The sequence below is a fragment of the Hetaerina americana genome, unplaced genomic scaffold (genome assembly GCF_022747635.1).
Source record: "Hetaerina americana unplaced genomic scaffold, ioHetAmer1.1.p SCAF_3, whole genome shotgun sequence".
NCBI classification, from domain to species: domain Eukaryota; kingdom Metazoa; phylum Arthropoda; class Insecta; order Odonata; family Calopterygidae; genus Hetaerina; species Hetaerina americana.
In genome coordinates, this window is record NW_027286874.1 from 29,412,246 (window position 1) to 29,637,605 (window position 225,360).

Here is a 225,360-nt window from a genome sequence, read left to right on the forward strand (position 1 = left end):
ACGGCCAAGATTAGAAAATTGAAATTTTTCGTTAGTCTTTTAACTACCCACGAGGTATCATCTCGGGCACTTCCTTTCCAGTGACAAATATTTCCAATTAGGCCATGGCAAGTTTCAAGCTTATATTAAGAACTCCCCGGGGCTACACCATGGCGTTTTAGGGCCGCTAGTCAAAAGGGCGGTCACGAACATGCCAGCATGGCAAAAGGGAGAGGTGAACTACCGGCGCTGGTGCCTCGGGTGGGCAAATTGCAACAAAACCACAATCATCAAGCCGAGGGAAAGAAAGTGGGGCTTGAACCGGAACACGAAATCACGCACTGAATTTATTTGACTTAAAACCGCCAAAGTTGAATATCGCACACAGAAAAATCGCACGGGGCGTTCTGAGAAGTTCGTACCCTCCGCCTAGTGCGATGGCATATCACATGAGCTCTGCTTTGTGCAAGTTGAGTAACCATCCCATTGCTAATTTTTTTGACTCAGTTCATTTCTGCGGGCTCCTGTGTAATGTTCCTTTCACAAGGGGATGTGCATGTTACCGTAAATGTAATTAAAATGCCGATTTACTTCGTCTCCTTTTGGTGTGTCCAAGGCACCGTTATAAGTATTTGACATATGAAAAGAATCACGAATTATGATAATCGTAACGAAGAACGCCCTATGCCCTTCGTTTTCCGTTGCTAGTAGTATCAAATTATCGAGTTATATGAATTTTTGTCACAAGACTGCTGAGAAAACGGTGAACTCTTTGTGGTCTCCATTTCTGCATTTTTTTCGTGAAATTGAAGCTGAAGACATTAATTTATTCTGGCAATTGTATAGGTAGCCGAAACACAGGAAAAAAATTAGACATAGTAAGCACTGAGTTCATCCCATAATTACTACAATCATCATTAGGTGTGATTACTTCACGGAAATGAGACGTAAAATTGAATGTTACCGTTTGTTCACCGCATATTTTTCGCAACCTTTTGTTTCCACTGTTTCACAGGGCTATTTTCACGTTAGGAACGTGAATAACAATGCCCCTTCCGGAGACCACGGGAATACTCAGCTGCAATCTGGGTTTACTGGACGGCGACACTTGTACTACACAATATGATGAGACAAAATTGAAAAATCGCTTTAACATCTGTCGCCAGCACTACCACAGATACTCAGTGGACTCTTTGAATCTCCATTTGTTGCAGTTGCGTACACGATGGGCACTAGAGTAGGAAACATGAGTCTAGCATTAATTTTTTTGCCTGTTTTCTTTTTTTTGTCATTTTGTCAATTTGTCAGCATGATGCACTTATGAGTTGCTTTCCTTTCGGGAGGTACTTGTTTAAGTATCGATTCATTGATAGAATAGAATCTTTCCTATTAGTAGAATCTTCAAATAATAAAAGAGTACTTCCGAAAAGTTCACTGACGCTCTGAATTACTGCCAACCCTTCGGGAACTAATTTACCGCAAATTGTTTGCGGATCAATCAGGTATTTTTGGTTTCTTTTTTTCTACAAATAACTTTTCAAAGATTAACCTATACAGTCATACCTTCAGCTACCAGTATGATGAAATATAAAAAGAGACCAAAAACAACAAGTTCACCTTTTGTCTGCGGAAGAACTTGGAACTTGACGCTAGTTCTCACCATACGTAATTGATACGGCAGAACGCAGAGAATGGCTCCCACAGCTACAATCTTCCTTACGCCTTGGTTTTATGCTTTGCAATCTTGTGCCATGGTCTGGTGGAAGAAAGCGAAGCGTACATCTCGATATAAAAAATTCGTATAGGATTGCTGGCGTATCTTGCGCGAAGGAGTACTAAGGTTCTTGAATGGCATTCTCCCTCTCATATAATTTGATATTAGTTCATTCGTTCATGTTTATGACATATCCAGTTGATATTATTGAGATTTTGATTTTGAAAATATTGTCCTAGCTCGTGTTTTGACTGTTACGATGGCGGTATAGGAAAACTTGAGATTCATTTTCAGTTTTATTTTTGTGCGTGCGTCGTTAAAAACATAAAGTAGTGCGATTTGAAGGTTGAGAAAAATGAGTATTTATGTTCTTATTATAAATTGTCGATGGAATTCGTATTTTAGCGTATATATCTGTGGATATTATGTAGTATTAATGGTAAGCATATATTTTTATACTGGTCAGAACATATGCTCATTCATCACGATCGAATTTCCGTGAAGTTTACAATTTTTGGCAATTATTGGTCATTTAAGGGAGGGTTATTTTTGGGGCTCGATATGCTTTCGATGTCGGTAATTCTTCGCTATCTTTGACTGGATGAAGTTACTTTAATAACATGAACATACGACCTATAACTTGTGACACGCAGTCCTTATACAATGGCGGATTTTTCCAGATTTTTGGGATTACTCGTATCATTGAATTTTTTCCAATTTTGGACAATTTGTCTCAGCCAGTGCTCGAATCAACTATGACCTGAGCACTTCGAGGTCGTTACTCCACAATAAACATGCATAATGGCAAGCACAGCTATTTTACATCCAGTAACAACGTTTTTAACTAAAAATAGAGAACTCTGTTGACGTTTTGGAACACTCAGCACCTTCTCGTACCAATCTGCTCCTTCCTCTCCGCGTCACTGAATGTGAAATTGTAACGATATCATCGCGGTTTCCCTACGCGCAGTGAATTTCTACATTTTTCACTTTCACCAGTGGAGAAAATTCAATTACAGTTGCAAGGAAATATGAGAATAGGTATGAATAATCAATATGGCGAAGTGGGGAGCTTAACCTAAACAATCCTCGAGTGCATTTATCGCATTAAACTTCTAATTGCATGAAATATATATGAAAAACCATAAACAGAGTAATCAACCCGAAGGTCGGTTTAGTAGGTGATGGTAGAGATCACCCAGTACTAAGCCCTATACGGCGTGTGAAAATTCACACACAGGGTAGGGGGGCCAGCTCCTTTCCCTGTGCCGGTTATGATTTCCCAGGAAGACCTGGTGCCCGAAAAATCACATAGCTTGGGTGGAGCCGCAGGTGCCCAGAGTGCCAGAGTGCCTTGCCCGGGAATCGAACTCGGTACCCTCCGGTCAGCAGTCCAACGCTCTACCCACTGGACTACCGCGACCCACACACACACACACACACACACACACACACACACACACACACACATATATATATATATATATATATATATATATATATATATATATATATATATATATATATATATATATATATATATATATATAGTACAGTGGGTAGAGCGTTGGACCGCTGACCGGAGGGTCCCTATATATATAATGGGCTGACACAATATAACACAAATAGAATAGAATAGCAACATTTAAAAGTACACTCACACGGTAAATTGTTCGAGCTTTCGGCCCTCTCAGAGGCCTTCTTCAAGAGTCTCTCTTGAAGAAGGCCTCTGAGAGGGCCGAAAGCTCGAACAATTTACCGTGTGAGTGTACTTTTAAATGTTGCTATTCTATTCTATTTGTGTTATATTGTGTCAGCCCATTATTGTGCCGCTCGTGTGAGTTTTTCCGTACAATCGTTATATATACTATATATATATATATATATATATATATATATATATATATATATATATATATATATATATATATATATATATATATATATACATACATACATATAATGGGACGGCACAATAGAACACAAATAGAATAGCAACATTTAAAAGGACACTCACACGGTAAATACGAGTTCGAGCTTTCGGCCCTCTCAGAGGCCTTCTTCAGGTGAGACCAGTCGCGCAGTTAAAGTTGTTCTAAGGATCATTTGTTTTAGTATTGTCCTTCGTACACATAAAATGTTCAAGGTGCGGCCGTATGAATGCTATGAGGTCAAATCCAAGATTCACTGAGTTGTTTAAATTTCTTTAACTTTAAGTTTTAATCTTCACCGGAGATAGTAGCTTCATGCTGAAATTGCAACACATACATATCACCCGTGGCAGCCAGGGTTCCGCAAGAGTTAGCCACCGGCTAAAGAAGGGCATCCAATAATTTTGATTTTAACCAATGCGAACTAAGACGCATAACGTTGCTTGGCACGGAGTTCACGCTTGATTAGAGAGGGATGGTTAGTGGTTACACCCGTGCGGATTGAATTACGAATGTGAGGATATCTAGGTGAGGAATCGACTTCTGGAATAAACGTACTCATTAGCTTATACTACCTTGATCAAAAAGTTCCCGGAATAACCACCGTGTGGCGCTCCCATCGTTCCGATTTGAGTTCTGTTTTTTTTGTTAAATTGGTACATCTGTTGTTGATATTCCCTTTAAATCTTAGTGTCATAACTTGACATTTGCAAAAGTTACAGTCGGTTTTCGGTATGTCCATCAGTGCTTCCTGCGATTTTTCCATTACTTCCTCTCGGCTGCTAAAACTCGTTCCCCGTAATGGTTTTTTAACTCGATTGAACAGAAAGAAGTCACAGGGAGCCAAATCAGGTGAATTCGGTGGCTGTTGGATGGTATTTGTTGCATTTTTCGTCAAAAAATTACGAATAATGATAGCACTGTGCGACGGTGCGTTATCATGGTGCAAAATCCACGAGTTTTCTGCCCACATTTCTGGTCTCTTTCGGCGAATTGCTTCACGCAAACGTCTCATAACGCCCAAATAATACTCTTTGTTTACTGTCTGGCCTTCTGGCAAAAATTCATGATGCACTACACCGTTGTAATCCATGAAAACTGTCAGCATTGCCTTCTTTTTTGACTGAAAACGACGTGGTTTTTTTGGTCTCGGCTCATTTGGTGAACGCCATTCACTTGCCTGATGTCTGGATTGCGTGTCGTACTCATAAACCCACGTCTCGTCTCCAGTAATGATCCTTTTGATGAATGTGGGATCGGATTCAGCCTCGCAAATCATGTCTTTTGCGACGTCAACACGGTCTCTTTTTTGCATGAAATTGAGGTCTTTTGGCACCAACTTTGCTGCTACACGACGGAAACCCAAATCATTAACCACAATGTCTTGGGCGGATCCATAGGCAATGTTCAAGTCCTCCGCTATTTCTCTGATGGTTAATTTGCGGTTATTGACCAACATTTCTTTTACTTTATCAATTTTTTCACCGACTTTCGATGTCGATGGTCTGCCACTGCGTTCATCATCTTCGATTGACTCACGACCACTTCTGAACCGCTCGTGCCACTGGTAAACGACCGTTTTTTTTAGAGAATCGTTGCCGAAACACTTTTCCAACATTTCCAACGTCCGTGCGCCACTAAATCCGTTTTTTACGCAAAATTTAATACAAGTTCGTTGTTGCAAATTTAAATCTATTTCTGAAATTGTAAAAAATCGCCAACACACACAGAGATAGATGTACTCTTGGCTACGTAACTTTTGCAAATGTCAAGTTATGACACTAAGATTTAAAGGGAATATCAACAACAGATGTACCAATTTAACAAAAAAAAACAGAACTCAAATCGGAACGATGGGAGCGCCACACGGTGGTTATTCCGGGAACTTTTTGATCAAGGTAGTATTTGTTGTTGCTTATTAAGGTACATTATTCAATTAGCTGCTATAAAGTGACAATGGAAGAATTAGACGCCCTAAACTGTTGGTTCCTGGCTTCATGATATACCCAAATTTAGTTCACTTTCAGATGCTTTCAAAAAAAATTCCCCACTATTTCAAACAGTCGACCATTGTCAACTGCTAAGAACGTGCTGCTGTCCGGCAATTGATGGCGGCCATCACCAAAAATGAGAACCGACGTCGTAATTGTGAGAATCCGAAAGCCTGTCTGTATGAAACATGCACAGAACGCTTTGAGTTTCGATGCCAAAAAAGTGGAACTGCACGCTATAGGTACGGGTGGAGCGGCCATGTGAAGTGGAATGGTCTCGCTCTCCGCTCCTTTCGGCACGACGCTCACTCGTGGTCGACGTGCCTCGGAACGATTCCGCCGACCACTTTCAAGACGGCAAATTGGATCGAATGGATTCGTGCCTTCCTAATCTAGCCGCAGGTTTGAAGATTGGGTTGGCACCATTGCTCAACTGCCAAAGCTCTAAATTTATGATACGACACGGCGGAGGTTTTCCTGAATTCGGATGGTGACGGAAGAGCTGCACTGGTTAGCCTAGGTATTGAAGACCTGCTACAGCGGCGATATCACTTACTCAAAGAAGGAAAATCGAAGTGACAAATTTTTTGATACCTTTGGAATATTTTGGCAACGCACGTTAGTTTGCATGATTATTTTAAATAAATTTTATCTATTTATTTATGTTATCGTTCCTTTATGCATCATAAATTCGGGAGAATGACAAAAAATATATCCATCGTAGGCAATTTTTTGACGCAAGTATGAAACCCGCCTCTGGTATGGAAATATCGTTAAGTAACACATGCGAACGGATGACTTTACGCGGCCGTATGTCCTCAGCCGCTGGAGCAAAAACTGTATTTAAACCGCCATACGTGTTCTTAGGGCGCAGAATTCACCTCAATGAATGCGTTCAATACTCAATTTCCTGGAAACAATAAATCAGGTATAGAAAAATTAATGATGGTATTTTGAATCCATTGTAATTTTTAGCTAAGATATATTTCCCGACATTTTAATACCACTAACTGCACTTGCGTCAAATCCTGAAAGCCACTACTTTGGCTAAAGGGTACTAGAATACCAGCCTTTAATTATGGAAACGAGAAAAATAATAAAATATTAGTGAGAAAACATGCATGAAGAACAAGACCTTTCCATCAAAATAGCCAAAAGTGTTTTAGTCTTGTCTTCATGTGATCGCGAATTCGATCATTCAGGGCGGGAGCCTTAGGCTATTCTAATTCCCCTATTTCGCCTAGGTAGCCTAATCTGCAGATATTGTTCGTGGTCTTAATAATTAATCAATGTGTGTAAGGTAAATTCGAGTCCATCGAGCCTTCGTTTGCTGGTGGCACTGTATGGCGGTTGGTCGACCATTCGGAAGGAGGAGTTCCGTGGCATATATTTCGGTGTAAATCCCTCTCCGTATTTGCTCGAATGGCCTTGGCACCACCCACATGCACGCTAACCAGTTTGGTTTGCTCTCCTGGTGACTGGAGGGGGTATATCTATTCTAGTAACACAAACAGTCATATACAAAGTAAATGTAAATATTAATTTCTTCATGAACGAGTAATCAATCTCAGGACTGGTTTAGTAGGAGAGTGCAGAGTCCACCTTGAACTATAATTCGTGTGATGTTCACGTACGGAGCCAAAACCCTATCCACATGCGGTTTTCCAGGAAGATCTGTTACCCGTAAAATTACTCTGTTTGATTGTATCCCAGAGGCGTCACCAGGAATCGAACCCTGAACATACTGGCCCCTACGCTCTGGGCTATGGAGCCTATGCACCCCTTTCCTCATTTAGCATTAAAACATTTGGCGAATCTTCTTCTAACTTTTAGCAGTGCTATTAACTGCTTGTTAGTAATACGTACGTGGAAACACGCATAGTGGAACAGGGAAAGAAGCCGCCAACCCGACACCTTGTAGCGTAATTCGGGGTGAATAATATCCTCACTCTTCAATGCCGACCTACGGGTTTTTTTATATTTCCTAAACTTCCATCTTCTTTGAAGGCCCCCAAAACTTTCTGCGAGTCCTGAATTTGGCTTACCAAAATGCGTATATTCCACCGGTTAAGGTAAGTTTTGGATGAACATAGACTTCACAACGGTACAGTGATTCCCTTGCCTCTACTTTGAAAACACAACCTTACATCCAAAGCTACAATAAATGCTTCTTTAATTCTGCATACTTTCTTCCTCCCTTCATTCCATCCAACATGTCGATCTTATTTCCACCCCTTCTTCGCTAACGTCCTACCCTCTTGCATAGTGTTCAATATCACATGGCCAATCAAAATTCTCTGCATCCATCTCTTCTGCCCCCTTTGTATTTCTCCCAACAATCCCCTCTCCTCCCCCACCATGTCTAGTATATCCTTGTTTGTTTTCCTTTCTGTTCATTTCAGCTTTTCCATCCTTCTCCACACCCAAATTTGAAAAACCCCCAATCTTCGCTAATCACCTTGTTTCAATGACCATGTTTCCGCGCCGCAAAAAAACCTCGCTTAGTATAAATGTTTTGACGGATCTTTTCTTTACATCCTTACTCAGCGTCCCTGTCATCAATTCCCTCCTGATGAAAGCTTCTTTTGCTAACAAAAATCTTCTTCTTTTGGCACTCATAACTTTTAAACCTTTTATTATAAGCTTCCAATACGCGCTCTGAGTACAGATTGAATAGTTTAATAAAGAATGGCAGACGTCTCATGACAAAGAAAAATGCCCTTTGCTGACTAGTACTAACGTAATATGATAATATTGGCTGAAGAAGTAACTAATATCACTTCTCAAAAACCTAGTGAGTGAAAACGATTGAATTTGTATTTCGATGGTCGGTTTGCTAGGAACTTATTTTAAATGCTCCATTCCCTGTATTTTTGAGAAATACTTAGATATTTCATTTTAAATTATATTTAGTAGCAGTCTACCGAGTTAACAGTAGATTTTTGATTAACTGCGGCACCCACACAACTGTTTTATAAGCTATGATTATCATGACAAAAAACATTCTCAAATCCTTTGCTGCATATTACAACTCATATAGCTCTGCATTCTATTTACCTCCCTTAATACCATCCAAAATGGCTATTGTTTTCCTACCTCTACATCTCTCTGCCATTCTTATCCCCTCTATATCCATCCTCAGCCTACCATTTACTCTCAGAATCCGCAATTTGTAGTAGGCCTTCTTCAAGTAAGACTGAGTCTTACTTGAAGAAGGCCTCGGAGAAGGCCGAAAGCTCTAACAATCTACAGTGTGTGTCCTCTATGTGTTATGTGTCAAGGCGCGAGATGGCGTTGGCCAACGAAAATATAGAAAAACACATAATAAAGGACATTCACACGTATTCCGAAATTTTGGGTAGCCAGATCATCTTCCTCTGCGGACAGAAGGAACTCGTGGGTGTCCTTTATATGTTTTTTCTATATTTTTGCTGGCCAAGGCCATCTCGTTCCTTCGTTTACACACACACAGACACACACATATATATATACATATTCACACATACATATATGTAAGAAGTAATCGATTTTATCAACGTTGATTATACCTTCGATTTTATGAGCACAGTATCTTAAAGAAATGGAAGCTGAAAAAGTTGAATATCGGAAACATCCTTGTCGACCTTCCATTTGTAATCAAGAGAAAACTCTTTAAATTGTTTCACCGAATTTATTAACGTCGTATATCGCATTGAAATCAAGTAATTAACGATTGTTTTTATTTGCTTTTAATCCGATTGGCAACGAGGGTTTGGTAAATTAAAACCTAAACCTTTTTCCTACCTTGAATACGGCGGTAGCACGAGTGTTGGACTACCAGACCTGTGACATAAAATGAAAAAAGTCTTCAAACCTAGAATTGTGAGTAATTGCCATAAATGAACATACCCAGATTTACCAAGTGTCGTAGTAACCCAAGAGAGCCGAAAAATAGAAAAGATAGAAAGAAAAATGTAGAGGAGAGCGCAGGAGACGTGTGGATCGGCGGGATGAAGCCGCCCATCGAGCTCAAACCATCGACGATAAAGCACACGAGAATGCTTTCACGCGCGTAGGCACATATTAGGCTCGGATATTACTGACGGTGGGTTTTGAAGGAGGAGACCGTGGGAATATGTTCGAAAGTAGCCTTTTGGCGAAGGAAGGTGGGACTGTGAGGGAGAGAAAGTGGCTGCAGTAAAAAACCCCTAATTAGATGGGACCTGAGTATGCAAAGAACGTTTGTTATTCATGTGAATTGGGACAAGTGACGAGGAGGTTCGAGAGAAAGGGCGCAAAACGTTCCCTGGTGGGACCGAAAATGTGAACGACACTCAAAAGGTAGAAAGATTGGTGGGGAATGGTTTGAGGTCTTGTTTTTTGTTGGTGTTTGTGTACGTCAAATGTGATTCATTATTCTTCTGGGCATGAGAGAACTCAAGGAGGTGGTAATGATACAAAGAGTGAAAAAAAACGCGAGAGGAAAATCCGCTCGCGAGAACAGAAACAATTTTCATAAATTAATCATTTATTACCCTCTTATGGGATGCACTGAATGAAAACTCTTGAGGCATGTTAAACTCCCAACCTAAAAATTCGTGACTCCGTGACCGATTAGCTACTCATGAAGAACTTTGAAATCGACCGAGAGAACCGGTTCACCAAGAGGATGAATTACTCTCGTGGTCCGATGGAGTTTTCACGAAGACCTGAGACTAAGAGTTTGTGAGGGATAATTTACTTTGAAGCAAGTCTGATGATGGGAGTAATTATCAATGAGTTTCAGTGTCAACATGAGTTGTTTGCTTAGTTATTGTATAACTTGAGTTGAGTCTACGACCGTATTTATTTTTATCTGCTTAAAGCAAACATATTTGTAAAACAATACCAACTCTCTGCGGCTATATCTCTGCTAACAGTCTTTGTATTTCACTCCGCCTCACAAAATATGGTCTAAAAGAACACTACCTTTCTGCTCTATATAATTCTTGTACTATGCAAAACCTTCTGATTATGCTCGCGTTAAAATTGGAATAGGCCATCTTAATTCAAGCCGCACAGTTACAGGTTACCTGTATGTTGATTAGAGGAAAGCAACGGACACTTAGGCACAGCGCTTCTGCTAATCTGAGGTTCTTTGTTGGAATCCGCCTAGCTTCATCAAAACAAAGGATTTATTGAGCTTTATAAATGATATTTTCGGGAGACCAAAGGTGGGACAAGCAAAAGAACCAGATCCTACATGTATATTTAGAATACATCTCAAATGTGTTCAAGATGACGACACGAGAGCCAAGATTAAAGGTCCAGCCAATTCAAACGGTAATATTGTCTATACGTAGATACTGTAGATAATGATAACACTGTGCAGTGCGCATAAAATTACTTTCCATGAAAAATCCATTTTATTTGAACCGAAGTAATCAGACTTCGGTTTTAAATTTAATTTGACGAAAATGCACTTTGCACTTCCACCTTCCTTAGTTTTATGTGTAATTCCAACCACAATACGTTAGAAACATAGACTTTTAACATCATACCTATTATGCTTTCCTCTTTAGCTATACACTTAAGAAAATATGTACAGATTACATTTATGAGCGATATCATGAAGTTGCTGAATTTCCATATTTACATCAATTTCGTTTTTCTTGCATGCTTACATACATCTCTTTAATATCTACTTTAGAGATTAAATCAACGAAGAAAGAAAGGAATCGAAGAGCGTACAAGAAAAAAGACACAACTGTATCCTCGGAGACCTCGTGCACGCATTAAGCCCTCTGTTCTGCATTTTGTCGTGAACGAGCTGCTTCGGAAATATTTATTTCGCAAGCATTGCTGAAAAAATGTATACATTATCATTTTTCCGGGCAATCATGATTAACACAAATGTTCTAATGAAAGTTAAATTTACCAGCTTAGCCGTCATTCTTATGACCGCTGTAAGGCGTGAGGGTTCCATGGAAGCATTCTCCGAAACGTCTTAACGTGAGATGTATTCAATTACACGGAGGCATTTCCAATATCTACGCCGCTATAGATAATTTCTCAGCTTTCGAGTTTTCCTCAGCCTTGTTTTCTCTGGTTGACGATAGTTTTTTTTCAGCCATCCCGCTGGTGTCATTAGGAATGTAAGTCGATAATAGCTACGCTCGAAATTGCCTCGTACTCTCGGGCCTTAAATTTTTTCATGCATATTTCGTCGTCCTCATAATGCTTCGCAAGACTTTTTGCGAGTGTGCCAATGGATAAGTACCAACATGAGTACACAATTCTCATCATTCTGTCAGTCGATACGGATAATAACAGAAGGAATCAGGTCATTTTTGACCCGGAATATTTATTATTTGGTTAAAAACCTTGAGATACCAACATAGGTACGCTATTTCAACCAGTTTGATGCATAAAAAATTTCTGCAACGAATTATTCACACGTCCGCCGCGATAGCATTAGTGTAAATACTTTCGGTGGTCCTTCAAAATGATAACCGTTTGCGAACATGAGCACTTGCCGTCATCACATGGGAACCCATTTGAACACCTAGGACAAACCCTTCGCCTCCCACTCCCTTGTAAATTAATTAATTCACTTGTACCAACTCATGGATGTGAGAGAATCCCTAACAAGAAATTAGCCAATTGTTTTTGCTCTCCAGGGCCTGGTCGACGGTATTGCAAAATCCTGGCGTCCGTTGAAAATCAAGATCTCGAGTCCGCCTAGCATCACGTGGAAAGAAACAATTTAGGTTTCCCCAGCCAATGAACTGCCCGAAAAGAATCGGGCCGGTCGAGAATAACGGGGCAGTCCCCCAGCAGTTGTTCCAGCACCGGGGTTGAGGTTGAGTTATTGCCCGTTTTCTCGCCAAGCCCCGAGGCGTTTATAATCCACTTATCTCTCTACCGATGCCGAAAACCCTGCTTTTGCGGTATACAATGATGTTCAACCGACCGGGCCGAGTTCTTTCTCGGATCAACCCTCAAGTTGCATTCCGCCCGCGACTCCGTATCGGCCCGTCCTCCCGCGCCACCCACCACCTCCCACCCTTTCTCTTCGCCTCCTTCTTCCACGCCACATGAGACGACGAAATTCTTCCTCCTAAGTGGTTAAATTTCTATTCCCTATACGGCCATTCCCGAGCTGCAGTGAGTGCACTTTTTTCGGCGTTCGGCAGAGAAATAATTAGCGCCTCAAATCCGCTCGGCGAACCAATTACCCTCTCTCACGAGGCGTAGCAAATATTTGTGACAGAGCACTTTGGAAGATGCTACGAAGGGAACTGAGCGAGACTGGGAGGAGTCATAAGATAGCAACGGCCGCAGTTTGCGCATTCGGTACTTGAGCGATATTGTTTTTTTGCACAAAAAAAAACAATCTTATTCTCTGTGTAATTGCCTTACCCAGCCACTGAGGGAGGAGGGGCACGGGGGGTGTCGCTAATTATTGTATTATTAACTTTGAAGAAAATCTTGTCCCTCAAATTCCGCTGTGAGAGGCCTTATGACTTCTCTGTAAGATGAGTTGCGAGTAAATAATCCAAGTTTTGAACCAATCGGTAAGTTTCAGTGCAAGAATGCGTGTAATTCGATGTAAACCACCTGAAAACTCCGCGAAGGCTATATTGTAGTATGATCTGAGGATCGAATGGCTATACCACGGTAATTTCAAAAAGGCACTATCGAACGCTAACATAAAAAATAAAATTATTTTCGTTTATTCAAGATTGTGAACGGACGAAGCATATATTGTGTGTGTGTGTGTTGCGATCATTTTTTGGAATAATTAATATTTTCCAAGTACATATCGTCATTTGGTCTATTGAGTGGGTCTTGATAGGCGTATAATTAAGGAATGAAGAGTCGGTAATGCAAAAAAGTTACTATTCCGAAACAGAAAGAAGGTTTTTAGGGTCTTCGGCGCAATATACTCTCTTGGCGTCTCTCTCTTGGAAGTGGTAAGGCGTCTCAACCTCCCTTCCGACGGACGACATAATCGCATGTCCTCCTCACGATTCGCAAGTAGGGAACGGGGTAATCCCAGAAAAAAAACCTGCTCCTGCCAGGAAAGGAACTTGGTATCGGAGTAAAGAAAGCCAGCGCGCAAATCCCATCGAAGCACGTTTGTCAGACCAGTGTCTCCGAGCCTACTTCTCCTTGCCGTCTGATCGATTTCGGAGAAATATCGCTTAAGCATAGAAATTCGGCTATTTTGCGATTCCATAATTTTTATTAGATGATGTGTGGTTGAATATTTAACTCTTTGATCAGAGCTGGGATGGGTTTCAATGTTTTCTCAAGTGCTACCAAATTTAACCCTTCAAAATAGTGTGCTAGACAAAATCCCATTTGGCTCTTGACCGCTAGCCCCTCCTCTCATCTATTTAGTGGTAAACTGGTGGAAAGAATAAGCAAAAAAGTAAAGGAGAGTTGTTTTCTCTGATAAGCTAGCTCTCATTTAGAACACGCGACTAGTATCTTGTATCAAAAGGAGACGTGTTCATTAAGTAATCATATTAAATTCCACGAAGACCCACCTGATTTAAAAAAATATCCGATGGGAAAATCACTTCTGGGCTATCAAGAAAACTAGGGGCGTCTCAGGGAACTACCAATCACGCAGGCTCCTTCTTTTCCTTTACTAAATAAATGTAACTGGATTAAATTCTTTCTGTCGCGTGAAGGAGTGGGTTCTTCATTTTGGAGAACGAAGGGCGCCTAGTTCCCCTAATACTTTAATGGCTCTGACTTTCAAATCTCGGTGCTTCGTGCTGGGCCCTGAACCATTTGAACAGTCTCGTAGGAGGTCCTGAAATCAACCTTTCCCGTTCTTGACGAGCTTAGGGAAACGATTTTGGTCTTGGTGAAGGAGAATGCACGACTCATTACACCTCTGGCGGGGCATGCATTCACACATGGAAGGTAAAGGTCAAGGCAGGGACAGGTCCTGTGCCACCCCGAGCCGGATAAATGACATCCAGAAGTGAAAATAAGGGTTGAACTTGGTGACCCATGAATTGCCATTCTAGCGTTCCAAATACAAAACCAGCACCTTAACCACTCGTAATGTGTAATCTCCAAAAAGGAAAGTTTCGAGAGTTGGCACTGAATATGTATGCATCACTCGTTCAAGCGATGTCATACGAGAGTCAATTCTTCCCTCTATTGTAGACCTGGGCTCTTTCTTTTTCCAAGCCTCTCTTTTTTTTCTTCCCTGTGGGCGCTAACGACTTGGAGAGCCGTTTTCTAAACAATGCAGCGCCAGCCTCGGAGCGCTCTCCCTTCCCCTCCTCCCTCCCCCCACTCCCACCCACACCTCGCCTCACCAAAATCCCACCCTCCATGTACACTCTCTTGAAACTCTCCTCATCCTCCCTCCCTCTCTCCCTCCATGACGAGCGTTCTTTCTACCATCTCCCCCACTCTAATAAGCGTCCTTTGACCTCCCCCGCACCTTCGTCTTCGACTTTTCCCCCTTCGCGTTCCTTTCACCTTCTGCTCCATTTTGCGCTGTATGTCCCTCCGATCATTCAACATTCTCATTCAAACTAGCCTCGCCTCTCATTTCTCTCCTCGTCGTCTTTCTTCCTGTATCTCCCTCTCTCCCTTTCTCTTCTCCCTCTCTCCTTCTTCATTATCTCTCTATTTCTGTTCCTCCACCCACGTCCTTTTGATCCTCCCGAGTTCGGGGCTAAGAATGAACAGAAGGTTCTTCCATTGGTGATGGAGGAAATCGTGTGAGAATGACATGCCGTTCTCTGATAATAATTGTAGGTTACAGTAAACCAAAGTTAAGCCTTCCTGAGTTCTACGACAGCTCCAACGAATTACGTGACCTGGTTGTGGACCTTAACCGATCCAAGCCAATCCATGAAACTTTATTGATGGATAATTTGGATTAAAGATTTTTGAACTTAAAAATAATTTTTTTGGTAGCCCTGAGAAATATTTTTATAATCTTTTAAAATGCACATAAAAGTCGGCAACCATTATAAGGCAAATTCCACCCCGAGATTGGCTGGGCGTGTGAAGGTACGTACCTCACTTAGGGCATGCGATATCCTTTGTCCAGGGGCGTCAAGTATTCATTTGAGAAAGGCAAGTTCCTCTACTAAATCCGCTTCAATTTTCCAGCACAGAAATACTTTGAGACCTAAATGTCATAATACGAGATCTAGAAAAATTACACAGCTCGGAGGTAAATAAGTCTGGCCAAACCCATCGCTCGGACTTGACATCCGGTCGATACCCGTGTGCTCGGCCCATGCCACAATATTCCTCACTACCAATGTGGATTCTGATTTCATGGAAGTGCTCAGCGTTAGTGATATAGGTGAGAGAGGGCCTATAACTTATTTTGCAAGATGCTGAATGATGGGATATCATTATCTTCGACAGTCCATCCTGTTCGCCGTGTCTCTATAGACGGACTTATGATTAAAAATCCATGAAATAAAGTGAACTTCCTGAAAAATCGGAATGGTTACGGAAATAAATCCTCGGCTCCTTTTTTACCACTGATTTCGTTAAAAATTAAGGCCTTCGACAGTATTTCATTAACCTCAGTAATCAAACGGAAGGTTGCTTTGTTAGGTAAAGGCTCTTTCGGCCCTTACCTTGCAAAGGCCCCACGACTTGTTCAGTCCACATATTGGAGCACGGGAACCCTTTATTATTTCCCAACTATACCTTTCCCTATGCCTCCTGTAGTTTCCCAGGAAGATCTGACACCCGAAAAAAGCAGCTTGAGTGAAGCTGAGGGCGCCCAGAGATATAACCTGGGCCGTTCGGCCAATTGTCCAGCTACTAGTATCTACCCACTGGACTGACACACCCCTCTCTATCGGTTACATGCTGGTTTGATGTTTCGCGGCAAAGCTCGCACACTTTTGGGGATAAATTTGCTTTTCTATACCCACATCAGTAACTACTAAATACTGGATTAAGTCCTCCTAGGTCAAGGGTTGACTGACGCGACAGTTCAGTAAAAGCTGACGTTTCCTCCCCTTTGGTGAAATATACTTTTTTCTAGAATGTTAAACAGAATCAACCTTTGGCAATAGACCCCCGTGATGCTCATGTGATTATTTTAATTGAGGTATAATGAAACGTATTGTTGCTTTCTTTAATATTGCAATTCAGAGATTTAATCTAGTGAGCTCCGTCATTTTAAAGGGAACAAAGTTGAAAGACTGCTGGCCTGATTGCTGGCTAAATATTAATGTGGGAGTGGTCACTAAAAAGCGCTGCTGCCGATTTCGTAACTGGTGAACGTAAGGTTCGTGTGCGTACACTCTTGCACCACGGGCGAGCACCTCTCACTCCCTTGGAAAGGAAAACATGAATGGCGGCGTTAGCAACATAATGGAACAAAACGAAGACGAGGAATAGAGCGATGCACTCACTCGCTCAGAAAAAAGTGCGCGAGGACGTAGGCAAGGAAGAAATGTCGCGGCCGCGAAGTTGGTCAGGTGAGACCAAACAGCGTGACGAAACAAGGGGACCTTGGACAGCCCACCTTGAGTGAGATCGCACACACACCATCTCGTGTGCCGTACACGCCGGATATTACGATCCGTGTCAGACGTACTTTTTCGCACTCACCGCCAATCACTGCGACTGACAGGATCAGTTGGGGACACAAGGGAGGGGCACATGAATTTACGACGATGCAACATCTCTAAACTCGCACCCACGCCCCCGCAGTCGTAACTCCGTGGTCCGCACCCCCGCAAAACTTCGACTCCCTCTCTCTTTCTTAGCGATCACTCTCTTCCCACGTCCGGCCCTCTCCCCGTACGTCCCTCCCTTTCTTTCATCATTCCCCATTTCACCTTCCCGAGTTCTCCTTTGCCCTCCATTCGGAATAACGGCACGTTTAACTCCGAGAGAGAGAGAGAGATAGAGGGAGAGGAGGCCAGCGCCCTCGCAGCACACTCTCTCACGCCGATATCCGAGGCGGCGGGCGCTGTTGCCCCCTCGACAATGACGATACCCCTTCTTCCCCCTGTGAAAGAGACGGGACACGACGACGAGCGGGTGCGGGACGACCTCCGCGTCCAAGGGTGGCGATGCAGGCGGACGCCATACCGGATGGGGGCACTCTTTCCGGAGATTCGAAGCGGGTGGGAGATCTGAGAATCTTTCTTCCTCGGGAATTTTAGCGCACGGGTTCAACTCACCGCCAGTGTGGACACGAAGAGTATTCGGAGGCACCCCGCCGCTTCCCTCCCGTAGTTCCTCATCTTCCCTCTTGTAGTCCCTCGGCTTTCCCACTCCATCCGCACTCGTCTCCCCTCCGCACTCCACTGATCGTGAAGCAGTGGAAGGTGGCGGCGGCGGTGCTCTTCGCCGGACGCCGGAGAGATACCGCCCTCCCTTCTCTCCCTCGACCGCCCCCCCCTCCCCAACCCCACCTTACCACTCTCCATCCACGAGCTCCGCATTCCCACTCCTCATCCCTCGCCTTCCCCTCCCGCGGTCTTTCCTCACCCTCCCACTTTCGACTCCACGACCGGTCTCCCCGTGGTTCGTTCTTCCGATGCCGGACTTTCTTTACGTATGTACGTTTACGGGGGCCTGCAGATGTGGTCGGGGGAGGCTTCTCGAGCGACCGTCGTGGCGGCGATGGCGTTGCCCCACTTGCCACCCTCCCCCTTCCTCCCCCCGCCCCCACCATCACCGCCCCCGCGTCATGTAATGCTTCCTCACCCCACTCCGCGAACCCTTGTGCGGCACGCGTCCATTCAGGGAGTTAGCCAGGATTTAGTTTTGGGAAATGTCGGTCCATTCTCCCGAGACGCTGACCTAGCATAACCGAGAATAGTCCATGACCTCGCGTAGCCGAATGTTTTACTACAGTCGATGTTTTTTACATGGAAAACATGCAGTTCACGTGAAAAATTTGTCATCATAGGGTATCCAAGAGAAGAAAGCGGGACCCTCACCCCACAGCATTATCTCGGGTACGAATCTAAATTCCGTACCTAGGGCAAGAATCACATGGATTTCCGAGTGGCAGGTGCTGACATGAAAACCCACCATGACGCGGAGACAGTCATGCAGTCACTCATTCATTCTGACTTTTTGTTTATTTACTTATTTATCAATCAGGAGCTGATAAGCTTGGAGACTATCGATGATTTTTAGAAGTCCATACCTCGTCTATTGGTGCAAGAATCTAGGGAAATACGAGGCCATGGTATCTTAGTTGTCTGTATTGACGTAAAGAATCATATTGTCCAATACAATAGAATAATTGGTCGTATCTTGTATCGATATTCAGATAACAGTAAATACCTATGGTCCCGATACAACCCCTTGTCATTTGGGCCAACTTAAAAATATTTATGACCCAAAAGCAGCTTCTCACATAATTTATTTCAGAGGGGTCTGGACCTCCCCGGTTCCTGGTCCTATTGCCGGGGGCGTACCCAGGGCGTCATACGGGCGTATATACGGCGCTCTCCCCATCCCTCTCTCTGATCTTTTCCACGGTGCCGTTTCCTCAAGAGCAGTCAGACCATTAGACCATTAACGGCCCGAGAGCACCGGTGCAGCGGCCCCACCCCCAACCCTCCACCCTTTCCCCATCACATAATCTTCCCCTCCAGATGAAATCCGAGAATTCCGTCCCCGCGCCTCACTGCTCTCGCGACCCCCTCCGCGCCCGTGGTGGTTCGGCGATTCTCGACCGCACCGTTCGGTCCGCGCGCCGTCCCCACCCGGGACAGGTTTGTCTGTCAACATATATGAACATACACACACGCACGCGCGCACACACACACATCTGTGTATGTATATATATATTATATATATATATATTTATATATGTATATATTTCTATATATAGTATATATATTATGTGTATATATACATGTGCATATATATATATATTTATTTATATGTATATATATGTGTGTGTGTATGTATGTATACATATATACATGATTTCGTCGAAGTAACACGGAAGTGTTGAATAACAAACTTTGACAGCAACAAACAATATAAGAACATATAAAAAGATCACTCACACGTTATTTCTTGATCATGTCGACGGAATTCAGCTCCGTCTTCCGATCAAGAAATAACGTGTGAGTGATCTTTTTAGGGGTTCTTATATTGTTTGCATACATATTGGGACGGATCAATAGAAAGCAAACAAAATAGTAGCATTTAAAAGGACACTCACACGGTAAATTGTTTGAGCTTTCTGCCTTCTCCGAGGCCTTCTTCAAGTAAGACTTCAAGTAAGGACTTACTTGAAGAAGGCCTCGGAGAAGGCCGAAAGCTCAAACAATTTACCGTGTGAGTGTCCTTTTAAATGTTACTATTTTGTTTTTGCTCTATTGTGCCGTCCCAATATTATACTGCTCGTGTGAGTGTTTCCGTATAATCGATATATATATATATATAAACACACACACATGAATCTTCGAAATGGAACGCTCTTCGGCGACGCGCAAATATATAAAAATACAGAGGTAGATTTTTAAAACATCGAAACACAAAGAAAGGACACTCGCATATGTAGTTTTGACGTTACGACGGCAGGACCGTCGTCATCAGAATCAGGAATCTGATAACGACGGTCGTGCCGTCGGAACGTCAACACTACATATGTGAGTGTCCGTTCTTTGTGTATATATGTCGTAAAACTCTGCATCTGTATACATACATATATGATGTACATCAAGATAGCCCAAGCGAACAAAAACACAAAAAAGAAAAGAAACACACGTTTCCGGATTTTCGGTGGTCATACCACCTTTCTCAAGAGAGAAGGAGGGGACTGAATTCTACTCAGTTCCTTCCTTCTCTTTTTTGAGTTCCTTCCATCTCCTCCTTGAGAAAGTTGGCTAGTACTACCGAAAATTCAAAAACGTGTGAGTTTCTTTTCTTTTTTGTGCGTTTCTGTCTCTTTGTCTTTGGTCGCCAGTGCTAACATTATATTCATCATTATTGACATCCGTGAGACTTTCACACAAGTTATATATGTATATATATATATATATATATATATATATATATATATATATATATATATATATATATATATATACACATACATACATATACACACACACTGGTATATTCCGTTTCCTTCCTTTCTCTCTCTCGCGGCGAGACGACTGCGGTCCAAAGCTGTGCCGTATCGGGAGAATGCGGAATCACAATTGCTCGACTCCCTGGTTAAGGACGTTAACCCTGCGACGTGAAATACATCAGCGTCCGGCGAAAAGACGCGGCGTTGTGCGACAGCATCCCGCCCCGCCCCCGTATCCTCACTCCACTCCCCGCTGCCCAACCCTCTAAATGACGAGCGCAGTTATCTTGCGGCATTTTTCGCGATCTAATTAAGTAATGCCCAACCCGACACACGTGCAAGCGCGTTACACGGCTGGATCGAAGTGAGAGACAGCCGCTTTTTTTACGGTTACAATCACCAGGTGCTCCGATTGGATGCCTTAACGTTGCATCCAGCAAGCTGTTAACACATTGTCCTCCAGCCCCTCCCTGCTACAGTAAATCGATTGGAAGATCTCTCTCCAATATTGTGACTAAGAGCATTCGCTGCTATTAGAATATTATATTTGGCACGTAGATCTTTGAACACCGAAAATTTTCAATGGCACACGCATACGGGCCTCAAGAATCGTGTTCTACCCTCACGTAGGAGATCCATCGTAATGAGGATTATATCAAGTATTTGAAAAAATCAGTATCTTTAATCACATTTCTAAATAGATTGAGAAATAATCACACCAGTAAAGTATGTATCTAATATATACTAAGAGCGCTCGTTCTTACACTTGGAATCCTATAACGGCCATCCTGGCGTATGAAATTCTTTGAGAAAATGTAGGAAACACAAAAACTTCTTCGCCACCAGTGAAAACATCTTGAACAATCTCAAATAAAAGGAAAAGGAAACTCCGACCGATGTTTTGAGATCCGGGTTACAGTCCCGTTCAAGCCTTTTTTCATGAAATTATCCGTGTATTATAAGTCCATTAGATCGATACTGACAACTTTCAAGTATAATTGAATCCGTAGAGAGTTCGTTCCGTTTCGAAGAAGAGAATAAAACCACACCCGTGATAATTTCAGCAAGGAAAAATTGCAGTGAAAGACAATAAACATCCTACTGTCCAAAGCCTCCCTATTTGACAAAAACAGTGAGTGCGGGAAGGCTGACTCTTCCGTTCATCTACGCATAAGATGGGAACTTAAAGACGTTGTTTCTGTTAGCATAATTTGCAAGAATTTAAATATACACTGAGACTAATTAAACCTATTGATTCGCTAATATAGCTTTTATCAGCTGATGATGGTCTTAATGACCTAAACTTTTATTTTTCCATTGAGACCAAGCCGGGTAAAACCTCAGTTCAATTATATGATCTACGTACTATCTATCCCCCTCTGCTCTGAGTGTCATTCGAACAATGTCTCTCACCTAACTCATATCGGAAGTTTTAATAATATTTTGTTGAGCGCCTCACGAGCCATAATTTGGATCGTACTTCGCGGCGAAACATTCCACTCATAAATTGAAATATTATGAAAGAGAGGAGTTCCTGTGAAGTGATCGATATATGGTCACTATGATAAATGCCATTTATAAATTTTCTACTTATGTTTAAAATTATTCATGAACAAAAGTACCCTTCTCATTTTATATCTACCCGGGTTTATTTGATATATGTATTATATACACTGAAGGTTCAAGGGTGAAATATTAAACTCGTAGAGTGAGACTGCTCCACCTCAGGTTGTGAGAACCTTCAAGTCCATATTCTATTTCTCACTCCTCGAAGTCTCTTACTCCCTTTGATACCAATCCATTTCAAGTTCATTAAGTATGGCATAAAGATGATTCCATTTATATCTAAGATTCATAGTACATGAATTCATGATGAAAAATGAAGAATACTCTAAGTAAGCGTCCAGGAGAATGTCGCCAAATAATTATTCTCAGAATTAAAAGTCACATTGGGTCAAATCGTTTCTTAGCGCCGTAGCAGTATCGTCGAGTGCCGCTAAAATCTTAAGTACTCCTAATTACATCAGGATCTGATGCGCAATGATGCATACCTTTTTAGCTATCAATAATTTGGTATTAATTTGAAGTTGTTTCTCCCTGATTTCCGCCACTTTCCAAAGAAGCAGGAAGTGTGATAAACTTTGAAAATCTACGGAGAGGTGCTTACATGCTGAGAGAGATGTGTGATGGAACGAGATTCCACCTCAAAAGGAAAATTTTAGTTTTGGCTTTCGAAAATTTTTCCGAATGCCGCTCGGAAAAAAAGAGGGAAAAAATGAGATATTCATGATTAAAGTTTTTTTTCTGGGAATACAATTCGGTGAACTTGACGTTTACATTTTCCCGGGAATGCTATTTTGGTAATATCTCTGAGAAATAAGCATCCTGGAATACAAAATTTTGCACATGCTCCGAAGACTCTTGAGCTTTTAGTTTTCCTGGATCCTTCACTCTCACTGTGTGTCCGCGCTAGTCCGTAGTAGCACTTCCTCGTGACTAGCAGATTACTTTCCCGACGGGCAGCCGAATTTGGAGACTTGAGCTCCAGGAATGTTAACGGCCGACCTGCGGCAACGCGCGTAACGGTGTATCTGCTAAAATTAAAGGGAAGCTGGGGGGAAGTCTTTTATTGACTATATCCTCAAAAGGTGGATGGAGATCCTTTCTTGAAAGGTTTGCATAAAATGTGCCGCGCTAGCGATGGGATTTTTTTGCCGTCGCTTCCTCACCTGTTGGAAGTAGGAATACCAGTCTAAACATAACGTTTTAGCACAAGTTTACAGCATAAAGTTCCTAGTAACGAGCGTGTTCGTTTTCAATATCACTGCACTAAAGAAATTGCAGGTGGAAAGTCACAAAAAAATTATGATGAAGGTCAAACAAACGGTGTAATCTTTTTCGGTGACGTATAAGATGATATTGTAGTCTCTTTACGGATTTCAGAGGATTTCAACGAGTTGGGCATCGTTAATACTCGCCAAAAAACTCTATAGTTAATGCTGTCCGTGGGTACGGAATTTGCGGAAATGAATATTAGAACGAAAAAGATATTTCCGCTAACAGTGGACCCTTGGAATAGAATGACTGTTGATGCGCGCCCATTAGATTTGATAGGTCCCATGGATTCTACGTAAAACGCATTTCCAAAGGTCTTCCTCCCATAGTATGATTTAAAAATGTTTTCCCATTTCCTCTAGGCAAAGCAACTCGTGGTTTAAACTCTCTACTTTACCAACTCTGCCGACGACAAGATAAGACGACATCATCTTCAGGGAAGAAACACCGTTACAACCCTCTAGGTAAGTGTGAGAAGTGTGCTTGCGGTAATATTGTTACGAGAGTCTTATTGCCGAGTATGAAGCTGATAAGATTTTAGATCGAAGGGTGTAATGCGCTACCGCCGGTTATTAATAGTTTAAATGAGGAGATAAATCATAGTCGTTTAAGAGACAATAATAACCATGGAGAAATAGTGGAACTTCATTCTAATCGAAATATTCGCAATATAAACTTAAGTTAAGGTTTCTGGTGGCCATCTGACAACCAATATTTGTGAATTTTCATCAGTTATTACATTTTACAAACTTTCTGGATTTAGCATTACTTAGTACTGATTTGCTTGTATTATCATTTGGCTTTTGGCCGACAAACTACAATTATTCTTGATAAAAGATATAATAAACACACAAATAAATGCTCAGGGAAATACGTCAATAGTGGCCTTCAAAGCAACTGTAAACTGCTGAAGCCTTGATGGTCAATATCTACGAGAACAATTTTTTTGGGATATTTCTACTTCACTAATATCTTCACTTGTTGGTATGTTCTCGAGCTCAGCGAGAAAAGGAGAAAGGGAATGCATTTACCTAAAAACCTTTTTTTTACGCCGCTCATAATTTTCACTAAGCCATCGTATTATTTTGATATCAGATGTACTTAAAATGTAATCTTTCATTTTTTAAGCTTTGATATTTAACAGTCAAAAAGTTAACATTGAATCGCAATGCATTTTTTAAATTTCATGCTGGGACACCAATCACATCTAGTTAATTCCTTTGATTAATTAAATCCACTTGGATCACCTCTTTAAAATGATTGAAGGCGTGCAGATAAACAAGCTGCACGTCTAGCAAACATTTAATAAAACAATATTGAAGTGTATCTACCGTGTTTAGAAAGTAATAAATTAGATTGACCGCTTTATCTTACATAAAGCCGGTGAAAGGGAACGAGATTGATCATTGGCTGAAATATTAAAACACTTTCACATATAATGATGAGTTTACTGATAGTTACTCTAGAGGCTTTTTATTCTTTTTCTCCGTCTCTTTTCTTTCCTTGCTCTAGCTCACCAACCACATCCCAGCGTGCAGTTAATTTCATTTGTTGAACGGCTTCCAAAAACACGCAGTAAAGATCGGTTGATAGGAGGGGTTTTCTATGGCACGCGGGATACACCCAACGATACGCAACAGTTACGGATCTTCCGTTTCCCGATTCTGAAGGAATTCATGCAAGCAACATAAATATTCCAATAGCTTTCCCTCTAGAATTCTCTTCTCGAAAGGCCGGTATTCGCCGATTATTATATTATCGAGGTCATTATTAAGCAGATGAACAAAAGGAGGTAGGCCAACGCCAGACAATGACCTTTTCGCTGTATGAATTTTCGGATACGTTTCTAAGCCCCAACTGACAGATCGAATTTTTATTATTGGTTCTTGTGGGAAGTGCATGATTGCTAAGGTCATCGGAGCCTTTTTTTAGCTGAGAAGTGTGGAGGGACTCCGCGGGACGAATTTGCCAACGTTAACGAAAGGTGAACGACGTCTTCCACTTTCAATTCCCATCCTAACCAAAGCACATGGACTTTTCGTGGACCATCACATGAATGGTACTTCGCGCGAATTAAAAAGGAGTCTTGCAAAACGCGCCTGAAAATCTGCTACCTATTGCGGCGACGCCATGAGCCGATTCGATCCATAGTGAAAACATATTTTCGGGTCATCCCAACAAGCAGCCGATAAAATACTAGCATGAAATAGCATAAGAAGGAGAAGAAGTAGCAGGAGCAGCTCACTAAGTTGTGTTAAGGTCGTCTCTCCGCCAGTTAAGGGGTGGTTTGGTCAGTTGAGTTTTGGCTTGAAGGACTAAAGGATTGCTTTGGAAATATAAACTACGGTAAGAGTGAGGAAGAAGAACGAAAGGAAGAAAGGAGAGGGGATAGGAAGTTAGCGGAGATTTGAGCCCCAAGGGTGCGGAAGGATTTCAACATCCATTGAGGTGCGGATCCTCCCTGAAGATACTTGACCCCGTTAGTTTAGAGTGGGAAATGGGATTTCAAGTAAAGGAAAAGAGTTACTTCCTTTTGGCTAGGCCATATTTGAAATATACAGCTAATAGTTGGACTCTATTTGAGGTGTTAATTAAGGAATTTGATAACTTTCAACGAAGATACAATAAACTTGCGAAATGTTGTCACTAAAATTAGATTAATGCAACGGGATCGACGTCCCTTCAAGCAAGAACTTTTTAAATGCTGCTGAGTATTTCGATTATACTTGTGACCCTGGAATATTCAGGATACCGAGATAAGGACACCCCACTTCATCTGCATTTCGAGGCTCCCGAATAAAATAAGAGAAATAGGTTTTTGCAAAGGGATTTTTATATGCCCTTGCTTCCCTCGCACAATTCGTGATGCCAGAGAAAAACCAAGGTTGAGTACCCACATTGGGAACAGATCACATTTTATCGCCAATACTAAATGAAGAAAACCTAGAGATAGTCCTTGACAACTTAGGTCAGGTAGCAGAGAGAACGAAATGGTGATACTTGTAGCATGTTTGTGGTAAAAATAGGAGAAATATGTCATAATAGTGGGTCATGGAAGAATGTGGATTCACCGAAAAAAGTACAAGTATTGAAGATGTATGCAGCGCTACTTTAGTCTAGTTCAGAGAAGGGATGGTACTTTAACCTCCAAGCATGAGGACGCATGGCGCATGTGAGAAACAATGGTAGCTGTTAGGTTATGGAAACAACCATATTCTAAATCAGTAATAAGTTACAATCATTAGTTGTATTTTTAAAGTGAATCGTTGCGGTTGTAAGTAGATTGAATATACTTTTGACAAAAATTTAAAGTTGGTATAGCTGGTGCGTTGGATGTGGGAAAAATTTTGCTCCACTATTTTCACAGATAAAGATAAAATATATAATTTATAATGATACTGACATAAGTAAACAGAGATTGATATATTCTGATGAGGATTAGTGGAAAATTCGCTAAATGAAAAATTAAACTACAAGTACATATTTAATGACAAAGGTATTATTTGACAGAATTAAACAGGTTATAGTACTTGAAGACATAGGAAAAACCGGTTTTGAAACTTTCTGCTTCCAAATCCATAGCGTTCGACCTGTAAACGAACGAAATAATTGTGCTAAAACGTATTTAGAATATAAAGCGCAATACTGAAATAAACAATAGCCTTTACCTAAAAGTCGCGAAAGCTTTATGGAAACTATATATTACAGGTACATAATAGGTACATTTTTCGACATGAGAATTTCAATAGCCGAAATCTATCCGAGCCTATATCGAGCCTAGACTATCGAATACCGAAAGAAAATCGTTACCGGTAACTCAAGTCAATCGCATGCAATGCTATTCTCCTAACCCCCCCCCCCTCTTATTGTGGCTCGCTGGATACAACAAAAATATAAAGGTTAGTAAGCTATCAATTCCGCAAACCCATAATAAGTGTGCATGGAGGAGTGTGCGAATGATTTGGATTGTTAAGTCAGATGTGAAGGTCTCATGAAGATGAGCATGATCGGAGAGCGATGACTGCAATTTTTTTGATGCACTGCTTCGAAGATTACTGCCAGTAGGTTAAATTCCTCACTGGTGAGATTACGATACGGATTAGGTGTATGACATGCCTCGAGGAGCATTGGACCCAAATGTGTTTTATGGATGAAATATTTGTGCGTAGATGCGTGTGTGGTGAATACGGAGGAAGGTTTGGGGAAAGGAGTATTTGAGACACTGTGGGTTGTTGCAGAGCTAATCAGTAAGCGGTTTACAGAAATCCCCTCAGAGTTCGCAGAATTTCGCCTGCGTATTAGGCATTAATGAGATTCCGTGTGTAAGATAATGGAAACATCGTTACTCTCTTGAGGAGTGATGAAAAAGAGAGCTCTAAATGTCTAAGCACACTATAGAAACCTGGGGAAAACGTGCGCGAATGAACGCACAAATGTTTACACACGCAAATACTCTTGGGAGAAACACCGAGCAGCTCGCTGAATAGGTAAACTTGAAAAACATTGGTAAGCATAGAAATAAATGCAGAAGGACACCTGCGAAGATGGTTTTCATAACGTTTCGATGCTAAGGTCACTTTTGTCAGATGAATAAGTGTGATTTTCTCGGTATAAAAGGGATACGAAAATCAGTGGAAAGTGGAGGTGGTTTAGGAAGGAAAGGGTTGAAAGCATTGAGAGGTATCTAGATGGTAGTGGGTAGGAAATGGAGGATTAGTTGATAGGAAATGGTAGTTTTTTGTGAGCCTGGTTTCGACCTGGCTGTTAAAAGCCTCCTTTACCCTAATATTCTCCCTCCGTTTCCCAGTAACGTTCTCTGCTACTAGCTGATTCGAGGAGGATTTCTGTTACTAATACGGTGAAGCAGTTAACGATGGGTTTACTGGTGAAAGTGGTGTGTTTTGTAATGGGTGATCAAGTAATACGGGACAAAGGGCAGAATAACAGTGATTATTGATGCGAATAGAAAGGGTGGTAATACATTTACCACTGTAAAAATAGGGTTAGAAATTACAGAAGAGGTGCTATATGCTATATACAGATGTCAACATTAACACCCAGAGAGTTTGCAGGGTGAGGAAAGGGGAAGGAGGGAAGCGGGCGAACCGAGGGTCTTGGAGATTATAGTATGTCGCGCAAGTTTGCGGGACGTTTGAAAGAAAAGTAGGGGTGTGTTGTTAACAGAAAGGTTGTGGCTTCATTATTTTTATTATATTATTGAATTTATTATTGTTATTATATCGTTTAAGGTAGGTATTAGATGGACAAAGACTGAATAACGAAACAATGTATACAGGCTTGCAGTGTAAAATACAGGGTTCGTCCGGAAAATAAGTGTACTGACTCCTGGGCTGGGCGCGCCGCTCCAGGCGCGCCCAGCACCGCTCTGACGGGCTGCAATTGGAGGGGGGTATGTTGGCAAGCGACGCTGAAAAAGGCAGTCGGCTCTGAGCTGTGGTGTAGTGAGGAGCTATGTTAACGCGAACCTCTACGCTCGACCCACGTCACGGAACGCGATGCCGAAGTTTTTGGAGTAGCGTTATTCCATCAAATTTGCGGTAAAGCTTGGGAAATCGTCTACCGAAACTGTCGGTATGATTAACCAGGCTTACGGGGAGTCAGCCATGTCCAGAAACATGATCTTTCGGTGGCACAAGATGTTCGTGGAGGGCAGAGAAGAGGTCGACGACGAGTCTTCGAGAGGTTCCCGATGATGCCTTCGCGGGAGCGTTCCAGGAATGGGAACGCCGCTGGAACAAGTGTATCGACTCACAAGAGTCCTATTTTGAGGTATATTAGCTTAAGATATGTAAAAGTGTAATACATTTTTTTTCCTGAGCTCAGTACACTTATTTTCCGGACGAACCCTGTACATATTTGTATGTTCCTTTGGCTCTCCTGACAAAACAACCCGCTATCTGAATGTACGATAAACCATTCCTTTCTCCATCAATTTCTTCCAAAATGCCTGCCCTTTTCCTATCCCTTCCCCACTTGCCTAATGTTTTACCCCCTATCACAGTGTTCGACATCCTATCTCCAATCAAAATGCTCCGCATTTCAATGCAACAATTTCAGAATGTAAAAATCATTCGCCGTGACTGGGATTCGAACCCAGATCCCTCAATATCCGGTCGAGGGCTTTAGCCACTTAAGCTACCGAGGCGTCCTCTTAAACTCAGAAATTTTGGGGCTTTTAAAGGAACTAGATGTTGTGACGAAATGCCGTACATACAATGTCACAGGCATTCGTATTCGTGCGCGACGCGCCACAGTCCACGAAGTTAAAGCCAACTTTAAACACTTATGGTGTTTATACTTTGACAAATTCCAAAGAAACTGCGGGAGATGCCGCAACAGTAACTTTTAACGGAGTCATCCGCTAATGTGCATTTCAATGCAACAATTTCAGAATGTAAACCGCATCTACCTTTCCTGCCTCAGTGGCAACTATTTTTCCTTTCCATCCTAATCATGCCTAGAACTTCCACATTTGTTTTCCTTTCTGCTCATTTAATTTTTTCAGCCGTCTACATACCCACCAATCAAAATCCTCCAATCTGCCCCTATTCTCTTTCTTCAACGATCATATTTCCGCGCCGGAAAATACCAAGCTCCATATTAATGTTGCCACTCGTCTTTTCTTAACCTTCTCCCTCCACGTCCCTGTTATCAATTTTCTCCTTCTTGAGAAATCTTCTTTTCCTAAAGCAATTCTTCTCATATCCTTACTACAGTGACTATCTTGATACAAAACACTTCTAAGATAGGTAAAACCCAAAACATTTGCTCTGGTTCTTGCACTCATATTTTTAAGTTTATCTTATCTTTCCTTTTTCTTGAAAACATTATAACTTTTGTTTTGTTTAAATTGATAAACTATTTTTAGAATCCGTCGGTTTTTGTTTCGGAGAAATAGATGGTGATAATGTTAAAGCTATCTGGACCGCGTAATTTCGTCCGAAGAATGCATTTGTATGTATCTGGCAGTAGAGAGTGTAGGCTTTCGCAATTGAGTAAGTTTGTCGGGGTAGCCGGGTTTACTAAGACGGTGGTGGAGGTGATCTGTTTTATTGCTATAGGGATGGAGAGTTATTACAAATGCAGTGACCGCGAACGGAGAGGGAAAATTCTGTGGATCGTTGGGTGTGGAATGATTGATCACTGCGGAAATGAGAATATCGTTTTTGGTACGTTGGTTTTTTGTGAACGGAAGAGATAAATGAATTGTTTGGGAGGGAATTACAATGTGTACAAATGCTACGTTGGAGTTAAAGATGGAAGAAATGAACGGAACAAAAAAGAAGAATTGAGAGTTGAAATGAAAAAGGAGTATCTTGATCAATGAAGAAAAATATTATCCTTCTTCCATGACTTTTTCCTCCTATTCTATGGTTGCCTCCTTTTGTGGTTTCATGGGGCCAATGAAGGTCATCTATTGCTATTGTACGTAGCTGGCTGGGTAGAGGTTTGAGGTATATTTTGGAGGGAAGTGGTTTCGGTATAGCCCAGAAAAATGTTGGCATAAATATGTGTCTTACGGATACTTATGACGGTGCCTTTGAGCTGAGGAAAAAAGTTGTCATTGAAGGCGGATGGGGTTTTTGTTGGCACCGTTAGTATTAATTCTACCAGGCAGACGGTGTGGTGTTTTGAGCTAGTTGAGGGCAATAGATTTTAAGCCATCTTCGCCGGGCATAAAGGGAAGAACATCAATGGTGTCTATGAGTAGTTTCACACGCAGTACGGCCAAATTCACCGTGAACTTCAACGAATTTCCTAAGCTCACAACCATTTGTGAGTCCAAAAATTCATAAAATTCGGGTTCTAAATTCATTTTTTATATATTTCAAAAATATGCGGTAAAATGTTGACGAAAGGAGAATCTTCAAACATTTCAGTGCATTACAGTTCAAGTTTGTGGGTCATGCATATCGGTTGGTTCTTTTACCCTATAATGGCTCTTTAACGCACAGAAAACTATTTTGCATGGTTATAAAGTGGAAGATTTTTAGGAAGTTGTTTCGTCTAACCCGCTCCTCTGACGTATAATGCTTTCGCTTAATAAAGCGAAAACATGAACGTGTATGATCCCTGAAAGTTCCATTTCGTTATGTTGGTTTATTTGTTTACGAAAGTTTGTGAAATGGTCTTCAATTTTAATTAAATGGTTAAAATTTTATTTTTGGGAATATTTTGCATCAAATCTGAGGCACTTAGGAATGAGGTAACGTTTCTTTCTGGGAATCCTTTACTGGATTCTTGGAGCTTTGAAACTTTTACCCAGTTCGACCCGGTAGTTTTGGCTGGGAATGTCGTCCTCAAATGATAATCATCGTAATATTCGCTTGCTTAATATCTGAGATAGCTTTATATTTAGAGCTAAAATACCGATAACCATTTTATGTATACATTTGATATGGAATAAGTCCACGACGGTCAATTTTCAGCTTTTGAATATAGGAATTTAATTCAACGAATTATTATTGGACGAATATAAGCCACGTGGTCATAGTATGCCCAATAATAACCGGATGTGATCTGCCAGCTCGTAAACAGGGTGGGTTATTCTAATGGTTATTCAAGCAAAAATTGTTTTCCATTGAAGCTGAAATTATTATTTAATGCATTAAAATTCAATTTTTGAATAGCAGCAAAAAAAATATCAGTAATATCTAACCAAATGTCGAATGGCAATCTTCGAGAGATATCGTTCGTAAGTCATACTATCGAACGGTCGCACAACTCCGTCGCTGCAGGCGTAAACATAACACACGTGCCGGTGATGTATAACTTTTGGTCAAACAAGAAGGCATTATATTGACAATAAATTTACATGAATATAGTTATCTGGTGAATAAATTGTATAGTGAATTACCTGTTCCGGAGGAATATGGACGGGAGTGAGGAATCAAGCGACAAGAAAATGACCTTCAAAGATTTGGTATGCATACTTGTATTAATCGGTGCACAGAAATTGTCAGGATGTAATTTTTTTCTAATTTGATGTTACGTTATCATTACAGGGGGTTGTCGACGTATTGTGCAATGCTTGCAGTCAATTACAATGGAAAGATCCTACGAAAATACAGGTGGAGGCTATACCTGTTGCCTTAAAAGGTTGTTCCCTTTGTTTTATTGTGATGAATTGGATTATATGTTTAAAACTTGACTCAATAGTAACAAAATAAAATTTCTTGCAGGATGTGACATCATTGGATTGGCCGAAACTGGCTCTGGAAAGACGGGAGCATTTGCTATTCCTATACTGCAAGCTCTTCTTGAGACACCTCAAAGATTTTTCGCCCTGGTGCTGACCCCCACTCGTGAATTAGCCTTCCAAATTTCTGAGCAATTCGAAGCGTTAGGTATGGGCGTCAGTGTTATGATTAGCTTGTGACTTTCACTCTATATTTCACCATGAGTCTTTGGAATTACCCACCCTCAGCATCTTGAAATATTAAATTTTGCATTTAAATTTGAAGTATTTTCGATATAATTAAGTTACTAATACAATTGTTAACCTGCCCTTTCCATATTCGTTAGTGTATATATTATTAGTTGAACATGTATACCTTTTTTATAAGTGGGCTTGTACGGCATGATGGTTTTCCACCCTTAAATTTAAGATTTGAAGAATAAAACGCTGACGTAATAGCCATGCTACGTCCAGATCTAGATTGACCACAAATTTTGTGCTACATTTAGCAATATGAGGGATGGTTTAACAATAAACCATGTATAGGTAATTTAAGTGAACTGTATTTGTAATTACATTTTTAATTATGTAATATTTCAGGATCAAGCATTGGGGTGAAGTGCGTTGTACTTGTTGGGGGTGTTGATATGGTTACGCAGGCTCTGACTCTCGCTCGTAAACCTCACATCATAATTGCCACCCCTGGACGCCTTGTTGATCATCTTGAGAACACTAAAGGATTCAACCTGAGGGCTCTCAAGTTTCTGGTAATTAATGCTGCCATAATTTACAAGAATAAAAACTTTTAATGGGAAATATTTAGTTGTTTTCCTCTCTTTTCTAAATCCATAATACTAATACAACATGCAATTTGTATAATGAACTACGCATTGCAATGCTATATAATATTATGTTCAGCATAGTCTGACAATATGTGAAAATAAATTTTTTTGCTGTGATTTCCAAGGGGCTGAAGATTGGAAATCCTGCCAACATCATTCTGCAATGTATATATATCTGCAGTTGAATTGAGTGATTTATTCTTTTATTTTATCTCCATCATTATTTTTTTATTGTTTTGAATATTTTAATGCCTACTCGGTAAACTATTCTATTATGAAATTTTATTTGCTTATTTTCTCTTTCTTCATTTTGAGGCGCAAGCATTTTGTCTAATGCACATTCGTTGCCTGTAGTTATATCAGCCCTCTGCATTTACTCCTCTGAGTGTACAATAAACTGTGCTAATACCAGATCTGGTGTTTTCCCGGCAAATGGTATGGATGAAGTTCTCTCATTTTTACGGCTGGGTGAGGTAATCGGCGGCCAATGTTTTGATGGCAGAGTTAACTGTTGAAGCGTTGGCCACAGGTTACCTTATCCGGTTTTAAACCCAAGAGAACTTCATCTTTGTCCTAATACCAATTGGATTGTGTATTTCGATCTGCCAATGTCATGTTACTTTATTTTTCCTTTGACTTCGCAGGTTATGGATGAAGCAGATCGTATCCTAAACATGGATTTTGAGCAAGAAGTGGATAAAATTCTCAAAGTAAGCTTTAATTTAATTCATCTTCCCCTTTTTAATACTAGAAGAAATTCTGTGAAAATTGAATGGGGGATATCATGGAGACAGTTAATAGTTAATGTTAGAAATAATTAATGTTTATAAAACTGCAATGTTCTCTTTGAAAACAGATTAGTCAATTTTATGATATTAGGCTCAACCTTGTGAAATTGTATCTCAAGGAATTAGAAAAAACTTCGTAGATCTCACTGAACTTTATAGCGGTATGACCACTTTCATCAGCGTACCTTAAGATGTTACATTAGTGGCTAAATCAGTCATACTGCAAACTTGTGTGAAATCATGTTTCTTTCTTAATTCCTCATGGTTAGTGAACAACCGTAAACACAGTTATCAACTCAAAGGTCAGTTTGATAGATGATGGTAGAGAACACCCAAAACTAAGCTCAAAGGCATGTGAAATTCACACATTAGTGTACGGGGTTCAGGTCCTTTCCCTGTGCTGCCTATGGTTTCCCAGGAAGTTCTGGTACTCCAAAAAATCATGCAGCTTGGGTGAAGCTGAGGGTATCCAGAGAGGTGTGTCTGGAAATTGAACTTGGGGCCCTCCAATCAGTAGTCCAATGGACAGGTGACCCCTGGACTACCACATCCCTGTACAGATCTTACTATTAAATTTTTATAATCAAATGTTCAATAAAATAGATTTGATTTAGTCCTATTTATGCATTTCTCTTTAACCACAATATCAATTGACCAAAAAGTTCATGACCAGACCTATGACTTAATTCTCTAATAATCCTCAACCCTCCTCGCTAATTCTTTTACTTCTTTTAAATGTCTCTTCAACTTATGGATGCAGCTTCTTTTGATATGCTCATCTTCCATATCCAGCTTTTTTGGTCAATAATTTCATTTTGTTAGTTGACATCCAGTTTTGTCAATTTCAACATTCCCTTCCTACCATACTCCTCACGCTAATGTCTTCCTTCACATGCCATGCTGTTCAAATCTCACACCGAATAAGTGTTATCAATCTAGTTACCAAAGTAAAAAAATTTAAAATAGCATACATGTGCATAGCCTATCTTAATAGTGAACCTATTCATTTATCCTGTTGTCCCTTTGGTGGAGAAAAACATTTAATTTCTGAAAACTTCTAGATATTTCATTGTTATAATTTGCTTAATGTATGTCAAACAGTACCTTAGAAGACTGATGTCTTCTCTCTTGGACCAAAGATAAAGTTCTTCTTGGCTGCTAGTTATAATCAACCTTGATGGTTATTTATTATTAATTTAGGTATAGCAATGCTTTTTTTATGCTAATCAAGGCATGGAGTTAATTTGATATAACCAATCAATATTTCATACCAATAAAAAATGTATGTTAAATATGGGTTTCCTGTGTACAAAATTGTGGGTAATTGGGGGGTGGCTGGTAATCATGGACCCCCCACCCAATTTTTTACTAGGATTTTGAAGGGTATTAATGCCGAATTTGATGTATAGCCATTAAAATTTATCGTATATCTGAAAATGGGCAGATTTTGACTATTTCTGTTAGTGATGGTATCCAAGCCAAAATGGACTATATGTTGAGATAAAGAAAAATATTAACTACTGTGAGTAGAAATTAGGGGAAACTAATCCCTGACAATAAATAGAAAGTGATATATTCAATTGTACCAATACTTTCAACCACCATATACTTACTTCCATTTGCATGCCAGAGCTCACATTTTGTGTGCCCTGAGTTAAGTTTTTGATTGGCATTTTCGAACTTGGACCATTACCCCTGATCAAAAATAGATGACCCCTGAAATACTAAATGACTGCCACATCAGGGAAAAAACAACATGGTGACAATGCAAAACAACATGCATGACACTAACTTTAAAAAATCATTTAATCAAAATCTTTTTGAAAATGCTAAAGCTCTAGCCATTTTAGTTTCTGTTGAAATTGGTGCCCTGGACCTCTAAGGGGTGCATTTTTTTAGTCCAAACTTGGCCAATTGGGTGGACTGATGATTGCTACAATTCCCAACTATACCCAAAAAAACAACCTGACAGCCCACACTACATGAAACTGTTCCTCAGTATCTGAATACTAATGTTGATATTACTCAGTGAAATTTCTTCCATGTATAGATAACAGAAACTCAACAATTCTACAATTAATATTTATTGAAGACTATGGTTTTGCTACTATGACATCATCGGTGTAACACCTGATGATGCCGCCACCACAATGTGGTGAAACCATGGTCATCAATAAATATTAATTGTGGAAAATTCCAAAGAAACTACGGGAGATGCCGCAATAGTAACTTTAAATGGAGTCATCCTCTAATGTGCATATCAATGCAACAATTTCAGAGTGTAAAAATCATTCGCCTTGACTAGGATTCGAACCCAGATCCCTCAATATCTGTTCGAGTGCTTTAGCCAGTTAAGCTATTGAGGCGTCCACTTAAACATCATATCTATTGAGGGATTTGGGTTCGAATCCCAGTCAAGGTGAATGATTTTTACACCCTGAAATTGTTGCATTAATTGTGGAATTGCTGAGTTTCTGCAACTTTCTATCTCCTTTAATTCTGTCCAACATGCCTATCCTTTTCCTTCCCCCTATCTCAGTCTTCAACATCCCATTGCCGACCAAAATTCTCTGCCTCCTTAGACCTCTCCCAACAACCCTATCTCCTTCCCCACTATGCTTGGTACTTCATTTGTTTTCCTTTCTGATCGTCTTACATTTTTCATGCTTCTCCGTGTACACATTTTAAAAACAACTAATCTTAGTCTATTATCTTGCTTCTAAGACTAAATTTTGAAACTATAAATTAGCACTCCACGTAAAAGTTCTCATTAGTCTTTCCTTAACCTTCTTCCTCAACATTCGTGTAATCAATTAAATTGTTGAGAAAGCTTTTTTGCCTGAAGCGATTCTGCTTCTCATCAAATCCATGCAATCACTGAAAGAGAAATGAATCTTTCAAATGGTTGAATTTATGCCCCTCCTTCCTAATAAAATCCATACACTTTTTGTTATTCATTGTATCACGTGTGTACTAACCTATCGTGGCATATAATTGCCTCAAATGCTAATCCTGGTGGTTTTGGACGTGCCTGTGTCATTTTATGCTCTTTTTTTTGGTCAGTTGTGTGGGAATATTGATTATGTCCACTCTGGGGTAATGCATGTTGTGCATAGTGGTTTCTCAGTACTGAGCTTACTGAATCAATAGCAGGGGAATTAATAGGAAAAGGAGGAGAATGCCCTAGAGACATTGACCTGATAACTATGTGATAAATGATGGAATTGGTTGTTGGCCCTGGAATTAATATAATAACTATGCTGGGCTATGGCAAATTGTTGTTCAAACTGTTGCTGTTTATTAGCATTTTTAAACACCTCTCCATGTACAGCTCCTCTCTTCATGTCCACATTTATATCTGAAAACCTCAATAATATTCTTAGTGTTGTCAGATACTTTATATTCCATTTAAGGCTTTAGTATGCCATTTCCTTGGCTTCCTTTCCTTTTTTAGCCTCTTGAATTGTACTGTAAAGGTTATTAAGTAAAGAAATTTATTTCAGTGCATTCCAAAAGAGGGTCGTCGAACACTACTTTTTTCTGCAACAATGACTCAGAAAGTCCGGAAGTTAGAACGCGCATCCCTGAAAGACCCAGTCCGAGTGGAGGTTTCATCACGATTTCAGACTGTAGAAAAACTTCTTCAGTACTACATTTTCATCCCTGTGAAATTCAAGGCTGGTATTATAAATGCAATTAATGAAATTCTTATCCTGTAATTGCATTATATTTTCTATGAATGTCATCTTTTGGTATGATGATAATTTACTTTGCTTAATCAATTGTCTGTTGTTTAAACATTCTTACATTCTCATTGTATTTAATTCTCAATAAAAATAAAGTAACATTTTTTTCTTTTCTATTTTAGGATGTTTACTTGGTGCACTTGATCAATGAAATGGAAGGAAATTCTGTTATGATTTTCTGTGCCACTTGTCAACAAACTCTACGTGTTTCCTTATTGCTTCGCTCTCTTGGGATACTTGCCCTACCTTTGCATGGGCAAATGCAGCAGAACAAGCGTCTTGCTGCATTAGCAAAATTTAGGGCCAAGAGTAGATCTATTCTTGTATCAACTGATGTAGCCAGTCGGTAAGTTTTATTTTTACTCCTTTTTGTGCAGTCTTATATTTAGAGTAGTAGCCAGTGCAGTTATTTTACTGCTCATTAGTATCATGCCTTCGTACATAAACATTTGTATTAGTGCAGAATTGTTAAAAATAGAACTGTCAATATTCTTTTAGAATCTTGTAATTAAAACCACTTGTACAATATTCTGAAAAATAGTAACTCGGCGGCTAAATTTTTAGGATAAGCATGAGACTTTGATGAGTTTCAGCATGTATGTATTAGTATCAAAAGATGTTTAACTTTTCAGAATGTACTTGTTTTTTGTAAAGAGAAATGAAATCTGATGAAGAAACTTTACTGTTTTATGAGTCTCATCCAATTCCATACAAATTCTAAATCAATGGCAATTCCATTGCGAAACAAATGGACTTATCTCCGGATTCTCTAAAGGTGTTAATCCACTATTGTTGTAAAAAGCCACTTCTAGGCCTCAAAAGTATTTATGATGTTATTTTCATCAGATCTGATGTTATCACATCCTCTATTTAATGCACGAGAGCCCTTAATAGGAAAGGACACCCTACCTTACTAGGATATATGTGTTATCACTTATTTTGTTACAATATTCTCTTTTTTAAATACAGTAAAACCCCTTGTTTTCATTTTTCTAGGGACCCCAGAAAAATTTGTAAAATGCAGGAAAAGGAGAATTTTTGCTGTTGAAAATGTTCTTTTTTCGCCTCGTCTTTCCATTTTCAAGCAGGAAAATATTGAAGTTCCCGAGTAATTGAGGAAAACTTTACGCATGAGAATTTGAATACCTTGCCATTCGATTAGTGCAAGCAGAGACCGAACTTCAAAATCTTTTGAAGGAAATAACATCATTTTTGATTCAATGTAGTTTTGATGTGATAAAGCATGTTTCAATACTTTTTATTATTCAGGAGCCCTTCACTGTTATATCTGTGAGGCGGTGTGCATGATCCCAGTTGTCAGTCACCAGTTCTTGCATTTTTTGTGCTTCAAAATATTTGGGTCAAAATCAATTTCATTCCTCATAATTTCATCTTTTTTGAGATATAAATAGTCTCCCTCAGGTGTTCTTCCAATGTATAAATTATGCTAATAATTCCTAGATGTACTATGTATTCATTTCACTGCACGTCTTTTCCTGGCATACTGGGATTAAGTAGTTCAAATCTTAATCTGTTGTAAATATGAAGTTCCACATACTTTGGAAAATTGTATTGGACATGATGAAAATGTTGTGAAATGCAGGAAAATGCGAATACCATCAATGCAAATATGGGGTTTGACTGTATTTACAATAGCATTGCCTTTCTTTTAAATAAAGTACAATGCATGCATTTCTCTGGGTCTAAATGTAGATTTTAAGCCTTGAACAACAACATATCTACAGCTTGTTTGCCACTGTTCTCTGTCAACTTCATTGAAGCTGCATTTACATTTCATTTGTCAAAAAGGATCAAATATGAAGTTTGAAAGCAATTTTATGTAGGATTTTCATCTCATCGAAAGCTCCAGAAACCTGACACTTAGTCTAAATTCAGGCACATGTGGAAAACAGGAAATGGACAAATAAATTTAATTATGAATCCATGTAATCATGGCTGGGTGAATTGTTTTTTTCTCATGTGGTAGAATTAAAGAGATATCATTTCCATCCACAGTAAATTTTGTAACTATGGATTTCATAACTATATTTAGAATCTGTTGTTTTATTGATTATGGTATTATGAGTCTCATTGGTCTTTGTTAGTAAATTGTAATGTGCTGCAATTAAACATTTCGAATAACCTCTTGTTGATGTCTAAATAAATGGTCATGGCTAAATATTAATTTAAAAAAATTTCAGTCAGTATATCTTCTTTTCAGGGGCTTGGATATTCCTCATGTGGATGTTGTTCTGAATTTTGATGTTCCAACTCACAGCAAGGACTATGTTCACAGAGTAGGAAGGACAGCTCGTGCAGGCAGATCAGGAAAAGCTATTACATTTGTTACCCAGGTATGCATATTGGTATTGGAATTAAAATCTCACGAGCCCAAGTTAAATGTGTTATCAGACTTTGACATTTCCTGGCAGGTTTTTGGTTTAAACAAACTACTGATAACATGTACTTCCATTGGTTATAATGGTACCATAATTGAAATGGCTTTGTGTCATTTGCTTTATATTTTGTGTTTTTGGTATAGATGCAAGAATTTTATAGTGCCTGCAAACAATTAAGGAAATTAGCTGTTGAAGTTTAGTAAGAATTGCTTCTAAACACACACACTTACTTCATTCTAAACCATAGCAGCAAATATTCTCTTTTGATAATTAAATATTGTGTGTTGGGTTTCTTTATCATGTAGTTATTTAATATACTTATATAAATCCCACCCCCACATACTGGATTCCATGGCCTAAATCTGTATTGATTATTTTTCTTATTTTTAAGGTATATTGTTATAAGTTTACCATGCACTATTTGTTAAACTTTCAGTGTGATCACTTTACTTATTTTTAAAATGTTTCTGTTATTTTTATATTTCAGTATGATGTTGAAGTATATCAAAGGATAGAACAACTTCTTGGAAAGCAATTGCCTTTGTATCCTACCCAAGAAACGGAGGTTATGGTTTTGCAAGAAAGGGTGGCAGAAGCGCAGAGAGTGGCAAAAATGGTTAGTAAATTGCATATGTTTGCAGTTTTTATGGGCAATCCAAAACTTACCCCTATTAGGTAGAATACCTTGAATGAATGAATTAAAATGTAAATAAAGCAGTGCATAAAGTAATGATCTTCCTAACTGCCCCATTAACATGATGACATTCCTTATTTTCATTTTTGATGTTTGCTCGTATTTCACCCTCAGTTTTGTTTGAAATGCTGCTTATATAAACCATAAAAATAGAAATCAATCTGAAGGTCGGTTTGGTAGGTGATCGTAGAGTTCACTCAGTAGTAAGCCCAACGGCATGTGAAATTCACACATCAGGATAGGGGTGCCAGTTCCTCTCCCTGTACTGGTTATGGTTTCCTGGTACCCAAATAATCACGTAGGTTGGGTGGAGCTGCAGGTGCCCAGAGAGGCTTACCTCGGAATCAAACCCAGGCCCCCTCTGGTCAGTAGTCCAATTCTCTAACCCCGGACAACCGTTACAACTGTGTGTGTAACTAGTGTTTCATCATCTGTTGACAGACCTAGAGTAGTGAAGTCATCAACCTTTGAATAACTGCGGGAGTCATCTACCCCTCTTCCCTGTGCAGTCATGAGAGAAAGCAAGGAGAAAACCCTGATGACATGTTTGCTGTGACTACTTGCCTTGGAATACCCTTGGATTAATTTGATTGTAGTCAGAAAGAGTTTGTGATGAGGGGCGTGCCATTGTAAACAGTTTTAATTTTTTTCTCATGTTGTGTTGATGATTATAACCTCTAGCATAAAGTCAATGAATTCTATAAAAGTTGAGCCTCAGTATTTTCTTTATTATGGGAGAGTTATCAGGAATACATATTTTTTCTTTGCAACTCATGTTTTTCAACATTCTAACTGGTATTATCCTTGGAAGTTTTCTGCCTTCAATTATATCTTTACATTGTTACTGTCAAGTTCAATATAATAGATCCTTGGGTTTTGAAGGCAAGATATCTTAGTGGTAATGTTGAGAGGGATCTCTTTAAGACTGATGGAAATTATATTTTTTCCTTATTAGGGGTATACTAATTTTTTCATAAGACTTCATGTATCAAAAGTGGCAATTTTATCGCCTGAGAAAAGTGTGATAGCCAAATTGCAGTGGGATAATTTAATATTTCCCTCCTCCATCCAGTGATAGACCCCTTCTAGTTTTGTGCTTTTAAAATATATATGGTGAGAAAAATATCATTTTTACACTCTGAACCTATTAGGAATGTAAAGTAATTATTACTGCGTTCCTTGAAAACTGTTGAAATGGAATATTATTGAAAGTGGTAAAGAAGTAACGCCAGTATAACATGTTCATCTTGATTGTTTTAACCATCAATGTGAAGTAGTTATTGGTAAATATGTTAATTTGTCAGTGATATCATGTTTTATTTTGAATGTTAGGAAATGAAAGATGAAGAAGAAAGGAGGAGATCTAGAGGCAAGCGGAAAAAAGGTGCTGGCGGCGGTGGTGGTGGTGATGAAGATGATTTGGATAATGCAATTGGAGGAAAATTGATTAATACCAAAAGACTTAAAGGAATGAAGGGAAAGAAATTTGGCGGTAAAAGAAGAAAATGATTAGTATCAATTATATGTAAAAAATTTTAATAAATCTTTGCCATGCATTTGTGAAGTTTTTTTTTTCATTGTTCATACCCAAAAGAAGAAAATGTGTTTTGTATTACTTTATTTAAATTAATACTGCACAATAGGACCTCTGCTGATCGTCCATATGTATATTTTTTCAACTCATTAATTGATATGTATTTTTGTTCACATCTTATCCTGTCCCAAATTTTTAGCATGAGTGATTAGATTCCTTTGTCACATTTTTATCTTCTAGCATTGACCTTTCCTTCATTTTTAGGTACAGTAATCAAAATCCAAACTATTTCCTCTATAAATATTTGTGGTCGTTAATTTTTGGAGAAGTTAATTTAAATATGTATGGATGTTTCATAATAACTCAATTTCTGTTCTATTTGTGCAATCCCTTGTATAAAGATATCATTGATGAGATGCCAGCTCTTTATGTTGAAATTTGTACCAATTTTTGAAAAGTTACAATGTTTTTGCTGTAAAATATGTCATAAAACCTTTGCATAAAAATATATGGTGGATACATTGGTCAAGATATTGTATAAAGTCCATGTTATGTGTCAAGCATTTCTTGTAATTTATTCTTGAAATTACATCTGATAATTTTGATTTTATGGAATGACAGCAGTTTTTTCATTCCAGAAACAAATTAGTTATATGTCATCTTACGGACAGCTAATGGGCATTGAGAATTCATAGTTGTCCTGCTTTATTTTTGTTTAATAAGTACATACGAGGGCAATCCCAAAAGTACCCGACCCTACAAAGAAAATAAAAAATTTTTGGAAAATTGTAATATATTTCAACATAATCTTCTTTCAGCTCTATATACTTTTCCCACAGGTGTTCAATAAGTTTGATAACCTTTTTTTATAATACGAACTGTCTTCCTCCACAACATAGCCATTAACTGCCGACATCACTTCTTCACGGTTGGAAAATCTTTAACCACCAAGCAATTTTTCAAGTATGCAGACAGAAAATAATCTGAGCGGACTATATCTGGCAAATAGGGTGCATGAGGTAGTCATCCAAACTTAAATTTATGAATTTTGGTCATTGCAATAACAGATTTGTGAGCTGGTTCACTGTCTTGATGAAACAACACTTTCTTCTTAGGCAAATGCCGCCGCTTTTGCTTGATTTATTCGCTCAAACATTGCAATAAGTTTGCATAGTACTCGTCGTTTTTCCTTTTTCAAGATAGTCAATGAAAATTATCCTAGGTGCTTCCCAAAAACTGACGCCATGACCTTGCCTGCAGATGAAACGGTCTTTGCCTTCTTTCGAGCTGGTTCTTCCTTTTCAAGCCATTGTTTTGATAGTTGTTTTGTCGCGGGTGTGAAGCAATGGACCCATGTTAAGGAAATTGCATGGAAAATCTGCTTTTTTTGTGTGAAACTTAGCTAAACACTCAAATGAAACATCTTCACGACACTGGTTTTGCTCGAGTGTGAGCAAATGGAGTACCCATCTTGCACACAGCTTTCTCATGTCCAAATTTTCAGTTAATATGCAGTATACCACACTTTTTAAAATGTATACTATGCCTGCTAGCTTACGCACTTTCACTCGAAGGTCATCCGGTATAACTTCGAGGATTTTCTTTACCATTTCTTGAGTCGTCACCTCATTGGGTGGCCAATGCGATGCTTGTCTTGACAGCTTTTACGACCTCATTTAAACTCTGCCACCCAATGTGTTACTGCTGTAAAGGAAGGAGCAGACTCACCAAGACTTGAATCCAGTTTAGCTTTTATATGTGTTGGGCTGAGGCCTTTCAAATAAAAGTATTGTATCACATTAGGATGACCAATTCACTCCATTTTCACGAAATCACTGAAAAGGTTCACTATTGACTGCTGCCAAACAAACACTAAACAGCATGGTGTCTTAAAACTTGAAACATATGCTTTATAGATTGCATACTTTTTAATACAGAAATATTTTCTAACTCTCGCCATCTCTATGTCTGGCCGGGTACTTCTGGGCCTTCCCATTTTCATACATAAAAGTATATTTTTTTGGGTTACTGAGGTTAGCAATGATTCCAAAGTTAGAATAATAGTTACAGAGTAGTGTCTCTTCTCATACCTAAGAACAGGGTAAGTGTAGGTCCTAAAGAATATTGATGAAATAAGGATCAATTACTATTGTTAGTTGTAGTGAAGTATAAATGCATAATGTCTGTCAGCAGGAAGATAAGCCAAAATAAGCAAAAGAGCTGAGCAAGAATTTAATGTGTCACCAGCGGTATTCAATGTATTTGTATATCTATAGAAGCATTTAGCATCAAAGGAATCATAAAAAAATTAACTTGCTCTGGTTATCAGATGACATTGCAGTAGTTGCAGAAATTCTGAAAGACTGGCCAACCAGCTACAGTCTGAATGCTATGGACCATGCACTGCAGGAATATAATATAAACATCAACTAGAAGAAAACTAAAATCCTAGTGTATTGAATGGAGAAGTTGAAGGCAGATATTGCCATGCGAGGAGTGAAACTAGAGTAGGTGGAATCCTTCATCTACCCGGGCAGCAGTATAACTTGGGATGGAAGAAATTCAAGCAAAGTATAGGTCGAGGTAAGAAGGCATTCATGAAGTAGGGGCAACTACTATGTTCAATGAACTTAAGTTTGCAAACAAGGAAGCTTTTTATTTCAATGTTCTAATGGAGGATGGCACTCTTCAGATCAGAGATGAAAAAGTGGACCAGTAAAGCATAGAAGCTTTTGAAATATAGTGCTGGAGAACTATGATGAAGATTGAATGGCCACTCAAAGTGAGGAATGAGGAAGTACATACTGTATAGAGGAACAGCAAAGGAAAAGGATATAGAGAACTCAATAGCAAAGAAGAAATAATAGATTGGACATCCCTTAAAGCGGAATGGAGTATTTAGAAACTAATAGAAGGGAAGATACTGCAAAGACGAACAAAAGGCAAGTACAAAGGGTAAATATGAAATCAAATATGACACAAAAGTACCTGTTTTCAAGAAAAAGCTGTTTAACCTTTTAAAAAATAATATGTTCTATTCTGTAAATGAATACCTTGAATTGTCGCTATGCGTCAATTCCGGCTTAAACCATTTATATGTAATTATACTAGTGTATTGGTATGCATAAATATATATATATATTGTATCTCTTCTAAAATTGTGAAATTTATATTTGATGTGTCCTATATTTGTGTATGTATGAATATGCAACAAATCTCCGGACAAATAAATGTATTATTATTAAGAAGGACACAAAACAAAAATCTGGGGATGGGCAAATTAACACAATATAGAAGAATGGAAAGCTGCTGTTACTCTATCTTAGGATATAAATACTGATGGTACAAGTAACCATACCTATTTATTAGATGTTATGGTGTTGAGCATGAAGTACCAAAGAGTATATTCTTATATCTAATATAAGTATGTCTTGGGCTCTCCAATAATGGTATTATGGTCAAGCAGTTGAGCATCATCAGGGGAAGAAATATTTGAATGATAAGGGAAGAGTTTGGTATAATCACTGACCATAGTTAAGCAAGTTTGCTCTTATCTCATTATGGACAATGGTTTCTGTGCTATTCGCCAACAAAATTAATATCTCGGTGTATTTTTCTGTCTTAAGCTAATTAAGGTGTCCAGTGTAACAAAATAAATGGTATGGAATCACTAGGAAGTGTTAATGGACCAGTTAATAGGATGGATTTGGCAGGCAAGGAAAAGTGTCTGCCAGAGGTAAATACAAATTAGGTGGGTCCTAAGTATTTTGATGATCATTTGGAGAATTATTTCTAGAATTGGCGGTTCTCATTCCTTCTATTTTCTTTCAATAAATTCTTCTAGCCCCAAAGAGGACGGTCATACTTTCAAGTCTAATACTGAGGATCCCATTTATAGGAAAATTCCTCAATTTTAAGACATTGAGCCATGTTTTAATATTATTTTCACCTAGCGGAAAGGTCAGAACATCCTGAATTTCTGATTTGAACTTTTGTCTTTAAATTGTGAGTAGTTTTCATGTCTGCTCTCACAAAATGGAATTTTTCCATTCAAAGTACCGAAATCTGCTAAATAAAATAGTTATTTTAGCAATCTGCAAAATAATTTGAAATTTAATTATTAGACTAATCAAGAGAAAAAAATAAATTTTTTCAACGTATTCAATTAAAATTATGGTACCGGAGAAATTTCAATCCTTACAAAGATATTTGGCACTGTTTATTTAAATTTGAAATAGGAAATCTGCAATAAAGATGGCTGTAATTTGGATGTACAGTGATCTTATAAGGTGTAACTTTATTTAAATACGCGCCATTAACTTTCTTCGAGAACATCCTCGAGGTAATCGTACGATTTCGATTAATGACTATCCCATCGACTTCTACCAAATATGTGAAAAGGTGCCAAGCGGATGAGAAGAAGATTTTTAGTTTTAGGAATTAGATTGAGTTAGTTGTTTTGTTATTGTACGTTTGCCAAAATAATCGGTAAGTATTAAATATGTATCGGTTGGCATACCGGGGTACATGTTTCTTACGTCATGCGTTCGGCTGAGTTCATTGATTGGAAAATCAATGAAAGCCGAAGTGACAACTAGTACGTTCTTTTGCTATGGGAGATAGAGCGTCATTTCAAAAGAATAATTCCAGGCTATGAAGCTTCTGACTGTGTATATTTAGATGTCACAAATTTAAATCTTTGGAGTGATGAAGTAATGACACTTATATGGAATTATGGGGAATCATCTGATAAATACTTAGTAGTCCACGCGAGTATGTGAACTCATTTTTGTAATCCTTCAATAATCCATTCTTTTATTTTTAGAGCCACAATGTCTGATCGAAAGGCCGAATTAGAAAGGAAGAAGGCAAAACTACAAGCTATACGAGAGGAAAAAGAACGGAGAAGAAGGGAAAAAGAACAGAAAGATGTGAGTACTTATGCGTCCGTGTAATATTTTTGGATTATGTAAATATAAGTATGTTGTTTTTTAATTACAGAGTCTTAATAAGCGATATAAGTACATTGTAATTCACGAACACAAATAATCAATACGGTCGTTAGATTTGTGATTGACCTGTATAAACCAAATGTCAGCGCAAATTCATGATTTAATGATTTATTTGTGTCGTCATAGTAAGGGTTAACATCTCCCGTGTTAGGCAGAATGCACATTCATCGAAATGTACTTTATAGTTCTATACATGATAAGTTAAAAATAATTAGGAGAGTATATATATTTATGCAACGGTTTTATCCAAAAGTAATGCTAAAAAGTTATTTCTGATAACCGATTATAGGCGGAAGAAGCAGCTGTGCGAGCAGCGAATCCCGAAAGGGATCAGCGGAAAGAACTTGATGAGATGCTGTCTTCTCTGGGAGTCGCACCTGTGTCAGGTATTCCAACTTTTTTGGACTTTAGTCATTGCAGCTACCATAAAAAAACCATAAATACAGTATATACCATAAACCAACCCGAAGGTCGGTTTGGTAGGTGATCGTAGAGTTCACTCAGTAGTAAGCCCAACGGCATGTGAAATTCACACATCAGGATAGGGGTGCCAGTTCCTCTCCCTGTACTGGTTATGGTTTCCTGGTACCCAAATAATCACGTAGGTTGGGTGGAGCTGCAGGTGCCCAGAGAGGCTTACCTCGGAATCAAACCCAGGCCCCCTCCGGTCAGTAGTCCAATTCTCTAACCCCGGACAACCGTTACAACTGTGTGTGTAACTAGTGTTTCATCATCTGTTGACAGACCTAGAGTAGTGAAGTCATCAACCTTTGAATAACTGCGGGAGTCATCTACCCCTCTTCCCTGTGCAGTCATGAGAGAAAGCAAGGAGAAAACCCTGATGACATGTTTGCTGTGACTACTTGCCTTGGAATACCCTTGGATTAATTTGATTGTAGTCAGAAAGAGTTTGTGATGAGGGGCGTGCCATTGTAAACAGTTTTAATTTTTTTCTCATGTTGTGTTGATGATTATAACCTCTAGCATAAAGTCAATGAATTCTATAAAAGTTGAGCCTCAGTATTTTCTTTATTATGGGAGAGTTATCAGGAATACATATTTTTTCTTTGCAACTCATGTTTTTCAACATTCTAACTGGTAGAGTTCACTCAGTAGTACGTCTGATGGCGTGTGAAATTCACACATCAGGTTAGAACGGCCAGTTCCTTTCCCTGTGCCGCTTATGGTTTCCCTGGAAGATCTGGTACCTGAAAATTCACATAGCTTGGGGGGAGCTGCAGGTGCCCAGAGAGGCTTGTGTGGGAATTGAACCTAGGCCCTATGGTCAGTAGTCCAACACTCTACTGCTGGACTATTGTGGAAGGTACCTTACACATTTGTAAATTAAATTCATTCACATCACTTTTTAATGTTAAAATTTATTTTACTTGCTTTTTGGCAATAGAATAATTTATTGCATCAATTTCATTATTGTGCATTCAGCTTATCAAATGCTTCCCTCGAGTAGCCTCTGTATCTATGTAGTTCTTTTTTCATTGCATTGAAATGATAGTCACAAATTAAGCGATTGTGAATACGCATAGGCGGACTAAAAATGCAAAATGAAAGTGATGCACCATTATAATTGTTAAGTCAAGGTGGTATTGCCCATTTGTTTAATTAAATTGATTTCACTTCAAAACCATTGTATGTGTAGGTGTACATAGTTTCTCTACCTCTCTTCCAAACATGTTGTTGTTTTATTGTCGCTAAAGCAAAGTTTCATAAGGAATGGTAGCATCGTATGCGCTTAAGTGTTGCAAATCTATGCCACCTTGACCATCCTGAGCAGAATATTTGTTGCCTACCATGCGAAAATAGTGGGTCAGACCATGCTTTGGGACTCGGTACTTCAAGGCAGATGCTCTGTGGATGTGGAATGCAGGTAGAGAAGGGGGTTAAAATTTCACCTACCTAAAATGTGGGACACTTGTAGGTGTATGACTTGTATTCAAATTTGTGGAACTTCAAGATGAAAGTCGAAAAATAAAAAAATTGCAAGTTAATTTACAACCAAGGTTTGAGGAGAGGCGATTCCAGCAGAACTAGGAAAAGGTAATTTTGTCACCTAATGCATTCCTGGGAATAAGATTGTGCAGAGGTTCAGCAGTATATTCGTGGTTAACTTGGGGCATGATTTGCATGAGGAATAGATAGGGATTCTGAATAGGAAGGTGGCAGCTCTTGAAATGGAGATACTATCGGTTATTGGTGGGCTTTATATGGAGTGAGATAAGGAGCTTGTTGTTGGAAAGGGAGATTTTGGTGTCTAAAAACTTGATATTGGAGCTGGAGGTAAAAGAGGCAAATGAGACTGAGGAGGTGAATTGCTTTGAGATGTGAATTTTGACCGGGAAATTTGGTGGATGAGGGAGGAGATTGGTGGAAGCGTGTGGGTTTTCGGGGGTTTTGAGAAAGGAAGTGCTGTAGTGTAGCAAGACTTCACTTTTGAGAATGGGAGTATTGGGAGGCTGCATCTAATGTTATCATTGTGAAGTGGCTTTGGAGAAGGATTCAGAGACTGAGAATTCTTCTTTCATGTGCCCCAGTTGGAGGAGGGAAGTGAGGGGAGACAGGGTTTGAGATAAAATTTAACATAAACAGATATATTTAGTTGTGAATAAATATTTGATTTAATTGATTGGGTTGGGTTGTCTGGCTTCTGTATTTTGGGAATTAATTATAATTGGAAAGTACATATGTGATACTTTTTGTGAATAAACTACTTTCAGAGACCTGGTAGCGGCTTGAATTAATTTATTTAAAGAGGCATATTGACACTATTTCCATTATTATGCATTATTTATGCATTTCTATAGATTGTTATAATTGTAAGGGAAACAGTTAATTATTATTTTTTTTCATTATATGGTAAATGATTTTTGGGTCTTTAATGACAATAGTCGGATACATTTCATGTAGCTGTCATAAATTAAAATAGAATGGGCCCGCAGGTGTCATTCATGTAGGATGCTTTCACCTTTGTCATAATATATTTCCTCGTCAGAATGTATAATTTTCTAAATGCCAATGAATTAATTGGATGAAGGGTTCTCCAGTTTTGTGCTGGTTATTTGTGTTGGTAAGCACCATGCTCCAATGTATAAGTTGGCTATTCTCTTCAGGATAATGTCAATAGCAGATGGAGAACTTGTTTGCCGTTGGAACATCAGTGCTTACCAACGCTACTAACTGTTGGAAATCCCAACAACTCATCCTCCTGTTCATTTCTCCTTAGTGAGAAAACCTTAGCTCCTCTAAATTTTCTGCCCACATTTTCTTAAATTATTTCTTCAATGTGCATTAGAACAGTTAGTGATCGTGTGCTTCTCATATAATTTATGTGTGTCATTGGTGATGACAAATGATGTAATTCCTTTATTTCATCCCATTACTTGTCTTTAGATGTTCTCTCCAGTCTTTCTACAATATCCTCCCTGACACCTGAGCAAAGTGCCACGCCCACTCCTGAGCCTAGTCTACAAGTTAATGCTAGTGCCTCCTCCCTCACCAGTGCAAGGTAAGCTACGTGCTCTGCGTGTTAGCTCAGACATGAACATAGTTTATGCATATTTAAGAAGAAATTGGAATAAATGTAATTTACTTCATTACAGTTCTCGGAGAGCAGCTCATTTCAGCTTTACTAATGTCCAGATCACAGACATTCCCCCAGTTGAAAAGGTCACCTATGGCAAGCAAACACAAACTGTTCATACAGGTCCTGAAAGGGACAGTAAGTTTCTTATTTTTTTATCATTTCAAATAATTAGGATAAAAATCATGTTTTTCACGCTAATGTACATAATATGCACAACTAACACATTCTACATCATCTTAATATCCTTTAATAACTCATCATACTGTGCTTATTTTGAAATTGCTTATCCACGTGCTCTAACTACTGCTTAACTAAAATTTTCACAATTAGTTTCATAAAGGTTGGAACAGTTTCTGAAATTGCATTGCGCCACTTTAAGGGAGGAATCAAAGTAATAAAATAAGATAGTGTGGGTGAACATGAACATTTAAATTACTACAACATTTTTCAGGATTGTTTGATATTGTGTGAGTGCACTCTATTGATCAATTACTTGAAACCAGTAAATAATCTCATAGTTTTATTTTTTATTTTGTCACAAGATAATTTACTGGTTTGTTATGAAAAGCTAGTGGTTAATTTTGAAAAATAAATAGGTATGAAAAGGAAGGTCTTTTAAAGAATGTCAAATTTTTGAAGAATGATGTGAACTCTATTAATCTCAGGAATGGGTTTTTGAAAGCATAAATGGGGTTATGAAATAGTTATAATTACGTTGTAGAGTTGTAATTATTGTTAGTTGTAAATGTTGTAAGTTTTAATGTCCTCAAATGCAAGACATCCTGTTATCCCTGTATTTTCTTTGATTTTTCTGTTAATGGCCCCCGGATGAATTAGGTTTTTGCTCTTAGATTGAACTAAAGTGAGAAAGAGATATATGGGATGAAAACTATTTCCTGTGGAGGAATCTATCCTTGGTATCTATACTGGAAATTATTAATAAGTTGCATCAGTTTTTTTATCAGTAGAGTCCTTATAATGTTTGTTGTATTCCTCTGAACTCATGGACTTATTGGGAAATTTATAAACTGCATTGATAAACATTAAAAATGAATATAAAATTTATCGATGAACATGCCAGAAAAAAGTTTTGTAGTTCTATACTTATTTTGGATCATATAATGTAAATAGGTCATGTGCAATAATGTACCATGTTTGCAAGGAGCACATTCCTTATTATCTCTAATAAAATATTGCCTAGGTGAAAGTGTTAAAATCACTTCTGTGCTAGTAGCAGAATATTTTAATTTAATTCTCTCTAAAGAGAGCTTCTGGGTCTCTGGTTAACAAAATTCCAGCTTTCTAGAAGTCAGCTAATGGTTTTTATTAGGGTGAGTTAATAACCATTGGATGGTGGATATTATGATGGCAATTGGAGATTTACTACATACTATGTAGTTTATTAGTGAATCTTTCCTGTTTAAAAATGCAGTAAATAGTCTTCATTCTTTCCATTAATATTAAATACATGTAATTATTCTGTAGCAGCAGGATTTAATCTTCTGCGTATATAAATCATTTGTTTGATTTATTTCTTGATTTTTCATTTGCAGAAAAATCTATTTGTGTGTAACTATGGGTTGCAAAGCTTGGGAGCATTGTAAAGATAAAAGAAAAGCAACTCTTAGAAGAGGTTTTGGGCATGTGCTTAACTAAATGTGGGAAAATGTATCTTTTAGTGTGATGCTTAAAATCATACTATTTTCAGACTAGTCAATAAAATACTTGTGGCATTGTGTGAATCATTATATGGGTAATTTTGTGTCTATGAAATTAGTAATCGGGCTTGTCTTATCATCAAATCTGTGTTTGAAAAATTGTCAAAATACTATTTGGCCAACTCTGCATAATTAGTTTGCTTTTTTCTGTAAACTGTGATACATGGGAAGAGGGTATTAGAATGTGAACATGACTCTGAAATGTTTAGTTATTAAACCCTCATTCTGGTGAAACGTTTCTATTGATTCAATATATGGGCCATCAAAAGTATCTAGTTTTAAAAATGAAATTGAGAGAATTGCTGGTCAGAATAAATGAAAGATGTGAATGTATAACGCTTTAATTTCATTTGGGTATATCATGTTGAGATCAAGTAAATTTTGGTTCATTGCATATGATGAGGCACATAGTTGACTATTAAATAGTTACATTTCAACATTTAAGGTAGAATGGCAGAATTTTTATCTTCAAGGGGACAGCTTTTCATTAGGGACTGGAATGTAGCATCAGGTTTCTCACACATTGTTATTAATAATAATAATAAAATGATGTGTTCTATTTGCAATCTTTTTATAAGCTATTAATAGGTTTAAACATTCTTTTGTTGAAGGAAAATCATTTCATTGTTGGAGTATAAAGGTTTGAGTTAATGTGAAATCATTCTCAAAAGTCTTTACTGAAAGTGAGCTGCACTAATTACACATTTTTTATGGACTCAATTTCAATATTTTCATTGGCTATGAATTCAACCTTTCATCTGACTATTCTAATTGCAGTTGAGACTTGTTGACATGCTTAAATGAAAAGAAATAAACCTTGAAAGGTGAAACCGTGAATGTAACTTCAATTGACTTTACCCTAATTGGCTTACATAAGAATAAATTCAACAGTTTTAAGTGTATTGCTGAATAATTCATGATGACATACATGATGACATTCAAAGAACATTGAAAGTTTTGGTGGTAAATATGTAATTGTGAATATATTCTCACTCAACATAAGGTCATTAAAAACCTTTATTGTTCAAATTTAATGCAAGTTTTCATAAAAAAATCATCAGTCATGTTATGCTAGGAAAATACATAAAGCAAGAATTGTGGAAAATACGTAAACCAAGAATTCTGTAATCTTTTAATTCTATGGTGGGCATGCCCATAATAAGTTAGTGCAATATTGTTCTAGATGATTGTATTACAATTGGTTATAGCTGAGTATCCAGATTAAATTGAGACCATCATACAATTCAAAATAGCATGCATTCTCAGATTTTTTACTGCCTACTTGGAATGTAAGATGCACCCTAGTAAATATAACTAAATATCCTTCAAAAGTGCAACTGAATGTCAAAACCTTAGTATTTAAATGCCTGATAAAACTACTTTACCTTTTCATATGCATCCAATTTTTTTCATCTAATGATATTTAATATATTTCACAAAGCAGTTGACATGCTGGAAGCTTTTTCTCTCTTTTGGGAAAACATGGCTATTATTCTTCTACCGAGATGTTGGTTGTTATATTGCATTTTATGGTTTATTTATATATTGTATAAAAATTATTTATTTAAGAATTATATCATGCTGTTATGCATGTTTACTTGCATATAATACATGCTATTTATTTGCAAAATTAATATTGCCGCGATGCATATAACTTTTGTGCTAAAAGACTTATAAAAATTATAAAAAAGTTCAATTTCCATGTGGAAAGTAATGGAGGGATATGAAAATATTCTTTTGGTACATGTGCCATTGATGCACATGGGAAGATACCTTGGGTCTTAAGTTTTGATATGGTTTTAAAAGTCTTTATTTGGGTGGCTCTGGCCTATCTGAATTTGCCAACTATTTTTGTTTACCTCATAAATATTAAAAATGAAATGCTGTGTTAGTTATATTTTGCATCTTAGGATATTGAAATAGTATTTCAGTACTGATATGGTTGATATTGATGGATATTCTTCTATGATTGTCATGATATGATAAATAATGTAACTCTCTCCATTCTTGGAATGTCACCACGTAGGTTGTTTTTCTGACAACAGTTTTGCCCGTGCTTCAACGAGCATCTTCTGGTCAAAGTTACTTTGACCTGAAGACGCTCGTTGAAACACGGGCGAAACTGTTGTCAGAAAAACAACCTACTCGGTGACATCCCGAGAATGGAGAGTCTTTCATCTGAACGCCGCGAAAACCTATGATCCCATGATAAATAATGTTAGAATGTAACTTGACTTGTGCTCCAACTGTATATTTCATTTCTTTGAAAGGAATCAGGATCTAAACTATTGTAAATATCAATTGTGACAATATATTTTATTCCCAAATTATCAAATATCTTATGATTACAAGTACTTTTTATGATATTTTATTTTAAATGGTTCATTCCCTGTTCACTGTGAAAACTTGCTTGTTAAATATGGTGACAAAATATTTCAATGTTTAAATTCCTCTAAATGCATTACCTGCAAGAACTCCAGTTGATATATTATTGCATTAATGTTATCAGTCAAGATCAATTATTTTAATCATTAGTTTTTCTTAAAATCTGGAATATAGTCTTACTCGGATGAATGTTATTTTGGTGGCAAAGCGAAAGGCCAGTTAAAGAAAATGTTAAAAGCTCTAACTTCAATGAAGAATTGTACAATAAGTAGCTTAGCAAGCAAATTTTCTAAACATTACAGTTGAAACAGTGTGCTCATGGGATGGTATATTGAAATTTTCAGAATTTCTGTAATAGGTAACCCGAAGGCCAGAGCCACTGTAATGCATTTAAAATTGAGGTGTGATTCCAAGGTCATGTACAGCTGTACCCTTAGTACAGCCATAAATTATCATTTATTTGCATATAATTTCATGCATGAGAGGTTAATGCCAAGTAAGTTGAAATACTTTCTGGTTGAATTTAACCTTTTTTTTTAGCCCTTTTGCTGTGAAACTCTTGGTTATTTATGAAAAATGTTTATTTTTTCTGTTCCTAATTTCCTTCATATTATTCTTCATCGGACGTAGGATGCATTGCATATGCTATAGACCTACGAGCACTTCAGCAAAAGACTGATTTAGTTTTATGTTCGATTGTTTTCATGTAATGGGAATAGTTCAGGTACTTAAAGGTTTTTAAAATCTATATGATATTTCATCATTATGAACATTTGCTAAGTATTGACTGAAGCGTTAAAATGGTTTTGGTGTCAGACTAAGTGAATTTTCCTAATAATAAAAATATTTTGTGAAAGTTAATTTTATATCTTCATTTATTTTTTGAAGGATGACTTAGGAGTGAAAATGTCAGCTTTGGTTTTCGATTATAATTTAATGAATATATCTCTATATGAGGTATGTCTGGAAAGGATCGGCAATGCAATATTTTGAGGAAAATAGCATATCTTGAGCAATGAAGCCTTAGTCCCCTTCAGTTTACTCCCCTTGGGACCTCACACACCTATCCCAGCAACTCTTCCACTTTTCAAAACAATCAGCAGCAGGTCTTTTTTCAGGATGTTCATCAGCTGCCTTGTTGCATTCTCTTGTATGTCATCAACATCAAGAATCTTGTGCTGCAGTTGCAGGAGACTTTCGCCGAAACGATGACCCAGGTTTCCTAAAAAAAGGTCATAACTGGAGATGATTCATGGGTCTACAGCTATGACCCTGAAATCTAGCCAAATCTTCTCAACATTTGGTTGATGGACAAAGGAAAATGTAACTGGGCAGCTGATGACCATTCCAAAAAGGGTCTTGCCGAATGTTTGAAAAGTAAAAGAGACGCTGAGATAAGTGTGTGAGGCCCCAAGGGGAGTACTTTGAAGGAGTCTTAAGGCCTTGTTGTTCTAGGTAGGCTGTTTTTCTCAAAATATTGCATGGCTGAATCCTTTCTGGACAAGGCTCTTATAATTTATCTGGAAGTAAATAATCGGTAGTTGTGAAAATCAATGGTTTAAATAAAATATGCAAACTTGTTGGGTATTTAATTAGTTCTTTTGTTATATCAGCAATTGGGTAAATTCTTAAAGTGTAATTTTTTAAGGCCAGTTACTTTTAAAAAATGCCTCCTTTACTTACAAGCTTACTTTGAGGATTGGTGGAGGCCACGTAAAGGTTTGTATTTTTTTAATGTATTGATGTCAAATTGTATGGCTGAGTAAAGTAATTTATCAAATGTTATAGTACCTCATAAAATTATTGGCCTTCAATTTCTATTACTGTTCTGATAAAATATATTAATGTGAAAAAGAGATTCCTTCTGATAAAATCGTAGGTAGGGATATACTTGTCTTTTGTTATATGTGTGATATTTGAGAACATTTAGTTTCATACTGTTTGAAGATTATGTTTTTGTTGTTGAGCTATTTGAATCAGTGGATCAAGAGTTTTTTAATTTGTCCTCTGTTAGTTTTTTATGATATGGTTTGCCTAGTGTATTTGCTTACATCTCAGTGGATGGTTGTAATTATTTATATTTGTGGGCATTTTTGTTTGTTTTGTGTTCACTATGTTTTGTGCTTCTATGTACTTTTGTTTACACCTCACATGCTTTTTCCCCCACTTTTGGTTTTACTTTTTATTGTAATTATTTTAATTGATGCTCTGGCTACAGCTGCATGTGACTTAGTAGGAATCTTGTGATGTAGTTAATGATTGAATCATTTATTATAGTTCGGGTAAATGGCACAAACTTCATGTGTTGCTATTTATTAAAAGAATGGCATGAATTCACTTCATTGTAAAGTAATAGTTTCAATTCAAGTAATCTAGTTTGTAGTCTGTTTTTGTCTTTGCTGTCTGGAGGGATAAGAAGAATCTTGCGATAAAACATGACCTAGTAATGTTTTATTCTTTTATTATGAACAGTATTAGAGAATGATTAGCACAAGATAGATTTATTTTTCATTAGATCTCATGTTCTACCTTGCAAGCTTTATAAATCAATTGAGAAGAATTAGGGTATAATTTAGAACCTGGACAATGTGCAAATTTATAATTGTTGCTATCAGCTTTACAGGAATGCCTGTTTTTTATCATGCTGTGAGTCAGTCTATGCGTGAATAATGGCCTGGATAAATTGAAAGCATTAGAAAAGTCAGTTCTTATTGAGAAAAATTCTGATCTAAGAGAGCAAATTGATGGGTCAATATGAAGAGAATATATATGAGAGCCAGCTCTCATTAAGGGTCCAATTGATGAAAATAATTGATGAATGAAATTAATGTGAATAATGTTTTCAGTTTATCCCTTCCCTTCAACTTTGACTGTTCCATCATTATTTGGACAAGGAGGAATCAAATAACTTCACGATTTCACAGAGAATTTTTGCTGTCAACTAGTTTTGCGACACCTAGTATCTGGACTGGCCAATTGAATGCAAAGTTAGTTGATTTTTCCTTGTGAATTACAATCGAATTCCCCCGAGTATCGGCCTCAACAATCTCTCAAACCTTCCTTTTTTTACAATTTCAATTATTTTGCATATCAAGTGTTCAGTAATTTACTGATGCTGTGATGATATAATGCATAGATATGGATACTGAATACATTTAAGATGAGAGCTCCCCATGGCACTAAAAATCAATTTTTGAATCAGATGCTGTTGTTGATAGTATTTAGGCCAGTTAACTTATCTTCATCTACAAATTACTGTTCAGTAAATCCAAAGGTTGTAAATAATTGTGCAATTTGAGTTTTGAGCATACGTTTACTTGCCATAGTATGGCAAGGGAAATAATTTCTGTAATATAGCCATGAAAACAAAACTGCAAGAATCTCATTTTTCTGGAGGTTGTGGACATTGTTACCTCATTGTTCTAGTGAAACAGTTCTATTACTTGAACTATTACTGTAGCATACAAATGCATTATAATGAGCATAGAGTATGGTAAAAATATTATCAAAATGCGTGATTTTTTCCTTATCATCAGTTTAATGACAATCCTTAGTCTTGAGAATTAATTTAAAAGAGTTATTTATCTTTTGTCAATGAGACAAGGATTTTCCATGTTTGTTGTCAGCATTGCATAATCTTCACTTGATCATTTGGTATTGTATGCAGTTAGAGGTAAAGTTGGGCATTGAAACATTAATATGTGACAATTTAATACACCAATGAAAGAAAAAAAATTGAAGGTGTGCATTTTAGCTCAAAATTAGTGTCACCTTATGTGTGGTATTTTCCATTGTTTTTCTTCACATTCCTTCACATTGCATTTTAGCAATGAGCATTAATGGAATAACTGACTTTCTTGATTCCTATCTCTTTTCCATGATGCACATCCTATCCTCATCTCCACTACTTCCTTCGTCATATTTCTATTTGTGGATCCCCCTCTCTCCTCCTCGGGGTAAAATTGAGGTGGCATTTATCCTTGAGTTGTGATTGATTGAAAATATGGCACTGAATTCTCTTGTCTACTGCGGCTTTTAAAGATAGCAAAAATAGGCAGCTATGACTTATTTCGACAACAGCTCATGATAGTGCCTGCCTATCTATAGAATTTGGTATGTACATACCTGCCACTGCCATTAAAAAAAGCTCTCACTAAAGCAATTTGAGAGATCTTAGGATTAGCTTTTTGATATTATTTGTTTCTCATCCATGTCATCCTGTATCATCCCTATTTGATATCTTCAATGTGCACTTATCGTTAGCATGCTACCAGTTGCTTCATCCAGTGGAGGTGACAATTGACTTCAACAAGACAAATCTAATGATATTAATAATTTCGTTGTTGACTGTTAGTAGCTACGTACTTAAAAGGTATCCCAGTCATCAGATCACATTATTATTAAAAATGAGAGCTAAGAATGACACGAGATTTTGATTATTAGGACTTAAGCACTCTAACTATGGATGGCTTGAATGTTTCAAGGCATAAAACTACACTTTCTAGGAGGATGAGTATTTACTTCTTTAATGAATCATTTTATATTCCCTTCCCCTCCCTTCAACTTATACTCTGCATTAAAAAATCAGTGTGTGAAATGTTATTTGAAAGATTATGGGAAAAGCTTAAGTTGTCTCTTCTCTCTGGATATTCAAGCTTCTTATCTTGTCATCATATCTGTTATTTCTTGAGAGGAGTTCATTTGAACAGAATTTGGGTGATTTTTAATTTATGCTGGGTGAATGGGTTTTCATACGCACAGTATGCAAGTTATCAAGTGGGATTATCCTGCTGAAGCATATTTTACGTTTCCTAATGTGCTCTTTGTCTTCCCTCACTTTTCTGTGTAAAAAATCAGGTTTTTCACATATTCATGACCTGCATCCAATGGTTGATTTCCAACATGTATCACAAATTGAATTTAGACAACATGGGTCCCTCATAATGGGCATTTGACTTCCATTCAGTGTAACTTGATATTTTTTGTGGGTTGATGTAGTAGAATGTAGTGCGGCATCTCCTAAAATATGTATGAAAATTTCATGACTGTAATGCTAGGAAGAGGATTGATCTATCTAGGGAATAAATAAGGGACTGTCAGGTTCACCTTAACTTCTGAAATACCTCACTTGCGGTGTATTTAATCTATTAAGTTAGAGGAAACATTGTTAAATATTACCAAAATCTTGCAGTTGATTTTTATTAAATCTAGTCAGTATTGCCTGTTCGGTGAATTGTTGATTGGCAATTACAATTATCTAATTAGTCATGCTGAGAAGTTCCTAATATCCATAACATCCAATAATATCAATGCTATGTACTGAATGGCACCCCTATGGGCTTCACTATTTTGCATGCAACCAATCTTTTTTAATCAACCATTACCATTGGGATCATCTGATAAAAAAATCGATTTTTTTTCAGATCTGAATTTTGTCCTGTACCCAAAAATTGCCAATTGACGTCAATAGCACCCACGTGAAATAAGTTGCTAATTGACCATATTACCTTACTTTGAGATTGAAAGTTTTTTAATATTCAGGGTAAATTCACCTTGAATACTGGATGCTACACCACAGAAACAGATAGCTTGAGTCTATTTCTTATTACATCTATTTCCAATACAATTTTATTTGCCATTTTTGTCATCAGAGATTGTAACAAAAATTGAGAATGGGTCATCCGTACAGCATCCCCATTGCATGGCAATCACTAAGCATGAAATTTTAGGTTATTAAGTTGCAAAAGAAATTGTTGTCATTTTTTGCAACTTAAATATCCTTGTAAAGATTTCATTTATCCTTCTACTCCACAGCATTGTGATCTATCTCATCTTGCAAGCAGTGGCATCTTAGGCACTCTTAATGTAACATTTAGGTAATGGCAGCTGTTATCCAGTTGACCCAATAAATTCACTGGAATTCTTTACATGGAAATGGTTTTTAAATTCTAATTGTTCCCCATCCCAAGACCCCACTTTTAGGGTTTCCATTGACCCTGTGATCCTCGAGAAATTCTCATTCTAATAGTGGTGCTTCAGATGACTCATTAGAAATGCATTTAGTTTTAGATGCTTTTTTGAAAATCTAACTGAATTTTTTTTGCTGATTCAAAGTGTTAAGTTACTGCCCTTAGGTCTTTATGATATCTTTCATTAAACCAGGGTATAGTATAAAACACTTAGTTTGCTTCTGTGTTTGTCTCTCAACTCTCTTCCAAATACTCTGCATAGAATAGGGCCTGGTTCAGTGTTATTCCCTTCAGTGATACTGTATTTACTGGTACTTTTTGCCAAAATATATGTAAATAGTAATAATAATACATATGCATACATTTTTGACCTCTTCGTTGGCAGGCTAAACAGTGCCTATGAATTCTTTTAGTATACGAAATATGTATTGGGCCCTCCACTCCTATAATCAAAGCCTTTTTCTTTTGAGTTGGTGCTCAAGCATTTCTAACATTCAAGTCGAATTTAAGGAATAACTCAATTAATAAATATTATAATTGAAACCCTAGTCAAAGCTCTTGCGAAAAGTTTTGAGTGAGACTATTGTTATGAAGAATTTACAAGGAAAATATGTGGGGAAATGATACGCAGTGGCTGGGCTCCATTTTCAGTTTCTAGCTACAATGTTGTAGTAAAAATGGGACATTTTTGAGCTCATTTTGACTTTTGGAATTTTAATGCACTGAAATCCCTCGGTTAAAAATACATTTCCACGAGTGACATTTAAGAGTAAGCGAGAGCTGAAAGAGGAAATTAAGGGGTAAATTTTTGTTTCAGGAGTAAATTATTGGATGATCAAGAACTAACTCCTGAGAACAGTAAATGATGTATTACATATCGGGCATAACTTGTGAAAGAATTATTGTGATTAACTCAAGATTATGCACTCATTTCTCTCTAATGGTATCTTGACTTAACACTTTTTACTTAATGACTAATGAGAAAAGAGCCATAAAAATTCTTTGAAAATGTATTCTTAATTTCTGTAATCAGGCATTAATGTGAAATGGATCATGGTGCTTTGGCATGGAATGAATTTCCATGAATTTTTTTCCCACTTAGTGATTCAAAATTTTACTCATTTTTTGTAATGTTATATATATATATTAGTATTTGAGGGAGGTATTTCATGGGTGACGCATCCGCAAATTTGTTACAATATCTGATGACCGAATGGAATGAAAAATTAAAGTATTGTCAATATTTTATGTTGTGATTTAGTAAAGTCTCTAGCTAAACTTTTATGTTGTGAATATCACTCCAGGCTTCCAGTGTTTAGGGCACTCCTAGGTCTCCAATGTTTGAATTATCCCATCCCATTATAGGTAAATGAAAAACTGAGATCCAAAAATTTCTAACTTACTGATTTGAAATAATGTTAAATGTTAACCAATTTTGAAAATGTTTTACAGGGATAATGTTGACATCAATTGACAACTTATGTATGTGCATAGGGTTAAATCTGATCGGGAAGGAATTGATTTTTTTGGGCCATTGTAAAAGTATCATTGATCAAAAATTGACAAAATAACTAAGAGAAAGTACATCGTTAGTTAGTGGATTTAACAGATTTGAGAAATTGCCAGTTCATGGAAGAATTACATGTATATATGAAAGCATGTTTTAGGTTTTAAAGGGATTTTAAAATACCTCGTTTGCACCACAATTGCTTGTCTTCCATTGTGATGCTTAATTTAAATTTCTAAGTCAACCTCAGGTTTTGACAAATGTGAACATTAAGCATTTCTGCTTTTGGAGAGTGATTTATATATATTTATACAAAATTTGATATTTATGGGGATGTTGATGATTGTTGAATATCTAAGATGATCTTGTTTGAAAGGTATAAAAATGGTGTGACATTAATTGTATAAATGGTCAATAAATGCTGGAAACTGTTTAAACTAATGAAGAATATTCTCAGTTTTTTAAATGTACTTGTAAAAGGACATGATTAGTCCTTGTGATGTTTTTACTGCTAGCATATGTTTCTATTACAAATCATTTGGTGGATGGAATTAAAAACATCTGCTGCACAATTTTGTGCTAGATATGTAGCCATAATTTTCAATTTGAAATGCTACCCTAGTGCCTTGAATTACTAAATGCATCTTATACATCATACTAGACTTACTTAGGGTCTGAGATGATTTTGATTAACAACTCCTGCATATAAGGACTACAAATTAGTGTATTACTTGATAGCAAGTACTACATGTTGATAATGTAGAATTCTCTTGATTAGTGAAAGTAGCTCTCATGGAAGATGGGAAAATTGATAAATACATATAATACTTTATAAGAACTGTGGTAATTTTCCCTCATAAAATATACCTTTGCATTATTAGCCTGCAAACCAGTCATTGCAAAGATTCAGTTGTTGAACACTGAATTCTTTTCATTAGCAATAATGGTAATAAATCTCCTCCAGACTCCAATCATGAAAATGCATACATTAATGAATTTGAAATTGTTTCTCAATGATGAATTTGAATTTTCCCACCGTATAAGAATTTAACCGTAGTTGTTTAGACATAGGTTCGGGGTTTAAAGATGTCTGTATCCTTGATTTTATAAGCTGTTCTGGCATAATAACGTTTATTACCATTTTTGTGTATATTGGTAGTTGATAGTTTATCAGATTTAAAATTCATTTAGTGACAATCATGGACCCTATGACCAAATGAGCATGCCAACTCCAGGTAACGGTAAAAAAATGATTGCTAACTAATATTAAGTTTGAATGGAACATGAATAGCTGACAAATAACAAGTGGGTGTAACTGAGTTGGGAAATTGATTGACTCTGTAATAGTGGAAAAAAACATTGTCCAGTTACTGCATAAATAATTTGAAATCAAGGCTGTCTTATGAAGATGATAATGTTTAATGACTTAATATTTATGTGATGTAATGTCCTAGTACCTAACCGGGAGATTATATATTTAATGAGAAATTAATGCATGGGTTGTGTTGTTTTGTTTTGGCAAAATTAAGATCTGTAGTTTTATGCCACATAACATTAAGCTAAATGTTAGCTTAATAGAGTAAATGTGTAAAAATCATAATTGACTGATAATGTATGTAAAATCTTTCATATATGCATGCAAGGTGTCTTATTTTATTAACCTTATTAACATCTAGTTCTTGTTCAAAGGATTTAATTTTATTTCAAGTTATGTGAAGAATATACTATTAAATGATAAAGAAGTACATCTATACATGTACTATGAAAGTAATCATTTCAAAATAATTTTGTTTGTGTTCTTGTTGCCTGTACTTGTCATTGCAGTTTTATTTTACAGCATTGATATTGAATGAGCTTTTGTTTGATGACCATAGAGTAATCTTACGTAAATGTTGATATAATCACAGTAAATGAATTAATGCTTCTAATATTTTAATTGTTAAATTACTAAGAACTTACTTGAATTCAAAATGTAATTTAAGCTTTTGCTGAAATTTCATTTTTTATTTCACTTATTTCTTCAGCACATGCCCTCGGTTATTACGGTAAGTTATGATTTTTATTTTTCTCCTAATGTATAAACATAGTTCACTTTGTGCTGGCCAAAATTTGTGAATAGTAACAAATAGCACCATCAAGTAATTTGATTAATTGGCTATAGAGATTGTTGCTAACACTAGTGCCATACCCATTGGATATTTTCTCTTATGTGTGTGTCATCCCTTTCCAGCTATGAAGATAATTTTGTAACATATAATTAGAATTTTATAGGGGTGTAAGTGAATTTCATTTATTGAAATAACTTAATTACCTCTAACGTTGTAAAATAGTAACGCACCTTCCGGGAGTTTCTCCTTTGCAATATTGGGTGTATCTTAATTATTATTTATGAAGTTCAAATCAGTTTTGAACATAGTGTGAAATATAAGTATTGTAAAATCCTGACAGTAGTCTATTCAAAAGTGTAATATTTCTTATATATAATAAATGAATTCCCTGAAGACAATACGGATGTCTTTGGAAATCTACAGCTCCAAAGGAATAAGTTCATAGTATTGTATCTTATGTGAAAATTTCAAAAGTATGTGTTGCTGAGAGGTGATATTCAAAACAGCATGTTCATATCAACAAATGCTTGCACTATTATGATGGAAAAACTTACAAAACTTTTTGAATCAAGCACATACATATTTATGAATTAACAGAGAGGTAAATATTAGTATTTCTGGTTTCGGGTGCCTGTTCAGTTCCTCCTTCTGAAGTATGCCATATTGTGCTTTTTAAAAATATGCTTGGAAATCACTTTAATATATTTGAACCTATGCCAATAATCTATTTTGGTTGAATGTACCTGAAGTAATTCACATCAGTCACATTTCCTAAGTATCTGTGAGTTAATTTGCCTTGGTATCATTGGTAAGGGTTTTAAGCTAATGCTGAGCTATAATTAATATAGTTGAAGCAGTTGTGAATAATTATTTTAAAGAGAGTCACATAATGCAGGTTTTATTGACAAAATTAGCATGGGACATCGTATATATTTTCTGATTGCTTTAATTTAATTAATTCATTAATACATGGAGATATCCAATTTGCTAAGTTAATTTTATAAGGCATCAAATACAGAAAAAGTCTAGAATATGCAAGAATAAAAAAAGTAGATAATAGCCTTATGAAATACCACATTTGTGTCAAACTATTAATTAGACTGCTATGTTTTTTGCAATAAGAAGTACCCTTAATGGATGAATAGAGTTGGATTTCATACAAATACTTATACTAGTGTCATCATCTTTTCAATATTTTCGGAATTTTGAATTATTCTGGGTTGTCATGTCTGGAAAAGTCAGTGAATTTTATTTGGGTATGTGGAATACTGAGGCAGATGGGGATTCAACATAATCATTAATAAAATTGTTAAGGGTGATAATTTATGTATAATCAGGAATTGACAAATGAAGCTGCCTGATTATTGTTTCATATTATGATGATAGAACATATTTTTAGCTCATAATTTGGAATAGTTAATAATTGCCTTTGAATTTATCATTTTCATTTTATCTCCTTAGTTAAAAGTATTGCTGAGACAATTAAATGCTGTATCATGTATTGAGTGAACTCATTTCCTGTATTTTAAAGACATTAAATATAGGCAGAGTTTATTAAAATAGGAGATGTGCTGCTTGCTGCAAGTTGAAGGTCCAGTGCCCACGTATAGCATAGGTGCAGTCCTTAAGAAAAGAAATGACTTATGGCCTGGAAACTCAGGAAAATCCGGGAGTACTGCAGTCAGAAAAAGGGACGACCCTTGTTGGCAAATTTGCTCAATTTCTATAATCTCAAGTTTTCATTTTGGTATTCTATTTTGTGTGTTTATACATGAAAGATAGGAAAACTTTTTATTTTCAGACATCAATAAAAATGTAAAGAAATTTGTGTGATTTGATGCATTTTGCATAGAGCTAGTTATATTATGTATTTATATACTCATGTTACCTTATAGAGATCATAGCCATTGTGATCAGCATGACTTATAGAAGGTAGGGATTATATTAGCATTTTTTTCATGAAATTGCCATTGAAAATTTTCAAAGCATTCCCTAAAATACAAATTTAAAATGTCTAATCAATTATTAGACAGAGTTTATGTTGGGCTTATAGGATAGGAAATTTAGTTTTGGGATGAAATGGAAAATATTGTGGAATAAATTTTTATAAGAGAATTAAGGAAATGTTTAAATGTGTGCATTCTGCCTGTACAACACTTTTTGTGAGGGAAGATCTCTGATGCCTTAAAAATTCATTTTTAAATTCCTGGCAGCATGTGACTCCAGCTGAAATGCCAACTGCTCTTACTGATATCATTATCAGTTTCTAAATTTAGTTTATTTATGCTGTTTTCTATATCTGACATTGTGAATTACTTTCTAAATTCTCCTAGTGATAGGAGAAGTACTAAGTGCACATCATAGTTTGGGATTGTAGCTTTGTTTAAGATGGGAGAGCAAGGGCAGTGATTGTAATTTGGTATCTTCAGGTATGGCAAACTTAGTCTTTTTTATTTAATATTTTAATGGTTAAGATAGCTTAGAAAGTAGGCTGAACTTCTTCATTTTGCTTGATATTTGACTTGCATGCTTTGGTCATACATAAGAATAATTAAAAATATTTATTACAAATAATTAATGGATTTAGTTTGTATAACCTAATTTCTATTGCATGCAGTGTAATTCAAATATTTGCTGTTTTTTTCTTTCTGATCCTGTATGTTTTATAGAGATGGCATATTTGCTCATTACTGTTACCAACTTTGGATTAATAGGAAAATATATGTTCAGATGCTCCTAAACTATCTTGAATTTCTATGAATATCAGTGAAAGTATTTGCCATTTTTTGTATTTTGTTGAGAAAACATAACTATGGGCAATCTCTAAAATTTTACTCTGAGAAACGTTCTTTCACTTTTTATGTCTCCATTAAAATAATTGAACTTAAATAATTTGAATCAACTATGAGAGAGAGAGAGAGAGAGACTTAGTAATCCTCAATTATTTCCATTTAGTCCACAAAAGTGTATCTGATTTCATTTTTCTCTTCCATTCATTCCAATCAAGCCGAGTACAATCTAAACCCTGCTTTAGAATGGGATGACGAGTTCACAGGTAGGTCGGCAGTGCTGCAATCTCCCTTTGAGAAATGTGTGCACATGTATAATTTAAATGTATTGCCTGCCATTTCCCATTTCGTTATACTCTTTGCTCCCCCCTCCTCTGCCTCATTTGTTCCTCCTCTTTTCCCAATTGCCAGTAATATCAACCAGTAAGTTGTCCGATGGTTGTGGTTTGGATGGAGCTTGTCTTTCATAGAAAACACTCTATTAAATATACATTTGGTCAATAATGTGCATGCTGCCATTTTTCATGAATTACCAGATAGTGATCATTTATTGATTTCCCTAAATTTAAGCTTACAATATGACTTCCTTTGATAATACATACATATTATTGTTAAGTATAGTGTTTTAGATAATACATTCATCATGTGTGTGGAACTTAGATGCTGAAGGTGGCATCATTTTTCAAGTTATTGATGCCAAAGTTTATAAAAATGCTCACTTATTTGTTTAAAGATAACAGCTTTTAAGTTTTTATCTGTTGTAATAGGTAATGTTGTGATTAAGCTTACATGTCATCAAGGAAAGTAACAGGAATTTAAATCAATATTGGATTAACTTGAGTAAAATTGTGGCTGAAAAAATAAAATTACTTTTTTTTGAGACATTGCATGTTTATCCATTCTGCAAGTTCTCACGAAAATATTTGAAATGTTTGAATAGTAAAAGTATTGATGAGGAAAGCAATGTATTCCAAAAGAAACTATTGTAGAACAATTTTTCCATCCGGTGTGTTTCTTTCTTGCTGCAATGAACTTGAGAACCGGATTTCCAAGACCTATTTCTATGTAAGTCATATAATTACAGCCCATTTTCAATTCTATGTGGATTATTCCGGTATTATTTTTTTAAAGAACTTTGTTATGTTTTACTCTGAGGTTGTCGGAACAAGTATTCCATCTGACATTTTGGAGAAAAGATATCTTTGTTTAAAGAAGAGTGCAAGTTCTCTTGCCTGGTAAATAGGTCTGGGCAGCCCAGAGCCACTATTCATTTTCTTATTTTTAAGTGTTATTAGTGGTGATGAACTTTTCATTTCATTAATAAAGCTTGCGGCCACACTTGCATTTTTAAAATTGAATTATTATGTAATTATGGGATTTCCATGTCTTGGAATATCCATTTATTAATTTATTTAGCAAGAAAGTGATCATTCCATAAGGTGATAACTGATTATTAGGACTCATTAATATTTTTATCTAAATAATCATTTTAGTAGTTACTAATTTTTTTGTTTCATTTTTGTCTGAAAACATTTGATTGTATGTTTTTCAGTGTTTGTTATTATCATTAGTCTTGAGTGTATTGTGTACACTGAATATTTTCTTATTCCGTAAAATTCATTGCAAAAATGGTCTTGTTTATTTAATTGGAGATAAATGATTCTTTGATGCAGACTAGTGGTTGTTGTGTATGTGCCACAAAAATGCATGTGTGACCAAAGGCTTAGGCAATATAATGAATTACATTTTGATAGTGTCACATGTTTTTTCATAAAATGTAGTTATGAAACTCCTTTTACTGGAAAGAAGATAGTTTTGAAGTGGCTCGCATGCTCCTAGGCCTATGTTAAGGACATGCTTTTATTTAACAGTCATTCTCTCCACCAACCTGAGGGTGATGCATAAAGCATTTGTTTTTATTTTATGCCCCAAATCTGCTTGAAAACATTAACAATGCAGTTAAGTGGGTTGTAAGATCTGCTTCTGGGTTTTTCTTGGCTAAGTTTATTTAAGGTCTTGCATGATATGCCATAGAAGAAAGGGTAAATGCTCTCGGAATGCATTTGTACATTATTATCTTATGGGCTCTACAATCACAGAATATCTGTGGTTAAACTTTAGGGTGTAAATGTTTATGGAGGTTTATTTCTGCATGGGACTTGAATTATGTTGGTGCTTGCCCTCTTAAATGCCTCATGGGAGAGATGGTATTTATTAAAAGCACACTGAAAGATCCACATTTTTTTAATCATGCCATTAGTAAAAACTTTTCTTTATAAACTCCTCTTTAAGTTATAGATAATGTAGCAGTGTTGTAATGATATCCAATTTGTTGAAGTTTATTTTCTTAGAACCTTTATGATTGCTATGTTATTTTCTTGGTTATTTAAGAAACGAAAGAGAAACTCATGGAAGCTGCGTTAGCATGGTTTTCAATAAGTCGTTTGCTCATTGAACCCTGTAAGACAACTAGTAAAACTGTAATGCTTTTTTTCATTTTCCCATTTTACCTTTACATTTTTGATTTGTTGATTGAAATCTAGTAAATTTTATTGCTAATACCCAAACCGTGTTTGTGTGTAATGCTTAAATGCCATAATAATTTTAGGTCATGGTTGTTATACATGATATTATAGCTGGGAAGGAGGAGTTAGTGCATGGAGTTGTTGATGTTGCATGCTAAGTGATATGCATTAATCGTAATAGTATTCATTTGAAATTAGGAAAACCTCTTGTTTTAGACGATCATTCACACTTAGCTGCATCCTGGCTTGTGATATTATTTAAATGGCACTTTTTTTAATATTAGCAGCAATTGATATAATTTTGTTTTTGGTTATTGTTTCATTAAATTTTTTATGTAAATTACCTGTTATTGTTTATTAATTTATTTGGTTAATTATGTAATTTTAAATTATGTATTATCAATTATCTTTATTTGTGAGTTTGACTAGAAGTTCCTTTTGTAACAAATTGTCCTAATCTTCTTTGGGTGTTCATAACATGGAGTTCAACAACTCTTCTCCCTAATCCACATGAATTAATGTCATACGTTTTACGTCATTAGCTTCCTTAAAAAATTTTTAGTTAATATTAATTAGTTGTAATGTTATATTCTGGTTAAGCTATTTTTATGTATCAGCATCATATATTACATAAACTGTTAGTAGTGTTATTATGTAAGCTGAAAGTTTTAACACCTTATTCTACATCAGAGTTAGCTTTGACATTGTGTTTATGGTTTGCAGAATACAATTGATGCTTTTGTCGATGTCATTCTAATAATTTATGCAAAATTTAAATCTTCTTACAAGCCAAGATATTTTGAAAATATGTACATACTCTGCAAACTTGCTGCTTTTTCAGCTTGATATAACATGTCTAAATCATAGCCATATTAAATAGAAGCAGCTTGTTTCTCTGAGCTAATAATTTTAAGTTATTTGGATTGTAAATGGTGGTTATTTTAAGTAAATATGTAGGTGATTTTATATGATAATGGCACTGTGCATTTGTGAATTCACTGTCATTTTTACGTAAATCAAATGTTGCTTGCCTGAGTGTATACCGTTCATATTCCTTGGTTTTGAAGTTCAATTTTTCTAAGATTCATTAATTTCATAATTTTTTAGAACTACCTCTTTTTAAGTTTTTATGAACTTATACCTTACTAAGGGATTATACTGGTTGTCAGCTCATTCCATCAGGCATATTCATTTGGAACAATTACTCTGTACCTTTCATCCATGTAATAATATCCATTTGTAAACATATTTACATGTCAATATGGAACCCATTTAAACTTTAGTAGCGCTTGCATGTAAGTAATTATGAAGCCAAAAGTTTAAAATATTTAATGAGGTGGGTTATTTAGTTAATGTGGGGAGCTTTTTTTGATGATTGAAACATTTATTGTACTATCATTATTGTTTGTTGATATAGATTAAATATATAGGCTTTGTTACATTAGTTTAAAAGGTTATTCAATCAAATAAACATTTGTTCATGTTAAACCCCAATTTAAAACAATTCCAGTTTTTATTACTCATCATAATTTTTCAGATGAAATATATCATTGAATCAAAGTCGTTGCAATCAAGTAGGCCTTTTGTATATAACTCTCCTTTCTTATTTTCATTTGTGCACATTTTTTGCTTTCACTCATGCTTAACGCATATGATCTTGTTTTCTTTGGCCATTGGTGACCTCAAATTGTACGATTGCATTGTAAAATTTAAGTGAAATACCTCATTATTTCTCAAAATTTCAATTAAATTATTGTTTTGTTTGGTAGAACAACAAATACATGCAGTCCTATGAAAGTTTTGATGAAAATGTAAACAATCATAAGACAATCTTGCTTTAGTGAGATGTTTTGTGATCTGAGTACAGGCAGACCATCTAGATATTGACCAAGTAAATGGTAAATTTGCTCTGCTTTAATGAAGTGAATACTTGCAATTGTATTGAAAAGTGAAACTTATTCATTAAAAAAAATTAATGAAATATAATTCTCAAGATTGACCCTATTCGATGTAAACTCCTTTGTTGATCATACTCTATTTTTAGTTAATGCATACTGTCTTTTTTGGGTATGGATAGCTTTTAATGTCCCAAATTGAAATTGCTATTCACTTCATAGTTGAATTTTATTCTGATTGTAATATTTTAAATGTGATTTGAAGTTCTATTAGATTTTAAATGACATAGCTAGTCTCAATGTAGAAGATATACAATGCACTTCTGTGATTAAGTAGCATAATCTTGGAAAATTTATTGAGGCTAAAAGTTTTAAGTACACAAATTTCATTTAAAATTTATTCTGGTAAATTCAATCTTTTCGTGTAAATATCTATTCTCTAATTACTGAATGCTCGATTAAAGACTCAAAGTTTTAGCACAAATTTGTGGTCTGTGGTTTGAGGTAAAATTTTACTTGAGATAGGTGTGACCATATTTTCTTAGTTACTACTAACATATTGGTTTAGTGTGTCAAAATCAAGGCCAATTCACAGGCAATTTTGTAGGTACTTCCTTCAAGCTTCTATAAGCACTCCTACATATTGTGTGGATGTTAGTATATAAATTCGTAGAAATAGTATCACATTAGAGAGGGTTAGGTTTGGCATAGGCTCTCTTGTGCCCCCAAGAGAGGCTTTGTCTTCCTTCCCCTGGGAGTGGGGCCAGCAGCGTTATTCACCACAGTTATCACTTTTGACGACGTGCCTGGTGGATCGCAAGCGGAGGACGAGGAGGGTGGCTCTCTCGGTGCACACATGGATGGCAGTAGTCGTGGCATGTACCAGAGCAAGCTGCCTCCTGGCATTCTGCCCCATGGCCTACCCCAAGTCAAGGAAGTACAACCGGCCCTCACTTCTGTTGAAGAGGAGGCTGCAGCTGCCAAGCAAGCTCCAAAATCTGGTTTGTTTCACCTCTTTGTATCTTTATATTCCTCTTTTTTTTTAAGAATTATAATTCCTCATTGCAGTTATAGTGCAATGCAATTACTCTTTCTCTTGGACATCTTAGTGACCAGTTTGGTTTGCATAAGATATGACGTTCACAGGTTGAAACATTGTTGATTTTCATATTAAAATATTATTATTAGGAAGTAATAATTTATTAGTAAATAATAATTAATCCTAAGGCTTCCGCGACGTCTATTCGATGAATTCCTGGAAGTAGCATGAATTCAGTAAATAATAATGTATTAGTAAATAATTTTTGCTGCATCAATAGTTCATTCCTCAATTGAGGTTAATGCATAATTTTTTTGTTTATATTTGGAGTTTTTCAATGAAAATATTACCTATACTCCTGCGAAATTTCCATAATTTATTTACTTTATTTCCATTATTTATTTTCTTTGAAGTCCTTTGATTTAGAGCAATATAGAGTCTTTAGAGGAATATGGAAGAGATAGTGGTACTTAACCTTTTAGATCATTAATGAGTTGGTAGGGTAGCTTAAGTTTAAAGCTGGTGTAACTTAGGAGATTTTGTATCACTTGTACAAAAAGGCCTTGACTTTCTATAATAAGCTTCCACCAGGAAATTAATCTTTTTAAAGATGTGTTTTAGCAAGTGTTAAAAGCAGTTGCTTAGTGTTTAAGACTACACTTCTCTTAGATTATTGTATTAAAATGGTGGTACATTATATTTAAGAAATGCAGATTTATTGATACATTCAAACGTATTATGAACAACTGAACATTTTTGGGAGAACTCATTCTGTGCCTTGTCATTGTAAATATTAAAAAATCAGAAAATTCTCTATAGAATAAAGCCAGGAAAAGTCTAGTGTGGTCGGATTTCAGAGTTATATTTTGATAGCTGTGAATCTCAGGGCATATATTTTCAGTATGAACTACATATTGGCTTCAGTAGTTGTATGTAATTAGACTTATCAAAACTCAATCTACACACAAGTAGTTTAAGTGTAAATTAAATAATTAAAAGTAATCAATGAAAGTTTTTTTACTTCTTGTTCTGCTATGGCTATTTCAAATGCTAAATTTTTGTGCATTTCTCAGCAGCAATCATGTTTTTAAATGTCATTGGACAGTTCATAAATCAGTATTTCACATATATTCAGTAAATAGAAAGGGGATTGGGATTGTGCAGTGGCTGATGTACAGGCTTTCCACTGAGAGGGCCCAGGTTCAAATCCTGGAGGCAACAAATATTTTTCAGCGGTATCCCAATCTCTACCTGAGGTGCTTTGTGAAGAGCACTTTGAGTGATTACGATGTCCGTCAGATGGGACAGTTAAATTGCAGACCCCTTGGCACCTTTTGACAAGAGTAGGCTAATACCAACGGCGGGTTTCTCTCCACCGTTCATCCTTTCCTGGCCATCCCTGTTGATCACCTCCAATAAAATTTACTACTACTTCATACTTCTAGTATTTATTCTCCCTCCTGTGGTTGAATATGAATGCTGCTCATCTATTTCAGTTATGCCATCGCCATTCCATGCCATTTTCCTTTATTTCTCGAATTCTTTGTAGTAGCCCCATCTCTTTACTCAGTAAAGTTGGTGCATTGTTTGAAGAAATGCTCTTGTAAGGTTGAATCTCCAATTCCTGATGCATTTTTTTAATGATATTTTGTCATTATATCAAGACATCAATCAAAAATGAAATCAATTTTAAATTTTTTATAAACTGGCCATTTCTCAATCTAAAAATATTCATTGATGACTTAATTGACCAATGTCTCAGATGTCATGTGTTGTTCTCTTGAGCTTTCCATTTTGTGAATTTAGTCTTACTATGCCACAATAGGTTAATAATTTATTATTATTTCATGGCTGTCAGTAGTGCATTGCTTCAATTGTAGTATATTTTTTTATCGGAGTCTAATCTCCTTTGCCATATCCATATTCTTTCCCTAGTTCGAGAGCTGAGTGAGGAAGAGAAACAAACCATTATCCTCTCAGAAGATTTTCAACGCTTCCTGGATCGGACAGGGCGCTTAATGGAGCGAGCGTTGGCGGAGCAAGTTGATATCTACACAGATTACACAGGAGCATCTAATGGAGAAGATGGCGGGTAAGTCCATTGCCTAAAAAATCCATGTTAGTCAGAAAATGAAAAAAATTTTCTTTATATGGATGGGTGAAAATTTCCATGGTGAATCACTGACATGGATTCAAACCCATCTATTAAAAATATTTGGAATTTTAAAGAAGGGAAAGTTATAAATGCAATAAGTATAGAACTGCCCGTCCTAAATTGGAACTCATGTGTGACATTATATTGAACCTTTTTGCACATTTCCTCCTGGTTATGTTGTAGTAGAATTTAATCAAATGTCATGTTCCATCCCAAGTCTTAGTGCATTTTCTTGATTGAAAAATGTGAGAACTGGTGCCTGATAGTGGGGATCATTCTACCGTGTTGACTCAACACATAGCAGTGATGGGCTTATGATAAATAAGAAGTATTGAAACTTGCTTTATTGCATTAAAACTACATTGAATCAAAAAATATTTTATTTTGTTCAAAAAAGTTAGGCAACTTTTTGCACTAGTTGAATGGCGAAGTAGCTAACATTTTTTTATGATAAGTTTTCCTTGATTACTTGGGAAGGTAAATATTATCTTGCTTGAAAATTGAAAATTTGCATTTGCCCACATTTTACACTTTTCCTAGAAAAGTGCAAAGAAAGGGTTTCACTGTAGAACATGAGAAATTCCAGGAAAATATATAGTTGCTGCACAACGAACATAAACAAAATTGAAATTTTTGTGTAGTTAAACCTTCATAGCTAAGCAACCTCTCTGTATAAGGGTTTACAATTATCAGCATTTATTTAGATTATTTGACTATTTTACTATAAATTGAGTGCTATTATATATTATTGTGATACCCAATTAATATGCTTTTGTCACCTTAAAGGGATGAGAAGTCTGGTTTGCGTCTATCATTAAGTCGATGGTTCCATGATGAGAGATGGTCTCGCAACAGATGTGTAACCTCTATGGATTGGTCTCCTCAATTTCCTGAACTTTTGGTGGCCAGCTATCACAACAATGAGGACTCACCCCATGATCCTGATGGTGTCTGCCTTATCTGGAATACTAAGTTTAAAAAGACTACTCCAGAGTATATATTCCACTGTCAAAGTCCTGTTCTTTCTGCCACTTTTGCTAGGTATGTTCCCTGCTGAATATTGTTATCAAGACTCTTTGGTTTTAACAAAAAACAGTCCATTAATTGAATAATTCGCTAGTCAATAGTATGTGTGCTGTTTGAGTTCATTTTTCTAAACGGTGCTTACTAGTAGCAGTGTACAGGGCTTTGTTGTTATTAATCAAAGTGAATCAGTCCAAATTGTAATCAGTCTAATCTCACTTATATAGATTTGTTACCTCAAATTTCTAAAATGATTGCATGCATGTACATTTTCTCAAGTCTCAAATCTATGCCAGAAAAAATAGTAGATTGCCGGCAGAGATAGATCTTACTAAAATTTGGATTGCAGATGCTGATAAAATGGCTACTTTTTCTCATTGTATGTGTATGGTCCTGAGGGAAAAAAATTTCCTCCCACCAAAATTGAACTATGCGATAATGTGCGCAGACATGTTTGAGTAATGGTTGATAAGGTATTCTAGTAACCTCATAGCATGCTTTTGCATTGAAATCTTGGAGCAGAGGTTTTCTGTGAAAGTATTATCATCCTCTTTATTAAGAATCGAGAAAGTTAAAAGTACCCTTAGATACTGTTGCATTAAATTAAAACTTTGGCATTATTATTTGTGATAGAATTTGATCCTCTCCTCTAATCAGTTAAATATATTGCTATCTCTCACTAGGTTTCATCCCAATCTTATACTTGGAGGTACATACTCTGGCCAGATAGTATTATGGGATAACAGGGTGCAGAAAAGAACACCAGTGCAGAGGACACCCCTTTCAACTGCAGCACACACTGTAAGTGGATATTGATGAAAAAAATGTGTTTTTATGCAATTCTTCAGATATTATGTATTATATTCCGAATCACAAAAATCCTAAAAACCGGACAATACCCTGCACACATGCACATCTGCTTATATATGCGGCCAACCAATATGGCCGGCATGCACATTAATGTATTTAGAGCGCGGCCCATGAGGGCACATTGGCCGGGTTGGTGGTGGGTTGTGTCCAGACCCAGGTCACGGTATGTGCCTGTACGTTCCCTTATTATTGTTGCTTGTACATTTCAACAAGACAGTGATTTAAATGAAACGCATCACTTAGCCTATTCTGCAAGCTATAAATGGCGACCTGTGAGTCAACATACATATTTATGCAAATATTCATATAGTGAAACTGGAAAAGTAAGTTCTTAGCTTTGTCCAGGCTTGTAAGGGTAAGTATATGCTGCATAAATTGAAGAAAGTAGAGGGGTGGGATGTTATAATATTTCACCTCTTTATTTAATCATTTCTCTAGGATAGTAACCTTTCAAGCCACACATTTTTAATTCATTGTCTGATTTAAGTGTCTAATTTGGCAAAATTTGATCAATATTGTTATTTATTGCTTCAAAGAAAGCAGTATAAGTAATTAAAATATAATTTTATACCAGAAGTTAGTAGCCCTGGCACCTTTTTCAAAATAATTAGGAATACTCGTATTTGGCTCATGATGTTTGAGGTGAAAATTGGGGAACAGAAAGGGAGGTGAAGTAGGGCTAATATACCAGTGCTGCATATCACCTCCTGTTAAGTACTCATTGATCTTCCCCTAATTCATTATTTGGGGATCGAGATGGTGCGGTGGCTAACGTACTGGCTTCCCACCCAGAGGGCCTGGGTTCAAATCCTGGTGATGTTGAATATTTTTCAGTAGTATCTCGATCCCCACTTGAGGTGCTTTGTGGAGGGCACTTTGAGTGAGTAATGCCGTCTGTCGAATAGATCGCTAAGCTGCAGACCCCTTGGCGCCTTTCGTAAAGAGTAGGCTAATGCTGACACCAGGTTTCTCTCCACCATTCATCCTTTCCTGTCCATTCCTAACGGCGCAAATGACGTCAGCTGTCGGTCGCCTCCCCAAAATACTACTTTTAATTCATTCTTTTATTTGCAAAATTATGAAGGAAATAAGTCTCCTTTCTGTATTTGCCTTTTTTAATAATATTATTTGTGAATTTTCTATGGCAGAACCACCTGAGAACAAAAGCATAATGTACAACATATTTTGTTGTACTGAAACATGTGTTGCAGGATATGCATAGTACATGATTTCCTCATTTTTCGGGCTGCGTCCGCGTATGTTGTTTAAATGCACAACAGTTTCGCCAGCTATCCTGCTGGCGTCCTCAGGTCAAGGATGAAAAGAAGCTTGTTGTCCCGCCTTATATAGGGAAAATCCGGCGCCAATACCGGGAAATTTCTTGGCCAATCAGGGAACGTCCTCATATTTGCGCGGAATAATTCTTTTCCACGCACTGTGGAGTGGATATCCATCCTCTCTGTTAAAATTTTCTGGCCTTTTAACGATTTCAATGGCCTCTCTGATTATTCTCTGGAAGTATTTTTCTTCTTTCGCTATTATTTTAGCGTCGTCGAACAGAATAGAGTGTCTGGGTTCACTCCAGGCATGTAGAATGTTTGATGGTGTGAAGCTTAATAACTTTCAGGGAACTGTGTCTACTCTACCAAAAGAAGTGTACACCTTGTATGAATTGTATAATATCCAATTTTTAAATTGAAAAGGAGTGAAAGGGAAATTAACTTTTTGTTTTTTTCTTTAAGCTTTCATTTTTAAAGATCATCACTAGTGGTGTTAAAACATGTTTGGCATTGGGGTTCTTTTCCAGCTCTTTCAGAGGGGAATAAAACAGTTCAGTCATAAAATTTCATGCCATCTATATCAGCTTGTTTAAGAAACAGTATAATTAATCAATTGTATTTTGGATCTCCTCAGCATCCAGTATATTGCCTCAGTGTGGTTGGCACACAAAATGCACATAATCTCATCAGTGTATCAACTGATGGCAGGCTCTGTTCTTGGAGTTTGGACATGCTCTCGCAGCCTCAGGAGACTTTGGAACTTTATCATCGGCAAAACAAATCTGTTGCTGCCACATGTATTGCATTCCCTCATGGAGATGTGAATAACTTCATCTTGGGTAGTGAAGAAGGAGCAGTATATTCTGGTATGTGTTGTGGTATAGTTATTATTTTATTTTTGTTTGTTTTTACAAAAGCATCATTGTACTAGAACAATTGAATGCTTGTTAGTGAATATTGGGGATAGTTATAACTTGGTTCCATTAAAATATATTAGGGTTTTGTGAACCAAAATCCATTTTCTTGAAAAAATTGTGACATTTCTGAAAAATTTCCGGGTTAATACAGCACAGTTAATATGGATATGATTTAAATGGAATCCATGTTATAGAGCAAGAACTTCATTGGAAGGACTCCTGAATATATTTAATTTTTTACCACAAATACTCTGAAAAAACTGTTAATTGCCTGCAATCTTAAGGGCACACCCCCATGTAAACCCAAGCTTAGTGATTTTCTGGGTACCAGATCTCTCTAGGAAGCAGCAGACACAACAAGGGAAGAAACAGACCCCATATGCTGATTGTGTCGATTTTATCTGTTTGAGGTTTTTTGCCATGAAAGAGCTACACTCTCAATTATTAAATTGAACCATCGCATAGAAATTGTTTGATTATATGCTTTCATCATCTTATTAAAAGGAATGTGCGGTACATCAAAAGCACATAAACCTCCGTGGTCCATGTTGCTCAAGGTTACAAAAGAATAAATGACCTGGAATATGGAAATCGTACTATCAATATATGTTTAGTTTTGCATTTTCAATATTGAATTGTATTATCCTGAAATCAAGTTATCATGAACCAATGTTATCATGCAGTATCTTTAGGGTGTCTGACATTGGATGTACAAGATATCCAAACATGCTGGTCATGCTTGTCAGTGACTGCAGGGACACCTTTCTTAGTGATGCCTATAAGCTTCATCCTATATATAAGTAATTTCTCCAGGAATGAGCATTATTATAGCGCATCGATAAATTTATTTTATGATATTGTGTGCAAATAGAAAAAGTAAGATATTTTAAACTTTCTATAATGAGTGTCATCAACATAAGTTGCATAAATCTGGATATAACTGCATGCTTAAGGTATTGTGATGCAAATGGTGATAAATGGATTTTATGTGTAATACGTTCATTTGTACCTTTAACCTTAAATATATATAAAACTGCATGTATTCAGTTATATTGCATAACATTGAAAATTTTTGCTGACTCAAATGTTATTTTTGAGTCATTTACCTGAAGTTAATTGAGGGTACTATTTTATACAAAATGTAATATCAATCCAATATTTACTGAATATAAAACTGGAAATTTATTATTTTGCATTCATTATTTTATATAACCAGGTAAATTATAGTCACTTATAATGTATTCCCTCCTTTTAGAAGTAAGTATTAATGAAAAAGTTTGTTATGTAAATTATAGAATGTATATAAATGACCCGTGAAAACTGAATGGGTGGGGTTCTTTGTGAGGGACCATAATATTCTTTTATGCCTAACTCTAGCAATTATATAGGTATTAATTTTATGTTTAATTCGTCTAGCATGTCGGCATGGCAGCAGAGCTGGGATTACAGAACTATATGAAGGTCACCAAGGTCCTGTGACTGGAGTTGATACACAATGCGCTCAAGGGCAGGTTGATTTTTCACATCTCTTCCTGACATCGTCTTCTGACTGGACCATCAAGCTCTGGAGTCTTAAGGTTAGTGATTCAATTTATGATTTATTGTCCCTCTTTTTATTGCATTCAATAAGTAATAACTATGATCAGTCATTATGTAAGTAAATTCTTCTTAAATGATTCTCAAGGAACCAAGAGAGGAGTTAATGTTAAAAAAGTTTTTGTTAATGAACTTTCTACAATGATTATTAGGATCTACTAAGCTTGCTGTTTTTTTTAAAATGTATTTTCATCATTCAAATGTATGTAAAATACAGTGATTTTGTGGTATTTGCTTTAGCCTTGCCATATAATTTGAACTGTTGCTAAATACATTAATATATACCTTTGCAATGCATTATAACTATCTGCGTAAATCTTTATTTTCTAATTGACAAAGCAATGAAGTCTGCACATAATGAGAAATTTTAATTGGAATTGAGCTTCATAGAATTGCTAATATTCTTTTTTTTTTAATACTTGGAACACAAACTGTTAACACATTAAAGAGAAATTTGATCTAACTTGTCTGAAAATTTATTAAAAATGTGATCTAATTAATGGTCCAGCCTGCAAAGTGCAATCAGACTTTCACATGAAATGGAGGAGACGGAGGTGATTTCTCCTCCTTGATTTCCCATGAAGAAGATTCTCCTCTTTGCTCTCTATGTACTTTCTCATGGCTACAGAAGCATCAGTTTCTGTCTTAATATATTATTGAAAATTTATCCTTTCCTGGAAAATTTTATTTCTAAGACTATTGAGGGCAATATAAGTTCAAAAGACATACTGCTCCTCCTTTAACCCCATTGTTGCAAAAGTTTGCAAAAGCTCTCATGTGTTGCAAACCTCCTTTTTGCCAGAATCTAGAATTGTAATGTATCTAGTCCAGGCCCTCCCTAAGCAATTTTTAATGTCTCCCTTGAATGGGCTCATATGCCTTTCCAATGGCTATTGTGACATTTAATACACTCCAACATGGAGCATCATAGCATCCTACCATTCAAATTTAAGATCACGCCAGATAAATTCAATAAGCTCTCTTGGGATGTGTTGATTTCACGGTCTAATGGCTATAAACAGCTGCATATGCAATGCATGGCAGAGAGCACCCAGCTGTAATGTTGGTCAGCCCCAATGGAATTAAGTTTTGAGCCACACAGTTGTCTATCGTTAGGAACCTGTGAAAATTTTGATTTGATCTTGCGTTTTCCCATTTTTAAGCGGTATTTAATTTTATTTCACAGGAAAACAAGCCCCTTTATTCCTTTGAGGACAATGGTGATTATGTTTATGATGTTGCTTGGTCACCAATACATCCCGCTTTGTTTGCTGCTGTGGATGGTATGGGAAGGTTAGATCTATGGAGTCTCAACCAGGACACAGAAGTACCAACTGCCAGTGCTACAGTTGAAGGAGGGCCAGCATTGAATCGAATCTCATGGACACCTCTTGGAGATCATGTTACCGTTGGAGATGACTTCGGAAAAATATGGGTATATGAGGTTGGAGAGGTAAGGAAAGATTTAATCATTGACTGTATCATTAATCAGAAATTAATAGGCATATTATGTAAATTGGTTGCCTGCACATACACATTCTCAGTTGTGTTTTTATTATGATGCTAGGAGTTGTTTTCCATCTTCTGTAGTGAGTGCATTGACAACAGAGCCCATGAGTCTCTTGGGTTTACTAGTCCCAGGCCCTTTTTGTGGTATTCTCAGACAGCGAGATATTGTATTCATTGAGTTATCTTGAGACTCAGTGAGAAGTTAATATTTTTTTCTTAAAGGTTACAGCACCCACTGATTTGTAATTTTGTAGCTGGCCATTTTGTGTTACTTATTTCCAGAATGATCAAAAATTATTTAAACCAAAACATGAATGGAGTACCACTTAAGTTGGTAAAATTCTAGATGAATTAATATTGAAAAATTGTCAACACTAGGTTGAAGATAAGTTGACAGTTAAAGATGACAGCTTTGGAATATGAACAATTGGTGAGAAGTGATGTTAGAGAAGATAGAAATATTTGTTGATAACTGGAAAATATATCAAAAGATCATACAATAAGTCCTCAAATTATATCAGAGATGCCTTATAGGTGACTCTCAGTTTCAGAAAGATCTTGCTCAGGTCGTCAAGAGAAATATTTCTAACTTTTTAGAGAATGATGGCCTTTTTAGTTTGCTTTTTGAGACTATCAAAACAATTCTAGTTTTGTGCATCGATTTTTCTGATCGATGATCGATTTTTAGGTCATAATAAAAGGGAAACTATAGGGCGATAACCTCTGGCTCTGGGCCCTCCATCCATCCCTATACAATACAGTTCACTGCAGCAGAGTCATAGTCCGAAAATACTAATTGCTTAATCAAGTGATGCTCTGCAATGCAAACTTAAATAATAATAAGGTAAAAGGCCATTATTTTCAGGCACAACATTTACTGAAATGCCCAATGCATGTTGGAGTGAATTATTATTAAGTTAAAAAGCATTTTCCATGAGAATATTGTAGTTTGATGAGTGTAATTCCTCTAGATGATAGGTTTTCAAATTAAAATCAGCCATGTGGAATTTATTCATCACATGTTGATGTGTCCTTTAGAATATCCACATGTAGAGTTTTGGATGTACGATACTATTATCTAAATATTAACTTAAATTTTTCTTAAGGTAAAGCATTTAATTTTCTCATTCCTGATCCTGGTAATGATTGATTATGTGTACATATGTATTTTATAAAATTATGAAAAAAATGTTTCTTTCTGTTTTTGACTTGAAAGTCTGTTTGCTTCCAAGGCAGTGGAAAACAATTTTATTATTACAAAATGATTATTATATAGGTAATACTACCTTGATCAAAAAGTTCCCGGAATAACCACCGTGTGGCGCTCCCATCGTTCCGATTTGAGTTCTGTTTTTTTTGTTAAATTGGTACATCTGTTGTTGATATTCCCTTTAAATCTTAGTGTCATAACTTGACATTTGCAAAAGTTACGTAGCCAAGAGTACATCTATCTCTGTGTGTGTTGGCGATTTTTTACAATTTCAGAAATGGATTTAAATTTGCAACAACGAACTTGTATTAAATTTTGCGTAAAAAACGGATTTAGTGGCGCACGGACGTTGGAAATGTTGGAAAAGTGTTTCGGCAACGATTCTCTAAAAAAAACGGTCGTTTACCAGTGGCACGAGCGGTTCAGAAGTGGTCGTGAGTCAATCGAAGATGATGAACGCAGTGGCAGACCATCGACATCGAAAGTCGGTGAAAAAATTGATAAAGTAAAAGAAATGTTGGTCAATAACCGCAAATTAACCATCAGAGAAATAGCGGAGGACTTGAACATTGCCTATGGATCCGCCCAAGACATTGTGGTTAATGATTTGGGTTTCCGTCGTGTAGCAGCAAAGTTGGTTCCAAAAGACCTCAATTTCATGCAAAAAAGAGACCGTGTTGACGTCGCAAAAGACATGATTTGCGAGGCTGAATCCGATCCCACATTCATCAAAAGGATCATTACTGGAGACGAGACGTGGGTTTATGAGTACGACACGCAATCCAGACATCAGGCAAGTGAATGGCGTTCACCAAATGAGCCGAGGCCAAAAAAACCACGTCGTTTTCAGTCAAAAAAGAAGGCAATGCTGACGGTTTTCATGGATTACAACGGTGTAGTGCATCATGAATTTTTGCCAGAAGGCCAGACAGTAAACAAAGAGTATTATTTGGGCGTTATGAGACGTTTGCGTGAAGCAATTCGCCGAAAGAGACCAGAAATGTGGGCAGAAAACTCGTGGATTTTGCACCATGATAACGCACCGTCGCACAGTGCTATCATTATTCGTAATTTTTTGACGAAAAATGCAACAAATACCATCCAACAGCCACCGAATTCACCTGATTTGGCTCCCTGTGACTTCTTTCTGTTCAATCGAGTTAAAAAACCATTACGGGGAACGCGTTTTAGCAGCCGAGAGGAAGTAATGGAAAAATCGCAGGAAGCACTGATGGACATACCGAAAACCGACCGTAACTTTTGCAAATGTCAAGTTATGACACTAAGATTTAAAGGGAATATCAACAACAGATGTACCAATTTAACAAAATAAACAGAACTCAAATCGGAACGATGGGAGCGCCACACGGTGGTTATTCCGGGAACTTTTTGATCAAGGTAGTATGTCATTTAAGTTAGGTTTTGTATGACACAGACTGAACACCACTACATTTCTAACCTCACCTATTTTGATGCTACCTGATACCCCACACCACAATAAACTGTTCTCCAATTCTATATACTCAGTACAATCCTTCATTCCATCCAGCATACCTGTCCTTTTCCTCCCCGAACCTTGCTTGCTGAACACCCTTCCCTATATAAAAATTCTCAACATTCCATCGTCAGTCAAAGTGCTCCGCATCCACTATGCCTGCCTCCTTTAAATTTCTCCCAGCAAGCATCTCCTCTCCCACCATGCCCAGCTGTTCTTTGTTTTCCTTTCTGCCCATTTTATCTTTTCCATACCCCTCCACATACCCTTATTATCTCAAAAGCCACCAATCTATTTGTATCTTCTTGCTTCAGTGGCCCAGTTTTCTTGCCCCATAAAATACGCTTCATATCATGTTACTCAACGTTCCATGTAAAGCTGATCATAAAAGATGTTAACCAATTTAACATGACAATTAATAGTAACTAGATGAAAATTCATAATCGTAAGACATAATGTGGAAAATGATAGAATGTATTAAGTATTGATCTTTATATGAGTTTCAAACTTTTAAATGATTATTTGATTTTCTTTCCAGCAATTGGCTCAACCAAGGCATGATGAGTGGACAAAACTTGTTTACACCCTTCAGGAATTAAAGAACAACCAAGCAGATGAAGAGATTGATAAATTAAGTCTTAGCTCGGGAGCTAGCAGTGGATTTAGCAGCCTCTCTGCATTTGATAAACTGAGCCTCAACTCAGGAGCTAGCAGTAGCTTCAGTAGCTTATCTGCCTTGCGCTAGATCCAAATGTATATATTGAAAGAATAATTTGTAATTAATTTCATTGTGATGATGAGAAAATGACTTTCTGCTGCACTAGGTTGTCCAATTGTGGGAGCTTAACAATGGCTTGTTTTTTTATTGATTTTTGTATAAATGACCAAATTTTCTAATTGTTAACCAAAGTGATGCTAATTTGTTGATTCTTGAATTGAAATATTCTGTCCTTTATTTATATTATTAAATATTAACATTTCAATTCTGAATACTGAAGGTATTTATTTATGTGGATTGGATTTTTAAAAAGGTTTACTGCCATAAGTGTTATGTAGCAGGTGTAATATTTGTGAAACAGTTGGGTTTATAATGCATCGTATTTATAGATTTTATGATGCGATATTCAGAATCATTGAACCCTGATGACAATGCAATTTATTGCATCGTAGAGTTTTTGGTAATCTTTGAAATTGTCCGTTGAGGAATGCTTATGTTAGGAAAACCACAAATCAGCATTTTGAAATTTATTCAGACTTTTTAATTTTCCAAATTGGAAAAAATGTCCAACTCTCAAAAAAAGGAAATTGCTGAGTAAGATACCTTTATTATTGTTTTTAATTTTTCTGGCTTTACTTGGAAATGTAGATAACAATCATTTGGTTGGATATGTGATTATTCTCCTTATCATTTCTGGTGAATTAGGTCATGTGTCATTGTACTTACTGACTACCATAACCCTTAGTTATTGAAAATAGCATATTTACAAATATCATTGAAGGCATTGAGTGCTCTGGGTTTTGAAGAATTCTGAAGAAATGAATGGCAGCAAAAATCATGAGGATAATGGAAATTAAATCTTATGAATCATGTGATAAAATATCATTTTTATGGGCCATGACGAGTGAGTGCTTGATAAGAGTTTAGTTAATTTTTTTCTAGTTCATATTACAGATTATTCAGATATTTCAAGTCATTTTTAGAAGTAGCTTAATCCTGAAATTAATGGGGATATATTTTTTGGTGATTCTAAATGTTAAAGAGGGATTCAGGTGCGCAAGGACTTGCTTTTTCCTTGCCTCTACTTGTCCCACTCATTTTCTGCCATTTTTAGTTAGTCCGCTGACTTATCCTTCAAAAAATGAAACTGAAAACCTTTCTACAATTGGTCTTAAGTCTCGAAACTCAAGTCTTGGAGATAAAGTTTTGCAAATAGTGCAAATCCAGAAAACTTTTGATGGTTTATACCGGAACAGCTGGTCTTTAGTCTTGAAAGATATATATAATCATCCTCTGCTGAGAGTTAGAATTAAGACTTATGACCCATTATGGAACAACCTATATACTTGATCCATCTTGATATTCTTACTTCAGAAGTGTGGGAGGCAAATTAGTGAGTGAGATGAAGTTCAGTGTTCTGTTGATCAAACGTCAGTCTGCTCAGCTAATCCTTGTGTTATTGGCTCCTGGGAAATTTGAATTTTAATGCATACCACAGTGTTTTTTGCTAGGTCTGTTGATGTGCTTTAATGCATGACCCATGACAGTAGGACGCCATTTTTGAGAAACATGTTGAGTGTCCTGGAATTTTGAGTCTGATAGAGATTGATTGGTAAAATGCACCTACACCTTAAACCACCGAGTTTCATGTTATTCAATTTAATTGGCCAAAATGGTTCGTTACATTCCCTTTTCACAAATTTTGGTATTTTTCTATTATCCTAGCATTGTTTAAAATTTACGTATAATATCAACATTTAACTCCACAAATGCTACAAGAGAACATTAATAAGTCCCCTTAAAATAATGTAATCATGAGAAATACCATATTTATAATGCTATATGCCTGATGTGAGAAAATATTCTTAATTGTAAGTATTTTTCTGGTGAACCGGCTCGCATAGTGTAGGTCCAAGTTGTTCAAGCTGGCTGATTTTAGAATATATATTGGAGCCAAAAAAGTGCATCTTATGTGTTACAGAATATAGTTATTATGTAATCGGAATTGTGATGCCTATGGTTGAATGGAAAAATGCCCTTTGATTTCTTTTTTCAGTTAACCCAAAATAAAATGATGGGCATATTTATGGTTCTATGTGGTTTTCAAATTTAAAGTCCGTCAGGTGGAAAACCATCACACAATGGTGTGACCTCGGAAAACAACATGTCAAATGCATCATCTCACAGAAAAACTTGGTGTAATACTATTTCATTCTTAGGTACCCCATACTTTCTCTCTCCATTCATGTTATTTAATTACCTGTTCTTTCCACCATTTGGTGTGCTTAGTTATCATGACTAGTATCACATTTCTATTTACTGCATTCAATGAAATCTGTTGCAGCAAATGAAGGGATCTTTAAGCACATGATTGAACAAACACTAATTGCCATCACTTAAAGAGATTTTGTACCATTGCTGTTGTGAAACATGGAGAAGGGGCACACCAACAAGGCAGTAAAATCTCCCATTAGTAGACATAAGGCAGCCAAGGCCAAAGGTTTGAAATATCAAGTGTTTGTCTTCAGTAAACAGCATGTTTGGATCTGCATATTTTTGAAGTTTTTCTGGTAGGAGAAGTAAATTATCCTTAAGATAGGAAGGAATGAGTGCGAAATGGTGTCTGTGGCTGCTATTTGTTGTTTGCTACTGTAGAGGTCTTTGGATCAAGCATGTCTAAATTATGCTGCTGTTTAATGATGGACTTTCCTTAATTGGTCTTGTTTGAGGTGGCTGTTAAGAGAGACTTCACTATGTCAATAATTATGCCTAAGTACTCATAGGATAATTAATATTCTACCAATAGATCACGAAGGAAGCTAAACTGTCGAAATGATCACTAGGTCTATCCTCGATGATGGTTGTTAACTTTAATTCACATTTATGGAAGAGACTCCTGAAATCTTGATAGGAAAAATGCCGTTACGTCTCGTTAAATTTCAAATTGCCTCTTTTGTATTGGATAGGTCAATTTAATGGTCAATGGTAATTAACAATGACCAGCTTGCAGGATGAATGGCGAGATTGCCGCTTAAAGTTAATTAAGCAAAACACATTTTGTTTATTTCATAAATTTTAATTATATAATCAGCAATCACACATCATTGGGCTGGGAGTGAATCGATTTAAGCGGCTAATTCCAAAAGATTCTCCCGGAACCAGAAGTTGAACCCGCGTTTCCGTCGGACTTCTCGAGGAAAGCGGATGCATAGTTTCCAAAGGATCCTCTTCAGACACTTGCTGTGTTTGCACATTGATTAAAGACATGCGAAGATAATCTCACCGTAGTTCTCCCAAATAATCCCGTGTCCGCATCATTTTTGGACGTCCGTGTCCACATCAAGGTACATCCCTACCGGACCGGGACGTCTATTTCTTACTGGTATTGTTCCTTGGGTATTTTTTGTTATGCTTATGGAGGGAATGTCAAATCTTAAAGAGGAAAATGAGGTTACAATCGGGTGATAATTGCGTCATAAAATGGTCTTAATTCTCATCTGCCACCAATTATCTGTTACGTAATCAGAATGAAATGGGCAAATATTCTTAAGGCCTACCCATTTGGAACTCTCTAGACTTTGACCGCTTCAAAAAAACCAATGGATGGGGAACTGATTTTTTTTAAACTCCTGGAGATCAAATTCCAAGAATGAGCTATACTGGAAATCAAAAATATGTCATTTGCAATATTTTCCGAGATGTACGTTCATTTATTAATGGAATGGGAAACTACATGAATTTCGAAAAATTACAAATGAACCGATCGTGTATTACTCTTAGTTCAGCAGACTAATTTATTTCCTTGTGGTTGAAAATATACCAAAAGAAATTCCTATTTGTCCGGGAATACGTTCAAACGTAGCTCGCCAAGTGGTGTGAGGTAGAGAAATGAAACGGGAACTTCAGCAGTATACCTGTATGAGCAACAGATAAAAGTAACCAAGCGGACTGAATGTACAGGTATAATTGGAAAGTATTAATTTTCTAAGAGATCACTGAATAAGTAATCTTCGTAATTTTGCACTCTAAAAAATAGTGTGAAAAATTACAGTTTACGCATTCAGTGATATTAAATTTTCACAAAGTACAGCCTGAAACTATTGGATTCAACTGAAGAGGTCCCGAATTTTCGAGTACAGGGTAATCGCGGTAGTCGAGTTAGTTTGAAAACCCTCATAACAATGGTAGACTCTTTATTATTTCATTATGTTTCATTGTTTGGCGGATACAAATGTTATCTCTGAATAGGCGAGGATCAGTGCTAAAGGAGCTTTTACCCTTCATTCATTTGATACGTACCTGTGATTCGTCACAGTATTTTAAAACTGAGTGACATTTGACGTCATGCACCGATAAAATTGAGCATACGGGAGTACGTTCCAGCTTTGGCGATTGATTTTCTGAGATATTTTTCTGCCGATTATTTTTACGTAACGTTTCCCCGCCGATTAAAGTATAAGGGTCGGTAATTAAACATTGTAATTGAACAGGCCCAAATAAATTTCCGAGAGTCGGGTTTGGGGGCCATCGATCTGCAGGGCCAAGTTAAAATGAAATGTAGTGACATAGCCTAACTTGAAATGGGTGAGGTTTTGAGGAATCATACACATTAATAAACCCATCTATAATTTCACCGGTAGTCTAATTGCTTTTCTGCCTTGATTATCGTGTATGTATCATCGTAGTGATTATCGTATGTATTTCAGTTTATCTAAACGATGCCGGTCTTGTACTATAATTTGATCTCATGCAATATGAAAATCGAGGATTTTTTTTTAATCATGAGCCAATCTTGCACCTCTAATAATTTTTCCTTGCTGCTCTTCAGAATTGTAACGTTGAAGTAAAAAATAAAGTAATTTTTTTTGAAAAAGTTTTTAAGGACCGAGGGAAATTATTTTAAAAGCGAAACCGGTTAATTCCGTTTGTGCTACACGCCCCGGTGAATCTTAAGTTTCTTGACTCGGATTGCATCTTTGGGATTGTCATTCGTGGCTTCAACTCAATGAATTATTCCTAGTTGAGTTCGATTCTAAATGAATAGAAGGGGAGGGTATGAGGAAAACTACTGGGATAGAAAGTTAACCAATATAAAGGTAAGATTGGATGGGATACAGTCAATCAATCTTTGAATTAAAGATTGGATTGATGATAATGAGCATCTCGAAAACCTAACATTTCCAACACGAATTTTAAAATCATTTTCCTGAGAAAAAGGTGATCGCATTGCCTAGTTGATCGCTTTGGCTTCTGTAAATACAAGAAATTGCGTTATGCATACGGTAGCTAATTGTTTGCCAATAGACAACAAAAAAATCATTTGCCAATAGACAACAAAAAATCATGTGCCAATAGACAGCAAAAACTTAGCAAGTGCGTGAAAAAAACCTCCGCGGCTTGTTAAGAGCTTGACAGAAAAAATTAAACCTCAATGCCAAACACGGGAATAATTCACGTGTTGACTCAACCTTGAAGATAAAGTTTAGCGTCTGGTAAGTTTTCAAGAGGGTCTCCTCTTTGAAGGAACGTTAATCAGTAAGAGTGGATTTTTTTTATTTGCTTGGCACGACTTGATCATTACGAAATACAGGTATCATATATCATGTATAGACACCTCGCGCTGTTAATTTTAACGTACACTAGCGGCGGCTAAAATGTGATAGCTTACGATTGTCTTGTATAAGGATCCTTACTGACTTTCCATTGCACTCGAATGACAGAGAAGATTTAATTGGTGGTTTTGAGGCTGTGAAGGGGTCTAGACACTTACGTGGCATATTCTGCATGACATTCTCGACAACCTCCACGAATTGTCACGTATGTCTCATTTCGGCGGGGACTATGTTTTTATCATTTACATATTAATATTAAAAGAGTTTTCCACAGACTTTATTTCACAGTACAACGTGTTTCACCGGCATCATCAGGTGATATCTGATGATGCCGCAAGTCGATGAAATGATGGAAGAGTTCACCGAGGCCTAAAATCACACGCCCGACTATGGTATCCCAGGAAGACCTTGACACGAAAAATCACACAACTCGGGTAAAGTTGAAGGTGCCTAGAGAGGCATGCCTGGGTATCGGATCCGGGCCCTCCGGTCAGTAGTCCAACGCTCTACCCCTGGACCACCCTAGGCTAATATATACATAGATATTTTAAAGATAGTACCTTTATGGGATTCACTAATTCTTTATGCATGCACATTTAATTATAGTAAAAAAATAAAAGGATTAACCAAAATAAAAATCATTACTTCAATATTTCGGTGCTCCCAGCCACCTTCATCGGGCTACGAGGAGTCCCTATGACTTTTTGTTTTTCTACAATAATGAAATACACGCATATGTATGTATACATATATATAAATATAAATATATATATATATATATATATATATATATATATATATATATATATAAAAATTAAACAAAGGTTATATTTTCAGTATTTATACCGCTTTCGAAGTGATGTCTCGAATTTAAAATGCCAATACAAAAAAGTTGAATTAGTTTCGGACCAAAACCATTATATTTTACCTGTGCTTAGGGCTCCCTCCGTTTCTTAAAGTCGCCTGGTTCTGATGTGCTTTTATATCGCGCGGGGCCCTGTCGGGTGCATCGACTGCAAGCGCGCGCCGGCTCCTCATGCTTTGGGGTTAATGATCCTCTCTCTCCGTTAGTGGCGAGTGTGCCGTGGCACATACAGAAGTGGCCCGTCGTTAAAATCAATATACAAGCAAATCGTTACTTCAGTGCGCAAAGCTTGGCGGATTTCCCTCACTCATAACCGCCCGTAGTGAGACTGATGCTTAAGAAAAGTTTGCTAGCGTTATCAACCGCGGACAGATTTTATTTCCCATAATGATGTGTTTCTCCACGTTTTAACGAAGTTAAGTTTCTTGTGGAAGGTATCTTCTTCATATGCCAATTCTGAATGCATCTGTATCGAACCAGACTTTCAGCACCATCCACATCTTCTATGCATCTGATTATTTCCATGAACCCCATAAAATACTATTTCTTATACCCATACGTAAAGTCCCAGACTAGTTTGACCAGTCTATATTGTTTTCAAATTTGATTTATAGTTAACTAGCACTTTGTTATTTTACATTAAATTTTTTAATATGAATGAACACAAATCCCTTCGGTGGATAAAAATCAAAGGATTATTATAATTCTGGTCATGGTTATTTCTGATGGGATAAATACCCAATTAAAAACATATTTATAGAACTAGTTTGTCGCAGCCAACATCCTCAATAATATTCATCTCTATGTTTGATTCGTATTTTTTTTTTATTTTGGCACTTGAACTAAAGTCCGAGGAAATCTGAATACACTGCGGGAATAAAATAAATGCAACTTCCCCAGCCATCAGAGAATGGGAGAGGTCGTCCAAATGAACGGATTCCATCTAAATCTTCCAATCTAAACGATTGTATGAGGGAGAATCCGTTGAGCTTCACCCTATGCTACCAGTTAGCGCTAGGTGTCGCAAGGGATCCACTCAGGACTCAGAACACTTCAAAACAACACCGCTATCTCATCGGACGCGGTGCCCGTCTATGCAGGGCCATGCGCCGCTGGAAAAAGCGAGAGGGCGGGGGTTCCCGGGAGGTCGGTCGATTTTATCTGACGTGCCGTGATGAGCATTTGATCGGAACGAGTTCAATACGCGATGTTTCTCCACCCACCCTCGGCTAAAGAAATATACTAAATGCTTCCACAAACGAGAAATCTCTCATTCAAATCATCTCATTCCGGTTGAAGAAGTCATCACGAAGTGACTCGGGTAATTGCGAGCATGCAAGAAATGTTCCTCAAGTGATATCTCAATCAGGAGCTAAGTGCTCTCGTAATTGCAAAATTTTCGCCTAACGGTGGCTTTTGAACTTCTCTTTGGTTTTCATAAGTTATTCTGAATCGTGAATATTAAGGCCGACCTCGTTCACTGAAAGTCACACTTTTTCACGGACATTTACAGATAAATTAAGTTTATTTTTTAAAAGGCTACTGGTAGGATAGTAGAATCTTGAAGCTGGAGGCATCAGGTGGGCAGTGGTGCATTGATAGTTTGATTAACCTAATTATCATGTATAGGTCAATGCGTTCGAATTTAGGGCTCCTTAGAACACGGAACGAGCAGTTTAATTAGGGTAATCAGATGGCAGCTATCACAAAAAGAAATTAATTGAATCAATCCGTTAATGCCCAACACACTTTCCTTCCTCCTTCGGAAGCGACTACCCCATCATTGACACGTGGATCATTCATGACTCATAAATCTCCATCAACTTTTCTCTCAATTTCGGCTGTAACCTTTTATTCACGTTCGCCCCAAATCAATCACATTTCAATATTCACCTGCATTTTCATTCATGAGCTTCGTCCGCTGTGTTTTCCGCGGATTAAGGTGAATGATATGAAAAATTATGGCTCATCGCGATAATACATGATCATCTTTCAGGTGTTTTCAAATACAGTCCTCAATGCTAATTTTGTCGCGCATGTCTACGAAAGGCTCCGTCTTCGGACCCGACTCCGGTGGCGGCGGGGTAACGTCCTCGTTTGCCATTCCAAGGGGCGCGGGTTCGATTCCCGCCTGGGTGAATTTCCTTCTATCTAGGGCTTGGGTGTTTGAAAATGTGACCATTGTTATCGTTGTTAATGGTTCGATGTAAAGGCCAAAATGTGCTGTTTTCGGACAAATACTGAATAAATAAATAAAAATTAAAAAAACTGTATTTATATATATTTTGTCCCTGTATAGTTTATTGCTCCGTTTATACCTCCTCTTTGAATTATTAATCAGTAACATAACCAATTGCCCAAGAAAATGATTCCTCGAAGAGCTGCTATACACATAGTTGAATGGAGACAATTTGAAGGCGAAGATGTCTTCTGAAGAATGGAGATATGAGATGGGTTAGGCAGCCTGGCTTCGAGTGCCTGGGACAGAACGAGGTTCTCAGTTCATTTAGCCGTGCCCCATTTCTCATATAAATCTTTTAGGGTAGGACGATTATCCCACACCGATCGTTCAGCGCTAGGTACGTGATGAAACAGTGGACTCTTGTCGCCCCCCCCCCCCCCAAATTTAGAAGACTGTTACCTTGTGGGTGAGAAGATTTTTCCAAGGATTATTCTATCACTCAGAAACATGGTCAATTAGCCGCCAGTCTCAAGGGATCGACTGGTCTTAAATCTTGTGATGTTTTTTTGTCAACTACTTCACAGGTGTTGACAAATGTGAGGTGCGACTATCCCTTTCATGATACAGCCCTGGACCTTCGATCCTGTCATGGGTTTAGGGGAACTGGAATATCAGTATTTTAACCGCCCTGTGGACAATATAGATACCTGTCTTTGAAATCCGAGTAAAATCGACGTTATGATATCCTCCAAACATTAATTAGGTTAACGTGTACCATGCCAAAATTCATTAAACTGGAAGAGAAGTTTAAGAACGGGCCGTGAGCTCTCGCGTTGTTTTGGTTTGGAAGTGGAGAATCAAAATTTCTTCTCCTTTTTGAGAGTCCGTGGACTTGTAATTGATATTTTTGCTATATAACTTAATTTTTCTGCATAGATCTTGCTGGGGTGATTGTTTGATGCCTTTCTTACCTCCTTTCGGATACTTTTGATGTTAGACCTCGCATTAAGGTTTTTGCTTTTCTCAGGATAAATATCTTTTGGATTTAGGAATCAGTAACTTTAATATGGATTACTTGTAGATATATTTTCTGGAACTTATTATTGGAGGAAACTGTCCGAAAACAAGTATCAGCTGGACGCTTTCTAGCACTCATCTCTGTCCTGTGTCTCTTTCTTCATTTGGTAATGTCTTATAATTCTCACCACGACATTTCAAAATTCCGTACTTTTTCTCTCTTTTCCTTAATGCCCTTCAATTTTCCCATAATTAATTGAGTTCATCGGACCTCCATCTCGATTAACACGCGCGGTTATTTTAACTAGTAATCAGGTAAATAAGTTTGATAGGCACCCTATGTTGATCGCAATAGGATTTTTTTTCGCGACACAACATATTATTAAGGAACACAAATTTTCCAATGCAAATTGCCTTAGATTACCGCAAAAGATATTTGTTTTTAACAAAATAAAAATCTTTTCTCAACCATGTACATCAGCGTGAAAGCTTTAATAGGAGTGGGGATCGGAATGGTATGGTGACTAACGTACAGGCTTCCCACCGAGAGGGCTCAAATCCTGGCAAATATTTTTCAGTGGTATCCCGAAATCTGTGGAGAGCAATTTGAGTGAGTACGACTTCCTTCGGATGGGACATTAAACTGCGGACCACTTGGCGCCTTTCGACAAGGGTAGGCTAATGCCGACGCCGGGTTTCTCTCTACCTTTCCTTTCCCATCCATCTCTATTGGTGCAAATGACCTTAGCTGTCGGTCGCCTCCCATAAAAAACTACCACTTTAATGGGAGTTTAGAGAAAAGTGTACCAGACAGAACGTTATGCCAGTCTAGTAACTAGCAGCCGGTGGGTATACGATGACGAACCGAGGGTCCGAAAAGTTCAAAGCCTTGCACGTTAATTTCAATGCATTATTATTTGAAAATCATTTCATGCGATTTAGTAGGTAATTGAAGTTGCTTATTCGTCAAAACTGTCGAACATTACTGTGTGCCAATTATAAGAAATCGGTTGGAGTCAAGTTCAATAGTCAATACATCCTTCGGTCCTATTTCGACGCAGCAGTGAGGTAGGAATCTTATTCATGCACGACTTCATGCTCTGCTATCGGCTAGACACTGATAGGCCAACATTCACCCCCTCCACCTGACTTGTTTTGCATTCAAAATTTTCTTTGTATTTTGAAGTCCTTAGCTTAGAAGTAGAAGGCTTGGGAGACTTGACCCGAGGGAGTTTCTCTGGCGAAAGCATCGAGAAAAAATAGATTCATGTATTTTTTTTCTTACCTAACTTTACTGAAAATCCAAAGTTTCATGACAACCAGCGATACCAAACGGAAACGTGCGGGACCTATGAGCGATTCCATTGATCCATTATAAGTTAAAGGGAAGTTAGCAACATTTCCTTTAATGAGAAATTTTGAAATATATTTTCAATAGCATATACTTAATTTAGGAATTTATAGTTCCTCTAGGCCCAGGAAATTAAAATCTAGCTTCCGGGAATTTTCAAAATCAATGAATGACTGTAACTTAGCATTGCAAAAGCATATCCGTAATCTGAGGATGTTGTCCACAAGGAAAAAAACAATAAAAGTCGTAGCATTATTACTGACCGTGGTGAGATGAAGAAGACGACCATTTCCCTTTTTTCTTCGTTCTTCACGCGTTTTATTCACTTATGTGACTGTAGTAGCCAGCATCACTTTTTAAAACTTTCCAAATGATGTACTCATACGAAAATAAAAAAAACTGATAAATATACATATAGCATGATATCTCTGTGAAACTCCTGTGTCATTTTACGTAAAAACCTAAACGTCAGCGCTCGACGTTTTTTTTGCGCTGTTGGCAGTGTTTAATTTCTTCTCTTCAGATTTTTTACTACTCGGAACTTTCCTGACTTCATTCCTTTGTTTTCTTATACTGCGTCAACCCAGCCACCCACCGCACGTCCAGAACCCAAGCCCTTATTTCTGAATCAAAGAAATGATCCCCAGTGCACTCGACAATTTTTTCTTGATCGCACGTGGAATATTGACGCATGACTACGCGTAAGTCGAAACTGAACTGAATGAGCCATGGCTATTGAAGGTCTGCGGTGTTTATTCCCTTCTGGGTCCCTTCCGAGCCTCTTAGTTCCCAGACACCGTAGTGCGCATGTGCGTATGCCCCGACGTTTTGTAGCGACGTTTAGCAACAAACCATTCATTTACCCAAGACTTCCAAAAAATCTGAAGTCTTGGGGGCAAGAAGTTCGTTATAGCTTCACGTGCACTTCGTTAGCTCTCCGAGCCGCGAACACGTGTGGATATTTTCTCACACCCCTTGATGAAAATCGGACATTTTCCCGAGCACGGAAAGTGTCGCAGCTTTTCCATTTGCTGTAGAAGGTACACTTCTCTTAACTTCATTCCAATGACTCAAATACATTGCTCAATTTATTAGAACGCGTTCGCGCACTTAGACGCATGATCTCATAAGTTTTATCCCTCTACCTAGGCTGGCAACTCAGTTTAAATTATGAACAGTGGAACCTCGCTTAACGAGCACGCAGCACAGCAAGTAATTCGCATAACGATAAAAAATATTGGTCCCGAAAAAGACTCGCTTAACGAGCGACTTTCGCATAACGAGTGACGAAAAAAGGGGCATTCCCTGATTCATTGCGCGCCTGCTACTTCAGTTTACCTCTAGCAATCGCTCCGCTAGCAGCTTAGCGTCGCTAGTATTCACACATTTTTCCAAACTTATGTCCAGGCATTTTATCAGTGATTTTTTTGGGCAAAGATTAATGATATTTTGTTCATAGTTTTAAAATTGAAAATAACAGTAGAAATGAAAAGTAAAATCATTGCATATTGGGAACAAGGTGTGAGCGTGGCTGATCTAGTACGCGCATCAACAGTCGGTCGAAATCAACAATTGACCTTTTCCTCAAGAACACGGACAAGATTAAGGAGGTAGATGCTTAGAATAGAGTGACAAGAGTATCTATGCAACGGTTACGTATTCTCAACGATGTTCAACGGTTATTCCTCATGTGCATAAACGAAAAGCAATTGCACTGCGACACTATTAACGAGAATATCTTTTGTGAGAAGGGGAAAGTGATTTTCGTCGACCTCGCTGATAATGCATCAGGATCACCAACGGCCTGACAAGTATTTAAGGGGAGCCGTGCGTGGTTCGAGAAGTTTACGAGAACCACAATCCACGGCGTTGTGAGGCGCAATGAAACAGCAAGGTCGGAGACAAAGGCAGCTGAGAATTTCATCGGTGACTTCAAAAACCTCTTAAACCCGATTCTCAGGGTTACCTGCCGCGGTATATTTTTAATTGTCACGAGTCGGTTCTCTCCTTGAAGAAGCGAACCTATATTTGTGTACATACGAGTAATAGTAGAAGAGAATGTGTTGCCCAACCACAAGGCAATGAAAGGCCGTCTTACGCTGCTATTTTGCACAGATGCGAGCGGTGATTTGAAAATCAAACCCCTGCTTTTACTGCTTTACCATCCAGAAACTCAACGAGCCATCAAAAAGTGTTTAGTCCAAAACAGCAGGCTAAATGAGATGTGGAGGTCATGGGAAACTTTTGCATCGTACCATGAGTACGAGGCATCGCTTCAATCCACAGTGGCGACACGCGCCATAAATTTATTTAACGATCATTCTGAGTCCCATTTTTACCAAACTTTTCCCATTTTTGCCGTCGGCATAAACAAATGCCTCTAGACAGTTTTCTAGTTAAAAGGAATTAGGTACATATCATAAAGAATTAACAATTTATTTCTATTCCTTTTTACTTTTCCAAATCGAGTTCGCATTCCTGGTTGCTTCATTCCGTGAAAGGAGAAAATGTGGACGTGATCCACGATGATAAATAATGTATCCATAATTATACTTGAATATATTGTACATAATTTATTGTTTTCGGCATGGAACTCATAATCGCATTTTAAATTAATTTGCGTGCAGCAAGGTGTTTCACTAAAAGAGTGTTTCGTTTTACGAGAAATATCGCGGAACGACTAATGCTCGAGTTATGAGGTTCCACTGTATATGAAAAAAACATTTATCAATTTAGCACAACATTATTACAGCAGGGTAGAGCTCACCTAATACTAAACCTAATTGCGTGTGAAATTCACATATCGGGAAAGGGGAACCAGTTCCTTTCCCATAATGTAAATCACATATATATGGTCCATTATGAAAGTAATTTGAATGATTTTCTTGTGATGCGACTATCCATGGGGATCGAGATGGTGAGGGGGCTAACGTACTGGCATCCCACCCCGAGGACGCGGGTTCAAATCCCGGCGGTGTTGAATATTTTTCAGAGGTATCTCCATCCCTACTTGAGGTGCTTTGTGGAGGGCACTTTGAGTGAGTACGCCGTCCGTCGGATGGGACGTTAAACTGCGGACCCCTTGGCGCCTTTCGTAAAGAGTAGGCTAATGCCGACGCCGGGTTTCTCTCCACCCTTCATCCTTTCCTGTCCATCTCCTATGGCGCAAAGGACCTTGGCGGTCGGTCGCCTCCCCTCAAAACTACTACGACTATCCATGGCTGCGCGGTAAAATCGGTCGGATTTGATTCAAAATTAGACTTTCTTAACTCTGTCGTAACCGGAGACAAATCCTGAAAGTTCGAGTACGACCCAGAATCGAAAAGGCAGAGCAGCGAGTGGAGCACAAAAAATCCCCTCGCCCCAAGAAAGCGCGAATGACCAAGTCTCGCATCAAACGATGCTCATTGCCTTCTTTGGCGTCCGAGGAATCGTCCATTTTGAGTTTTTACCGCAGGAAAAAACTGTCAACTCAGCCTTTCACCTGGATGTGCTCAAGAGATTGAAACGCCGGGTCGAGCGCGTGAGGGCTGACATCAAAGACGCGGTCAAACTCCACCATGACAATGCCCCCCACAAGTCCTTCATCGTTACCAACTTCCTGGCCCGGAGCACCAACCGGTCGGTGGTCCCCCAGCCTCCTTATAGTCCCGACTTGGTACCGTGCGACTTTTTTTGTTTCCCCGACTGAAACGAGAGTTGAAAAGAAAGCATTGGGAGACCGTGGAAAACATCCAAAAGCATATTACAACGTTCCTGAGAGACATTCCCATCGAGGAGTTTCAGGGTGCCTTCCAGGCATGGCAGGTGCGTCTCCACAAGTGTATTGATGCAGGGGGAGAGTATTTTGAAGAATATTGAGTATTTGTTCCAGTGCGACCAATGAATCTACTTTTCTCATTGGGTGCGCATTACTTTTATAGTGGACCCTGTACAATTTCTGAAATAAGCCCTTCGCGTAAGCTGGTTTACGTTGACCAAGGCAAACTTCATATTACGCTGTTGCCAACTCTCGCCTCAAGAGTGGCGGTATATCCGTTTCCAAATTTCCTTTCAGCATTTTAAATTGGGCCATTGAGCCCAATTTTGTACAGCTTCTGTCTTCCACGACGAAAATTTATCATTATTTCATTAACCAATACTCTTTGTATCATTTACCCACAGATAATGTCAATATATTATTAACTTGAAACCTACTATAATCCGTGCACTCTACGTTGAAATTGCGAGGCTTTAATCAATACGTGCTCGTAAATATGTACCCGAAAATACTCTCATGCGCTCTCAATAATACTAGGCTTCCAAAGAAACTGCGGGAGATGCCGCAACAGTAACTTTTAACGGAGTCATCCACTAATGTGAATTTCAATGCAACAATTTCAGAGTGTAAAAATCATTCGCCTTGACTGGGATCCCAGTCAAGGCGAATGATTTTTACACTCTGAAATTGTTGCATTGAAATACTAGGCCTCTTTTTCTCGTAGAAAAAATGAGCCAGGAGCAACAAAACCGTCGTAAAGCTATGAAAAGCATGTGGCCAACTTTAGTAAAATCGAATTAAAGGGTAAATATCTATAACAAGTGTGCTTTCATTAAGTTTACAAGGTTTGTATAAAAAGTATCGGTAACAATTTCCTGATGTGTGCGTGAAGTGCTGAATTCAGACCGTCGGTGAAGGGTGGGAATTATCGTAAATCATATTGGTATTGGTAATATGACAGAGAATACCATTATCACTGAAAATTTGGTAATGCGAAAGATCTGCGCAAAACTCGTTCCGAAGGTCTTGACGGACGACCATGAGCAGAGCCGAGTGTCTGCTCGCGAAGACCTTCTGCAACGACATCGCGACGATTCCCCCACCCCCTACACTCCCGATTTGGTACCAGAAGAGCATTTGCTATTCCCAAAAGTGAAATACTCCCTCAAAGTACACCACCATGGTACCCTAAGTGCCGTCAAAGAAGCTTGCACGCGTACCCTTAAGGACCTTACGGAATCCGCCTATCAGGGAACCTTCAAGTTGTGAAAAACTAACTAAAAATTATGTCGACACTCAAGGGATCCCTTTGAGGAATTTTGAGGCATTGTAGCAATATCTGGAAAACTCTATTTTACTGAAACTTTTCTCGATACTTTTTATGCAAACCATTTATACTGTAAAATGTTTTTTTCCTTCAGAGATCTTCCTGCTTTTTTGAGTGCTCAACGACTTTTTCTACCATTTTGGACTCGCAAAATGCAAGACTTCTTAGATTGTGAAGACAAAAGCGATTAAGAATGATAACAGTTGGAACCAGCTTTAGCGTTTTTTGCAGCGCTAATCCTGGTTCCCTTCTAGGCTGCGCTTACAATTCTTATTTTAGAAATATTAGTTTTAACGTAGTCTCATGTTAACTCAGTGACCCTCTACTTATATGAATATGGGCCACCGAACTTTAGATTAATTCAACAGCAGGCGGAGTGCTTCCGTCAGATCCGATTCTCTTTATGGAATTCCGATTTGCATAATTTATTAATGGAGAATTTTTAGTAAACTGAAAAGGGGGGTTATGCACTAACCAAACGATGAGGCTATCTATCTCCCATGGAATCGAAGGACTTATCTTCTAACTGTGAAGTATGATGTTGATCGATTGAGACTCTATCGGAAAAATTGAAATCGTCTTCATCCATACATTGTTATTCTTGATGGAAACTTCGTTTTAGTGCTTCCCTTCTGACTTCCCAATACCATAAACGATGGTTTCTCGTTCGTTTTTTCTCCAACTTCAGCACTTCACAGTTTTGCAGTGGATAGACTAGACATCTCCGAGCAATAAATCATTTCAGCTTACAAGCTCCGACATTGTTTTTCATAGCGTTGAATACTTTACAAAAGGAAAAATCGAGAACTTTTCGCCAAGTCATTTCAATCGTACAATTTACCCTCAGATATATTGAGACAGTTGACACTCGCCGCAGAAAATCGTCTCAATTGAAGGAGATTTGTGTGTTCTATGGGATGTGCTCGCTGTGCTAGTTTTCGCCATTTCCCAAGATTGGGTGCAAGAGTTTGATTCTGATTTTAAAATCTCTTCAGAAGGGGTTTTTTATGAGCCAGGTCATCTGCACACATTTCTTCAGGTTGCATAATCTCCACAATGTATTCTTTTGAGTTGAAATTTCCAAACTGCATACACGTATACCTACACTGAATGGAAAACATCAATCCTCATAAGATACAGGGCTTTCGTTGTGATCACTGCAACTTGAAAAAGATAGTCCATATCCCCCTTCGAATGTGACACGAGTGTGTATGGGATTCCATGAGTGAATGCGGGAAGAGGGATATGCCAAGTGCGGAATCATCCCGCCTATTGACCGAAAAGAAGCTGTCTGCCCCTAACGTTTACGAATAGCCTCAACCAAAAACTCTCTCAGAGTTTTACCCAAATTGCAAATGCTCACCCAATACAATGGATTTCACTTCCGTAGAGTTTCACAACATGCACCACATTGCTGAATTATCTTTTCTTCCCAGAGAGCTCTGTTAGAGTAGTACGAATAAAAATGCAGGAAATCATATGGCGATGTACATGGTGACAGTAGCATGTGTGCCGCTAGCTAGGATAACTTAAACTGGCTTATTAATAACTCTTCATCCCTACACTAATACTATGAATTATTATTATCGGTAGACTACATGTTAAGATGGGTTTTGTATGGACACAAGCTCTCAAACGGCACAGCGAAGATTCCCTTGTCTCTCCCAACAGAACACAACCTGACATCCAAGGCTACAATAAGCCCCTCTTCAGATTAGTATACTTATCCCTCCTTCCATTCTGCCCAACATCCCTTCCTCGTTTTACTGACCCCCTCCCCTCCATCAAAGTCTTCAACATTCCCTTGCCAATCAAAATGCTCTGCATCCATCTTCCCCGCTTCCTTTGGAATACTCCCAACAAGCCTCTCTCCTCCCCATACAATTCCAAGCATTAGCATGTACCAATGTAAAAATCATTTAGGTAGTAGTGGCTTTACGGGAGGCGACCGACAGCTGAGGTGATTTGCGCCATTGAGGAAGGATGGGAATGGAGGGAGGGTGGAGAGAAACCCGGCGTCGGCATTACCCTACTGTTGGCGCCAAGGGCTCAACAGCCTAACGTCTCTTTCGAAGGACAGCGTACTCACTTAAAGCACCTCTAGTAGGGATCGTGATGCCACTGAAAAATGATCTGCCACCCCCGACATTTGAACCCGAGCCCTCTGGGTGGACAGCCAGTAAATTAGTCACCACACCATCCCGATTCCCAATATTTATTGAACATATTGTTATTAATGTATATTTTTCATGCCAGATTAATGAACCTATGATGCTTGTTATTTAAAATAAGACGAAATTTACATGAAATTCACGCGTTTGCGATTGCACATACCCGCAGAGATATAGTGAAAGTAAAAATTTAGCATGCGGTTACATCTGCAACATTGAAATATTTTGTCTGCAGACATATGGAAAGCCTTTTACAATGGTTAAAAAAATCCATGCCATTATAATAACTTTTAAAAAGGAGTTAAAGAGACACTCGCGAGCGGGAAAAAGTTTCTTTTTCGTCATTTTTGGAATGGCATCATTTTATAATCATTTAAAGCAAATTTACTTTTCTGTGAATTTAAGCAGAAGCTTGTAGCTACACACTGGTGCGCTTCGAGTTAAAATCCCACCAGCTTTTCACCTTAAAACTCGCAATGCGTAATTTTAAATTTTACCGCTTATGAAGTACCTGCCAACTTCCGGCATCCCTCGAAGGGAGCGGCAACACAACTTCCTTTTTTCAAATGCAAAACACTTTCAAAAAAGGAAGTTATGTTGTACTACAACTAACAGCCCGGCATCTCAATCTTTGGACTGAACATATGGGCACAACCTGCCAGTAATCTCTGATGTAGGTACAGGCTGAGCTCGGGTGATAAGTGGTACCAGGTCTGGTGCGCAGTGATAAGTGTCCGCAACCAAGGCCGTGGACAGTCTTGCATGACCTTGCCCCTGACGAAACTTCTAAGCCTATAAAGCGGAAAGAGGAATGAAGCTCAGGTCAAGAATTGGTTTACTCTGGTTATTTACTGGTTAAAGTCTGGCCTGGTTACATCTGGCTGAAGATACGGCTTTGCCACTTGAACACGGAAAGTCATCGACTGCTGACATGGAAAAGAGACTTATTTCAAAATGTGCCTTAAAACAAACCTTAACGATTTGGCAGCTATCGGCAAAACAAGAGAAAAAACTGGCGCAAATTATTTCTATTGTCAGTCGCCTTCCCTAATAACTACTAACTCTACATATAATAAAAATTGTTCAATAGTGGACTTTAGACGAAGTACTTGACTAGAATATATGACGATATTTTCTTATAAATTGCCACTAGTATATTATGCAGTTCATCTGGATAAAAGTTGCATGAAGAACCAACGTCCTACCGGGGGAGAGGCCCTAAAAGATTAAAGAAAGCATGATGTAGGTGGATATATTCAACAAAGATGTTCATCTGTATAGGGAGGTATATTAACTTTAAAACCGTGACAGCGATCCTGACTCATTTAGTTAAAGCATACATGTAGGAGTTATGGATTTCGAAGAGAGGTTTTAATAAGAGTTAGTTTTCATATAAAAATTGCAATATTCTGGATCCACGGCAAAAGTGAGAATCCTAACAAGATGCTGATATAATGTTTCTAGTTTCAGTGATTGCAACGATTCACTTGAGTAGCAAATATTGAAGGTGGTCTTATCAAGTTCAGACGAAACAGGCACTTAATAGCCTCCCGGTATCTCCTCTATCAGTAACTGGAGAAACCTTTATTTTCGTAACCTGGACGGCTAGATGTCCTTGTTAACCCTTGGTCGACTTTTTTTGATCCCCGTAACTTAAGAGCGATAACGATATCTCAGTACGGCGCAATGACATAGCAGGAAGCTATGCCAAATTAATTTGAAGTCAAATCTATAGTTCAAAACGGATATTAAAAAATATTGTCTACGAACGTAGTAAAAATACACAGGCAGTTAAAAGATTCAATAAAAATTTTCTGTTGCTAGCCGTTCGTCTTTTGTTAGGTACCTAATTTCGCTTTTAGCTCTAGAAGTAAGTATAGAAGGGTCAAAGTGTCACTGAGTCAGTAGGTAAGATATCGTAAGACGTGGTTCCTTGAGTTCTGTTGGTCTCGATCTGCCGACCGCTTCGTATTTTGATCCTGTCCTTAGTCACATAGAAATGAGTAAGAAAGTGTGCATTGTAGGTTCAGGTAACTGGTAAGTGACACCGTAAAACACATATTTAAATAATAAATCGACTTTTGAATTCTATGTCATACTCTCGATGTATTAACTCTGGATAAATTGTATTGTAATTGTGGCACATTTTGTCTATATTTCTGGGTGATTTTCTTAAGACATAAGTAATTCTACAGTATGGATTGAGAATTGATATATTTATAAACAAGCTCAAGGTTTTCATAATTGTTGCTTGGTTCAAGAAGCTTATGATCAACATCTATTATTGAAATTTGTCATTATTTTTGAATACTCTAGTTTTAGACTATTTAACATTTACTCTGATTATGCAAACAATTTTGAAAATTTTAGGGGGTCGGCGATTGCAAAAATTATAGGAAATAATGTACAAAAACATGAACACTTTGACAAAACTGTTACCATGTATGTGTATGAAGAGATGATTAATGGCAAGAAATTAACAGAAATCATCAATGAAGTTCATGAAAATGTGAAATACTTACCTGGTCACAAATTACCTCCTAATGTGGTGAGTAATAAACATTAAAGCGGTGAAATATAGCAGCATTGCTGTTAAATGTATTTCAATTTCTAACCTTTTCTTGGGTGGTTATATTTTATTTTTTATAATTCTCTGATGAACAATGATCGCATGAACTGACAACGGTACTCGGGGCAGTTTACTTCATTTAACTTGTTATATGAATCCAGGGGCAATTGCTGTCCAGTTGAAAGTTTATTTTAACAAAAGGGAATACTGATTCATCCCTTACATAGCCACGTACTGGGCCGTTAGATGTGCATTATTTGGAATTTTTTTGAGGAGGGGTAATGGGACATTTTTGGATCAGTGAGTTTAAAAACCAAGTTTTGTCTACTCTCGTAATGTCGATGTCCTTTTCAATTTATTATTACGTGTGGATGACTTTGTACCCCGTACTACCTCATGATAATTTTGTTTGGTAAATACAAGAATGAGATATATTTTGTGTTAAAATGTTTCATTATAATGAAATGGACTGTATTTATTACGTAAATGACCGTCTGACCCTATGCAAACGCTGACCAACAGTTTAACTAACTTAATCATCCATATTTGACATAGGTGGCTGTGCCAGATGTGGTTGAAGCAGCAAAAGATGCTGATATACTTATATTTGTTGTGCCTCATCAGTTTATAAATGGTTTGTGTTCTGCGATGAAAGGAAAAATTAAACCTACAGCTGTTGGTTTATCCTTAATTAAGGTATGTCAATAAAGAAAATGTATATAGTTTGGAAGAACAAATTCTCTGAATAGAAATCCATGTATAACTTTGGTATTACTCATTTTTAAATCTTGTTATTCTTTTCACAATCGTTGTGTTATTGTTGTTTACTGTAACATCAATCAAAAGAGGTCATAAACTCATCACTCTTGTATAATATTTAAAAAAGAGAATTTTGAGGGACATATTTTTCAGTAAATGTTTTGTTTTGAATTATTGTCATTGGACCTGCAAACACTCTCATTAGGCACTTTCACTTTTGTTTGAGAATTCCCATGGAAGGTTTTTCTTCCAAATGTTTAGATTAGGGGTTCTTTCTTATATTGTGAGATTATAACCTGGTATTGAGTTGGTTAATCTAGTGGGTGGCACATTTCAGTATATAATCTGAGATATTGGGCTTGAATTCTGCCTTGGGCATGGCTAATGTATGTGTCTAAGATATTTTCATGTGCTATGCTATTGTTGCTAAGGTTACCTTGTCAATCATAACTTCATATAACTCAATGACTACAGCATTAAATGCCACTGACTTAGCTCATATTGTATGTACACATTAGATGAAACTTATTTACATAAGCATTAATTGGCTGAAACACCTTTTCTCTAATTCTACAGCTTGCTTCTGTAATGTGAGCACTGGAGCTATGGTTAATTCAGTTCGTCATTTTGTTATGTTTTGTAATTAATATTCAAATTTGTGATTAAATTGGCACCCATGTTGAATTTTTGCTATTCACGATCTGCACATATGCTGCATAGCAAAATTATTTTTCAAAACCTTTTATTCAGTGATTTGTTGAATGAATCCCTGAAATTTATTTCTTCATTATCTTTACACTGTGCCTCTGATAAATAATTCCAGCCTCATGACTTGTTTGCACTACTAGCTTTTTATGTGTGTAAGATGTTATGCTATTAAAAGTTAGTAATGGGAGCCCCAATTTTCCCCCACAATGTTGAAAATTTCTACTGCTATTGATCATTTTGGTTACTTGATTACAACCTTAGCTCTAGGTTGGAATGAATGGTGGTAGTCTTGAAAAAAGAGTGAACAGTTGAAATATAGCTTTTTTTGCTGTAGCCAAAGCCACTATTATTGAATGGAATAAGTTGCGGGCAAGAATTATTTGAAGTGCACAGTAGTATAGTGGATGTGATCATTTTTGTTGAGGTTTTGCTAAATTTTCACTCTCATCAGGTTGTCTGTAGTATCATCAATGATTATGGCCTACATTGCGGGGTCAAATTTCCCTCAATGATTCAACTAACATAATAGCATCCTAACGAGGAAATGTATGAGTAAAAACATAATATCTTACCAGCTTAAGAAGCTAGTATCGTAAACAAGACATTACTCTTCTTTTGAGGCAGAGTTTCAAACTTAATTCCCAAAAATCAACTTCGTACTAATATGTCGTTAACAGGTGTCAGTTTAAGAATACGGTGTACAAGTCTAAAAATGCCACTGATGTACACAACAGCGTTTTTAATGTTTCAACATTTTTAACCCTGATGGAAAAAATTTCAGGGTTTTGATCAAGCAGAAGGTGGTGGCATTGCTCTTATATCCCATAGAATTTCTTCCCTTCTTTCAATACCTGTAAGTGTGCTCATGGGTGCAAATCTTGCTCATGAGGTGGCAGAGGAGAAATTTTGTGAAACGACGGTCGGTGAGTTAAATTGATTAGAAAGCTAATTTAATTCTATTAACTGTGCACAAATATGTACAGGCATTTATTTATATAATCCCAATCGACTTCTCTTCCGTAGACTAGGTACTTAAATTGGGTTTTCAGCATGCCTATAGTTTTTTAGTCTTGTAAAAGTAATTCACTTCTAAAATACTATCATGAAAAATGTGTGTGAGAATTTATGTATTACCCTGTTACTAATTGTTGTTAGCTAGCTTATTTAGATACTGTAGAATATCACTGCAAGTTGTGATCTAGATGATCATTAATATATTCTGGAGTCAAGTAGTTACTTGTTTCTGATCTTCCTGAATGTTAGATGTACAATTGCTATGTTCAAGTCATCAGTGTCAAGTCCAAAGCAAGTCTCAATTCACTGGAATTTTAAGTCTTGAATCCTGAAAGTCACTTGAATTATAAATAGAGGCACTATTGAAATAAAAATAGAGGCACTATTAAAATAAAATTTAACATTATTAGCAAGTCTTAATTGGAGTAACTAACTGCTGCTATTAAAGTTAGTAGTCAATGTTTTACACCAGGAATAATGAGGAATTCTATTACATGTTTGAATTTTTCCTGGTTCTCTCTTTAAGTTGTTACGGATGTGTGGTATTTTTTCATTTCATTGACATTCTTCCTCCACCTGGGGTAGTGTTATGTGACTTCTACTTCTTTTATCCGATTATGTGTATAGGTATCTTTAATCTACTCTTTATGCTACTATGTATGTATGTATTTGTTACCTTGATTTGGAACTTGAAAAATCGTAAGCCTTGATACAGTTATGTACCACATTCTCTCTGTTGACAGTGATATTTGTATTATTGTCCTTATTGTTTAAAATCATAGTATTTAGTGCAACACAGAATTTTGTGTGTTCTGAAGTATAGTTCAGGTCTAATCATTGGCTATTTTCAACCCATGACTGTTTTATATAGAATAATTTTGTTTGAACTTCTAAAATTACCAAATCAAAATGGCAATAAAATTCATTAGGTGGCAGTTTGTCTCTAAACTATGTGAGTAAATATGAATGAAAATAATTTGTGGGACTGAAATATATGCTCTGCCTGAGGATGCTACTGATTCCAAACTTCTAAGCTAATTATAAAATATTTTTTATAAAATACAAGTATACAATTAAACAAGCAATTCTCCCAATACCTAATACTTGATTTGGTGTGCATGTAATAATGTTGCTATGTTGTGGTGAATCACGCAGCGGCTTACATTAAAATGAAATGGAGAATATTGATATGAATTTTGCTAGATTAATTTACCAAAGGAGTTGGCCCTTAATGTTGATTTTTACTGGGTTATGTGTATGAATTTGACCTTGTGTTTCCACTGCTTTGGTGGTTACACGAAAATAATAATGTGCATAGAATAGCATAAATTGGTTTTGAGGCGATACTATTTACTTTATTAATGCTTAATGAAAATGGTCAGGGTTTTGAAAATTTTGTTCCTTATAACTGTCCATTTTTATATTTACCCAGGCTGCAAGAGTAAGGAGTTTGGACCCATATTCAGGGACTTGATTCAGACTAATTATTTCCGTGTAGTAGTTGTTGATGATGTAGATACTGTGGAGGTGTGTGGAGCTCTTAAGGTGGGTTTACTGGTCACACAGTACTGTTGTATACCGCTAATTAATTCTATTTCTAATACTAAGGAGGTAAATAAGGTTTTTTGTCAGGGTAGACATTTTAAAGGGATAATTTAAACTTATCCGTTTGGTACTTGGTGCTTTTTAATTTAATTAATAATGTAATGAATTCTATAAACTATACTATGTGGGATATAATGAATAAAAGTATGCTAGTGGAATCATGACACAGTTTTGGGATGTGTCACATTTGTTGCAAGTGGTCATATTTGTCAGTTCCGATTAGTTTCAAAACAGATTATTGCTTTACAGTCGTAGAGATCAGAGTGGTAAATTTTCATTGATGTTAATTTTATTGAGTGAAACCTATATTGTCTTAGGAAATATAAGGGAGCCATTCTTTTAAACATAAAGGTGGCTTAAAATATTAAATAAATGTACTAAATCTCAAAATTCACAAGATATCTTGGTATCCATGAAGAGCACCTGCTAAAATAAATGTGAAACAACTATTGTTGATTGCTTTAGAATTTTTTTCTTATTGTGACAAAATTAGTCAATTGCCCATTTTTCGTTCCAGAATATTGTTGCCTGTGGTGCTGGTTTTGTGGATGGATTAGGCCTAGGAGATAACACCAAGGCAGCAGTGATCCGCCTTGGCCTAATGGAGATGATAAAATTTGCCGAGGTTTTTTATCCAGGTTCTAAATTGTCCACATTTTTTGAGAGCTGTGGTGTAGCTGATTTGATTACTACCTGCTATGGTGGCCGCAATCGTAAAGTTTCTGAAGCTTTTGTTAGAAGTAATAAGGTAAATATGAATGTGTGCATATCTATACAATTCTAACCTCTTAAGTTTGTGGTTTGAAGTCATAAAAAAGTGAACATTTTCGCTCCACAAAATAATTTTTGTTCTTCTTATCCTCAAGATAATATAATGGAGTGAAAGATAGTTGGTAAAAATATAATAGATATAAATTTACCTTCTGTGTTATGCTTAGAGGGCACAATCACAGCAATACCTCACAAATGGCTGTTTACTTCAGAATGGTAACATTCAGGGAATCAGTGATCAATTGACGTGCCTTATATCATGTACACACACCACCTTCCTGGTATTTTTGTATTGTGATCTCTGGGCAAATAAAAAGTAATAATAATATAATAAGTATCGGCAAGAAAAAACTGTAGCTGTTCACGTTTAATATTCCATGGAAAACCAAAGTTGAAAGTTCAATTTTATTGCAATAATAATTCTCAGCATCAATCCATTTTGATAGTGCAATGACGAATTGGAAGTGATATTGTGGTGTGGGGAAAAGGTGGGGAGTGACAGTTGTGATATCCATTGATGATTTTGACATTCTACATTTGGTAGTTGGATGCTACTTGGGTCTTTTCCCTCTGAGATAGATGGTCTATTCTCACACTTCATTGCTTTTGTTGCTATAGTGAAAACAATTTTATCTTATTGACTATGGGAAATTTTGATTGGAACTAAATGCAAATGTTGATCTGGGGTTTTGATGACAATGCCATCATCATCGGGCAAGGGAATGATTTTGATGGTTCCTCAACATGGTTGATTAAGGGTCCACTGTTGAGAAAGAGGTAGGAAAAGAAATGGCAATGTGTGTTCAGTAGGGATTAATCAGGTGTTTTGTGTTAATTGTGTAATTATAAGTAAAAAAGGGAGAAACATTGGGGTCTATATTTGAATGTATACAGTACTGGTTTGTGGATGGAGATTTCTTCATAATAGACAAAAGAGTGTAATTATGAAAATAAATCAACCTCATTGATTTTTAATTATGAGCCATAGCGCATACATTTTGAATAAACGAGGGTAGGCTCAAAACTAATGCACACATGGTTTTAGAGGGTGAACAAAAGCAACTAGCAAGAGTGGGCAAAAAGTATGTTAAAATACAATTCTTAAGTTTCAAAATTTCATATTTATTTTTCAACATGGTCACTATTAAGGCCAGCGCATTTCTCCATTCGTGTACTGAGTTTTTTTCATTCTGTCACTGAAAAACCCTTCCAACTTTTCTTGAATCCAATGACTGCTGCCTTCACCTCATTGTCCAAGGTGTAACGATTACTCTTGAGTAGAGGAAAAAAAAAATAAAAATCACAAGGTGCAACATCAGGGGAATAAGGAGGATGTTGAAGTTAAGCACTAGGTGTGTGGATAAGCATTGTCATAATGCAAGATTATTAGCACCAGGCTGCCTCTAACTCAAAAAACTCTATGTTGGAGGTGTTTTAGAGGCTGAATGTACGGAGAAAAATTTACCATTCCCCCTCGATCCTGAAAATGGGTCACATAAACTTGGTGACATAAGGAGGCAGGAAAAATGGTTGAAGGGCATATTGATTGGCAGTAGGATTTTGAAGACTGTAATAGAGGGGAGAATGTTAGGCAAACAAGGAAAGGAAGGAATAGGATAGGGGACAGGATGAAGGGAGGAAGTACACATAGATGAAGAGGGACTTGTAAAGTAGGATGTTGGGTTGTCTTTTGTTAGGAGTCCAAAAATATTTATTTGGTAGTTGTGTACATCCAAAACGTTCCTTAACCGGTAGAATACCTAATCACCTAAATAAAAATTAAATAAGAAAACTCGGTGAGCATCCCAAAACACAGTCAAAAGAAGTTATGTTGCAGATGGTTGTGTTTTAAACTTTTTCGTCTGAGGAGAAGACGGATGTCGATATTCAGCACTCTGTCTTTTCTCCTCCTGGTCATAATGATGGACCCATGGCTTGTCCCCCATCACAATATTCTACTTTATTGTACTATATTATTACTATATGATGCTACTAAAATATTATACTAATGAAAGAAAGTAGTCTCCTTCATCATGTTAGCGCTGCAAAAGTTGCATGCAGCTTTCCCATTGATGCTGTTTGTTCTCATCTGTGAGACAGCGTGGTACCCATCAAGCACAGATTTGATAGTATTTTATGGATTTATGGTATCCCAATTTTTCAATAACGAAGTGGACATGTTCCTTGGATATTCCAATATGGTTTGCGATATGCTTTTGAGTGTCGATTTTCCGGTCATTTTGAAACAAATCATGGATGAGTTTCCAAGGTTTACATGTGTCAGTGATCAGATGTCCGCTGTGTGTTTCATCAACAATTATGGCTTTTCCAGGCTCGTAACCACCAAATTTTATTACCCATCGATTAAAAGTAGACCTGTCAGTAGAATTGTCACCATAAAAAGTGTTTAAATGATGATGACTCGGTAGGAGTCACTTTTTCGCCATTTAAAAATTCAATAACAGCAGGCTGTTTAACTTGGATTGACAAAGCACTAGAACACATCTCCATACCTCTGCTTCTTGAAATACACTGGATGAACGCAACGACCTCAAACCTGCGCATGAGTGTTGAAGGGGAATTTTACATCCACATGCTACCTGGTATGCTTTTCAATGCCATTTTGCTCACATACTACAGGCATGTGTGCATTAGTGTTCAGCCGACCCTTGAATCTGTCGTCTTTAGAGAATCATGTTTCAGTAACATTAAAAAAATCCTAACACAGCAGATTAAATGGTATGAAACATGCAGTGAACATTGTATACATGCTGTCAATCATTTGAGGCTTCAGAATTGTGAATTAATATCCTAGTTTCTCATGTTGGGCAGTAGTTCAGGGGTAGAGCATTGGACTACTGATCAGAGGTCCCAGGTTTGGTTCCCAGGCACGTCTCTCTGGGAACCCTTAGCTCCATCCAAGCTGTGATTTTTTAAACACCAGTTTTTCCTGAGAAACTATAGCTGGCACAAGGGAAAGAACTGGCCCCCCCTACCCTGAAATGTGGATTTCACTTGCCTTTGGACTTATTATTGGGTTAACTCTAGCATCACATACCAAACCAATCTTCGGGTTGAATGCTGTGTTTATGATTTATCCTAATTTCAAGACAATTTTATACTGATTGACTGCAATTAACTGTTTGTAGAAACTTGTGAGGTTCCATCATATTAAGTACCTTGAACTTGTTACCAAAAATTTGAATTATTCCTATTGAGCATATGATTAACATTGATGATAGTACTTCTGGAACTGACTACCATAGAATTGAGTCTAAACTTTCTGGAAATATAGTAATGTTTTTTAAGCAATATGGAACTCCAAAGTGAAAATTTCAAATAAAAAAGCTCATGTGTGGATTGCACAACATCTACTGTACTCTAGTAATTGGGATTAGTAATTAATATTCTGAAAGCCCATGGATAAAGATGTATAGGGATCTGTACATGCAGAGAAAGTTGTTCACAAGTTACTGGTAGAATTTAGAATATAAAGGCCATCTATAGTAACATTTACAGTAGTAGTGTAATCCTTAGCAAATTGTTGATTTTCAAGAAAAATGTACTCTACTGGGGCTTAAGGAGTAAGGAAGAAAAAGTAGCTCAGAGGTTATAAACAATAAATTATAAAGGAAGAATGTGCACTATGGCAGCCAAGAAGTCTGCTTGTGGAAATTGAATGCAAAAGAAATGTAAGAATGATCTTTTCCAAACCTTGAACCAAGTTAGTAGGGATTGTAGACAGACAGGGAAGGCTCTTAACAAATCCAGTATGGTGACCTGTTAAAGCAAAAATATGGGAGACAGGGTGGATCAATTGAAGTCTTAAACTCCTTGTAAACAAAGATTCTTTTGATGGTACTCAAGGTAAGTCAATTATTTATTTCAGATAGTGATGTTTAATATCTTAATTTTTTTAAAGATTTGTTGGGCAAAACATAAATGTTAGATTACGGGAATATAATGATCAAATTATCACGAAAGGCACAACATGGAGACATTCCTTTCTTGAACACCAGGGAATCCAGTGATCTGGGAAACTCTAGAAACATTTTTTTTAGTAAAAACTCATGGAATTTCAACATTTTAGGTAAAAACCCAAAGCAAAGATATTTACCAAGTGTACAAGTATGAAATGTGGATTTTTTCCAAAAACAAATCAGAATGATTAAAAGAGCTTCATTTGAAGTGTGCTCCATTGCTAGTTAGATAGTTTTCCTATCTTTTGGGCAATTTGTGGGTAACTTGCCTGTAAAAATCTTTCCCTTTTGCCGTGAACCATTCATCAAGTCATTTTTTCACATCTTCGTGTGAACTTAAGTGCTGCTCAGCTAGTGCATGACCCATAAATACAAACACATGGTAATTGGAAGGAACCAAGTCGGGTGATTTAGCCGCATGGGGTAGAACTTCCCAGCTGAGTGCTTCCAACGTGTTGTGAACTGGGTTTGCCATATGTGATGGAGCATTTTCATGAAAAAAATGACCTTGTGTTGCCTCTCTTGGTATTCTGGTCTTTTTTCTAGAAGTAAATGGTTCAAATTAAACATTGTTGTTGTTAGCATTCAGTACTAACTGCTTCACCAGGTTTTAACAGCTCATAGTAGACCATGCCCTTCTGGTCCCATCAAACACAGAGCATCTTTTTTCTGCCAAAGCGATTCGGTCTTGTGGGTCGATGCACCTTAGTCTATCCATGATTTTTTATGCTTGGGGTTCTCAAAATATATCCACTTTTCATCCCCAGTAAAGATACGACACAAAAACGACTTCCTTTTGTATTGTGCAAGCAAAATTTCACATGTGTTTTTGTGCCTCTTCATCTGACTGTCATTCAACTAATATGGTACCCATGTGCCGGCCGTATGAATCTTTCTCATCTCTCGTAAGTGATTGGAAACAGCTTGTTGACTAACACTCAATTGCTCTGCGAGTTGTTTTGTGTTAGTGAATCGTCTGCATCCAACAATGCTTGCAATTCCAAATCTTCTTACCTTTTTGGCAGTTTTCCGTGTTCCTTGTCTGCAACATTATTGTCACCACTTTTGACGTGCCAAAACTATTGTTCACGTGCATCTTGCGATGGAGCATGTTGGCCATAATTTTTTCGAAGTAATAGAGTATAATTCAGCAGCAGTTTTCTTCAAATGAAAACCAAAGATTAATGCTGTCCACGAATACTCTTTGTTTGATATAAATGTCAACATATTGAACACAGCAACACAACACTATTCCAACACTTTTTCAATTCATCACGTGTGCACATCTGACACTTGTAGATGGCACAACGAAATGGCAGAACAAAGTGTCAAATCATAATATCATAAACTTCATTAGTGTACCATCTGTTGTCTGACATCTGTATTTCATATTTGTACACCTGGTAGGATTATACGTATTGGTTAAGTGGCTTTTGTACATTTTTGCAGACTGTACCTACTTGTGCTGTTTCTGAATGAACTCATTGCTGTGTGTACATCGTAGGCTGCTTTGGCAGTAGCTCTACATTTCCCTCTTCTCTCCCTTCTCCAGCAGCCCTGCCAGCTGCTGCTACTGGCTGGCAATCTTAAAAAATGACATTCATCAAAAACTTTTATTTTTTGTACTTTGAATGTTATTTTGTTTTCGCTGTGTTAAATGATTGGAGAACTGCCCCTTGAGTTCATTATTGTAGACTTTATTTCTACATCTTGTTTTATCTTAAAATAAATTTCTTTGGGGATTTTTCACTTCCTTTGTTTAAGCAAGAGAGCACAACTTTGATTTTGAAGGCCTGGGGGGCTTAAGGTAATGGTAAAATTTTGAGGAAAGTTGTTAAAATATATTTTCAGTTGAAAAATAATTGTTTTTTTTTTAATTATGCAAACAATAAATTTTAATCTTTAAATTCTCAAAGCCATTAGGATTCAGTGGTTTTGAATGAGGTTCGTTTTAAAACCAGGTCCTAATTTTTTTGGGTTATAAGAAACCCATAAATTATTTTGATCTATTCGTTTTTTATTATTACATCTATATTGTGATCATTTTCTAGTTATTTGACCTGCTGGTTATTGTATTAATTCCTTATTCTAGACCATTGAAGAATTAGAGAAAGAAATGTTAAATGGACAGAAATTGCAAGGTCCTGTAACAGCTCAAGAAGTCAATTTCATGCTGCGGACCAAGGGTATGGAAAGCAGGTAAATGAATTGCCAATATATATTCTTGTGATTACTAAGCCTATTCTAAATTACAGATGTAATTTGGTTTTTTTATAATTGAGTACTCAGGGTGGATTCCAAAGGTAATACCATTGAATTTCCCACGCCGCTCCTATTGGTCAAGTGGGATCGAACCACTTTGGGTAGATGGGGATGCTAGGCTTTGCCGCAAAACTGATCTCAGCGTTCTTTAAGCTATGGAAGTGGCAGGACGTCAGTTATTGTAAATCTTTGCATGCCAACCGTGTCACAAAAAAAATAGAATTGACGGCTTAAAGGGACTCTGCTCTGTCCTACTCACAAGTTTCGAGGTGGTTAAAGGCTTTTAAGGAGGGCCAGGAAGAGGTTCAACCCGAACAATGCTCTGGGCGGCTGTCAATTGTTGGCCTCTGACCAATGATTGAGTATCAAGATGGTAGCCAATGAACTGAACTTGTCATCTACTGTTGTGTTTCGCATTTTACTGAAGATTTAGCGATGAGGAAAGTGTGCGCCAAGCTCGTGCTAAAGGTGTTGTCAGATGACCAAAAGACCAACCAAGTGGAAATTTCAAGTGAACTTTTGCAGCGTTTTGAAAATAAACCTGATTATTTAAAAATGTCATCACTGGTGATGAAACCTGGGTTTTTAAATACGACCCAGAAACAAAATGTCTAAGCTCTGAGGGGCACACCTACCAGTCCTCTATGCCCATAAAGGCAAGAATGAGCAAATCTAAAGTGAAAACAACGCTCATTGTTTTTTTCGGCAGTGAAGGAGTGGTTCTTAAGGAGTTGGTTTCTCAAGGACCGACAGTTAACGCTGCCTACTATGTGGATGTAATGGAAAGACTCTGAAAAAGGGTCATCAGGACAAGAATAGACATTTCCACTACCTGGCTACTCCATCATGACAACACGCCTTGCCACAACGTGCTACAAGTCCGCAAGTTCCTGGCCAAAAACTGGGTCCCAGTGTTGCCCCACCCCCTTCTAGTCCTGATGTCACCCCAGCAGACGTTTTTTTGTTCCCTCGGATTAAGACAGCACCGAAGGGAACCAGTTTTTCATTCATAGAAGAGATCCAATCAGCCGTGAGGAAGGCCTTGCGAAAGGTCTCCGAAGATGCCTTCCAGGGCGTGTACTGGTCATGGCAGAGTCGCTGGAAAAAATGTGTAGTAGCCCAAGGACAGTACTTTGAAGAATTTTAAGTGTCTATGCAAACCTGTTGTAGAAATTACTTTTAAAAAAATAATTGCATTACTTTCGGAACGTATCCTATAAACCATGAAATCAATGCATTCAGAAAATCCATAATTGTTGTTTAATACTTTTCACCTGGCTGTGATAAATTTTGTTTTGCAACACATTTAAAAAGGAGAAGGAAAGGTAATATTGCAGCATTAAAAAATTTAATTATTGCTTTCAATTATATTAGCCCAGGGATTTTTTCATTTTATAATTTCAGTAAGTAGCTCATTTACGTGTAAAATATAGTAATATAAGGTAAAAATTAGGTTTAATTAATCTCCACAAAGAAATATAAAGTAGAACATTAAGATGAATTGTCATAAGGGTAGAAAGGCATATGATGGGGCCAATTAGGCCATTCTGATATTTTCTAAAAGGGCTCTCAAACCACACTCTGCTCAAAATAGTTTTATTTCAAATCATTCATTTGAATGTGATGCTTGTACCCCATATATACCATACAATGCTCAATAAGCAAAGCATGAGTATCTGAGGTAATGAGGAATGGTTATGAATTAAAAAAAAATAAATTTGTAAAATTCCACATTTATAACTTCTAATGGAGTCATGTGCTAGTGCGCTTTACAATGCAACAATTTCAGAGTAAAAATCATATGCCTTCACTGGGATATCAGTGTGTGGAGGACAGCTTGGTAGCTTAACTGGCTGAAGCATTTGGCCAGATCCCAATTGAGGCAAATTATTTTGAAATTTTGAAATTGTTGCATTGTTAAAAAATTTGTAATCAAATACATATTTTGACAGTTTTGGCAATATCAAAGTGAAAATTTCCTTATGTCCTGAAATACTTTGTCTTTGCATCTCATATATTTAAACAGAAATTATTCCATTTTGTCACATGTGTTTAACCAGTCCCATCGTCATGAAGTCATGAAAGATCCCCACCACTGTCATAGCTTAGTTTTCGCTGATGTTATGGTTCTCCAGTGCAGGATGAAATGTCCTAATGGTGACATGCACAAACAAACCAGCTGTTACTTATAAAAAATCCACTTTTAAAAGGGTGGAGGCTGTAGGAGTTGCATCGTTCCATTGTAGGGTACTTGACTGTCATTGTTTAACGTGAAACTGGATTCTTTCCCCTTTCCAGGTTTCCTCTTTTCACAGCCATTCATAAGATATGTACTGGAGTCCTGAAAGCAAACGAATTGGTGGATTGTGTTCACCAGCATCCTGAGCACATGTGAGTAATATGCAGGAGGACTGGTATCAAGACGTGACTGCCATGCACGACCACACCCATTCCCCTCTCTCCTCTCTCAATGCAACCAGAGCCCTTCACCTAGAAGCCGCCTCAGGGAAGCTTTTAATCCTTTGCCTTGGGTGCTCCCCAATTCATTTTTTGGCAGCATATTTTTATTAGAGAAAATCATTACTGTATGTGGTCTGTATTAATCATTCCATTTGTAACGTTTTAAAATTATTTTTGTATCCTTTTATGGCTTGAGAAAAATATGAAAAGTAAATTTTCTGGATCACAGAGTATATGTGTGGTGCTCTTGTGTAATGTAGAAGCAGTTTTTATTTTGTTACCGGCTATTTTTTTATTCGTTCACTTAATGTTCTGAAATTTTATTGCAATATTCTATTTTGCCATTTGGTGCTTTTTATTTTAATCAATTTGCCATTAGTGGCTCGGACAGGAATCTGCCCAAGACCAATGGTTGCTGTAGCCAATGTCTGGAGATTTGTGACCATTTTGCACGTTTTATTAAGAGTGCATTGTGATTCCAGAGGGGGCCTAACCAGTCAGTCATAACCCTGTCTTCCAGTGCCAATTTTCATTTGGTATACAATTTGGATTGGCCAACTCCTGGTCCCTTTCGGAATAACTCTTGAAATAATTCCCAAGTGCAGTTGCCATGATGCTCATTTGGCTTCAAGTTCAAGGAGTAATGAGTGACAATGGCTTCTAGTCCATTTCAAAAGAAAGCACAATGTACAAAAGGATAGATTGGGGATTTAGTTGATGGCTGTGCATAGATGCTTTGTTTTATACCTCAGATGTTTTGATGTTTATAAATGTGGTATCTAAATTGAATACCAATAAATGAGTTGAACTAACTTGCATTTTTTTGATCTGATTAATAACATTTGATTTTCCTATTGTTTTATGTTTTGTTCTTTTATTGGCCTGCATGAAGTAGTATGCTCCAATAATTTTATAATTTTTGTTGCATTGTTATAGTTCTAAATTCTGAACTCATGGTGCCATTGTCCTATGTATGAAATATTTCCAACCCCTTGCCTGTGACAATGGGTGATTACCCCGATAATGCTTGCATCAATGGTTAAGGTATTCTGTTGAATTGAGGAAGTCATATATCTTGCAGATTGTAATGGGGTAATTGCCTGATGTAGAATTTGATTTGTGGAGTTAAAAAGTTGACATAGTTTGCACTTGCACCAGAAATTATTTTTTTAATCATTTATTTTTGTTCAGTACAATCAGTGTTTGATCTTTTACTTGTCAGAAAGGTAGTGACTTCATCAAATAATTATCATGCTGAATTCATATCTTTTCATTCACATCCAAAATTCATTAGGTAATAATAATTTTTTGGAAGAAGTAAAGTTCTGATAAATGTTATATATTAAGATTCAGTATTATCTCATTGTACATATCATATGCCTTTCCTACAAAAAAGCAGAAGGTATTGCTGACTTTAATCCCTCAGTCAGGATATTCTTCAGTATCGTATTAAGACTATGCTGTTGGTAATTGTGATCATTGTAGTACTTAGCTGTGATGACTTCAAGTTTTATCTGTGTACTTGCATTAATAATGAATTGTTATGTATTAAGGTGGTTTAAATAGCCTAACTCAGTAGGTATGTGGACATATAGAACTTAACGAGGAGTATGTAGTGAAAGTTGTCCTTTAGGACATGCATAGTCAATCTCTGAATTCTGTGTTCTCTTATCAGCCATTTCAAAGTGGGGCATATGTAGTTAAATTTTGAACATAGCATTTCTGTTGTTATAGCGAAGGAGTTTATTAAATCGAATTACTATGTTGAGAAAAATGCAGTGCAAGTCATGTGATTATTTTGAAATGCAAACTATCTGTGGCGGGTTGTTGGAGTGTCACTGAAATATGAGATATTTCTTGATACATTATGGTGCATGAAGTGAGGCAAGGGGTTTCTTTGTCAAGGGAGTTTAATGATAGTTATGAAATTTGGGACTCTGATTTCAGCTGGAGATGTCATCTGTAATACGTTCTTGTGTGTTTGTAAATAAGTGTTGTCAAATTTTGTGGGATTCCCGAGGAGAGAAAGAGAGAGAGAGTGAAAAAGAGAGAGAGGTGAAAACAGCAGGCATCTGCACCAGGTTCTTCCTCCTGCATTTTTTGTGGACATTGTTATTCTTGCCATGCCTTAAATTAAAAGAAAAAAAATTAATTTAGCTTTATTGTCAAAACACTGAGGCATGTAAATTTTTTAAAAATTAGGTCCAGACTAAATTGAATGGTGCTGAAAATTTTGGGCTAAATTTTGCTGCATGTACCGATTCTTGGGCTGAAGAATCACAAAAATCGGATAAAGGTTGAAGTAAAGTGATTAAATAGGCATTTAAATCTGATATCCCATTCCTTCACTTTATAAATTGTTTCCAGCAGCTTGTCTTCAATAAAAATGTTTAGTCATCTTAATGATACAAATTCTAAATTGTTCATGGTAAAAAAATTGTTTTATAAATCAAGTCACATTAGCTCGCACTGGCAGCAAATTACTACATAGAAGAACTTCATGAAATTGTTTTTACTGACTTTGTAAAAGTTTAAGAGAAAGATTTGGAGTTATTTTCGATTACTGTTTTGTACTAATATGAATGTCAATAAATGACAGTGTATTAAGTTAAATATTGAGATATAAAATGGCATGTATCAAATGGAGCTGACTAACTGCTGTCTCAGAATTGGTAATCATTTCTGAATTTTCCTTTAATTCCTTTTATAAGCATCTTTGCATACTTTAAACATTTTCCGATTGCTCTCCACTACCATTCATTCACCTGATAAGGCTGTTATTTTAAAGGAGGTAATGTATCTCATTTCAATAATGCAACCATTGAAACAGGTGGAAATCACTGCCCTAAAAAGTGAGTAAATATGAAAGAAATTATTTTGTCAGTAGTAGCAGTTTAAGTGATTTACTTACATAGCTATTTAAATAGCAAAGACATGTCTGCCAGAGTAAAGCTTTTAACCTTAGTAGCACAAATTTCCATTTGGATTTGGATCCTCACTCATAGGGGAAAAGAGTACAAATTATGAATTAATCAGATAGCCCAATAAACTGTGGAGTCCATGGTTTTTTCTTTAAGAGTATGTCAATGGCAACACCTAGTTTTCTGTCTCCATTTTCCCAGATTCCTGAATTCTGCTCTCACCTATTAAAGTAATTGACTCATCCAGACGTGCAAATGACTGACCTATAAGCCACCTCCTTTGTTGACACCAGAAAGAAAATAGGACAGTAGATTCAGAAACGCTATTGTCATAAATATTATTTTCCAGATGAAAGACAGTGGCTTTTGTATATTTTTTATAGGGTGATTAATAGTTATGCCTGATGTGGTTTCATTTGCTCTCCATGAATAATGAATATTTTATTCAAAGTTTTGATGAATGCAAAAATTATACAGGTAGGAAATGATTATTTTTAGAAGAAATTGTATAAAAAAATCAAGGTTTTGTGATAGCCACATAATTAAGAGCTATTGTTTACAAAAGGAAGGGTCCTAGGTTCTAATTCTGGTGATGCCTCGGGACATTCCTCTTAAAATCCAAATGGAATGGTTTGTGTGTGCTCAAGTGCTTTATGGGAAACTGCAAATGGTACTGGGAAAGGAAATGACCCCGAATGCACACAGTGGTGGTCAGAGAAGAAATCTTGCTTCTTTATCTTTTTTTATTTATGTGGGTTTCCATGTTTTGTGGTTATGTTAGTGCAAATTTGATTTTAAAATGGTGTGTAAAGATGTGAACAAATTTCATTAAGAATTGCAAAGAGTAACCAGTAAGTTGGTAATTTTCAGTAATTAATGAAATAATTCATATTTTGTTTGTGAATAACAATTTCCCAATCTAAGACATTCGTGTGTGCATGTTAAATGGTTATCTTATGAAAATAATTGAAACTAATATTGAAAAATAAAATAGCTGATAACAGTTGGCTGCTGAGATATGAATGTCTTCGACTTTACTGGTTGACAAATAATGTTATTAAATATGTCATACTTATGCTGAATATCAATTAATTTCATATTACCATTGAAAATTTTGTGTTCATAAATAACAGTAATTAACTTAAAATTCATGCTTCTGGGGGATCGAGATGGTGCGGCGGCTAACGTACTGGCTTCCCACCCTGAGGGCGCGGGTTCAAATCCCGGCGGTGTTGAATATTTTTCAGAGGTATCTCGATCCCTACTTGAGGTGCTTTGTGGAGGGCACTTTGAGTGAGTACGCCGTCCGTCGGATGGGACGTTAAACTGCGGACCCCTTGGCGCTTTTCGTAAAGAGTAGGCTAATGCCGACGCCGGGTTTCTCTCCACCCTTCATCCCTTCCTATCCATCCCCTATGGCGCAAATGACCTCAGCTGTCGGTCGCCTCCCCTCAAAACTACTACTTCATGCTTCTGTGAAATTTTTGAAGTGCCATTAAAACTGGTTGGAAGCAATTTTGTCATGTAAGGTTAAGGCATAACCTAGTGGTACATGATGGTCCATTTCTAAAACATTAAAAACATTTTTGTTTTTTTATATCATTCTGGTGTCCCTTTTCATACAATTTACTTGTACATTATTTGTAATATATTCACCCGTAGATTATTGTCTATGCATTTAACACAATGTTAACTATGAGTAGAGATAGGTACTAGTAATTTAAGGGAAGGTGACTGACAGCTGAGGTTATTTTTGCCTTTAGGGATGGATGGGAAAGGAAGAAGAGTGGAGAGAAACTTGGCGTTGGCATTAGCCTATTGTTATGGAAAGGCACCTAGGGGTCTGATGCGTAACGTCCCATCCGATGGATGTGTACTCACTCAAAAGTGCTCTCCACAAAGCATCTCAAGTAGGAATCGGGATACTACTGAAAAATATCTGCAGTCTCTAGGAGGTTAACCTGGGCCATCACGTCAATACTTATTCTCTTGGTGGGAAGCTAGTACGTTAGCCACTAGGCGATCTCGATCCCCAAGTAGGAATAGGTCCCCTTGGGAGATTGTATTCCTTCGCCATGATTAACTATCGAATACCAAGAACAGCATTAAAAAATGTGGAGAATTTGGATGGCTACAGACTTGCACCATTTAGACAAATATATATTAGGAATGCTTTATAATCCATTTAGTTTTGATTTTGGAAGCTCCATACTTTTTGTTTGAACCACATCTGTGAACTGTGATTTCATGCAAATTTTTGGCATATGTGGCCGTGAGTAAAAATTTATCTTACTTGGCATGCTTTGATGATTGTTATTATAGTCATGAATTTGATCATGATTCTCAGCCCTGGAGCTTTTCTATGATATGTCAAATATTCTTAATTAAATTTTGGGGGGCCCACTTCAATTATTATGCTGACCACTGTTGTCCAGAAGGATGGCAGCGTAGCCTACAAAATATTTTTCACTAATAAAGTGCCACCAAATGCTTGACCCTGTAATCAAGGTAATGGCATTTTTTCAATTTTATAAAAAGGTCATAATTCTGCACAGTATATCTTTGGACAGAAAAAGGTTGGGTTGTGTCAATCATGGGGATGCAACCTTTTCTTACCCAACTAGTGGCATGGAGATGTTTGAAGTATAGCTAGAATCATGCTCCCGGCCAGGTGAGTGTTGTTGCTCTGCTATCCATCTTTATGTTGCTCTGCCTCCATCATTTATGGTTTTGCATTCTTATTTGGATCAAGGGTTTATGTGGCAAGGTGAGTGAAAGTCTTGCCATGTGTAAAATGATAGTATGCTAACATCTTGCAAATTTATTCTAAACTCAGCAAGGGAAGATATGTAGTGGTGCCTTGTTAGAATATTCATGGTAAAACTGTCAAGGACATCTTGCTCTGTTTGGTTGTTTTGATATATCTCAAGAGATCCTTGAAATTCACAAAAACAATTGGCAAGTATGGTAAGAAAAAGAATTGTAATCTTTTACCACAATACCAAATTAATTGTTAAGCCTCTTATATAGCAACATCATTTATATCATGGCCAGTTAATGGGATGGGAGCATATTAGTGATTAGTTTACTTTCTTACTGTGATATGTTTGATGACAAATCCTCTCCTTTCTCCTTATCATGATAATCAAAACTCTCTTCCAAAGTGTGATATTATTTTGATGGCACTTGAAATGATTCAGTGAATGGGACCATTCACTGAATGTTTAACCATTTGATGTTAATGATAGCAGCTGTTATTTGATATGTAAAAATACTTGTACCAACAGTCATGGCTCCAGGCTTGATAAACTAAACCCTCAAGTATTATGGGAAAAATCAACCCCAGCTGTACACATAATATTGGGCAAAGGATATGGTGAGGGAAATTATATGGGAAAAATAATTCAAAAAATAAAATGATATAGGGGGGTTAGAACAGAACAAATGATTCAACCAAAATACGATAGCAAAAATGCTCTGGCTAAGGTGTACTAGATAGCATTGACCCTCTCCCTTATTGAGCACTCACCCAGACAGGGCTTGCGAGAGATTTCTCCCTGCGTCCTTGATTCCTTCTAGCGTCTCCCTGATTCCTTCTAGCGGCCCACTAATCACAAAGTAAAATAAATGCAAATTAATCATGCACACTCTACTTTTGATGTACTCAATAGCATTGATCCTTGCAAGTCTTGAGCACTCATACACCCAGGGCTTGGATGAGATTTCTCCCTACACCAGTGGCTTGCCAATCCCTCACTTGCTTTGATATGCATAAGCGTATCCAAGCTCATAATATGGCCATAGTTACCGTTCCTTTTAATTCATTAAACTCTAAAGTGAGAGCTAGTTCCTTTGGACTGGCAATTTCTGGTGATAAATAATAATTGGTATGCTTTCAAAACTCATAAATTAACAAAGCAGAATCAAAAAAACCATTCAATAAACTAAGTATGAGGGTGGTACAATAAGTCCTTAGAAAAAAGGGTTTTTTTGGGCAATTTTTTTAAGCCGTCTAAAAGGTAGGATTTTGGAAGCTCCTCAAAATAGGGATTTGTTTGATCAATTACTTCCTAGTTAGACGTAAACCTTCGTCCGCCAAGGTATTTCTTCCAGTCTGGAATTAAGAAATAGTCATTGGGGGCCAAATCTGGTTAATACGGTATGTTGTAATAATTGGAACTTAAATTCCATAATTTTGGCCATCGCAACTGCGCAGGTGTGCACCTGTGCATTGTCTTGATGAAAGAGAATCTTTTTCAGATGAGGGCTTTTACTTGATTTCTTTGCTCAGTCGTTCCAATAATGACACATAGTACTCTCCTGTTATTGTTGTTCCCTTTTTCAACTAATCAATTCAGATGATTCCGCAAGCAACCCAGAAGACCATGGCCATAATCTTACCGGCCGACTTGACCGTCCTCGCCTTCTTCGGAGCCCGTTTGCCTTCAAAAATCCACTGTTTTACTGTTGCTTTGTCTCTGGAGTGTAGTAGTGTATCCATGTTTCATCAGCAGTTGTATATCAACGCTGAAACTCATCAGGAATGCGACAGAAAAGCGCCAAAGCAACCTCAGAGTTGACCACACGATTGCGTTTATTCTCTGCTGTGAGTAAACGCGGAACCCATCTTGCCAAGATTTTTTTCACGGCAAATTTTTCGTGCAAAATTGAAGCTACTGTACTTTGTGATAGGCCTATGGCTTCTACTATTTCGCGCACTTAGAGTCATAGATCACTTAAAATCATATTGTGGATTTCGTAAACACTTCCACGTTTTAACTCATTCACCCAATTGTAAACAGTTGCAAACACAGGAGCAGATGTGCCATGAACTTCGTCTAACTCAGCTTTGATTTCTTTTGGTGTCAACCCTTTCAAATCAAGTGTTTAACCACTGCTGGACACTCATTTTCATAGGCAAATTGAACTTGTTTACTTCAATCGATGACAGCAATGAAACTATATGATGGATACAGCTGCAACTTTAACAGCTTGCTAGTAAAGAGTGTTATTTAATGGAAAAATTTTATTTTCGATACTACTATCGCCATCTCTTGCATTTTCTAAGGCCATATTGTACCACCCTTGTAATATGGAGTTTTAATAAAATTTTGACATGACCTGCATCATTTAAATCATAGGGATTGAAAAAGCAAGACCTATGTATTTCTTGACTTGATAATTATGCAATGCTCTGCCCTTCACATGTAATATTGGTATGAAGTTGCAGCATAAATATTAGCAGTTTTAGCTCTTTAGAATTCAGATTAATTTGGAAAAGGAGCAAAAACTGAGAAGGATAATTTTCAGCCTCAAAATTTATGTTATCTCAGCGTTAGAAATGAAGCAGTCATGCTAATGTTTTTGGAAGAGGCTGTCACAAAAAGGATTCTCTTCTGAGCCACCGTGTTAACATTTAATGATGGAAAAATTTGTCTTAAACTACCATGCTTCTCCTGAAATTTTGAATTTGAACTCTTCTGAGCATTCAATTTAATCATTGTGTGTAATGGTGTGACTTCCCCTTACCCTACTGACTACTGTCTTATAAATTGCTCTTCCATTAATTTACCTCCACATGAAATTACTATGCTTTAAAGATCGCCCACATCTCTCATAGACCAGTTCAGCACCCTCTCATCTAATTGTCAACATTGATTTTGCCACTAGACATGCTTGTAACAAAAAAATGCCAAATGTTCAAAATCAAATCTGACTTTTTTCACTCTCCATTCAACAAAACGCTTCCAACAGGATTTTACAAACCCACAAATCCAATCAAAAGTTCTCCTGATCCTCGATTGTGTAGTCATCATATCCAGCCAGATGACAGTGGCCTTTTTTAAAATTGGCATTCCAATCTCCTCTTCTCTTTTTTTTTTACCCTTTACTTGAATTCTTTTCCTAAGAAACCTTTTGTTTCCACTTTGCTTCCAACCTTACCTTTCTTTAAACGACATTTCTAACCCAGTGATTACCCAAGCAATCCAGGCCCCATGAGGCATCATTCCCATTTGTTATTCCTGCCTTTCCCTTTTCCCACTCCTCGGCTCTCCTTACTTCACCTTAATGGCCATTGGCAACCTGCTTACCTAATATCAAATGCAATCAATGTAAATTGCCGATTTTCTGCAATATCATTTTTACTTACATGTTTTTTTCTAAAATGTGTGATTCCATGTAACTGTGAATGGCATCTGAATTAATGTTTTTATCTTGTGGCTTGTGATTCTTAAATCTGCAGTATTAAGGCATCTTGTAAAAATCAAGATGATTTACTTTTTATTTATTTAAGTATTTCATGACTGTTTTGCCCATTGCTTCCAACCTTTTGAGGAAGTTAACTGAAATGAAAACAGTTTTGCGTACACTATGTTTGATATCCTATATTTGAATTGGGTAGTAATAGCTATTGTCAATTTTGGGCATAATTTTTTTCTAAAATCAACCCCTAAATTCTACCATTCCCAGTCATCAACAACAATCAGTGTTATTGATAACTACATTGGATTCCATTAAAGTTTCATCATCCTATTTGTAGTTCAGGTGGTTCAATCCTGTATGTCTTCCAACAATTTTGTACATCTTTCTATTAGAGTTTAGTGAGATGCAATGGTGCTTTCCCATGCTTTGGGATATGATTTGAATGTGGCACCGCTGTCAGGGTTTTGCATTTTTAAGACCTGTATTGAGAAGCTGCAGGGCTGCAAAAAAACTGCATTGGGGATGGTTTTCACTGATTTCCAGATTGTGCGGGAATTCAGAGGTTTTTTGTTTTTGGTCGATTAATCTATTTAAGGAATTTTCTCAGATTTTCCTGCATACATTCCTGAGTGATTTTATGGGAGTATGGAATTGTTAAGCATTGATGACTTCATTAATTTGGGCAAGCGTTTGTAATGATATTGGCTGAGGTCAGAATTTGTATTTCCATGGTTTGGAGGTGTTTGGACACTTGCCCTCTTAGGGAGATTTTTAAAAATATTGTCAGAAATAAAGGTTAAATTTTTAGCTTGAGAGGAAAAGATGATATATGGCAAGGTTCATGATGAATGCCATTAATTGTCTGATAGCAGTTATTATTCTGTCACATGCCATGGAATTACTTTTGGGATGATTATGGCTGTTGGCTCATCATAAATTGAGATTGAAATCAATGGGTGTTGAATTCAAGGGATTGCTGGGCTGTGACATTAGAAAGGTCAGCTTAAGGTTACACCATGATTTTGATAATTGGAAACCGATGCTTGTACGAAGCAATCTTATCACAATAGTATGTTGAGCTTTTCTAGCATTCATTCACTCACTTTTTTACTGAATGAAAACCAAAATCTGCTTCTTAGTATCACTTTGTATATTTTATCTTATAACTTCATGTTAAATACATTTCTTCTATGGTCGAGTGTATTAGTGTAGTTTTTCCTCATACATAGGATAATTTCAAAATGGTATTCTATAAGCCAAGGTTGTAATTAGAGCAATGTAATTCTGAAATTTGTCGCCTGTCTTGAGTTAGGTACATGTTTAAATAGTGTCAGTGACATTTTGTAATAGAAATGGGAATCTAAGAAAAAGGAGTCTTTTTAACTCTCTCAGCACAAATGTTTGGAAATATAGCATTAAAAAAGAATTCATTATTAATTATTAAAAAAGTATGAATTATTATATACCAGTAGGACCATAATTAAGAAAAATTATGGTCCTACTGGTTGAATTATTTACTCTATGTAACAGTGTGTTCATAAAATACATGGGTGTATAGTACAGGTGCATGTATGCATCTGCATTTAAGAATTAATTAAGGTTAAATTCAGGGAAAAAAAGTTTCAGCAGGTCACAATAAAGTGTGACACTTTTTTAATTAACTACCTCTTATTTCGTTACTCTTGTCTACCTACTGGTAATGATAACTACACCATCATTTGGGTAAATAATAGTATTTAAGTTTAGAGCTAGTTAGTGCAGACCATTTTGGATAACATTTGTGTGTGTGTTGGCACTGCCTTTATCCTGTGGAAGGTCTTGCTTTCGCATCAAGATCTGGGGGTGATTTTTGAGCCATTATTTTGGAAAACCATGTGTCTTAAAGGTCATCAAATGAAGTAAATCATCATGTGGTTAATGTGATTAGTTCCCATGTATCATTCTGATTTGGTAATTGATGCTAACATATGCTTGTGGTGTGACTTACACTGTTGTCTTTGTTGATTTCAAGAGCAAATGAAAATGGCCTTAATTATAATAATTATTTTTTAAGAGAAAAAACATGATGCATTACAAAATGTTGCCTGGTATAATGCCAATATGTTTCTTTTTTGTGTTTATTTGTTATTTTGTTGTATATGTTTGCATGGACTTTGAAACCTATGAGCCAATTGGCCACAAGAATTTTATTAGGTAAGTGACATTTATTTTCTTTGGAACTTTGTGGAGTATTAAATAATGTTTATCTAACTCATGCCATCTCTGAAGTAAATCTTCAAAATATTTAAAGAAATGAAGTAATATTGTTGGGGTTTCCGCTAACTAGAAAAACTCTATTGAAAATAATAATGCACATTCAGTGCTACTTTAATTCATGTCTAATTTCCAAAAGGTTTATTCTTTGTTACAATTTTTTTTAATTACTGAATTTAAATTTTCTTGTTTTTTAGTCAATTAGTTCACTTATAGTCCCATATTATTGATTAATAATTTTCAGTATTAGTCAGGAAAAGAGGAAACATTAGATGAAATTAAATTTAGTATCTTGTACAGTTTTGGAAATTTGAATTTCTATAAACTAATGTGAGGAGGACAATCCAATTATACATTTCTAGGGGGAGCATGAATCCAGATAACATGAACATTGTTTAAGTAAGGTATTGTTCGAAATTTAAAAAGAAATGGATTTCAAACAAATTAGAACTTATCTTGAATATGTCAGTTTTTAAGCAGTTTAAGTTAATCTTGGAGTGAGTTTGGCTCAATGCCAGTGAGAAGAAATGATCATTCTACTCACCATTTGATAATAATTGTAGTTAATGGGAACCAATCATAAAAATCTACTTCTCTTTTTACTAAAAGTAATTGATGTTTGAGTCTGGGGCATTGGTATCAATCTGTTGGCAGATGAAAAAAATTGTTCTTCGTTGCAGCTACCAACCTAATTATATTTTAGCATTTTCGTAGAGTTTTCCAAATATGTTGCTTGGAGCTTTATTCAGTGTAAAATTGTGCATGATCAGGAAAAGGGCTTAGTATGTCTGCCATCATTATTGCCTCCATTCATTCTTATTTGAGGTATTTTTCTCAGCCTCCTCTCTTTTCATTCTCTTTCTCCATGTTCTCTCCTTCCCTTCCACTGTCCCCTCAACAGCCATTGTTTGAACCCCTTCTTTACGACTTGATTCAGTTTTCTTTCTCTTCTAGATATTGTTCAGCAGTGTTCACTCCTTAACCTCATTTAGCACCCCCTCAATCATAACTTGAGCCACTCATTCTATCCAATCCCTCTACATACTGTACTGTCTCTTCTCCAAGGTCTATGTTTCACAGCCATATATCAGAACATTACACATGCCAGTCTCCTCTTCAATCTCAGTCTGTGGGTGTTTATATGGAAATCATTTCCTCTTATTAAAGGCTTGACATTGCTATTTCTGTTTTAATCTGTACATTATTTCTCTATTTACATACCCCTCAGATGTGTGTACCTTTTAATACTCTGTTCTTCCTCAATTTGACATTACTAATGTCAAATGGAGGAAGAACAGAGCACAAAAACCATATAGAGCATTAAATCCATCACCTGTCACTTATCCTCATCACTTTGTGTTCAAATATATGCTGTCATCCCACAGTCTTCATTACTTCATCTAGTTTGTTGTCTAAATTCTTAATTGTCCCAGTTTTGTGCTTGTGAATCATCAGCTAGTTCCACCATACTACCATTAGTTCTCAAGCAGATTATCATATGTCCCCCAATCTATTTATCTTACCTATTTTATTTATATAACTTTAAATGTACTAAGTATGCCCTTCATATCAACATATCAAAAGTTTTGAAAGGCAGAAGCTCTTTTTACTTAAGGATTTTTTTTAAAGGCAGAATACTTTTCACCCTGCTCAATCCCGTCTTATCAGTATGTCATTCTCTTTTAAAGCTGCTTTATAATGTAAAATTCTTTCATCAGTCTTCTGTTTTCCCAATTGGCATTCTTTATTTTTGGAATGTCTTCTTGACCTACCCCATTTTATTCAGGCCATTGCTTTTCTCTATGAATCATAGCCTTATTCTGTATCCTCTTTCTCTGTTTCAACTGCATTCTCCTCCAGCATTCTTATAAGTCTCTGATTTAGAATTCTTATCAATATTTTGCCAGCATGAGCTTTCATGGTTATATGTTCTATGCTCTTCATTTTTGGCACTTGCTTTTGTTGCAGGTGTAGCCATAAAAAGTTCTCTGGCTATTATCCAGTTTCACATATTTTTTGGAGGTCAGGATAATGTGGTGGCTAATGCACTAGCTTCCTGCCCTAAGGGCTGAATCCTGAAGGGGTTAGGATTTTTCAATGGTATCCTGATTCCTACTTAGGGTGCTATGTGGAGAGCACTTCAAGTTATATATTATCCATGTAATGGGAAATTAAACTGTGAACCCCTTTGCACATATTATTAAAGAGTACATAATGCTGGCATTGGGTTTCTCTCCACTCTTCCTCCATTCCCTGAACATCTTACCCAAGCAAATTACCCACCCATCCCAAATGGTGCAAATGACTGTAGCTAACAGTTGCCTTCTCCAATGACTACTACCACTAGGTTTGCACATTACTACTATTTGTGCTCTACCCTTTTATTTTAGATAATTGAAGAATTCAGTAGGAGACATCTACTTCTTTATTCTATTTTTGATGTCCTTTTACCATTTTTTCCTACTTAAGTACATATTATGATGAATTTGAATTGTAGAGATTTTATACCAAGTAATTCATTTTTTCATTAATTTCCAAATGGTTCCAATGCATATAATTTTGAGGCATTGCTGGTCATTCTGAATCATCTCTCTGTACCATTTAATGCACTCTTTTCCTTTTGGTGGAAAAAAGACTCAATGACTCCTAATAATAATATTATGTTTCTTAGTAAATGAGCAGTGTCTTGTTGAACTTGGTTTTGGTATAATTTAGTATCAGTGTCCTAAGAGGCCCCCAACACTCAACAGAAACCTCAAATTAGAGGGGGGGCCATAATTTAACAGTAAAGTACCTGCTTCTTTCCATGTGTGCTGTAAAATATTATCTGCTTTAAATAACACTGTAATTGCTATATTAAGTATTTGATTAAAGCTTTTGTTTCATCTTTGCCTCAGGTGTGGTGTTTAGGCTTTTTGTTTCTGGTATTCCATGTGGCATCTTGGAGGGTAAGATGTCACATTTTCTTTGAAATTTATCAATTGTAGCACTAATCAATCAGTATAGTAAAAAAAATATACTTTTGACTGTAATTACTCACATTTTGCTAAACTATTATATGGTCTTGCATGGTATTATGTATTATTAACATGTTTGACTTGCAATTGGGAATGGCATTCTAATATTGAAAAAATAATGTTATTTGTACACCTTGGTCTTGTGGATCGAGAGGCTAAAAATTAAATTGGCAACTTGTTTAATAGTGTCCAATGCATATTGAATTTTATAGTTGAATCTGTTGATGAATTAACATTTGTGACTGTCACTTGGGTTTATGGCCCTGAACTCTACTATTCAGGTGCAAATAAATCATGAAATTATCACCTGATAGGAGCCACTGCATGCAGTGTTTTCAGTACTGAGCCTTGCATGGACCTGAATAATTAGGTAATCTGTTATCACACTCACACTGGAGAGACATAATCATCACCAGACATGGAGGACAGTGTTGAAAGAGATAATTTAGTTCTTTTTCCAAAATTTGACTATCATGGTTATTCTGTGACTTCTATCTCAATTTTACGTAAAAAGGTGATTTTATTGAGAAATTGTATTTGCATGGAATCATCCATGTTTTGTCATTCACTGCAAAGATGATTGCTTGAATGTAGATGAAACTTCAGACTTTGACAAACTCATATGTGCTAATAATCAACACAATTATGTTTTTAAAAATAGCATATTTTTATCACTGAAGGCACCTTTTTAAGGAGTATCCTAGCTCTTATTTTCAAGAAATTTAAAACTATTAATATGTGTTTTTATAGAAATTTGTGTAATTTCACACCATTTGGATTGATATACTACTTGAGTCGCTATTAGTCATATATTCAACTCATTTCATGAACTAAGAAGTGCACTTGGTGATACTATTAACCAAGAAAGGACTAACTATAATGTTACCTCAAGGCACATTTCCTGAAAATAATTCTTCATTATTTGTGAACAAACCAGAGTCGGAGCTAGATTTTTCTCTCTTTCTCTTCTCTCTCTTTTCTTTTAGCTTATGATTCAATTTTCTATGATAATCCATGCTTACTTGTGGGAAAGTGACATTTCATTCCAGTGTGTTTTATCTATTATGCTGCAGCATTTGGGAACAAAAAATACCTTAAATAGTGGTGTGTAAACTATCACCCACATTTGTTGTAAATTTTCCTGTTTTAGACATGGTTACCATGATCCTATGATGGAATATTTTGTTCAACTCTCAATGTAATTCCAGGCTGAAATGCTACATACAAAGTGTAATAAGGGAGCATCCATTAATTCACCCCCGCCCTCTATCCATTTGACTCCCCATGACATTTTCTAAACCAGCACATACATACCTTTTGGCACCTTTCAGTGTTGTCTGTTTATTGTGCACAGCAGCACTGGATTGGTTTCTTTTGTGCTTTTGTATGGATTATGGTGAGTTTTGTATATAGTTTCATGTAGGCATGTATCTTGTAGTTAGTTAATTACATAAATTGCATTTCAGTTAGAGGTGATCAATAATTTTTTAATGCATGTTACTCGAGTTTAACAATATTTATCTTGAAAGTGATTAAGAAAAAGTTAATGCTTATTTAGATCGGAAATTTGCCTAGACACATTCAGAACATTTAATTTCAGAAAGATCAGGGGTAGGAATACTATTGGTAATAAAGTAACTTGATTTATCATTTTTTAAATGGAGATTTGTATTATCCAAGTTTTCATTAATGAAGGGATTTTCAATATGAATGGCTATTACAATGACAGGTTGAATCAGTCAGTGTAAGTAAATCTTCACCACTAAAATATTGCACAAGGTTTGTGTATTGTATGTATATTTTGTTGGGAAAAAAGGAGTGTCTTTGAATACTTGCTCTCTGTCCGCACCTTCTTCTCCCATTTGAGCCCTGGTGATTCCAGTGCTCTAGATGACTCTTACTACCCCCAAGGAGAGGTTTTGGCACCTTTTGGATGCCCTCAAAGTTCCAGGGATAATACCAACTTCCACTTATTTAATGCAGTGATAGCATTAGCATTTCTTTAATTGTTACTTTGGGAAATGTTTGGTATTGTAAACCTTTTTGTCACTTGTGATTCATAATATTTTGGATTCAAATCACCATATTGCCCATTATGTGTTCCTGTATGATTACTCATTTGATTAATGCTACGTAAAAGATATTTTTTCAAATTACAATAGACTCTGATGGCCTTTGTTATATTTATAGTATCAGAACTGCTTCACTCACCAGTTAATAATTTTTGATATAACTACAAAAAAATAACTAAATTGGACAACAGGTTATAATATGGGCCGGTATGACTTTGAGTTGGTGTGAATTTTAGCTAATTCTTTTGGATAAGGAGCATATTACTATTTTAAATATTTAGAGTTTCACTTCAGCTTCTCATGCAACAATAGAGTTTCTGATTAACATTGAGTACAGTATTTTAATGATAATTTTAACAAGTCCTTGGGTTATTCTTAGAACTGTTTAAATTCATGTCAAGGATAAACTCCCATAGAGCTCATAAATTAGCGGTGTACTATGAGGGCCCGGTCATTTTGCTGCTGTTAGCACATAGATACTCCATTTTTCATCGTATTCAACTTTCCATTTGACCCTTGTAAATACTTAAGTAATACAATAAAAATATACCCATCTCCCCATACAAATCAAACACAGAAAACATTCCTTGGCTTTATGTCAATTCAAGTCAAACCCAATTAAACATTTTCTTGGTCTTTTAGAGGATCACGGTTATATAGCTGTAAATGGAATATTATATATTGTGATGGGAAATACGGAGTTCTTGGTAATAATTAATTTTGAGGTATTTTGTACATTTAACCGTTAAATGTTGCAAAATATAATTACCTACCCATGGCTTCCAGAAAGTAATTGTTACATTTAAGTAATTTTACCTACAATCGCAGAAATGAGCCTGTCATTAGATTATTATGAATGACATTCAGTATTTTTCTAGAAAATTTTCTCACCGCATTTTAACCTGGGGAGCGATCATGGATTTTCATAACGTGCGCATTGACCGTTATTCACTGGATGCCAAAGGAGAAATTAAGCCGAAGGCTGGTTCGATAGGTGAGGGAAAATCATGCCTAATATTATGGACGACGAAGCGAAATTCACGTGATGGTTGGTGGCCATTTCACTACTTTTAGAAGTTAGCCGTTCGGAACCACCTGCGATACTGGTATGTACTGTGTGAGGATCCTTCAAATGATGGAATCACCTTAAAAATTGTGAAAGGCAACGGGAATTCGTTCACCTGAATTAATCATTCGCGCCTCGCCAGCGTCGACATTGGTGCGTGAAAAATGCCGGAAGATGCAAAGAGATATCATTTGGATTATATAATAGTTAAGAACAGATTTAGAAACAACATAGTTTCCTTGGAACGAATGTGGATAAATCTTAATACTGATGTAATGTAACGTCAGAATCAAGGGGATAAAAAAGGGATGATGACTGAGAAAATAAAATGTAGAAGCTTAAAGAGGGATGAAATGGAAGGAATACCCGGAAGTAGTCGAAAATTTTGAAATAGAATTAGCGAACGGGTACTTTAGGGAATAAAGTAAATTTATAATTAGGAAGTAGAAGGAAATAAATAATAAACTAAGACGAATTAGGGTGAAATGGTTGTGTTGTACAAGAAGATGAAAGCAGTATTAGGATTTAGATATTAAAATACATTCGTGCACAAAATCAAAGACTGGATGGGAAAATTATTAATACACCCATAACATTCAGGAGATGGAAAGAGTTCATGAAACTATAGTGGAAAATTATCGGATCAGCAATTTTATGCGTCGAAAGAAAATATTCCATCCTAAAAATGGGAGGAGCAGCAGAATGTGAGGATTGCTGAAAAAAGAGTTTTATTGCGCACACAACTGACGTATGAACTTAGATAATCAATAAATGGATGGAGTATTGACTGCGTACTGGGAACGGTCAATTTGATCACGTGCCACAGCAGTAATGGGATGGCCGATAGGGAGGATTATGGATGTCCATACTAAAAGGAAAGACTTGTACTTTTGCACAGAATTTATTATAAGGCCGCAAGTCGGTGAAACGCGTTGTACAGTATAATAAAATCTGTGGAAAAGTACAAGTCTTTCCTTTTAGTATGGATATTAAATACTTCCACGAAGTGAAGCCTGAAACAATAGAATGTATAGGATCCATTTGCTTGCTTCGTGGAATTTGAGAAGGTCTTCGACATTTAGTAGAATTAATGAGCGAATTGCAGAAGATCTGAGTTGGCTGAATGGATAGGCGGTTCATTCCAAATGTACATTCTCATTGTCAGGCAGGCGCAGGTGCGTGTGGCGGATGGAGAGTTCCAAAAATCAGATTTGCGGGTGATCATGCTTTAGTTAGCCAGGCTTCAAGTTATTACAATTGGGGACACACATCACACAATGAGTATGATATATGTGGAATGGGAAAAAATATATAAATGCAACGAGGCTCTCGAGAAATAGGAAGCCTAAGTTAAGCACTGGAACTGGAGGACAAAAACAACTGTAGGCAGGACTGTTCCTTTAGCTGGAAAGTGTTTGAGTCAAAGGTGGGCAAAGTGGTGAGGATATTAACAGAAGAATTGCACTAGGGCGGGGGTGGTGATCCTGTACCACGCGTGCCCAAAGGGGCACGGCGAGCAATTATTTTGGCACTCAGATTTGGGAGGGTGCCAAGGGCAGTTCCACGGAGATCACTTGATGGGTTGGCACGCGAGTTAAGAGTATGCTCTTATTACGTACATAAACGCTCACACTCAATCGCCCAAAGATTCGCCATCCCTGGCCTAGGGTAATGTAAAGATCATATAAGTCTGGTAGTAAAGAAAAGATAGTTGAAAAGCTTAATATGGAAAGTAGTATAGCATGGCTATACTAAACTTCATTGTTGACGCAAGAGCTTAGATTGGAGATGTTCGAAATGTGAGGGTATAGAAGAATATAAAAAGTAAAATCTAATGAAAAGATAACAAGCGAGGAAGTACCTGACATGGCTGTTTATGGGGTTGCCTGGTGAAATTCCAAGGAGGAAAGCAAAGTGGATGCAGAGCATTTTCGGCGATGGAACGATGACGAATGTGTTGGAGGGGAGAATGTTAGACAAGGTAGTAGGAAAAGAATAGGCATGTTGGACGGACTGAAGGGAGGCTCTAAGTACGTAGAATACAAGAAGGGTTCATTGTTGCGTGTTAAGTGAGGTCTAGATTTGCTGTGGTGGTTAGTCTGTGTCCAAGCTAAATCTTTTGCTATTTTATGGTATCTATCTTTCAATGTAGCCCTGCAGTACTACCAAATCAAAGTGAACGGCAACACTTTGAGTCCGTAGCGATAAGCCAGTTCCACATACAGTGGCGTGCGTGCATCAACCAGACTTATGGACTCTCTCTCTCCTGTGATGACCAAATGGTAATTTTTAACTGGCGGGCAAGGAGCAACGGATCTAATTTATCCTAGAGTCGATTCATATTGAACGGTGGTAGCTGAGGATCATGGTAATTGTGTGCAATAAATAAAGCATTTCATTAAATCATGAATAACCCGCAGTCCTATATCAATTAGTTCGGTATATGAAAGCTTTAAGCCATCAACTGAAGTAGTAGTAGTTTTGAGGGGAGGCGACCGACAGCTGAGGTCATTTGCGCCATAGGGGATGGACAGGAAAGGATGAAGGGTGGAGAGAAACCCGGCGTCGGCATTAGCCTACTCTTTACGAAAGGCGCCAAGGGGTCCGCGGCTTAACGTCCCATCCGACGGACGGCGTACTCACCCAAAGTGCCCTCCACAAAGCACCTCAAGTAGGGATCGAGATACCTCTGAAAAATATTCAACACCGCCGGGATTTGAACCCGCGCCCTCAGGGTGGGAAGCCAGTACGTGAGCCCCCGCACCATCTCGATCCCCGACATCAACTGAAATAAATGCATAATGTTATTCCAGTGTCATGTGCTATTTGGTTTCATGGAGTACATTACTGGTTTTTATTTTCACCCTTGGCGAAATTATTTCAGATTCAGCTATAGGTATCGTAAGGTGGTATATAAGTCCATAAATCGATATCCCTATTACAAGTAGTATGTTTGAAGCAATTTGATTCAACGCGATTTGCGGATAAAATTTGGTTGGAGTTTTTAAAAGTCAAATTACTTTTGCGAGAATACTCATATTTGAAGCTATCTATTCCTCTAATTTACTTCACCTGCTATTCCACGTTCATTCGCCATACATTTCTAAGAACTAGATGAATTGAGAAATAATGGCGAAATTAATAGGTTTTTTGCTGTATATTTTTTCAAAGAATTTCCCTCGACAGTTTCAGTAAAAATTAAACTATTGATTTGTAGGTCGTATTCCCCTGGGCGATATTGTAAGGCTATTGCAAATCTTTGCTAAATCCTTGGATGAAGTTCATGACTTTGAATACCACTATGAATTGAGACTTAGAGGATGAAAATACGATTTGCTTTTTTAATATTTCGTACGATTTCATTTAGCGAATACTACACCTGGCCTACCTGTCGTAGAATCGCAATATAAATATACGTGTACGAATAGCATGGCGACATTAATATTCGTGGTGAAAAAACATGATGTGGTAAAAGTAAATCTTCAAGAAAATGCAAAAATGAAACAAAAGATCGTTGTAGTATGCCAGGATATATCACTTTTTTAAATTTATGATCACTGATTATTAGAGCACAAGCTTACATTTGCCAACTGGGGATTCTCGAATCCTAAAAATCCTTTGGCTTTCACGTACACTGACTATTGTTTATGGTGTTGGTACGTCAATATCTTCCTCGTAACCTCCTGACCAACACGAAGAAATCTTCGTTGAAACTTCCCGCACTTGAACCATCATATTCAGTCTTAAAGAGGTATTTGCTTATTAAATTCGGTAGCAACCTGACTCACGTTTGTCATCGAATTGTTACTCGTTAGACAGTATGTTATGATTAATGTTCCTCCGTTTTGGTAAACTTGAAATTTCCCGCGGTGAAAAAATAATGATCGCGGTTACGGTTTTTAACAGAGAGTCTTGGAGTACGTTAAATTACAAGGTGTGATCAAAAATACAGGAGTGGTTTTATAACTTGTTTATTTCGACGGATACAGCTTAATCAAACTTGTCGCCCTCTAAGTACATGCCTTGGCTGACGACACACCTTTGCCAACGTTTCTTGCAGCTCTCGAACCCTGCCTGGTAAGCCGCCTTAGGGAGCCTCTTCAGGTCCGCCGTATAATTAGTTTTAATGTCCGCAATAGAGTTGAATAGGCGCCCTTTCAAGTTTGATTTCAACTTTGGAAACAAAAAAAAGTGTGATGGAGCCACGTCTGGAGAGTAGGGTGGTTGCGGGATCATGGAAGTTTCGTTTCCAGCGAAAAACTCTTGCACAATCAGCGCCGTGTGAGCCGGCGTATTATCGTGGTGGAAACGCCATGCATTGTTTCTCCACATGTCCGGCCTCTTTCGGCTCACTGCGACCATCAGTCCCTTCATAACCTTTAATTAGTAATCTTTGTTGACGGTTTGACCTTGAGGGACGTATTCGTAATGAATCAGCCCTTACCAATCGAAGAAACACACCAGCATGACCTTCACATTGGACCAGGACATGCGAGATTTCTTTGGTCGCGGAGAATGAGGACCTTTCCACTGAGAAGACTGGGCCTTTGTCTCAGCATCATAACTGTAAACCCAGGTTTCGTCACCGGTTACGATGGTTTTAAGAAACTCTGGGTCGGCATTGGTTCGATCCAGGAGTTCCTGACAAATGTCCACACGTTTTTGTCTCTGTTCACCAGTCAGCACCCGCGGGACGAATTTCGATGAGGCGCGCGTTATGCCCAAAATGCCTGTCAAAATTGTCTGACAGGATCCAAAACTAATTTTCACCTCCTCGGCTATCTCCCCAACAGTTTAACGGCGATTTACTCGCACCAAATCGTTCACCAATTTGGTATGGTTGGGATCTGTCTAAGTGGAAGTGCCGCCCCGTTCTCGAATCTTCATCTGTCGATGTTCTACCCGATTTAAAACGACTATACCACTCAACTTAGACTCATAGCTTCATTAACTAAAGCTAGCTGAATCATTCCAAATGTCTCCGTAGCACTTTTGCCTAGTTTGAAACAAAATTTCACGCGCACACGCTGTTCCTCTAGCTCCTTCATTGCTGCCGTTGCACGCGGCGACGAACAGGTTAAGACACGCACCGCTGCTGCTGCGTAAGGACTCGAGGTAAACAAACGCAACACCTCTCGTTTTAGTCGCCAGATGTGTCGCTAGAGAGACGCACTGTGTCTCGTTTCGATCCGTTGAACGGTCTGTGCAAAATAAAATCAATCCGGTCTTTCTTTGATCACACCTTGTACAGGTATTATTAACTTGAATAATTATGTCCTCAGAATAATTATATTATTTAAACATAAAATGTATTTATTAGTCTTGAATGGTATGGCATCAGTGATTCGAATGGGACAATTAATGGGTTCGGATATACCCCGTTTCAGATGTTCTGAGTAACGGTTTCGCTCATGGAAATACGTGGTGCACTTTTGGCTCGGTAATAATAAAAATTATCCCTAGGTGGATTCGGTAACGTATAAATAAACGATATTTTAAACGCGGATATGCATCAATAAAATATTTTCAAAAAGAGCTGAACTGCTGGTGATAAATGACGTAATCACTATCACTAAATGAGTTAGTTCTCGCCATTGTAAAATATTGTCCCGTGACTCTCCGAATCAGGCCAAATGTCCATCGTGCTCTCCATAGAGAAAGCGTAGCTAATTTAACTCTTTCCTAGCATCAAAACCATCAATTATCATTAGTATTATGGGGTTATGATGAGATTATAAGAAGTTTGGTTCGTTAAGAAATGTTTGCATTACACCCACTTTCACGCTTCGTTGCCGATCTCTCCGCTAGATTGATACATGAATGAGGCAAGTGAAGTTTTAAATAGATGGTACTCCACGAGCACAATCGGACTTCCACACTTTCCTTAATTATATCATTCCATGTCTTGAGAGTATATATTTGTGGAATAGTTTTATAATGCAATAAAGTCATACAATTAGTTATGTTCAACTTATCATGTTTTGGTTTCGATCGTGGTGTCAACAACGACGTACTATACTAGTATATCAAGGGTATTATTACCTTTAAAGCCGCGGTCGGGGCCAATACATGATGTGTGGAACGTAAATTGTTTGTTTATTGCATGACACTGCTTACTGCTTTAGATCACGTAGCCAGAACACTTTTGACTACATTGAAGGAACACCCAAAATTACATCAATTCAAATCTTTAAATGCTTGATTTGGTTTTTAATATATACTCGTACTTTTACACGTATTGCTCGATGTTAGGAGGGTAAACTGAAAATTGAGGTATTCGAAGTTTTAGAGAAAGAAAAAAACGTTTATTTTCAATTTTTATACTTCATTTAAAAACTCGAGCGTTTATTCTGGCATTTATTCTGTTACCTGCCTAGCTCCTGCATCGACTCCTTGCTTCTGTTAGCTCATCCTTGACCTACCTCCGAAACTTCTTTGCGTGGGTCCCTCCATTATGGTCTTATGTAATCTGTAGTGCATCAGGAAATACCCGATTAGTTTCTGTCTTCTTCTTACCAGCGTCTTCTTTACACTTTTTTCTTCCACTACTTGAAGGCGTTCTTCATTAGTCGCTCTAATTGTACAATTTGATTTGTCATTTTTCTATAGAACCACAGCAACATCGCTTCTATTCCTCTTATTTTTATATACTGCTGTGTATGCTGATCAAATGATCAAACTAAAAATCTTCAAGCAAAAGTTTTTGCCACATATTTAGCATCGATAATTTATTTACATGTAATGGAAAACAATTCCTTAATATCACGATTCAATTGTTGTTCGCCGATAACATTGAGAGAGCAATCGAACAATATTTTACTGTAGCTAAAACTATTATGGAATTCTCGGAGGGGCGAATCGAAATGAAAATTCTATTGTCGTGATAAAATATTTGGAAGGTTTATTCGTTCTATATCTTAGTTGAGTCTCCGAGATGAAGGCCTCAGGCCGGGTTGCACAATGAACCTTTAATAATCTAATCTGTAAAGCTTTAATTGAAATGAATAAAATTTGAAGTAAACAATAAGTGTTCAGGCCTAAAGAATTTCAATTAAAAGAGTTCATTCATAATTTATCAAATTGTAAGTATCCCAAAAAAAGGGTAGCCACAGACTTTTATTAGCGTATTTGCGCCCGTGATTATGATCCATTACAATCTGGCATTTCTTTCACTAGCATCTGACCTTATCCCAATGAGTTGGCACTGATACAGGAAGATATGCTTCTAAATTGGCCTGAAATGTCCCAATTGTTATAATTGTCACTATTAGTCAGTAATCCAGCAAGGTATTTAATCATAACTTTTTCAGGATGACTATAATTTACGACCAAAGACCCCTTAAACCATACATCTAGGGCATTAAAATTAGTGCTCCCATAAATTCAATAGAAAAAGGCACCTAGAATTCATCCCGGGCAAGACAAGTGATTTTTACTCTGAAATGCTCACATTTCTATGTGCACGTCAGCGGGTGTGTTACGGTAACTGACTCGACATTTCCCGCATTTCTTTGAACTGAAAGTTAGACAGCTTATTATTTCTGCTCATATTAGAAGGAAAAATCTTTGGAACCGCCTCTTGGCATGGTTTTTCAGTGATTATTTAAGAAGTAAATTATTTTAATGTTTGTGTAAAAAGGAAATGTATGTAGCAATTGGTGCCTAAGAAAAGCATTTCCTTATATAATCTAAAGGGAGTTGATATCCCGTTGGTGTTAAATTGAGATTCAATGCGACGATAATGTGAATGAGGTATTAGCATAAACTAAAATGAATAATTTTCTTAATCTATGGAATTATGTTCGTTTGATGTAAAATTAAAGGAGCTTGCACTCATCGTAGCGCGTTTCTTATCATATTCATAGGCCGACGATAGGTTTGTCGTAAAAGTAGCAAATTTCCAAGTTATCCTATTTCCAGCTAATCTCTTCATTCCCTCATAGCTCCTCATTCCCTCTAGCTCATGCGTCCTCAGTTTTCTTCCCCTCCACTTTTCATTAAATTATGATATTCAGTAAACTATCATGCCTCCGGACATCTTCAAACTTACTGTCCTCCTATTTTAAGTTCCTACTTCTTCATCCAATATTCGACGTACCTCTTCACTTGTTACCCTTTTCCATCCATTTTATTTTCAGCATTCTTCTCTAGCACCACATTTCCATTATTTCCAATTTTCTTTTCTCTCTCGCTCCCATCGTCCATGTCTCACATTCGTAGTGAATTAGACTCCCCACCCCTTTTAACGAATGAAAGCTTCCATATACCTACGCTAGTGTTGTTTTTCGTTAGTAGTTCCTTCTTCTCACAGAAAGCTTTCTTCGCCATTCTCTATTCTAGTCTAGAAAATCTAGTTCCATGTGCTGGCTATATCCCTCCTGCTTCTTCCAACTAGTAACCCGGCTGTGTTTATAGTAAAACTTTCTTTTGCTCCAGTGTGAATTTCCCTAATCTTTCTTAGACACTAACTTCACTACTTCAACTAAAGACCATTAGTTTTAATCTTGTTTATCTCCACGCTGTAATTTTTATTCCCCTTCTGCAATTTGATTAGTGTCTTTGTCAGATATTTCTTATGTGTCTCCTCTGTGGGCACTGCCTCTTATTTTCCACGACTGCTAATTCTTCGAATGAACTCACTTATTCCGCTGCTAATCTCTACTCGTATATCCGTGCCGTCTGGAACCCGGTGAACGCTCTCCATGACGTAAAGCAATGTGTTCGGGGCAGTCGAAGGGATAGAAGTCAATGGAAAAAAGTCAAATGGTGTCCTTTTATAAGTCTTCCGTATTTATTATACCTCTATGTAGATTTTGATGGATTCCACATTGCCAATGTGACTCGCAATAAAGACAGGGTTGCCTATAGCTAGATACGTACGTTTTCGGCGTTAAGATACACTATTTAATAAAACATAAATTAAATGAAAGAGTAGAAATGTGGATTTTCAGAGAGAAAATTAGTACAGACTTATTGAAAATAAGATAGTACTGTCTGTATTAGATATATATTCACAGTATTGCGTTATCAACTGTCTTTAACTAACCTCCCCAAACTAATTAGTACTGATGACCCGGGTGAGGTTTCTTTCATTTTGAATGATTTACATGCATTAACAAAATACATTACGATACAAATCAAGGTAAACAAATAATTTAGTTGCATCTCTTCATCGTTTTTATTATTACCATTCCTTTTGATAGATTATCGCGCGTTTAGCATATATCCATGCGAAACATTTATTTCCGGTCATGTTTAATCATCATCGTATCTTACCCGAACTTGGCGGACGGCCGAAACGCTCAAAGGTACTACGGGATGATGAAATTGTTACAATCGATTGAACATGAATTTTTATGGTTATTTATCAGTTAGGGTAAAAATTCGGCTATGATTTGAACTGAAAAAATCATGGTTAATAGTAATAATATATGCGCTGGACATTTGAGACCGCTTTAGTTTTGGATTAATATCTCACACCGCGGCATTAAGAACGCTAAATATAACCGGAAATGCCGCTTGATGTTGAAGTCGCAAAAGATTTCATGAATTTTTCATCTTTCTCGTACAGCAAGCAAATATTTCGGAAAACTTTGGTGAAAAGCTCATTCCATAGTAATCAGGCCTCTCGGAGATATGCCAGAATTTCTCCGAGAACGGTCGGAAAATGAGATCAATCGCTCCCCGCGTTTTAATGCTAAAACGTCAGCGTAGTTGGACGAGAAACTGGGAAGAATATGGGGTCTGGAAATGTCTTAAACGTTCTTCTGTGCTCGAACTAGCCAACAAGAATCTGATAAGTGTGAGCGATTTATAATTGAGGTCATAATAACGCTCGCATGAATAATTGAAATTAACAATAGGGTGGGACGGGACCGATGAACTGAAAATATAGACGAAAGAGAAACAACAGGAATTCTGTAATAAAACCTTCTTTTAGCATCCAAGCATCCTTATGATTTAAACCTATGGCTGGAAGAGCAGTTGATATCCCGGAGACGTCGGTGGATTTTAGAGGTGTTTTCTGAGCTGTACACATTACGGAGACAACTTTGCGTGAGATATACCTGTAGATTTCAAGATTTTAACCTTCGCACTCTTTCCACTCACTAATTTTTCCGCACTCTTGTGTTCTTTCATAAGTATTTGTTATTTATTATCAGTAATCTACTGGTCAAGACAGTTTTTGGATGGACACAAGCTACTAAACGGTACAGCGACAATTCCCATGTCTCTCCTTAACAAACGCAACCCAACATCCTACACTACAATAAGCCTCTCTTCAACTCCGTATATTTCCTTCCTCCCTTCTTTCCATTCGACATCCCTACTTTCATTGCTTGCCCAACATTCTCCCATGTATCACAGTCTTCAAGATCCCATTGCCGATCAAAATTCTTTGCATCCATCTTTCCTGCCTTCTTTAGGTTTTCTTCCAACAATCTCCTCTCCTTTCCCATCATACCTACACGTAGCACTTCCTCGTTTGTTTCCCTTTCTGTCCACTTCACTTTTTCCATCCTTCTCCACACCTGCATTTCAAAAGTCTCCATTTTCCAAAGCCTATCAAACTGCTTCAGTGACCATATTTCCGCGCCGTGCAGAACTACGCTACACACGAGCTCGTATGGTTTTATTCGCATAATATTTTCAGCCATCAGAATGAAATAGTGACTCTACCGACCATTCTTGGTTTCAAGAGTTGCTTTTGCTGTGATTTCTTCAAAGTTTTACGCTTTTAATTACATTTTCAGGGTGAAGTAGATGGATTGAAGGAAGAAGGAAGGCCGGTGACCATCATCTGCCAGCCCCTGCAAGGAGACTACTCGAAAGGATCAATTTTCAGCAGGATAGGAGTCAAATCACTTAGTCGATACTCTCCCCCTTCTCCCGAGCTACTCGTTCTGTATATTTTTAAATATGTAAATACTTATTGGGTGAATGAATGAGTGTAGCTCACTAGTAAGATGTTAATAGGGAAAGTTGGGTCATTAATAAAAGTATGTAGTGGGTTATTTATCATTTTCATTGTTTGGAGTTATTGCCGATCTTTTGGATTGAACTGGATTTTTTAAAAGCCTAATGAGATCCTTACACTTTCCTTGTTTGAGTAAATTTGTGCGCGCTTAAATCATTATGTTTTATGTTCTTGTTGGCCTGTGAATAGTAGATAGACGTGACATCTTAGGGTGAATATGTTTACTCTTGCCCCAGTATCTGCTATCCTTGCGTGTTGAGGTACGTAATGCTTGATCTGTATTGGTCCTCGTTGTGAAATCAGTGTACACTGTTTAAAATGATAAGTGTCTCCAAAGACGAGCATATATCATGCTCTCTTGAATAATTCAGACATCCGGAAGAGTGGCTATTCATGTTGCTGACTTTTACGGTCGATGTTAACCTTCAAGTATTTTTCAAAGTGTCTTTTTTCCCATTCAATATCCAACTTAGGAGGGTCCTTTGATTTTTTCAACACCCGAGTGAGTTTTGTGTGGTGTGTTTTGCGTAGGTAATGTTATCTAGACAACTGTCACGGTAGCATTTTTGTAACGACATAATTACCTCGGCATTAAAGCTTATATTTGTATCTTTGTGAAAACATGTTGTGGCCTCTAATGTACATTGAATAACGTAATGACGATGTAAATACGCTAACAGGGCTTAAAGTTGGCGTTATATGTTCAGAGTTACATTAATTATCATAATATTATTTCAATATTGATAAACTATTCCCTCAAGTACTGTTTTTTGCATGTACAGTATGCATAACCCATGTAAAATAACATAATAGTATTTTATACAATTAGCATTTCTTTTTCAGTATAAAATTTTCTTCTTTCGTTTTCAAATTCGTTTAGATATTGAATTGAATTAGTATTGCTAGCATAATCCCACCCTTATTACTCCCATGGGTCATCAGGGCGTAGAAGGGTCAGGAATAGACGGATATTTTGTCCAGTTGTCACGTCATTAAACCATTTTCTTTATTTCAGTAAGAGAAAGAGTTATCGATATTTAAGAGATTGAGGTAATTAGATCCTCTATTTATCTCATCTTCATTTAAATACTTTTAAGTTTTGTGTGACTAAGCATTGTCTGTATGGGCTGCTGGGATAATTTGATAATGCATTAATTTATTTGAAATCCACGATCTTAATCAAATCATAAATTCTACTCCTTGAAATGTTGTTAAAATCATCTTCATAATAATGTAAAAAGTGTTCAAATACAGTCTGTGATTTATGGTTGAATTCATTCAGAAGCTCAAGTAATCATTCGAGTATGATATTAAATGAATACAAACCAAGCTAAAAGAATATATTCAGAGGTTACAAGCGGTGAAGAAAAATACATAAATGATAAATAGTAAGAATATACATCTATTTCGCTGACAAGGGTCCCTCAAAGAACCTTTTTGTTAACATTTACCTTTCTTCGCCGTCTCTACCGTCAAAGAGTTATACCAATATGCATACGTACACGTACACACATATATATGTATGTGTGTGTATATATATATATATATATATATATATATATATATATATATATATATATATACGCACAATTACATATATATATATGTGTGTGTGTATGTATATATATCACATAAACGTATAATATTGAGATGCTTATCGAACAGAATTGAAGTTATTATTACGATTTGTTGTAGTAGGAAGGGCCTCCTACATGTTTTAGCTCAGGGCCACCGTGCATGTATAAATCTGACCTTGATCGTGACAACGAATTAATGTGTATTTTATTTAATGTACCAAGAATTAAAGAACAAAAGAGATGTTGAGTGTATCGCGCAATACTAGAAGCAATGATTTTATGAATGCTCAATTGGGCACCTTAAGGAGACCGTGGAGGTTCTTAAATGTGCTCATTTAACGAAATTGAGATAGGCATTGCAGATTGCTTAAAATGACGAGAAAATAGAGTTTAGACATATCCTTTCATCCCCTTTTAAAACTGGTGGCTCGAACATAGTTGTGTCTCCAGTTCCTTTTCAGCTCGCCCGTCTAGTCCTGGCTGGCGGCATCTCTCCCCCGGCATATTTGACGAATTATGTTTTGTAATCCTACTACGTCTCATGGAGTGGCATCAACCTTTTTTCTCAGTGCTGTTCATATTGGACAGCATTTTTGTCAACCATTCAAACTTTCCGAGGTGGTTTGAGAAAACAGATCTCCTTAGCTCTCTCACTGCTTTGGAATTTGAAAAATGGTGTGAGATGTATAGAGTGGAACCTACATGTATCGAAATGTTGTATACCTCATTACCTATTTTTACCTCCAATTTCACTCAGCCGAGATAACCGTTGGAAATCATACTGACCTTTTGTAACTCAGAAAGTGGTCTCCGTTTCCTCAGTCTTATCAATGGAGGAAAATGGAGGATTATGCTGTTTTGTGTGAAATGAAAATATGCAGTGGTACATATTTATGTCATCATACTTTGAAAAAAGTATACAAAACAGAAAATTAAACATTACTCGATTGAAAAAAGGTGTCGTTAATGAATTTAATTATCGCGGCGTTGAAAAGGGTTCACTCTTTGTTTTTTGTCTTTGGTATGACTTTTTACAGAATGCATTAACAGATATTTTGTTTTTTTTGTTCGTACCATATTTCTGTCTTATGCATATAACAGAAATTTAACTTTTTATATTTGTCATTGGGCATAGTTGATTTAATTTCTGAAAGTAGGGGTAGCATTAAATCCACATATGATTAAGGAATAGATAGATTGCTATAAATGAAATAATAATGCCAGCAAAAGTTATATTTATGACTCACATATGGCCATAAGCATCATCGGCAAACATTGATTAATAAATAACTTTCAATTACATTTTTGTTAAAAAAGATCATACAGAATAAGTTGTCTGGGTGAAATGCATTGAGTACTAATTGGTGATCTTTTTTACCATCCGTTAATGAAACATTGTAACAGGAGTACCTGAACACAATAAAAGACATGTTTACATAAATATCTGTATTTTATGTAATAAAAACCTCTGAAATCAGCAATTAAAGGAAACTTTTTAAAACAGGGCTCTGAATTATCAAAATATTAAACTATACTTGTATACGATCTCAAAAAAATCCAACTAATAAATCTCATTCTTTAATAGATATTACATGGTGTATTTCGATTCTTTCTACACTACAGGTCAACTGTGATTTATTCAAGAGAAAACAGTTTTACAGCAGTATTGGACAGCTTGGGACACAAGCACGATAATTGGAGACGCTTCCCTTTAAGCGAAAACCAAAGATCTCCGTTAGGATTCCAAAGGCGAGTGTTGCTTTCCGCACGGCAGCGTCTCTCCTTAAAAATTTTTAAGTTCATCCCATTTCGCTGGAGGAGGGAGGCGAGCGTCATTCAACATTCACGGAAACAGAAAAACCTATGTCGGTAACTGTTTTCTCACCCCTTTCGACTGTAATTCAAGACTCGCCTGAAGGGAACAGCAGATTTTATTTTCAATGGAATGGAGGACGTTGAGTTGGTCGTGACGGGCTCGAAAGACGAAAGGGGGCGGGCAGAGAATGGCGTCCGGTTAAATGGTTTGGCGGAATGCGGGAAGGAGGAAGAGCAAGAGAGCCAGCAGAAGGGGATGCGCAGAGGCGGTCACGGCGGACGACCACCCGCACTCCAGGTCAGTCTTGAACACTTCGATGATCGAGGCGTTCGCTTTGCTGTCGCACTTGGTCTCCCGGAGGTCATCCGGTGCCCCCCTGCACTCTCGATCGGGATATCTTTCTTCCTCCTCGCACAGGTAAAGTCGTTTCTTTCTCTCCCACGTCTCCACCCACCTAGAAACAAAAGGAATTAAGTCTATTGTAGCGGAGCTCGGAAGCAGAACGAACAGTCTTCATTAAGTCTCCATTATTTTACAAGTCCGCCAGTAGAAGCGGACACAATTGCCAATGCCTTTTTTGGACTAAATTTGGGCGTAATAGACTTATATTTTTTAAGAGTACTGCTTGCATTTCATGCAATCAGTACTCTTGTTAGACACAGGAGGACCATTTAGCCAGGACCAAAAAGTCCTCCTAGGTCGTGTAGATCCTCAAATTATTTATATTATTATAATTATAAGGTAATCTACCGGTTAAGGTAAGCTTTTGGATGGGCACAACTACCAAATAAATATTTTGTGACTCCTAACAATACCAATCCAGCAACCTACTCAACATCAAGTTCCTCTTTACCTCTGTGTACTTCCTTCATCCCGTCCAACATCCCTATCCTGTTCCTTCCCTTTCCTCATTTGCCTAACATTCTCCCCTCTATTACAGTCTTCAACATCCCGCTGCCGATCAATACGCCCTTCATCCATTTTTCCTGCCTCCATAGGATTTCTCCCAACAAACCCCTCTCTTCGCCGACCATACCAAGTACTTCCTCGTTTGTTTTCTTCTCGGTCCATTTCACCTTCTCCATTCTTCTCTAAGCCCACATTTCAAAAGCCTCCAGTCTACGTCTATCCTCCTGCTTCAATGACCAAGTTCCGCGCCGTACCTAGCTATGCTCCATATCAAAGTTTTTACGAGGCTTTTCATAATATCCTTATCAACGTCCCTGTCATCAACTCCCTCCTCCTTGTGAAAGCCTCTTTTCCTAGCGCAATCCTAGTAGTAGTAGTTTTGAGGGGAGGCGACCGACAGCTAAGGTCATTTGCGCCATAGGGGAAGGACAGGAAAGGATGAAGGGTGGAGAGAAACCCGGCGTCGGCATTAGCCTACTCTTTACGAAAGGCGCCAAGGGGTCCGCGGCTTAACGTCCCATCCGACGGACGGCGTACTCACTCAAAGTGCCCTCCACAAAGCACCTCAAGTAGGGATCGAGATACCTCTGAAAAATATTCAACACCGCCGGGATTTGAACCCGCGCCCTCAGGGTGGGAAGCCAGTACGTTAGCCCCCGCACCATCTCGATCCCCGCGCAAGCCTTCTCCTTACGTCCCAACTACAGGGTTGCACCCAAAAGTGGTAGGACTTATTTTCTCTGGCGCGAACGGAGCGGTGGAGGGGGGTCTGCCTGGCAGGGTAAGGTGGAGGGGGCTCTTAGCAACAGGCCAACACCAACCTCAGTCGCCTGCGGATTGTCGTTGAGTGAGGACACCGTTTTTAGTGAAGCAAGTTTTTTGTCCGCGTCGAAAAACAAAATGAATCTGAATTTAGAGCAACGTTATTCCGTGAAGTTTTGTGTGACACTCGGGAAGACGGCAACTGAGACCCTCGATGATCAAGCAGGCTTATGGGGACACTGCATTAAGCCGTTCCACAGTATTTGAGTGGCACAAGTTGTTTAAAGAGGGTAGGGAGCTCGTTGAAGACGACCATCGCTCCGGACGGCCGTCGACGGCAAGAACCGACACAAATTTTGACAGAGTGAGGACACTGCTGAACAAAGAACGACGCTTAACCAGTGAAGAAATTGCAGACCAGTTGGGTCTGTCTGCATCCAACGTCCAACGCATTATTTCACAGGATTTGGCCATCGCAAACTGCTGGGTGCTTCATCATGACAACGCGCCGTGCCATGGCGCGCTCGTCGTCAGACAGCTCCTGGCAAAATACGGCGTTGCCACGTTGCCGCACCCGCCCTATTCTCCCGATCTGGCGCCACCGGACTTCTTCTTCTTCCCCCTGATGAAAAGACAGCTCAAGGGACGAAGTTTTGACTCGATAAAGGCCGTTCAAGAGGCTTCGACGAGGGTCATCAACGGCATCCCCAAAGAAAATTTCCAGCGGGCGTACGGGGAATGGGAGCAACGTTATACTAAGTGCGTAGCAGCTCAAGGAGCATACTTTGAAAATTATTAAGTCGGTGTAAGAAAATCGTCAATAAAATTCTTGTAAAAAAATCAGTCCTACCACTTTTGGGTGCGACCCTGTACTTTGACCGTGTTGGTCCAAAACACTTCCGAGATACTTAAACTGTTCTACCTGCTCTAGTTTTTGCCCTCCTATTTTAAGGTTTAGCTGATGAAACATCAAATATGTTTCATCAAATTGAAACAGAAAATATGTTTAATAAGCTCGAGACAGGGAATACAGTTCGTTTGATTTGTCACGATTTTATGTAATGATTTTCAGTCGTGCAAGATTATATTCCGAGCTCCAAAAAGGCAATTTTAGCAAGATGCGTAGATAGTCCTAATAACTATACTTACCCAAGCTCACAGTCGCAGTTCCATGGGTTTCCAGACATGCGGAGTGATGTCAAAAATGTCTTCCTATGAACACCTGGGAACTCCGCGTTCGATGGGTTGCCAACGCTTCGGAGTTTCGAGTTGTTCCTCACGTCCAGGCTTATATTTCGGACTCGTCCCATGTTACGGAAAAGGGAGGTGGGCAGTTTGTCAATGCTGGTGTTGTGAACGGAAAGATGTAGCACAGGTCCGCGTATTCCCTGAAAGAGAAGCCGTTGGATTAGTGATGGACTTCATTCAGCTCTTCAACCTTAATAGTTACTCAGCAAAGTTGGATGCCATTGTTACTTCTTATAGCACTTTTCAGTGAAAGTCATTTGCGTGACATACAACCAGATATTAGGCATTTAAAGATGCTATATTGGTTGCCATAGAACACATTTCCTCGAACTAATGGGACGTCTAAATACAACACACTATACAGTAATTTTTGGATTTCCTAAGTCAAAGACGTAAATCGAAACGGCTTTGACGAAACTCTGCATGAAGCATTTTTTACTGTCTATCAGTGTACCCAGAAGCAGTAGCATTAATAAGGAAAACTTGCGTATTGAATTTTTTTAATCATTAGTAGATTCTTCAATAGACTAAACAATTGCGAAAAACCTTTTAAAGTATGGATAATAGCTTTAAATGTGTTGCTTAGTAATATGTACTTTGCCCAATCTCCCTCAAATTTTCACTTAAAATTCAAATCTTTCACCTTTAAAAGTTAGGATCCTATGAAATCTGAAAGGCTTACACTTAGATTTACCAATTAAGTCTTGCAAACATTGGTAGCCATCGAGTGTTGTGGAATATTAATAATAGTTTTCATATGAAATCGGCCTTAACGTGCATATGCATGTAAATTGTATCGAAACATTTTTGTCAAATCTTGTAATGAATTATGCAGTCAATTTACTATCTCTATCCCTACTATAGTTCTTTAGTCTCTCTATTGCCGCCTACTTAAAATTTGAGACATATTGTAATTGCAATTTGCACATTGTGCATACTTGAGCAATCCAGTGGTGGTTGAACCTTCCAGGACTACATACCTGATCTTAGAAATCGTTAATATAAAATAAACAGGAGTTATACCATTGGTGCACAGATAGTTATATCATGATATTTTATTTGCTGCTTGTTGGTTTTCTTTGTTTAACTAAACAACTCACTTAAAAAGTGGCATGCATGTTATAGAAGTTGTTCTAGAGTTTGTAGGATGAAGGGTTTTTGATGCATTGCTCTCACATACTCTTCGACAAAAATTAGAGGAAAAAAGAGGATTAAGTGATGGGCTGTTATTTTTAAATATTATGTAATCTTAAGGGTCCATGAGTATTACCTGAGCGACAGACAGAAGTTCCAGATTGTATAATTGTTGGTGGCACGCTTTTAATAATAAAAAAAACCATAAACACGTCAATCAACCCGAAGGTCGGTTTGACAGGTGATGGTAGAGTTCACCCAGTACTAAGCCCGACGGCGGGTGAAATTCACACATCAGGGTAGGGGGGCCAGATCCTTTCCGTGCCAGTTATGGTTTCCCAGGAAAATGTGGTACCCGAAAAATCACATAGCTGCAGGTGCCCAGAGAGGCTAGTAGTCCAACGCTCCTGGACTACCAATATTCTTCCCATAATTATGTTACAGCATAATGCTTTTATTTCAGTTGTATATCCATAGAATGAGTAATTAGAATCCGCAAAAGCGTATTCCTGCTTCAGTTAATCCTAGTTCACGGCGTATCTTGGGGGTCGCCCCGCGCACGATATCTGCTGTTTCAGTGTACCAAGGTTCCCTAATATGCTTCCTACTTCTATACCCCGCAACCACTTAGGTGTCCACCTGCTTTCAGCACGTCAACGGTAATTACTAAATCTAGGTGAACATTCATATTCATCTTCTAGGTGAACATCTGTCTTCCTTTTCATCTCTGATTCCCACTTTTTTTCTGAGGAGACTTCACATTTGAATATCTCTGAAAATAATTATACTAACAGTTATAAGACGGGGGGGAAATATCAATTATAAAAACACGCTCAAAACAAATCATTCGCACGGTGTGTTCATGCGTTAAGTCACCAAAGCAACGTAAGGAAAAGATAATGGTTACAGTGGAGATATTGAAATTAAGTGTACGAGTGAGTATCTACAATCGCAAAAGTTTTGAACACATTGATGTTTTTCTTGTAACAATGATAATTATGACTTTGAAATGTTTAATTCTTTATTGAAATAGAACCATCGATATTCCCCAGTTAGAACTAGAAGATATTCTTTGGTAAGTGAGAGTAGAGCCTACCGCGATTTAAGCCATCAGGCATGTGAAATTCAACTCATTATGGTTGGTCGTCACTCTTCTCTGCGCCACCAGCGTTTACCCAAGCGTTTGTGGGGTCAGGATGTTTAAAGCCTTCAAACATATTCCTCTATGCTCGTAGCCGAATACTCTCTCCACCAGGTTACCACACTACACTTAGGCAGCATTTACTAATAACGCAATGCTGAAGGAATTTCATTTTTTTAAGTATTAATTTTAATGCAAAATGCTGCCAAATATTAAATTATATAAACAATATAAGATTTTTATTTATTTCTTATTCGATCAATCTAATGGGAATGAACATTATGTAATGCCAATTGCATAAAATTGATGAGTCATATTTAACTTCTTTCGAGCTGGTAGTATTTATGAGACGCACTTAAAAAACGTAACATTGCTGTTATAGATATTACTCGCAGTGCGATATTCAGCAGCCTGAATATTTAATCGTGTCAGAAGACGACAGAAATATCGATCATTTCAATTCTAGCCAGACTGAAGAAGCCTATTTATATTTATTTTATCAATGTTTGTTAAAATCTCATTCCACATGCTTTATCGTACAATGAAGAGGGATAGTACTTGAGTAAAGTCGGATGCCGTGTTTATGCATATCAATAAATATATCATATCAAATTTTAATATATGATTATGAAACAAGATATATTAAAATCATTAGCTTTTTTCATGAGATTAATTTTGGAGCGCTGAAAGTTAGATACAATAATTTTAATAATTTTTTTAAATTAAAAAATTATACATTTCGTCAAAAATAACCTATTGTTAATTCTGATATAGCAACTCAATTTTTAATTGAAGAATCTGATCAAAGAAATTCATATCATGATATTACATGTGTTACGATCGATATTAATATAGTTGTGTACTTCGGAAGTGTTGATTTAAAGTAGCCTAAAGATGCAGTGACGTGTCATAGGCCTCCTAGTACTATTGTAATAATAACATCTGAGAAATTATTGAATACCTTCAGTTTATAATATAATAATTTCAGTTCATACATCTTTTGTAAACTTTTTGATGGAGATATATTAAATAGATTGACTTTATTTTAATACTTTTGAAATCAGCCCACATTTCTCATTATTAAAAATACTTTGAACTCCTTTCCCTATAAATCTCCTTTTCCAAACATATGTTGATCCTATGTCTCTACTGCAAGCCATTATTTATGATATCACAATCATTTAAGTTAAATCTGTGTTCAAGGCTTCGGCGCATGTATGGATATTAATATGTAGTAGAAAGATAGTAGGTGTCTGTGCTCATTGTTAATATTTCGACAGACACATTTATTACGATTTGGTATTTGGTAGTCTTCGAATTAGGTAGGTTTTGTATGGCACCAACTGAACAACACAACATTTCTAACCCTTACCCAACTTGATGCTACCTGTCTGCAATAACCCATACTGCAAGAAACCATTCTTCGATTCCGCATACTTTCTACCTGCTTTATTAAGTCCAGTGTGTCTTATCTTTCCCTCCTCATATCTCGCTTGCCGAACGGTTTACCTTAATCACAGTCTTCAACATTCCGTTACCAATGAAAGTTCTTTGCATCAAACTTCCCTGTCCTCTTTTGGATTGCTCCCAGCACCTCTCTCTCCTCCCTCACCATATTTACTACAGCGTTTATTTTCCTTTCCGTCCATTTTACATTTGAAAATCTTCTCCACGCCCATACCTCAAAAGCCTCCAATGTACGCCTATCACTTCGCTTGAACGACCAGATTTTCGCGCCGTACAAAACCACACTTCATAACTTAGTTTTCACTTTGATGTGGAGCGTGGAGGTCAGATTCTTTCTTTACATGCTTACTAAACGCTCCTGTCATTAATCTCTCCTTCTTGTGAAAGATTCTTTTTCTAAAGTATTACCTATTGACTGATTTTCTAATGCGCTCAGCAATTATTGAATTCCTTTGGCTTGCTAGCTAAATAAAACTTGATCACCCGTAAAAACGTAAAGTTTTTATGATTTCCCCAAAGCCTTTCATTCCTACCTAGTTCTTACCACGGCTCTTTTACCACATCCTCCACATATGCGTTGAAAATCATGGGTAATAATGGGGACCTCTGTATTACCACCTTCCTAACAGTCAATACCGACTCCCCATCCTTAACACGCTCGTGAGCAGTCTGTAGTATGTTTAGGTTATGGATAAGTTGACTATCCCTGTAATCTCTAACTATTTTTTGTAATAATGAAAGAAGAAACTTTGCTTTTCTACTAAGAACAATGTGGACAAGCAATGAATCTTCTTTCATCATTAAGGAATTCCACCATTTACGCCTGGAACTGTGTTATTTATTTTCTGTAATATATTGATTATTTTACCCAATTCACTTTGTCGATCGCCTTCTCAGAATCTATGGCAAAGATAAACATCTTGGCTGTTCTTTATATTCCTATCAGTTACCTCATTACTTCTGTGGCATCGCCCATACCTATCCTCCTCCTGAATCCAAACTGATCATCCCCTAAGTAAGCATTTGCCTTCCCCTCCATCCTCCTATTGATAACCCCAAGTACCACTTCAGCTGCGTGCGAATCAGACTTATCGCTCTATAATCCTCACATGCGGTCACCTTTTCCTGTTTTGGTTAGGGAATTAATACTGATCTGACGAACTCTTCCGGCCTAATTTCGCTCTCATTAATACCCATAGAAATCTCCATTAACAAATTAGCCCACAAAACTATTCCTTCCAAATATTCTTAGGTCCATAAGCTGTCTTGTGGAAATGTTGTTTATATCAACGATCTTATCTGATGTAATTCCCCCCTAACGTCCTTTCTATATCACTGTCAATCATCTCTAGGACTAAGCTACATTCATCGACGGCATATTCTCTTTCTATCTAAACTTGCTGGACTAATATATATAATACACGTACGAGTGTATAGGACCTGGACCTGTATATACCATATAGGTCCTCTCTGCATTATTCCCGTCTCTCTTGACTATTTCTACGGTCGACGAATAATTTTCCATGCCGTGTCTTTGATCATGTGCACCCTTCTTACTTCCTGATAGTGCTTTCACTTTCCTGTACAGCGCACCTATTTCATCTTTCCCCTGTTAACTTCCCGTATCCGTGCAATGCGTATTCCACCACCCTTCTTTCGCTGTATTATTTTCCCGACTCGGTTTATTATTTATCACCTCACTACCCTCTACCGAATTCTGTGTTTACTTCCCATTATCTTTTTCCGTACATCTTCCTAATCATTTCGTGTGTTTTCCATAGTTTCCTTGTCCCCGCCCGAAATTAGTTCCTCTAATTGTTCATATTAATTTTCTATTCCTTCCTTCCAATGATTACTTTTTGTGTAGAACTAAATAATGGCTAAGGTTTTTAATCGACTATTACCCCAACTATCACTCATCGACTCTGTTTACTAAGCTTCTACCTACTTTTTTGTTCAATGATACTGGTATTCCTCACTGGCTGTCTTCCTCTCCGCTGTATATTTCTCTTTAACTCTGTCTATAATTCCCCGCTACCCTTCCATCTCACTTCACACATTCCTTAAATAACTATATTTCCTTTCTCCAACTCCCGCTTGACATTTTCTAATTTCCCTGTCCTTAACATCTTCCTACAATTCCATGTTTCTATTCAAATTCATTCGCTCTTTTTTGAGTATTTTTCCTCTCTGCTTTGACTCCGCTTTGCAAGAATTTGACGTAATGCCAACCACGAAAACATTGCCTCTACCGCTGCCGAGCATGACACACGACAGGACGCGTCCCGAGTTTCCAGTACTCATCTTAGCAGTCCAACAGTCTTGGGATAAAGAAATGAGGTGGTTTTACGTTGCCTTCCTAAATAGCGCTTTTAACGTAACACTATTATTTAATGACTGTCCTACTGAGGTCAGACGCCTTTGCAGTCGACTCACTGAGGAACAGACGCTGCGCGGACTACCTTTCGTCTAGCTCCTACCTATCGACCTTATGGCAAGGGTGACCTGACAGGAAAATGTTCACTTCTCTCGCGAGCACAGCCCCAGGCTGTGAATATTATTATGATAAAATATGAATATTGAATGAAAAATGAATGAATTGACTGAAATTGAATGAAAAAACCGTACATCTAATTACGCCGAAAAGAGAAGCATTAAAAATGTGTCAATCGATTTTATTTGACCTATATGAAGACAGAATTATTTTGCATAGTTTTATCCACCGAAAACTGCAGTAATAGTTTGATTGATGGTCTTCATAATTATTTTATAGAGAGATATAAAAATTTTAAATAAAGCAAACAGTAAGCGGTTTTTCCTAGTGAATACGAACCTTTCCGCTGGAAGCATGATGAACCTAATAAAATGCTGTGAAGGGAAAATTCGTATGATATTCGATTTTTCAAATCTTCTCTTCAAGGTTTCATGAACCAATTACGGAGCCCCAAAAAGGGTGGTTCTCCAATTATGACCAGAGTCCTCTGACCAACAAAAGCTTCTAAACCGTTAATCTAACTACGCTTGAATTTCCATATATTTTTGTGCCCTGAAAGAGAGTACCGACTCGTAATTGCGGTAACTAGGAGGTTAAAATAACACTTGCTTCGAGTATCTCCGGAGAGAGTGTTTTCAGGGCATTGCCTGTTAGGGTGATATTTTCCAGCTTGGTAGGCATTGGCCCCTGCATCTCTCGTCCCAGACTGTCTCCGTCGTGCACCTGAAAAAAAAACATTTATTAAACTTTCACGAATAAGAAATGAAACAAAATTACTCGATAACTGCAAATTATAATGTGAAATACGTAAGATCGACAGCGTGTGAAATTCACACATCAGGATAGGGAGCCAGTTCCTTCCCCTGTGCCGGTTATAGTTTCTCAGGAAGATTTGGTGCCCAAAAAATCACATAGCTTGGGTTGAGCTTTGAATATTGGTATATATACATATTCACATAGATATAGATAAAAGGAAAAGGTATTGGAACACACATAAAAGACAAACACAGGAATGTTAGGGAATGTGGAATGGAGCGGATAGCAAGTGTAAAACAGCGTAAAACTTCTTCCCTGACGGATAAATGATATTACATTTATATATATATATATATATTTTTTTTTAAGTAATCTACCGGTTAAGGTAGGTTTTTGGACGGACACAACTACCAAACAAATATTTTATTACTCCTAACAAAACACAAAATCAATCATCCTACTCTATATCAGGTCCCTCTTCATCTCTGAGTACTTCCTTCCTCCCTTCATCCCGTCCAACAACCCTATCCTGTTCCTTCCCTTTCCTCTTTTGCCCAACATTCTACCCTCTATCACAGTCTTCAACATCCCACTGCCGGTCAACACCCGCTTCATCCACTTTTCCTGCCTCCATAGGATTGCTCCCAACAAACCCCTCTCTTCGCCCACCATACCAAGTACTTCCTCATTTGTTTTCTTCTCTGTCCATTTCACCTTCTCCATTCTTCTCCACACCCACATTTCAAAAGCCTCCAATCTACGTCTATCCTCCTGCTTCAATGACCACGTTTCCGCTCCGTACATAGCTACGCTCCATATCAAAGTTTTTACGAGTCTTTTCTTAACATCCTTACTCAAAGTCCCTGTCATCAACTCCCTCCTCCTTGTGAAAGCCTCTTTGCCTAGCGCAATTCTTCTCCTTACGTCCCTACTACTTTGACCGTGTTGGTCCAAAACACTACCGAGATACGTAAACTGTTCTACCTGCTCTAGCTTTTGCCCTCCTATTTTAATGTTAAGCTTGGCCTTTTTCTTTCTAGAAAATCGCATAACCTTTGTTTTATTAATATTGATTCTCATCCCATACCTGTCGCACTGAATTTCCAATTCACTAAGCAATGCTTGCAGCCCCTTGGCTGACTGACAAACTAAAGCTTGGTCATCAGCAAACCTAACTGATTTTACGAATTCCCCGCCCACTTTCATTCCTACCTCGAGTTCTTCCCATGCCTCTTTGATCATTTCTTCTGAGTACAGGTTGAACAGCAACGGTGATAATGGGCAACCCTGCCTTACACCCCTTCCTAACACTGCCCATCCTGACTCCCCGTTTCCCACCCTCACCTGAGCAGTCTGAGACATGTACAGGTTGCGGATTAGCCTCCTTTCCCTCCAATCTATTCCTATTTTCTGCAATATACTCATTAGTTTTTCCCAATTTACTCTATCAAACGCTTTTTCGAAATCTACGAAACATGCAAATACCTCCTGATTGTGTTCTATATTCCTCTCGATTAATAATCTCATTACTGCAATGGCATCACGCGTACCTCTCCCCTTCCTAAACCCAAACTGATCATCCCCCAAGTAATCATTTGCCCTACTCTCTATCCTTTTGTTTATGATCCTGAGAACAACCTTAGCTGCGTGGGATATCAAACTAATTGTCCTATAGTCCTCACATGACGTGGCCTTTACCTTTTTCGGAATAGGAACTAAAACTGATCTCACAAAGTCTTCCGGCCAGATTCCCTCCTCATAAATACTACGGATCAGCCCATATAGCCTCTTCCTCCCACATTTTCCCAAGCATTTCAAAAGTTCCACGGGAATGTTATCTACCCCCACGGCCTTATTTAGTTTCATCTCCCTTAATGCCCTTTCTATCTCATTGTCTAGTATGCCTGGACCTAAGCTATCTTCCTCTACATCATGTTCCTTTTCAATGTCTAACTTTGTTGGTCTAAGCTCTTTACTATACAGTTCTTCTACATATTCCTTCCATCTCTCTTGGATCTTTCCTGCGTCAACTATTACCTTACCGGCCTTATCTCTAACTGCTATCGTTGATCTCCCTTTCTTACTTCCCGATAAAGATTTAACTATGCTGTAAAGCGCACCGATTTCCCCCTTCCTCTGCAGACTTTCCATATCCTCGCACTGCGTCTTCCACCATGCTTCCTTTGCTTTATTTGTTGCCCGCCTCAATTTATTGTTCAATTCTTTGTACTTCATTTTGCCTAATTCTGTATTTATATTCTTCCATTTTCGCCGCTCATCCATTTTTGTAATCATCTCATCCGTGATCCATGGTTTACGAGTCCTTTTAGCGTTAACGGTTCCAATAGTGTCTTTTGCCGCTTTAGACAACCCTTTTTTGATACATTCCCATTTTTCTTCAATAGTACTTAGCTCTTTACCGTCCTCCATGATTTTCTCTACCGCCTGTTTGTATTCCTTTCTTTTCAACCCATTTAATGCTTCTACATTCCATTTTCTAACTCGCCGCCCCTGCCTTATCTTTTTAAAACGTACGCTACATTTCATAACAACTAAATTGTGGTCTGAGTCCGCATCCGCTCCCGGGAAGCTGTGGGAATTTATCACACTGTTCCTAAACCTGTGTCTAACCAGGATATAATCTAGCTGATATCTTCCCGAGTCACCTGGCATTTTCCATGTATACCTGCGTCTTTTGTGGTGTCTGAACCAAGTGTTGGTGATAACTAAGCCCTGTCTCCTGCAGAACTCAACTGCTTTCTCCCCGCGGTCATTCCTCGTGCCTAAACCGTAGTCCCCCACCTCATCACCATCTCTTCCTTCGCCTACTGTCGCATTCCAATCCCCCATCACTATCAAATATTTCCCTGCAGGAACACATGCAATCATGTCCTCTAACTGATCGTATATCCTATCGACCTCTTCTTCCTTATGGTTGCTCGGTGGCATGTATACCTGGATAATAACTAAGTTCGTCGGTTCTGCTTTTATCTCCACTAGTAGTATTCTATCCGTTACCTGCTCTATGTTGACTACGCTTCTTCCTACCTCTTCATTTAATACTATGGCAACCCCTCGTTGGCTCTCGTCCCCACCGCTGTATATTATTCTATACTTATCACTCCAGTAATCCCCGCTATCTTTCCATCTCACCTCGCTTAGACCTAAAATATCTATATTTCCCCTTTCCATCTCTCGCTTAACATTCTCCAATTTCCCCGTCCTCATCATTGTCCTAACATTCCACGTTCCTATTCTAACTAATTTGGTCTTCTTCTCCTGTGTCTTCTGTCCTGCTGCTGCTGGTTTTCCCTTGCAAGGGTTTCGTGGGATGACGACCGCGGAAGCCTTGCCTCCCCCGCTGCCGGGCACGACACACGGCCGATTGGGCCGAGCCCCGTGGTTGCCAGGACTCAAAATATCTCTATTGTCCATCACATTGTTCTTGGGAATGATAATTGAGGTGGTTATATATATATATAAATATATATATACACACATATATATACATATATATATATACATATATATATACAAATATATATATATATACCAATATCATTTATCCGTCAGGGAAGAAGTTTTGCGCATTTCAAGTATTAGATGATTTGAAGAACAAAATCCTACTTACCTCAACATGTAAAGTCCTAAGGCCAGGATTCTGGCGCAACAGCCTTGAGATATTAAAGTCTCGAACTTCTCTGTATGGACTGATGCGAATTGTGTGCAGGTTCCTCATTTTACCCAAACATCCAGTCTAAAAAAGAGGGGCGTTGAATTTAAATAAAATGGAATACGGTGGCGTTTTTACGTAGTTTTGCTAGGTGGTAAGTTATAGTATTTGAAAAATTCTGATGGAGTATATTTTCAACTTATCATAGTCATTGAGTAAAAGTTTTATAAAGTAATATTGGGATATGAATTGAAGGAACTTGAATACTTTTAATAATTCATTTATTTGGGAAATATGAAGCATATAAGCATCAATAAAATATGATATTTTTTTCTGTAGAAGTATATGAATTTAAAAAATTAGTATTCTCGAATTCTGCTTTGCATATTGAATAATTTTTTGCTTTTATATTTTTAACGTCAGGTTATTCCATCCATATGTAACCATAGCTTCATGACCTAACCTCTTCCGTAATCATATATTCAGTAGACGGACGGGAAATACAAGTATGACCATTTAAAGGATATAATAATGGTATGGTGAATATCTTGTGCGCATTTTGCAGAGGTCAGAGTTGCAATAAAAACATGTTACCAAGACAAAAACATGGGATGCAGAAAAAATAATGTGGAATGAAAATTTTTTGGGTGCATCGAAGGCAGTCAATGTGCGAATAGGTGTCGGTTTAGCAGCGCGATACACAATGACTAAAGTGTCTTGGGAAATTTATCCGTCATCGCCGTCAATTGGTTTGGATATGTACCTCGAATGAGTTCAGAGGAAGACGCCTGACATCAAGTTCCTCGAGTCTCTCCGCACCCGTGAGGCCGATGTCAGTGACAGCGGGAATAGGATTGTCCATCACCAGGAGCGACCTGAGGTTGTGGAGGTGGTAGGTGGCTGGCAGCGTCCTCAAACGGTTGCCCCCGACGTCCAGGCGGCGCAGTGAGGTGAGGTTGGCGGTGGACTCGGCTGGCATGATGGTGATAGCGTTGCGAGACAGGTCCAGGTAGCGCAGTGAAGGCAGCGGCAGATCCGGCGTCGAGGAGAGCGCGAGTCCCTCGAGACTTAACTCCAGCAGGTTGTCCTGGAGTCCCTCGAAGGTACGCGAGCGCGGATCCAGTGAGGGGTTGTCCCCAATGAAGAGCGACTCGAGTCGCGGCAGTTGGGCGAAGGCCGAATCTTCCAGCCGGGAGAGTCGGTTGTGCGAGATGTCGAGCCACGTGAGCGACTGCGGAAGAGCGAAGACCCACCCGCACCCGGTACCCTTTGCTGAGGGTTTCGTGGGACTCACGCGAAGGGAAACTTTGCGCCTGCCTTCTACTGGCAGCCGAGCGCGAAAATCAACTCGTTTAACACCTAATCCAATGGGTGGGTATCACCTCTATGGTGCACCTTTATAGGGGTTTACAGGGGCCCGTTTCAATACACTTTCACGACAGTCCGTATTTTAGGATAGGTGTCCGAAAAGTATTATTGATAAGTTCAGGAGATCATGAAATTGCATGTTGGCACGGACCCGTGTTACGAAAGGTTAAGGAAAAAATTGGAGAAGTGAAAAGAAAGTAAAAAGTGACAAGGAGAAAATGAAAAGCAGAGAAAGAATGGAGTGAACGCGAAGCAAAGTGATATCACGTTCTAAGTGAAGTCGAAAACAAATGATGTAAATGGATTTTGGGACAGGACTGATAATCATAGCCCGCACACGTTGTAATGCCAGGGGTAAGCATCACTGCCTTCACCGAAAACACAAGGTGCATGGATACTCATTATTTTAAAGACATTATCACATAATGAGGCATTTTTAAAGGTTTCAAATAAAGGTAAAAAATTGTTTACAGGTCGCGCAATTCTTGCAAACATATATTTTAACAAATTGTTCACAACGTCGTTTTACTTATAAGCTGATAAATAGATGAACTAAAAAAAACTGCGAAAATTTTATAATGACATAAATTTTGTGAAGAATAAAACGAAAAATGGATAAAATACCTCATTAATTACATACAAGGTAATGATTGTGAATTAAAAATTGTTTTCCTTCCAGGAAAAAGTGAGTAAAAGAATATTGGAAATCTATTTTTACAGAGAAGAGTTTAAACATCTATTGAATGTTCACTTACGTTAGTACTTTCAAATATGTAAGGTAATGCAAAGCGCATTGATGCCAAATAAAATTTAATTTTAACTTCTTCCTTTGGCTAATTGTTCCAATTTTTATAGTTTGAATATACTTTCTAGAGTTCACTAAGCCAATGGGAACGAGCTGGCCCTTAACGAACAGGATTGCATTTCAAAGTTCAATCCAATGTCATTTGCAACGAAAGTAAGATGCAACCTTAGGCGGCGTTTACATCGTTAATATAAAAGTTTGGGCAGACGGAATGAGTAGCCAAGAGAGATTTTTTCGAGATTCATGGAGGCCACGGTGGCTTACCTTGAGTCTCGCGACCGAATCTGGGCCGTGAAGGGAAGAGATACCGTTCCATGAGATGTCCAGTTCCCTCATCGTCCGGGCAGACTGGCCGGATCCCAGAGCTGAGCTGGGAGCCCTAACCAACATATTGTGGGACAAATCAAGTCGCTCAAGGGCTGCGTCTTGGAACAGGCCATCGGGAAGGGACCGCAGTCGGTTGTGGGAGAGGTCGACCACACGGAGAGATGATAGGGTCCTGAAGACCTCGCTCGGTAAGTCCGTCAGGTCGTTGTGGTCTGCGTGGAGTACCTGAAGATGTCGAGTGCCCCGAAAGGCGTCATACTCTAATTGGCGCATGTCGTTGTATCCCAGGTCCAGCCATTGAAGGTGTGGCAACGATCCGAAAGCCTCTCTAGTAGCATTGCTGATCTTATTAAAACTCATGTGAAGGTGGGTGAGGGACATGGCTAAAGATGACATGTAGCCACGCTCAACGTGTGATATGTTGTTATGGGATACATCCAAAACTCGAACGTTGGCGTGTATAAATCCACCCGTCCGGACAACGACAGATGTATTGACAGATAATTCGTTGATCAGATTATGGGAAGCGTTAAGATGGAATGATGACAGCGTTCCCACCTGGTCAAAGGCCAGCAAGTCAAGACGGGTGAGAGAATTATATGCCATATCGAGGACTTCGAGTTCTGGAAGGTTTTGGAACGACTCGTCGGCCATGGTCTCAATTTTATTACCCCTGAGGTCGATGTAACGCAGTTTCGGCAAGTTGGCGAAAGCGCTCTCTTCTATTCTGGCGATGCGGTTGTCATCCATATAAATGAGTTCCAATGAGGCCAGGTCAGCGAACGTTCCTGTGCGGACAACTCCGAGGGCGTTGAAGGAGAGTCTTAGTTCCCTCAGTGAGTTGTGCAGTTCGGGTTGGAATGTCCCCTTGGGAAGATCTTCGATCTCGTTGTCCTGGAGTGCGAGGATCCTGAGCGAGCGCATGAAGTGGAAGGTGGCCTCGGGGAAGGAGCGGAGTCTGTTGCCACCGAGGTCCAACATCTGCAGATCGGTCAGAGGGCGGAAGGCTTCGGACGGGAGGGACGAGAGGGAGAGCGCTCGGGAGAGACGGAGGGCCCTCAAGGAGTGCCCGATGTCGTCGAAAGCTTCGTTCTCGATCGTCGAGATGGAGTTCTCTGAGAGGTCGAGGCGACGGAGGCCCCTCAGATGACGGAAGGCATGGTTGGGGATCGCCGCGAGTTTGGCGCCGACCATCCTGAGTTCTTCGACGTCCGGACCGTAGCTCTGGAAGAGCTCGGGCTCGAGGCGGGTCTTCCCGCCGGGGAGGCGACTCAGACTGAGGGCCCGGAGACCTCGGAGTCGCGCCAAAGACGAAGTGGACGGGGCTGCACCGGTTTTCCCACCCAGGTCCAGGTGGTGTAGGGAGTACGCGAGTGGTGCCAAGAGGGACTCACCCGGGTCCTCTTTCAACATAGTGTCCTTCAAGGACAAAGCGCGGAGAGAGTCGAAGCGATGGAGGAAATCGGGCGGGAGGATAGTGATGTTATTCCCGCCAAGATCCAGCGCCTGCAAGAACGGCTGGAGACCAGCCAGGGCGCTGGGTGACACATAAGATATGCCGCAATCTCGGAAAGAGAGTTCTCGCATCCTTACATCCCGGAGGGCGTTACCCTTTAAAGAGAAGAAAAAACGGAAAGGTATTCAGGGTACATTTGCGCATAGTTTCCGTAAAATAAGTAACTGAACGGAAAAAGTCAACCCACCCTCAGAAAAAAAGGAAAATTCACTGCGAGTTATAACTTTTGATGTTGCATTTCACCTCAAGTGAGATACCATCGAGCCAAAATAAAATAGGCGATTTCGAACAGGAAAATGCAGGAGGAGCACCTTTCAGTTTTTGCTTAAATAAGTTACCTTTAGTAAACTACCCAAAGTGAAAATTAGAACTTATCTTTTTTCATTGACTGGTTAAATTTTCACTATTCCTCATTTCTCTACTTCGTTAATCTACGACACTATTTATTTCATTACCATAGAAAGAGATATCCGATATCTTAATATTTGATCTTTGTTGAATTATTTATTGCGAATGGTCTAACTCCAAGAGTTGATGGCAACAGCAAAAGTAGCAGATGATCATTAAGGCATACAGAAGCTATCTCTTTATTTTTCTCTATCTCCAAATTTGTGCCGCAAAGCCTCTAAATTTTGTTGCATTCGCATAGTAAATGATTTCTGAAAAACACCCTTTCAATACGCCAACTAAAACTGATGTCGAGGCTGCTGCCTGTCAGATTACTTGAAGGTTGGTTTATGTTCTCTATTTGAACAAACAGCTCGATTGATGACTTTTACCATGAAACCGAAAAACCAGGTTTCTCAGTAATCTACACCAATGGATGAGGCGATTCGTTCTGACGACTTTGCCCAGCGTTAGCAATACTCGAGAGTCGCATCGTCAACTCAAAGTCAAAGAAGAGTTTATTCATAAATGTGAGACAATGTTAAATTGGCTTTATTGTTACACAAAAAATAATGATTATTTCCCATAGAAAAGGGATTGATTCATAGAAACAGGAAACGGTTTTTGTCAAGATGGATTTGGAACTATAAAAACACGTATTAAGTAACACATACGCGTATAGTTTTTCTTACCTTCTTTGATTAAAATTTCTCCTCTCCATCCCAATTCCCTCCGTCATAACTTTGCTTATATACAGGAAATTTATTGCCAGAATTTTCAAACCTCTTCTCTGTTAGGCCTTTAAATGGATGATTAATTGAGGAAATCGCTTAGAAAACGCATTTCCTTGGATCTTCAGTCAAATATATCAGGTCAAATTAGAATAGCTTTGAATAATCAAGAATAATGGAATGTATGCACCGATGTGCGGTAATTGTAATGGGATATTTGTCGAACAGACTTCCTTAAATGTTAATTTATTGACTAAAGAACAATTTAGTTTTAAAAAACTATTAGACCAACCAAAGTGATCACACCCATGATTTTAATGTTTGCATTTTACGTTTCAGTACTAACCGACTTGAGCTTAATGCTCTAGAACAACTAGAAAATGTAAAAAGAATCGGTGATCATTAAGCGACCGTTTGTCAATAAATACTTGTACCATGTCTCTTCCCTCATCATTGCAGCAGTTATATAGTACAGGCCCTCCTCTTTTCTTATTTTCCTCCCCTCTCCCTCCCTCTCTTTTCCTCCCATCCGGGTTGAATTTGAAAGAGAGTTGCTGTTTCTTTTGCCCCACCTGATGATGATGCTAATGCATTGAAATACGGATCGTGTGACTTTGTCATTGTTATTTTTAGAAGTTACCCATCGATCAATAAATTACATACCTCTCAAGGGCCCACATGGTTCCCCGAGTCTTCAACGATAATTCCATCCGCCATAATAATCCCATACGGTGACGCCGAATAAGGTCCCATTTTCGTGTTGTTGCCTGTTGAAATATTATGGAAGTTCTCAAATGTAAGTCAGGGATACCTGAATCCACACTTTTAGGATCATCAGCCACGGGTATGCGGACCTTAGTGGCGAGAGCCTCTGAGTAATAGGGCGGTTTTCAAAACTATAAAATATATTAAGCCTTTCATAGCATAATAATTAATTTCTTCCAGTTCACGCATTTCCTAAGATAGTACTTACTGTATGCATGCATGCCACAGTTTGGTCATGACAGAGGAGGTGGACAATTATGCTTAGGAACCCTTGTTATAAAGGATTACCCTTTTTCACGGGTGCATTAATTAGAGTTGCCACACCCCAATTAGTCTCACCTGAATTTCATCGATCGGATTTCCATCAAGGAAGGTCTGGTTGACAATGTCGAAGTGTCGGAAGGCATCTTGCGGGAGGGTACCGATTTGATTGTATTCGAGGTGCAGCGAGTCGAGGGACAGCCTGCCCTCGAACAGGGGTTCAGCGTCCGGGGTGCTGACTGCAGAGAGGGCAGAGGGGACGGTGGGGGACGATGGCGAGGAGGAGGCCGACAGGGAGGATGGCGAGGCACTGCTGCTGGACCCCGTGGGTATGGCCTCCCCGGGCGCCGCGTTGGCCGCCACCGGCGCCGCCGAAGACGGTAAATTGCTCTCATACAGCGGCGTCTGTGGGTTGTACGAGCCGAGGTGCGAGATACGGTTTCGGGACAGGTCGAGGAGTTTGAGTGCCCTGAGGGAGGCGACCGCTTCGTAGGGGATTCGGTTCATGCTGTTGTCGGAGAGGATGACCCTGGCCAGCCTCTGCGAGGTCGCGCCGTCGAACGTCTGCGGGTCGAGTCCCATCAACGAGTTGCGCCGGAGGTCGAGCGTGTGCAGTTGTGGAAGTTCTCTGAAGGCGGAGGGCGAAAGGTAGGACAAATCGTTGTCGGCGAGCACCAGCGTTTGAAGGGAAGACTCGACTCCGCGGAAGGACTCCGACGAAAGATCCGATATTTCGTTTCCTAATTTTGGAACGAAGAAAAATTGAGCCAATCATAATCAGTGATGTCAACATTCTATTTGATAAATGTGCATCTAATTTCGAGGGCAAAGAATCTATTTATGGTGCATTGCACATGGCGCAGGGAATTGCTTTACCAGCTAATTATTTCCAGATTTAAAGACACTCCCTGGCACAATTTAGAAGGGCAATAACTCGGCGATAATCAAGATTTACCTTCCGGAAAACATCACCACCGTCCGAGGTTTACTAAAGAAAGCGATCATTGCGATTTTCATCCATCAGCATCCGCTCTATTAGGGGAAATAATTTTAATTGCGAGAGATTTCATTGCGTTAACATTTAATTAGACAACGTTAAGGTAAAGATATTTTCCTTGGTTTCCCAGTCGCCTCTGCCAAGAGGATTTTTTTCCAATAAACTTACGACTTAGTACAGTGAGATGACGTCATGGGTATCCCAAAGTATTATTCGTGCGTGGGCTCTGCACGTGATCCTCGGCCCTGATGCAGACCCTTATTTATCCTTGTTTAGCCTTCGATCTCTCATTGGTATTGGTGTCACGGTTTTTTCCTCTTTGAACGTTCCGACGGTTCTTTATAGTATCGTAAGAGTCAACAGTTCGAGTACTAAAAAGGCCACTGCTTTTTAACGCCAAACTGTGTGAAATGTGGTCCAAGCCGCCTGTTGCCTGCACGGAGACTCTGAATACACTTCCGAGTGATTCAACTGCCAAAAAGATCCCGCTGAACCGATCCGACCCGGTATCTCCTACGCAGCGACAACTGTCCGATCTGCTAAAGCTACATGCATGACATGCATCCGGGCTTGCCGCCCCACAATCAGGACGCAGGTTGCGGTGCCGCAGAAGTTTCTTAACTCTAATGGGCCTGCAGTTGTGATGGCGAGATAAGGCCTACGCTCTTCTTCTGTCATTTGTTCATCTCCCGTCAAAACACAGCGCACGAATCGCATCTTCTGTTTCCGCCCGGCATCGCCCGGTATTGCATGAAAACGGGGATGGCGACCACGGAAAAACGGATACATGAAAACATAGCTCAACTCGAGTGCCTCTCCCATTCTTCCGGCCATTCCAATGAACCTACCGCCCACCGTTAACTCCACTCCTCCAATTTCCCCATCCCATGAAACCATGAAACTTTTCCGTTGGTTGTCAGCCTTTCTTCCTAAACAAAACCTCGTCCATCCTTTAAGGGTTTAATGTTTGTCATCCTGCAGAAGACATTGCTCCATCAAACATGAAACACCGTCGGTCCTCTGGCAATCATGATACGAGCCGATGATGCGTATCGTACATACCAGCATATTCTGAGTTTTTCGAGGCAAAAAGCTAAAATATTATCAAAATGACACTCCTTATTCTCATGCACTGCTTTTAAAATATTTGATGAGTCAATACTATCCCTATTATTATCAAAAGTGATCTTGACCAATAATATCTAAATTATTAAGTCAATTGCTCAATTACGGTTACCGACAGTGGCTTCAACACATGCAAGCTAACTTTTTCTCACTTATTATAATATGGTTATCAGTACTTATCCCGAAAATCAGCTTCACGATTTTGTATTATTATTGTGTTGCATATTAACTCTCTATAATAGCCAATGCTTTTCAACTAGTATGATGAGGAAATGATAAAAGTGACATGAGAAGAATTGTATATAGGAATTAAAGTAGGTAAGGAATTCATAAAATCAGTTAGGTTTTCAGATGATTAAGTTTTAGTCAGTCAGTCAGGCAAGGAGTGAAAGCATTGCTTAGAGGATTGCATTAGAATGTCAATGTGATAGGTATGAGATAAAGATCAATGTAAACTGAACAAAATTTGCGAGGTTTTTGAAAAGGAGGGGGCTAAGTTACAGGTTAAAATAGGAGGGAAAACATAAAGAGTAGATGGAACATTCCCTATCTTTGCAACGCTTTGGACCAGGATGGTCAACGTATTAGGGATAGCAGAAGAATGATTGTGTTATGAAAAAAATCTTCGTTGAAAAAGTTGATGACTAGGACGTTGAGTAAGGATGTCAAGAAAAGATTTGTGGACATTTAGAGAGTGGTTTGGTCCGGTGCGGAAACATGGCTGCTGAGGTTGGATGATAGGCGCATATTGAAGGCTTTTGATATGTGGATTAGGAGAAGGATGGAAAAGGTGAAATGAATGGAAAGAAAACTAGTGGAGAAGTACTAGTCCTGGCCGGGGTGGAGAGGTAGTTGGGATACATTCAATAAAGACAGGAAAGATGGATACAGAGCATTTTGATTGGCGATTGAAGGCTGTAGACTTATAGAGGGGAGCACGTTAGGTATGCGAGGTAAGGGGAGGAAAAGGATAGGCATGTTAGACAGAATGAAGGAAGATAGAAAATACTCAGAATTAGAGAACAATATAATGTAGAGTGGAGTGTAATTTTGTGTCTTGTTAGAAGAAGCTAAGAAATGGAGCGATCTTACACGGTAAAAAAACACGGTAGACTTACAAGGTAGACTACCAATTATAATTTAAGTCAAACGGCTGGTTGTGGCTTTTCTTCACTATTACAAGTAATTGGTGCGCTCGATGAATTTCTTCAGCAGTCAAATATTTGACCTTAGACTAATTAACAAACAATTTTAAAACGATCAGCTTTCTTTCAAATACGTAGGAATGACGTTCGGTGCGGGTCCTTTTTCCTAGATGGGTCTCCTAATACATGAGTTCGTAAGAAGTAATTACTCGTAAATGGCTCCGCACCATTCTGCGTAGAAAATTCGCAAGCATTCATGTTTATGATTTTTTTCGTTCATTTTTAGTTAACCTCTAGAATAAAATTGCAATAAAGTTGAAAAATCTCATGCATAAAAATGTGAATGCATGAAGCTCTTACGCCATATGAAAAATTTAGATTCGAACATTGCGAATTTTCACCTGGTCAAAATCCAATTTCTTTTCAAAATAGGTCATCCTCAGAGTGCATTTTCAAGAATGCGAGAAGTATTTGATTCTGTGAGTCAAGTGGAATCTTTTCTGAATTGGTTCAGAAAATTTTTCAATTACTTAAAAGGTAACCTGGCTTGATTATGACTTTGAAACAAACAAGCTGCATAATATTTGGATTTCAACCAAATAAAAATAATCCACGGATATAACTAAAGAAATGACTGCAAATATAAGGCACATTCATAATAAACATTTTTCATTTGCAATGTCAACTCTTAGCTATTATATTTAGAGATAAAACTTTAATCAATGTCTCAAGAATTACTCGATGCATCGTAAGTAACTTAAGTAACTACAGTGGTTCATGCTAGTATTATCAGAATAGCTATTCTCCCCAGACATATTATCTAAAGAGTTATAAAAAGAATGAATTCCACATAAACCACTTCACCTGTGAGATCTAGCAGCCGTAGTTTCTGAAGATATCGCAGAGCTCTTGACGGCACGGACACCAATCTGTCGTAGCGAAGAGCTAACTCCCAGAGAGATCTTTCCAATCCGGAGAAAGCGTCGTCTGGCAAGTCGGCCATTGGGTTTTCGCTTACCTCGAGTCGGTACAGACCTGATGGAAAAAAGGATAAATGTTTACAGATTACATTATAGCCAGGTCCTACTGTCCATCTATTTTTATTTTCAACCATAAGTTAACGACTTGGTGTTTAGTACGGAAAAACAGAAAGAGTCATTGGAGTACTACCTTACTTACTGAATTATTAGAAAAAACTGACAAATAACTAAAACTGTAAACTTTTGGGAATAATCTAATATTGAAGTTATCTGGTAGGATAAGAACTTGAGCGAAATACAATTCCATGTGAAAATAGTAATGAATCATTTCTTCGTCATAAAATTGTGACTACAGCTAGATTATTAAATGTAAATAAGCACCGTTCTTTGGTTTAATTATGGAGAATGAACTGTACCAATACAATAAAATATTAATCTCATTTCGTTATTCAGTTAGATCTTGCTCTAATCATTCTGATTAAATTAGTAGGAATTAATATCCGTCATTCTTTGATGAATCCTTGCTTTAGTCGAAGAAGCCTAAGCCTCCGTGTAATGACTCGAGTACTGGCATTAAGGTAAATGACTATTGTTGAAATTCGAGTATTGAAGACATTGACTTTAGTTTCCAGTCAACACTGGAAACTTAAGTTAATATTAAGTCAAGTTAGTTAACACCCCTTTCCATTGTGTCCCACCAGCAGCGTATGATGCAAGACTAGACGGCGCCCATGGTCCCTGGCCCACTAACCCGTTCCGTGCAGGAAGTACGGCTCCAGCTGTCGGAGGTCATTCCTCTGCAGGTGCAGCATGAACACCCGCGACTCGTTGATGGCCGGCGGCACCCTTGGGAGCGGAACGTCCCGGCAGAGGACGATGCCCAGGTCGGGGACCGCCTTGGAGCAGCTGCAGAGCGGGTTGAAGTAGCACGGAGGGTACGAGACGGACGTGACGGCGGCCGCCGACGAGGAGGACGAGGAGGAGGAAGAGGAGGACCCCGGAGCGGAGAGCGGGGCGGTGGCCGAGGAGACCTGTGAGTAGGGAGGTCCTCCGCCGGCGGGGGCCACCGCGGGAAGTGGTGGCTTGTACGCCGAGTACGCAGCTGGGCTAAGGACCACATCCCTGGCGCCAGACATGGCTGCCCATGTCATGAGCAGCACGGCGACGATTAGGATTGTGTATCCTAGCCGGACCACGAACATCTGAAGGTAAAAGGGTTGTGTCAGCAGGATATTAAGAATAGACGTGGAGGATAATGCTCAAAAATCCCGAAAGATGGCTGAATAGCTTGAAACTAGGTCACCAAAATCAAATTTAATACCCTTTAAAAACGATATTCGAGAATCGTTTCGCAGGGTCGATAAATTAATTTAAGAAGGATAGAATGGACTACGCTCTCAAAAGTCTACCTCTTACCCTGAAAGCCTCCACCAGGGCGTGTGGTAGTGGTAGTATACCAATTGACTGGAGGAGGGAGTTCAGTAAAGAGGAATTTCATTACCCATTTGAGAGCCGGAATGACTGCCATTACACTTGCAATGTTTTACAGATTGCGCCTGATTTTTGCAAATTAATAAATTCGACCGCATTTATGCCGAGTATGCTATTTTTTTATTTTGATAAAATTTGGCTTGATTAACAAATATTTGAAGAGATAGGTGACCATTCCGCCCTTACGCTTTTGTAATTCAGAAGAAAACAAAAAAAATTGATCCTCCCCAACCAGCAGTGGACACTGGTACCGATGCGTGATTCTAAGCGGTCACATCTGGGGCTACGAATGGAAAAGGTGACCTGAATCTCGCTCTCTGCCGCGGCAGAACGGGGATTTTTGTTCAGCCGATGCTTCACGCGTAATCCTGTGAGAGAGTTTTTCATTCCATGTCGCGTTATCTTGCGCCACGTTTGTGAATTCAGTTACTACATTATAAGTAATGTGACTCCACGGCTAAGGTGTTACTTGTCAGTTAATTACCGTATCAGACCGCATGGAAGGTTTTGTTCGGAGATCACGAGCACCGGAACGCGTTATGACGATGCAAGTACAAGAAGGGAGGGGATAAGGATTTTAGATGAGAACTTCACGTCACGGTATTAAATAAGGAAAGCTGCTCTTACAAATTAGTGATGACGATTAGAAATAGAATTCCCTTCATCACCCGGATTTATTTTATAATTTAGTGCAACACATCGGAATCTCTCATTTAATGCCATAAAAGGTAAAATGCACATATTTTCTTTTTTTATGAGTCGTTCTTCATTATGTGAAATCCTTTTTCTCTGGCGCTGCATGGCTATCTGTTTCCCTTCAAATTTATTTGTTTGACGGCTTTTTTACCTTGAGATTCTTATTTTACGCAAAAAATACATGCGGATCTTCATGTGTAAATAAACATTAAAAATCTCTAGAGTACTCGGCTCAAATTTATGGTACTTCATGAATTTTAAAGAATAAAAACGTTGTAATATCCACTGAATTTCAATTGAAATTCAGTGGAACTTACAGTTTTTTTTATGACAAAAAGTCTGTCGCTAAGCTATGGAATTTGGGTTAGTCGGCTTTCAAGCAGTTTTTCCTCGTTTCGGGAATATTCGTCTGCAAACTGTGCTACCGAATGGGGCAACCACGCTTCTCCTTCCCCATGAGTTTTCCCGCTTCCCGGTTACTCCCCCTTCCCCCATTCCTTCATCCTCCCACTTTACCCCTTCCTCTCACGAAATATCCTTCCCTTTCTTCTTCTCCCTCCTTCCCTGAATCACATTCCCTCGGCCAACCGTCCCCCCTCCACTCTCCCTCGTTAACAAGATCAAAGAAGCCCTCCAAACGATTCATAGCGATAGATCGATTATTCAGAGGTATTCCGATTCGCGCATTGCTCTAAACATGTTGCCAAAGTTAGGAATTCTCCAATAAGTATCTAACTTGACTTTCAATTATGATATCAGTTTTTATCTGATACCCAATTTACTCATTTACAGTGAGAGTTCTCCTACTCTTTAAGATGCCATATAAAAAAGTACGTTAAAGTCCATGAGGGTTCCAAACTAAAAACAGACAGCGTTGATAGTATGATAAATACGATGAATGATGATGACGTACGGTAAATAGGATGAAAATAATACAATAAAAAAGAAAAACCAAATAAAAGTGTTTTAGAATCGTTTAAAAATTCTTATTGTTGAATGATACTGAATTATTGATTATTTTTTCTCAATTAATTTATTCTTTCGTGTTAGGTTGTCGCACAGACTTTTAAAAGTTCTTGGAATTCCTCCGTGGAAAAACTGAAGAAATTATTGTTCTGGGTATTGCCTTAAAGTGGTGCAGTTTAAAGAGGAAGTCAATGTGATCCATTCTGGGAATGAACGATAATTAAAGAAATTTCAACTTGGTTAAGAGTTACCCCATTCAATGAATTTTACGAATAAAATGAAATTAACGGTCATTATGAACTTAAACATAATCTCACTGTGACTTAATTTCAGAAAGTTAACCTTTTGCAAATTTTGTCGAGTGTCTATTTCGTAGATATTTTACCGAAGTTTTTTCTGTCTGCCCAATATTTGAGGTATTATCACGAAATAAGAACTCAAACCATAAAGCTCTAGTACTAAATGCTTACTGGGTGAACGAAAAGAGCCCTATTTTTTGGAAAATAGGATTCTTTTAGGACATAAAATGCGGGAGAGACGCGGAGGTTCCGCGGTTCCGCGGACCTCGAGGTTCCGCGAAGTACGTAGTTGAATATCGAAGATATCCTTGAGTGCTATCCACCCGCAAGCTAATTCCTTCACGAGTTTCAAAGTGCACGTAAAAATCCTGGCTTTAATGTTTTCTCTTCCCAACATCTTCACATACAGGGTGCGGCAACATAACTTCCTCTTTTCAAACCCAAAATGCTTTCAAAAATGCTGACTCCAAATGCTGAACGCAGACATGAAATGAAGGATATTTCCCACAATTAAACTTAAAACTTTGATCAAAGGCATAAGTAATCTGTCTTTAAAAGTGAAAATACCGTTTCTACGTACGCCAAGGATTACAACAAAAATCTTTTCCTAATACATCTATGGGCACTCCATCACCTATTTCCTAGCCTGGTTCCACAATCAACTTCAACGCATTAATATTTTTTACACTAAATGGATACAAATGAACGTTACTCAATGGATCTAGTTGTGGTGCATAATTCGCTTAGACAATACAACGTTACATCTAGCAGGAAGGACTCAACTCTTTTCTTTTAGAACCAAAATTTTTCTTGGTGAAGTTTTGTCATTTTGACGGTACGAAATATTAAATGGCGACCGGTGTCCCATCGGCGAAACAATTGGCATTACAAAGAATTTTGCGGAATATTAGTAATTTTCCTTTTCAATTCCCATTTAAAAAGTGGAGATAAACTCTTGGTGTTTGAGTTCATGTAAGCCTCTGATTCCTCAAATAATATCTTTATTTTTCTTATTGTGAAAATGAAGGCTAAAAAATACATTCGAGATAATACTGTATGTAAACATTAAAATGAATTTAATGGTCTCATTCTCAAATTCACGAACGTTGAAGATCAATGAATTAGCAAGTTTATATATTATCGTGATAAATTAATTTTGGTATTACCGGTTTTGACGCATAGGCGACATCATCAGGAAAACATTTTTATAACATGACGGGGAAATTATATACCATGCCCGATGGTATAGTATACCATCGGAAATAGTAGAAAATGTCCCGGCCATGATATTAAGAGTTGAGCCTGATGATGTCGCCTATGCCTCGAAACTGGTTATACGGAAATAATTTTTTTGTGAGAATATACGTACAAAGTTTACTCATTCAGTTACATCTTAAAATGTCGTACGTAGCCATATCCTAAAAGCACTGGACCTTCTGAGATTAAATTGGAGTAGCAGTGGATCGTATCACAGAAAATCTTGATTGCTCCAGTGTTTTTTAATTAGACCAAAAGTACCGTAAATGACATATTATTACGTATTTGGTATTAATATCTACCCAATTTATCTCTTTACGTTATTACCTCCATTTCAGTCACGATAAAATCAAGGTTTTATGCATAGATATTCTCAAAATATTTCGTCGGTGATATGAACTGCTCCCGCCCTAGCGCTAAGGTTATTGGGACTGCCAAATGACGGAATTAACTTTAAATGTCTAAAAGCCAGTGTTGGGACTGATTGGCGCAAAACCACGCCCCCAAATCACGTAATTAAATAAAAAAACACGTATAGAGTCCCATGAGTTCATTGTTGTGATACTTACGATTATTGGTTGAGCAGAATGGCTCTCTAAGTGCTGCAAAATGGTGAATTAATGACGAGAGGTGCAACATTTAAGGTTTTAAAATGTATACGGTCTTTTTTATTGATTATCAGTTAGATACAGGAATCTAACAAAATATTATATGTATGCCTTTAAAGTTCTTTTTCCACAGTTACTCACGTCCCAAAGTTGAGTTTATTTATGATAATGAAATCCGGCATTCCTCTGGATTAGAGTTTTGCCGATGATGATTAACGGGAATAGAAGGACAGTACTCCTTATACGAGGGTAAGGTGAAAAGTTCTCGGTTTGGCAATGAAAGACAGCGATTTTCCGTTAATTATTATTTTAATTTTATACATAATGTCTCTCGACTTCAACACACTTGGTCCAGCGTTTCCCCAGCACCAGTATTCCTTCCCGGTAGTGGGATTCTGGAAGGCTGTGAAAATATCCATCTACGGCCCTCTCAAATTCTTCATTGGACGCGAAGCGCTTCCCAGAAACAAATTTCTTTAAGTTTGGAAACATATGGAAGTCTATGCCGAATCAGGATAAACGGGGGGATGGCTGAACAAATCGTGCCCCGATTCCCGTAATTTTCCCATCCCACCTTTGTGAGCTGGTGACAGTAGGTTGTCCCGGGGAAAACTGATTTTTTTCTTCTTCAAGCCTCTTCTCGCGAATTTTGGTATCCAGGCGGCCGAGAAGGTTGGAGTTAAATTCGCCAGAAATTGTTCTGCCTTTTTCAAGGTAATCAATTAATACTTGAGAGCGCAAGTTGAAACTTGTCGTAAGAACTAATGACATGTGCACCCAGGCAAAAATCATGTATTTTCGCTGATTGGAATGCATTCTCTGTGTCAGGCCGAGATGTTTTCACTTTCCTCTCGTAGATCCGGGATAGCCAAAGAGTCTCACTTATTCTGTCGCGCTGTTAACTTACACAGTATTTCTTTTAGAAATGTCTCATTTTGTAATTTTCAAAAACATTTAAGTTTTGGATGGCTGAAACGCTCCGCTCTGGCCGCATAACACCAGAAGGACAGCATTATACCGATTTCGTAAATGTATTCATTGATATATTCAGGCCACTAAATTCATGCCATTGCATTGAATTTATTGATTCAGTCGGCAGACAAAAGTACAAGAACTATAATGAGTTCTGGAGCTAGCATTAGGACATTACTACTCTAGAAGGGGTTGACGATATTGTTCCAAGTTGATAATTGAATTATGGGACGACATTTTATCATTCATTATTTCTTTTTTTCGATCTAATTTATGATCTACTATGCTCGCAAATTATTTGAGTTGCTACAGAAATATTAGTTTCCACCGAGCTTTATGTTTTAAAATTCATCAAATTTTAACCTATAAATAGTATTCATTGTTTTCAATATGTCAGGCCCTTTCAAATAGAGGGAATCCCAGGTTCCAGAGATAAAATGATATAAAATTAATTTTTTTAAATAATCAGCATGTACATGCAAAATCCGTAGCTCCAAACCTTGAATTCGTCGAAAATTATAATGAACACCTTAGACATACAGTCATTAACATGCGGTAATGTATGATGAACACTGAATACAGGTGCCAGTTGCCTAATGGTAACAGTATGTAACTGAAGTGCTCCAGGTCGCAGCATGTACGTACATTAACCTTAGCTTTAGTATCTTCACATTATCCACCACTAATGTTTATGTCTCAAAATTAGCGTTTTATTATTCAGTGACTCTCAATAATTGTTTAATTTGACATTGTCTCAGGAAGGTAATTTACAGATGCGATCAAAGGCGAAAATTCAAAGATATTTGTCGAGTATTGTGAATATTATTATCATAATTTATTCCATAACTTTTAACGAAGCTTATTAGTCTCGCTCCCCCTGCATTTTTGAACTGATATGTTGCCAATTCTGGGCCTTTCGCTCCTCCGCCACTCCAGATGGACTGAAAAACCCGTTCAGTCACGTTGCAGACGACGGTACACTACATTTCTGTTTTAAGGCTTGCCTGCATCAATGGAAAAGGGATTTTTGTGGTGACTGGCTGCCGCCGTAAACCACTTTCGAATCCTTTCTTTGGCTTTGGCTGCTGCGAAGTAAATGGATTTGAGATCGCTCCGCGGCGAAGAGACATTATTCAATAGTCTTCTTAACGAACGGTAGTCGGTCCGTTCTTCGATATAATATCGTAAACAAAACGATATGCGAGATGTATACCTTCGCATATAATACACCTATGCCACAGAACACATCTGAGCCAATACGCTAATGTAAATACACGTATATAGCTATTTTTATGCTTTAAATGACTGAATTTCTTGAGCAGAACAGTTGTAGAAAACATTTCTACTCTATTTACTTGTTTTCGATCAGGTACGTTTTTACGTTCGTTGTTGCAAATATTGCTTATCATAGCCTAGTTCGCCCAATAAATGATATAGTATTCCGATTAATCTTTTTAAAGCATATTCCTCCATGAAATCTATCATTTCATAATTTACTATCAAAATCCATACGATCCCATCCAAATACCATACAATCTATTATCAAAAAGGCTAAGTTAAAAGTAATCGTCGCTGATCCGAAAATAACTCTTCCTGAGTTTGGTTTCTAAAATACGTTTCTCGTACCTCCCATGAAAACTGTAATTTGTCAGTTTTTGCCTTGCCGTGTTACAAAGAACTGCTGCGACGTCGAACAACTTTCATTTTCAAGATTTACTCTTTACTTTTTTCTGTCGACGCTCCTCAGAATATTCACCAGAATTTACATTCGTCCATTGAACATTGAATTCCATCCACCCACGAGCCTCTCTCCTGCAGTCTTCTGTTTAATTTGTCTTCTGTTGTTTCAGTACTCTCCATTCACATTACATACCCAGCTACTTCAATGTCCTAACTTCTTTAACCTACATATCAAATTATTTTAAATATGTTTCACTTCCCTTGTGTCATAATATCTTAATCCATCTTCTTCGCTTGTTCGCTGATCTCCATGGGAGTTGAATACGAGTAAATGTACGAGTAATATGCAAAATTATTTGATAGTGAAAGCTTAAGTACTCACTAGAAACTCCTATTCTTTTTCGAGTTTCCTTTTTTTTCCTTTCGAAATTCCATTCTTTCGATGACTGGGTCAGGTGATTACAAAATTTAACCTTACAACGAGTATAACTGAAAGTAAATTCTTTCATTGGGGCTTCTAGTAAGGTAAGCGGCCTGTTAGATTGTTACCTCAAGACTCCAATAATATACGAGTAATCAAGAGCAATGTATTTGATTGTATTAACCCCGGATTAAACGATATCAAATACGCTTTTTCACTACCGCTGTTTTCTATGCATATTTCTAGCTTTCTTTTTATGAATGAGAAACTAATAATACACACAGCAAAAATGTTTCTCCAGTAGTGGTATCATGTAAAGTTAGATTTATGATATTGAATATATTTATATTTTTCCCCTAACTGACGTAATGTCCTCAAGTGGTAAAATAAATTCGATTCACTCACAAATTTCTTTCTGACAAAATAAATGCACACCCACATATTAATTGTAATTCTTTGAACCCTTTTTAAATCAAATTTTCCTTGAATGGAAAAGATTTCAGGAGTCTAACTGTGGGTTGGGTTACAAATTAAAGCATAGATCGAGACCGAATTACGTTTCTGTATCCTTTAATCACTGAGGGTATCGAAACGTAAATAATGGATAGTATTATTAAGTGAGTATTGGATTGATCTGTTTAAAAAATAACTGAAGTCATCGTACTTTTCCCGACGTAATGTGCCAAAATATTTCGAGTAAACTCTATTCCAAATAGATTTCACTCGATTTCTGTACCACACCCTTCTTTATCTATTACTATTAAACCTGTCTAATGCCTTAGATTCAACTATTCATTATTTTTCAACTAGACGACTGCTTTTCCAAGCTTTTTCAAAGCAGTTATTGTGTATAAAGAGATCACTAGCGCCTGTGTTCTGATGAATGACTGTCGCTCTCTGTCTCGTCAGAGTATGTTATTACGATTCGGTCAGTACTTCTGTTGTAATATTTTAATCTTTATTATCTATTTACCGATAAAAAATTATTTACACCAGCAAGTTAATCCACAGGCGGGCAGTAAACGTGAATACTCTAGATGTGGACTATCTAGCCCAATAAAGTTTCGTAGATAAGTGCACTTAAAAATACGTTTTGTGTATAAGGTATCCTCAGTTTCAGGCCAAAACATTAATTTCTACTTATTATTCATTATTATTGTTAACATTAAACATTGAAGTGTTCTCTGAAATTTGATATATTCTTTATTCAAAAAGACAAAATAGAATAAATGTCCATTGCATCTATCTTATTTCTGTTATCTCTTATACGAGTATACTTCACTGATTCTCTACACTGATAATTAATATGTACAGGATTTAAGGTAGACGCTGTAACTGCCCACCTTTGTCTTTATTACTTTGGCGGTATCAAAGCGTCAATGGAAGATCTAGAAAAAACTAGTTTCTTTGATTTGAAATGTAAATTTAGCACAGTAATCAACCTGAACGTTGGTTTGATAGGTGAGAGTCCACCTAACGCGTACCAAGGCTCATCGAAATTAGAAATTCACACACCAGGGTGGGGAAGGGGGCAGTCACTATTCCCTTTTACACCTGTGTTTTCTCAGAAGGGGACTCGAAAAATCATGCAACTTGGCTGAAGCTCTATTTGGGGTGCCCATAGGCGTCACCCCAAACCGAAACCCGACCCTCCAACCAGTATTCCAGCGCTCTATCCAAATTTTAATGGACTACCACGGTCCCAAATGTGAATTTAGCATATAAAATTTCTTATGGTTGTCCAAAGGGAGGAATTATTTTATTGAGTAAGAAGTTTGTGATTGTGTAGTTTCTTTATATCAACAAAAGTGTAGGATTATCATTCGATACCTTTAATATATTGAGTCGGATAAAAGAGTCGAGGACTTATCGGCTCAATAGCACATGCCATTGGGTTCCACTGTTTAGGCTGTATTTCTGTATATTCATATCATGGTCGGGTGATCGGATATCCACTTAGGGACCGCCAGCTGGTAATTTTACGCAGTAATAAGTAAATATTAATAGCAATTCGCAAGACTCGCAAATAGTACCAAAGCGCTCTACGCTGTAAGATGAATCTCTTGGAGTCTCTTGGGCATTTCCGTAAATAAGACCGATCATCTGGTTTTCTGGATCAAAATAGTTTTCAGATTTAAAGGGAATTCCAAAGCGAAAATATATTTTGGGAACAGACGAATTAGAAGTGAACACATTAAATGAGAGATCGAGAAAAAACTTTCCTGTTTATGTTTGCGAATTTATATGCTTGTAAATTGAATCCGGTATTATCTCTGAAAATACGCATCATAAAACACTTGTCATTGTCCCTCCGTATTTGTTACTTTTCTCAACGAACACAAGTGTTGCAATGAAAATCCACTTTCGCCGGGAACAAGGAAATCACATCAATTTAACAAGTGAAATATGAATTCTACTAAACCAAAAGGAATGTTTTTGTTCGTAATCTAATGGCTTGAGCTGCAGTATTGTCTCTTTTTCTAGCCAGTCTATTCTCAATTCGTGATCGTATGCCCCTCATCATATCTCCGGTGTTCTTAGAAAAAGTTCTATTGATAAAATCCAGTTGCAGGTTATGCGCGACTGGACTTCATTTCACCATAACTTTTCTAGGTAACCTCTGATGCCAAACTAGCTAAGAGTATTATTCCTTACATGCCGAAGAGAATTCCAGTTTCAGGAGAATTACTAAATTAAAGGAATTTGTCGAAGTCAACGATTCTTTAGTTACACTTATTATACCAACTTCTTTACGCAATGATATTAATAATAACCTCACTTTCTGACTTAAATGTCTAAATATCTTAAAATTCTCAGGCATTTTCATATCGCAAGATGATGTGTTTAAGATATTCCAACCGGGCGACATCTTTTGATACCTGCTTAATCAAAATTGAATTATGACAATATCAGAGCACAAGAACTGGCGAACTGGTAATTGAAGCACCTCAAATTTAGTGCTCTCCAGCGCACTGCTACCCAGATTAACCAGGTCATATGGGATAATTCCTTTCGACGAAACTGTACATTACCGCGTACTTTTGCTTCGAATATTTTTTCTGCAGGCTGTTAAAAGATAAATTAAATATTTCATATTTACTGGTTTCCGCTTCTTACACAGTGGAATGTTCTTTGAAATTACAATGCATTATCAATTAAAGTGAACTTTTTGCGCAATATCAGTTGATTCCTAATCAATGATTTTTCAATTCTCTTTTTGCCGTATTTGATGTGCTTTCGCCATTAATAATGAAATCATAACGACGGGTGGAAGCTCCAAAGTACTTATCACTCGATTTGCGTATTTAATTTACTTGTAAAATATCCGATGACTTAATTGCACATTTTTGTTTTTAAATGCATATCAAATTAAGTAATCTGTTGAGTGTAATTCCCCGGCTTGCTTATCCTTGTTCGAAGGTACCTGAGAGGTTAGAGGTTGACGACATTCATAATAATTTCTTATATCCAGAAAATACTCAACAAAAGGATAAACAATGGAAAATTGCAAGCGTAAAATATGATCGCATAGCCTTTTTAAATCATTGGTCTATTAATATTCCAGTAAATCTAACTCCGGCAAAAATGGTGTATAGGGACTTGGCATAGATATAGTGGTATAAGTTTGGTAACACCGGTATCCACTAACACTTAGGGTGGGGATAGGGACAAAATAAAATTTACGTATTTCCAAACCCTCCTGCCATTTTGGTAGATTTGCTGCTAAAATTACGTGAAGAGATTATTGCTGCGTGTGGGATATGTCTTTACCGACTCGTATGATTGTGAAGTATGATATTACTAAAATGAAGCATACTAGACAGTATTTCATCTGGGAGGAGTGATTGTAGTGGATAGATTTATGTAAAGACTCGAGATTCACCTTGCAACAGAAATAGGCCCAGAAATGTCCCTTGATAGCACGGTAACGCTAGGAATTCGCGCAGAAAGTTCTGCTTTCTCTTTGAGAATACCTACGATCAGACTTGAACGATAAGCGAATGAGGCATGAATTAGGGTGATTGGAGGAGATAACTATATGGACCCCCGGTATGACTACCAATATTCATCATTGCTGGTCAGTCGAAGTGACGAGTCCTCTAAAAACAAGAACAGCATTATGTGATAAGATGACGGAATAATTTTAATCTTAACTTTTCCCTTCATGACTAATGCTGTGCAAAAATATTTCCAAGTGCACTTGGTGGAAGGAGTAAATTTCAAAATTCTCTGCATAAGGCTAACAGTCTCTTTGTGTCGCCTCACAATTATTTTTATTGTTCCTTTTGGAACAATAATTTTTCCCTTGTATATGAAATCGATCGGATATGGATGAAATATGAAATGCATCGATCTTACCGTATTGATTCGCCTCTTTTAGGCTTTTCGTGTGGTTTTTCTCCGGAACAACCGCGCCAATGTTCCCCAAATTAAAACGTACGCATTCGAATTTTATTTACGTAAATATACCACAAGAAAAGAAATATATATTTTCTACTTGTTCCTCTTATTTTCATTCGAAGTAGCTCCGGAAGTGAAGACTTCGGAAGAGTTGTCACGGCGTGCCGAAAAATACTTCTTTACCTGAAAGATTCCCTGTGCTGAAATACGGATCAAAGTTGGACGCGCAAGGGTTTCACGTTCGCATAGTTTTTCAGTTTTTCCACTGATGACAGTGTCAAAATTATTATCGCGTCAGAAAGGAAATAGGTATACTTCACTAATCACATCCGGGAGTTGTAAAATGGTGCCACTAGCCATCCATAATTGACGCCCTGCTGTTTTCGGGAATTCTCACCCCCCTTCCCCAACACTCAGATCAAACCCCCACTTGTTGGGGTAAATCCGGTTAAAAACCTAAGCCCTTCTAAATAATTTAAAATGAACTCCTCACCTTAGTGCAATTCACTTAATTTTTTTTTGTTCTAGCGTTAAGGGACCTGTAAGTTATTTTTGTGTCGTTCAATAGAAGGAGCAACTTTAACCCAATTATGCTCCGTTAGAGATTCACTTGCACAAAAATTGTAATATTAATTTCAAGGCAAGTGTGCACGTGAAATTGTGCTTTAAACTTTTGGCAAAGTTAAGCTGACTTGCCGACGCACCCCACTCTCTTGTTTTCTTCGAGTCACGCTCTCTGACTGCACCTTCTGAGTTAGTGAGTGGATTGAATTGGTGCCCTCGGCCTCATGGTAAGCCGTGGTCTCTTAATTTCTCGGTGTTTCTCAGTAGTGCGACATAGTATTGCAGAAAGTGCCGTATAACATAGGCAGACATGTATTTTTTACAGGATCTAAAGGAATTTCGCGAGGTGAAAACCAATTTTCGAAATTGGGAGAATCGATATTTATATATAATTGAGAGAGAATCAATCTGAGATTATGTGTTGGATAAACCGAAAGCTCCATATTCACATACTTCTGGAGTCAGTTCATGTTTGAAAACTTAATGGATGACGTTAGCAGTTCTTAATACGGAGGGCTTTTCAATTAAAGTATTGTTATAAATGGGATAAACATAATAAATTCTGTGTTTCTGTCGGCTCGGGAAAGAGCGCTTTCTCTATTTTAAATGCCTCTTGATCCAGATACGACCATTTGCATTAAGAACCATTGACTTTGGATAATGGCTCAAGGGTAGTAATTTGGAAAATAAGTAAATATAAATGGATTTAAAACAACTTCATTTATGTAAATATCAAATATATCGACAAGTTACACAATTGAAGCTCCTTATGGCAGACTAGGATGGAGATTTCTTACGTTAGACTCTGAACAAAATGAGCGTTTCACAATATCAGTCCGATCAATAATGTCTACTGCTACGGGTGCGATATTTTAGGATCGTAATTTAAATACTGCTATCCTGGATTCCCCGTTTATTTTCCGCAGTAATATTTTACACCTGTGTGAAGATTAGATTCTCTCATGTACGCGAAAGTATTCTTTGGATCCAGTTTAAAATGTATTATATTTTTATATATGTAGGCATATAAATGTATTACCTGTTAAGCTACGTATGACATGTGCGTATTGACAAAATCAGGCAATTAAATGTATTATACCCAACGGTGAAAACACACCCTCAAATATGCTTTCAGAGAAACGAGAGACAAGGGATAGGATACACAAAGGACGAACACAAGGTTGGTGGGGCACATTGTTTCCAAACCGGGAATCGAACAACGTATCTTTTTTCCCTAGGCTTGAGCAAAGTGGGCTGTGAACGATTCAACCAGCCATTCATCATATGGTTGTACCAGCATACCTGTATAATCTCTTTTTCACTTGCTGAGAGAGGCCAATTTCGGCTAGAAAAACGATTAATACTGGAGGATATATTATTTATACACGAATAGAAAAACAAAGTAGTATCCTAAAGCAAAATTTTAAGAACTTCGGTGGAAAGAAAACACTGTGTTCCGCCTTCGGAAATCGAACTAATTGCCTTGCCTGTTACGTAACCGATTACTACCCTTGGCATAAGAGAGAATAAATCGGGTGGGGAGTGTCGATTAGTTATTTCGTTTCTCCGCTGTGACGGTGATGTAGCCGAAACTCTCCCGTCTCATCTCCGAGTGTCACGATGGGTAAAGACGTAACCCTTTCCCTCCGAATTGTGAGACGTCATTTTTGGATGCGAATAGAGTGCGTGACCTTCTCACTTGTCATGACGTAGATCGCGGAAACAACCCCCCTCATACCCCGCGCCAGGGTTCTCGCTCCCCCCGGGGGTCCGCCTCCACCCACCTTGCCGACTCTTCACTTCGTCTCCCGGGGGGACGATGCGGCGCCTCCGTTCCCGTTGTCTCAGCGATTGAAGAAGAAGAAGGTGGCGGCAAGAAACGCTCGTCTGTCCGCAGTCGCTCACTATCTGCCCGTCGTCGTCGTCTCTGATCCCGAGGACCCCTTGGACGGAGATGGAGGAGGCGGCCTATCTTCCCACCACATGCGAACGGGCGCGGTTTCCCTCTCTTCTACCGCGGCTAGGGACGGCGCGTGGGTTTTAGAAGCCCCTTATGTGTGCTCGCCCCTCACCCCCGTCCCGCTCTCCCCTCCATAGTCTTCCCTGCCCAAGGGGCTTCCCCCTTAATAGGATCGAGGTCCTCCGGGAGAGTTCGGCGGGGCTGGGTATGGGTGCGTCGCCTGCCAACCAGGAAGCGAAGTTTCGTCTCGCGACGTACACAGAAGCATTTAAGGCCTCGCCGGGGTCGGACTGGAGGGTGCGATGTCGGTGGGACGGTGGGGCGAGGGTCGCGGTCTTTTGGGGCCACTCCCCTCTCCGGCCGGGTGTGGGTGGTTGTAGGTGTGGAGATGGGAGGCGGGGAGGGAAGCGGAACGGGGGATAAATCAAGAAATGTGGTGGGGTCCTTGCAGTCTGCGCGTTGTGATGGGGTGGTTGCACCCCATCACCCTTCGGCCAGTATCGATTACGCGAGGTCGAAGCAACAGTTAGTTCCATCAGTTAGTCACGTAAATTTTAATTTTTTTCAGTTGGTTCCTCAATTAGGAAAATTACCACCTAGGGTCTCTGATTCGCCTTGCATCTCACATTACACGATAGAAATAGGTATTGACAGGCAAAAGCCAATATCTACGATGTGGAAATGGTCCAGTGGTGACATTTTCAAGCGTAAGAATTTATCGGTCCCAGATCATGCGGCGTCAACTATTTCATTCAGTTAAACAAAACAACAATCAAAACTCATTTGTGACATTTATCGGTTTGGGTTTCGGCTACCCAGGGTAATAATATCTTGTGTGGCAGCCCACAGGAAATTTTGAAATGAAAAATAAATAATTTAATTTCTGCATGCAGAGCAAAGGTAAATGAAACGCTAACTTTTTTCGTTCGCGATATATTTAAACTTGTGAGGTATCATCGATGGTTCTAATCAAGTCATTATTGCAATGGAAGTTTATTCAAGGGAGATAAGCTTCTTCATCTCATAGTTTTCCGAAATTGGTCTCTAGTGTCCCCATTCTTTCAAAGAGCTCATAAATTTCAATCAGGAAGTACACGAAGTACTTATTTCCATCAAAACTTCAGTGAATTTGCTTCTAGCTATCGGTCTTAGAAATGTTTCACTTCTATTTATTATTAAAAATACCGTAAAATTTGGTCCATATAAATAATTGATAACGGGTGTAAATGCTCAAATATGTGGGGAAACTTGGAACCACGGGCTTGTAAATCATTAAGACTTAAATCCTTGCGCTCATTGAAACATGTGGAGTCAATACCTAGCTTCTTCATGCACGGTGAACGTAGCTGGGCATGCATTTGAAAAGATACACCATTTTGCATATAATGGCAGTATTGTTCATACCGACGGTATAAGACCTAGTAAGGACAGCATAGTAGTAGGGGCAATAAGGAAGTATACTATATTCTTGGTATGAGTCTTGGTTGGAGGCTTTTGGAGTGTGGATGTGAAGAAAGCTAGAGATAGTAAGCTGGATGGAGATAAAAAAACAAACGCTGAAGAGACAGATGTGTTTAATTGGTTGGGGAATGTTTGCTGAAGGAAATTCGAAGAAAGTAGAAACAGCTCGACGGAAAACATAGGTCGTGCTGTAAGAGAGAAATGTTGGATAAACGAGGGAGAGGGTGGGATTGACATTTTGGATGGCACGCAAGGTGAGAAGGGTGGAAATGAGTGGCATTTATAAATGAACATAATATAGGGTAAACCGAGTTGGAAACGTTGGAGGAAGCGCTTAGGAGAGCCATAATGATATTTAGAAGTTTTTGGAATCATTTTAAACCTCCATATTATCGGTCGATTATCAAGGTTGATAAAGAGAAGCAGCGCTTATGTGAGAAAAACAAGGCCCGCCATCAACTCATACGGTTTTTATCCTTGCCTTTCTAATTATTTTTTTTTATCTCGCATTAATTCAAAGCTCTCAAGTACACTGTTCGTTACTCTCTTACAATTTACTCTGAGTTGCTTACTAAATTTCTTTTGTACATGTCCGTCAATTTATTTTTTCGTTTAATTTAAATGGAGTATTTTACTAACACTGATTTTAAGCCACAATAAATGTTTAAAATGTCTTCAGAAATGGCATTGGATAGATATTGCTGTTGAATTTCCATTAACCTCCGCTCCATGCTGTTACACTTCATGAGTTTTGGTCGAGATAGTTGCTCTCTGCGCAAGGAGGCGTTGCCGATTCTTAATTTTAGTCGCGATAACATTGGATACGGCTACCAAAAGAAATTGACCGGAAACGCTGGCAAACGCATGTTCGTCGTGGCTACATTAGGGCATTGTCGATCCCACGGTGTTCTTCCAACGATAAAATAATGAGAGGGAATCAACGAAGTTTGTTTTTTAGCCATATACGTTGGTGGTCTATTAATTAGGTCGTTCCTATTTTTGAAATGTAGCAATATTGGAAGCCCTTTAATTTTGTGTTTGTACATATTATTTTATGAACAGTATATTTTGGGAAATTAAATATTGTTTGTATAAATGATAATCAAAAGATGAAGTTTTTCTCCTCAATGAAAACTTAGATATTCGACAACCATTGATTGAGTAAACTTAAAATTAAAATTTTATAAAATTAGTATAGTAATAATTAAATGAAATAAAATAAATATTAAATTTTTCCTTATTTTTCCAGCCATTTGGCCATTATCTCGTTGCATACTTCGTTCATACATTCATTCAGAGACCTCTGGGGCTTGTATCATTGTACCAATTGTTTCCCCAAGTTCGAATACGCCCGAGGAAACTGCTAATTATCACGCAAACCTCACGTGGCTCGAGGAAAATGCCCGCGTAAGCAGGGTGAGGGAAAAGCCCGGCTTGTACCCTCATCCTTCAGGGAAAGGTGCACGCATTAGCTCCCGACTGCGAAGAATTTGAAAGTAAAACCGCGAGTGAGGAAGCTCGTTAAGTCACCTTCCGAGGATTTCCTAAATCAACTCCCGAGTCACGTGACGCTGACATCATTCGATAAGAAAATGGAAACGAGACGGTTTCGGTGGAGAAGGAAGGAGGCAGAAAAATCCTTCTTGTTCCATCCGAAATGCAATAAGCGTGGACGAGGAATTCCATGTTGTGCAGGCCGCGTAGGGTGGTGATTTTTGGAGAGGGAGTGAGGGGTCCGGAGGGGGCGGGTTGACCGGTAACTGCCGTGTGGGTGTTCCACGCTGACCGGAGTCTCTCCACCGCTCTCTCTTCTTAGTTCCCTCGGGAGGATTTCAGTGGGGTGGGGAGGGGAGGTGGAGGGGTTTGGGCGGTCGACACGTGATTTTTTCCCGGCACAATGGGTTGCGATCCTCTCCGGATCCACCCTGCTCGTTACTGCACGAGCAGGGGGTGCGGGAGTGTAACCACGCGGGGCGAGGTTAGCTGGAGAAGATGGGAAGGAGGGGAGCTCTGGAGAGAGACGCGGAAGGGGTAGCAAGAAGAGAGAAGGGAATCTGTTTATACTATCTTGGCGTTTTGACGCATACTCTGGAAAACAAAATATTGAGGCGATGAGGGTCTTCTGTTTCCCGCCACTTCGTGCGTGCGAATGATAAAACCTGATACGTTGTATACAAATGAAAAAAGAACATTTCGTGTATAGGCCAGAGCTTAACCATACACAGGGTGCTTTCCAAAATTAATGCAATTGAATATCCTCCGCTCCTATCGGTTATGATGGGATTAAACCACTTGGAGTAGGTGGAGGAGACACAAACCTTTGCCGCGAAAGCGGTCTCAGTGCTCTCCAAGCTGTGAAAGTGGCAGGACGTCAGTTATTGTAAACCTCTGCGCGCCGACCGTGTCACGAAAGACCAATCAAGTGGAAATTTCAGATGAACTTTTGCAGCGTATTGATAATAAACCTGATTATTTGGGCAACGTCATCACTGGTGATGAAACATGGGTTTTTGAATACGACCCAGAAATAAAATTCCAGTGCCCCAAGCCCAAAAAGGCAAGAATGAGCAAATCAAAAGTGAAAACAATGCTCATTGTCTTTTTCGGCAGTACAGGAGTAGTCCATAAGGAGTTTGTTCCTCAAGTACAGAAAGTTCACGCTGTATGGATGTGGTGGAAAGACTGCAAAAAAGGGTCATCTGGACGAGAAAAGACATCTCCGCTACCTGGATACTCTATCGCGACAACGCGCCTTGCCACAACGTGCTACGATTCCGCAAATTCCTAGAAAAACACCAGGTGCCAACGCTGCCCCACCCCCCAATAGTGCTGACATCGCCCCAGCAGACTTCTTTCTGTTCCCTCGGATTAAGGCAGGCCTGAAAGGAACCCATTTTTCGTCCATAGAAGAGAGAAAATCAGCCGTGAGGAAGACCTTGCAAGAGGTCCCCGAAGATACCTTCCTGGGCGAGTACCGGTCATTGTAGCGTTATTGGAAACAATGTGTAGAGTCACAAGGACAGTACTTTGAAGAATTTTAAGTGTTTGTGCAAAAATGTTCCATAAATTACTTTTAAAAAATAAAAGCATTACTTTTGGAACGCCCCCTGGATTATAGATAACAGACGAAGTAATCAACCCGAAGGTCGGTTTGGTAGGTGATGAAAGAGTTCACCCAGTACTAAGCCCGACGGCGTGTGAAATTCACACATCTGGGTAGGGGGGCTAGTTCCTTTCCCTGCGCCGGTTATGGTTTCTCAGGAAGATCTGGTACCCGAAAAATCATATAGCTTGGGTATAGCTGCAGGTGCCCAGAGAGGCATCCCCGGGAATCAAACCGGGTGGAAAAAAATGGCATTTGTTCTAACGTCCAATTTCAAAAAGAAAGCCTTGGCGTCTGGGGTAGAGTGTTGCTCTTATGGTCAAAACCATAGTATTGTTTTTTGCTTGGTTTTTATTCAAAATTAGAAATTTTACAATTCAATCTTCTAAGTTTATAATTGTCAAGAAAACGCTTAGGGTGAAAATTTATCTTCATGCAATAATATTTAGAGGTAGCGCAAGGAAATCGAAGTTGAGGTACGAGTATGAACACGTATTAAGTATTTTTTTATGAAATTATCAGGCATGGATGATAACTTGATAAACCGAACACACATTCGTCAATCTATGTGAATTAAATTGTATCAATCGGTTTGTGATCTGTTCTTTGATGAATAAAACATTTTAAGTTGAAATAGCAAAATGGCTGGGCATGCTCCACGCATTGAACATCTTCCTTCGGAAATATGAATATCATAAATAATTCATTTTTATGGAAGTGAATACGCTTACGCGATTTGGCAATTGAGCTCTTCGTAAATATATATTGTGCGTTACAAAGTTCCCTAATACATTATTAATCCTACACAAAAACGAATAATTAGATACATACATTGATGGTAAGCCTATCTGAATATTAGGAACAGAAATTCCTGGGGTTAAAAGACAAACAAAAAAATTTGATTTCAAATCAACAAAGTTATTTCTGGGACTACCCCGATTCATTCTTGAAATGAAGTAAATCATTGTACTTCCTACTAAGGTATGTAGTTGACTAAACATTTTTTTGACGCCATAATTCTCTAAGAATGTGTTACCTACCTCCTTCCTAACCCGTTCAAAACCAGAAGCAACAAATCCTCCCTTTGCACCAATTATTGTGAGTTGATAAACCTACGGTTACTGATCCTTTTAACTTAAAAAAGATTGTGACAGTATTCTAATTGAAATTTTCAAAAAATTTTGAAGTTACTGGTAAGTATATTTCTTTCCCCACTTCCGCTATCTTTTCTTAGTGACGCAGTCAAATAGCTACACACTAAATTATGCACATATATAAATCGAAGTTATGGAACTTCCGTGTTTTTTAATGCCCTGTCCTGCAAGAATTCGTCCTTTCTTTGAGCTCTAGTTGACATACTCCGTTTTCCTTTCCTAGATCATTACGAGAGCACGTCGATAACTGAGTGAAATGGTAGTTAGGGGAAGGTTTATTTACGGTCTTTAACTTAAGTGTCCATAATTTAAGTCTAGAGCTCAATTGGATATGAGAATTTTCATATGTAAGTAAAGAGCTGAACGGAAATCCTTCTGGAATGCATCCTCATTCAGAGAAGCCGTTGGCAGAACTGAGAGGAACCCATCTGAACAAATATTTTTCTTTTGAGCTCAGTTTCATATTCTTGTACATAGTAAGCAATTAAAATGTTTCGCTAAATGCTTCGTAAAATATCAGATAAAATACATGTATATTCTGTTCACCAGATGCATAATGGAAAACGCGAATATGCTGCCATTCAAAATTCTAGCCATAAGTATTGCCATCGATCGAATCATCCGAAGCCCAACCATTCTTATCCAGAACGTCTTCAAAAGATGCCCTCCATGGTACATACGGCTCGGCGAATGTCGAGACAATGCGTGAATTCCACCTAGTTTGGCAAATTTGGGTTTCGAAACTGGGAAAAGGCCTGAACAATGTTCAAGTTGAACTCTAAAAATGCCAGGCACTCGGACGCTATTGCGCATCAAGAAATGTTACGAGCGTTTTAGAGCAGAACTAGTTGATTCATGCTAACCGGCAAAAGACGACACGGATGCGTTCACTTTTGGATGTATCCACATATATTTCGTTATTTTCATTATCTTTTTTTTAATTTTGTCTTTTGATCAAATGGCTGCAAATACAATGCGCTCTTTTCCACCAAGAACCTCTGCGAGCAATCACAGAGCAAGTACCTAATTTCCCTTATAGTAGAAGACATTGTTCCACTGATAAGAGAAACCATTAATGGCAATATATTTTCAAACATAAGTACTAGAAAAAGTCGTTCGTGTCCACTAAAATCGGTCAAAGAGGAAGCTATTTACGAAAGTTCACAGATAACCAACGAAAAGACTCGAGAAACATACACCACCTTAATGACTTGATAAATCACTAGACGTGAAAGGGCAAGTTATATTTAAAAAATAACTTTAAATTGAGAAGAGTATTACGTTGGCATTCCCTGCTAATGTCAACTCACAAACAGAGACATTAGTTTGGCATAACATGTTGCATATCAGCATACCGGCTTATTAGCCTAACGTTATACGTAATTGTTATCTCTTAATGCGAACATTCGACGGTTTAATATATTGCCAATCCTCACGAACATTTTATCTTTTGAAAAGATATTGAACCTCGCTAAGGCATTTTCCCCCAAGGGACACCAGTGAAGCAACTTGTCCCATCACACTCAAATTTCACGCGCAGGAGAAAAAAGTTTCGGCACGCGGGGACTAATATCGGCTCAATTTCAATAAGCCGCTGCGAGCTATTCCTTTTTTCACCTGTCTACGCTGCAATGCTTTTCACTGTTGTTTTTCTTTCGTTGTACTTTAGTGTCAGTTTATAAGTGTACTTTTCTGGTTTCCTGGTGCAAGTTCCAACTATATGGAACCTTTTGTTATATTCTTGAGCGGTATTAAGGTTTAGAAGAGTCATTTTTTTAGGTAAGATTAGACTAATCGCAACCCATGTAAGTTCAGTTGAACAAAGACGTTCAACAGCCTGCGTTTTCACCGATTCTTGGGTTACTTTTTTCCTATCTTGAAATGTACATCCTTTATTAGGGGTGGATTAGTGATATAATTTAAATTATAGTAAAGTATTTAATGCATTTCGATTATCCATTTAAGTTTATCCACATCGGAAATTACTCTTTGCCAAACGAATTTATTTTGATCCGTATGAATTGGAGTAGTCACACTATCCTTGAAAGAGATTTCAACGGCAGTAATCAATGGAAAATAATGGTTGCATGGAGATATACTCTCTAACTCACTTTCAAGAGATTCTCTAGGTTTGAGGGATGCAGTATTCTGGGATTTGTTCATCCATGTGCGGTGGAAATGTTTTTCGGGTGTCACAAACCGTCAATTTTTGATAGTAACCTTATTGCTGTGGAGCCTATGTGGTCGTCCTGTGTCGATGAGTAAATTCAGGCGGTATTGGAATTCAATGCAACAATTTCAGAGCGTAAAAATCATTCGCCTTGACTGGGACTCGAACCCAGATCCCTCAATATCCGGTCGAGTGCTTTAGCCACTTAAGCTACCGAGGCGTCCTGTTATTGTTGATTACATTTTTTGTATCGCCTGAAGGTAATTACAGGGCACGGGGCACTCAAGTCGACGGATTAAAAATTTAGTTCCTCGACTCGGTGTATTACGTGACACATCATTCACTACAAAATTTCCAAATAACTTTTTCTCCCAAATGATGTCAATTGTCTTAGTCAAAATTTAGCGAACTTATTATCAGCGATTTCAGGATACTCACTAACAATTAGATTCATGTTGTTATTGAATTCCGTCTATCACAGGTCGAAAAATGATTATACATGCATTTCCCCTTTTTCCCATAAAGATTCGCACTTCAAGTCGAGCCCGGCGAGAAATGTTAAACACAGGAGTGGATGTGCATTTCGAAAACATGAAACTATTAGGAAAGTGGAGTCAGAAAACTCACGATTTGGCATTTTATCCATATTTTTCGTGACTTGGTGTACTAACACCACCTTGGGTAATCCAAAACTCGATAAAATGAAGGATAATCTGACTTTCATAAATAATTAGACAAATCGGACCTTTTTTCCGTTTGTTTACTATTTTTTTTCTTTTTACGCACACTTCACTATACTCTTCTTTTGTTCAATTGATTAATTTCATTGGTAATTGCCGTTTTCCATCATCGTTCCCTCATCTTTTAGTATACTTCAACGTTTACGTATGCTTCAAAGGTATCGTTGAAACTGAGAGGACTACGCGTAATGTTGACTGTTTCAATTGCTGTTTAACATTCGTTCAATATAGCATATATCAGTGAACATCTGCCTTACATTTTTATTTTTGAAGGCTCAAAGATCAATTCTAAATTTATAAGTGATTAAAATTACTGAGAGCCACATTCGAGTTAAAAATTTAAACTATAGAGAGAGCCATGCGTAATTGATTTTTTTGTGAATTTATTTATTCACCCAGTCAAGGTGGGCCAGGCCACGAACTACAACCATCTTTTGTAGGAAGCATTTTTCTCCCCCAATTGCATATGATTTTCAGCTACTGGTGTTCCATTGAGTAATCATGTACCTCCTATCAATCGTAAATTAGTAACTGTTTCAATTTTTTATTCCCTTCATTAAATTATGATAAGAGTGTAAATCTGTAGCTTGTAAACATTGATGGAAACATTTTTCTAAATATTATTCTCAGACTATTACCCAGAACGTTTACTGCTATCATCTAGAATTGCTCTTCCCTGTGAGATGCTCTCCATGTGGATCTCCAAGAGGCCAGACTGGCCGTGAAGGAATGCATAAAGCCCCCAAAGGCTAGATTCTGGCCTTTGCTTCAGTTCAGCACGTGGACTGACAAAAGCATATGAATATATTTTCTCATCACGTGCTTTACAATATTGATGGCACAGCTGCCTCCACTATTCAATATGGGAGATGATGACCCTCCAGATAACCAAAAGGAGGTGGAGATGGCAGCAATCCTACATGCTACGCTCTGCCTAGAGGAAAAAAAGTGGGTAAGGTTGAGAATAGCTATCTGCCACCTTCTTGAGCTAGATGTTTTACTTGTCATTAATAACATGGTGGCATAGCATAAATTATACCAGTACCAATGATAGGATGATGCATTACAATTGAATTTTCTTTCTCTTGTAGTTCCTTTGATCTCATAGGCTCATACTGAGTCAAGCATCTAAAGGACTATGATACTTATTGTTCAATTTGTACTATTTTTTTTAGAAGGGATATAACTTTGGATATCTCTACATTGGAATTAAATATCATGATTATGTTTTGAGAGAATTTAAATTCCACTTTGTACGTGAATCCTGTAATGTCTTAATGTTGAAATTTATTTATTTGGATGTCATATTGAATTAATATTCATCATTAACAAATCACATCACTGCTTGTTCCACATAATTTGTATGCGTAGTTACAAAATTTTTAATCAGTGATGACAATTTTACATACAGGTATATTTGTAGAGCTAGTTTATGTTATCAAGTACCTACATAATCATATTCTATTTTCATTTTTAATAAAAGCAAATATTTACTGTTACAGATGGGCTAGTTAAAATTTCTGTCAATTTTATTTTCTTTGTTGATTCACTTTTTTAATCCTCTGTTATTCTGGTGGCATTTTATATACGAGGGTCATCCGGAAAGTAGTACCCGTTCGTGAAATAAAGACACAAAAGTAAATATTAACAAACATAAAAAATTTTATTTGAAAGAGGATACTTTAAACTACTTCTCAACATAATCTCCAAGCAAATTAAGGCATTTGTCATAACGTGTGACAAGTTTCTGTATTCCTGCTGCATAGTCCTTCGCCGCCAGCTCATTGAGATACGCGAGGGACCCATCTTGCACAAATTTTTGCATAATGCAGATGGTGTTTAACAATTTCATGAACAATTGTTCGAGAAACATTGGGAAAATGCTCACAGATGTCATCAATTGTGACGCGCCGATCGTTCCTCACGAATTCGTCAACTGAGCTCACCAGTTGGTCTGTAATGACAGACGGTCTCTCCGAACGCTCATCGTCGTGTGTGTTCCCCCTCCCCATGTTGAAGTTGCGACACCACCGCCGAACAGACGACTCGTCCATTACATTGTCTCCATACACCTCCTTTAATTGGCGATGAATATCACATGGACGAACGTTTCTTGCATTGAGGAATTTAATCACTGCCCTCACTTCACAACTGGCGGCGTTCTCAATTTTTTTAAACATTGTAAACAATCACAGAAACAACACAGGCAATGCTAGCGTCACGCAACTTGGCTCAGAGAAGGCAGACAAGCCACTGAAGCTATCTGACCTCGTCCAGCGGCTACTCGCGTCGTCAGCACTTCATGCGGCACGAACGGGTACTACTTTCCGGATGACCCTCGTATATAGAAGGGCTGCCCCAAAAGTAGTATGACTTTACTTTTCCGGACAGATAGATGGATGGGCAGTGTTTTCTCTGACTGGGTTTGAGGGAGGAAAGTGGGAAGGAGTCTCAGGAAAGACTGGAGGGTGGTGGCAGTTGGCTCCCAGCCTTTGCGGAGTGCAGATTATCCATTTGCAAAACCTCTATCATGTGACCTCATTATGCTCCATCATGAACTGGTTATTGGAATAGTGCTATGCCATGAAATTTTATGTGAAATGTTAAAACCAGGAAAGACACTCATGACATGCTCAAAGTAGTTTACGGTGATATGGGAGGGTAGAGAAGATGTCGAAGATGCCAAATGTTCAGAACACCTTCAACCTAAAAAGTGATGAAACTCTTGCAAGAGTGAAGGTTTTGTTGGGCAGGGATTGCAGATTAAGTGTTCACATGGTTTCTGATGAACTTGGCATCGCTAAAAGTGATTTGCATCAACTTGTGATCAAAAACATAGGCATGGAAAAGGTGTGTGCCAAGTTGGTGGCACAAGTGCTCTTGCACAAATAAAAGGGAACTTGCACAAGGATCTGCCAAGAGTTTCTTGACTATGTGTTAGAGGATACAAAGTTTTTTCAACCTTATCAGATTTCTTCCTCTTCCCCCAAGGAAGCTTGGCAGCATTCCAGGTGCTGCCTTCCAAAGGACATATGAGGCTTGGAAAACTTGCTGGTAGCAGTATGTGGATGCGCAAGGGTGCTACTTCAAAGACTTTTGAGTGAATGTATCAATTCTACCAATAAATATTTTTTAATCGGCTCAAACCTACTACTTTTGGGGTAGAACTTATAATGCAAAATTCATAAGCATCTGAAGTATTCAAAATTACAAATCCTATCATAACAATAATATTTTAGTTCATGATTGCAATTACAGGATATGATTTGAATGGAGGATATTGTCTTAACTCTTAACATCATCTCTATCAAATGGAAGTCAGCAAGTAAAATACCTTGATAACCATACTGGTATACTACGAAGTACACCTCCACTTGCCTTTTCTTTTAAATTAGCTATATAGTTCATAATTTTATACCAGAATTGAATGTTCCACAATGATAAATAATCACTAAAAATGTCCAAGTTGGTGATCTATGACCAGAATATTGATGTAGTATACTTGATGTATGTATTGTACATTATTAATGCAATTAAACTACATTCTTCAAACTGAAAGTTTCATTCATATTCTTTTTCAACATTGAATACACATCCCAAAATAACAGGAGTTAAATTATGTGAATTACTAAGTGGCTCTTTTTCCTTCTCTTTCAAGTTGCAGGTTGTTGAATGAGGAAGGGATTGATTGCTTTGGTGTTGAAAGAGTGGTTGAGAAAATGGAAATCGCAAGAAGAAAGAGATGTAAATTGGAGAGCTGCTGCCAGCAAAGAGAACATCTACCCAGCCAAAAACCCACCACTATTTTAGTTGAGCAGGGCCATTTGTAATTTTCACTAAGCACTGTTCAATATTGAATGACTTAGAAATTTTGGGTAAAATGTCATGCACCTCCAGGATAGAAACTTAAATCATTGGAGAGTAGATTCTGTCCATCTAGGGAAGAAATTAGTCTTCTTCATCAATGGAAGAAGGCCAACATCAAATTCAATTTGGCATTATGGGTTTGTCAACAAGGGTCGGCACTTTGGGAGTGCAGAGATGACTGAAAGGCTAATCATTAGGAAATTGAATGAAAAAGTTTTTTTAAGATAAAATTTTTAGGCCTGGTAATTTAGAAAATTTGCTTGGTCCTAATATAAGAAAATGTTATGGTAGTAGTCTTGGCGTAAAATGCCACCATGATCCCGTTTCCTTTATTGTTCCAATTTTCATCTTAGAGGTTATTTTTGGCCTCACTCTTCCAGTGCTTCTGGTAGGGCATTTCAACAGAAAATACACAAGACTGGAAAAATGTACTTGAACCAAACTCAGTATTTTGATTGACATTTAAAGGCTTGTAATATATATTATAAATATACATTACAAGCCTTTTAATTTGCTTACTTAATATGAGTTTTCATATGGTTAATGTGAAACAAAATGATTTTTTTAAACTGTACATATTGTGATTTCATATCATTATATTGGAGGTATGTGCCTCATTAATATGAATGTGTTTTGATTTCTATTGTTCTTGTTTGTTTCCAATATTTCTATTGATTCATATGCATTTGTATAAATAGGTTTTGTGCATGAATGGGTACCACCCATTCATGCACGAAATTGTCATGTTATGTTCAATAAATAAATAAGTTAATATCTAAATTTTCTCTCATATTCATTTCTAAGAGCATTTGTCCTAATTTAGTTCTAACTATTATTATTCACAACATAAAGATGGTTCATCATAAGCAATACATTACCTTCTATGATGGGAGCAGCCTCAATTGAATTTCTCTTGAGGGTGTTAAAAAATCTCATTTGGATCTAAAAAGGCTATCAGCCATATTTAAACATTACTGTTGGAAATCCCTTGAAATACTTGATATACATCTTACAAATAACTTGATTACGCAAGTGAGGAAAAATTGGGATAATGAGTTTGGATTTATGTATCATATATGCTATGATGATAGAGTGGTAAAGTAAAAATGATGGTATACATAAGTGGCATGAATGAATGTTTCCATTAATAAACGAAATCAACGAGCAAACAAATGTATAACATTCCTATGAGAGAAAACTTTTGTTAATAATAACAAAAACTCCATCAATAGCTGTTTTTAAAGATGCCATTTAAGATGCTTAACTGCTGATTTTTGCTATTACAAACACTAAAATGTGATTCAAATCACTATCATCTATTGCTGATAGACTACCGTTATAAGCAATTTTTCTTTCATGCCAACTCCATAAAGAACGAATGTCACAGGAAATTTAAGGGAACTAGATTGATTCTTGTGTTCTACAAATAGTTCAAGATGGTTTAAGGATTCCAAACAGTTCAATGAATTATTCATGGCAATATCATGATTGACTGCGTACAAATCGTGGTAAAATTCAGCGGCAGCGCGTCCAAAAAAATTCCAACCGCGCATGTGAAGCATGAAAAACAATAGAAACGTCCCGGGGAGACAATAGTGGAGTGCAAGAACATCATCGAATTATTCGAAAAAATGAAAAATAGCAAGCTCGAGATATTAGTGGGTAACGCTTATGGGGCATGAGTTTCACTACAATAAAAAAATCGCTCATAGAATGATGACAGGAAGGTATGGAACGAAATCCACACTACGGGGTTTGAATTACTCAATCTATTAATTGGGATTCTATTTATATTGATGGGATTGCTTGTGATTAAGAAATATACACGCTAACGGATGAAATTATTAATAATAAATTCCCTGTGGTGTAAAAAACGAAACAATATTTTGGAACTGATCGCTTACACTTCGGAAGGTGGTGTATGTGGCTGCTTTCGAAGTGGGCGCGCAGAGCGGCGTACACAGCGCCTCTCGACGGCTACAGGCGTAAGTTTCTGAAGGACGAATTTTAACCCTTTATGCTCTTTCACAAAAATCGTCGTTTTTCTCGTCGACCGGAAAAGAAGGAAATGGAGACTTCAAGGGCAAATCGTGGGAGCTTCATCGACCAGAAGGTCGCTGAAGGTCAGTTAGAAAGTCGAGGACGAAAACGGATTGGCGTCAAACGGGGGTAGGAGGACATTGCTGGAAGTTAACTGGGACATAACAAAAGAAATGAGAGAATACGGAGATATCAAGTTATTCATCCCGTAACTCCATGTCCACGAGCCGTAGAAATGAGGTGGAACTCTCATTTGAAATGAGATGACGAAAAATTACAGATGATGTATATAATGAGTAGCTGCCACGCTATAAAAATCAACAAATCAATTGTTTCTTCACATATATGCATTGCGCATTGAAATCACCAGCAGTCTCCCGGCCGAGCGCATCGGCGAGGGGGAGCGGGGAGGGGAGGAAAGGAGAAATCGGACTCGTCCCGCGCGGAGAGACGACTTACAATATTTCTTATAATTCTGTTTGTTTGTAAAACATAATGTTTAGTGAAGTGAAAACTTCACCAAGGGATCAATAAACGTCTAAGGAAGATGCAAGGTTGATAATTTGGAGACCTAAAATCCTATAAGAAAATTTGGAGACCTAAAATCTTTACGAGTTGAATGTTGGTTTTTGTACCTCTTGTTCACAATTTCAAAGGAGACTTTTACTCTGTCGAACTCTGTTAGGAATGATGTACTTTTTCGAATTGGAACGTTATTTAGGATCTCTTGTCACACTTCGTTGCCAAATTTCGCCTTTTGAAAAATCGCGGCGAAGAAATTATTAGCAGAGCACACAAACCTAACTGCTATGCTTGAAACACGCGGGAATTCGCCACCAGATTTCAAATGTAAAAGATGAAGAAATGTATTTGCAAATGACCGATCAACTCCGTTTCAAACTTGCTGATTTGGATCAGCATATTCAATAGTGTACTGGGAGTAGTATCATCGAGCGCATTGGCGAGGGGGGAAAGGGATAAAATGTTTTGAGAAGGATAGCAGACTCACTCCGTTCGCCGCGCGCTTGGAGGAACGTTTATTAAAACTATCTCCTTCCACAAATCGAAATGTTTTGGGTGATGAAATCATTTCTGGAATATATATACATGCCAGCCAAAGAAGTAGCATATAAATTATGTCCAGAGGAGCGAATTCCAAAGAAACTGCGGGAGATGCCGCAACAGTAACTTTTAACGGAGTCATCCGCTAATGTGCATTTCAATGCAACAATTTCAGAGCGTAAAAATCATTCGCCTTGACTGGGACTCGAACCCAGATCCCTCAATATCCGGTCGAGTGCTTTAGCCACTTAAGCTACCGAGGCGTCCCTCGGGGACGCCTCGGTAGCTTAAGTGGCTAAAGCACTCGACCGGATATTGAGGGATCTGGGTTCGAGTCCCAGTCAAGGCGAATGATTTTTACGCTCTGAAATTGTCCAGAGGAGCGATTTTGAAGCTTATTGCGAGTGTGTTTATTCATGAAGAGTTCGGAAGATATTGGCTCAGGTGAAGAACTACGAGTATTGGTGGAGCCATCGAACTTTTATAATTTGGTTGAGGAAATTTGTCAATAAGTCACTACTTGTGAGATAAGTGTTTTGCAATGATAAATCAAGGTTTTTAACGGAAAATAATCGATTCCGGCATCACATTTCGATACTTCTCCGCAGAGTTAACTGAATTGACATTCCTAGTCCTGTTTAGCATTTCTGCTCACATAAAGGATGGCACAATATTTGGTATTGTAGTTCTCCAGACGTTCGGAAAGCTGCATCAAATATTTGGCGTTTCCTCCAAGATCTGGGAATCCAAGTAACTGAATTGTCCATCCTCGAAACTAGTTTCCACCCGCCTCATTATTTGACCTGATTTTGTCCGATCACGGCCGGTTCTAGTCTTTTCGGCATCTTTCATTCTCCCATTCAACAGCAACTGAGGCCATTGCGTCCCAAACCTTCTCAGCGTACATCTGATGGAAACAGGATCTGTTAAATATGAAATTCTGCCTGATCCTATGTGTACGAGCGTATTAATACTGCTGGTATGTACCCGTCCCTCGATGTCTCTCCACCCACAACCGCCAAAACTGCTCACCGCGGACAATAGCCCTGCTGGCAATGAATGCTGTCTGAACGTTATAGCAATCATGAGACACCCACTACAGTAGAAATGAGTTCAGTGCTTACTTAATTGATTTGAGAGGAAAGAAAAATCAATGAATATTAAGACTAAAGACCTAAATGCATCGTAAACCGCCACGGATAATTAGCATAAAAAATAATGGCCCTGGTTTGATTTATTAAAGATAAGGTCGAGAATATTCATCTCGCAAGAATCTTTTGGGCCAAGTTGGTTCGTGAGAAATATTTTTAACATGCATGAGATTAATTTAAGATTTAATTAGCCTCGTTCGACTCATTTCGGCGACAATTTTTGTTATTCATTTTCAACTTTTTTATGTTCAGCTAGATAGAAAACAAGCGGGCATTACTGCGTTGCCGTCGGGTCGAGAGTGGCCAGAAATCCATAAAATATTAATGTATTTTCTTTTTAGAGGCTCAAATAAATCTCCAGTCCAGATGGCAGCCGAAGAAAATGACGGTGACCCATATTTCCAAAATATCAAACAAATCCAAAAGTGGTTCTGGGCTACCGTCCAATTTGAATTATTGTAAAAGTCTCTAATTGCCATTTTGTCTGAAAAATCACAGGGAAAAATTTTTAGGAACATAAGTTAGAAATTCAGTATTTCGTTGTCCAATTACTTAATTTAAATAAGCGTATTGAAATGCAAAAACTTCAAAGCACATAAATCATTCACCTTACTTGTGATCCATTCCCGGATTCCTCGGTGGCAGGCCTCCCGGCAACTCAGCCACCGAGACATCCTTTCATAATTAGAAGTTTTATGAACATTAAGGAACAATATGTTAAGATTCCGGTCAAGGCGAATGATTTTTAGACATTAAAATGATTGCATGTTAGTGCATATTATCGAATGACTTAAATTTGCTATCGCGGCATCTGCCACAATTCTTTGAATTTGTGGCAAAAAAGTGTACTATTCATCAAATAATTATACAAATATTATTCCTCTCCCTTCAACCTGTTGGTCTCCATATGATTTATCAATAATTTTCACACAAAAACCTTTGTATATGGTTAATAGGGCACTGAGTCTGAATTCATCGTCAGGAAAATGGCAATGTAAACAGAGCTGAAGAGTAAATATTGCCTTCACGCAAAATTAAAAATGTGCTTAACAGGAAATTCCGAACCGGGTGAGTTTATAACCACGCATAGCAGACGCTAAATAAATCGAATGTGGTCACTTCGCAATCACGCTCCTGGCACAGTGCTGAACTCAATATGAGTAATTACACTCAAGCAATGATCCTTTATGCTATAACAACAAGTAATGATCCTATATGCTAACCAGCAGTGTCTAACGAAGTTAAAAATTTCAACTTGCTATTTTGAATGAATAAATTAAAAGAGGTTAAACGGATAAGCAATGAAATTGTAGAATAGTATTCCATGTCATTCTTATTGACTTAATATTGAATGTCAGTCACTCTTACAGACTTTGTGGACTATACGCATACGGTACTTTTTATACGCATAAAATATAAATTACAATTGCTTCCACAATTCTCACCTTACGATTTTCTTACATCTTATAAACCACAAATTAAATACTTATATCCCTAAACATGATATTATCAACGATTGCAGTTATCTTATCAAAACATTCACAAATAAATTCACCGCATGAAATTGAAATAAAGGTTCAAAATGCCATAAAAGCCACACTACCTCTAATTTACGCATAAGGTGCATAAGGTTAAACAAATTGTGGAAGTCAAATCCGTAGATTTACCCAAATTGTGGCACGTGATAAAATTAAAATAATCAATGTTTTTGATTTAATGACTAGGACTTCATATATATAGTAACCAAGCAAGCTAGGTATGCTTAAATAATTATTGGAGTAGATTTATTGATGCCAATTATTTTCTCAGGATTTTTTCCATTTGTTTCAGTACATAAAAAAGCTTGTTTCCATGAACCTCTCAAGTTATTTAAAGTATTAGCAGGTAAGGTTAACAATTTTTCATTTTTAATTACTTTTATTCATGATCTTATCTTAGGAATTTATGCATAATAACCACAGTCATTGATGCACAACTTGGCACGTATGTGTTATTTATTATAGCAACAGTAATGGAGAATTAGTAAATAAAATTTACAATTAATCGGGCAAACATCATTCTAAATATTTGTGATCACTGCCACATACCACTAAAATGCAATAATTTCCTACAGCCAATAAAACGTTCCAGTTTGTTATCGCTGGAAGAAATCAGCCTCCAGTGAAAGGTAATCTAGAACAAATTATTTCATTTATGGGTTCATTATGCATATTTCTAAGAGAGATTAATTCATTAGGTATGAAAAATTCACATTATGCTTTGACATCCAGTTCATATAACACCTCACAGTTACGTATAGCATTGAAGAAAATGTATTATCATTGCTACGTATAGTATTAGTTTGTATTATAATCTGTGGCGGATAGTATTACGTCGTTAGTACTAAATCAAACGGAACATATCGAAATTTGTAGAGAACTCAGAAAAGATTGTGAAGAAAAGACGTGACGTTATTTACGTAATTTAGTGACTGTAGTCTCCTCTATTTAAGAAATTTTGCGACCGTAAATTTTCAACATTCTCCTTTGACACTGCTTATTTTGCTCTGGTCGCGACTGAGAATATCTTATAGATGGCCTTTGATAGGGTTTTTATCTCGAACGTGCATAAATTACGCATTAAATAAAACGTTCCATAGTGGATTCTCGAAGTCCTAGTGGGAGAATAAGAAGGCAAACTAAACCTAAAAATGTATTAAATTCAAATCTTTCAAAATAAAGCGATCAGAATCGGATGATGTCCATTTAACAAAATATGCCTGTGAATACAGTCAGCTTAGTTCGACTTTCAATGTTTGAATTCGAATCTCGAGCAGAGTACGAATTTTAGTGGCTGAAACTTGAAGAAGCTTCGCATATGAAAGCAAGTGAGCACATTTTTACTGTCAGTGACCCATAAAAATTTAATTTTCTACAGAGGTTCACGGCCTGAAACGTAGTGTTCGATGTAATCCTCATTAAAAGTCTTCGAGTAAATCATTTTCCTCATTAGCCATTTCTCTGTAAGCTTTTTCTAAATTTGGAAACAATCATGATAGCCAAGTGATTTAATAATGTTAAAATTCTCTATCATTTCAAAACTGCAACCCAGATTTAAGCGGTATATATTCTAATGCAACAGTTTCAAGCCAAGTGCAATTTTTTCTTTCACATTTTTGATGCGAATGAGTTTAACAATTTAAAATTTCTGCATTATACGTAATGCGCATCAGCGGATGGCTCCGTTTAAAATTACTGTTACGGCATCTCCCGCAGTATCTTTGAATTTGGCATTTTTTTCTATCAAATCTGATGGAAAGAACGTTTTAATAGAATATGAAATTTTTCATAGCGGTGCCCGTAAAACGATTCCATGAAGTGGCACGAACGCGACTTGAAGTTCCCGGGAGCTCACGATCTGTCAATATGGAGCCATTAGTAATGGAAACGAAGACGTGCTAGGTCAAAGGGGACCTGCCAATAAGATGCAATTCATACGTAACCTTTCTTTGTAAGATCAAATGATCCATTTCCTACCAAAAGGATTTTCCTTGGTACCATTTTTATTTTCAAATTTAGCAAAACCCTCTCTTCTGGCGCTTACCGTTCCTCCCATCACTAAGCAAAGGGATATTTTTTTTACAATGGTAATGCATGCAAATGAGTCGTGCAAAAAGCCTCCTCCACATCTCATATTTACCCACTTATTTTTAAGTTATGAGTTGAATACAACAAATGTCTAAAATCAATAAAACAATAGGTTTCCAGTTAAGTATTATGAGCAAATGGATTTCTCTCAGGCTTAATGTAAATGAGTTACATCATCGCTCAGGAACTAAAACAAAAAAATCAAAACCGTTTTATAAATTAAACCCAACTATATGGCTTCAAATTTTTTTCAGATATTGGCTAACAATCAAGGGCTCATTTCTGAGATGGCTCATCCCTTGCGAGCATTGAATGAAAACTTCTTATACAATAGCACTCTGGCACGTGCGCTGTTACAACTCTACCCTCCAGCAGGTATTACATTGTAATATTATTATTTCTTTCATAGTACTCTGCAAGTCACCGCTATATTTTCGTTGGCGATGAGTACGAATACATTTTAGCCAAAGAAATATCTTCCGTACGCCATCGTGACGTCCAAGCAGGGTAGGTTCAACCGAATTAGGTGGTCGCCTACGGCTACAATAATTAGCAGCGCGTAAACAGCGGGCTTATATACCCAAGTGATGGATTGGCCAGCTTGACTTCCGACGGCGCAAGGCAGATAGACGGCGGGTATAGGGCACCATGCTGGTAATAGGTGGGTATGCACCGAGTCAGGACTCCGATGAGAATTGATAAACGATACGTTATTCCCAATACAAATTTTATCTATAAATTCATTTAAACAAATATTTTGGAGCTATATCAGCTGTTTAGATCTCCACTTTAACATTATGTTCGTGAGAAACTTGCTTTACGAAGGCAAATGTGAAGGAACGCGTGGTATCTACGATTCAGCTATTTTATGAAAATGGAAATCGAATCAAATGATTGAATGAAAAAATGTTCATACAAGAAGTATTCTCCCGTGACTTACGCAGGAAAAGGTCCACGTGATGTTTACCATTTCTACTGAGATGAGGTGGAAAATTCAATGTTTCTCTATTTCCATACTGAAAAAATAAAAAATTTAACAAGTTACTGTCGTGAAAAAAAAATAAAAAAGCTATTTTTTCTTCTCAATTCAAAGATCATTTCAAGGCCAAATTATTTAACAAAGTATTTTCCGCGGTGACACTAAAATACGCTTTGTATCAAGCAATCTCAAATACATATCCATTACGCTAATCCAGCTAGACGACGGCACCATAAACTAAAAAAAGCACAGTGCTAGTTTATAATTAACAATCTGGGAAAGAGTGTTATCATAAAATATGATTGACAGCAGGTGTATCATTCGCATAAAAAGATTTGATCATATCTCAAGGGTGCACGGTAATTGATGTAAAATCGAAAACTAGATTTTCGTCCCAATCTTTTCCTTAAAAAAATTTCATTCAAGAACTAATCTATGTTCGGTTTTAAAAATTATATTACTTATCATGAATTATTATTACTGAGCTTCAATGACGGGACGCGAAAGTTCGAAATAAATTTTCGAAAACTTTCCACGGATAATCCCACTAGAGTGATAAATAAAATGAAATTCCTCCGTGAAAAATCTTATAATCTGGCTGAATTATCCATTTCAGAGCGGCGAAGAGGAAGGGAGTGGCTGCATCGACTATCATGCGTACCAAACTCCTCTCCGGAGGAACTAACAAAGCGGAATCACTATGCGTGGTTCTTACTCCTCGTGCTTCAGCAACGAGGCATCCACCTGACGCCTCCCTTTTCATGCCCACCGCCTGAAGAGGGACCACTTCCTCCATTGGAGCAGATTACTGTACGTACCTACTGTGCGGAGCCATGTGCAGTGCATCCTTGAACTGAATCGTCGCGCACTTTGCTTTGTACTTCTCAATGCAGTGTTGACGGTCACAACAGAAACCGGTTCCTACACTCTTTCGAAAGGTCAATCATAGAGGTTTCTAGGGATCATTTAGCATATGAATTATTCATTATTTCGTTTGCTGATTTTCGCCATGCTATTTGGAAATCTTTTTTTGCATAGCCTAACAGCCTCGAATAGCCGCTAGTAGGCTGAGCAATTTGATCTCATAGTACTGAGCACCCAAGAAAACTCAGAGTTACCCAGTGAGATTAATAAAAGTTAATCGATTTAGCAGAACGAGAATTCGTGTGTTACGTCTAATTCACGGAATGGATATAGTTCGGAGTTATTGGAGATGCCTATGCAAAGTAAAATCTATCCATCCAGCTAATAAGTAAAGCTTCAACCCTTTATGAAGTGTTTCAGGAGAAACCACAGTAGACGTAAGTACGCATGGAAAATGCAGGGAGATACAGTAAGGCCATAGATTTATAGAGGTTTAGAGATAAATGTAGAGGTTATAGATTAGGTTAGGTATATATTTAGGAATAGGGTGATCAATTTAAAGTTTCTCCGGAGCAGATGAGAATTCGGATCACCGTTTAGTGCTTATGACATGTAATCATAAATGTATCCTAATAGAATAAGGAAGGGAAGGAATATAAGAAAATGAAATGCAGAGAGATGGAAATATGGAAAAAATAAATAGCCATTGAGTTAACATACATAAGTAAATGTAATGTCGAAGAGAATAGCCTTTTGGAGCATAAGTATGAATTGCATTCAGCAAAGGTACTTACATCATCAAAAAGATAAGAAGGAAAATGATTACTAGAGAGATTATGCTTTTTGGTTCAGAAAGGGGACGCGTGGAGCCACGGCAGTCATGAGGTCACTGATAGAAATATAGAATATAACCAGGAGGTAATTGTTTGTTTCGTGGATTTAGGGTCGCTCAATAGAATTAATGGAGCAAACTTAATGAAAATTTTGCATACATTTTAGTGTCACCTTTCACTATCTCATAAATAAGCACTTTGGCTAACAATATCTGTCACACTCTGTTGTGAGTAAGCTCTACACACCCCGTTTCCCGCTGTCATCCTCAATAGTGTATTTAACGTGACACCATCACATTAAATAACTGCCCAATTCCAAGCAGATATTTCGTGGATTACTTTTCGATCTTGGGTGCCCTACCAGGAGCAAGGCTTTGGCAAGAGAGATCCATCCTGAGGGCTATCGGAAAGCGGAAAGCCCTTCCATCAACAGGGAGGGATTGGGACATGTTCCGTTAGATTATTCCTTAATTTTCATCACCATGTAAATATTTGTTGTCTTCACAGCCGAGTCAAGAGTATGAAGCAGTCCTCCATGCCTCCAACGTGGCATCGACTTGGGTGGACGAGGTCGTCAGCGATGCCGGTAAAGATGAGATGACGTGGTGCCGCCCGACCTACCCTCCCCCCAATCTTTTCATCAGTATGCAGCCTGTGCCACGGAAAGGTGTATGTTGCTACATGGCGGCATTCAGTGATCCAAATGTTTAAGGAATTCCCTCCTCCCCTTCCTTTTAAAACATGAATATATAACAAATTGTGACAATGTCGGTGAAACTAATTCTCTGCACAAAGCAGTGAATTATTAACTCACACACATACAAATTAACTCACAATGAATAATCAATTGTTTCAATTGTATAAAATTTGGTAAAAAACATAGGTATCCACAATTTATTTGTTTTTACATGGTCAGCTACACCCATGGCATTAAAAGAGAAAACATAAGACTATTACAAAGTACAAAGAGGGAAATAATAAATTGAGACGGGTAACATCTACATCTACATAATACCCCGCAAGCCGCCGCAAGGGCGTGTGGCGGGGGGTGCTAGGTCACCACCCATAATTTAGAAAAGAAAAAGAAAAAAAAACCGCATGCAATAACGACAAAATCATATATAAAAATAAAAAAAAAATGGCATACATTCATGCATGGACACTTACACCCCACACACATGCAAACACTCAAACTACCAACTAACATACACATGCACCTGAAAGTATACCTAACATCTCTATAGTGTTTAATTTTGTTCCGACTTGTAAATTCAACGTTTTTAATATTTCTAAAGTGACTTCGGTTTCTTGCTATTATGATTACTGATTGTTCGGGGAAAGAATGAGTATTTGTACCTATCTGTCTTGGAATCTATCTCCCTTATTTTATCTTTGTGGTCTGATCTACCTAAGTAGTGTGGGGCCATTATAATTCCTTCAGTGTCATATTTAAACTCGTTTGTTCTGAACCTTTCTAAAAGTCTAAGCCTCGCTTGTTCTCTCCGCACTTCAAGTGGTTCCCAGCCTAAATCCCCTAAGAGACCTGTCACACTTGTGTTTTTATCATAACAATTTTTAACGAATCTAGCGGATTTTCTCTGGACTTTATCTAATTCTTTTTGCCAAATTTTCTCCCACGGATCCCAAATACTTGCGGCATATTCCAAATGAGGTCTAACTAGAGCAAAATAACACCTCTCTTTAACTTTTTCATTACATTTCCCCACCACCCGTTTTATGAAGCCAAGTTTCTTTAAAGCTGATCCGCATATTGTCCTAATATGTGCTCCCCATGAAAGGCGTGGTGTTAGAACAACCCCCAAATATTTAACTTGATTTGCCGTAGTCAATACTGAACCCTCTATTTTGTAGTTTATATCCTGTTCCTCGCTTCCTTTATTCCAAAATTTCAAAACTGCACATTTATCTATATTACGTGTTAATCCCCATTTATTGCACCATTCCGAGATATTGTCTAAGTCTCTAGAGAGTAGCTCGCGATCTAGTTGGCTCCTTATTTCCCTGTATATCACCGTGTCGTCAGCAAATAACCTTAGATTGCTACTAACGTGTGTGCTTAAGTCATTTATGTATATTAAGAACAGAAGAGGCCCTATTACACTACCCTGGGGGACAAACACTACCCTGGGGGTAACAAATAATGCAAAAGAAGCAAGGTGGAAGACGCAGTGCGATGATATGGAAAGTTTGCGGAAGGGAAGATTTGCGGAAACAGCTAGAGATAAGTCGGACAAGATATAAGATGAAACAGAAAAGATCCAAGAAAAAAGGAAGGAATATATAGAAAAACTGTATTGTAAAGAACTTAGACCAACAAAGTTAGACATAGAAAAGGAACATGATGTAGAGGAAGATAGCTTCGGTCCAGGCATACTCGACGATGAGATAGAAAGGGCATTAAGGGAGATGAAACTAAATAAGGTCGTGGGGGTGGACAGAATTCCTGCGGAACTACTAAAACGTACAGGGAAATGGGGGAGGAAGAGTCTATATGGACTGATTCGTAGTATCTATGAGGAAGGAATCTGGTCGGAAGACTTTGTGAGATCAGTGTTAGTTTCTATTCCTAAAATGGTAAAGGCTACATCATTTGAGGACTACAGGACAATAAGTTTGATATCCCACGCAGCTAAAGTTGTTCTCAGGATCATCAACAAAAGGATAAGAGTAGGGCAAATGATTACTTAGGGGATGATCGGTGTGGGTTTAGGAAGGGGAGAGGCACGAGCGATGCCATTGCAGTAATGAGATCACTAATCGATAGGAATATAGAATACAATCGGGACGTATTTCTCTATTCCGTAGATTTCGAAAAGGCGTTCCATTGGGTGGATTGGGAAAAGCTCTTAAATATACTACATAAAATAGGAATAGATTGGAAGGACAGGAGGCTAATCCGCAACCTGTACATCTCTCAGACTACTCAGGTGCGAGTGGGGAACGGAGAGTCCGATTGGGTAGTATTAGGAAGAGGTGTCCATTATCACCGGTGCTGTTCGACGTATATGTGTGTGCGTATTATAATAGAAGCATAGGAAGAACTGGAGGTAGGAATGAAAGTTGGAGGAGAATTCGTAAAATAAGTTAGGTGTGCTGATGACCAAGCTTTAGTTTGTCAGTCAGCCAAAGGGTTGCAAGCATTGCTGAGTGAATTGGAAATTCAGTTCGACAGGTATGGGAAGAGAATCAATATAATAAAACAAAGGTTGTGCGATTTTCCAGAGAGAAAAAGGCTAAGCTAAACATTAAAACAATGGGAGGGCTAAAACTAGAGCAGGTAGAACAGTTTACGTACCTCGAAAGTGTGTTGGACCAACACGGTCAAAGTAGTAGGGACGTAAGGAGAAAAATGGCGCTAGGCAAAGAGGCTTTCACAAGGAGAGAGTTGATGACACGGACGTTGAGTTAGGATGTTCAGAAAAGACTCGTAAAAACTTTTTCTGGAGCGAAGTTATGTACGCCGCGGAAACGTGGTCACTGGAGCAGGATGATAGAAGTAGATAGGAGACTTTTGAAATGTGGGTGTGGAGAAGGATAGAGGAGGTGAAATGGACCGAAATGAAAACAAATGAGGAAGTATTAGGTATGGTGGGCGAAGAGAGAGGTTTGTTGGGAGAAATCCTATGGAGGCAGGAAAAATGGATGAAGGGCGTATTGAACGGTAGTGGGGTGTTGAAGACTGTAATAGAGGGGAGAATGTTAGGCAAACAAGGAAAGGGCAGAAACTGAATAGGGATGTTTGACGGGATGAAGGAAGTATACAGAGGTATAGAGGAACTTGATGTAGAGTAGGTTGCTGGATTGTGTTTTGTTAGGAGTCACAAAATATTTATTTGGTAGTTTTGTCCATCCAAAACCTACCTTAACGGTAGATTACTTAATAATAATAAGCTGAAGCGGCAAGCACCGACGTTTTTGGAAAGCGTCTCGAAAGTAATAAAGTTATCTATTTTCACTTCGAGTGCTCCGTTGTTACGTTTACAAACAATTTAAAAGCAACCAAAAAAGGCCACATAATTAAGCTTCGCTACCATGTTCCATTTTTTTATCTATAATGGCACCCCCGATAAATATTAACTAGCGGGGTTGCTTAGGAATACATGGAATTCGCAATGTGCAGACTTCAGCTGGAAATTTAGGAGGTTCAAATTCTAGGGGCGCTCGCAATAATTTAGGGATATGGGAGAAAAGTTTTGAAAACTCACTTTGTTTCAAACGTAGTTCACTGCCTCTGCCACTTGTTCAGAGTCGACGATGAAGAAAAGACTGAGCTAGTCAACTTAGAATCAAAATTCAGTACATTAAACCATAACATTATAAGTGCATATCTGTCACATTATATTAGGCTTTTGAATTAAAATGGCAGGTGGAAGTTAACATTGATTAAACGGTTGAGGACCTATAAAATTGCTTAAATGTTTTGAAACCCTTAACTTTGTGAATTTACAGTTAAATATTTCCTCGCGCAGTATGTAATATGAACAGTACGGCAGCATAAGTTGCTGATTTGAAGGGGTTTTCAATTAAAATCAGCAAGTTAAGCTGCCGCACCCTGTATATAGTGTGAAGTTTGCATAACGTGTATTAAAAATCCCGCAAAACACTTCCCGCTAACGAAACCCCAGAAAGCTAATGAGCAATGAGCCTGCCTTCCTGCCAATTCATCTGACCTTTGTTATGCTGTGAAATCGAGTTCGTTCTAGAATTGGATCAGCTGTTGTTGCCAAGTGTCTCGTGATACGCCTCGTAATCAGAAAGCAAGCCTAAATGGGGAATAGCGACAACGATATAAGCCCAATATAAACTGCAGACTAAACGAACGAATAAAAATAGTTCGTAAACCAAAAATATAAACATTATCCAACCTTGCACCATTGTCGTTGTGAAATACTTCAGGATGTATTGCACTATTTTGACCAGAATGAAATTCTAAATTATATTTTAATCCTCTATTGGCTGATATAATTTTCGACGAGATGCTCGAAGTTTTTCAGTTCCGCTATCGTCTCAACAAAAAGTTAGGATTCCTAAGAATCTAGTGAGTGCGGCGCAGCTCTTTCCCAAGAACGCGACTGCGAATCACACGGTTGACATCCTCACCTGCAGACAGCTGAAATCACCGATTGGAGTGAATTGATAAAGTTTCTGACAATGGCATATTAATAGTAGTTGATAACACCGAGGAGAATAAAACTTAACATACTAAGAAACCATGGCCTCCCGCCGTTCAAGTGTCCTCTCAATCGGAAACAAACGAAAATTTGATGACAAGACCATTGAAATGGTTGAACTATTTACCACACTGTTGAGAAAAACTCAACACATTGCCTTTTCAAACACTATGTTTCTACCTTTAGTAAATGCGTCAGTAAACTATTGACCATTCACACGTGACCAAGATTGATAGAATTATTCATTAACGGAGGAACGAATATAGAGCCATTATGGTGTAACATTTAAAGCCTTTGCTTCTTAGTGTTCTTTCGTGATGTCAACACAAAAAAACTATAGTTGGGAACATACCTTTTGGAATACTTCAAGCCATTACACAAATATAATCAGCTAATTATCAGACTAAGTTCACAATTAGTACGTACGAAATTTCGAGATCAGGTTCGACACCAAAGAAGTTTTGGGCTCTGATATCTTGGATGAAGGGATACTTGTGCCCTTTCGACGTTTCAATGTATAAAATTGTACAACCGTTAACTTCGTAGATGTAGGCGAAGCCAACTCCGGCTTGGTTACCATTAAATAATGTTTGCTAGACCCAGCGATTTTTTACAACAAAATTTATTGTAAAAATCTATTAACCCCCAGTTTAGCCTTACCTACAAGACTTAAAAATCTTACAGGTACGAAAATTTTCGTTCTCGAGACAGCCTTCAGATCCTAGACGAGGAGCAGCTCTGCTAACTGCCTAAAAAAGAAACATTCCGTAATTTTGTTTGCAACCAATATAATGTATAAGAGTTATCACCAAGTAGTATTACACATAAATCTGGTCAAACAATTCGCCATATCCCAAAATTCCGTGGTGAGTGTTGACACCAATGGTATCATGAAAAGTGGCAACACGAGGCAAAAATTGGATGCAGCCAAGGGAGGCACATAGGCCGTAGAGAAGAGCGCGGCCAAGGTCCCTTGGACCACCCTTTCAGACACGTAAGCGCTCTAAAAAACATTCCGAGGAACTCATATCAATTCATGAGATTGTTTCTTAACTCCCGCATTGACGACACTTTCATTTAGTAGATAAGTAGTGGTGACGTGAGGTGGCAATTTTTCTAGAACTGAAGAATGGCATCTTTTCTCTCACTCGAGACTTCTCGCGTTTAGAAATGCCCGGACAGGAGACACGAGAAATTTTCTAGGCTATCACTTAAACCGGGTCAAGTAGTGAGAGGGAAATTAGCGGAGGCCTGGATTTAATTGATTTTTCGTCTTCTGACGACTTTCAGTAAAGCTATAATTAAGATTCAGTAAGTAAAAAAATTATAAGCAGTAAATTTAAGGGCACGTAAGTACAACCAGGTGTGTTCAACAATGCTTATTTAACAGATACCTATTTGGGCGGCGAAAAAAGGTAGCGCAAAAGTACTCTGAAAAGGTAAGTGGCATTAATCCAACAAATATATAAGCGAGGTAAGTAATTAACACCTACAGACGTAATACTATTTGAGACAGTGTTCTACGGTAGACGCCAATTGCCTACACGTGTCCTTCGTCGAGGAATTTCCCCACTCGAAAAGTCAAGAGTAGAAAGAGCCCCGTGTGAAGATAGCAATCTTCGACGGCGGTCAACTTTCTAGAAGAATAGTGGCCAACTTTTCAAAGCGAAAAATTTTACCCCGCACGAATTGTTCGCACATGACAGCGCCACATTGCTAGAGAGTGACATTTCAATTGTAGAACAAAGTCGGCGACTGAACTCCTACTGCTATCATTGGACTCGAGTCGCACGATATCCCGCAAAAATCAAACACGCACGCGGTCTTAGGAATCACTCAAATCTTTCAGAATTACTTGCCGCCCAGGACGGTTAAGCGATGGAGCCGGGTGAGATAAAGAAAATCCCCTTCGGAGTAACGCGTAACTCGGCACATTAGGGTTATGTAGGAGTAATTAAGACTGGCGACAAATTTATAGCTAAAATTAACAAATACTACCAGTAAAAATATTGTTAGAAAAACTAAGAAAGTAGTCACTTTAATTCCACTATAAGGATAATCCTTAAGATTTTGATAAAATGTCTTAACAATTGCATTCCTGTTTAAAAGACACTAAATTTTAAGATAATTATTTCTTTCATTGAAATTTATACATATCATAACCAGGCTTTCCTGCCTGTAATGTAATGTGAAGTTATTAAACATCAATATTAAGTTGGAAACATTAAACCATGGCATCAGTATAAAGTAACAATCACAAATGACATTTCCATCAAAAGACTGCCAAATCATCTTTTCTGAGTTTCAAAAGCAATCTTTTATTCACAATCATTAAAATCATCACAAAAGCACATAAAACCTGTACAGTAGACCAATTCCACACATTTATTTAGTGAATGTGATTCAGAAATGACTTTTTGAGTTACCCGTAGTATTCCAAAGTGGGCACATTGAAAGGGATATCACAATTATCTTCTCACAAATTTCCTACTTAATAAGACAAAATATTTTGATCATGAATTTTTAACTCGAATGACCATTTAATGAGTCAAATCAATGCCAAATTGCAACCTAATTAAACTCAATATTAATACTTTTCAACATACTGATTTAATTCAATGTAAATTTAATTAGTTTAATTAGCTGAGGTACTCCATAGATTACATGAATTGCTTTGCCATAAAATAGAACTAAGATTGAAACCCAACTGAAGTATCCGTACAAGATGAGTTTCAATGCTAACCACCATATCTGACGGCATGTAAGAGACACCCTCATTCCAGTTGGGTATACATAAGAAAAAGGTTTTAATAGTCCACACAATAGCACAACACTACACCAACTTAAGTTATAGTTCCTATTAATTGGTATATTTCAGAAAAGCCAAATAGATGGTAGTCCCAGCTAGAAGAGAATGTGCCGTTTTGTTTTTATCGGCCGTGATACTACAATTCAATCAAGTTTGTTCAATATCTCACGCACCCTTCTTCGAAATTATATCAACGAATAACACTAAATTCACATCACATAACAGCAATTAACTTATTAAAAATCAAAACTACAATGTTCTTCAATTGAATAATAAATTTTATATTCAAGTAAATATAATGGGAGTGCAATTAGGCAGTACTGGCAATCTAGGGTAAAAATAAAATTCTGCATCGACCGTTAACCCATGGAGTTCGAACCTGCACATATAAATGACCTGGGTAATTTTTGGAACAATAATTTGGAAAATAAAGGTGTCTTATATGCCGTCAAATCAAGTTGTCTGGTGGGAAATCTAGAAATTTGATTCCATTCTGCCGGCACATGGCTGAATTAAGCCTTTGTTGGAATAAATTCAGGAAAGGTCAGCATTCATCAAGCAGAATAATTTAACTTTTATATAACAGGAAACAAAAATTCAAGACAGTCCTTGACTAACTTATCCTGATGTTTGCAATGGAAATTACTGCATACTTTCATTTAGTAGGGTAGTAACATTATTAAATTCCTAACTCGTTATATAAAAAAGCATGTTTTGAAGAACAAAACATAGTAGTCCATTACAAGTAACTTTCATTACAAACAGCCCAAATCGGGTACATTGTGACGGACAATAGTGTGCCCAAAATTTAATGCACACATCTTTAGTGGTATGAATATCAATTATAATTAGAGCTGCAACATGCCATGCAACAAACAAGCATATTTGGATATTCTCCAAATACCTTAGGGTCTCAGTTAACAGTATTTATAAAATTACTCTTAGGTATTTGCCACCAATTTTCAAATATCTGACAATTTGGAATGATGCATTACTTTCTCAATTCATATGATGAACTTGGATAGAAGCAGCAAATGAGGATTTCATTAAGTACACTACAGTAATAGTGTATACGTTGACCGGTTTATAGAGAAAGAGATATCTATGAATTATTAATATTTACACTTTTTGAATATCCCATTTCATCTTAAATATTCTTTGTTTTCATTTTATGCACTTAAATATTCATTAAGGCCAATTCATGAGTAATGCTATTGTTTCTTTTGAAACGCAACCGAGGCAATAGAATGAGACAAGAATAAGCATTGCCTTCTGCTGAAGTCAAACATTATTTAGGGCAATCAACACAAGTTTTTCAGTCAATAATTTTTGAAGCATTTACAGGCTTTCTTAAGGTCAGCATAAATCATTTTATTTTTTTTCATTTCTCACATCTAGCAAAGGATACATAGTCAATGTAATTCTTTCATTACAAATATTTTTTTCAAGCCTCCATCAATGAAGATCTCAGGTTATTTTACTCTTGAGAAGTTAAGTACTTTATGTAACTATCTTCTGAAGTAACTGGCAATATAAATTTCTATGAAATGCCCTGAGGCAATCTAGTTCAATCAGAAGTTTGCAGGACATAAATTGAAAAACTTGAAACAGAAATAAACAATACAGGAAATAAAAACATCCACAGGTTTACTCACCTCAGTTACATGTAAGAACTCTAAAAGAGTACCCTTTGACTAAGGTCATTGCGCATTTCTTTAGTACAAATAGCATAGGAGCCATTTAAATAAAATTAATGCATATTATGAAAAATTTATGGAGCATGGTTATAAAAAGAGAAAAGATGGCAAAATGTCTTACCAATTGTGCTACTTCAATTTTGATTGGAAGATTTATCTCACGAAATTATTGGACATCAAACATGAATTAGTTATCTTCATTCTTTCATATTTCTTCAAAATAAATTTTACGTAAAACTTCTTAACCATGCCATAATTTAGAAAAACTTTTTCTGATGTGGAATGTAGTAATCACATGAACAGACCTAGAGAATAATCAATGGATATTTAATCCTTATTAATGAATTACCTGATAAAATTACTTATGCCATGATAATATACCCTGAAACAAAATGTAAGTTGTTCTACCCAGAATCAGAACAGAGACTGTTAAAGGACACCTCAGCTGAGGAAAATTAGTTGAATATGAGTCACTACGGAAAATTAGTCACATGTGATACACTAAGGAAAAGTAGTTTAAAAAGAAACTAGGAAACTCATGAAGTAACCTCTTTGATCTTTTTCTAAGATTGAAGCAAACATCAGAATGCTCTCTTGAATGAAGGAAAAGAAACAAGATCTAAATAAATGAAATTTGATCCTCATCTTTTTTCACTAAGGCTAATTAATCACAAGTAAAAATCATTCCTTTCTGGCAACAAAAACAACTTCTACGGTGAATAACACTTATGTAAACTATGCAGTGAAAACACTGAAATGGCAAACTTCAACTCGACCAAATGTACGAACATCCATCTTTTTAAGTACCATTTACCGACTGATTGATAAATGTTTGATTTGATCACAGGTTATAACAGAAATACTGCTGAAATATTAGTGGAATAAATAATGTACTAAAAAAAAGCAAAGTCAATCCAATTTCACACACCAATTGTTATGTCCTCCACAAAAAAATCTAAAATGACAATGAGAGGGAAACATTTTGTTTCATTTCTAT

The 225,360-nt window shown here is 37.7% G+C and overlaps 4 protein-coding genes across 19 annotated transcripts; 3 read left to right on the forward strand and 1 right to left on the reverse strand.

Annotated features, from left to right (window-relative positions):
- The first annotated feature begins 32,209 nt into the window (after positions 1-32,209).
- Positions 32,210-43,233, forward strand: pths (probable ATP-dependent RNA helicase DDX47). Its single transcript, XM_071588659.1, has 10 exons — positions 32,210-32,416; positions 32,499-32,592; positions 32,676-32,840; positions 33,272-33,438; positions 34,158-34,223; positions 37,805-37,978; positions 38,170-38,393; positions 40,269-40,401; positions 40,934-41,062; positions 42,473-43,233. Exons 1-10 carry the CDS (start codon positions 32,366-32,368, stop codon positions 42,647-42,649), a joined length of 1,380 nt encoding a protein of 459 aa, XP_071444760.1. The 5' UTR covers positions 32,210-32,365; the 3' UTR covers positions 42,650-43,233.
- A 3,826-nt stretch (positions 43,234-47,059) lies between these two features.
- sw (short wing) lies at positions 47,060-86,258 on the forward strand. 12 transcript variants are annotated; one of them, XM_071588647.1, is made up of 17 exons: positions 47,060-47,162; positions 47,500-47,605; positions 47,976-48,072; positions 51,092-51,206; positions 51,301-51,419; positions 57,074-57,106; positions 64,888-64,908; positions 67,979-68,026; positions 68,799-68,825; positions 72,966-73,181; positions 75,155-75,311; positions 76,161-76,415; positions 77,081-77,198; positions 79,182-79,413; positions 80,881-81,041; positions 82,247-82,513; positions 85,813-86,258. In XM_071588647.1, the coding sequence occupies exons 2-17, from the start codon at positions 47,507-47,509 to the stop codon at positions 86,017-86,019; spliced, it is 2,172 nt and encodes a 723-aa protein (XP_071444748.1). In that variant the 5' UTR covers positions 47,060-47,162; positions 47,500-47,506; the 3' UTR covers positions 86,020-86,258. The 12 variants fall into 12 exon arrangements, with proteins under 12 accessions (XP_071444748.1, XP_071444747.1, XP_071444751.1 ...); XM_071588646.1 differs by lacking the exon at positions 47,060-47,162 and adding an exon at positions 47,238-47,386; XM_071588650.1 differs by lacking the exon at positions 47,060-47,162 and adding an exon at positions 47,238-47,386 and having other exon boundaries at positions 73,002-73,181.
- Positions 86,259-105,986: 19,728 nt separating this feature from the next.
- Gpdh1 (Glycerol-3-phosphate dehydrogenase 1) lies at positions 105,987-152,049 on the forward strand. Of its 4 annotated transcripts, XM_071588661.1 has the most exons (10): positions 105,994-106,314; positions 106,648-106,825; positions 107,402-107,542; positions 109,095-109,236; positions 110,760-110,872; positions 111,450-111,680; positions 117,776-117,882; positions 120,244-120,336; positions 134,681-134,731; positions 148,693-152,049. In XM_071588661.1, the coding sequence occupies exons 1-9, from the start codon at positions 106,277-106,279 to the stop codon at positions 134,691-134,693; spliced, it is 1,056 nt and encodes a 351-aa protein (XP_071444762.1). In that variant the 5' UTR covers positions 105,994-106,276; the 3' UTR covers positions 134,694-134,731; positions 148,693-152,049. The 4 variants fall into 4 exon arrangements, with proteins under 4 accessions (XP_071444761.1, XP_071444764.1, XP_071444762.1 ...); XM_071588660.1 differs by lacking the exons at positions 134,681-134,731; positions 148,693-152,049 and adding an exon at positions 120,785-121,217 and having other exon boundaries at positions 105,987-106,314; XM_071588662.1 differs by lacking the exon at positions 134,681-134,731 and having other exon boundaries at positions 105,996-106,314.
- Positions 152,050-152,058: 9 nt separating this feature from the next.
- Positions 152,059-191,679, reverse strand: chp (leucine rich repeat containing G protein-coupled receptor chaoptin). 2 transcript variants are annotated; one of them, XM_071588645.1, is made up of 10 exons: positions 191,440-191,679; positions 177,052-177,502; positions 176,185-176,355; positions 172,132-172,793; positions 168,331-170,004; positions 166,657-167,124; positions 165,852-165,977; positions 162,074-162,187; positions 155,130-155,368; positions 152,059-152,763 (listed from the first exon to the last, which is right to left on the reverse strand). In XM_071588645.1, exons 2-10 carry the CDS (start codon positions 177,500-177,502, stop codon positions 152,508-152,510), a joined length of 4,161 nt encoding a protein of 1,386 aa, XP_071444746.1. In that variant the 5' UTR covers positions 191,440-191,679; the 3' UTR covers positions 152,059-152,507. The 2 variants fall into 2 exon arrangements, with proteins under 2 accessions (XP_071444746.1, XP_071444745.1); XM_071588644.1 differs by having other exon boundaries at positions 166,657-167,160.
- Positions 191,680-225,360: the final 33,681 nt, after the last annotated feature.

Coding starts and splice junctions, on each gene's coding strand:
- pths (XM_071588659.1), top strand. CDS start 32,366: ATGGACGGGAGTGAGGAATCAAGCGACAAGAAAATGACCTTCAAAGAT. Junction 32,841..33,271: donor TGAGCAATTCGAAGCGTTAG/GTATGGGCGTCA, acceptor GTAATATTTCAG/GATCAAGCATTGGGGTGAAG. Junction 33,439..34,157: donor TGAGGGCTCTCAAGTTTCTG/GTAATTAATGCT, acceptor TTGACTTCGCAG/GTTATGGATGAAGCAGATCG.
- sw (XM_071588646.1), top strand. Junction 47,606..47,975: donor GGGAAAAAGAACAGAAAGAT/GTGAGTACTTAT, acceptor AACCGATTATAG/GCGGAAGAAGCAGCTGTGCG. Junction 51,207..51,300: donor TCCTCCCTCACCAGTGCAAG/GTAAGCTACGTG, acceptor ACTTCATTACAG/TTCTCGGAGAGCAGCTCATT.
- Gpdh1 (XM_071588660.1), top strand. CDS start 106,277: ATGAGTAAGAAAGTGTGCATTGTAGGTTCAGGTAACTG. Junction 107,543..109,094: donor TTGGTTTATCCTTAATTAAG/GTATGTCAATAA, acceptor AAAAAATTTCAG/GGTTTTGATCAAGCAGAAGG. Junction 109,237..110,759: donor ATTTTGTGAAACGACGGTCG/GTGAGTTAAATT, acceptor ATATTTACCCAG/GCTGCAAGAGTAAGGAGTTT.
- chp (XM_071588644.1), bottom strand. CDS start 177,502: ATGTTCGTGGTCCGGCTAGGATACACAATCCTAATCGTCGCCGTGCTG. Junction 165,978..166,656: donor TTCCTCTGAACTCATTCGAG/GTACATATCCAA, acceptor CCTCTTTTTTAG/ACTGGATGTTTGGGTAAAAT. Junction 152,764..155,129: donor AACTGCGACTGTGAGCTTGG/GTAAGTATAGTT, acceptor TTTTGTTTCTAG/GTGGGTGGAGACGTGGGAGA.